Source organism: Panthera uncia, chromosome A2, assembly GCF_023721935.1.
Source record: "Panthera uncia isolate 11264 chromosome A2, Puncia_PCG_1.0, whole genome shotgun sequence".
NCBI lineage: Eukaryota > Metazoa > Chordata > Mammalia > Carnivora > Felidae > Panthera > Panthera uncia.
Window position 1 is genome coordinate 115,810,583 of NC_064816.1, and position 256,533 is coordinate 116,067,115.

Consider the following 256,533-nt stretch of genomic DNA (forward strand, 5'->3'; position numbering starts at 1 on the left):
CTGACTCCCTGAGTTCACCATTTGTCGCATCGACCAATTCCTTCTTGCTCATACTGTCAAGTTCACATCTACCTCCACAGAGATCATCTTTTCTTTCAGGTAGTATCTATCACCAGACTACTGGGGCTCAGGCTCCTGTTACCTTGGGCTCTTGGGGTCAAACCGAGTCAAGTGACAAGAAGTAAAGAAGGTGAAGCGGGGCACCTGGGTGGCTCGGTTGGTTAAGCTTCCGACTAGTCTCAGGTCATGATCTTGCGGTGAGTTCGAGCCCCGCGTCCAGCCCCGCGTCCAGCCCCGAGTCCAGCCCCGTGTGGGGCTCTGTGCTGACAGCTCGGTGCCTGGAGTCTGCTTCGGATTCTGTGTCTCCCCCCCCTCTCTACCCCTCCCCTGCTCATGCTCTGCCTCTCAATAATAAACGTTAAAAAAAAAATTGTTTTTTAAAAGCTTTATAGGATTACTAATCACACAATGTCACCTATTGACTGAAAGCCATTCGAGTAGTCTCTAGTTCTCTGAAATTTCACTCGGCTTACCAAAGCTCTTGAGACGACAAGTACATGCATTTACAGGGCGGCCTGTCACATCCCATTAACTAAACGGTCCGGAGCTGGGTGAGAAGAACAGACGGGCAAAGTAGCACACTCTCCACTTGGGAGGAAAGACATTCCTGGGAAGTTTTTGAGGCCAACTCGGAAACAGCACCAACAAATCATCCATATTTTTTCCGCTGAATCATTTCTAGTTTTCACGTGGCAGCTCTCTTCTGGGCATTCATAAAACGCTTCTTGTCGGATGTTTCTAGTGACAGGATGCTCTTTCTATTCCAAATGGAAACAGCTTTGAATTCCCTCCTCAAAGAAGAGGCCTAGTCTGCTGGCAGGAAAGACCCAGGGGTCATGGGTGCCGGAATGTGTGGGAGTGGGGTTGCAGGAAGACGGGTGGGGTTCGGGGAGGAGTGGGGCGCCGCTCTCGGGGGGCGTGGCGAAGCCGGAGGGTCACCATTCGGCTAAGCCAGAAGGTGCAGTTGTCCTATGAACCCCACCCACCTTCCCAACAAGTCCCCCGCTTGACTTCGGTCTTAAAAAGCCATTTTATTAGTCCCTTTCTTCTGTGTGCTATGAAACAAAGTGCCCGCTAGGAGGCAGTATGGTGCAAGACATGAACTCCGCCCGTTAGGAGGTGAAATAATAAAGTAAAATCGTATTGTAAAGTGCGCTGAGTGTGCTTTCCAAGCTCTGTTCACCATAGCCATACACTCCCCGAAATATCAAAAATTAACTGGATGAGGGGCGTGTGGGTGTCTCAGTCGGTTAAGCCACGGACTCTTGATTTGGCTCTGGTCATGATCCCAGGGTCTTGGCATCCAACCCCTTCCTCCCTCAACCCTCCCCCCCCCCCCCCCCCCCCCCCCCCCCCACTCCCCCAACGTCTGGCTCTGCGCGGTAGTATGCAGCCTGCTTGGGATTCTCTCTTCTTTCTCTCTCTCTCTCTCTGCTGTGCTCTCTCTCCCTCTGTCTCTCTCTCTCTCTCTCAAAATAAATAAGCACTTAAAAATGAACTGAAGCCTGGAGCCCGCTTAGGATTCTGTGTCTCCTCCTCTCTGCTGTGCTGAGCAACTCCATACATAAAGTACTGTATGCAAATCATTTTTTTTTTTTTTTAGGTTCTGAGACTTGGAAGAAATTTTAGGGATACTGGGGGAACAATTCAGGTTGAGGAACCCTGGTCCAGAGCGACTGTGGCTTATAGATGATTTTCCACAAAACAAGGGTATAATCTAGTCCTGCGGCACTTAAGACCAGACACTCCTCTTGTCGCTAGGCGTCCCCTATGCACAGGGTGTCTTTGCTGCAAACAGACCCGTCAGGTTGATTGGACTATGTTAAGGCGGCTGCATCTCTCTTTCTTACGCCTGCCAGCACAGCATCCTGTCCAAACAGGAGACCCGTTTACCCCAAGGCATTGGCCCTAAGACGTCTGAACTCAGGACGCCCTTCATGTCCCCAGCAAAGGTGTCACCAGCTGCCCCCTCACCACACTCAGACCCATGGTTCCTCGACCGACAGATGTGGATTCCCTATCCCTGCCCTTGCTGGTGTCCAGGCAGTGGTCTGGGGCACCAGCTCCGCCCTAAGGCACTTGGGTCTTTGGGGGACCTCGTGTCCACCACTTACCAGCTGTATGACCTGGGCTGGGGGGTGGTAATGGCCCTACCTCCTGAGGCTGCTGGGAGGAGCAAAGGTGTTCATGTACCTAAAGCCTGGTAGGTACATAACAATATGAGGCATTTCCCCTTCTCCCACACCGTGTGATCCATGCTGTTTCTTCTCTAAAAGGACTCCACTCCGGTACATGTGCAACGTCTGTCATTGTCTCCTCATCTTATTATTAGCACTTGTAACTCCCTTGCCTAGAGACGCTGCAAGGTAGTGACTGCAAGATCTGGACCCAGACTGCCTGGGACTGAACACCTGCCTGCATCTTTCTAGATACCGGATACCAAAGAACGCGTTGAACCCCCCTGTGCCTCAGTTTTCCCATCTCTAAAATGGGCATGATAACGGTACTCATTTTTGTGTGTGTGTGTGTGTGTCAGTTATTCCTTTTTTTTTTAATTTTTTTTTTAACGTTTATTTATTTTTGAGACAGAGAGAGACAGAGCATGAATAGGGGAGGGGCAGAGAGAGAGGGAGACGCAGAATCCGAAACAGGCTCCAGGCTCAGCTGTCAGCACAGAGCCCGATGCGGGGCTCGAACTAACGGACTGTGAGATCATGACCTGAGCCGAAGTCGGACGCTTAACCGACTGAGCCACCCAGGTGCCCCACGGTACTCATTTTTAAAAGATTAAGTTAATTAATACTGCTAAAGCCCCTGGCACACAGTAAGTATGAAGTAAATGGAAGCAGCAGTGATGAGGTTAATACTGTTTTCCCCCAAATGCACTAGAATAACAAATGAGGGGATGGCTGAGGCTAAACATAGAGTCCAGGAACTCCGAGGTCATCTGTCCCCTGTGGGCAGGCTTGATGAGAGAGCTCCCTTTGCATCTATGAACATTCAGAGTTCAGGAACTGCACATTTCGTCCAATTCTCTGAGTTTCCCAAGAAGAAAACTTGCTCACAAGGCACTCGGTGCTACATGCCAGGACCCTGGGCTGGACCCAGGGCTTGCCGCCTATCCTCCATTCAGTGAGTTCAGTCGATAACGGCTGTATTGATCTGACATCGTTATGAGCCTTCTCCACACCTCGCAATCCGGCTTCCCCACATCCTGAAACAGCCTTATGTTTCTTATCAACGTGGCCCCCTGAGTACGTCTCATGCCTTAAGAGGCACTGGACTCAAAGTATCTAGAAAACATTAGCTGGGGTTTTTTCCCTTCTACCCATGGGTTTTACCTTAAATAGAATACCATCGACATCACCGAAAGAAAAATTAAAAGGAAGCAAAATCAAACAGTGAACACAAAACAAGGAGGACGTGACAGAATTTTTCTGGGAAAATCAGCGGTCATTCAAGGATTACTGCAATAACACCTCGGGGTTCCCAAACGCGTTTTGTGCGTTGGATTGGAACTGTTGGTTTATTTCTCGGTCTCTCCATTCTCTGAGATCTTCGGGGTGGGGGTGGGGGTGTTAATCATCATCTCTGTGCTCTTCGCACCAGGCACACCACACAGCTCATATTTATTCCTGCCTTGGAGAGTGATGTTGACCCAGTCCAATGAGGGCAGCGTGTCCCAGAGCATGGCAGGTGGACGCCTGGTGTCCACTGGGAGTTTTTGGGTGGAAAGAGAGATGATTTTAGACAGCGCACGGCAAGGTGTTAAGCAAAACCTGCACTCCTATAATGAGAAAGTTATTCCCGCTTCAGTTATCCTGCAATCTTTCTGATTCCTTCGGAAATCAGAGAGGGCTCTCCATGTGGTGCGAATATGCCTTCAACACCTGTATCTCTCCCCTGCACCCCCAACATCTCTTGCGCAAGAAAATCAATCTAAGAATCCGAGTGTTCAGCAGACAAAAATACCCACCTAGAATGTAACACGTTGTTCTCGTTACCTCTATTTATGACCATCTCTTACTCACTGCAAGCGATAACACCAGCTTTCCATTTCCGTCCCACTGGCGGGGCGTTGGGCTAAGCAAATACCTTACGTGCCTCACGCCCACTTCCACGCCCCTTTGCAGTTAGGCGGGGCCGCGGGGCAGCTCATCACCAGCAAAACACGAGCAGAAACAACTGACCTCCCTTCTGGGCTCAGAACTCCTAAGCCAGTGTGCAGGCCTCCTGCCTCTCTCTCTCTCTCTCTCCTGCCTCCGTGACCCTGGATGCCACAGTCGGGGAGGAAAGACGTTCCCTCCGCCCTCCTTGGTTCAATAGCTGAGTCTACAAAGTAAACTGACAGCAGGCAGATGAACGGAAGTAAAGGCATACACATGTGTTCATTTTAAATAGTACGTGCACAGGGCATCACAAGAAAAAACATGAATACCCCCGCCTCAATGAGAGTTCATGTGTCATCTTAACAGGGGAAGCGGGGGAAGGGCAACTCAGGGGAGAGTCAATGATTTTTAGGAAAGATGAATGGGCCTTTGGAAGAACAGATGGGAGACGTGATTGTTTGTGACCCAGTTTGCCTGGGTGTGGTGTTCGTATCCAGTCTCCTCTCCTGCGATTAGAATCGAGCTTTCCTGGCTCTCGGGAAGGAGGGTTAGGATAATTGAGTCCTTCTGGAACGTAGGCAAATAAAGAGAATTCAGAGTAAGCCTTGTCTCTCCCTGCATTTGCTGTTTTTCAAAGGCCTTCAACTCAAAATCAATATACCAAAGCGGCACATGGTGGGGTAGCATGTCCTGAATGTCTTCACCACGTCTTGAGGCGGTGGCATTACAAGATGGAGGGGGCCTGGATGTCAGGGCCATTGGCTAAGACTCCCCTTCAAGGAAAGCGGCCCTGCACAGTCGTCGGACTCACGTTGGATGTCACGCAAATGAAAAATAAACCTTTGCTGTGCGAAAGCCATTGAGATACCAGGGTTCGTTATTTCAGCAAAGCCCATCCTCTCCTGGCTCACACAAGGATTGAAAAAAGTTTTTAATCATAAAAGGAAGGCACTCAAAGAAAATGTCGACTAAATAATGGTCGAGGGTGTAACAAAAATTGGAAAAGGGGTACTCAAATGCCACGTTAGTGCTGTGCGGTCTTCAAGCTGATCTTCCAGAAGAGGAGAAAGCCAAGGCTTGGGGGCTCTCACTAGGTCCCCCTGAGAGACCAGGACCAGGCTGCGGTCAAGTGCAGCCTCGGGCTGCGAAACACAACTAAGGGAAAGAGTTTCAGGCATCACATCTGAGCCTCCCGAGTCCTTGGAAGCTGGCTGGATTCACCACCTTTAACAAGAGGAAGTAGCATAATTAGAATTAGGGGCTGAGAGATAAGACTTAACATTATCTGCTTTTTCAGGAATAGCGTTATGTGCTCTTCCTTTTCTTTTATGAAGCTTGGCTTCCCTAAGCTCTATGCGTAGTATGAATTGCAGGTGTGAGTCAGTACCATGTACTTCAAGGCCAAATTTTCCCTTTCCAGCCCTCGTGGTCTGACTTGAAGCCCAAATCATCTGTTCATTCTCATTATACCAGATATGGAAATGGATGCACGCATATTTTCATCTTGGGGAGGATTTACTGTATTGATCAAATATTATACTTCAAATACTATACTGTTTCGAAGTTGGAAACAAAGCCTATGGGGTTGATTGCTTCCAAATAAATTCCCTTCCCCAAAGAAGGGTCCGGGTGGGATTGATCTTAAGCCTCAGATAGGTCTGGGACCCAGTGACAACATAAAACACAAAACTAGTCCCACTCCAATATTAGTTTAGCTGTTTGTCTTTGAGCAAGTTGCTTTACCTCTCTGTCCTGTGTTTTCCACGCCGCAAATGGAAGTATTAATGGTTACCTCCACGAGGTAACTAACACTGTTGTGAAAGCAGATGCCGGACGCGGCAGTGCTGTGCAAATTGCATCAGTATCAGCTAATATATTGTGAGTTCTCACTACATGACAGACACTATACTGAGCCCTCGACACGCTTTAAGTAATTTAACCTTCAGAGGAGGCAAATGCAGCAACCATTATGTTATTCCCTTTCACAGACGAGAAGACCATGGCTTAGTTGGAAAGAGTGAGTAACTTCCCAGAAGTTACTACGTCACTCCATTACTGAGTGCTGGGATCCGAACTCAAAGTCAGCTGTGTGTGGACTCGGGACCCTCAGCCATCACACTTCCTCGACCCCAGAGAGGATACAGTGCTAGGGACCGCAAAGCGTAGATTGTCATTGGCCCCCTGATGTGATCCTTCGGACTGTCACCCAACCCCAGGTTTTTAATCTATGTCACAGAGGGTTAGTGTGAATAATCGGAATAGGGCGGGAGTGGACAGGCGACAGCAAGCACTGCCAGAGAGCACCAGGCTGCTTAGCAACGAGAGAAAACAAGCTGTGCTCTAGAAGGAAGGGAAATGAGCTTCAGGGGTGGGTGGGAGGAAGGAGGGAAAGAGGGGGAGGAATTGGGTCCTGCCAAATCTGGGAGGGTGTGAGCGGCGACGGGGCGTTGGCCCTTGGAAGCGGCCAGAGAATCTTCTGGGGAGGACCTGCCCATGGTCAAGTTCTTTCTGGTGAGGCAAGAAAGGCTCTGCCAGGCGGTTCACATCCTGGGGTCTCTTTAGCTCTCTCTCCCCAGCCCTGTGGATCCCGTATAGATGATATCGGGATTTTTGAAAGTTTAAACTTGAATATTAATTCACTTAACTAATCCGAATACCTTCTCTTTATTGTTGCCTGGTCACTATGCTTATGAAATGGAAGGGCCAAGAAAATGAAAGGGTGTTTAGACTGCCGGTAGGTGGTGAACAGAGAGGCCAGCTTTAAAGGGCCTGGACGGTGTAAGCACGGCCTGGGGATGGGCCCCAGAGAGAATGCAGCTCTCCAAAGCCAGCATTTACTGAGACCCTAAGAGGAGAAAATTCTAGATTCTTAAGAAAGTTCCAGTGAAGCTCCACTCATCCAGGAAAAGAAGTCTGGGCCGTTTCAGACTTCCATCTAAAATTCCTGAGAAGGTAAAATGGATACACACAGGCCTCTTCAGTGGGGTTTATTTCTGTTCTGTTATACACTTAGAGAGTACAGAGAAGCTCTACCCACCCCCTCCAAACACCTCCGTGAAAATTTTATTGCATTTTTAAGTAATTATTATTGTTAATTTGTTAGGGGTGGTTATGTTAAAAAAAAAAAAAGGGGGGGCATTTTGAAGAAGGATAAAACGATATGCCGTCTCTGGAATATGCTTCAAAATAATTCAACAAAGAATAATAAAGAAAAAGGAAATGTTGCAAGTCATTAATAATTGTTAAGCTGAGTGATGAATCTACGAGGTTTGTATTATTCCTACTAACGTACTGGTCCTGTTATTTTTATGTGTGTTTGAGATTTTTCATGAAAAAGAAAATGTGTTCACAGAACAGACTCCAAAAACCTTGCAAATGTGCCCAGGATGTTATTCCTTCGGTGTAACTAACTTCAAAACATCTGTAAATTCCAGCCAACTCTTCCTGCCCCAGATCTCTCTGTGCTTTAACACTTTGTGAAAATTAATCAATCGGATGACATTGCGATTCAAGGTGAGGAATTAGGACGCCGACGAGTTAAGGAAGCGTTTGTTTTTGGAAGACACCATACAGGCTGGGTGCCAGGAAGCTGACACTTGTAGACGTGCGGAAACTACACGGTGGGTTTGGGGGAAGTTGGTGAGAAGGGCTTCTCGGAGGCATTCTCTGATGGAAAGAACAAAGTGCCATGTATGGAAGACCAGTATATCTGGGCACTAGCCTGGTCCCTGCCACTAACTAGCTGTGCGTCTTTGGATAGCTCATTTACATATACATTCCTCAAACATCGAAAGCACCAGGATGGGGGAAAAGACACAAGTGGCACTATCTGGTGTTGCTTAGCATTTCTTGGGGGGAGGCTGCGGACTATAGAAGCCCCGTTCGGCGCGGCTCAGTATCGAGTGTGCACCGCGGGAAGGCATTACGGAGTTGTAGAGGCTCCAGGAGGATGCAGACAGAGAGAGAAGAGCCGGGCACAGGTAGAAAGGGGAGGGAGGGACCACACATGCAAATTTGGGGAGGTGTGCGTCATATATCTGTGCGCAGGGGTTTTTTAAGGATGTGGCATGGAGAGAAGTAGGCTTGACTGTTGGCACTTGACAGTTCATTCAACAAATAATGATCCAGCCCTTCGCACGTACTGGGCAACATGTAAGGGACCGGGAGGGACACAGCCGGGAACAAGGTAGAGAAAGTCCCCACCTTGGCAGAAATCACATGGGTGCAGGGGAAGGAAAAAACAATAAAGAGGACAGCTGAAGATGGAGTATGGGAACAAGAGGTGTAGAGAACTGGGGGTTGGGAGAAGCCAAGTGAGAGGCCTGTTGGGGAGGGGAAGGGAACCCCCTGTTCTGATTTCCACAGAGGGAAGAGCTCTGGGCGGTGCATGTTTGAGTGGGCCTCCTACTAACTGCGCCTGGTGCTTGATCGCGAGTCTTACCACTGGGTGACACAGGACAAGCCCATGCCCAGGGCTGCCAATGGTCACCTTGAGACATGAAGCGTCATTCCTCATGCTCGTGGCTAGAGTCTCTTTCCATGTGTCCCAGCAGCGTGGCTTCACTCCACCGGGGAGGACAGACCTCACATCACCAGCTGGAGAACCTTTTTATTTTATTTTATTTTATTTTATTTTATTTTATTTATTTTTCAACATTTATTCATTTTTGAGAGACAGAGCGTGAGTGGGGGAGGGGCAGAGAGAGAGGGACACACAGAATCTGAAGCAGGCTCCAGGCTCTGAGCTGTCAGCACAGAGCCCGATGCGGGGCTCGAGCCCACAAACCGTGAGATCATGACCCGAGCCGAAGTCGGATGCTCAACCGACTGAGCCACCCAGGCGCTGCCCCACCCCACCCCCGCTTCTTATTTTAAAAGAAGCACCTGATCCTAAAAGACACATCGCAAAAAAATTTCACAGTGGAAGAGAGAGCCATCGTGTCCTTTAATTAGCCAAAGAGCCACGTTCTGTTTCCTGGTGCAGGTTGGTTGTACAGCATTTGTAGCTGTTCTGCTCCATTAGCCTAATTTGTTTTCAGATATAAATTAAAGCTGCTGTCCCAAACCCACCGCGCTGCCTTTTCACAGAAACACCCCATTCTGTGTTTAATGAGTTAGCAGGCTTTGGAGATGCGGAGGATATTTCTTTGATTTAATAGTCGAGCTAAAAAGGAAGAACTGCCCACTGGAGCACAAAAATAATTAAGCAGTGTAATACAGAGTGGCACATGCAAAAGCCACAGGCCTGGGGCAGGTCAAGTGTTTAACTGCTTCTTGATGTGGCATTGCCATTGCACAGTCTGCATCAGAGAGCACTGGGCCACTGGGTACGTCCAACCAGGATCCCACTGCCCCGGGTTATATCTAGGAGTGCTAAAATATCAGGAATCACCCTGAGGTGCCAATAGCCACCTGGGCTGGTGCATGTGGGAGACTAAACCCCCTCCATTGATGTTATTGCCAAGGATGGCAGAAAGTCCCCTTCTCCTGACACGTCTTTCTACTTGTCTGTCTGGCTGCCACAATCACTACCATTTTCTGATGGTGGTGATCGTTGAGTTAGGACAATGCCTCTTGACTAGGGATCAGCTGGACTGGCTACATAATTTGTGGGACCCAGTGCAAAATGAAAATGTGGAGCCCCTGGTCCAAAAAGTAGGGGAAAAGTGCAGTTATGGAACTGAAGTATAAAGTTTTTTTTTTCCGTCTTCCCCAGTCTCTCCCTCAACGAGTCACGGTATTTTTTATTTGCTCTTTAATGCCTTGCCAAGTAAAGGAAACAAAACTTTTAATTATTAGTGTGAATTTTGCAATGCCAGTTCTAAAGGCAAATAGAAGCATATTTAACTCAGGGCACCTGGGTGGCTCAGTCAGTTAAGCCTCTGACTCCTGATTTCAGCTCAGGTCTTGATCTCACGGTTCGTGGGTTCAAGTCCCATATCGGCCTCCATGCTGACAGTGCAGAGCCTGCTTGGGATTCCCTGTCTCCCTCTCTCTCTGTCCCTCCCCTTGCATCTCTCTCTCTCTCTGTCTCTCAAAAATAAATAAATAAGCATTAGAAAAAAAAAAAAAGAACTCTAGAATATAAAATAACAAATAAATAAAATAAAAACGAAGTGTATTTAACTCATCTATGAAGTCACCGAAGTTACATAATTTGCATTTCATAGCCTGTGCATGCATATGTATTTTGTTCTTACCAGAACAGTGTAAATCCTGTGGGAAATAAACTCAGTTTGCTTCTTCTTCTTCTTTTTTTTTTTTATTGGTTTAAGAAAAAGCTCCAAATCAATACAGCTTTTATTGCATCTTTAAAATATCACAAATAAGTCTGAAAACTCATCTGGCATCTTGTTATTTCTGTAGCTGGACAACTTAGATCTTATCCATCGGTCTGCTGAACTGTTCCTTTTTCAGAAACATACAAACCATCCCCAAATTTTCCTTGTTTTTCACTGTTGTGGCTTGCTGAATTAAAGCAGCTGAGTTTGCTACAGTTTCAATGTCGTTTCCTTCGAGAATTAACTCATCTGTCTGGGCTTGAGATGCTGAACAAACAACACCTGGCCTCAGCGAGGCCTGTGGATGTATTTTTTTAATGTTTATTTTTGAGGGAGAAAAAGAGAGCACTGCAAGCGTGAGTGGGGGAGGGGCAGAGAGAGAGAGCCAGGACAGAGGATTCCAAGCAGGCTTTGTGCTGACAGCAGAGAGCCCCACGAGAGGCTCAGACTCACAAACCCTGAGATCATGACCTGAGCCAAAGTCTGATGCTTAACAAACTGAGGCACCCAGACGCCCCGAATTTTACCCAAGAAATTCTGGATTTCAACAAGAGAACCATTCTCCTGAGTAATGACATTAACAGGGAGACGAGCATACACAGACCTCATCTGGTAAAGGAAGCCCAGTGTAGAGTCCTTGACCATGGCCTGTAGGTGACCACAGATAGTGAGAACAGTAGACAGTTCTTTTCCATTTCCCACCATTTGTCAACTCAGAGCCTCTTCCTTTTCTTTCCGAGGAGACTGACTTCTACTGAGGAACCCTCCACAGGGTTCTTCGGGGGCCCTTCACAGTAATCATGGGTCCCTTCAGAGTGCTGTCGACATTTTCTGGAAGGTCAACAGTCTGATTGCTGAGAAGGGTCTTCATTTCTTGCAATAGATACAGCAAAGAGCTAAACTCAACTTGCTTCTTAATCACGCACCTCCTACCAACGCTGTGTGCCTTCAGCTCCCTGAGGAATAGGAAAAAAAAAAAGGGACTCTGGGCTGGCCTGTCTTTCCTTTCCTTCCATGTCCAAGACAAGTGATTCCTAACACAGTCAACAGTAATTTGTCAGTGTTAGTTTCTTTGTTTTGACAAATGGACCATGGTTGTGTAAGATCTTCACATTAGGTGGAAATAGATGGGAGGAAGTATATGGGCTCGCTCTTTATCACCTTTACAACTTCCAGGCATATCTAAAGTTATTCCAAAATAACAAGCTTATTAAAAAGAGAAGACATTTTTCGACACACCTTGCCAAGAATTACTAGGTTAAAAAGAGATTAAGGCATTTTAGCAGTGTTTACCTAACTTGCTAGGTAAGATTCACTTAGGGTGAATTCCTGTCCCCATTTCCAGGAGACTCTGGCTTATTCGATCTGCAGCAGGATTGGACCCAGGAGTGGAGATTTTTTTTTCTTTTTTGTTTTTTTAAATGTTTATTTATTTTTGAAGGAGAGAGAGAGAAAGTGTGAGTGGGGGAGGGGTAAAGGGAGAGAGAGACACAGAATCCAAAGCAGGCCCCAGGCTCTGAGTTGTCAGCACAGAGCCCGACTCGGGGCTCAAACCCATGAACCATGAGATCACGACCTGAGCCAAAGTCAGATGCTCAACTGACTGAGCCACCCAGGCACGCCTTTAAAAAAAAAAAAAAATAATAATGTTTATTTTTTGAAGGAGAGAGACAGAGAGTGAGTGGGGGAGGGGCAGAGAGCGAGAGAGTGGAGTTTTAACAAGCACTCACACTGAGGAGTCTTACCAGACAAATTTGGGAAATATTGCATTGGAGTGCAATGGAATAAGGATGGGTTTAAGAGTAAGGTAAATTCAAGACCACATTCCAGCTATGTGACCTTTTTCTTTTTTTTTTTTTTTTTTTTTAACCAGATTTTTCACTTAAAAGCCTTTCTACTTACCGGTTGTGTGGCCTTTGAGGCACCCACTCAAACTTCTTAGACAATTCATAGTGATGTGGTCATACTATAGAACTACTGTGACATTTAAATAAGGTGCCTGTAAAACTCCCACACAGAGCTTGGCATGCCTAGGTTTGTGTTATATTGGCCCAAACACCTTATATTCTGATTTTTTTTTTCTCCAAAGAACATAAGAGGTTAATAAACAGTGACCATAGTTCTTAACATAGTTACCAAGACCCATGACCTTTTTGCAGAATATTACTAACACCTAGGGAATAGGAAATATGATCTCCTGTTTAAGTCCCTTGATTTAGAGATTGTGTTTGCTCATTCATTTTCCAGTAGATAATGGAGAGATATTTGCCCTTCATTGTGCCAAACGAGAGGCGTCAGACTGGATGTTTCCACAGGCTTCTGCCCGAGGGAAGGTCCCTTGATTGCCCACACAGAGGCCCCAGGCGTAGCTGGCATGAGAGTAAAACCTGTGTGTCCCCCCCTTCCAACCCGGCCATCCCAGCGCAGGCCCCAGAACAGCTGGGACATTGGATCAAGTCCCTCCTTTGGCAGAGGACAGGAAGCAGTGTGGGGAAAATATGAACACTGCTTAGGGTTGTATTTCACGGGAAATAAAGGGACAGCAAAATCCTTTGGCTGCTTTTTTGTCTCTTGATGTCCTGAAACTTCCGTCTCTTTGTGATGGAAAGAATCACCCTTGATTTTGACAAGTCCTAAGATAGTGTGCCACAGATTGCTAGTTCTCTTGTCTCTGATCAAATAATATATTAAAATTTTATACTCTGTGGGTATATTGGAAAAAAAAAAAAATGCCAAGGCCCTGAGAGGAACATGTAACAGGCATTGGCCACGAGGCTAATTAGATTGAGAGATAATGAAGGGTTGAGGCTTAAGAGGCAGCATTAGGTACAAGGTCTTACAGACAGAACATGGTCAGGAAGGAGTTGGGGGGAGGCCATAGGGAGGGTCATCCTTTATCAAAGGACTGCATGACTATGGTCTGCTTCTCTCAACATCTCTGATTCGTGGCAAAACTTACGCCACCCCCTCGCTTTCCTGCTTTCTGTACACATGGCTGAAAATGAAGGCCCCAAACTCCAGGGCTCTAGCCTTTCCAAGTTCCCACACGTTCCAGGTCCTAGAGCAAGATTCTGTTGTGTCCAGCTTGGGTCCTGACTCAGCCGGCCTCATGGGGTCATGTAAAGTAAGCATGACCGACGTCCACGGGCCTTCCGTGGTGGTGGGGAGGGAGGAACAGTTCTCCAACCAAGGGGCTTGGTCTCAGAGCTGCCCCCAAAGGTACTTTCTACAGGTGGAAAATGACCTGCTGCTAATTCGGAGTACTTTTTTAGCACCTTGGTTATCTTCTTCTTATCTCGTCTGCTCATCATTTCAACAATTCTGCATTACACACTTGAAGGTTGGAATCTGGATGAGAAAGGAAACAAAGCGAGGGAAGGTAGCAATTTTAGCTTTAAAATCATCTGCAGAATAGAGTCTGCAGACACATCCAGACTGCCGCGAATGTTCTTTCTCCATCCGTGTGCTTGACCTTCACGTTGGAGAAGAGACACCCAAGTCCTGTTTGTGGCATGGAGGAGCGCAAAGGCACCTCTTCCCCCTCAAGAGTGGCCTTGTAGCACACAACTCACAGACGGAAGGCACAAACGGGAGAGGCTATAAACTGTGCGCAAAGGAAGAAAGGCAGGGTGGAAAGGTTAGAAATGAAAAAGGATCTGATAGCAGGAAAGCTGGTTCAAATTAATGAGACAATGCGAGCCTTGACATACTTGATGGATGTCAGTGGTTAAGTGCTAGCTGGACCTTCTGAGATTACAACCTCCATTCAAACCTCAGCCCTGGATGGCAACCTGAAACCCAAGGCCATGGGCGGCTGCGAGCATCTGTGGGCCCAGCATGGATTAGTGCCGCGGCCTTGGGGGACCCTGGCAGGCAGCTACTTCCTCCCCATGTACCAGTTACCCTGAAGCCAGGTGGGCTCTGGGGGGCGACAACAATACCAAGTAATTAAGATAGAATGTCCTTGGCTGTGTCTAAGGCACGTTCTTTTATGACAAGAACAAAGGGTTCGTTGATGAACTAATTTTTGGTGGGGAAAACTGCAGCATCTATTATTAAATGAATGCTTGCGATTTTTGTTTGTTTGTTTTTCAATAGCCCCATTATAATTTCAGTTCAGATACTCCAAAGCTCATGTTCCCTAATTTATTATCGCTTGCTGCGGTCCTCTGGGATACAGTAATTGAATTTTACTGGCGTCATTACCATATCCACAAACAAGCGAGTGTTCTGAGCTAAATCAGTCAAAGCCTGTTCGCGGGCCCACAGGAGATGTGCCCAGAGCGGAAGTCGATCTCAGCCTGGAACGGCGGGCGGGTGTCCCTGGCCCAGGGAGCTTGGCCACTGCTTCGTGCAAACCAGGCTTCATGCAGTCAGTTCCAAGGGAGCAGCAGAAGCACAGGGGTACTTGAAGAAGAGAAAACAAAAATGTGAGGCTCCAGAGAGATTGCCCCCCAAATAACCCGATTGTAATCCCACTGCAGTCAAAAATAGACAGGCTTCTGAGGGATGGGATCTACATACTTGGTTGAGAACCAGGAAATTCCACAAGGAGATGTTAAAATTCCATCTTTAAAAAAAAACAAACAAACAACAACAAAAAAAACCCCAGATGGACAGTCTACATCCTCTTCTTCTTACGTCCAAAACAGGAAAATAAAATCATAATTTTAGACGCATGTTAGGGCTACACGGATGCACAGAGATCCTCTGAATCCAGTCTCCCCATTTTACACCAGACGCTCAAAGGAGTAAAATGAATTCTTACCTCCATGTGATATTTAGTATCTTTAAAAAAATTCACATTCTCCAAAGATGTACCCTCAAATACTTAGGGAAGCAGCAAGGCAGAGTGAAAAGAATACAGAGGGCATACACATGGGGTCATGCAGGATTCCTGTGAGCCCCCGGGGAAAAGTCACTGAACTCTGAGCCTTGACTGCTGCATCTAGAAAATGGGAATAATATGGGGCGCCTGGGTGGCGCAGTCGGTTAAGCGTCCGACTTCAGCCAGGTCACGATCTCGCGGTCTGTGAGTTCGAGCCCCGCGTCAGGCTCTGGGTTGATGGCTCGGAGCCTGGAGCCTGTTTCCGATTCTGTGTCTCCCTCTCTCTCTCTGCCCCTCCCCCGTTCATGCTCTGTCTCTCTCTGTCCCAAAAATAAATAAAAAAAAGTTGAAAAAAAAAAAAAAAAAAAGAAAATGGGAATAATAATATGGGCTTCTGTGAGGACTGAGATAACATATACCAGTATCTAACAAAGCACTTGGCACCCAGTCTTAACTGAATTTCATCCTACCTTGGCATTTGTCAAGGAAATAGATAACGTGCTTTGACCTATTGCAGACAATTAGGCAGCTGAGTGGCTGAAATGGTGGGATGCTTCTGCAGGAGCCGCTCCTTCTCTGATAGTTCCCACCATATTTGAGAAAATAGAAAAGGAGAAAGGCCCCTCCGGTAAGCCCACCTGTATTTCTGAAGGCATTAGGCCAAGGACTTTGGGTAGTTTTTTCCGGGCAGCTAAATTTCCCATACCACCGGGAGTTTGCAAAAGCTTTGGGGACTTAGGTCCTCTTTGACCCATAGATCAGATTTCAACTCAGATACTGCCAGTGTCCTCAAAAAGATGACCGTCCCCACACACGATGAAGAAATCCTACCACCTTGCCCCCCAGGCTTCACTTTCCCATGCCTTGATTCTTTGCTAGAAAAAAATGAGCTGTTCTACCCTTTCTTCTCTTGGTTTCATGTCCTTTCCTGTTTCCTTGAATTAATAAGAAGATTCCCCCAACTGAATCAACTGGTTTCTGAATTCCATTATGGGCTGAACTGTGTTGTCTCCCCATTGTACAAATTCAGATGTCGAAGTCCTAAATCCCAGTACCTCAGAATGTGGCATTATTTGGAAATAAGGCCATTGCAGACGGAATTATTGTTACATGGGGTCATCACAGAGTAAAGTGGGTCCCTGCTCCAGGATAACTGGTGTCCTCATAAAAGGGGGAAATCTGGACACACACGGGTGCACAGGGAGAGCACCGCATAAACATGAAGGCAGAGTTGGGGCCGATGGGTCTATAAACCAAGGAATGTCAAAGGCGGCCAGAAAACCACAAGAAGCTAGGAGAGAGGCATGGAGCTGATTCTCCCTCACAGCCCTCAAAAGGAACCAAGCCTGCTGACACCTTGACCTTGGACTTCTAGCCGCCAGAACTGTGAGACCTACATTTCTGCTTGAGCCAATTCCTGCTACTCTGCCCCAGCAGCCTGAGCAAACTCAATGGCAACCACTTCTTTCCGGAAATAAAGCCTCTCTCATCTCCTTAACCTTGTCCCAGGACTGCTGTGGACAGAGCCGTTGGCCCCTCCCTCTTGCACCGCCCTCCCCCCAACAGCTTCCACGGGGGGGGCTCTGCTTCACTATCATCTAAGCAGGCTTGATGCTCTCTGTGAACTCAGGTCCCAAAATTTGCCTGGAAACTCCAGTCCAGAGAGCAGTTAGCACCATGCTGGGGTGGGGGGTTGGGCAGAAGACAGCAGGAGCATCATCCAAGGTCACATCCCTCACCTCTGGCCTCCCCTAATCTGACAGCAATCATAGCCTGAGAGATGATAAGACAGATTGTCTTTGTTTTTCAGCCTTATTCAGCTCCCTTATAAGGAAAAACTATGCCCCTTGGAGTCTTGCAGATCAGGGTGCTGTTACAAATCTGAGCTCGCAGATGAGAGACTGAGGTCATCTTCCCTTCTCAGTATAAATAGAAAGAAGTTAAAAGTGGAAAGAAAATGTAAGAAATGAAACATTCTTGCTCTCTCTCTTTCTCTGTCTCTCTCTCTCTCTCTCTCTCATACACACACACAGACACACACACACACACACACACACACACACACACACACCACCTATAAACACAAATTCTTTTCCACTGGATTGGGCCTCCTTTTATGGATGGATATTCACAAGAATAGATGTATTGGTTTCTGTCCCCTGGGGTAATGATGATAAATACGCCAAGGTCAGTGGCTTCATCAGCCATTGAGACTGCCTACTCTGGTAACGGCAGATAATCATTTACCTGGTGGGTCTGGTTGCCTATACTTCAATTCATGCCTCACAGTGTCGCTGAAATGTTTCTTATCTCTCTAAAACACTTGTCTTATTGTGTCTTTCTGGTACAGAAAGAAATTCATAAATTATTGCTGTGCCTGGGGTTTAAAAAAAAAAATCTTGGTCACGGTTCTGTGGGGGAAGAAGTTACTAAAGAATGGAGACTAGGTGGAAAATAAAGTTACCAGCGTGTATACAACAATATTCTGTTCCATGTCCTAGAAAGTAAAAACTCAAGTTTTGGTAGACCCAAAAGATCTGTGATGAAAAAGTCTTCCTATCGTAACACTCTTCCTAATAGTACTAATGCTTAATTAAAAAAAAAAAAAATCTATGGGGCGCCTGGGTGGCTCAGTCGGTTAAGTGTCCGACTTCGGCTCAGGTCATGATCTCAGAATTCGTGGGTTCGAGCCTGGCGTCGGGCTCTGTGCTGACAGCTTGGAGTCTGGATCCTGCTTTGGATTCTGTGTCTCCCTTTCTCTCTGCCCCTCCCCCCCCCCGCATCTGTCTCTCTCTCTCTCTCTCAAAATAAACAAACGTTAAAAAAAAGTTTAAAAAAAATCTACTAGCATTTATTGAGAACCTACTACGTGAAATGCCCTATGCTAGGTGATAGGACTACCCTCATAAATGATACATAATTCTAGATTTATTCTCAGCAACATGAAATCTATAAAGAGTACCTGAGGGGAAAAATACGTTTACTTTCCCAAACGTTCACTTTTTGAGAAGCGTATTCCTAGAACAGAGATAGAAAAAGTGGAGTCATGTCATACCTCCTTCTTACATCAGTTTCCCACTGTTGTTTTGTAAATGGATATTGGAGTGGAATTATATTAAATGAATTGCCCCAATACACAGGTTCATATCGCTTATGTGAACAGAGTCTAGCACGCGTGTGTGGGTGGGAAAAGGTTGAACAGCTGTCTTGCAGCATTCACCAATAAGCAGGTAGCCAGGGACTCAACCCATAAGCTAGCCGGGCCCTGTGGAAACACAAGGAGAAATACCAGCGGAGATTCTTGTCCTAAGGGAGTTTGTAAACCAGTGGAAAAGACTGACCCCGGAGCACACCACAGTGACCCAAGACAGAGTGAAGCGTTTGTGTCTGTGGGACGGACTGCCAGTGGCTCATCAAATATTTAAAGATGAATGGAGAGGCGCCTGGGTGGCGCAGTCGGTTAAGCGTCCGACTTCAGCCAGGTCACGATCTCGCGGTCCGTGAGTTCGAGCCCCGCGTCAGGCTCTGGGCTGATGGCTTGGAGCCTGGAGCCTGTCTCCGATTCTGTGTCTCCCTCTCTCTCTGCCCCTCCCCCGTTCATGCTCTGTCTCTCTCTGTCCCAAAAATAAATAAAAAACGTTGAAAAAAAAATTTTTTTTTAAAGATGAATGGATATTGCCCTTGATGTATGCCCCCAACACAAGTTGAAAAAAACAGGCCAAAAATAAAGGCCAAACTACTTCGAGATGATTTTTAAAGTGTGGTATCGGGGGAAAAAAGAGTAATATTCACAAGCACAAGCCCCTGATGTTTTACCAATCGTCATGTGTGTGCACACGAGGCCGCTGGGGTTCAGGATGATCAGCAAGGGCTCTGGAGCCGGCACCCACTCTAACACCTCCCCATTTGGGAATCTGGGTCAAAGTTCACAGTTTCTCTGTGCCTCAGTTTCCTTGGCTCTAATGGGGGGATAGTAACAGGACCTACCTTAGAGGGTTATTATGAGGACTGACGACTTTGTGTGAGGAGTGCTCCTAAAGTAGTGCCTGACACAAAATCCGTGCTTGTAAGAATCTGTTAAATTAACTAAATTAAACACCCTGTGTCCCCCAATACTCAATACTTGGGTCTTACATACTCATTTCATGTCATGCCACTTTAAGTCTTTACATAAATGAAATTATATATATATAAAAATATAGTCTCCAATACAGCATCTCCCTCCTCTAAGTTGTTCCATGTTGCCAGTTAATAATACCTTTGATGTAGGCAATATGAACATTAAGTATTTTTATCTTCTCGGTGGCCATGAGCTATTTTTTGTCTCCAAAATTGTGAGACCTGGTGATTATTATACAGTTTTGGGTTTGCACAGTCTTTCCCAGGAGCAAGGCATCGTTCTACAAAACACAAATCCCACTGTAGATAATTCCTTGTGCTCCTCTTCCACCTGTTTGGTTGCAGATTGAGCATTTGTTTCCAGTTCAACATGAACAATAGAAGGTCATCGCCTTTTACAAGAGAGGGTTCCTTCCTAAGCAAATGCAGTGTAGAGAAAGCTGTCTAATTGAGAATTCATGATACCATGATTGGTGATGTTCTCACGCTGACGCTAAGAGCCCCAATCACAGGGCTTTAAAAAGTATACGTTTCTGGGGAGCTTGGGTGGCTCCGTGGGTTAGGCGTCCGACTTTGGCTCAGGTCATGATCTCACGGTTGGTGAGTTTGAGCGCCTTGTCAGGCTCCGTGCTGACAGCTCAGAGCCTGGGGCCTGCTTTGGATTCTGTGTCTCCCTGTCTCTCTGCCCCTCCCCTGCTTGCACTCTGTTTCTCTCTCTTGAAAAATAAACATTAAAAAAAAAAAAGTACACAGTTCTGTAACCTGCTTCACTTGAACTCTTTCAGATGTCACCTAAATGTAATCTGATTCACAGAGCTGTTCATTACAAACGAAGTCTCTCATTAATTTTATTTGGATAGGGGTCCCTGTGTTTTACACCATGTTGAAGAGAAAAGAGTTAAGTAAAAAGCGAATGGGTGCTCATTTGCACATGCATTAGCATAAACTATTACACAAATTTAACTTGAGAACATCTGTCTATGTGTGCAAAAGCTCCAAAAACAAGTCTGTTGAATCAAGAGAACTTCTTACTTACTATGCATAATAAATGCTTCTGAAAAGAAATAATTTTAAACGTTAAGGTTAAACATACTGTTTGGCACATCAATGTATGACCTACAAACCTTACAAGACAAAGAGGCACACAAAAGAAACAACCTATTGTTTAAAGGTAAAGCAATCAATAAAATTAGATTCAGAGATGATGAAGATGTAACTATTAGAAAGGGACTTTAATTCAATGAATGCTAATATATTAAAAGATCTAGTGGAAAGCTACACATCATGCATGAACAGATATAAAATATCAACAGAGAGTTATACATGTTTTTAAAAAGAAATGGAAGAAATGCTAGGGGAAAAAAACCATATTAGAGACGAGAAATTCTTTAAAGGGATAATTAGCAGATGGAACCAGTTGGGAAAATGTCAGTAAATATAAAGATAGGTCAATATAAGTCATCTAAGCTGAATTACAAAGATTTTTAAAGTGTCAAAGAAAAATAGAGGGAGGCACAGAATCCAAAGCAGTCTCCAGGCTCTGAGCTGTCAGCACAGAGCCCAACGCCAGGCTCGAACTCACCAACCGGGAGATCATAACCTGAGCTGAAGTGGGACGTTTAACCGCCTGAGCCACCCAGGTGGCCCATGGGACAGTTGATATATTTTAAATATGGATTGTAGATTGGAAAATAGCATTATTTTGGTGCTAAAATTTTTCCTTGATAATTGCACTAGGTTTATTTAAGAGAATGTCCTTGTTCTTAGGAGGTATAAGTGAAATATTTAGGGGCAAAGAAACATGATGGCTGCAGTTTACTCTCAAATAGTTGAGAGAGACAAAAATAAAGCAAATGAGGCAAAATATTAACAATTAGTAAAGCTGGTTAAAGGGTACACAGAAATCTTTTGAAAGAGTCTGGCAACCTTTTTTAAGTTGAAAATTAGAAGTTATTTAAGAAATATTTTTTAGTTATCCCACTTTGGGTTTCTTTCTTTTTTTTTTCCATCATGACAAATGTACTCTTTAATCTCCATCCCCTATTTCAACCATCCCCCCTGCTCTCTTTCCTCCTTTTTCCCCCTTTGCTCATTGTTTCATTTCTTAAGTTCCACATGTGAATCAAATCATATGGTATTTGTCTTTCTCTGACTTACTTCACTTAGCATTATACCCTTTAGTTTCATCCATGTTGTTGCAAATGGCAAGATTTCATTCATCTTTATGGCTGAGGAACAGTCCGTTGAATGTATAAACCACAGCTTCTTTATCCATTCATCTGTGATGGACACTTGGGCTGCTTCCATGATTTAGCTTTTGTAGATAATGTTGCAATAAACATGGGTGTGCATGCCTCGCTTTGAATTAGTGTTTTCGTATTTTGGGGGTAAATACCCAGTAGTGTGATTACTGGATTGTAGGGGAGTTCTATTTTTAACTTTTTGAGGAAACTGCATACCGTTTTCCACACTGGCTGCACCACTTTGCATTTCTAAGAACAATGCAAGAGGGTTTCTTTTTCTCCACATCCTCACCAACACTACCTTCTCGTGTTTTGAATTTTAACCATCTGACAGTTGTAAAGTGACACCTCATTGTAGTTTTGATTTGCGTATCACTCTGATGATGAGTGATGTTGAGCATCTTTTCAAGTATCTGTTGACCTTACATAAAATTGTAAGTTTTGTTTATAGAACCAAATAAGAGAGAAGGTAATAATGAGCGACACAACACGATACAAGGAGGAATACCTGAGTAGAATTGAGCATAAGGCAAAAACAAAAAAGCTATGTTTGTGTGTGTATTCAGCAGTCAAAATAAAAATAGGAAGATAATATGACTCAATGAGGCATGTGAAGGCAGTAAGAGTACATAAATAAGAACTTCCAAGAAGCAAACCATATTCTCAGAGCAAGCCATGTTTTTCTTTAGCACACGGAAGAATGCCGTGGAGTCTAAGAGTACCAGAGAGTCTTCACAGTAAAAGAAGGGAAGAGAGGCTGACGTCTCCTGAAGTGAGCCCAGAGCAGATGGGGGTCAGGGGTTATACTCAGCCCAGGGAGACACTGACTTAGCCATTTCTTCTTTGTGGAGCCCTTCCTGAGAAAGCAGGAGTAGTAAGTGGGCAGAGGCTGTTATGCCCAGAATTCATGATCCCCAAAGACCACTAGGGAGCCGAGTCCGATGCAAAAGCAAAGAGCCTTTATTCGAGCTAGCTCGAGCTCAATCCCCTACCTGCACCGACGCAGAGGTGAGATACCAGGGAGAGAGAGCGAGTTTCAAAAGGACAAAGGTTTTATTGGGGCCTAGGGGCAGTTGGTGAGGTAATGGCTATGGCCTCAACTGATTGGCTGGGGAAGGGTCCGAGTCCTGTTGGGCAGGTGAGGGGGGTGTTACTCAAGGGGAGGAGGTGTGGTCAAGGTGAAGGACGTAGAACAAGATGGAGTCGGCCGGCGTAGGCCCGCCCTTTCAAGGTAAGACACCTACATAGGTTTATTTTTAATATATGGTATGTTCTCCCAAAGAAGAAATAGAAACTGTACCTATGTAGCATGGGAGCGAAAACCACTCTGAGTAGCCAGAAAATCTCAAACTAAAATTGTTAAAAACAAAACAAAACAAACTTCAGCACACCTTCACCTTTAACCAGGCAAAGCTACCTTAGCCAACAATACAAATGGAATGTTAGGTGTGGTCACCAACTGAAAGGACCAAACATTGCCCCAGGGATAAAGTGGGTAATTTATGGCACTGAGAAAAGGGGTGGGGTCCCAGGAGGCGGATCTGGGCAGATAAAGAGCACGGTTGATCTCTATTATTTGCAGATTGTATATTTGTGAAAGCTCCTACTCGCCAACGTCAATTTGTGAGCCCAGAATCAATACTCTGCAGTATGTTCGTGGCCATTTGGGGACACAGGCAGCGCCATGGAAAATTTGAGTTACCCAGGCATTCCCCCTGCTGAGGCTGAATGAGGCAATGTTTCACCTGCTTGTTTCAGCTCTCCCACTGTAAACAAGTGTGCTTTTCACAGTCTGTTTAGTGCCACATTTCTCACACTTTCTTAGTGTGTGTGTGTGTGATTTTGCTGTTTAAAAGGGCCCCCAAACATAGCGCTGAGATGCTGTCTAGAGTTCCTCAGTGAAGGACGGCAGTGATGTGTCTAAGAAAGCATGTGTGTTAGGTAAACTTCATTCAGGCATGAGTTACAGGGCTGTTGGCCGTGAATTCAATGTTCACGAATCAACCATATATATTAAATAAGGTGTCTTTATATGTTTAAAGTTTATTTATTTGAGTGAGAGAGCACCTGAGAGCAGGAGCAGGGTAGGGGCAGAGAAGACAGGGAGGTCGAATCCCAAGCAGGTTCCTCCGTGCTGTCAGCACAGAGCCTGATGCGGGGCTCGATCCCACAAATGGGGGGATCATGATCTGAGCAAAAACCAAGAGTCGGACGCTTAACCGACAGAGCCACTCAGGTGTTTTTAAACTGAAATGAGCCTCAAATAAGGTTCTGTATTGGGAAGTTGAGGAAAACGTGACCGGATGCTTACAGGAACCCAAATGTGAATTTCCCCCAGAGCAAGGGTTCGATATTTGTTCCTTTCAGGTTTGTTGTGACCTTATACAACACAACTTGTGTGAGTAAGAATTGATTGTTAGAAGGAAATACATCCTACTCACAGTGGTAGTTGGTTTTGAGGACCGAGTAGGGGAAGGAGCTAGCACTATGAAGCTTTGGTCAATTTGAAAAAAAAAGAATGTTACGGATTTAGAGTCACAAGACGCTGTTGTTGGAAATGCTGGCGCATGACAATTTATTTCCGTCTGGCACCTGATGCCATGTCACAGCCAGATTATAAAGCCACATTTCTGTGCCAGTAAGGAGTGACCACCTGTAGCTTAAAATCCTTCAAATGGATGTAATGAGATATTTAGCTATTCTGCCCCAAGACAAAGCAACCAGGTTAACAGGAAGCTGTATTTCCCCCCTAATGATTTCAACAATAATGTAAGTATAATCTCCAAATCCCTCAGTCTCCCATGTAAGATGAGTAGTATTTGCCACATGATAAGAATGAAGTGACCTGAAATCCCTAATGGGGGGGGGGGGGGGGGGGGGGGGAGGGGGGAAGCATTTGTTCATGCAAAGTATTCTTTTAAGTAAACTAAGTAAAAGGACACTGGGAGATGCTGTCATTCAGTTAATGAGAAGCAACGCCATTTACACATCCGTAGCTCCGGTCTAAAAGATGAATGAACTTATGCCAAGAGTTTAATAAATATACAAAAGTTTGCTCAAATACTAGTATATTCACCTTTTTTTTTAATAATGAGAAAGAAAAAAACAATGAAATAACGAAAAGTATTTCAAGAGCTGTCCTTCCATATTAAATTACAGAAGAGCCTCCACGAACCAGGACAAAGGGAAGGGTCGCGGAATTTCATCATCTACAGTTTCTGATCCGTTGGGGCTTAAGCAGAAATGCCTTGTCCAGCAGTGACATTTCTACAACGTATCGTACAACACTTGGTTGCCCGGGCATAAAATGCTGCTACTAATAATCCATGTAATATTTTTGAACATCTGCCTTAGAACTGGTGCTGTCCAATGCTTTTTTACTCACTTATTCCTCAAAGTGGCAACGTGAAGTCAGGACTCTGGACTCAGGACCCATTTTCACTGACGCAGAAATGGAGGCACAAAGAGATGACGTTAATAGAACAAATGCAGTCCCAGGTGACTGAAATGCTTTCAACGCTTTCTAAAATCATACTGAACTTCAAGGATGCTATAATTCTCTGGGACAGTGAAGGTACAACAGTGAGTTGAAATCTGTTTCCATCCTGGGTCATGGTGTCGACTTTAGTAAATTTCTGGCATTAGAATGCTTCATCGTCATTTGTTTCCAAGTTTCAGAAGAAGATTGGGAAGTGGCTAAGTACCAATACCAAGTAATACCAGTTATCTCTTTTAATGGTTTCTTACTATAGGATAGCTGCCCACATTGCTGTACTTCTGGTAAAAACCAGGCCTTTGCAAATTAGGGGAGAGGGCTTTGATCTCGTGCCACTTATTACCGGGCAGTGCATGGCACAATGATCTGTCTTATGAAAGTAATACGCTTACAGGTTGGGCTGAGGGTCCAACCACATTCCAGACGGCTTCAATGGCTCTTTAAATGAACACTCCTACCTCATGCGAAGTTTAGTCTTTTTTCTTTAGGAATCTTATCTTTTCATAAACTTTGTAATGAAAAAATGACCTCCAGTTCAAGATAGCTCCTTCTTATCATTGACCATGGGAGTCAAAGGGCTTGACTTTTAATTCCAATTCCTTTAAACAGCTGAGGCCTGCTGAGACCCAATCATCTTGCTGTCACTGGTATATTAACAGCGTTTTCATATCACAGCTCACCATCGCTTTTACAGTCATCTTATTGTTTCTCTGGGCACCAAGTCACCTATCTATTCCTGAAAAATAGAGTTTGTACGCTATCGTAGAAATGGCAATTAAAAACCACTGAACGAGGACAGATAGACTTCAAGCTCATGTTTCATTGTCATCGATCACAACTGCTGTAGAAAACCACAGCGGATCATTATGAAAGTGTATAAAATATTTGGAAACTCCGACCATAAAACATCTCCATTAGCAAGTGGGTTTATTGACATAACTGAACATAACAACATATAACATTTATTCATTTCCCACCGAAAGACTTTCCAGTCGAACTGTTTTCACATAGCTTTTACTGTTTTTCCGTGAAGTATTTTCAGTGATGTTCTGCTACGAAAGGGTGGGTGGTGGGAAGGTCCAGAGGTCTTTTCCAGACTTTCAGTGGGGCTCAATATTTCACTGCTGTGCAAAGGAACAGCTAAAAGATGCCATCACTGTACAAATGAACAAAAGTAGGGGCACCAGGGGTGCAAGATAGCCCGGAGGTTGCAAAACAGAGTGAACGACTCCTCTCCTGCATACTAATAGGCTCGGGATCGGTCACAAGCCTCGGCAGCAGAGTAAGAATGACAGCCTCTTTCCTGTGGTTGGTCAAGTTTGGGCCCCACAGATACGACTATCAGAGAAGCAGCTGTACTTTAAGTGGTCTGGACATTCACTCATCTGAACATGAACACAGATCAGTTCATTTAGATGCCTGGGTCCCTGCTCAGCTGCTGGGCCAAGGGCAGGTTTGGCTCAATGGACCAAACATAAAAGGAGAGGCCTGGGGAAGGACCCCCGGTCTAGGATAGATTCCCTGAGTCATCAGGACCATCAGGGGCGTAAGGCCCTAATTAGAAGATTCGCTGTTAGCCTTAGCACCATTGTAGTCGCCTCCACGGCACCCCACTGCCAATAAATCCATAACCATGGACAGTATAACCGTGCAGATCTTCTCTGGGACCGCTTTTTTAGACCACACACAAAACTGCTAATGTAAACCAAAGCACTACGGTTAGCGATAAACATGTACTTCATAAATATCAGGGGACCAAAGTGTCCCAAATAGTTGAAAACAATGAAGGAGCAAATAAAGGAGCCTAATCCTAAGTTTAAAGCAAAACAACATTTTAAAAGAAATACTGCAATTAGTAACTAAACGATAAGATTTAATAACGTGGTACAACACTGGGTAGTGGAGGGATTAACTTGCAAAATATATAATTATTTCACAGTGAGGTTTAAGTACTCCTAACAACCTTCTGGCTTTAGTAGAAACAGACAACCACTGATGTATACTTTTTCACATTTTTCCCGATAATTTCTTCCTCTCTATTTTATATAGAGTAAGACACTGCTGTGATTGAACGTCACGCTATCAATTGACCATCACCTTTTGCTTCCTTGCTATTAGGAAATTACCTTTATCACTTAACTGTGCAACCCCAGAGAAGCAGGGCACCCTCAACTGCGTGTCACTGAGAAAAACACGAGAAGTACCACATCGTATTCATTCCAGTCTGGACACATTGTCAGAGATGCGGTTAAGTGAACTAGAAGGCTGCCCTTCCCTGCGGGGTCATTGGTTACACACGCGTTAGTTAACATTCTTTTATCAAGTGCCGGCACTGAAATTTCCTTCTGCATATACAGGTTCAGAAAAACAAACTTAAAAAGCCACAGGAGCAACCCTGACAGAGAAGTCTTGCGAGCAGCCTTCTCCTGAGAAAGTAGGTCACCTTAGTTAACCCCAAGGTCAGCGAATGTTCTTGCGGTGTTAATGTTAAAGAGAAAATACTAGTTGAACCACTCAGCTCAACTAAAACAGTCCTTGAGTTTATTGTCAGTTTGTTACATGGCAGAGATCTTCACATTCCTGAAAGAAAAAAAAAAATAGCGTCTCTGATTATTTAAACATTAAATTATCCTGAATGTTCTATTAACCTACATGGAAGAGTTCCTTGGTGAGTGTGTTAAACTTTACCACCTGTTTACAACATCACCTTCTTGGCCGAGACCGCCAGACCAGTGCAGTCAAGTTGCCAAGCCTCCTTTGTAATACTAAATAAGTTCCTTTTTTCCTTAAATAGAACAAAACTCTCGTTTCACATTGAACAAACAAAGAGCATGCACCCAAATCTCTTTCTGGCCACACTGGGGGCAAAAGCACCCTTTTCTACCCCAAAGGGGGACAGGCTCTTGTATCGCAGTGCTACAAAGGCCATTGCCACAGCTGTGCCAAGGTCTCCCTGTAGAAGAAGGCTTCCCCCCCGTCTGAGCTCCATCATCCATTTGTCCCCTACTCTTGGCCTTGACCAAGTACCACCCATTCACTTCATGAGTGGGTACTGGGAACTGGGGGTGGCGAGGGGTTGCCGAATCGGCTTTCCCTTTGACTCGTAGGGCAAATGCACAAAAGGGGGAAAGGAGAAACTCTGATAAAATGAGATCTCCCCTTGAGGCGGGTTGAGGGGTTCCATGGAAAGTGGCTCCTCAAGTCCAAAGAGAAGGTTTCCACAACCTCGGAGGCTCTGGATCTAATCAGCAAATCGCTGCAGAAGATGATCTTCCCGTCTCAAGCTGCCACCTGTGCCGCCGCCGCCGCTGTCCATGAAGCGGTCGCAGGGGAACTCGATGAGGTCCGCCTCACTGAGAGCACACACGGTGGTGCGCGGACGGTGGGACTGGAATCCAGAGAAGTCGGCGGACACCCCGGTGCCCATAGAGCGCAGGGGACGTCGGGTGGAATACATGTGTCTAACATGCACAGGGGCCCCACCCTTCCGCCTAGCCCGCAACTTCCTCCGCAGCCAGCGTGACGCCCAGGCCGCCAAGGCCAGGAGCACCAGCAGTGCATTGACGGCCAGCAAGACCAAGGTCAGCAGCTGGTAATCTACGCTGCTCCGGCTCCCAGGCTCTGGCAGGGTGACCAGCCCAGCGCAATGGTCACGGGGGGCCACCGGGCAGACCCGACCCCCGAGGACTCCCTCGACGCACACCAGGTAGGGTGTGTCTCCGCGCAGCTCGCGCAATGTGGCCGAGTCGCTGCGCTCTGGCAGGTAGACAAAGCGGTGGAACTTAGGCTGCTGGCCAAAGCGGTCGAAGAGCAGACGAAAGCGCGCGCCGCCCAGCGGCGGGGGGCTGCGGTGCTGGCGCACGGCCCAGCGCACCGAGGCGCTGTCGGCGCCCACCGCCTCCACCGTCAGGTTGCACAGGATGAACTTGTTGAAGTCGCACGGGTCAGACACCAGCGGCGGCAGGCCGACCCCGCCGTCGGACTGGGCGGTGCTTTCCTGCTGCTGCGCTGCTAGACGCTGCTTTGCTGCGCGCTGCCAGGGGTCGCCAGCGGACGATGGCGCAGAGACGGGTGCGGCCGTCGGGGTGGGCTCCGCATGGGCAGCATCTGCAGAAGTCGGAGGTCCCCGTTCGGGCTTCTGAAGCAGGTCCAGAGGGTGTGGCGCCGGGTCCGCGGCAGCAGCGGCGGAGGGGCCCGGCTGCTGGAGGCCCGGGCCCCGTCGGCTCAGCCTCAGAGCGCTGCGGTTGCCCAAAAGCTCCCTGGCGGCCCCATCCCAGACCACCCCAGGCAGAAATCGCCCGCGCTGCTGCGGCTGCGGCTGCGGCGGCAGCTCCTCCGCGAGGCCACCTGCAGGGGGCGCCACCTCCTCCCCCGCGGCTGTGGGCAAGGGCCTCCGCAGCCCTTCCGCGGTCGGGGAAACGGAGGACGAGGGACTCGCACAAGACCCGTTCTGCAGCTGCTGGTCATCCAGGTAATCCAGGTACTTGCCCCGCAAGGCCGGGGGGTGGCGACACTGCACGAAGACCGTGAGAAGACGGCCTTGTGAGTGCCAGTCGCCCATCCAGCGCTTCAGGCCCCGCAGACGGCAGTCGCAGGTCCAGCCATTGCCGTCTAGATCCAGCCGGTAGAGGGCCGGGCTGGCAGCGAAGATGTCCCCGGAGAGAGCGCTGAGCGCGTTGTCGCGCAGGCTGAGCTCGCGCAGCCGGCCCAGGTGGCCAAAGATAGTGGGGTGCAGAGCTGACAGCGCGTTCCCGCTAAGGTCCAGCGCCTCCAGGCTGTGCAGAGGCTCCAGCAGCTCCACGGGCAGTTGGCTCAGCCGATTCCCCTCCAGGCGCAGCTCGCGTAGGGCCTCCAACCCCCAAAAGGCCTCCGGCGCGAGGTGCGAGAGCTGGTTGCCCCTGAGCGAGAGTAGGCCGAGACGAGGCAGGTGCTGGAAGACGCGCGGCCCGAGGTGCTGGAGGCTGTTGGCCGAGAGGATGAGGGTGGAGAGGGAGCGCAGCGGTGCGAAGGTGGCTGCATGGCGCAGGGAGGGCTGCAGCTCGTTGGCAGAGAGGTTGAGGAAGCGCAGTTTGCCCAACTGGGCAAAAGCGTTCTTGCCCAGAAAGCGGATCCGGTTGGACTCCAGATGTAGGTAAAGCAAGTTGCCCAAGGGGGCGAAGACCGCGTCCGGCAGCGCCCCCAGGGCGTTCCCATCCAGCCTCAGCTTGACCAGACTCTCCAGGCCCTCGAAGGAGCCGCGGCTTAGGCGGCCGATCTCGTTCCCGTTGGCGTAGAGGATGCGCAGCTTGCGCAGCGGGGCCAGAGTGCCCGGGACGAGCGCCTGCAGGAGGTTGTTCCCCAGGTAGAGCTCCTCCAGCCGCGAGAGCTTCTCGAAGGTCTTGGGGTGCAGAGCGCGGATCTGGTTGTACTGCAGGTCCAGCCGTCTGAGCTGCCCCAGGCGGTGGAAGTCGAAGGCCGTGATGTTGGTTATGAAGTTGCCGCCGAGGCTGTAGGTGAGCACGTCCTGGGGGCTCGGCAGCGAGCTGGTCTTGGGCACTGCGCGGAGCCCCCTATTGGTGCACAGGAGGTGCTGGGGGTGCTGGCAGTCGCACCGCTCTGGGCACACGGGCTGGGCCCGCGGCGGGAGCGCGAGGCAGCCGTACACCACGAGTAGGAAGCGCACGGCGCGGGCAGCCTCCATCGCCGCCCGTCCTGCGTGCTGCGGCCGGATCGTCCTCTTGGCCCGCCGGCTCTATGTCTCCTCTGCATTCCCCTTGGCCTGGCCAGAGTCGCTAAATGGCCTCTTTCGGACTCCGCAGCGCGGTCCAGCCCCTCCTCCGCCCTTTGTCCGGTGGCTGGCCCGGGTCTCTGCAGGCGGGTTCCCCCAGCCAAGTCAGGCGGCGCGGGGCGCTCCGGGAGCTCCGGGTGCTACTTGTTGCATTTCTGCACAAAACTGTTTCTCCGGGTGTGCGTCGGGGGGCGGAGGGAGGGAGGGAGTCAGACCTGAGCTTTTTGTTTGCAGCTGAGTCCGGAGAGCTGGATTCCCTGGCACGGATTCTCCCCGCCGAGCGGATTCCCCAGCTGCAGGCGGGAGCCCTTCCAAGAGCTCCTCGGGGCGCGGCTTGGCTGCTGTGCCCCGGCGGCTCGGCCCCCGCAGCTCGCGCCTCCTGGCTCTCGGTCCCGGACCAGGAGCGCGGCCTCGGTGGAACAGCCGGGGGAGGAGCCGGGGGTGCGCAGGCTGCGTCCGGAAGGGACCCAAGTCGGCGAGTGGCGGGCAAACCGGGCGGAAATTCGTTCTTCCCACACTCTGCCCCCCGGGGATGCAGGCGGAGAAAGAGGAGACGGCGGAGGGAGGACAGACCCCGACAGGGGGAGGAGGAAACGCTAAGTGGCTCCGCGTCTGGTCAGCCCAAGCCGGGGACGCCGAGTGAGAAAAGTAGGGATTAAAACCAGCTGTACGGGTCGGCCCTGGACGCAGGGCTGGGGGCGGGGGTGGATTACCGGGCCAACAAACGGAATTTGCAGACAGAGACCTTTTTATTTTAGATGAGTACACCAGGCATTTCGGAGCATTGGGAGCACGGATGCTCTTACTCGTTTTTAAGTCCCTTGCTCTTCCAGGTGCCACCCTGCGGGAAGTTCAGGCAGCACGGACTGCGCAAACATTCTGTAAGACGTTTAGGGCAGCACCCCGTTGGCTACAAAGAACTGTCGGTGGGCTAGAAGAGGCCAGGTCAGCCCCTTCTGAATGTTGGGTGTTTGGATTTTTGACGTGGCTGTCCAGGTAGCCCAGGAGAGGCATTGCCTCCTTTAGGGATCTGAACCGAGTATTCGCTTGGCCCTGCTGTAGGTAAGAGCCTGGAGAGTCTCAGAACTGGTTCTACCGCTGTGGAAGTGTTTCTGTCAGATTTTGGTGATTTAGTCCCATTAATCCTCCTCCAGTCGTACAGGCCTTGGGGTAGGCTCTGCACGTGTGCATATATATATGTATAAAACCTTCATTGACCCTCTGGTAACTGCTGCCTGCGGGGGTGGGGCCCAACCCCTTGATGCCTGGGACTTCTAGTGATCTTCAAAATCTTTAGACCCCAGAAGTTCTCAGGCCTGGCTTAGTGGCGGGATGGGGGTGGGGGGAGGGTGGGGAATCTTAGCACTTATCAATATAGAATGGAGCATTTGTCACTAGCTCCTTTGAGGGCAGCCCCTGCTGAGAATGAGGGTGGGCAAGGAATAGCTGTTTTAGTATTTGTTCATGCAAACTGCCTTGCTAAAAATAAAGGCCTCTTCTCTCCCCCTCCCTGCCCCAAATGTTCAGAAAATGTGATTTTAAGGACCTACTGCGTGAAAAATTAAAGGAGACATATCCTCACCTCAAGAGGCTGACTAGTAGGGAGGGCATAGAAAGGTTGAGTAATAATAGAAGGCAGTAGTAAGAGAAAGCCGTTGAGGTGCAAGGTGATTTCTAGTAATGCCGGTGTTTGGCAGTGACTGAGTGCCTCATTTAGCCTCGTGTAGGCAATTGATAGAGACAAGTTCTGAATTTAAGGAAAGAGATCACTGGCTGCATGGTCAGCGAAGACTTCTGGGGAAGCAGGGTCCCGGGAGATGGGTGGAAGAGAGCTAGCGGGTGGTCAGTATGAAATGCCCCTTCGGGGCACAATGAACAGACCAAGTTTGTGCTGTGCTTTGAGTTTTCAAATAAAGGATGAATGTGGGAAACCAAGTTTCTGTCTTAACAAGATAAACCATAGATTGGTTTTTAGTTCTCGTTGTAAGAAGCTTCTGAAACATTTTTAGGTCTTGACTCTAGGCCTCTTTAGGAAGGTATGGCGGCCCTAGCGGGTGAAACCCAGGCTGGCACAGTGTAGCATATGCCTTCCTGTGTTGGGCCCCAGAAGCTGTTAGGAGGACTATCAGAAGTCCTTGCTGGCAACCGAGGTTATCCCGTTGTTTCAGAGGATAGCATGGTAAGAAGCTACTGGCTTTCAAAGGGAACCACTGGATCTAGCTGGGATGGAGCCATGACAGCATTTGCTTTGAGTCTATGGTGTGAGGACTGCACACACAGCCATCAGAGCAGAGAAGAGGTTGGAAGCTGACAGAGGTGTAACACAGAAGAGGGAGATGCAGAGATCAGACCCCATCCCTTTGCATAAGCTTCCTCTCCTCCTGCATCTGCAGAAAACTTGCAGAATGAGGGCAGGCAGCGTCCCATCAGAGGACCTCTATAGTTGGACTAATCAGTCACTCCACTTGAAGTGTCTTTCCTTTATAGGTGCCTCTAAGGAAGATTTACAAAGTCATCAGATCGCTGCAGATGTTCAGTATTTTTCAGTGTCTTTGGTGTTATTGCCCGGCGTTTAACATTCCTTCCGGTAGTGCTGGACTGCAGGTAGAAATAATATCGTACATGGTTTATGTCAAAAGACAATTGCTTTTCCATAACGTTCCATTTTCTTGAAGTAATCCATCTGCCACCTATAGTTAACCTTGCTTAAAATAGATATAGTGTGCCATACTTCAAATAAGTATACACAGCTTTTGATAGGTGTTGCTTGTGCCCTCAGTCAGTTTCAGTAAGACTTTGAAATCTACAGATGAAGTGGTAACACATATGGGGGCTCAGCCTTTCTGAAAAAGCGTGGTTACTGTCTTTTTAACAAATGTTTCCCTTTCTAGAGGCATGTAACTTGAGGTCAACTTTAAAAATGAATGACATTTAAATCCGTCAGAGTACATTTATGCCATGTTCCTATGCCCCCCCCCCCCCCCCCCCCTCCCCTTGGTCTCCATTTCTGTAATGCTACACGGTTCAGGTGTTTGATTTATTTTTAGACCATCTCTCTCTTCCAGGAGTTAAAACAGTGTTTTGCTTGAATTCGGCAGTACCTAGAGCCCCTGGTAGTGAAGAGCTATCATAGCAACTCCAAAACTGCATTTGCTTTGAATGCTGGTTGATCAGGCAGGAAGAATTTAGTGAGACTCTACCAAGTGCCAAATCCCAGGGTGCGACAGCTCAGTGGGGAGGCTGATGGGCAAGGAGTGGGTGTAGCACCGAGTGAGAAGCATTGTGGGAGTTGGGGGGGGGGTAGCTGTAGGAGTCCTGAGAGGGCACCTGGCCTGGACTGAGAGCTTGAGGAAGGTTTCCAGAGGAGGAAAGTGCTGGGAGCCTGCAGATCCATGCGAGAGAGTCCCTTAGGAACCTGCAGATCTTCTGTCTTTGTTGATGAGATTTTTTTGACATCTGTTTTTTTTTTTTTTTAACAGTATCACACAACTTCACTCATACAAGGACTTCCAAATAAATATTCCCTTACTCCTTTTTAAGCACTTCTGCAGGTAAGGACTTCTAGGTAAGAAACTGACTTCATCGTATTTGTACTGCAACATCAAGAGGCATCTCTGCTAAATAAAGCAGGTGCTCTATAGAGAAAATGTTATCTGTCTGGTTCCTGCCTTCTAGAACCTTGAAATCTGACAGTGGGTTTGTGTGGAATGCCTGGTGTGCAGTTGATAGAACATCCAGACCAAGGTGTTCACTTACATGAAATATACATAGGTATAGATACAATGTATAGATACTCTTGGTAGTCCTGTAGGGTAGGGACCCCCTGGGCCCCTTGCCCCCCCCCACCCCCCCACCCTCCCCTTGGATCTGCACTTTAGAGGGCTTTGTTCCAGTCCCCCTCTGGTTGTGTCCCTCTCCAGAAGAGCAGGATTCCAGGCTTCCAAAGGTATGTGCCCACCCACAACCCATATCCCCACTCCTGCTCAGGGTTCCTGGGACCCTGGAATTTCCTACTCAACTGCCTAAGGCTGTGAAGATCTTTTATCCATCTGTCCTCTCGGGGGCTGATGATGCCACAAGTGGGTATATGCCTCGGGCCAAGTGAAGGCCAAAAGGCAGCTGTGCAAAAAGAATCTGGAGGTGTGAGCTGGGATTTCCCGTGGCATGCCTGGGAGGCCACTGAGACACTGGGTAATGCAGGAGCCAGAGCTGAGAGGAGGAGCCGGGGACCAGGGATCTCCTCTCACACTCTAACCCTGGGCTTCTCGAATATTAGAGACAGGCCCGTCCATATGTAGCTTTTGGGGAGGGAAAAAGTACATATACTTGGATTTACAAAGAAAAAGGAGAAAAATAACAGGAGTTTGAAGGAAAGCGTTTTCTAAAATGTAAATTCTACTTTATTGCGACATAACCTATACCCAGTTTTCTATAGAAAGCAATACTTTTTAGCAAAAGCAAGGACATTGTTGTCTCCGTTGAAATGCCTATCTCTTAACTATGTAATGCCTTTGTTTATGGATGGATCCAGGCTTGATCATGTTCCGGGAGATTCAAGTATTGATTATGCTTAAATGTAGAATTTGTATAATTGCAGAAGGGATTGCTGTGGATAATCCACAGAAGGAACAGAAGGGAATGCTGTTCATGAGAGAAGCAAGAGCTTTGTCATTTCGCTTTTGGAGAGCTTGCCCTTTAAATCTCAAGCGCACCGCTGGGTGTTTGCAGGGGTCAGAAGCATAAGCAAGTCTGGGCTGGCTCCATGACATGTGTGTATGGTGTAAGCGTTCTTGGGCGTTCTTGCCCAGGCCTGGGATCTTCTTGGGCTTGCCAGGGATGTGCAGTGCTTTCTTCCCAAGCAATCCGTGGTTCCCTTGACCTTCAGCTGTAGAGGCAAGAAGGATTCCAGGCCGTGTCTTCAGTAGCCCCTGGACCTGGTGCCAGTTGACCCAGGCTGTTCTGGGGTGGGAAGGGTTAGGGGGAGGAGAGCTGTGGCCAAGCTCCCTGCTGCGGGGAGAGATAGACCGGCCAAGTTCTGCTGGAGCAGTCTCCCAGAGCTTGCTCAAGGCAGCCTGCAGAGAAGACAGCTGTTGCCTCACCCCAGCTCAGCCAGCCCGAGACAGGCAGCAGGGCCCCTGACATGGATGAAGTAGGAAACCAAGAATCCCCAGTGATTCTTTTTTTTAAGTTTATTTATTTATTGAGAGAGAGAGAGAGAGAAAGTGAGCGTGCGCTCAGAGAAAGTGAGGGGTAGAGAGGGAGGGAGGAAGAGAGAGAATCCCAAGCTGACTCCGTGCTATCAGCCCTACTGAGGGCTCCATCCCATGAGAGATCATGTGAGGTCAGGACCTGAGCCAAAACCAAGAGTCCCACACTTAACCTGCAGGGCCATCCAGGCACCCCTTGCAGTGGTTTTTTGCATTTTATCAAACAGCCCCCCAACTCTTTCTCTGAGTGAGCCTCATCTTAGCTCCAGTCTGAGAGGCAAGTTTCTTTGCCTTGGGGATTAGGAATGTGAAGAAGAGGACCAATGGGTTACAGTCTATCTGCTGGGTTCTCCACGGCCCCCAACCTTAAGCAAATAGGAAGGCAGATTCCTGACTAGGTATCGGCTTTACTAAATCAGCATCTCTGGGGGCAGAGCCCCCAGGTGATTTTTGTGCACACTTAAGTTTGAGAAAACCAATGGACGGTATTTCCAAGATACCTGCTTATGAATGGCTGGTTGTATTATAATAACATCAGTAACGATGACCGGCACTCATATAGTGCCGGCCGAGTGCCACGCGGTGGTGTAACATAGCTTATTCACAGCTACCTTGCGAGGTAGGAACTATTGTTAACCCATTCTACAGAGGAGGAAACTGAGGGGCTTAGTAAAAATACAGGATCCTAGGCCCACCCGCAGAGGCTGATTCAGAACCTCCAGAATAGGGCCTAGGGATCTTTAGTTAGCACATTCCCACGTATTTTCTTAGGCATTGTCACTGAAGGAGAATTCTTACGGGCTTTTTCAGACATTTCCGTGTCTCCTCTGCTAGGAACCCAGGGGTAGAAAGATGAGGGAGACCTCTTTCTCTCCCTTCTGAGAGCTCAGCACGGCTGGAGAGTTAAATTGTATATAGGTGATAATCCGGGAAGGTGGTGCCTTCATAGAAGAGTACGATGAGCACTGTTTGCTAGAATGGCAATTACCTTTTGCAAGGAAAATAATAAAGAACCGAAGCCTTTGTAGAAAATACCAGCCCACGTAAAACTGTATGTGTGTAAAGCCATTTGCAAGTGGCTGCTTCCAGCACACTAGATTTTATGTTCAAGGAAAATCCTTATCCATCAGTTCAAAGATGCCAGAGTGTTTGAAACTGACATGCATAAACAGATTGCTTTGCTACGAGAACTACAGTCAACTGTAGGCACTTCTGGCAAGTTAAGAAAGGAAAGGCGGTTGTTGGCTGAGTGTAATAACTTAAGAAATAAGGCAAATCCACATACTGTTTATGGCTGCAGGATAGAGTTTGTTTTTGTGTAACTGAAATTTTAGAGCGCTAATCCAATGATGTCCTCCCTTGGATAGGATGGAGTCAGTAGCCTAAGGAAATGCTTTAGGTATAAAAGTGTCTCTTAATTCCTAAATACCAAAATATTTGTCATCTCGAGGAACCAGACTTATAATTGTATTTTATGGTACAACTTTCCAATATTCTCTTATTTCGGTTTCTTCACACTACAGTAATAACATTTATTTAGCAATTTGTGTCCCCACCCAGCTGGGAAGACAGCAGTCTTATTTTGCTTCATTTTTGTGGTACTCAGCAGCTGTTGTTGACTTATCAGAGAGTTTTCACAAAAAATCTAGAAGAAAAAAAATTTTAGTATTAATAGCTGTTGTCTCTACGTGGTAAGAAAACGAATAATTGTTTACATTCTGGGGTTTTTTTTTTTGGCATTTCCTGAATGATGTACGATCATCACGTGTTGCTTTGAAATTGGTTAAAAAATACTTTGAAAACAAAATTGTAAAAAACAAACCTAATATCTGGTTTTGACCTCAACGTAAGTATATCCCAGTTTGGAGGAGAGCATGCTAAGAACTAGAGAAGTTAGCTAACTTCTGGAATGATCTAGCACTATAATAATAGAGTGCAGACCACAGTCTAAGCCGTTGGCTTCTGACCTCAGGTTTTTATAGTTGGACCTTGCTAGGCTCCCTGTTGATACATGCCTGTAAGTACAATGAATGAAGCCAGTTCAGGGTGATATTCAAACACTTAGCAGCTGGTACAGTAAGAGCACCAGCCAGACAGGTTTGGCACAGCCCCAGTCAGGACAGAAGGATGCCATGAGCAACCAGCCCAGCATGCCAGTGCCCACCAGCTGAAAGGAGACTTGCCTGTACTTGATTAAAGTTTTTGAATGGTGCTTTAAACATCCATCCCTCTCTCTCTTTTTTTCACTTAATAACTACATTATTAAAAACGATCTACTTAAGGCTTAGGCACAATATAATCAGTAACCATGAGAAACAACACACAAAGCCTTCCTGGGTCCAAGTTCTTCCAAATTGCAAACTTGCCTGGAGCCCGTTTCTTTGGGCTCCAGTCTTCACAGAACATTGGCGAGAGGGTGAAGTCATCGATTTTCACAAAACCTGAGTTTTGTTTTCAACGTATAATTCAGAAATTCTCTCCCCTTCTCTTCAGTAAGTTGATGGACGCATTTGAAGGGAATTCAGTTCAGAAAAAAAGTACTATTTTTCTCACAACTTGATCTGAATTGTTATAAATGACGGCTTACAAATATTTGTGGGGGGGGCACTTCTTTTGAAGAGTATCAACTTCAAGGATTAGTAACCCATCCTGTCAGTTATCAGTGATTTCTTTTCAAAGCCTGGATGCACACATGTCCAGCCCCCGCCCCCCATCTGTCCCTGAGCTGCAGGTGTCTCCTTATTCTAGTGTCACGTATTGGGTCAAAATAAGGGAGGCAACTTCATAGCCATGCCGCTGAAAACTGTGGCTCTCTCCTGGCAAGAAACAGTCTGTCAATCTCAGCAATGGAAATAATCTTGGACAGTCAAATAATTGACTATATACAGTGTAAATACCCTCAAAGTGTTTGCAGATTTCATCAAAAGACCAGATGTTTTTTACTCAAGACCCGGAACATGGCAGTAAAGGAAATTAGAGGAAGGGAGTACCCATCCCCTTTTTGGAGTCTCTGTAATTTTCTATAAAGATTTGCACTTTGATTATGCTTAGTAGCACCATATGCTGGAGGGAGATGCAAGAACAAAGGTTCCAGCCACAGTACTGGAGCCTTGCTGTAGGCAGGATCACATATTTCTGTTGATAGAAAGCTAATGGATACATAGGACACTCCTCCAACTCCCGTGCCTCCCTATTTGATTTCTGAAATTATAATTGATACACTGCTAATGTGAACGTTCTGAGCATCCTTTTCATTGTCTGCTATAATACATTGTGGGTTGAAAAAGTGGTGGTTACCACTGAAAGATACGTAGAACTACAGAATTTTCAAAAGCTTACTGTACATTGTCAAGTTTTATAGTGTGTACGTATGACCTTAAAATTTTGGGGAGTGAGGGGTTGCTGAACGCCGCTTTTCTTTGGCTGGTAAGAGGACAGATTTTTTTTCGCACTCTACTTTATGATCACAGTGTTCTACAATGAGCCTTTGTTTTTGCGGTTAAAAATCTTCCTAAAAATGCACATGATACCATATTCAGTCTTGCTTTTCCCATTGTCTTGACCTGTCCTTCCTCCTTCCTTGTGACAAACGTTTTTGCTTCTAAACCTCTTTAAAAAAATCAATCTTGGTAATGGAAATAATCTTGGATAGTCAAATAATTTACTGTATACAGTGTAAAAACCCCTAAAGCGTTTGCAGATGTCATAAAAAAGCCAAGCATTTGTCATAAACTACCCATGTGATGTGTACGGGGTGAGCAGAAGACGGAGTCCACTGGCTGGGTCTCTGACCTTGAGCCACGTCAGTCTTTCTGATCAGTGGTTCATTTTCTCATCTATATGAAGGGACAGATCATACTTGCGCAATGTACGCGTTTGGGGAAATGTATGGGAAAGTGCTTAGTAACTACCAGAGTTAGGAAAACAAGATTCTTGCTAACATTTCAACCTCATGCAAGTCTTCTCTGTGAGAATCTGTGGCCCTCCAGGGCAGGACCATGTCTTTTGCATGGCTTTTCAGTGTTGCAACGCTCAATGGGGCCTTTTCTGAAATGTTTTTTTTTAATGTTTATTTATTTTTGAGAGAGAGAGCATGAGTAGGGGAGGAACAGAGACAGAGGGAGACACAGAATCTGAAGCAGGCTCCAGGCTTTGACCCATCAGTACAGAGCCCGACGCAGGGCTTGAACTCACCAACCGTGAGATCATGACCTGAGCAGAAGTCAGACACTTCACTGACTGAGCCACCCAGGTGCCCCAAATGGGGCCTTTTCTTAAGTTGCGAGTCTCTAATAAATGTTCAGTTGAGCCAAAAAGTAAAGAGGAGGAGGGCACATTCCAGGTAACCGTTCTTCTGTCTTTCCTGGTAAGTTCTGTTTCTGTCTTCTCATTGTTTCCTTGCTCTACCCTGGGCTGCCTGGGCTCAGAGCACTCCGTCTTCAGCCTCAGGTTCTTCCCGAATAGCTGTATGGACAGGCCTAGATTCCGGGCCATCAGTTAGCTCACACGGTGAATCACTTGACCACTGTGGGTGTCATGCTTTATGAAGTGTGGTTATAACACATCAGCGTTTGCCCGGAAGGTTGTATCATCAGTAGTAGCCTTTGTGAAGTTAAAGGATTCTGAGGGGGGAAAAAAAAGGAGTTCTGCGGTCAGCATGGACCATAAACCACGTCTCCGTCTTGGAGAGTCACGGTGCAAGATAGCATGTTCAAGGCTTTGGGAAATCCTAGAGAAAACAAGGAAATGGGGGTTGGCAGGTAGGACTATTAACCTACAGTGAAGCACACTGGATTAAAATGATCACTAAAATCTCCTCCAGCTTGAAACATTAAGGAACCCATGGACCATTATTCAATATTACTAGAATGTGTTAAAGGTAAAGTTCTTTCAATGTGATGTTCTATGTTGAGCTTGACTGATCTCGACAACTCATGGTATCCGATAGGTTTAATATGACTCCACGGTAGGCAGGATAACATATACCGAAGTTGTCTGCCGTCTCTCACAGTCCTGGAAAACTTGTTTGCTTTGCCCCCATGTTGTCGAACTAGGAAATTATTAGACATTTGTTTCCATCAAGATACGAGTGGTAGAAACCCACATTTGTAAGTACCATTTGGCGTATTGACAGTTCTGGGCTTAAAAAGCTGTTGATGCTTCAAAAATATTGGTTAGCCACTGTGCTAACGCTGATGGGATGTTTCCTGGAAACCTAGCCGTTTGGTGAGAATTCCAATAGTGAAATCCTCAGGCTAATTCCTCTAGTATCCTTGGGTGTCAGAAACTCATTGGTGATCAGTACATGACTCTTGTGATTCCCCTAAGTAATGGGATATAAGTACCAGCTTAACTAAAATTCCAGAATGGTTTTCCATCTGAAACAGGTGGCTACAAACACCTGCCAGAATCATAACCATTACCGACTGGCATTTACAGAGTGTTTATTGTGTGCCAGGCACAGTTCTAAGCCCTGCACAAGTTCAATAATGTAATCCTGCAACAACCCCAGGAGGAAAGTGGAAGCAGAGAGAGTTTAAACAACTGGCACAGGTCACACAGCTAGTTAGTGACAGAGCTAGGACTTGAACTCATGTTTTATGGAAATTGTTGTTCGTACTTTACACATGTATCTTTGACCGTGGTGTCCTCATCATCCCTAGAGTCATTTTTTGGATACGTAACATTTTCCAGAATATAGCTAATGGTGTCATTTCTCCTACATTTATTAGCCACTACTCCTTAGTGAAGAAGAGCTCTCTCTAATTACATTAGATCTATTTGGTTGCCCTGAAAAACATTTCAAACCGGGGAAGCAGGAGAAGTGCTTCTTCCTTGGCCAATTCTCAAAGGGAAAAATTGGTTAATAACAGCCTCAGTGATGACCACTGATTTCTGCTTGTCTCTTTTCGAGTAGCATTATGAACTCCTAGATTTTCATGAGATCAGTGTGTTTCCACAGTTTTTCTGTATGATTATGGTACTAATTTGATACATGTTCAGGTTTGCTTTTTAGTTCTAGGATTTTTTTGGTTGTGAATTTTTTTAGAGTTTAATAAAATACAGCAAACTTATTTCAGTTGAATACCTTAGTTGTAATTTTTTAATGGTAATGCATTTATATAATTCAAAATCAAAACTCTATGGAAAAATATTCACAATGAAGTCCTATTTCGGGGCGCCTGGGTGGCTTAGTCAGTTAAGGGTTCAACTTCGGCTCAGGTCATGACCTCAAGGTTCATAGGTTCGAGTCCCATGTTGGGCTCTGTGCTGAGCGCTCAGAGCCTGGAGCCTGTTTTGGATTCTGTATCTCCCTCTGTCTCTCTACCCCTCCCCTGCTTGTGCTCTGTCTCTCAAAGATAAATAAATAAACATTTTTAAAAAGTCTATTTCTACCCCTGCTCCCTCTACTTTGTTTTTCTGTCCTTCTACACATGACCATATTTTATTAGTTCCTTATTTATATGTCCATTCTACTACAGTTTTTTTTTGCATATATGTGTGTGTGTGTGTGTGTGTGTGTGTGTGTGTGTGTTGATATATAGCTTTAGTTTAATCCTTCCCTTCTTTGTACACATACCCTTGCTTTTTAAAAGTATTTTCCACTTAATGATATATATTCCGGAGATCTCTTTATATCAGTACATACAATCCTTCCTCATTCTTTCTTTACAACTTCTTAGAACTCCATTGTGTTGGTATACTGTGGTTTATTTCAACTAGTTCCCTGTTACTGGATATTTGCATTCTTTCTAACCTTTTATTATTGCAAACAGTGCTGCAGGGAATAAACTTGTGCCTTTATCTCTTACAGTTGAGCAGATAAAAATGTTGGCAGATTCCTAGAAGTGGGATTGCTTGTTCAAAGGGTTATTACATCTCTTTCTTCGTATTTCTAGATTATCCTCCAAGTACTCAATGCTTTTTTTTTTAATCTTTTTTCTTTTTTAAAAAAAAATTTACTTATTTATTTTTGAGAGAGAGAGAAAGAGAGTGCATGCACGCAGGGGAAGGGTGGGGCGTGGGGGGGGTGGGTAATCCCAAGCAGGCTCCACACTGTCAGCAGAGCTGGACATGGGGCTCAAACTCATGAACCAAGAGATCATTACCTGAACCCCAATCAGGAGTAGGACGCTTAAAGGACTGAGCCACCCGGGCGCCCCAAGGGCTCCATTCTCTTAACTACTTTGCTAAATTGCTTCTCAAAAGTCTTGGTCATGTCACACAGGTGAGCAGATTTTAGAAAATGCTGACAACACTAAGGTGAGTAAATGGACCAACCAGAGCTCATGCACGTTGCTGGTGGGCGCATAAAATTATACATTCGTTTTTGGGAACCGTTTGGCAATTCATTTATAAAGTGAAATGTACATTTATCCCATAGCCTGGAAAGATCACCTCTAGGTATTTACCCTAGAGAAATGGAAATACGTTTTTTAAAAAAAAAAAACGTTAGGAAGAACATTCACAGTAGCTTGATTTCTAATAGCCCTACACTGGAAACAACTGAAAGGTCCAGCAACAGTTAGGAAGATGGGCACATTGTTATGTATCTATGCCATGGAATATCATTCAGCCATAAAAGGAGATTACACATATGGACGCATGTAATAATGTGGATAAATCTCAAAATGATTCTGTTGAGTAAAGGAAGCCAGACACAAAAATGTATATACCGTGGGTTCCATTTATATGAAATTATAAACCAGACCATGCTAATTTACGGTGATGGAAATCGGAATGGTGTTTGCCTCTGTGAATGGTGGGAATTGACTGGACAGGATTCCAATGAACTTTCTAGGGTGATGGCAGTGTTCTATATTTTGATTGAGGTAGTGAGTACACCCAGTGTATACAATGATCAAAGTCCTAACAATGCTTAATGTCTGTGCAGCCCTTTTATTGTATAATGTAAATTATACCTTCAGTCTTAAAAATTTTTTCCTCAGCAGGACTCTTGAAGAAGTGACGGCCTTCTTCCCTCATCATCTCCACCCTGGGTACCCTCTTGTTCTGCATTTCTTAATACTCTACCTCTCTGGCCCACACTTACACTTGAGTACCAATGACTTTTATGGGCTCATGTCTTAGCTCCCCAGTAGGTGAAAGCATCCTACAGCAAAGTTATGATCGTGTTACTTCACTATTCTTTACAACAAGGGTTGTCAACCTAGGCTGCATAATGTTGGACTCTCCCTGTGCCTTGGCTTGGGCCGCCATAACAAAATGCCATAGACGAGGTGGCTGAAACAACAGAGATTTATTTTCTTACAGTTCTAGGAGCTGGAAGTCTGGGATCAGGGTGCCAGCCTATCTGGGTTCCTCTTGTTGGCTTGCAAATGGCCATCTTCTCACTGTGTCTCACAGCTCTCTGGTATCTGTTCTTACAAGGATACTAGTCCCATCATGAGGGCTCTGCCCTCATGACATCATTTAAATCTAATTACCTCCCAAAAGCCTTGTCTCCAGATACCATCACATAAGGGATGAGGGTTTTAACATATGAATTTGGGGGAACACATTCAGTCCTTACCACTTGGGAAACATTAAAAAATCATCTCCAGAAGTTCTCATACAGTTGATGTGAATTGGAACCTGGACATGTATATTTCTCTAAGGTTCCTCTATAATGTGCACCCAGGATTGGTGACCGTTGCTTTGTACCTTCCTGTTCAAGGTGAGGTCTAGGAAATAACAGCGTCAGCATCACCTGGGACCTTCTTAAAAATGCAAGATCTCTGGTCCCATCCCAGGCCTGTGAATCCGACTCTGCATGGTAACAGTATCCCCTGCTGATCCGTATGCACTGTAAAGTCTGAAAAACACTAGTCTGCAGCCCCTTGCATCGACTTGCATACAGGTATGAGAATGGTCCATCAATCATTTCCTGTTTGAATTCAGGATGAACATTTTGTCAGCGAACTGAGTTTCACCTTTTTTCATCTCGGAAGCCTGTCAAGTTGTGGATCTTGCCTACAAATAATTGCACCGCAGTGTAAAGATTTCATATATAGCCTATATATCATTGTCTATTAGCAAACAAAAAAGCAGCAAATAGACCCAACATTAAAAACAAAATCTTAATGTTTTTGAAAATATACGACCATCCCAGCGATTCCATCACAATGAATGATGACCTCCTTAGCTTCAGGTGAGCTTTAAACTGATAATGAAATTGGATATGTACTTGTGTTCCAGCCGCAGAAGAGAAGTGGCACTTAACACAGAGCATGAATCCTGTGTAACTAATAAATAATTCAGTAAACCAGGGAAAGAAAAAACACACAAGCTTAAATAAATAGCAGAGAATCCCTGATGCTTAAGGTTGAGAAACGAGGATTATTATATATGATGCTATTAGGTAGCACAGAGTGCTAGTTTTCAAAAGAGTTGATTACGATAAGTATGCTTACTACTAAAAACATAGGAAGGAATGTAGTCTTACTCGATATTTCAGAAGGCAGTTCAAGGTCTTGTCATCCATCAAAAGCTTCGATGTGGTCTTCAATATGAATGTGGCTCATGAAAGTACTAAACAAGAGATTCCATGCTGACAGACACTAAAAATGATGAATTTCTACTTTCCCTGTTCAGAAGTACCTAATGGGCACAGTTCTTTATTTTTAAGGACTTTTCATTTGAGTACCTTTATGTTTAAAATACCCTCTTAATTCAGTATGGGTGCGTTCTCAGACTCCAGTCTCAGGAATGATTTCTGCTTCTGGAAATTGGTCCTCTCCTCATTTTATTTTCCATCCCTACTTGGTAACTTCTTCTCTTTAAAAAATTTGTTTTTTTAGTATTTATTTTTGAGAGAGAGAGAGAGCTCGAGTAGGGGAGGGGCAGAGAGAGAGGGAGACACAGAATCCGAAGCAGGCTCCAGGCTTCGAGCTGTCAGCACAGAGCCCGCGGCGGGGCTGACTGAGCCACCCAGGTGTCCCGCTACTTCATAACTTTTTAATTGTTAATGATATGATGAAATAGTTTGCTAAATTATATCAAGATGGCCATTTGGTTTAGTTCATAGCCCCCTTATGTTCTGCGCAGTAAACTGAGAATAAAAAGAACAGATGCTAATCTGTAGTAAGCACCCATACAGACATACGTACCTACAAACTTACAAAGAAGGGAACTTCAATGATGTTTTGTATTTCAATTCCATTTCCCACATGCTTAGGGCTGCCATTCATCTAATTACCAACCTGATTCAACCCAACATGTTTTTATTGGATGCCTATTGTATGTCCCACAGAAATACACTCTGAAACTAAAAATCTTTTAAGTTGCACGTACATAATGAAAGTTTATGTTCCAGTGTTGCAAATTATTGAATAAAGACCTTGCTGGTTCAGTAAAAATCAGTTTAGAAGAGGTTTTCCCCCCCTCTACTTTCTAGAACAGTCTAGAAGAGAATGGCATTTCTCCCTTAAATGTTTTAGAAGAAAGGTCCTTTATGTTCATAAAATAATGCACAGCCAGAATTGTTAAATTTGCTTTTTTTCTTTCTAGCAAAAGATATTTTTCTCTTTGTAGTAATCTTGTTAAAATTAAAAAAAAATTTTTTTAGCATTTATTCATTTTTGAGAGTCAGAGAGAGACAGAACATGAGCTGGGGAGGGGAGAGAGAGGGGGAGACACAGAATCCGAAGCAGGCTCCAGGCTCTGAGCTGTCAGCATGGAGCCCGAGGCGGGGCTCAGACTCACAGACTGCGAGATCATGACCTGAGCCGAAGTGGACGCTTAACCGACTGAGCCACCCAGGTGCCCCTTTCTTTGTAGTAATCTTTAGTGAAAAATAATAAATACACTTCTTAAAAATAATTGAAACCTTAGAGAAGGATATCCAATGGAAAGGAAATCCTCATCTCTCAGAAATGTTCTATGTACATACACATATGTTTTATGTATAACTCTTATCTTTCTGTTAATAATCACCTTATTCCCTGCTTTTTTTCACAGAAGCGAATCAAGTACTTTCTTGTACCTTGATATTTCTCACTTCGGTAACTCCAGGACGGAACATAGAGGTCTGCTTTAGTTTTAATGCTGCATAGTATTTCAGGTATGGATTTACCATGTGCTATCAATATAAATGTAAGGTTTTCCAGGCTTTGGTATTATATACAGTGTTCTAATAAATAAGGTTGATCCGTCTTTGCACCCAGATGCTAGCTTATCTGCAGAATCGAATCTTGGAAATAAAGTTGTTGGGTCCAAGGATACCTGCATCCATAATTTTGATATATAATGCCAAGTTTCCCTTTGAAAGCCTTGAACCAGTATACAGCTTCCCTGCAGTGTTTGAGAGTGCCCGTTTGCCTGCCCATACATTATTTTGACACTTCTTCCTTTCCCTATTACATCGCCAGTGTCTCCTCTCTACCGGACCGCTCCAGCCTGAATCTGACGTACTGTCGTTTCTTGCATCTTAAAAGAAAGAAAAAAAAAGCTACTCATTGATTCCGCTGGTCCTCTCCCTCACTACCCCATTTGTCTGTTCCCTTTTGTAGCCAAACTCCCAGAAAAATGATGTCTACGGTCTCTAACACTTCTGCTCATCTTCTAGAAAGTTCTCCAGTGAGGACTTTCGGCCCCGCCGCTCTGCCAAAACTGCTCTTGGCAAGTCACCAGGTATCCAGTGGTGAGTTCTTGGTCGTCTTCTTGCTTTGCAGCCGCTCTTGTCAGCAGCTGAGCTGATCAATCCGTTCTTCTTGGACCACTGTCTTCTCTTGGCTTCGGTGATCCCATACTCTCTCTTCCGACCATATACGCTGTTCCTTCATGCTCTCTTTTGCTGGTTTCTTTCCATCTCCATGATGCCTTGATGTTAGGATGCCCCAGGTCCCAGTCTTTAGATGTCACCACTGTCTCTGCCCCCTCCTTTGGTGATCTAATCGAATCGTAAGATATTAGATACTGTGTCTGTCTTAAAGGCCCCAAGTTGTCCCTGGCCTGGATCTCTCTGGAAAACATAAGACTCATGTATCAGACATCTCTCCTTAAATATCAGAGATCTTTCACGTTAAACATGTCTAGAATTTGGTCTTTTCCTAAAACCTGTACCCCCCACACTCTATCTCACTTTAGGCCATAGTCATTCCATCCTTCCTGTTACTCAGACAAGAACCTTGACCTCACCCTTGTTCACACTTCACATCCAATCCATTAGGGAACTTGCTGGCCCGACCCTCAGAATATACCCAGATTCTCACCGTCTCATCACTTCCACCACCAGTACCCTGGTCCAGGAAGCTGTCATCTCTCACCTGGATTATTTCAATAACTTCCTGCTTCCACTCATGCGCCCCACAGCCTGTTCTCCACAGAACACAGCAGCCAGATTCATCCTGTTAACACCTACCCGATCACTTCACCCTCTGCTCACAAGCCTGCAGTGGCTCACTCAGAGTTTAAAGGCCAAACGGGAATCTCCTCCCACCCGAGAATATTCCTCTCTGACCTGTCCTATTTTTCTTCTCCCCTCTGATAGTTCACTCCAGCCCCACCGGCCTTTTTGCTCTTCTGGTGCCAGTGCGAGCCTAGGCTAATGCGTCTAAGGAAGAGAACAGAATACAGAAACAGACTTCTCCATATATGTGAATGCCTTACTTAAAACGCTCATTTTATCATCTGCCAAAATGAGAGGAAATGATATACTTTCCAAAGAATGGTTTGGGGACATTCAGGAATGAAACTCAGGCGTACCTAAAGTCTGAGCCTCCTGCAGGATACTCCTGTGAGATTGTCTTTCATTTCACTCAGTCTCCTGTGTGGGCACATTAGCGGAGTCCCTCGAGCAGTCAGGTGAGGGGGAGAGCCAGGAGGGTATAGAAGCCCATGAGTGTGCTTTCTAGGCCGTGGCGGAATCCTCATTGCTCGTGATGGTGCCATTCACAGCCGCCTGACTCTGAGGTCCCTTGGGAATCTGGGAAGCCTTGGCTGTGTTTGGGAGCATGCTCTTTTATCTTCTGCCTTCTCTATGGAGATGCAACCACCTCTGTGTGTTTCCACATCATTTGCCGTTGTAGCGGGTACATTGAACACACGGGTCATAGAGGGTCCAATTACGAAGCAACCTTACTTGTCTTTCCCAGGGTCTTTTATAAGCCACCCCGTGGAGGTTTCTTTATTACCACCTGGATGGAAACTTAGGGAGACACCTGAGTTCTCTGGTCACTGTCAAAGTAGTAGACGCATGGATCTCCAGTCACTTCAAGTCACAAAATATACTCTTATTTTAGTAATTAAATTTCATGTAACGATCAAAATCTTGCTTTGCAGATAAGCCCCCTTCTTGTCCCTTAAGCATGTGAGAAGCCTTCAGTAGGGATGGGGTTGTGATCAGTTTCTTCTCTCTTAGCCCATTCACTGCTTCTACCCTATGACCCCTCCCCCACCACCACCCCCACGTTAGCCACGGTTTCTGGTCCTTCCAGGATGGGACTTGGGGAGACAGAGTGGTAACCACGGGGAAAGATCTTTCTCAATTGGTATTATTATTGTCAAGCTTCTCCAGACCTGGCAGAGGCTTTGAGCTCTGTTTCTTGCCCAGGGGTTCTTAAGAGACCACTTCTCCCACTAATGGGAGAAGACGTCTTCATTACAATAAACTGCTTGATTTCAGTGGATGACAGGCTTCTGCAGGGCCCGAGCCAAGTGGCAGCCCGTAACAGCTAGAAGCGAGGTGGGTGCTGTTATTGTGATGGGCATAGTGCCTGAGGCAGCAAGCAGAGTATTTGAGCACCCAGGGATCTTTAGCGTTGGCTCCTTATTCTCAGTGGCCCTGGGACCGAAATAGATGAGCAGTCGGCTAAGAATGGCCTGATGTATGTAATTAGGAAATCTCCAGGTCTAATGAACAGAAACGTAAGTTGTTCGATGGAGAGTCATTGTTTATCACCCAAGTCCCAGACCTGAGTCAGTTCAGAGATATAGAAATCTGGAGATCACTGATTCTCAAACTCTGGCCAAGGAGCAGCGGCATCATCACTTGGGAATTTGTGATACGTGCAAGGTTTTCAGGCCCTACCCAGTCCTACTGACACACGCACTCTGACGGTGGGTCCCACAGTCTGCATTCCGGCAAGCCCTTCTGCTCGTTCTGATGCATGATCGGGTTTGAGAATTCTAACCATAGACGAAGAAAGGGCTGGATAGCATTTTGTAAGCTTCTAGCATAAATCTTTCTTTAAAGTCTTTCCAAAAGACCTGCAGTCATTCACTGGGTGACTGTGCACTGACGATGGGAGAATAGCCAGCCAGACCTTGAGGGGATTTCTGGACATTGGTTCTGAGTCAGCGCTAACCTCCAGAGGCCCAAAATGCCTCTGGAGCACTGGGGGTGGGTGTCACTTATGGTTATCTAGGGATAAATGAAATTTTGGCCTGTGGCTACCTCGCAGGATTCCAGTGGGTCCGTTGATCCGCATATGGTTATTTTCCCACTCCTGAATACAGTTGTAATAGGTATCCAGCAACTCGAAACACCCCATTTTGATTCCCTAACCTGAGCAGTGAGCCTTAGGATAGGAGGCATGGCCTTGCAGAAGCTTCCTGGAATCTGCCGTTCCTAAATTGGAGTAAACTGAAAAATACCGTATCCCTGGGGGGCACTTCAGAGACCACTGTTTCCATGTAACCCCTGAACAAACAGGGTTCGTTCTGTCATACCCTGATTTAATTCATCTGTGTGGCATGTGCAACAGTGAGAAGGTTATTGGGGAGGGCCTGTGGGTTCCTGTAAGATTATTCGGGGCCTGGACCCAATGTAGTCTCTTTACTGGATGACACAGCAGCGTGCCTGGCAGTTTGTATGCAGCCATTGATCTGGCAGATGGTTTTCTTCCTCATTACCAAATTAGCAAAGATTACCAGCAGGAGCTTGCTTTCAAACTAGCAGGATCAGCAAAACACCCTCACTGTCCTACCTCAGGCCTATGTCGACTCATCTGCTCTCTGATAAGAGCTGATCTGCAGGCACCTCGATCACCCTGATGGTCCCCAGAAGAGCATGCTGATATATTATGTTATTGACATGGTGATTAGGACATAGCACATACCCTAGATAACCTTAATAAGACACATGTATGCCAGACGCTGGGAAATAAACCCCCAGAAAAATCCGAGGCTTACTTCCTAGTGGCGTTTCCAGTAGTCTGGAAAATTTGGCATTTACTCTCCAAAGTGAAAGGTGAATTGCTGTATTTTGTACCACCTACCACTGAGAAAGAGCTACAATGTTTTGTACCTCTCTTGATTTTTGTAAAAAATTTTTTAACGTTTATTTATTTTTGAGACAGAGCATGAATGGGGGAGGAGCAGAGAGAGAGGGAGACACAGAATCTGAAGCAGGCTCCAGGCTCCGAGCGCTCAGCACAGAGTCTGATGTGGGGCTCGAGCTCACGAGCCGTGAGATCGTGACCTGAGCCGAGGTCGGATGCCCAACCGACTGAGCCACCCAGGCTCCCCTGTACCTCTTTTGATTTTTGAGATAGCATGTACCTTTTGAGTGTATTGTTCGTGGCAACGTTTTGTGTAACACGCAAGGCGGCCAGTTTTGCGTTGGGGCCAGAGCAAAAGAAGGCTCACTAGTGGAGTTTCTCAGCCCTCTTGACGTTTTGGGGACAGATCATTCTTTCATGTGGGAGGCTATCCTGAGGATTATAGAATGTTCAGCAGCATCCCTGGTCTCTACCCACGAGATTCCAGCAGGACCACTACCCAGTTATGACAACCGAAAATGTCTACAGATTGCCTAATATGCTTGGGGGAGCAAAATCGCTCCCATTTGAAAACCCCTGGTCTACCGCATGTCTAGTTAAGGTTGAGGTGACTTTAGCACTCGCTGACAGCTTGACTTCAGCCTTGCAAGAGACCCTGAGCCAGATCTTCCCAGCTAAGCTGTTCCCAGGTTCCTGACTCCCAGAAATCATGTGAGATAACAAGTGCATGTCGCTAAGTTTTAGGGTAATTTCTCACGTAGCAATAGATAACTAATACACTGAGCCCCCAGGCTGTAAGATTGGGCATATGCACAGCCACAATCCATCATCCATTGTCAATAGTGTATTACCAGATTGGGGTTGAACTGTGTCCTTCTGGAACTGACTGTTGACACAGGAAGAAAACATTTGGGCCAGGTTCACAGATGGTCCCTTGTAATTTGAAGGCACCAGGTGGATTTGGGCTGTCGAAGCATTATAGCTCACATCAGGAACGTGGTAAGGGAAGTTCTCTCAAGGCCAACACATCCACTGTTTACTTTGTCTGGATGGAGAGCTGGCCAGAGGTAGGGATTTACATAATTCATGGGTGACTAATGGTTTGATTGGCATATTGGTGATAGGGGGGTCTGAGAAAGAGGTTTGCTGATGGGCACTGAACTATGTGAATGCTTACTATGGGCTATTCGCTGATGAGACTTAGTAATCAATTGGACAAGACGGTCCATTCTGTGGATGTCGTTCAGCCCTTTTCTTAGCCACTTGAGGCTTATTCAGTAGACTCATGTGGACCATAGCTATTGGGGCAGGGATGGAAGCTAGATGTGGGCTCAATAATATGGGCTTATCCTTCCGAAGGTGGATCTGGCTACTGTCACTGCTGACTGCCTTATCTGCTGACAGCAGAGACCAGTATTGAACCCTGATGTGGCATTCTTCCCCAGGGGGACCACTGAGCCACCTGGTAGCCAGTTTATGACATTGAACTCGTTCCATTATGGAAGGCATGATTTTATTCTTACCGGAATAGGCACTGTTTCTAAATATGCTGTGTATCCCCTGCCTGCAATGCTGTTATCACTCCCACCGTCTGTTAATTTTCATAATGCTTTATCTAATGACATGATGTCCTACACAACATTGCTTATGACCAAAGAACTGATTTTACAGCAAAGAAAGCATAGAATTGGGCTCATGCCCTTAGGACTCACTGGTTTACAAATATGCTCCATGACCCAAGGCAGTTATTATTATAAAGTAGAGGAGTGGATCATTGAAGTTTCAAAAATGGCACCGTTGGGAGACAACTCTCTGCAGTTTGGGTGACTTTCTTGCAGAATGTGGATCAGCAGCAAAAAAGTAGTGCCGTGTCTCTTATGGTCAGGATACACGGATCTGGGAATCAAGGGGAGAAAATGGGAGTGTTTCCCCTCACTCTCACATGCAGCACATCACTCAGAATATTTGCCTTCCTTCTTTGCAGCATGGATCAGCTGGTTTATAGGTCTTTCTTCTAAGAAGAGAATGCTTCCTCTAGGGACATACAGTTGTTCCAGTGAACAGGAAGTAGATAGTGCCATCTGCCCGTTTCAAGTTGCCTACACCACTGAATTGACAGGCAAAGAAAAGGGTTACTATTCTGGCTGGGGTGATTGGTCAGAATTCCCAAGAGGAATTGGGTTGCTGTGACACAGTGGTGGTAGGAAAGACTATGTCTGGAGCCCAGGAAATTCTCTTGGGTGCTTCTTAGCCCATCGATGTGCTAAGAGTTACTGGAGTAATATTGCAAACTGCCAGACTACTGAAAACTCAGGCTGTTCTGGGGCGCCTGAGTGGCTCAGTTGGTTGAGCGTCCAACTTCAGCTCAGGTCATGATCTCACAGCTTGTGAGTTCGAGTCCCACGTCAAGCTCTGTGCTGAGAGCTCAGAGCCTGGAGCCTGCTTCGGATTCTGTGTCTTCCTCTTTTTCTATCCCCTTCCTCCCTCTCTCTCTCTCTCTCTCTGTCTCTCAAAAATAAGCATTAAATAAATTTTTTTGAAAAAACCTCAGGCCTTTCAAAAATGAAGGTTGAGGTCATCCTGCGAAGTAAAGAACCCCAAACAACTGAGGTTTGGGTTCGAGGCGAAGGGAACATGGGATGGACATTGGAAGAAGCCCATCATCAATTATTATTCAACTCTTATCACCGTCAACCAACCAGTTTTGTTACCAGTTACCAGAACAAGAACTGAAGCAACTATGCGTCTTTTCTTCTTTGCTTGTGGTGTGTAACATTGAGTATTGGTGGTGGCTAACTTTACAGTTTGGCCTTCAGGTTGCAGAATATCCAGGGTGCAATGGTGATGAGAAGAGAAACTGCCATCACTGAGAGCTGATTACAGTGGCTGAGGCTGCCCCTTCGCATGGTCCCACTCTTGTGTTCCCCTCTTTTGGGGGGAGAGCATGAGCCTGCGTTCCTCTGCGTGAGGAATAGGGTTACGTTCTTTTGGGTGGAAGCACAATATAGTTGTTGAACGGGTGCCGGGGAATGTGTGGATCTGAGTAGCAAAAGGGTGCACGGGCCAGAGTGTGTCTTTTGGCAGTTGGGTCCAAGTTCATCCTTCGAAGTACCCGCCGTCCCCTTTTCCAGACACACTCATCTGGCCGATTTCATGTTAGGTTCTTACAATGGGAGGCACTGGTGGTAGATTCCAGTGCGGGAGGAAGAAATGAGCCATTCTCCCTGCTATAGGCAGCAGCAGGGACATAACTGGGCTTGACTGCTTGCGCAACAGACCCCCAGCAGCCTGGGGGGGTAGTTGCAGCAACGTCAGCAGTGAGTGTCCACTCACAAGATCCAGCTAAGGGACAGTGGCAGCTTCTGTCTTTATGCAAGAGCCCCCTCTTTCTTTGCTCCCTAGCCTTTCCAGCAGTTTTTTTTAAACCAGTTTCCTACATTGCATCCTTCTCTGCTTGAAATATAGAATATAGAATATAGAATGGTTCCTACCTTCCTGTTTGCACACTGAGTGACACAGGAATTTTTCCGTATCAGCACAGAGCTTCCTCATTCTCCAGTTCAAAACAAACAGGCAAAAAACCGGAATGCATCATATTTTCATAAGAAGGCTCAGATAATGAATATTTGTGTTGCCCTCCATCTTCTCTTTTAATCAGTAAGAGCATTAAGGACATATCCATTTTAGGAAAATATTGTCACGCCACATATTCGGCCATGTTCGTGTCTTTTTCTGTTTGGAATTACACCTGCCGATGCTCTTGTGCAGACTTGTAAATGGCTGAAATGGGATTAAGCTAGACTCTGGAATCCAGCAGCTGGATAATAAGTATTCTAAAATACTGTCCCTGTGTGTCTTAGCCTTATCTTTTCCAAGTGAATGGGAAGCACCTTGAGGCTTGGTATTATGTTGCCTTTTGAATATGCAAACCTGGTGTGTGTTGGGGGACAGCTTCGCAGCACCCCTCCCCTTTATGATGAATGCCACCTGAACGCGTCATCTGACTGGCGGCCAGGAAAGAGCCCCACGTTCCTTCCTGTGAACGGGCTCAGGCTTTCTCTTGAGGAAGGAACTGATGACACAGCCAACTCTGCCCCATAGGTTAGTGGTTCAAATCGAGGTCCTGGTCATTTTACTATTGGTCTCATTCCAGATCCTTTCATGGTGGCAGTGCTGCTTCAAAGCCATTTTTCCTTCATCATGAAACATTGTAAATGATTTGTGGGCGGTGATCTCCTTCAGCCTGTGCCGCTGGGCCCCTTGGTTCAGCCTGGGGCTGGAGGGTTGCCCAGACCAGCACAATGGCCTCAGCCCCAAGAGGCTGCCTCGGGCCACATCTCAGCCACCTGACTCTCAGTTCCGCTGGCCTAAAGAATGGAGGCCTTTGCTGCTCTTTGCTCACACCACCCCACAGCTCTGTTTCCCGATTTTATCTTCTTTAGTTAATCAACCAGCACTTTTGCTGCCTTCTCTTTTGGGGGAGTTCTGACAATTCTCCTTCCAGCTCTAAGACGCGTTCGAATTTTCTAAAACGGGAAAGGTTGGGTCCTGTTTACACTTGCCACGCCAACCCCCATTCAGGCTTTTCTAGGAGGATTTTTCTTCAGCTGCTCCACACTTTCGCAGCAACTCAGAGTGTGACCAGAATCCTCAAACCTTCGAGCATCTTGGCCCATAGGGACACAGGACTGCAGTCCTAAAATGAATATCCAGTCCTGTTCCACGAGGCTTCCACTGCTCTAATCTTCAGCATAATCCCCTTAAAGCACGACGCCCTGCAGGCTGCTCCGGGATGAAGATTCTCATTAAGGGCAAAACCCAAAGCTGCTTTTGGTGGTCATGCTGTTCTACCGTCAACCTCATTGTCAGCCAAATTAACGAAATACATTTCTTTTTTTTTTTTTTTTTTTTTAACGTTTATTTATTTTTCAGACAGAGAGAGACACAGCATGAACGGGGGAGGGGCAGAGAGAGAGGGAAACACAGAATTGGAAGCAGGCTCCAGGCTCCGAGCCATCAGCCCAGAGCCCGACGCGGGGCTCAAACCCGCGGACCGCGAGATCGTGACCTGAGCCGAAGTCGGACGCTTAACCGACTGAGCCACCCAGGCGCCCCAACGAAATACATTTCTAATAAGCCGGCTAATACTGGTAAGGAGTCAATAACCAAATCCATTTGAACTCTCAGAAGCTTAAACGCTGTTAAATCCCATTTCCTGTTTGTGGGGCCGAGTCCTAGAAGATGTGCCTGGGTTACATTTCCGAACAGGTGAAAGAAAGCACGAGGCCGCGTGGAAAGGAACGTTTTTTACTTTTTCTATTTCAGTAATAGTCACGACACACAACGAAATGCCTATTGCATGTACTGTTCCGTTACGAATAGACATGACCGTTGTTTCAGTCACTCCTGATACAGTTGACAGAATCGTTTGTGTTGAACAAAGCAGCAGTTATCTGAGATGAGTGGGACGGTGATTTGCTCGTTCACCAGCTCGTAACCCACATTCACGGGTTACGTCCACAACTGGATCGTACACGGATTTCACGGTAATTGATTGTAAAACTATCAAAACAGGAAGAACATGGAAATTCCACCCCCAACTCCTCGACAGCACATAGGAGATCTCTTAATGCACATGCTTTTTTTTCTTTTCCCTGGGATTCCACACCCGGGTTGGGAAGTGGAAGGCGATCTTAGAAGCTGCACATCTGACATCGTCACAAATTAGTTTTACCTCTTGTTGGTGCATACTCCCTACGCTCAGATTCAAAGGAAACCCAGGAAACTCGTAAGTCTCCCCCTGAATTTCAAAGGATTCAGCCCTACCTCTTTCGTCCCAGCCGGTTTCCCTGTTGGCAGTACGGCCGGCTTTCTCTTTAGCTGTCAACACATTCGGAATAGACTTTTCTCTGTGGGAAAAGATTCGATATAGCAGCCTGGGTTTTAGGATATAATTTCATTAGAAGTAAGACAGACTTCTAAAAACTCACTTCAGAACCACGCTGTGATTTGGCCATCTGGGATTTGGCCAACAGTTGTGGGAGTTCTATTAAATCAGCTGTGTGTGTGTGTTTTTTTTCTAACTGTGAAAAGCAGAGTTTGGAATTTTATATTTTCTTCAATCCTCGACCACTAGCTGAAATAGCTAGGGATGATTAAGAATAATGCAATATGGAGTATTTTCACAATTATACATTCACTTTTGCTGTGTTTACCCAAACGTGAGGAGAACTGACAAAATTTCATCTTGGCGCATCGAATGTAAAGTACAGCCCTTGTACCAGAGTCCGGAATCATCTTCTGCATAAGGTAGGGGAACAATCCGTTACTGCTGGTGGGACTTAACTTGTAACTGACAAAGGAGTAGTGCTTGGCATGAAATAGGATTTTTATTTGGAATGGAAGAAAGGGTTGACTTTCTAAATACCTAGTGGTGGTTTGCAAATTTAAAGTAAGCTAGGTAAACATGTTTTAAGAGTCTCATTGCTTCCTAAGAGTGAAACAAGGTCAGAATTTTCCTTCTTAACTCCAAGATTAGATAAACACTTCTGTTTCACACAAAACACCACAACATTTAAAAGGTGGGCGGACTTCCATTTCCCATTAGAAAATACCTCAGTTATTCAACAATAAATATTAATGAACACTTACAAAGTGCCGGGTACTCTACCAGGAGCTGTAAATACCGGGTTGAACATAATAGAGCAAAATCCCTGTCTTTACAGAGTTCACGTAGCTCCTCGTATGGGCCTCTGGAATGAACTGAAACATTAACAAAGTGTTGATATGAACAAACTAATGTTCTTCACCAAATGGGTGAAGTGGCAAATGTGATAAAAACTATGAATAAAAAAATACTGCACAAAGGACTTCTGTGACATTATTTTCCTTTAATGCAGCACTAGGATCCTTGAGTTTCTTCAGTATTGCATTGATTGTAATCAACAGGACTTTTCGATTCATTTGTCCTATGGAAAGGGTTGTTTTCTGGAAACCATCTTGCTAAAGAAACACACACACACACACACACACACACACACATCTTTCCTGGGGAGATTCAGAACATGAAGCTGTAAAAGATTCTGGCAGGATGAGTGCTGAAGGGAAAGGATGTCGGCAATTGGAAAATGACTTAGTTGCCAGAGGCTACGTATGATGACATTAGGAGGCACAAGATGGAATTAGACTGAGGACATGTGCAGGTCTGGTTAAACTCAAAGCATCCAACAACCCACCGTGAACTGATTACGGGACAGCCATAGAGGCAGCCAAATGCGACTTTTCCTATCTCTGGATGGGAGTCTGATTTTGAAATCCAGAGTCTGGGGAAAATGATGAGAAATCATGACTCCCCTCCTTGGCGCTTTGCTCTGTTCCGTCCACCCCACTCCTGAGTTTTGGTGTGAGCCCCGTCACAATGTGCCTTGCCGTTTGGAAGAGTGCCAACCTAGAACATCCCCATGGCTACAGGGAAAGAGAAAGGAGGTAGAGATCTAGGAGGGGGAGAAAGAGGAAGAAAGGAAATGCTTCTCTGCTTTGCAAGTGGTATGAACTTTCGGGTTGTGCTGGCTAACGTACAGCTGCTTCTGTCCTTAGACACATCCCCCCCTCCCCCGGTCTGGGCACCTGGGCCCCCTCCTCCATCTGGCACTAATTATCTCAGCCAAAACAGGGTTGTTTGTTGTTGTTGGTGGGTTGTGTTTCTTCCTAAAATTTCCCGTTAATTTTGTCCTGCCTTAGGTTTGTTTTCCTTTCAGCAATGCAAGACGAATAAATTCATTGGTTGCTCAGGGGCAAAAGCAGCTTTAACAACCAGCCAAAAACATCATTCGGCTATAACAACGGTGGTTCACTGGTAAAATCTGCATTATTCAGACAACACCCACTGGGCCTTCCCCCTTGGCCATGAACACACCTGTCTCCTTCTCTGGGCTCTAAGAGCACACCTCAGCACGGGCCCCATGGCTCTTCCAGAAAGAGCCCTCCCAAAGCATATGCAAGAATAGGAGGCCACGTCGGAAAGTGCTTAGGCTTGCTGCCTGATTTCTAGTAAGTCCTCTCTGATTTTGTTTGTTTTTACCCAGACACATGTTTATTTTCATGACCGAAGAGCTTATAATCCTGGACATTGAACATAAATAGATGTTATGTTTTCCAATTTATGGTTGTGCTCGTCGGTGGTTTTGCTACTTTGATTTGGGCTAACATGTCATTGTGCTACAAAATGGTCTGGCTCCTTTAAGAAGCCACACGTTGTAGACACAGAATCAAGCTGAGTCATTCACCAGGGGAGAGAATTAGGAACAGCTGGGGGCAGCTACTGGAGGTAAAAGCAGAGACAGAAAGGGAACAGACTGCCTCTCTAGGAAATGTTCCAATGCCTCGAGCCCAAATGTGGAGGGGAAAGTTTCGCAGGCATCGTCTGGCTAATGATGACAAATCCTATGCACCGCGAGGCAAGGACGTCCCCTGTGTTAGGGAGGAGACAGGCATCCCTCAGCCGGCGGCCAGCCGGGGCCATGCGGGCCAGCATGCTGTCGCTCCATCTCAGTCTACGAGGTTTGTGGTCTGAGCATTCCCTTCCTCGTAAAAGTCAGTGGCCACCGAGCACCTCCGTTGGCCCTTGGAGGAGTGAGCTGCCTTATAACCACGTTGCCCAAGGGACTGGGTCCGGTTAGAGATGCACACTGAATCTCGGTGAATTAAAGGATATTAAAACTTACAAGCTGATTAAGTGAAGAAAATAGGACATAGTATTGTCTCAAATGTGAAAAAAAGAATAAATAATAAAAGACTAGAAGGACGAGTATTAATGTTTAAAATTTATATTTGGTTATGTCTTGGCCGTGGGCGTATGGGTCATTTTGGGGGTTCTATGTATTTGTTCATATTTTTATGTTATCTTTTACTTCTCAGTGTGGCACACAGAGCCATACTTGGTCCGTCCTTTAGTCAATAAATACTTCCCGCGTTTGGCGCCCTATGGGGTAAGCAAAGCTAGGCAGGTCCCAAGTCTTTAGCTTGATCTGCCATCTCCCATGGGTCTGATGTCACCAGCCCTTCTTCCAGGATCGGATCGCTGAGCTTTGATTCCCCTCTCAGGACCAGAACCCCTTGCTTTTCCTGCAGCGTCGGTAATGTGTCTTCTCAAATGCAAGCAAGACTCCTGCCTGCCCTTCCTTCAGACCCCACTCAGATGTCAGCACATCAGGAAGGCTGTTTCTAACCACCCGATACAATCGTGCCCTCATCTGCTTTGATTTTCTTTATGACACTTGTCAATATATATCTTCAGAGATATGTCTATAGTTGAACACTGATCTCCCACCAAAATGTACTGTCTTTGAGGAGGGGTCTTCAGTCTTGTTCTTTGCTAGATCTCTACCATCTAGACCAGTGCCTGGCACATAGTGGGCCCTCGATAATTGTTCTCTTCCTCAATGGAAAAGTTATGATAGGCGTTTTCTGTATATCAAGAATGAGTATCAATGCACAAGTTCAGGCATTCAGAAATATGGTGTCTTTGTTTTTTACAATATTCTTAAAATTCGGACCCCAACACCATTGCACCAGTAGGCACTTTCATTTCAGTTAATAACTGAATTCTTCCCTCCCTACCCATTCTCAGGGGGTGGAGGGTGTCAAGATTCTAAGAGTCTAGTGCACTGACAAGGGCTTTGAGGAAGGGACACTGCTAATCAACCCAACCACATTTTGTCCCCATGGTCCCTTCATGCCTGATGGCCATCTGCCGTTTCTGGGTAAGGCTGAAAACGTCAGTGCCTATAGCCTCAGCTCCCTAGATGCTTCCACCCAAAGGCTCTTCCTCTCTGGGGGCTTGCCCCAACATGGCCTCTGCCAGGAACCCACAGAACTTGCTCCTCCCCATAACTGGGGGGATTTCTTTTTCATCTGTTGTTTCCCCACTGTGTTTCTAAACCACTAAGCTTTTCTCAAACTCTGCCCTCCCCTTGGGCCTCTGGCTTTTAGAGAAAGAACAAAAGCCAGAATCCTTCTGCTTCTCATCCTGCCACTTACCTCCCTGAGGCAAAGGATGTGGAGTCTGCTACCTGCTCAAGTGGGGAACCGAAAGGGAGAACTTCAGACAACTCGGACACAAGACAAATGCAGGTTGCAGGAGTGGGACAGATAATGCAGAGAAGAACATGATTCCATTGAGACCGGGGTGGAAAGAGTGAAACCCAGGAAAAAGGAAGACTTAAGGCCTCTTGCCCTTGTGAGTGAGCCTGGAAGGCTGGGCAGTATTTCATTTCATGCAGTGTGGGGGACAGAGAGAGAAGCATAAGCAAAAGGGAAACAGGTTGTGTATAGCCAACGGCAAATAATCTCATCCGACCAGATGTGTTTGAGCAGTGGGAAAAGAAGTGCCCCAAAAGGTAGGTTGGAGTCATGGTGTGACAGGCCCTCAAAGTCAGGGTGTTTTGACATTAACTTGAAAGTTACTTGGCAGCCACTGGGTCATAGAGCGAGAAGATGAGAAGGGTGTGTTAGGAAATGAAACGGCAACACTACCGAGGATGGATTGATGGTCGGGGCTGGTGATTGGGAAGGCCAAAGCAGGGAGAGCATTCCTGTCATCTAGGAGGCAGAAGGAGAAGAGAGATGCAAAAGATATGGAGGGCATAGCACAGGCAGGGTTGACCACTGGTTCAATGTCAAAGGCACCGGAAGGATGGTGATGGCAGCAATGGAGGTGTTCTCTGCAGATGAGGAAAAACCAAGAGCAGCTGCTGGCTCGTGAGGGAAAGGTAACGGGCTGCTCATGTGGAATCTGAGTTTCCACCGGGAAAGTTGGCGCTGGGGGCGGGGCGCTCAGAAGAGCCGTCTTTCCCGTGATGGGAAGGGGATGTGGGTAAGGATGCTGCAGGCCTTTGCTGGGGTTGGGGACTAAAACCAAGGGATCGGTGTCGGCATTGCTTTGATTGTCTCAGTATAGACGGAGGCAAGGCTGTTTGCTGAGAGTGAGGGGAGCAGTCCCTGGGTCACACTGGAGCTTGCATGTGGACACCGTTTGAAACAGCTGCACCGGGGAACATAAAATGAGTCCGTTCCCAAGAAACAAAAGGGCAGACCCACGCAGCGTCAAGTTTTCTCTCCATAAATACAGAATCCTGGTGGTTTTATGAAATCTGTCCAATCAGACACGAGAAGAAATGGCCTTTAAATCATATATCTAGCTTGAGGCATATTTTAATTATATCATTCTCCGTGTTTTCTGCTCTCTTCCTTATACGTTGTAGACCATCCATTAGAGATTGCTTTTTTAGGAATCTATCAAGATGCCAGAATCCCCCAGCATAATAAACCTGGAAAAGTAGCACCTACTCACGGCCAGCATTCCCGACTCCCGTGCTCTTGCCCGGTGTTGAACTTCTTTTCCCAGAGAAGCTCATCTTCGCCTGCTCTCAGGCAGATGGCAGGGGTGGGATGGGGTGGGGAGAGCTCATCACAAAGACCTGTGGTACTTCGGGCTTCAAGGTCACTATTGCATCTCCAACTGGAGCAGGTGAGAAAGGGGAAGCTGAAAATCCATTTCACGCTGGGGTGGGCACTGCGTGCTGCCCTCTGGTGGTTCAGGAAGCCATCTCTCTGTTTACCCCCTTTTCTCTTTTCCACGCCTCCCTTGTCTCTCTAGATCTGATCTTTGTTTTTATGTGGTGGTACCTCTATTGGGGATTTAGGGACTTGTATGAAGTGAGATGTAGGAAAGAACAACGCAGACCTCTCTGCATTCTTAGCCTTACTGATATGGTCTTCACTAAAAGACGATCCCGTGAGAACTATGGGACTAGTATTAAAACACCCGATTTCAACTTTCATACCTGGGCATATCCTAATAACATAGGATTATTGAATCCTTTTTCTCATCCTTGTAGTATTTCCAAGTTGGATATGTGGCTATCCACTCTTTTTACTCTGCTCCAGCCCAAGGGGGATAAAAAAATCCACTGAAGAGCTGGAAATCACAGAACATTTGCAATCACATGCTCCCTGGGCTGGAGCTTTTTTTTTTTTTTTTTTTCTTCTCTCTGACTACCCGGGAAGGGAAGAAATGATCTAGAACCAGTGCTATGTGGAGCTTGGTTTACTTATGAGGCCAAAAGAGAATTGCATTTCTCATTATGTAAGAAACTGGAACTTAAGGACCCATTCTTAGGTTCTAGCCCAACAAATGTGATGATTTTTTCAGGGGCAGACAGGACATATTTGAGGGAGCTGTGCCTTAGTAGAGTTCCCTTTTCCTCCGTCCCTCACAGCCCAGGAAAGTACATGCTGGTGAAATTTCACCCTGAACAAACTACCTCATTTGACCAAACGAGATCTTTGTCCACTACTCCCTCCAGCTTGTCCAAGATCTGCCTCAATTTTCTAGTGCAACATCACTCCAAGCCTTTTTTTTTTTTTTAAATAGAATCGGCATATTTGTTCACTTTTGTTTATTTTTTCTCCAAAGCCTTTGGCATTTCCCTCCAGTGAGTCACACTATGGGACCATTTCAAAATCATCTCCGTACAGGATATGTCTCTTCTCAGGGGAGATGGGAAATGGGTAAATGACAGCCTGTCCCAAGATGTTACTGTATAGTGTGCAGGGATTTTCTTTTCTTTTTATTTATTTTGAAGTTTATTTATTTTGAGAGAGAGAGCTCAAGGAGTGGAAGGGCAGGGAGAGCGAGAGAGAGAATCCCAAGCAGGCTTCTCACTGTCAGTGTAGGACCCGTAACGGGGCTCGAACTTGCAAATCACGAGATCATGACCTAAGCCAAAATCAAGAGTCAGATGCTTAAGTGACCGAGCCACCCAGGTGCCTTATTTATTTACTGATTGATTGATTTTAGCAGGCTCCATGGAGTTGGAGCCTAACATGGGGCTTGAACTCACAACCCTAAGATTAAGGCCTGAGCTGAGATCAAGAGTCAGCCACTTAACTGACTGAGAGACCCAGGCACCCCTGTGTGTGGGGATTTTAATAAAATAGTCCTCTCGCTTGCCACCAAAGCCACGTGACAAGTGGGCTTGTAAGGAACAGTCTTCTAGGTCTTTCCCTGATTCCATAGAGACAAGATGGGAAAACTACAGCATGGTTGTTAGGGGTTTATTCCTATCAGTTGATTATGGGAATCGGCCCGTTTACTTCCTCCATTACAAGAGTTTAGATGAGAATTCGGATTTTGCAACAAAATACAGGATACAGGTAAGAGGAGAGAAGGCAGAAGCAGGGAATGCTTGGACTCTTACCATCCCGGGGGCACCTAGACTTCTTCTTCAGGCCTTCGTCGGTGCTACTTACCCTTTGCCTCTGGAAAGCCTCCAGCCTTCCTCCCCACTCCTCAGTTTGGAAAACTCCTTCTTCCCAGAAGTCATTAGTCACTCTCTATTCTTTGCTCTCAAAGGGCTTTGTACTTTCCTCTAGTAGAGTACTTGGCACTCTGGGATTATGGTCATTTATGCAGTGGTCGCCCGTCTTCCCTTCACATGGCCCCCTGTCCCCCAGTTCGAGGGGCAGAGGAGTGGGCCAAATTTGTCTCCGTATCTTCACCACCCAGAAAAGGTCCTGTTGTATAGAAGGTTTAATATGATACATCCTAATATAAGGTGGCAAGCATGTATGGGCCAGGGATTCAGGGGGAATTTCTGTTCGTAATGCTGGCGTGGGTAATCTGGGTTTTCCTAATCTCTTCAGACAACGCCCCTCTTCTTCTGTCCTCAGTTCTCTTAGCCTCTTATTTCCCTTTTCTCCTTCGATTCATGTAAGAAAATATAAAGTATCAGCAAAAGTTAATAGACGTACATGTAAATGTTGATTATAAATATGCATTGGGATAGCAGGAAAATTACCACCCTGTATTCCCACTACACGTCAAAATGTGGAGGCTGGCTTCAATCTTGCTACTGAGCTTTGACTTCTGCATGTGGTGGACATTTTTTGGCTCTTGGCTTCCCAGCATCCAGTCCCCCTATCTTCCAGTAACAACACCCTGGGTTGTTTTTTTGGGGGGGTGGCGTGTAATTGTCTACCCCCATTGGGTGTGGCCTTGGTGGTACTGAGTTCAAGGTGGCCCGCTCTCCTTTGGCCTGGGAAGAGTTACCAGTAGTCCTCACTGCGTAGTGTGAGGTTGGGGAGAGGATGCTTTTACTTAATTTTTGCAATGAGCAATTTGAAAACTAAAGACTTAAGAAAAGTAATTCTGTTTGCCCCCAAGATCTGGCCAGATGCAATGAATTCTCCTGTTAAATCCATTTGAACAGCAACCACAGCCCTGGTCTCTCCTACTCAAATGCACAGGGCCCAGGGGAATACGCAGAGAGCACAGCATCACACTCCTCAAGTTGCCAAAAATCCCTTTAAAATGATTGAACAGATGTCTTTTCTTGGGGTCGAACGGATATCCATCACAAACGGCCTGCTTTCCATTCCAGGCTGGTCGTCTTAGGGGCAACAAAATCAATCACTCTCAGGTTTGTTTCCTGGATGTTTCTTAAACCTTTGGAATTATACTAGCAATAACCATTACAGGATGCAGGAAAACTAAACGCATCTGTGCAGGTTGCTGTATTTCATCCCAGGGTACAAACTTCCTGTGTGATGGTGGTGTGGAGGCAAGCCTCCCTCCACTGGGCATCCTTGCAGCAGGGGCTCAGCATGGAGTAGCTTCTGAGCTTAGAACCAGAAGATTAAATGGCATGAAGACCGACATAGCCATGGCTCATATAGCATCAGCAGTAAGAGGAGGCGGGGGGGGGGGGGTCTTGTCAGAATGCACGAGAAGAAAGGAAGAGGACATTGGACTTTCCAAAATAAATCGGGGCTCAAGTCAAGTAGTCTGTCACGGGATCTGTGCTTGGTTTCTGGCCTTATCTGCCACGTTTCTGGTGGCAAGAGGAAAGATGATTTAAGCACTGCACATAAATAAATAATTATTTGTAATTTATTATTTATTAAAGCTCTTAGTACTTTTCAAAGAATTGTGATTCAAGTGTCCATGAATTCCTCGTGGGTGGAGCAGATACCGTATCTAAACGTTTCCAAGAATCTGGCTTACGCAACTTTCAAAATAAAGCGCATTTTTAATGAAGGCGCACACCGCTTGACCCCACATGGGTCACTGACACTTACCTGTCCCTATCATCAGGTGCGAAAGCACTTGGGGATCAGGAGGCAGCGTGTCTCCTCCGTGGAGAGATGATGGGGTCGGAGGAGAGACACCCGGGTTTGAACCTGGGCTGGCCCTGCCACGGGTTGTAGCAAGGCGGCAAGTCTCTTTGTATCAATGAGGGGCCATGACCTCATCTGTCGAATGGGAAAACCATCTCCCTGGTGATATCTTGTGAACATCTGGTGCATTTTAAGGGCTTAGACAGGATAGCTGTTATTATTACCTCTGATTTCACAGAATTAGGTATGTCCAGCTAGAGCAAACCCCTCTTGTGCCATGTGGGAACAACTCCTCGGTGGTCAAGGCTGAGCCTTGCAGACCAGCCCGTGCAGCAGAAATGACTTTCCACCTCCTGACAATGGCAGTCCGAGGTCATATCAACTCACTCCCACCCCGCCCCTCAGCACAGGGCAGCAATAGCTTTCAGCAAGCCTTCCTGGCCCCAACCCCACTGCTTTCTGCACCGTGGGGGCGGGGAGGGCAGTGCTGAATCGGTTCCTAATTCCAGGCTCTGTAGAATTCCAACTCCCTCTGATCTCAGCCAACACATGGCCAGTCTCCCTCTTTTGCTTCCTCTAACCCCTCCTTCTGATGAATTTCTGGCACCCTCATCATCCCACTGTCAGGTTGTCCGGGAAACACCCCTGGGATTTTGCTGAGCAGGTTTAGTCCATCGGGGCCTATCCCAGGGCTCTGCCTCCATAGCAAAATGAACCAGAGGGCAGTTCTTTCTGAGATTCTGGGGCCAGTTATACACACACACATACTATATATTTTATATGTATATAAATTCTATAATGTGTATATAGTATATATCGTGTATATATATATATATATATATATACATACATCATAAGCAGAAAACTGTATAAAAATCCTAAGACTTCCTCCCCCCCACCACCAACACCCCGTCCTTCCTTCATTACTGCTACTAGTCTCTTATTTATCTTCCCAGAGACACCAATCCTTTACAAAACTTGTTTCTTTCCCTCCCTTCCTCTTTCTCTTATTTGTTTATTTAATTTCCCTTCCTTTCTTATAAATGAAAGCATAGTGTACTGTTACATGCTTTGCTTTTTTAATTTAACAAAATAGGTATGGGGCGCCGGGGTGGCTCAGCACGTTAAGCATCCGACTCTTGATTTTGGCTCAGGTCCTGATCTCACGGTTAGATTCCTGGGTTTGAGCTCTGCCTTGGGGTCTGAGCTGATAGCGGAGCCGGCCTGGGATTCTCTCTTTTGCGCGCGTGCGCGCTCTCTCTCAAAATAAATACATAAACTTCCAAAAAAATCGGTACATAGTTTAACATACTTTGTTACATGTGGACTCTTTCTGTCCTCTCAAACAGTGCTCTTCCAAAGATACATAAGGATGTGTCACTCCATCATTTAAAAGTTGCTGAAGGTTGGGGCGCCTGGGTGGCTCAGTCGGTTAAGCGTCCAACTTCGGCTCAGGTCACGATCTCGCAGTATGTGAGTTCGAGCCCCGAGACGGGCTCTGTGCTGACTGCTCAGAGCCTGGAGCCTGTTTCAGATTCTGTGTCTCCCTCTCTCTCTGACCCTCCCCTGTTCGTGCTCTGTCTCTCTCTGTCTCAAAAATAAATAAATGTTAAAAAAAAAAAAATTTAAAAAAAAGTTGCTGGGGGCGCCTGGGTGGCGCAGTCGGTTAAGCGTCCGACTTCAGCCAGGTCACGATCTCGTGGTCCGTGAGTTCGAGCCCCGCGTCGGGCTCTGGGCTGATGGCTCGGAGCCTGGAGCCTGTTTCCGATTCTGTGTCTCCCTCTCTCTCTGCCCCTCCCCCGTTCATGCTCTGTCTCTCTCTGTCCCAAAAATAAATAAAAAACGTTAAAAAAAATAAAAAAAAAAAAATTAAAAAAAAAAAAAGTTGCTGAAGGCATAGCAAAAAAATAATTATTCATTCATTTATAGTCATGCCATGACTGTAATGACATTTACCTTATAAAATAGTAATCAACATAGAAACGTTAAAATGATAAAGATGAAATTTTACATCCTTCATTTTTAAAAACCGTATTTGATTTTTAGTAGCACAGGTATTTTTACTTTCTAAAATATCACTGCTAATATATTTTTAAATAGATCAATGTGTTGAATATGCTTTGTCATATTTGAAAAATCTAGGGTCACCCTTTTGTGATACAGCAATTCAAAGTCTGGTTATATGTTCAGTTTACTTTGACACTTGGTTTCAAAGTCCATCAGAGCTGAAGGAGACACTTTACAAATGGAGACACATAGATCCAGATGCAAGAAATACCTCATTAGATAAACTTTATTAGCTCCCCAAACTCATTTTTCAATCCTACCTATCCTTTATTCAAAGATGTTTGTTGAAATTTTCTTTGATATAAGGGTTTTTTTTCCCTTGTAATGTGCCACACAAAGTAAATGGAAACATTTCCAAACATCTGTTTTCAAAACGTTCTTGCCATAGTTTGACTTTCTTTTGAAAAGAAATGACTTTCTCGGGGCGCCTGGGTGGCTCAGTCGGTTGAGCGTCTGACTTCGGCTCCAGTCATGATCTCACAGTTCGTGGGTCAAAGCCCAACAACGGGCTCTGTGCTGACAGCTCAGAGCCTGGAGCCTGCTTCAGATTCTGTGTCTCCCTCTCTCTCTGCCCCTCCCCTGCTCATGCATGACCTCTCTCTCTCTTGCTGTCTCTGTCTCAAAAATAAATATTTAAAAAAAATAAAAAAAAAAAGAAATGATTTTCTCAGTAATTGTTGATATGTCACTTCTACCATGAAAAGACAGATTGTATGTTTACTCTTTATTGATTTGTGTGTGTGTTGACCTTAAAAAAATATCTGCTAGACGACATACTAACAATAGCCACTTGCCATGACAGAAAATGACAGCTAGTCTATGACACTTGCCTGTTTGTCAAAGAAAGAATGCACAACTCGTTCCCGGGTCCTACAGCTCTTTAAATACACTGCCATGAGATGACCAGTAGGGTATGAGAGGCGTACCAGGCCATTCCCCATCGAATGGCAAAGCCCTATAAAGATCCCACTCTTTGAAGGCTTTGTTTTTATGAAATGAATCCCAAGGATAGTATCATATCTGCATGGAACTTGTAATTGGCAATACGCTGGACCCAGCACCACGAGAAGGTCCCTCACCTCTCCTCCCTATAGCGCCCTCTCTGTGTGGAAGTTGCTCGAAGTAATGGCAACCATGTGGGACATCAGACCGTCTCATGTTTGGACCAAGAGGGGGCATCTTAATGGATTGTCTTGAATGTCCCACGGAGAGTGTGTACCCCACCGAAAGGTTCTCTTACACAAAGGACTCTCTCCAAGTGAATTCAAAACCTTGTTTTCCTTTAGTCTCCGAACTACTCTTCTCTCCCTTCTTTTGAAGTAAAATACCTGCCAGATTTAGTCTCTATAATACTGTACCCTCAGGGGAGTTGGCTCGGGTTGCTCTGGGAAGACCTGGCAGGTCGTCCCCCAGTACTCCCCACTATCCTATGCCTGGGGCAGGGAGACACTAAAAACGACTGCACCTACAACTTCTATTTATTGAGCTATTATTTTGTGTTGGTCCCTCTGCTGTTCTAGAAATGCTGTCGATTCTCTTTGTTCACTCTAGTTATCTTCTATAACATCTCCCCAGATACTGAATTAGTGAATTCTAAATCATTGATCCAGGGGGACATACAGGATGTGGCTCCTACTAGTCTCTGGTCACATTTCTGTCAACCAATTAATCCACAACCTTGTTTTACGTGTGTTTCTGTTGAAAGAAACCTCATAAAATAGATATTCTTGCTTGATTAATATTGAACTCATGGCCAACAGCACTATAACTCATGATTGAATAAAGAATACCTAACAGACATACTTTCTCCACAAGGCACACCACAGCCTTCTTGTACCGAGGGAACACTACATGGTATTTCAGTACTGTGTGTAGGAACCCTTTTGAATAGCAAAAGCACCAACAAAAAGCAAAAAAGTGCAAAAAAAAAAAAAAAAACAACAAGGAAAACAAAAAACACATGGCACTAAACAGACTACAAAAAGAACACCTGTTTGGCCGTAACTGAGAACATGCACGTTGGGCAACTCAAATTGTTCATCGCTTGGTACGTGTTCGTGAATGACCACAAAAGTGAGCAACTATTGGTTTTGGGGTTACAGATACATTTTAGTGAACAGGCCATACGAACGTGGCATCTATGAATAATGAAGATTCACTATATCATCTCATGGTACCCTTGTGAAATGGACACTAGTACAATGACGTGTGAACTGAAAGGAACCTCAGCAATCTCTTCGGGCTGCCTCCTTTGGGACTTGGCAAAGTGAGGACAGTGAGGTGACATACCCAGAAATGTCCACTGCAGGTGTGACACGCATGGCACTTTCCCAGCCACAGTTGGTACCCTCTCCACTGCATATTTTTGGGACCAAATGCAACAATGTAAATGGCAGGTGGGGCCACATGCAAAACTCTAGTTTATTCTCTGCAATAATTAAAATCTGTTTTTGATCAGAATGTTTGATTTGACGACTCCTCCTACATGGGCACAAGGAAATATATATATATATATATTTTTAATTTTTTTAATGTTTATTTCTGACAGAGAGACAGAGCATGAGTGGGGGAGGGGCAGAGAGAGACACACACACACACACACACACACAGAATCCAAAGCAGGCTCCAGGCTCTGAGCTGTCAGCACAGAGCCCGACGCGGGGCTCAAACTCACAGACCTCGAGATCATGACCTGAGCTGAAGCCGGACGCTCAACTGAGCCACCCAGGCGCCCCGGAAATATATCTATTAAAAAAAAAAAAAAGGAAGATCACGAACCTGAATGAAATCAGGCACAGAATGAGAAGTTGAAAAGACCCAAAATATTTGCAGCAAGAATAGGTTTTGACTTTTTAAATTCAGTTCTCCAGTGAGCCAATTCATAAATGGGTAATATGAGAGGGAAATGATGTTGAAAAAGCCAAACATGCTGTAGAAAATTAGAGATGAGAGCACATGATGCATAAATAAGAAAGATGTGCCAAGATGGGATATTTTAGCTGGAAAAGTACTAATGTGTGCATATTTATAAATGTATATATTTTGATGCCAGAGTATCTCAAATTTTTTTGAGATTCCAACAATTACACAAAATTAGTTCGTTCTCTATTTGGCTACAAGAAGCACAGAATTTAAAATCCAAATTGAAAACGGCTCATAACTAATGCCTGCAGCCTGCAGGCTGTTTGGTAAATGGGTACACTTGAACCAACAAACTAAAAACCCCCAAAAAGCAAAAAAAAAAAAAAACAAAGAAAAGAAAAGACACAGATTCAGTGTGTCCTTTGAATATGATCCTCTACGTATTGCCAGTTGGTGCATTGTTACTTTTATATGCAAAATTTCTATTTCAAAGAATTCCAAGCTACCTTTCTTGCTAAGACTGTCCACATTCCAAAGTCTTGTCCACCACCATCATGATGGCACCCATTCCTTCGGAGTGATAATGAGATGCTCTTACCCAATACTACTTCTGAAATACTTCCAGGTACATACTATGACAAACTCTATTGTTACTTACAGAACAAAATGTTGTGACAACTTTACTCCCCTACTGCACTTTGCACGTACTCTTAGAAGGAATTTAAAATTCCTATTCAAGACCTCTGCCTTCCATTTATCTGTTTCCATCTGAAACAGTGTCTCCGAATCCATTCTTCCCATCCTTTCAGTTACAAGATACCATTCCTAATCACGGGTAGCATTTTCTTTAAAAAAATTTTTTTTGTTTATTTATTTTTGAGAGAGAGACAGACAGACAGAGACACAGCGTGAGCAGGGGGAGGGCAGAGAGAGACAGAGAGATACAGAATCTGAAGCAGACTCCAGGTTCTGAGCTGTCAGCACAGAGCCCGACATGGGGCTCGAACTCACGAACCGCGAGATCATGACCTGAGCGGAGGTCGGACGCTTAACCGACCGAGCCACCCAGGCACCCCCGCATAGCATTTTCTTACAGTTAATTTTATAATGAGCCATCTCTCACCCAAAACAGAACCTTACTTGTTTCAAGGATAACTTTTATTGATGAGAAACATTTTAAAGCTATAAAAAGCTATAAAAAGGTACTTTTCTTATTTATACGACATTTTCGGGTTTGGAAGTTTTCTTCTCAAAGATTAAGTCCCCTGACCTTTTTTTGTTTTTAGGACAGCAGCTTATCCATCAATAAGGATCCCATCCTCTCTCGAAAACAAATCGATTGATCATGTCAAAAGATCTCAGCGGCTGGTCGTAGGGTAAAATGTGCCCTCCACCTCGAACAATTACCTTGGAGAAGAAAAGTAAAAGGTAAAAAAAAGTTAGAGAAATGGGTGTTCTACATGAAGGGCAGTTCAGATTAAAGTATTTTTAAAGCTTACATGAAATACGGAACATATTCTATCAATCCAGGCCTTTGGGGCATGCATTAATACAGGGGATATTTGGATTCTCCAAAAAATTAAAACGACAATAAATGGAAGTCTTTGACACCTGAAATGTTAAAAGGCCATCTTTTTGAGTAGCACAGAGTACTTCTTTTCCCCCCACCTTTTATTGTGAAAACTATTCAAACATACAGCACATCTGAAAGAATTTCATAGACTTACCACTTAGGTTCTCTCGTTAACGCCCACGGAACTCATTGCCTCACTGTCCATCTATTAATCCATCTTATCTTTTTTGACACGTTTCAAAGTAAAATGTGGGCATCAGTACACTTCCCCCAGATTTTATGTAAAATTAACACACCCTGAAATGCACTTGTGTTTAATACGGACTCACTGAGTTTGGATGGCACGGTTACCTGTGTCACCTAACAAGATGTAGAACGCATTCTTTTTTTTTTTTTAATGTTTTTATTTATTTTTGAGACAGAGAGAGACAGAGCGTGAGCAGGGGAGGAGCAGAGAGACAGGGAGACACAGAATGTGAAGGAGGCTCCAGGCTCCGAGCTGTCAGCCCAGAGCCCGCCGCGGGGCTCGAACTCACGGACCGCGAGATTGTGACCTGAGCTGAAGTCGGACGCCCAACCGACGGAGCCACCCAGGCGCCCCGATGTACAACACATTCTTAAACACCTATAGTTAAGGTGAATTCAGACCCTAGTGCTAGGTGCCATACTAATTTAAGAAAGGGGTGGGGGTACTGGTCTTTGTACTCAGAAAGACTGTAGGCTCAGCAGCAAGTGCCCCAAGTAGAGGACCAGGAGAGGCCTTCATGATTCAGTACCAAAAGGGAAAGAACTGACAGTGGGTGTTGGTGGGCCTCCTGCATGGGGGAGTCATTGTAGCCTGAGATATTCTATGGCACATGTGGCAACCGGACAGCGGTCAGTAGTGGATGGAGTGAGGGATCACATTCAGCGCGTTCTAGCTGCTAAGTCACAATCGGCAAGTAAGGACCACTTTGACGAGGCCCTTCGTAGCGTGTTTTACCTGTCTCAATAAGAAGGGAACGGAGGCAGAAAAAGAGTACAAATATATTTACATAGTGCATTTATTATATTACAAATCCACCCCCAGCCCCCAGCATCTTACAACCTTGCCAGGCGGCCAGTGGGGTCAACATCAGTAGATGAGTTTTGCTTTGCAGCTCACAGCTAGCCGAGGTGTGCAGAGAGATGGTAGGGATCACCATTGACACCAGCCTCGGTGACGGAGTGATACAGAGCTCTTCGGAGGCTTGCCCAAGTCACACAATCGTAACTGAGAGAATAAGCTAGAACCTGGCTTCTGATGCAGACACCAGCGTTTTTATTCAAGTCGCAGTATTTGTACAATCATTCTTCACATTTGAGCCAAGCTTTACAGCTTAGTCACAGAACATTTCACCCATCTCTCAACAGCCCTCTGAGGCAGGTAAGGGAAGCAGACCGCCATTACAGACGTGAGCTAGGACTTAACCCTCACATGCGTTTGGAAACACCTGCCTCATGCAACACTCCATCAATGGCCGTTTGTCCCTTGCTGCGACGACAGTGGAGCCCATCTACCATTTGTGTTCAAGCTTGCATCTGGAAACCCAACATGTCTTGCTTCGTCACAGACTGAAAGTAAACATACGTGTGACATGAGTCCCTGTAGGTGACTCTGGAGGAAAACTTTTGCTTCCCCCACAATCCCAGGCTAGAATTCTCTCCTGTAGATTCCCATCCAAATCTCCAGCCTTGGCAGAAATCTGATGAGTGATTTTGTGCAACTTCAGCTCAGCTGAGGACACTTAAGAAAGTCATGCTTGTGACAAAACCCAGCTGCTGCTTCGACTGGAAATGAATTTGGCAGCAATGGTCCGGAACGGTGGTATGCTGAATCCAAGAGCGAAAAGGTCAGTCTGCCTCCAGGACCAGAGCTGCAGCTAATGGGGGGGAGCCTTTATGGCGTGGCTTGGAGTCAGTGTGCAGGAGCAAGCCTTGAGGCACAGCAAGCTGTGTGACACTGGACAAGTAATTTACCTGCTCTGAGCCTCAGTTTCCTTAACTGTACAAGAGAGAAGAAAGTATTACTTCTTGGGATAGTTGGGAATTACGTGAGAAATTAATGGAGTAATGTTCATGGAACACTTAGCACGGTGTCTGGACTGGAATGGAACTCAATAAATATTAGCCATTGTCATTATTTTTCCAATGGTCCTCCCCATTCAAAAGCCAGGATCAAAATGCTTGTATCAAACTACCCTAAAGCCTTGTTTGTATTCCTACATTAGCAGCAAGAAATCTGGGTTTGAGGGGGTTGCTGAAAACAGTGGCTCTCAAACGTGACTGTGCCCCAAGATGCTTGAGCTTCATAAGACAGATTGCTGAGCCCCAACCCCTAGACTTTCCAGCTCTGAAGGTCCAGGGCAGGGCCTGACGCTTCTAACAATTCCAAGGTAATGTTGATGCCGTTGGTCCAAAGACTACTCTTTGAGAACCACTGTTTAGAAAACCTTTTTTCCATTCTGTGACAAACCGGGCAATTCTCTATTTATATCAATAGAGAACGCAAACAGAAATTAACACCTAGTCATGATCTCACCTTAGTGTATTTCTTCCTCATCATCTGCCCTCTTGGTATTTACACACACACACACACACACACACACACACACACACGTGCATGCGCGCACACACACACACACACACTTCCATGACCATGATAATCAAGTGGTGAAGAAGAGACTGGGTTGGGTGTTAACAATTCTTATTCTCAGTAACCTGCATGACCCCCCAGCCTGGGAGCAAATCACATCATAAACGGTGCCATGAAGATTGGAAGGAAAAACTCATTTAGGAACAAGGTCGTTTTCGCATGTCACAAAATTTTCAAAGTATATTCCCTAGCAGATTAATATAGAGCATTTTACTGATGTTAACTTCAAAAATAAATTTACGAGTGCCAGAAAAAAATCAAAAGATAAATTTGTGAGTGCCGAAAAAAATCACTCTGTTGTTTATAGCCAAGCTGCTCACCACTCACAAATCAAGGGCACAAACCACGCCACGGTTTTTAGAGGTGTGTAACAAAATGCGACAGGGCCATGATTCCATATTTAAATGTGACAAGATTAATCCCAAGGCTCCCTGGGTAGAATTGGTCTCAGCAACAGAAACTGTGTATGTTGGGTGTTTCCACACGAGAGCTGAAACCTCTAAACTCATGTATTCCAGATGTTCCAGGGGGTCACAAATGTGTCATGAATCTTAAAAGGGTTATGCAAACACTTTCAAGCTTCATTCCACTTTAATTTTTAGAGAAGGATATAATTCTCCCTGGAACCAGAAACACGGACCTGGCCGTAAAGGTTTCCCGGTTGTGCTTTTATAGGCGACAAGGTATCGTGGGAAATTCACACTGGGCGTGTTGATGTGGGTGTATCAGGGGAGACTTCGTGGGAGCCTTGGAGGAGCAGATATCTGGACAGACGATGCTGGCTGGGGTGGGGGAGGGACCACACCCAGAGGAAACTGCTCTTGCAAACACAGAGGAGTGCGAAAGTGCACAGACACCCCACATCCCACGAGCGGTTCCGCATATGAACTGTCAGCACAGAGCCCGACGCAGGGCTCGGGCTCACAAACCACAAGATCATGACCTGAGCTGAGGTCTGACACCCGACCCACTAAGCCACCCAGGCGCCCCACCCTTCTAACCATTTTTAAATGGACAGTAGCATTTAGTGCATTCACAATGTTGTGCAACCGTCACCACTATCTTGTTGCAGAATGTTTTCATCCCCCCAAAGGGAACCTGATTATCCATTAGCTATTTCTTCCCATTCTCCTGTCCCTGCCAGCCCCTGGCAATCACTAGGCTGCCTTCTGTCTCTATGGAGTTGCCTCTTCTGGACATGTCTTAAAGGGTTTTAAACAGGGTAGTGAGTGATATGCTCAGATTTGCATTATGGAAAGATGACTTCTTGTGTATTGAGGGGGCTGATTTAGAAGGAAATGATACTGAAGCAGGGAGGCAAATTTGGAGACCAGCTGTCCAGGTGAGAGAGGATGTGGGCACACGGGAGAAATGGGGAGGAGGGGAAGGAGAAGAGGAATGTCGGGCTGGAACCAACAAAATCAGTGACTAATCAGACATAAAGGTAAAGTGAAAGCATCCCCCAGCACATACACACATCGCCCCATTTCAGGCTTCTGTCCCAGCTTTGCAAAGGGAGATGCTATTAACCAAGAAAGAAGAAAAAGAGGTGAGTTTGGGAAGCAAGCAATGTGGGATAGATTTATAAATCTCTTTTTTTCACTACAGGACGATGCAAACCTGGAAGAGAATCTTGCTTGTTATGGTTTCTGATTTATACTAGAGTTGTTTTATTATTTTTACCTTATTTCATATTTACAAAATCTTAACCTTGCAGACTGTAACCATGAGCAGAAACGGAATAAATAGGCCCTGAAAGAAAAAAATATACTAAAAACAAAAGGTACTTGGGAATGAGAATAAAAAAACAAGCCACAGCTTGTTATCAAAACCAACAACGATAACCCTTCCCCTAAAAAAAAGAAAAAAAAAAAAAAACAGAGGTCAAAGTTAAGAGCTGCTCCCAAAACACCCCGGGAAAACTTGAGATTTACATCTCAAGTACATGTACATGTCTAGTGTAGCAATGGATTATTGAACGCAACGGGGAAAGGTGCTTTAGCTGACCGAAATGTAGCCATCACAATGGAACACATCCTTGTACCCAATACATAGCTTTGATGCTATTGACAGTTCCCTAAGGGCCTCCTAGATATACCATCTCACTTAATCAGTTACAACAATATCATAATTTAGGATTTCCACTTAAAAAAATTTTTTTTAATGTTTATTTATTCTTGAGGTGGGAGGAAGGAGCAGAGAGAGAAGGAGACACAGAATCCAAAGCAGGCTCCAGGCTCCAAGCTGTCAGCACAGAGCCCGACGCGGGGTTCAAACCCACAAGCCGTGAGATCATGACCTGAGCCGAAGTCAGATGCTTAACCGACTGAGCCACCCAGGCTCCCCAAGATGTCCACTCTTGACCATGATGCAATAGCATGTGTCAAACCAACCCCACCCCACAAGAACACCAAAAGCCGAATTAAAAAGAAAAGAACGCTGGAGCGCCTGGGTGGCTTAGTCGGTTAAGTGTCCGACTTCGGCTCAGGTCATGATCTCACAGTTCGTGGATTCAAGCCCCGCGTCGGGCTCTGTGCTGACAGCTCAGAGCCTGGAGCCTGTCTTCGGATTCTGTGTCTCCCTCTCTGTCTCTGTCCCTCCCGTTGTTTCTCTCTCTCTTAAAAATAAATAAAACATTAAAAAAAAAAAAAAAGCAAAAACGCTGTTTGAAAAGTATCAGAAAGCAACGAGGGCTTGAGAGGCCAAGACCATGGAGAAAAGAGAATCGCAGAGACGTGAACCTAACATTTTGTGCTGCTTTTCTCTCTGAGAAACTCACCAATGCCTAAGCTTCTCTTGCCAAGAAGCCAAAAAAAAAAAAAAAAAAAAAAAAAAGTGACAGATAAAAGGATGAAAAGCGAAGCAAGGCTTAGGGTGTCTGGGAGACCAAAAACTAGAAAGAAAGAAAACCCCAAAGAAACAAAAGATGCGATTTGAAATTGCAGGCTTGTCATGGAGGTGAACATCATAGGCTTTCTGTTAGACGCATCAAAGACAAGGTTAGCCCTCCAAAACCTGAACTCTAGCACCCACTCACCATGTGAGCCCCTGACTGAAGCCAGATGATCCGCCCCTATACTAACTGGCTTTCAGAAAAAAATTAAAGGCTTTTTTGAAGAAAGATAACATCATTTTTCATACATTTTGTCCAGCATTCAAGAAAACATAGTAGGCATGGCAAAAGATAAGATCAAAGGTCCAGAGACCAAGGGAAAAAGCAGACGACAGAAAGACCACAGGGATCCAGATACTGGAGTTATCAGGTATAGATTTTAAAACAACCATGACCAAATTATTTAAGTAGTTATGCAAAACACAGAGGAAAGAAAAAAAAAAAGACATGAGATGACAAAATATTTAACTATGTTTAACTGGAGTCCTGGAATAAGAAGAGAAGGAAGGAACAGTATAAAAGAAATAGTAAAGTTTAGAGACCGTGAGTAAAAAAACTCTCCAAAATTGGCAAAAGTCAACAAGCCACAGCTTTGAGGAGCTCTATGAAACTACATGGGAAAAATCCAAAGAAAACTGACCACATCTGGGCACACAACGGTAAACTGTTAACACCAAAGACAGAGAGAAAATCTTAAAAGTTGCCAGAAAAAGAAATGGCACTTTCAATAACTTCAAAGAAACAAGAAAGCTGACTAGTTAAAGGAAACAATGGGAGCTAGAAGACTGTGAAATCCTATCTTTCAAGTTAGAAAAGAAAACAGCTACAACCTAGAATGTCCATGTAAATGACCGCATACAGATATTTTCAAGGAAAGAAAAAACTGGAAAAAGGTCTTGCCGGCAGGTGTGTGAAGAAAGGTTTGAAGATTGTTCTTCAGACAGAAGGGTAATGGTCCCTAATGGAAACATGCAAACACGGAGGAGAATGAAAAGCAACTGAGAATCTACATGTGTACCTAAAAATAAATGAATGACAATAATAATAATGTCTCGTGGAGTACAAACCACATAGAAGTTAAGAAAAAACAAAACAAAAAAAAACAACAGTTGCACAAAAGGTGGCACAGAGTTAAGTTATTTTCAGGTATTTGCATATCTGGCAAATGATAAATGCACTGATTCAAAGCCAACTTTCTGTTTGTTTTTTTAAATTAATTAATTAATTAATTTATTTATTATTTTAATGTTTTATTTATTTTTGAGAGAGAGAGAGACAGAGCGTGAACAGGGAAGGGTCAGAGAGAGAGGGAGACACAGACTTTGAAGCAGGCTCCAGGCTCTGAGCTGTCAGCACAGAGTCGGATGCAGGGCTCAACTCACAAACCGCGAGATCATGATCTGAGCCGAAGTCGGACACTTAACTGACTAAGCCCCTTTTTATTATTTTTTTTTTAAATTTAAATCCAAGTTAGTTAACATCCAGTGTAATAATTGTCTCAGGAATAGAATTTAGTAAACACCCAGTGCTCATCTCCAAAGTGCCCTCATTAATACCCATCACCTATCTAGCCCATCACACTACCCAACCTTACTCCAGCAGCCCTCAGTTTGTTCTCTGTATTTAAGAGTCTCTTATGGTTTGCCTCCATCTCTGTTTTTATCTTATTTTTCCTTCCCTTCCCCTATGTTCATCTGTTTTGTTTTTTAAAGACCACAGGTGAGTGAAATCATATGATATCAAAGTCAACTTTCTTAAATCCGCACGTGTGTTGTAATCTCTAAGGATATGGTCAAAGGATGGATAATATCCCTACATTTATTGTAGCATTATCTACAATAGCCAAGTTATGGAAATAGCTCCAGTGTCCATCGACAGACGAATGGATAAAGAAGATGTGGTATATATATGCAGTGGAATATTACTCAGCCATAAAGAAAGAATGAAATTTTGCCATTTGCAATGACATGGATGGAGCTAGAGACTATAATGTTAAAGTAAAATAAGTTAGAGAAAGACAAATACCAGATGATTTCACTCATATATGGAATTTAGGAAACAGAACATATGAACAAAGAAAAAAGAGAGAGAGAGAGAGAGAAACCAAGAAAGAGACTCTTAACTATAGAAAACAAACTGATGGTAACAGAGGGGACATGGGTGGGGGGATGGGTGAAGTAGGTGAAAGGGATTAAAAGTACACTTATCATGATGAGCTCTGAGTTATGGATAGAATTGTTGAATCATTATATTGTACACCTGAAGCTAATATACTATTATACGTTAACTATCCTAGAATTAAGATTTAAAAATTAATACAAAATAAAATTAAAGGAGAGATGATAAAACAATGTATTATTAACAAGGAAATAGTGTTTTTAAAAAAAGACATTTTGTCTCCAAAGGAAAAGACAAGATAGAAGGATAAGAATAAGTGGCAGAGACCTTTCTGTGTAACGTGAAAAACAGACTCCTGACAATCAGGGAGCCTTTAAATGAGAAGAAATCTGGTGATCAAGTCATACCCCCCATCTTTTTAGAGAGGCACAAAATGAATGCCTCAGAGATGAAGGCCCTTCAATCACATCTCTTAGCCTAATCTCACCAAATCAAATCAGTTAGATGTTTCAATGTGCTATGGATGTCTCTGATTAAAAAAAAAAAATCAGCTCCAAGAATTTCTATGTTAATTTCAGCAATGTTGGTATGAATGACTAAGGTTAGAACCTTCTCCCCCTTGATCATTTTTGTCAGTGGAAAACTAAAGCACAGGACAGTGTAGTAGGAAGCAATTCGGCATAGTTGTCAAAAGCATGAACTCAGGATTCAGCAGATCTGGATTTGAGTCCAGCCCCTTGACTTTGGCACAGGGACTTAACTGCTTCAATTTTCTCATCTGTAAAAATGAAGGTAAAAATTAGGGTGACCAGTTGTCCCAGTCTGCCCTGACCTGAGGGATTCCTGGGAATATGGGATCTTCAAAGTGCTAAAGTTGAAAAAGGGTCAGGCAAACTAGGATAGTCTGTTACTCTAAGAATATCTAACTTTTTGTACGGGTTCAAAGAGATGCATATTAAACAATGCACAGCACTCAGTTGGTAAATACATATTAAGCTTGTACCGTGTGCCGTACAGATATGTATCAACACTCAAGCAATGGTCATCAGACTATTATCTCCTTTTTTATCGTCAGAGAAGTATGTTTTCCCTTTAAGAGTGGAGTAAGATCAGAAGTTACAACACTAATAAATATAAAATGTAGTACTATACTTGTTCAGAAGAAGAATTATATTGTTCAGGAGGGAGAAAAATTCTCTTCCAGGCTTTCTTTATTTCCATGCTATGAATCCTTCCTTCCCACGGGAAAGGTCCCAATTAAAGTAAGAAAGCAGATTGAATGTGAGCTCAAACTTCTGTCAATATGCTTGACTTAACTGTCTAGAGTGAATTTTATCCCTTAAACCTGCCAACATCATGATCCGTCCCATCCTTTCCCTCCACCCCCTATTACCACTTGCAATGCCAAACACCCTCTTCTCCCCACATAGAATGTCAAGCAAGCAAGACCTCACTTGTCTTAGCAGAATGGCAAAAAGCCATTCTGTCTGTTTTTATCCCCTTTGAAGAACTCACTTTACAACCTAGGATTTGATGCAGTTAAAAAAAGCAATCGAAACTTCACTTCCTCCATGTCCAGTTTTATATGTGAAATCCACAAGAGGGTAAAGAGCACAAAATCCAGTTCATTAATTACTCGTACTCAATATCTAGCTTTGAGTACAAACTACAAACTACAAACTGTTTGTAGTTTTCTTTGGGAGGAGAGAAGGGGGGAGCCAGGGAGCAGAGGGCAGACGTTACGGCAGCAAATACTCTTTGCTGGGGGTGTATCGAGTACGTAGAGCCCGACTCGCTGCCTTCTGGGGAACAGGGAGACAAGAGCCAGCCAGCCCGCTAAAGGTTGACCTCCTACAAACATCAGTGCAGGGAGGCTCTAGCATTGTGTGCTGGAGCTCTGGCACTGGCTCAGGACAGCCGATTGTGTCTACTGCTGCCCAACTCCACGTTCAGTGGTGTTATATTGGTAGCCTGAAATCAACCACAGTGGAATATTTACACCACGAAAATGCACAAACACTACAGATCAATGTCTCCCCGCTCTCCCAAGCCAGTTTACCTTCCGACCACTGGTTCTCTGACATCTTGGCTCTCCTGGGGAAAGATGAAACATTAGAGCATTCTTTCTGTGTCCCAAAATAAATAAAAGAAATATCCACTCAAGTCAATAAATTATAAGGTCTAAAACGTCTCTGAGATCTTGGCTTAGGAAATCAGATGGGCAGGGTTTCAAATATTTGCAGAAAGATGAGAAGGTCCTGCTGCCTGCTTCCAGTCCTGACTACCCCCACTGAGTTCTAGTATAATAGGAATAAGAGTTTCAAGACCACACCACAGCATTCATGGATGCCTCTGTTTGTAGGAGAGCCCTTGCGACACCCCAAAGCTGGTCCGTTTGGGACAACTACTGACTAGAAAGGGTATCTAGATTCCACTGTGTTCCTGACCCACAGCCTAAGGGGACCCCAGACCCAAAAATGTCCCCAGGAATTGAGGATATGGGACACGCCAATGATCACAACATTTTCGTGATGTTATTGGTTGAAATAAAACAAGGCACATGGTTTTCACTAGCAAAGCAAAGACTGTGCAAGGCACAGGTAGTGCCTTTGGTCCAGTTGATGATGTGGCGGTTTCTTAACACAACTTTATTTCATTCTTGCCCTTTTCTCGGCCCCACTCCACCCTCCACCTTGTTTATTTTTTGGCTCTGTTTAACATTTCCACAAGCAATTTTGTGGATCTGGTTACACTTCAAATTGAAACACAAAATGTTGCCATTTAAAAAGCAACCCCAGTTCCCTTTGTTCCTCAAATATCATTAAGTTTTAAAACCTATTCTCCATGTGTGGATAATACTTTAAACGTTAGTCTTCTTAGTATTTATTCACTTCTCATAATGAAATGGTTCTCTGTTAAATTTCAATAGATATTAAAAACCACTCAACAGCTAAGAGAAAATTATGCATCATTGCCTAGCTGTTATACCTCAGTAAATAGATTTGCTACCCAATTTATATTTTAAATAATACAATAAATTAGCTCCCTGAGTATTAACTAACTGCATATTTGGGTAGCTTAATTTAGAAGCATTCTTTTTATGCTAATCAGCCCTCTCTAATGAAATAGAACCACATGAACTAAGATGACTCTTGGCAAATAATCAGAGTAAAATTGGGAGTCGCTATTGTTTATTATTTCCTTTGTTTTCAGGAAGCAAGCTGTGCGGTTTTTTTGTTTTTCTTTTTTTTAGGGAAAAAAAAAAAACCCAAACACCAAAAACTCAATTTTTTTAAAGGACAGGACATTCTAGTCAGCCACTGAGATAATGAAACTTCTCCAACTCCTCCCATACGTTTATTTCCCAGAATATTTCTCCTTTCTTCTCCTGTGTAACACAGAAAGGAAATCGTCTTCAGCTGACATGAACAGGGCATCCTTTCGTTTGAAGGGAATTGCTTTGAACCATTCATGATTTTAGCACACCTAGTCTATTTCTTAGAAGACACTTCAGTACATGCAGTTGGTAAGCAACCACAGCACTCCTTGAGAATTGCATTTTTAACACACACACACACACACACACACACACACGAATGGGCATGAATATAAGGTAGGGGCCAATTTGATTTTCATTCACTGGACATTTACTGGGTGCTGGGAACGGTCCTAAGGGGTTTGCTACAGAGATAAATGATATCGTATTCTTGTCTTCAAGGAGCTCAGTGTCAAGGAGGGGAGGAAGGCAATTAAGGAGGTAAACTAAAGAGAAACCCCAGTGAGGTACATGCACTAGAAGATGTACATAGAGATGTAGAGCAGGAGGTATTCTGGGAGAAGGAGGGCTTCCTAGAGGTCAATTTATTTATTTATTTACTTATTTATTTATAATCTCTATGTTCGAATGGGGCTCAAATTCATGACAAGATCAAGAGTGGCATACTCTACTGACCGAGCCCCCTAGAGGTAGTTCTCATCCCTGAAAGGCACATGGGGGTTTTCTGGGCAGCCAGAGGAGCAGAAAGGACCTTTCCATGGGAATTGCTGACTAACAAAACAGCAAGGTGGCTCTGGGGAATTATAAGGTGTTTTGTTTTGTTCTTTAGGATTCTAATGGACAAGGAGGGAGGGTGAGAATTCAGGTGGGGGGAAGAAAGCCCAGGCCAGACTAACCTCTTTACTACCCTATGGAGAGACTTCAGGCTTTATTCTACAGGTAGCGGGGATTCCGTGAGGAGGTTTGAATAAGGGAAAACATGATCAGACTGGCTTTTGGAAAAAGCACCGAGAGACGAGTAGAGTGGAGAGGAGGACCACTCTAGCTGGAAGACCAGCTATTGTCAAAGGAAAAAAAAATTTAAACCACAACTTAAAACACAAGAGTGTTCTTGAATAGCATCTTCTAAAGCCTGTGCCTTTTCTTAAAACACCACAAAGCAAACACAGTTTCGTTTTTGAATATATAAAGTAAGGGAACCATCTTTTTAAAAATGTGCCCAAAAGGCTATATGGTTTTTTTTTTTATTGTGTTATATACAATCAGTGTCTTTCTCATTAAATAGTTCTTTGCGGTTTCTGTGTCAAGCACTAGGATATGAATCAAGTCAGGCTGCTGAGAGGGATCTATAAAGCAGATGTGGTGAATGCTAGTAATATTTACCAATTACTATTCTTCTTAATTTTCTGGCAAGACACATAGCAAAGCAACTGGCTAAGTCACTTCACCTCCTTCTTGTCTTAGTGGGAACGTAATGGAAGTGGGGGTATTTTTGATGTGCTGGGAAAAGATTCAGACTCTCCTCCCAATGGTCTAGGTCTTGCCTGCAAATCCATGGTGTACATTAAAATCTGTTTGCTTTTTTAAAATTTATTACACTTTTTTTAACGTTTACTTGAGAATGACTGGGACAGAGCAGGAGCGGGAGAGGGGCAGAGAGAGAAGGAGAGAAGAATCCAAAGCAGGCTCCAGGCTCTGAGCCATCAGTATGGAGCCTGACACAGGGCTTGAACTCACCAGCTGTGAGATCATGACCTGAGCCGAAGTCGGACGCTTAACCGACTGAGCCACCCAGGTGCCCACGTCTACTTTTTTCAGTTGCTTCTTATATTGAGTCACTGCTGGTGAGTTGAAGTGAAAAGGGGCTGAGGAACTTTCTAAAAAAAAAAATTTCTTATTTTTTTTTAAGCTGGATATTTTGGTAGCCAACCTTAGCCCTGGACATCCAGAGAGAAAAATGCATCTGCCTAACCAGAGCAGTGCCAAGACGTGGACACGATGTGTTCACTTCAGCCTTTCACCGTGTGTGGAGGCCTTTCCATTTGATGATAGGCAGAGAAGACGGGAAAGACAGCAAGAGAGAAAGAAGACAAACTGAATGGCAGACGTGAGAAAGGACATTAAGCCCCCCTTCACCCAAACAAGCCCACAGGAGAGAGGACTAAGAGGAAGTCCAAGAGTTGGTGAGAAAGTGAAATAATCATATCTCTTATACATTACTGGCAAGAGTATAATCCGTTTGGAAAACAGTTTGGCGTTATCTGAGGAAGCTGCAGATGCTCAAACCCTGTGAACTCATCAGTGCCACTTCTAGGCATTATTCTTAGAAAGAAGCTCTTGCACACAGGCACAAGGACATATGTTCAAGAACGTTCACAGCAGCAATGTTTGTAGTAGCAGAAAAGCTGGCAACAACCCATGTGTCCAGCAGCAGAGGAATGGATGAGCGGTATAATCATGCCGTGGAATACTATGCAGCAATGAAAAAGAAAACAAAGCACAACCGAACCTATTGACATGGATGAATCTCAGAAAGCACTGAACAGCATAAGCATGTTATTGAAAAATACATATAGAATAAGTCCTTTTATATCAAATTAAACATGAAAAGAAAAATATTGTTTATGGAGATGCATATCTGTAGTAAAAATTTTTTTATAAAAGGAAAAGGATGGGGTGGGGGTGGTGCCTGGGTGGCTCAGTCAGTTGAGCACCCGACTCTTGATTTCAGCTCAGGTCATGATCTCATAGTTCATGGGTTCGAACCCCGCGTCAGGCTCTGTGTTAGCATGAAGCCTGCTTGGAATGCTCGCTCCCTCTCTCTCTGCCCCTACCCTGCTTGTGCTCACTCTCTCTCTAAAATAAATAAATAAGCTTTAAAAATCTAATAAAAAAGGAAACGGATGATAAAATCAAAATCCAGGACGGTGGTTTACCTCCAGAGGCAATGAGGGAAGGGAGTGGGATTGGGGAAGGTAAGTTCTTGGTAATGCTGCATTTCTTAAACTGGCTGGTAAGTACAAAGGTGTTCATTCATCATTATTTGTTTTATCTCACACAAGTGTTATATATACTCTTTGGTTACTCTTCCATTTTTAATTTAAAAAAAAGTAAAGCAAAACCACCTACAGATGCTGCCAAAGTCACAAAACGGAATCTTTAAAAAATTTAACATGTTCTCTGTCATGCTCTTCTCATCTGTCCAACACAGACCTGATGAGATGGGCCATGTGTCTAAAACAGCAAGTGGGGAGGATATAGAGAAGCAATTAAACGGAAACCAAAGCAAAAATGGGAAGTGCCCCTCTGGCGAGCGGCTCTGAGAAGACCGGGCCGGTGCCAGAATCTAAACCTTGGGACTCTGGTTGCCGCAGAAGAAAATAAATATTAGGAACAAAAATAAACACCCACATACTCCAGGCAGGACAGCAGAAGAGCAGAAAGGAGGCCAGATAATTGGAGGTTTTGTTTTGCTAGACATGTTTTCCCTCTTTAAATCTAAATTCCTATAGTCCCCTGCTTCCCTGGTTCCATATGTTAGAGGCTCAGTACAAATGGCACAGAAGAAAGACAAAAACAAAAAGGCTGGATGCTTCATTTATTGTCAACAGGGATGTTTCAGATTATTGTTGAACTAGAAGGGACTCAATGCTTTAGAAACATCTCGTTATTCAGTGTATTTTTATTTATTATTATTAGACTGCCATGTGGCAAAATGTGGACTATGTCCCCAGCCCCTCTATTTCTTCTACCTCTCACCGAAATTGTTGAGTAAAGTTACAACAGGATACAGCTGCTGTAGTTCCAAGCCTTTCTGATAAATAACATTTAGTTGAGCCTTTAAAACATAGTATCTATTTAGGACCCTATTAGACTGGGAAGAGAGCTTCTTGCCCTGTGAAAACAGATTAACGCTAGGAGAGGCAGTAGGAATATTTATTCCATGCTTACTAGGTGCCAGGTAAGTGTCAAGTGATATATGAAATATATATGAAATATATTCAATATAGTTAAGTGAAATATATACATATATATATATATATATGTATATATTTCTACACACACACAAAGATACACGCATTATCTCATTGAATCCTAGCAACTAATCTTTTCATGAGAGAGAGAGGGATTAATGTTATCCCCACTTCATTGATGAAGAACCTCTTGGAGAGGTTAAGTAACTTGCCCAAGGTCACACAGATAGTAAGTGGTGGAACAGGGTCTAAAGCTGTATCCAATCTTTTAATCTCTGCACTATGTCACTTGAGTATAGCGATAGCAGTAGTTAGAATTGCCAAGGTCATGAACTCGAAATACACTTCAAGGCTACTTGAGAGCTAAACTCATAACTCATAACTCACTCTCCAAAGGTGGTCTATGGTTGGGGGTGGGGAGGATCTAGAAATTATTCAATAATTCAAATAGTCTAATGCATGGATTCTTGGTCATTTTGTGTCATGTGTCCATGTGGCCATGTGTCCGTGTGTCCTACTGTGGCCTATGGACACTTCTCTGAATAATGTTTTAAAATACATTTTATATGGGGGCGCCTGGGTGGCTCAGTCGGTCGAGCATCCGACTTCGGCCCAGGTCATGATCTCACAGCTCGTGAGTTCGAGCCCCCTGTTGGGCTCTGTGTTAACAAGCACAGAGCCTGGAGCCTGCTTCAAATTCTGTGTCTCCTCTCTCTGCTCCTCTCCTGCTCATGCTCTCTCTCTCTCTCCTTCAAAAATAAATAAAAACATTAAAAAATATTTAAAATACATTTTACATATATGTACATATATAATAGGTTACAAATGAACCCATTATATTGAAATTAACAAAGTAGTAAAAAATAAATTTGCGATATAGCATTATGTGTACTTCCATATGAATACATTCAACAAGAGCGACCAGTGGGTCTGGTAACTACCGTAATTAAAAAAAAATTTTTTTAACATTTATTCATTATTTGAGAGAGAGAGAAAGAGAGACAGCATGAGCAGGGGAGGGGCAGGGAGATAAAGAGAGGGAGATGCAGAATCTGAAGCAGGCTCAAGGTTCTGAGCTGTCAGCACAGAGCCCAACATGGGGCTCGAACTCATGAACCATGAGATCATGACCTGAGCCAAAGTCAGACACTAAACCGACTGAGCCACCCGGGCGCCCCCGATAACCACTGTTATTTTTAAAGTAGTGGTGATGTTGATAAATGTTGTTTCAAGGTATTTGAAACAGTATGTGTATTTGATATGAAAGTATTTCTGCTTTCTATTGGTGACAGAGTCAAAGGTGCTGCTAAGGCCTCTGTGGTTTGTTGTCTACATTCATAATGGGAGGAAATGCTAAATTTCGTAATTCATAATGGAAGGAAATGCTATTTAAGTTTGAAGTCAGTGAACATAAAATGCATTTTTTTCCCTTCTAAGTTCACTGACCCTTTGAATACTAACCACGGATGCTTGCCCTAGGTTAAGAACTCTTACTAAAGAACTGAACAATCACCTAATAAAAATGTTATGTTTACTCCTGATAAAGCTTCAGTTGAAATCACTGCATTTTTATTTTTGCTTTGACATGACGTTAATTGTATCTAATCATCATAGTATTTTACCAATGATTAATATCCAGAAATAAATTCAAGATGCCTGGTGGACACCCATCTTTGCTGAGAATCGATCTGGTTGACGTTTCCAGCAGTCGATCTGGTTGTATCATTTTTGACAAGTAGCAAAGACATGCTTTTTGACTTTGCACAGAAGACCATGGCATTTCAGTACAGCACAAAAGTCTGCTGGGAAAAGGAAGCTAATGTTTTGAGTAAATAACAGAGGCTTCCTACGAGTCCAAATTACTAATGGTCTATCAGTATTTTGAGAGAACAAAGACCACTTGTAAAATCTACAATGCACAGCAGGGACTGAGGTCTAAAATTTAGCCTAAGGTTTTGTCTCAGGATTTCAGAGAATCAGAGCCCCACAAGTAGACACTGTTGGCTATAGGACACTTTTCTAAAAAGTGAGGATTCAGATCAATGGCTGGTTTGTTAAGAGTGAAACTATGTTCTCAGGTTTCCGGTTGACCTGTGTAAGGAAGTAAAATCGGTCAGGATTTAGAGCAGCCTGTAGGCATCAGAATAGAACTTTATCCAAACATAAGCCACATGGGGTTCCTGCAAGAGGAGGACATTTGGGCATCAGTAGAAGGCCAAAAGACATCACAATTTAGGGTTCCCCCAAACAGGATGCATTAGAATTCTCTAACAAGCTTATATACTGATACTCAGCTCCTACCCCAAAGTCAGAATATTTGGAGATAGGGCCTGGGAATCTATATTTGCAAGCGTTGACAAAATGCAGTGGATTAACAATGGTCCCAAATTCTTTGCCATTCTTCCCATTAAGAGGAATCCAGGCCTCTTCTGTGATTTGCTTTGACCAAGAGAATGCAGTGGAAATAATTTTCTGGAACTTTTGAACCCTGGGCTTAAAAGGACCGACATCTTTGGCTTCTAAATTTGGGAAGCCACCTGCCATGTTGTGAAGCTAGGTCGGGACACTGCATGGTTAGGGGCCATATGGAAAGAGCACTGGAGAAGAAGAGGCCACCTTGGATGTCTCAGCTTTTGCCAGACTCACAGCTGAATGCAGCTGCCTGGATGGTCTCAGGCTATCTCAGGTGAGTCAGAAGAACCATCGAGCTGAGCCCATTCCACCCACATAATGAGAAATAATAAATTGCTTCTGTGTTAAGCCACTGACTTTTGGAGTGATCGATTATTCTGTTAATAAATAACTGAAAGAGGGAAATATTTGCTGACAATTCTTTATTATTTTTCCTGAAAAAATCTGTTCTTTGCTTGGAATCTTGCTAGGAGTTGAAGAGCAAGGCTGGATCCATCTTTCTAATGCAGATAGACTAATTACACTGAGCGCTTAGGGGAAGTCTGATATTATGCAAAGACCTATATCTCATGTGGCATCAGGCAAACCACCAGCCTCTGATGCCATCCCCACTCCCCCTGCCAACCCTGAGAGCTCACAACTACATTATCTGGGTGGCCTTTGTGGCACCATCAGATCCCCCTCCGAAGATGGACCAGCTCCCAGCCTCCAGCCGTCAGCACCTTCAGGTCTGCCTCAGCTGCAGACAGCAGCCTTTCCCAAGATGATGCCCTTCCGAGGGCAGCCCGCATTTGGTGACTGAGTGAGGTGGGGGGTTAAAGGCTTGGCCATTTTGGCCCAGTGTCGGATGTGGATGGAAGAAGACTCTCCCCAGAGCTCCCTGCCAGGTTGGCCAAGGTTTCTCAGGCATGCGTCACTGTCTGATTTCCTTTTCTGTCAATTCTGCTTCCTCCCCCCCCTTTTTTTTCCACAGGCGTTGATCCCTAATACGCATCTTCTACCCCAACCTTGGCCCAAATGCCTGATTCTGGAGAACTTAGCCCGTGACTACCATGGAGCTCTCTGATGATAGCAAGCCATCGCCATCGCCATCACCGTCATCGTGGTTTGACCGCTATGTTCTGGTCTTCTGCTCACCACCTGATTCCCATGCGTGGACAGAACTTTTCCCAGATCTAGTGATGGAGACAAAGAACCTATGAATCAGGACAGCGCTCTCTGTAGAAAGCGACAGAGCTGGGAGACAGAGGAAGACTCTGGGTAACAATTTCTGTAACAAAGCCAAAACAGGTCCCCAGGGAATTAGCTGCATTTGGTAATCGTCATCTCAAATCTGTTTAACAGTTACTTTCTTCCATTAAATACTGTTTTAACTTCATCGCCTCCCTTCTCAACTAGTCAAACACACACAAAAAATCACATTTGTTGCTCTTTGCTTACCCTGATGTCAGGGCCACCAAGGACTTGATGAAGACCTTTCTGGAACTGTTAGTTCCTTGGGGAATAGTTCTTAATGCTCCCTAGGGTGTTTAAAATTCCAAAAAAACCCACAAAACAAAACAAAACAAAAAACAAAACAACAACAACAGTTGTCAGGAGGAAGTCCAAGAGATGCAAATGGCCAGCTCTCTGTCACTCCCTCTGTGGATTATCTGTGGAAAGGTTCCAATCCCAGCCTGGCCTCCCTTTGGACTCAAAGGACTGTGGTTATTCTTGGCTGCGTTTGACAGTTGTGTGTAGTCAAAGAAATAAAACAAAGTGAATGTTAGTTTTAGAAAGGCACACCTGGGAAGCTGGGGTTCTTACTGCTTTCTGTCTGCACATCATGCTTTCCCTCTCCTCCTCCCTCTTGTAAGCACCCTGCTTTCCTTTAGGAAACGGACTTTTCCACGTGGACCGGATGCACTGCCAAGTATACTGGCCATCGCCCCCACCTCTGTCACCACCACCACATACGCACCCCGAGGCCAGACGTGTAGACTAGTCCGGCCAACAGGAGTATCCCATCCCTTCCCCCGACACTGCCCTCACTGCCGTACTTAGAGGCATGGTGGCGCAAGGGAAAGGTTGAGATTTGGGTCGTCAAATCTCAGATATTACTACTCTTTGACCCTGTCAAATATCAGACGCTGCCACGATTTGATATTGTCAGATCTCAAATACCACTACCACGATTAAGCAAGTTGCGCAGGTGAAACTTGTGTTTCCTCCTTTGTAAACCAGTAAGTACGATCACGTAATTTACAGGGAAGTGATTAGCATTCCGTAAAACGGTGGCTAAAAAGTGTGTGACAGGCCGCGGGCCCGAGCGCTGACAAATGCGGAAGAACTGGTGGCCGTCATTAGCCATTCCCTTGGGCCCTCCCGACACCCTTCTCGCTCAGAGTTTACAGCACCAGAAGGGGCCCCCAGCCAGTGAGTGGCCAGAAATTCACACGAGGTTTGTCCAGCTCCAGAGTCTACCTTCCTCTCCTGACACCAGACCACCTTCCATTGATCACGAGTCTCCAAAACAGTGAGGGGCGAGGGGGGCTCCTTGCCTTTGGTTTCTCTGTACATAACCTCTAGCAGAAGGTCTCATTCCTGTTGGAAACTCAGGGAGAGGCCCTTGGGGAGAGTATGGCAGCCCACCGGCCTGAGGGTCTCACAAGACACACTCAGGTCAGGGTCAAGGTGCAATTGTGGCTCAGGGCTTGTGCTTTAGGGGGCTGGTGGTGCTTATTGTGGCTGCCCAAGGAGAACACTAGAATGACACCACATGTAGGCTCTCCCTGTGGATACTTAGCTTTTAAGTCGGTGTGACCACAGAGCAAACACCACTTCTCAAACAGCAATCAGTCCTCACGACATTCCAAAGCTTATCCCCACAACCTCCATTTCAGGACCTCAGAATCAAGCACTGGGCTCAGGAAATAGGCGAAGAAGCTTCTTCCAATAGAGCTCCTTACAAGGCTCCTTATTTCCCAGGATCCCCTTCCCTGACCTCTCTCCACCCTGAATTCATCTGATTGCTGCCATTTTAAACTTCCCAAAGGACAGCTTTGCAAACGTGCTTAACCACCTTCCATGGTGACAAATGTTGTATGCTTCCATTTATTAGAGATACTTGGAGCCGTCCAGTTCACAGAGACAGAAAAGTAGAATGTGTAGGACAGCGGTTGGCCAGGGGCTGGGGTTGGGGAGTGGGGAGGTAATGGTCAATAGCTTCAGTTTCAGCTGAGGAGATGAAAAGAGCCATGGAGATGGACGGTGGTGATGGATGCACGATATCATGAAAGCTTTTAATACCACTGAATAACACACTTAAAAATGGGTAGGATTACGGGGGAATAGCTGGCTCAGTTGACTCTTGATCTCAGGGTCACGAGTGTAAGCCCCATGTTGGCTGTGGAGCCTACTTAAAAGGAAATAAAGAATTAAATGAAATTAAAAAATGGTTAAGATGATAAATTTTATGGTATTAGTATTTGACACTTTAAAAAACTGGAGGGGAACCTGGGTAGCTAAGTTGGTTAAGTGTCCAGCTCTAGGTTTCAGCTGAGGTCATGCTCTCATGGTTCATGAGTTCGAGCCCCATGTTGGGCTCCATGCTGATGGTGTGGAGCCTGCTTGGGATTCTCTCTCTCCCTCTCTCTGCCCCTCCCATATTCATTCTCTCTCTCTCTCTCTCGCTCAAAAAAAAAAAAAAAAAAAACTTTAAACAAATTGAAAAAAAATTTGAAAAAGAAAAGCCACCTTCAATGGCTCCCACTACTTCAACAATGGAGCACTCACCATTTTCCAACCATTGAGGGCACAGGACCTTTCCCAGTCTCTCTCCTGGTTTTCATTCTCCAGGCTCCAGACTGGAAACCAGTAAGCTGTGTGCTCTGCTGGTGGCCTGCTCTTCAGGCACCCACCTTGAGGCTCTGCCTGCCATGTTTTCTCTGCTCATTTTAGCTAATTTCAGCATCTGTTCTTTTATCAATATCAGAAGTTCCCAGATGAAGCCATAACTCTTCTTAACATTGGGTGAGCCTGACCTCACCTCCTACTAAGCTCTAGTACCTGTTAAAAACCCTGATGCTCTGTCCATAGGAAGTGGGCACATGCATGTGACTTCACAGCTAACATCAGATGTGAAAACATCAGATGTGAGATTTCCCAGGCCTTCTCGAATTATGGCAGACAGGTATGCAGGTGGCAGTTTTCACTGTGCTAGCATGCAGCTGCTAATGCATCATTCCAGAAATGTGTACCCTTGTGAAGTAGAAAACCACTGGGCTGGAAGCCAGGAGGCCTGGAATCTAATCCCAGCTCAGTCGTTAAATGGGTAGGAGACTTTGGACAGTCACTTAACCCCTGGGCTTCAGTTTTCCCACCTGGAAAATGAGATCTAAAATTTGCTTCGGCTGTAAAATGCTACCTAGCTGAGACAATCCATCCTGTAATTATTAAATAACCTGAATTGATATTGATAACGAAAATACGAAATAAAAATAACAATGACTCAAATTGCAGTCGGGAAAAATAGGCTTGTTTGAAATTCTGCAAAACTCATGTTAGCAGAAACTTATGCCCAGTAAGATTTGATAAGAATGAAAACGGACCGGTGACTCAACCCTCTCTTTCAATGTGTACATGGAAAATAATTAGTCTCAATAAAATATTTTCAGTGAAATAAAGATGGAAACATTTGAAATGGTTGCAGTGCTTTCTTCAGAAACTTTAGCCTCATGAAATTTATTTTTATTTTCTTTAATGTTTATTTATTTTTGAGAGAGAGAGAGAGAAAGCGAGCGAGCGGGAGAGGGGCAGAGAGAGAGGGAGACACAGAATCCAAAGCAGGCTCCAGGCTCTGAGCTGTTAGCACAGAGCCAGATGCGAGGCTTGAACTCAAGGACTGAGAGATCGTGATCTGAGCCAAAGTAGGACGCTTAACCAACAGAGCCACCCAGGCACCCCTTTGAAGTTTATTTTAGAAAGATATATTTTTTTAATTTTTTAACGTTTATTTATTTTTGAGACAGAGAGAGATAGAGCATGAACGGGGGAGGGTCAGAGAGAGAGAGACATAGAATCCAAAACAGGCTCCAGGCTCTGAGCTGTCAGCACAGAGCCCGACGCGGGGCTTGAACTCACAGACTGTGAGATCATGACCTGAGCCGAGCCACCCAGGCGCCCCATATTTTTAGAAAGCTATTCTTAAAGAAATTCACCAGTGTTATTCTGCTTAAAATTTTATATTTCTAAATGTGGAGTCAAAAGTTCCTTAGGGTGAAAATGACAATTCAATGGTATAAAGACAAAATAGTGTAATAACAAAATAGCCCGCATTTCAAAAGCAGTGACAGCATGCTCACAGATCATGAACAGTAACTGACTTTTGGAGAAGGGTGGAGAAAGACCCCAAAAGGAGCAACAGGTGGCCATGGGTTGTCACCAGCCAAGGAGAAAGAGGATTAGACCTTTGGTCTACACTGTAACACTATTAAGTACACACACACACACGCTGAAGGTCACTGTACTATTCTATATTGCTTGCTAACTGAGCCCTTCTGGGGATTAATGAAAAATAGGTATTTCAGATCTTTCTTAGATATCTTACAGATAACTCAGTCCAAACCTTGCATTTTACAGATGAACAAACTGAGAGAAGCCCACTGCCCCAGATGATGTAATATGGCTGTCTCCAATTCTCAGAATCGCATAGATACCAAAGGTGTGCTGCCTTCTAGGGAACGAGTAGGAGGCAACAACCAGCCCTCCTTCTTCACCTGATCTCCGCGGGCTGGCTGGAACTGCCTTTGGTTTTCCCAGGCATCGCCTGACGGGAACACGTGGGCAGAATGGCGCTCTCTCCACCCTGTTGCTCCCCAGGGACAGCTGTCATCCTCTTAAGCGGACATTTTAGGCAACGATCCGGAGACAAGTCTACTTTGGTTTCGATTTTTAAATTAAGAGCTGTGGAGTCTGGCAAAGAGTGAGGTTTCTTTCTTGGCAGACACATTTACACGCTGCTGTTGCTGAAAAGCAAGTCCGTGGCTCAGGCCCGTTTTTTTCATTATCAGACACTTGACATTTGGGCGGTATTCTCATCCGAAGGCTCACAGAGAATGCCTTTGTTAGCCCCGGAGCTCATTTCCCTCCTTAATTCCCCTCGTCTCCGCGCACCACCCCCAATCCTACACTGAAGCATAAGGGGGGGCGGGACTTCTGCCAACATTTTAAAATCACCTACATAAAATGCGGATCCCTGGCCGTGTGGTAAAACACTCCCTATCACAAACACATGTGGGCCTTGCTTCTTTTGTTACCACTTTTTGGCAGCTGGAGGAGGGCCATTTCATCGCTCAATGTGCTTCGCATTCACAAGAAGAGTCAGCGGGGCTTAGTGGGGTATTTGTCACAAGTTCCTGAGTGGCAGCCAATCCCTTTTCCCACCTCTGTGGTGCACACTGCCCCGTAGCCTCCCAAGCTAGATACTCTATGCACCGAGCCAAGCCCGTCACATGGGCACTGCCAAGTGCTGGCGTGGTCCACGAGGCTGGTTGAAGGACACAGAGACACAGGCGGGCGGAAGCAGCCATCAAGGATCTGGAGGACGTGTTGAGTGTGCCCGGTGGGATTGTCATCATAAAGCAGTGCAGCAGGCGAGGACAAGGGACACGTCCATCGCTCCCTAGAAGTCCCACTTTCATGTTTGCCCTTAATAGCTTAAATCTTAATATTTAAACTTTCCCTGGGGCGCCTGGGTGGCTCAGTCGGTTAAGCGGCCGACTTCGGCTCAGGTCATGATCTCGCGGTCCGTGAGTTCGAGCCCCGCGTCAGGCTCTGTGCTGACAGCTCAGAGCCGGGAGCCTGTTTCGGATTCTGTGTCTCCCTCTCTCTGACCCTCCCCTGTTCATGCTCTGTCTCTCCCTGTCTCAAAAGTAAATAAAACGTTAACAAAATAAAAAATAAAATAAACTTTCCCCCAAGGGTTGATTTTCTATCAAACACTTTCCCTGATCTTGACTTACTATTTACAATTTACCTTTTGTTATGTAGATTCTTATATGTGATTTGGGATAATAATAATAAGCATTTACTATGAAAAGGTTCTGCTCTATGCTAATCACTTGTTGAATTCCCTTAATAATTCTATAAGGATAACATAGAATGTTCTTTTTTAAATTTTTTTAAGTTTATTTATTTATTTTGGGAGAGACAGAGAGAGAGCACAGGCAGGGGAGGGGCAGATAGAGAGGGGGGACAGAGGATCCGAAGCAGGCTCTGTGCAGATAGCAGACAGCCTGATGTGGGGCTTGAACTCATGGACCATGAGATCACGACCTGAGCCAAAGTCAGATGCTTTAACCGACTGAGCCACCCAGGCACCCCACAGACTGTTGTTCTTAGACAACAGAAATTTATTTCTTATAGTTCTGGAGCTGAGACAAAGTGCTGGCTATTTTGGTTTCTGGTGTAAGCTCTATTTCTGGCTTGTAGAGGGCTGCCTTCTTGCTGTGTCTTTATGTGGCAGAGAGAGGGAGAGCAAGTGAGCTCTCTGGTGTTTTTGTTTTGTTTTTTCTTTTTTTTTTAATGTTTATTTATTGTGAGAGAGAGACAGACCAAGTGTGAGTGAGGGAGGGGCAGAAAGACAGGGAGACACAGAATCCAAAGCAGGCTCCAGGCTCTGAGCCATCAGCACAGAGCCCGACCTCACAAGCCGTGAGAACATGACCTGAGCCAAAGTCGGATGTTCAATGGACTGAGCCACCCAGGCGCCCCTGGTGTCTTTTCTTATAAGGACACTAACCCCATAGAACCAGGGCCTTGCCCTTACAACCTAATTTAACTTTAACGACTTCCTTATAGGTCTTATCTTCAAATATCATCACATTGTAGGTTATGTCTTCAACATATGAATCAGGAGGCACACAATAGTCCACAGCAGGTAACTATTATTATTATCCTTATTTTTTAGAACATTGTGCTCAAATATTGCCGGAGGTAACTTCAGAACCTAATGAGTTTCAGTAAGTACCTCTTTTATATTGCACCTAAAGAAAGCTTAACAAATACCTTTCAAGCACATGAAAAAATTACATAAAGGAGTATTTTATTTCCTGAGAACCTCCCTTCTACTGAGCTAACATTCCCCACCCGACTGGCAATTAAATATCAGAGGCAATATGACAGACATTGGCAAACGCGCTATGGGAACAAAATGAATAAAGTTTGAATCCCCTGCCTGTCATTGGATGATACAGGGTTGCTTACCTTCTCAGGGTCTGTTTCCTCATATGTAAAATGGAAATGACACTGTATGATTTGCAAGGATGTTCTGGTAATATCCACGAAGCGCCAATCACAATGTCCAGCACACGTGCTCAAGAAGCAAAGCTACTTTATCATTACTGAACATAAATGATGAACCCACCCTTATAACTCCTGTCTTTGATTGGTATATCTTCTGTTCCTTCCTATCTTTTGTTATTTTGTACACACAAAAAGTTACAGTGTGTTTTTCGACTGATCAGAACTACTGAAACACATATTTGTTAGAAAATAACAATAATAATAACAACAACAACAATCTTTTTTTTAAACTTTTTTTAACGTTTTTTTTTTTTTAATTTATTTTTGAGACAGAGAGAGACAGAGCATGAACGGGGGAGGGGCAGAGAGAGACGGAGACACAGAATCGGAAGCAGGCTCCAGGCTCTGAGCCATCAGCCCAGAGCCCGATGCGGGGCTCGAACTCACGGACCGCGAGATCGTGACCTGAGCTGAAGTTGGACGCCCAACCGACTGAGCCACCCAGGCACCCCAATAACAAACAATCTTAAAAGGCCAACAAGAAGAGGATTGTTTGGAAAATTAATTACATCCATTCAATGGAATATTACTTAAAGATAAGTTAAGAATTTATGCCATAACTCTGAAAATGTGATATATTTGATATAAAATCTGATATATTAAAAGAGGAGAGCACCAAGTGCCACTTCCTGTCTTGGCAAAGAAATTTGTTGCTCTCAAGCCTCCTGCTAAAAAACCAAAAACCAACGATAAACACTAGAAAAGCTGGACAAAATACAGAACACGCCCATTTAAAAGTCATGGTGATCTACCAAGGCAGCCAGGATGTGAGGAGTATGTGAGTTTCCCATTGTTGCTGTGACAAATTACCACATATTCAGTGCCTTTGTAACAACACACATTTCTCGTAATCCTGAAGGTTAGAAGTCCAAAATGGTCTTGATGGACTAAAATCAAGATGTTGGCAGAGTTCTGTTCCTTCTGGAGGCTCTAGAGGATAGAGCCTCTATCATTGTCTTTTTTTTTTTTTTTTTTTTAGCTTCTATAGGCTGCTTGAACTCCTTGGCTCACGGTTGCTTTTGCTATTTTCAAGGTCAGCAGTGTATCATCCTCAAATCTCTGGCTCTGACTCATCAGCCTCTCACTTGTACTTAAAAAAAATTTTTTTTAATGTTTATTTACTTTTCAGAGAGAGAGAGAGAGAGAGAGAGAGAGAATGAGAGACAGAGTGTGAGCAGGCAAGGGGCAGAGAGAGGGAGACACAGAATCTGAAGCAGGCTCCAGGCCCTGAGCTGTCAGCATAAAGCTTAACACGGGGCTCGAACTCATGAACTGCGAGATCATGACCTGAGCTGAGGTCGAATGCTTAACTGACTAAGCCACCCAGGCACCCCTCACTTATTTTTTTGTAAGTAAATTATATCCCCAACATGGGGCTCAAACTCATGACCCTAAGATTAAGAGTCGCATGCTCTACCAACTAAGGCAGCCAGGTGCCTCCTCCCTCATTCTCTTACAAGGATCTTTGTAATTGCATTGGGTCCATCTGGATAATCCAGAATAATTTTCCCATCTCTGGGTCAGAGGATTAGCAACCTTATTTCCACATGTAGCCTTAATTCCTTCTTCCATATGATATAACATATTGATAGGTTCCAGAGATTAGAAGGGCTACTTTGGGGAACCATTATTCTGACTACCCTAAGGGGCCAGGCTTACAAAGTAGAGAGGAGGGCAAAAAGCTAATTGGATATCCTGTGGTCCTTTCACCATAAAAGCAATGGTTGATTCAGGGCCAAGAGGCTACAAACCCTTTATTAAAGGAAGAGATAAGAGGCTGGAAACCTGCGTGGAACTTTGGGGAGACAAAAATTGGTGTTCATAGGCTGCCAAAGAGCAGAGGCCCTGGTTAACACTACAAATGTCAATTTAGGACCATGCAAATAGACCAGCTAACATACAGATTTAAATATAATCAATTCCAGACTTGATCAAAGTGCTTGACCCCTATTCTAACTGCCTGACAGAAACAAAGTAAAATCTCTTTGATGGAAAGTATCATCAGCCACAAACTCAGACTATCTCTATAATTCTACCTGCATAATGCCTGACATTCACTTGAAAACTTGTAGGCATACCAGAGAAAAGGATCTGGTTACCATGAAAAAATAGAATCAGGCTAATTGGTGATACAAATCTAAAATTTATCAGCAATGGGCATCAAAATAAGTGGATTAATGTGTTCCCGAAAAATAGATAACAAGGTGAGGAATAGATAATAATGTGAAAGTTGAGATCTATAAAAAGGAATAAAACTAAAATTCCAGAACTATAAAAAAACCAATTGCCATGATTAAAAAATAAATGGGCTAAATAATATATTCGGAATAGCAGCAGAGAAGAACAGAAAACTAGAAGACAGAATTGAAAATATCAAAACTGAAGAATGGAAAGAAGAAAGAACAGAAATAAAGCTATATGAAATGAAAAGGTCTAAGGTTCGCATAATTAGGTCTTCATGGGAGAGGAAAGAGAGAATAGAGAACAAGCAGGATTTGAAGAGATAATGACAAATATGACAAAAGATATCAAGTTATAGTTTCAAAAAGCTTAAGAAACCCGTATAACACACACACACACACACACACACACACACACACACCACACTTAAAATTACAGCTACATACACATAGTCAAATATTTTGAAAACCAAAAACTGAGAAAATCCTAAAAGTAGTCAGGTGGAAAAAGAAACCACCTCCAAAGGAGCAGTAATAAAATGGACAGTTTCTGATCAGAAGTGATACAAGTCAGAGGACAACAGAGTAATATCTTTTATGTGCTGAAAGACAATAACTGCCTAGCTAAAATTCAATTCCATGAAAAATGTACTTCTCAATTAAAGGTGACACAAAGACATTTTCAGACAACCAACAATAGAAATGGCTGCCAACACAACTTTACTAAAGTAAATAATAAAGAGATTTTTTTTTTAAGCAAGGAAAAATAATTCCAGTCTGAAGCATGGAAATGCAAGAAACGCTAAGGGGCAATTGAATGGGTAAATTTATGGGTAAGTCACAGTGACACTGGTTGTGTAACATGATGCAAATAACGGTTTGTGGTGTTTGAATTACATGTAGAATATTTTTTGCTTTTTAATTTTTTTAATGTTTTATTTATTTTTGAGAGAGAGAGAGACAGAGTATGAGTGGCAGAGGGCCAGAGAGAGGGAGACAGAATCCAAAGCAAGCTCCAGGCTCTGAGCTGTCAGCACAGAGCCCAATGCAGGGTTCCAACTCACAAACCGCAAGGTCATGACCTGAGCCGGTCAGACGCTTAACCAACTAAGCCACCCAGGCGCCCCCCCCCCTTTTTGTACTGTTTTTAATGATAACACAAAAAGGAGGCGAGTTGGCAAGGAAGATCTAAGGTTCTTGCGTTTATCTGGAAAGTGGTAAAATTCTAATTTATATTAGGATTGAATAAGTCTAGAATTTACATTGTACCCTTGAGTATAATCATTAAACAAGATTGCAGAATGTATACCCTGACAAGCTTATAGAATAGGGAAAAAAATGAAAATGATATAAAACATTTGAGTAATATTAAAGGACACAATGAGGAAGAGACCATTGAAATACAAATAAGACAAATAGGAAATAAACAGTAAAGTAGATTTAAACACAAATATATCAGTAATTACACTAAATGTAAATGGACTATCCCATTTAAAAAATATTGTCAGGCTCCATTAAAGAAAAACAAAACCCAATTATACACTACTTAAAAGAGATACATCTTAAATATAAGCATTCAGAAAGATTAAAATCAAAGAATTGAAAAAGATATCCCATGCAAATATTAATCAAAAGGAAGTTGGCATTGTTACCCTACTATCACCAAATTAGATTTTAGGGCAAAAAGCATCACTAGACATAAAATGGGACATTTCATAAGAATAAAAGATTTAATTTGCCAAGAAAGTATAACAGTTCTGAAGTTATATGTACTTAATAACAAAATAAATAAAGCAAAAATGGATGTAAAAGGAGAATAGAAAAATCATATGTTAAATATATATTACTTATAAATAATAATCATATTATATCATATAATATTACATATTATAATAATATAAAAATATATATTAGAATACTGTACCACAATGAAAATAAAGTGGCAACTGCTACATGCAAAAGAATAAGTAAATGTCATTAATATAAAGTCAAGCAAAAATGCCACACAGAAAGGGCATATAGAGAATATGTCCATTTGTCAAAATTCAAAATCTAGCAAAAGTAACCTCGGATATTAGAACTCAGGACAGTGGATACTCTGGGAAGAAGGGGGAATAGTGACCACAGTGGGGACATTGCTCTATTCTATTTCTTCATCTAGGTGATGGTTACATTTACCTATACATTTGCTCTGTGAAAATTCATTTACCTATACATTTGTGACTTGTGAATGTTTTCTATATTATGCTGTAACTCAATAAATAATTTCATTATAAGAAAGAAACGTGGCAGAATCAATCTTATATAACATTATTAAAATCCGTAAAATTTATGTAAAATTGTGTACATGGGCATCAATTAAAATGCAATTTCAGATGTTGAAACGTTGACTTTTTCTTTTCTCTTTTAAAAAAAAGTATTTGAATTGCTATAGAACCTGTTGTTTAAAGACAGACAAATAAATACCAAAAATGAAGTCCAGATTACTTTCTGCAAATGGAGAGCCTCCACTTGTCCCGGAATTCCAATCTTTTGGAATCAGTCTTCAGAGTTAACCTGCTGTTGTGGTTCCCAAGTCAATACCCAGTCCAAGACTGCCTGTGCTCCAGTTTACAGAAGCACACAGGACAGACACAGCTCTCACCGTCTTATCTCCAAATCCCTCTGCAGGTCAACAGACCCTCCACTCTTCATCCTTCCCCCCCCCCCCCTCCCCCCCCCCACCCCCCCGTTTTCAAACCTCACATGCATTCCGCCGGAACTGTTTCTACTCTGACTCATTTCGTTTGCTACGGCACTGGTTTTTAATTCTTTGGTGTAATTTATCTTGATTTAGAAACTATAATGTTATAAATTTTCCAACATAGTTTCCCTTTACGTGAGCCCAGAAATATGTCTCTCTGCTGTTTCCTTTGTCCCAGGTAGTCAACGTTACAAGATATTTAAATTTCTTACGTTATTCAATGGCTAGAATGACTGGGGCAGGGGAAGGAAGAGTACCTTTATACATTAGACTACCGGTAATTTCTACTTGATCTACAACCCTAAAATCTAGATGTTGACTAAACATCATTCCTTCCAACACAAATGTATATCATAACCCAGTGACCCTTATGAAATTCTTTGTAAACTTATTTACTATCCCAAAGTACCCAGTATGCCTCTGAGATTAATTTCTTTTTTTTTAATGTTTGTTTATTATTTTTGAGAGAGAGAGAGAGACAGAGCACGAGCAGGAGAGAGGCAGAGAGAGGGAGACACAGAATCCAAAGCAAGTTCCAGGCAACAAGCTGTCAGCACAGAGCTGGATGTGGGGCTCAAACTCACCAACCGTGAGATTATGACCTGAGCCGAAGTTGGATGCTTAACCAACTGAGCCACCCAGGCACTCCTCTGAGATTAATTTTTATTTGGAGCATGGATTTGCCTAGTGGTAAGCTCGGGTACTTGGAAAGCTGTAATTCCAAATATTCAAACCTATAGGATTGAGGTCCCATTGTTGCCTCAAATAAAAAATTGAGGAAAGGGGCACCTGGGTGGCTCAGTCGTTAAGCATCTGTCTCTTGGTTTTGGCTGAGGTCATGATCTCGCAGTTTGTAAGATACAGTCCCGAGTTGGGCTCTGTGCTGACAGCGTGGAACTGCCTTAGGAGTCTCTCTCTCTTCCCCTCCCCCACTCACACATGCACACACACTCTCTCTCTCTCTCTCTCAAAATAAATACATAAACTTTAGAAGAAAATTGTGAAGGGGTGCCTGGGTGGCTTAGTCCATTAAGCATCCGACTCTCGGTTTTGGCTCAGGTCATGATCTCACAGTTTTGTGAGTGAGTTCGAGCCCCACGTAGGGTGCCGCGCTCACAGTGTAGAGCCTGTTTGGGATTCTCCATCTCCCTCTGTATCTGCCCCTTCCCTACTCACGCTGTCTCTATCTCTCTCTCTCAAAAAAAAAAAAAAATCAAGTCTGGAAGATTTAAATTTCTTCTCTTGACTAAACAAAAGCTAACAGGGGACATTCTTAATTTCTCCAAAAACTTTCTGGAGGTAAATAGTGTAATCATCACATAGTCACCAAAGGAGCCCTGCTGATCCTTGAGAAGCTGAGACCTGCAAACTAGAGGCACAGTAGATGGGCTTCACCAGGAGCAACATCTGACCTCTAAAGTGGAGGTCACGCTAGGGGCATCAGATAGACAGATTTTTGTCCTGGGGCTCCATGTGTAAGACACAAATGTGAGCACAGAATTGCCAGAGGAGATTACGCTGAATCTAACTCAGGTTGTTTGTTCAAGCTCTCCTTTGTTCCCAAATAGACTAAATCTCTCATTAATGATTTGCCTTTCGGCGCTGAGTATGGTCTTTTTGATCGTCACCTTGTCTCTTGAATAATGTCTACACTTTCCTCTTGTTTTGCATGAGGCACTATGTACTTGAATGAACTCATACCACCCTGCTCTCTGGAAAGTAGGGCTGCAGAAGGCACACTTTGGCTACTGCGTGACTCTGTGTAGGATCAGCCATGCCTTATTGGTACTCAGGCTTTAGTTCTAATCCGCCCATCCCATTCCTCACAGCTTACAGGTCCCAAAGTGTTTCCATACCTGACAGAAGTCATCCACTTGCCGCACATAACCGGCCACTTCGTTATCGGATTTAAAGATCTTCCAGACTTTTCTTTCTGCCTGCTTGTATTTCCGGGATCCTTTCCACTTCATGGCCATCAAAGAGCGCTCTGTCAGGGAGGCTGCCACAATGATGTCCAGTTGGCCATTGTAGATCAGTACCTGAAATGAAACGGATCCGGGGGCAAATGCGGGATTCAGCAGGGGAAGGCAGCAAATCTATCTACGTATAGATAGTGTGTGCACGAGAAGAAAGGTAATGTGAGAGAGGCCAGTCCAGCAGGGGAGCGGGGTCATTTTCTTCCAGTTGGCCACACACCCCAACAACCTGAAATAAACTCAAGCCTGGTCTCAGCCACTGCAATTCTTCCAAAAGTTTGAACCTTCCTAGGAATCTGCACAAAGGCTTCTCTCAGTAGCTGGGCATTCTCTCGGGGGCTGAGAATCCATATTGTTCTCCCCTCTGACATTGACTTTACAGGGGTGACTATGATTTTTTGAGGCGGACAGATAGACGCAGGTGTCTCAGATCTGTTACACGTTGGAGGCAAATGTTTGCCATGCAACTTCTAAGACCTCCTTTTCTTCAACATGATAGCCACTTGTCGACAATGAGGAATGTCTTTTTTTCCTAGAATACATTTGTGTGTGTGTGTGTGTGTGTGATAAGTTGGTAGGTATTATAGGAGAACCAACCCTGAATCAAGATCTTGTCTTTTCTCCAAAACTAATATTCATTTGGCTTGAAAAAGAATTCATACACTATCCAATGCCGAGGAAGCATAAAAATGGCACCGCACTTGAGGAAAGCAATGATCCATTTTTAACAAAAAGATTTTAACATGTTGAGGCTCGCTGTCCCCGTAACCCCAGATTGTGAAAGGAATTCTATGAAAATAAGCCCAAAGAAATATCTATATATATATATATATATATAGCACCCTGTTTATCACGTCTTATAATGAAAAACTTGAACACAGCCCAAAAGTTCCATAATTAGTGACTGGTTACATAAACTACGGTACAGATTTTCTATCGGATAGTGCAAAACCATTTAAAATGTTTCACTGAACCGTGTGGCAATGTGATAAGCAATACTTGTCACACACGGTTAAGTATGAAAGCTGAAAGTCAAATATATTTCACAATTATAAGCGTATAAAATAGGTATACATATTTCCATATATGGCATGCACCTTTAAAGAAAAGGAATACGGTTGGTTAATTTAGGTGGCACAAAGCTGAGTAATTTTCTCCTTTGTTTTCCACTCTTCTTACGTTGTTTTTATGCAACTAACATGACCTTAATGCTCCTAAGGCATTGTCACTCAACTCCCAACAAAGAGGTTTTCCTCAACTCCACACTACCCTTTGACCTACTTGGAAGTTCTGGTTTTGCTCAAGTGAAGACCTTTGGTCGAATCCTCAAATTGGATAGAAAATGTTTCACTGCATATGTTTCCATCTCTGCCCTCCTGGTGCAGGCTTCTTAAAAGGCTTGCACATAATTAAACAGCCCAGGACTTTTACACACTCCAAATCCTCAAGCAGCAGTGGGCCAGGATTCAGTCTAAGATGAAAGGGCCCTGGGCCTCTCATGTTACTCCGTCACCACCACCACCTCCACTCTCCTGAGCAGAAACCCAAAGGGAAAACTCCTGATCGATTTAAAGCCTCTTTAAAAAACTCAACTCAACTATAGCCATAAAAATGTGCGTTGTTTATACAAAGACATTGCCTCAAAGACCTTGGGTACTTACGGTGCATGCAAAACTCCTACAGCTGTCTTGCCAACAGTATGGAAGCAATTACACATGATCTGTACCAAGGAACAAGGCTTAAATACTCCACCATCCTAGGAAGGCCTGATTAACAAAGATAATTATCTATAAAGTAGTTCCTCTTCCAGAATTCAATGAAAAGATGCTGATTAACTAGCAAATACACAAGTGCATCTGGCTGGTTTCCACTCCGTGGCTACTAAATGAAACCTGCCTCTTTCTGAGGGTCTCTTGTAGCTATCTCACTATCATCAGTGTATTTTGAAATTGATTTGAATGTGTTCTCTTGCGGGGATGCAAATCCACAGGTCACGGCAAAAAAACAGGCTTATTTATACAGCATTAGAGCACAGGTTTGTTGGACTGAATTGAAATGAAGTCCATGCCTGAGCCGTACCCTTTGCTATTCAAGACTCAACACAAACGAGAGCACTAACTCTCTGGAACGAGGCAGTGAAGGGCTGAACTGCCTAATTTTGTGCATGCGATGGGGAGAAGGCCCACTTCGGGGGGAGGGTGGGCAATGGAAATCTTCTTTTTAAAGCAAGGAAAACATTTTTAACTTCTAAAGGGCACACAAGTCAAATGCAAAAAAAAAAAAAATTAAAGATTAATGATCAAGCAAAGTGATTTCAAAGCTGGCATTTAAGGCTGCCAGCATTAAATATAAGAATTCTGGAGATTTTATTTTTATCTAAATGTCACATTTACTCTCATCAGCCCTGACAGGAATATTTCAGTTGCCTTTAGGGCTGGATGAGTGGGGAGATATCCCAGGATCCAGTAAGCCAAGAGGCTGGGGGAGGGGTGAGCGTGGAGCATAGGGGGGGGGGGGTGGTCCTGAAGCCCAAGGGCACACGTTGGCACACATTTGTTCCACTCCTTCCTCTAGGGTGACCAACAGCCCCGGGTTTGCCCTGGCCTGAGGCGTTTTCCAGGACGCTGGGCTTTCAAGCTAACCCTGGGACAGTCTGGGGCAAGCTTCTCCCCAAGGCTTGATGGTATTTTAAGCAACGAGATCTAAAGACAGAGAGGAGGAGACAGAAATGAAGGCGGCTTTCAGCTACCCTTGTCTTCTCAGTAGTGACTGTAACAAAACCAGGCACAGGAGGAGCACTGGCTGCAGCTGGCCTCCAGTGACACGTGAGGCAGCACCCCTAAACACTTTCCTTCCTGTTTCCTCGCTTTCCTTCCTGGACAGCTGCGAAGCCTCCTTTCAACGGCAAAGGCACTCCCTTTGGAAAATTTTCTTTTCTTTTACTCGAGGTCTGACCAGTTAGCGCGGTGAAATGGATGGTTTTGCAAAGACGTGAAAAAATACTTCTTATTAAAACATCAGCGAAGACTATGATTCTTTGTACTCTATGATTGTGACATTGTTTTTCTTAAAAGATGCTTCATCGGGGCTTCCGGGTGGCTCAGTCGGTCGAGCGTCCGACTTCGGCTCCGGTCATGATCTCACGGTTCGTGAGTTCGAGCCCCGAGTTGGGCTCTGTGCAGACAGCTCGGAGCCTGGAACCTGCTTCGGATTCTGGGTCTCCCTCTCTCTCTGCCCTTCCCCTGCTCGCACTCTGTCTCTCTCTCTCTCAAAAATAAATAACCATTAAAAAAAATTTAAAAGATGCTTCAAGCTTGGGAAAAGAATAAATCAAAATACCAACAGTTAAGGTAGCTGCAGTGTGGGTAATTTGTTTTAACTTGACTGTTTTCTAGGTGGGTTTTTTGTTGTTGTTGCTGTTGTTTTGGTTTGGTCTGTTTTTGAAAATGTGATTAGGGTGTTTTTATAATTAAAAAATAGTAAAACAAACAATAACACTAAGTTTGGGGAACCATGGGTGGCAAAAATGGGTCTTTATTAAGGAATAATTTGTATTAACCCAAATAGTACCAGATCTCAATTTTTTATGACAACTAGGCAAACAGCATAACTAGTTTGTTTGTAGATGATCTTAAAAATCCATTCCAGGGGCGCCTGGGTGGCTCAGTCGGTTAAGCGGCCGACTTCGGCTGAGGTCATGATCTCACGATCTGTGAGTTCGAGCCCTGCGTCGGGCTCTGTGCTGACAGCTCAGAGCCTGGAGCCCGTTTCAGATTCTGTGTCTCCCTCTCTCTCTGCCCCTCCCCCGTTCATGTTCTGTCTCTCTCTGTCTCAAAAATAAATAAACGTTAAAAAAAATTAAAAAAAAAATCCATTCCAGAATTCAAGCATTTATAAGAAATGGTAGAAGGTGGTTTCGATTTTAAGCATCTTGTTTGTTTGTTTGTTTGTTTGGTAGAGGCAAAGGCAGAGATGAGAAAACCATTTTTATTATGTTCTTTACCTCCCAAAGTGCTTTCACATACATATGACTTTATTCTCACGCTGTTTCTTGAGGTCAGGACGAGAGGAATTACAATGTCTGCCTCCACCTTACTGTTAAGGAAATTGTGACACAGCGAGGGGTCAGAACATGTCTGAGGTCCCAGACTTCCAAACTTCTACCCAGAACTCCTTAAGAAAGGAGCCAAATTCCTTCAAACCAACAGGCATTTACTGACTCCCCGTAGCTAAATGTTTTGTGCTACCGAAAGCCTCTGGCAAGGGAGAGTTGGTTGAGTGTGAGACACAGTTCACGTCTCTAGTTCAGAAATCACGTTGGTCTGTTGGTCCAAGTCTGGTGACATCTCTCAGTCATTTCTCACTTTGGCTCCATGGACAATGATGTGTGCAAGGACGTTATCCAGCTGGCAACAGATGTCTCACTTCTGTTGAAGGGAGTACCACTGATGAAGCAGCTGTGGCAGAGCTTGGGCTCCTTGAGAACGAGACTCTCCTGGCTCCATAGCCCTTGCTCAGTGCTGGGCATCCCAGAAAAAGTATTGACCCTGGGAAGAGTCAATTGCATTCTCTAAAGGTTTTCTATAATGCTGTACATCGATCATCTGTTGCTTTGGCCTGCCTAGGTCCACTCTCTCTTCCCCTGGTTCCTGGACTCCCACACCCCCCAATGGATCCAGCCTTGGTGGAGGCTGTCAATCACAATATCCTGCCTCCTCTGCGCAAGGGATGAGCATGTGACCCAAGCTAAGGCACTCAAATGCTCTTTTCATAAAATGTGAATTGTGGGCAGAGTAACATAGGCTTCTGATGAGTCTGCCCACTAGCTTTCCGTCCTAGATCCCCAGAATTTTCCTTAGTCTCAATCCAGTGCTTCAATCAGTTTTTTTTTTCTGGGAATTCTGTGACCTATCATGTCATCTGACTAATTTCTTTTATGCTTCAAGCAAGCACAGTTGTTTCTGTTGCTGAAAGCATGAAATCCAAACACATACACCAATGGACCAGTGCCCCCCATGCCCCAGTATACAATAACTGGGAACCCCTGGACGTGTGGCTTAACCTCCATGGGTTTCATTCCCTTTTCTGGATATGAATATGGTTAAGACCTACATCTCATGGTAGTGAGAGTAAATGAGATAATGTGCACAGAGCTGCTAGCACAGTGCCTGACACAAATTAGTTCAATGAGTGTGAGGTCCTCCTCCTTTTCAGGGGGGTTGATACTCGGATAAGGACTTAAAAGACTCAATAAAGCACTTCTTCTAAAATAAGCCTTCAGAATATGCGTATGGTCCTTCTGAGTCAAACACTTAGTTGCCAATCTCACCCTTCCAGAAAAGGCCTACAGTAGGAGGAAGTCCAGCTGGGATAAACCTGAACTCCATCTATTCAAACGCCTGAAATAACATGCCTTTCACTATTAATTTTACACACATTGGCCACGATACCTCAGCAGTCTTTTTTTGGTAGTCGGAGCCATGAGTTTATAAATTACTCTTTTAAAAGGAGTTTCAGTTTTGAAGCATAGGGTTCAAGACGGCAAGGAATTTGCCCATAATTCATGGCTAGAAAAGTATGGTAAAGAGCATAGCTTTTAAACGGACAGTTTGGAATCAGAGTAGAACTTTCTCATTCCTCTTATGTTGGGGAAGCTGTGCTAAGCATTTTGCATCCATGATTTCACAGCACCCCCAGAAGGCCGATGTTATTTATCCCATTTTAGGGACAAGGAGACAGAGGTACAGGGAGAGGAGGCAAACTGGGGACAGAGCCTCAAGTTCAGATCTGCTTGAGTCCCAAATGTGTGCTTCTTAGCCCTCTTCTGTACTGCCTCACTGTCTAAATCACTGCCCCCAAAGGAGCACGTTGAATAGGTAGTTTATCCTATATTTGTAATTCCACAGGCAGGAAGCAAACCTAAAGATAAGCAAGGAATGAAGGATGCATGTTTATAGTTAAGAGCACAGGCTCCGTGGCCAGGTTTGAAATCCTAACTCTGCCTCTTACTAGCAAGATCGTCTTAAGTGACTCAATCCATCTAGAGTTCCATCTCCTCATCTATAAAATGGGTGGAAGAGAAACATACATGACAGAGGGTCACTGGGAGAATTACATAACGTAATGCAAGTAAAGCTCCCTGCATTCTGGGCACACAGTAAATATTCAATTAAGCTAATTATTATTATCACCACATTTGAATAGCTCCACATAGCTAGTCAAAGAGCTCCACAGTTTCCAAGTGAGACATTATCTGTGGATTACAATCAGGGTTTAGGATGTAAGAGTTAAAATTCTAATACAACCGCCCTAGGTCATCAGTTTAACAAAACAAACAGCAGGGGCGTATAAAAAGTAGTAGGATGCATGCAGACAGAAGGCTCGAGCTCCAGCCCCAGCGCAGCCTCCCAAGGCCTGGGCAAAAGAAGCAACCTTGGGTATGTCATTGACCCACTCCGAGCCTTAATTTTCTCCTCTGTGAAGGGGAATATTTATGTTCTAGGATCGCTGGGAGGGTCAGATGGGATGTGAGATGCAAAAAGTATCCTGTAGCCTGAAGAGCAGCGCTTTAGCAATGTTGTTGTCACTCCCGTTCAAAAATTAACCTGAAAAGTTAAGTTTCTATAGCGGAGCGCATAACTTTTAAGTGGGCTGCCTGAAGTCGGCATTCAGCTTGCAGATAAACACTCGCGTAGTCTACACAGTGTTGCAATTAGATGCCGGCGTCTAATTACTGGGAGATCTGGCCAGGCCGTGCCTGTATTTCCACTCACCCACAACGAGCTAACACTGTATCCACCCCTTCCTCAGTGTCCCCCCACGCCCACCCCCCCGCAAGGGTGCAAGAGTACCTGTCATCTATTCAACGCTTATGCCACTGTTTTTCTTAGAAGAGAAAAATATTTTTCTGTATCTGTGTCTTTGTCATCGGTAAAAAAGAAAGATCAGTAGGTCTCGATCCAACTCTCTTCATTTATTTCCTTCCCTTCCAGGATTCACGGGCAGCTGAGTTTCACTTCCATTGAAAATGGAAGGGAAGTGACCTTTTGTCTGAGTTGGAGGAAAGAATGCACGCTCACTTATACATGAGTGTGTTTTGTTTGTTGGCTTGTTGAATCTGCTCACGTGAAATCTCCACTTATTCGATAGGAAATATTTGTGGGGAGCCTGAGGACGAGACACCCAGGGAACAGGTAACAAAAGATGTGACACCCTCTCCTCCTAATGCTCCATATTTTTTAGCTTTCTAAAAACCAGCGAATAATTAGAAGAGGAGAGGCAAGTTTACTCTTTCATGTCTAAGTTTTCCTTAAAAGAGGGGTCAACAGAGGCGCCTGGGTGGCTCAGTTGGTTGAGCGTCCCACTTCGGCTCAGGTCATGATCTCACGGTTCGTGAGTTCGAGCCCCACGTCGGGCTCTGTGCTGACGGCTCTGTGCTGACGGCTCGGAGCCGGGAGCCTGCTTTGGATTCTGTGTCTCCCTCTCTCTCTGCCCCTTTCCTGCTCCTGCTCTGTCTCTCTCTGTGTCTCAAAAATGAATAAACGTTAAAAAAAAAATAAAAAAAAAAGAGGGGTCAACAAAAAAGTCAGTTGCACTTAAAAATCTTTTAAAGTCTAGTCATTTCAACACTTCAAACCATAAACCTTTCAAGGTTCTGGATGTATATAAATCAGGTTTTTTTTTAAATTCTTTATTTATTATTTTTGAGACAGAGAGAGCAAGACAGGGTGTAAGCAGGGGAGGAACAGAGAGAGGGAGACACAGAATCCAAAGCGGGATCCAGACTCTGAGCTCCCGACGCGGGGCTTGAACTGTGAACCACGAGATCATGACCTGAGCCGAAGTCAGATGCTTAACTGACAGAGCCACCCAGGCACCCCTAAATCAGTTTCTTTTTCATGGATTTAAGTCTCTCAGCAAGAAAACCCCTCCTTTGTAAAGATCTGACGAACAGAATCAGATAATTAACCTTATTTTACACAGTCTATACTCCTGAAGGGTAAATATTTTCCAGGCAGATAAAAAGCAACCAACTGTTAGCCGAAGATAGCTGCAGACCAGTTTACCTGCAGAGTCCAGTAAAAAGACCCCATGCCTTCTGAAATCAGATTTTGACTTCAAGTTGGGAGGTCCCATGTGATACTCACAGGTGGAAAAAGACATCTGTGCTTTTTCATGGTGGCTATACAACTGAACACTTGAAAGAAGAGATTTGGGGAAGAAATGTATATGAATGTGATTTTGATATATTTTCATTGTCACCGGTAGAAAAGCGCAAGACTGAAAATAAATCACGTGAGGGCCACTTACTGATCTAAACGATAGCTTCTTTTTTAAAAACCCAAACCGAAACACACATGTCACCCACAGAGAACACAAAGGTTTTCTCTCTGTTTCCCCCACTTTGTTCCTCCACTTATTAGGACAATTTCTGAAATGCTGCCGAAGGGGCAGAAGTATGACAGGAAAGCAAACTGTGCTTTGCGAGAAGGCTGGATTTTTATTGTTGCATTTTTAGACGAAAGATTTATGCTTATATTTTGGCCCATTTACAATCCATCATAATACTTTGCAGACAAAGTTATGCTCTTTTCCCAATGATCTAGTGACCTTAATCTCTAACATTTTGTGGTTTCCTGTTTGGGGAAATGATTGAACAGCAGCCTAAGCTATTCCAGGCTGCACAGCATTCCCAGTTGGCCGCTATCTGTCTTAGTTTTGAATGTTCTCCTGTTCACTAATAAAAAAAAAAATTTTTTTAAGAGAAGCTTTCCCTACAGATGCTAAATCAATGAAACTTCTACAAAGCAGCCCTCCACACTTCCTCTCCTGGCCGCCTTACTTATCATTTTTCTATTACAAACTCCAATGTAGCTGGGAGTTCTTTTCTGCCTGAAGCAATTAACATGACCCACCAGTGCCTTTCTCCTGAACAGAAGAGAATTAACTTCACTAATATCCACTTCGACCCAGGGTAATTCCCGAGGGTTTCCCAAAAACTCAACTGCAAAGGAAAAACTAAATTTCAGCTGCAGAGTGTAACGTTCAAGAAATGTTCCCGACTGGAGGCAGAGTTGTTATCCTTTCGTGGACAATGCCTCAACCCTACCTACCCACCGCTTGTGCTTTTGGCCCTACTTCTCCTGGGGATTCTGTGGGGATATAGGACTGCCATGCTCAGGAAGCCTGCATCCCCAGGGCCTGCCTAGAGAGGACTGGTGGAAAATTGTGCAACGATTGAATGAAACAGTAGTCACTTCTGCAACCAAGCTGTTCTTCAAAAGGGATGTAATTTGCTTCCAGGTTTAAGGAAAAGGGAAGACAAAGACAGAGGGGGAAATGAACTTAGAATAAACACCCCCATGTGCCCGCCATTCCCCTACCAGCTGGTTTTGCCAAGACGAGTAAAGAAAAACGAAAGGGGAGAAACAAGTTTGAGTGAGTGTCCGGTGATTATACAAATAATGTCTTTTGGCCAAAGAAAATGATTTCTGCTTTCTTGCAACTTAACTAAATAATTCAGTTGCTTTGCGAGGGGAACAAGAAAGCAAAGCCAACTTGAAAAGGATCCAGCAAGCCATCACCGCGACCCTGAGCTCTCTGAAAGAAAATTTAACTACCTAGAATAGCACACTTAAAATTACTTCTAATAATGACCCAGAATAATGCATTTCCTCCAGTTTGAATAGAAAAGTCATGGGGGCCCACTTGAGGGGATTCTTTACTCGGCTTCTTCTTCAGGGTCTGCTCTCGGAGTCTTTTCCTGATTTCCTAACCTCTTAAGAGTCGTCTCTGACCCTCATTACAATAACTGGATTAACAAACTGAAATTGCTCCCGGAGCAGGACTGTCCATTCCCCCAGACAAGCCTCTCGAGAGAGGAATTGTCCTCCTGGTCATCAGAATGTCAGCTTCAAGATCACACCAAGGGTCATCTCCAAAGACTGTCTCATGCTTGCCAATGTTATTATTCTACTGAAAGGTAGGCCAAGGGGCCAAATCTTTCCTCTTTCCCCATTATTAAACGGACTTCATTAATGAGTACACATTTGCACTCAACCCAAGCAACAAGAAACAGCCCCATGGAACAAATAAAAAATGCTATAATTTATAATAATTAAGTCCACAGATATTGACCTACACTAATCAATACAGTGGCAACCAGCTACATGTGGCTGAAACATGGCTAGTCTAAATTGAGATGTGCTATAAGTCTAAGATACACACTGGAACTGTGATGGCTTGGTACAAAGAAAAGAATGTAAAATATCTCAATAATTTCTTTTTTAATGTTTATTTATTTATTTCGGGAGAGATCATGTGCGAGCAAGCACATATGCAAGCTGGGGAGGGGCAGAGAAAGGGGAAGAGAGAAAATCCCAAGCAGGCTCCCTCTGTCAGCACAGAGCTTAATGCAGGGCTCGAGCTCACAAACTATGAGATCGTGACCCGAGTTGAAATCAAGAGTCGGAGGCTTAACCGACTGAGCCACTCAGGCGCCTCTCTCAATAATTTCTTAATATTGATTGCGTGTTGATAACATTTTGGGTATATTGGGTTAAAGAAATGTTATTAAAATTAATTTCACCTATGTCTTTATGTATTTTTAATGTTTCTTCTCGAAAAATTTAAGATTACATATGTGGCTTGCGTTATATTTCTATTGGACAGACGCCATTATACCTTGGGTTTGGCATACCCTGCGAAGAAAATCTGTCCCTTTGTCAACAGTTGCCAAATGACAGGCACAACTTCCAAGGACAGCCACTCTTAGAGGAGCAATCAGCAGTTCATTGAGCAGGACTAAGGAAACTGGAAAAGAGTTCATGGGCGAGAGTAGAAGTCGTTCCTACAGCCTCAGTTTTTACAGGAAGACAGGAGCTACAGGACACGTTCGAGTCCCCTTCCAGCTCCCGGCTCTTCCACATCGCGGTCACTCAAGTTCAAAAGCAAATAGCACTGCCACAAAATTGAGTGGGTCCACCAAGGTCTTCGAGAGGACAAAACAGGGAAGCGGAGCCCCTGCCACCGTGCAATGTCACCGTTGCCTGCTCTCTCTTCTGCCTGGGCAGGGCAGAGAAATGACCTCCTGCTGAAGCTATCCCAAAGACTAACAGAAAGCAGGGTGGTCTTGTCACAGGAGAAGTACCAAATGACCTTAACGGGCATCAGTTCAGAAGTGCTCAGACACTCCCAAAGGGAATATGGACAGTGGCAAGGCAGGCCCTCCACTACCCCGTGAGTAGAACACTCAGCAAAGTGCGGTCCACTTCGGATTCCGGCTGGCCTTTGACACGCGTCAACCCGTCCACATTCTCTTCTCCCAGCACAAACTTCCCTTCCAGCCTGAGAAAGTTCCAGTTCCCTGCAAATGAGGATTACTTTGCCTTCATATCAGAAGAGGACAAGAGTAAGTAGGCACTCATCCAAAGAGCCAGAAAAGCCACTCCTATAAGTCTAATTCCCAGAGGCTGCGAATATGGTTTCCTCAGGCCGCAGGAAGGGCGCGAACACTGCCTCCCCTTTTGAACCAATAGACAAGGTCCACTGCCACTGAATTAAGTCACATTCTGATGGCAGAAGAGGAAACTCACGTGGAAAAAGCACTAAACCCGGAGTCAGATCCTGGAGGCAAATGGGCTCAAGTGATGATGGCGAAGGTTAGAAAAACCAAAACACTGGCTCTGTATTCTGGCTCCGTCACAGCTGCTAGGTGACTCTCTAACATACAGACCACATAAGTGCCCAGTGCCAATCCACCTACTAAACATTAGCAGAGCTTATTTTTTTTTTATTTCCTTTTTTTAAAATTAAAAAAAAAAAACAAACTAAAGCTTTCCTATTTTCCTCCCATACCGGTTTCCGATGGTCCGGTGTTTTACAGCATTTCTGTCATTGTTTTTGCATGTTTTCCTATTATACTATGGCATGAGTGAGGACTACAGATGGGGAAGCTACTGCCGTGTGGTGACATTTATTGCACAAGAGATACTCCTCACTGTATCCAGAAAGGACTACTCTCCTCACTCTTTCCCTGTTTATCTTTTCAAAGTAAAGTCAACTGATATAATTGCCTTTATGTCACAGCAGTTGGATTTCCTGGCAACTGGATTTAAATATGCATTTCTTTGCTTATTGATTTTTAGATCCCTGGAGCCTACCTAGCAAATGGTATCGTCATTTATTATCTTTCTCCTCATACCACCCTCCCCCTGCCGTATTTGGGTAACTCCAGATTAAATTCTACTTTTCCTATCGCCATAAATCACAAATGTACCTTGTAATGTTTTGAGCATGAGGTACCTTCACACAACAAAATAAAGCCCTTGCAACATGATTACGGTGCTTACCAGGCAAAGCAATGGAAAACAAACCAATTTACGTGGCATGTATTTTCACACAACTTAAAGAAGTAAGAAAATAAAAATATGTGTTGGTTGTCATTTAAACATTTCATCCCAACATAAATTTAATTTTTTAATGTTCATTTATTTTTGAGAGAGAGAGAAACAGAGTGTGAGCAGGGGAGGGACAGAGAAAGAAGGAGACACAGAATCTGAAGCAGGCTCCAGGCTGTGAGCCGGGGCTTAAACCCACGAACCATGAGATCATGACCTGAGCCGAGGTCGGACGCTTAACTGACTAAGCCACCAAGGCGCCCCTGGTCCCAACATAAATTTAAACGACAAACAAGAAAAGGCATCAAAAGCATGACAAGTTTGGGTGAAATCAAAGTCTGTTTCATAATTTATGAGTATTCTCTTTCCCTTTTATTCATTGAAATGCTTAAAAATTAAAGGAGCCCAGAAGAAGTTCGGCTCATAAAAACATTAGTACTACTCCTGCACTTGGATTATAACTGAAACAGGAAAAATGAATACATAATGAACTCTGCAGTATAAATTGATTTTCAAATGTATGCTATTTTTATTTGTCTGTAAAGTGGTGGTTGCTTGTCTCTAGGCTACGATTACATAAAACAAATGTCCCAGGATTAGCTTCCCTCTCTTTAGTTGTATTTCACTGGGAGCTACTCCCTCCTTCCGGAAGCTTTTCATAGAACGGGTGCTGGTATCCCTTCATTGTCTTCAAAGGGTTTGGAAGAAAAGTGATCACAGCAGCTTACAGTCAACAAAGGCTGACTTTTCCCATCATGCTTTGTGGAAGCTTAGAGTCCAACTAAGAAGTTGAAGAATCAGACCCATTTAAGTGTTAAAGTTTTCTTGGATGCTAGACATTTATCAAATCTAGTTTCCTGGCCACTGTTGCCATAGCCATTTTGCCATCAGAAGATGTCATTAAGGAAAATGTCACAAGCAATTAGAATGACCACTAAAATGAGTTAGATTTGCTAGAAATATCTCCCTTTCAAATTTCTAACTCACATTCACTAATCAGGACCTGCCCATTTCTAAACGAAGATCTTTTGATAGCCTAGGATAAGTTAATAGAACTCTAATGACCTGGGTGTTAAGCTTTTTCATCTGGTGGTAAAGCTGAGAAACATTAAGGTCCTGAATTCTGAAGATGCAATTAGTTGAAATTTAATGAGCTGCAGAATGATAAATGACAGGGAAATGTAACTTTATATTTACAATTTCCTGACAAGATGAACTTTCAAACACAGCAAACTGAGCCCTACCCCAGGGCAATTTAACCTTTAAAAATACAAGCATGTGGAGGTAAGAAGTGGCATTTGGAGATGTACCTCTTGAAACTGCAGTGGTCTTCCAATTTAGCAACAGAAGCAACTTCAAATCCAAGGTCACTGCTTTGATTTGGATCCAAATGACCCTTAGAGCTGGAACTCCCGTTCATTGAAATAATGGTTTCACACAGGAAATCCACCCCTGCCCCCACTGCCACACACACACGCCCCCTTGCATTCTCTCTCTTGTGCACATTTAGTCTTTGAAAATATAGCTTATATATTTTGTGGAAGGCAAGAACTATAACCAGACAGAGAAAGGGAGGTTAAAAACATATTCAGATTTTTCTTTAAAAAAAAATATTTTTGGGGGGCTCCTGGGTGGCTCAGTCGGTTAAGCGTCCAACTTCGGCTCAGGTCGTGATCTCGCTGTTCGTGAGTTCAAGCCCCGCATCGGGCTCTGTGCTGACAGCTCGGAGCCTGGGGCCTGTTTCAGATTCTGTGTCTCCCTCTCTCTCTCTGACCCTCCCCCGTTCATGCTCTGTCTCTCTCTGTCTCAAAAATAAATAAACGTTAAAAAAAATTATTAAAAAAATAAAAAAATATTTTTTAATGTTTTTATTTATTTTTGAGACAGAGAGAGACAGAGCATGAACAGGGGAGGGTCAGAGAGAGAGAGGGAGACACAGAATCTGAAGCAGGCCCCAGTCTCCGAGCTGTCAGCACAGAGCCCGACGCGGGACTCGAACTCAAGGACTGTGAGATCACGACCTGAAGTCGGACGCTTAACAGACTGAGCCACTCAGGCGCCCCAAACATATTCAGATTTTTAAAGAATCATCACAAGAACAGTGTAATTTCTTTATCAGAAAGGCCTAGGGACCAGGGCACAGGGTTCTACAAAGAGCAAGGTATTCAGAGCCAATAGCTCTTATGGAGTACGGGCTGCATTTCCTAGATTCTAGAGATACCCTCCACACCCTACCACATTTTATTCGTTTAAAAATCAAGATACATCTTATAATCAATGTATGAAAGTATATGTGTGTGTGTGTGTGTGTGTGTGTGATTCTGCTTAAAGAGGAAGGAACATAATACACATAATATAATCAATGGCAATCAGACTGGTGAATTATCTGCAGTTACTAAAATCAAACAGGAGCTCATTGTAAAGACCTATTATGATATAAATGAACAAACCACCTGTCTTGTTTCTGTGATTTTGTCCTTTTTCCTGCCTTTCCTTCCAAGTTTATTGCACCCTATGTGGTAGTTGCTATACTAGGCAACTAAATCAGAACATTTGGTGGAGTGGGCCATGATTAGGGTTTTTGTTTTGTTTTGTTTGAGGCTCCCCAGGTGTTTCTTTTTTTAAAATATTTATTTATTTTTGAGAGAGAGACAGAGTGTGAGCAGGGGAGGAGCGGAGAGAGAAGCAGACACAGAATCCCAAGCAGGCTCCAGGCCCTGAGCTGTCAGCACAGAGCCCGACGCGGGGCTCGAACTCATGAACCGTGAGATCATGACTTGAGCCGAAGTCGGACGCTCAACCGACTGAGCCACCCAGGCACCCCAAGCCTCCCCAGGTGCTTCTAAAGCAAAAGGAGCGATGTACCCCATAACCAACAAGGAAGTGCAGTTTCACAATGGTAAGAGAAGGGCAAATTAAAGGAAGTAAAATGTATGAAGCAACATCTACTCTCTGCCAAGCCTTTTGACCTTACTGCCTTTTTCCCATGACAATTCTTTCATCATCAAAGTTTACTGAGTGCCCGGTATATGTCAGACACAGTGCTAGGTCTTGTATAGAGTGGTGAACAATAAGGTAAGATGACTGCCCTTATTATGCTTATTGTCGATGAGATAAATAGAATTTTACAGCTTTGGAAGTGAAAGGGAAAATTTAAATTCTGACACTGAACACACCTGGATACCACTATCAGGGAGCTGGACTAGAATATGATTTGTAAGGTAAATTTGTTGCCCACCAATAGGCCTATAGGGCCAGGTGGGAAAAGATTATTTTGATGACCTGCTATTTCAGATTATGTCACCAATGTCTACCCGTGAGGAAAAGTGATGGAAGTCTCTGCGAGTAGATGGGTGTCTGTCTTTGCCTCCACGATAATGTCTTGCAAATCTCTGTCATATGCTGAAGGAGTTTAAAGGCATGGCCATACTAAGCAGTCCACATGCTCAAAACATGGTCAATTAAACCTCTGCAAAGCACTAATCACAGTCTGGCTCCTTCAAAATTTTATTATGAATACCATATATATATATATATATATATATATATATATATATAAAAGAATATATTATACTGTATCTGAGGTGAGGAAGCGTAATAATAAACAGACATCCACAAATGCACCAGCCATCCTAAGAACTGGTATGTTACCAATACCACTGAATATACCCAGAGCACTTCTCTGTGCCAACCCTCTGTCTACCCCCCAGAGAGAACCACTGTCCTGAAGTTGAGGTTTAGAATTTCCTTACTTTTGAAAAAAGTTTTGCTACATATATACGTATCTCCAAATAACATATTATTTATTTTGGCTTGTGTTCGTGGTTCGTTCTGTATGTATTCTTCCATAGCTACGAGTCCTTATGTTGTTGCATTCATCTGTGGTTTATTAATTTCCTTTAATGACAAAAAATAGCCAAAACTATAAAACCCAAAAGAAAACATAGGAATAAATCTTTGTTACCTCGAGTTAGGCACTGGTTTCTTAGATATACTAGCAAAAGCATTAAGTGACAAAAGAAAACAGAGACAAATTGGACTTCATCAGAATTGAAAACTTTGGGGCTTCAATGGACACCACCAAGAAAATGAAAATACAGTCCACAGAATGGGAGACAATATTTCCAAATCCTATACTGGATGAAGGACTAATTAATATTCAGAATACTTCAAGAACTCCCACAACTCAACAATAAAAAGGCAAATAACTGAATTAATAAATGGGTAAAGGACTTGAAGAGACATTTCTCCCAAGAATTTACAAAAATGAACAATGAAAAGCACATGGAAAGATGTTCAACATCATTAGTCATTAGAGACACGGCAGTCAAAACCACAAAGGGATAGTTCATACTCAAAATGTCAAAGTGTTGACAAAGATGTGGAGAAATTCAAACTCTCATCCATTGCTGGGGAAATTGCAAAATGGCGCAGCCACTTTGGAAAGTTTGGCAGTTCTTCAAAATGTTAGATGTAGAGTTACCATATGACCCAGAAATTCCATTCCTATGGATATGGCCAAGAGAATTGAGAGAGAATTGAAAACACATGTCCACACAAAAACTTGCACATGAATGCTCATAGCAGCATTAGTCATAATAATCAAAAAGTGGGAACAACTGATGAATGGATGAATTAAATGGGGCATATCCATGCAACGGAATATTATTTGGCAATAAAAATGAATGAAATACTGACACAAGCTACGTGGATGAACCTGAAAGTATTATGCTAAGTGAATGAGGCCAGTCACAAAAGGCCACATGTTACGGGCTTCCATTTATAGAACAATGTCTAAAATAGGCGAATCCATAGAAAGGGTAGAGTAATAGTTGCTGGGAGCTGAAGAGAGGGACAATGTGGGCGTTACTGCTAAAAGATAAGGGATTTTTTTGGGACATGACGAAAATGTTCTGAAATTAAATAGTGGTAATATCCTAAAAACCACAGATCTGAACATTTTAAATGGGTAAATTCTGCAGTATGTGAAGTGTATCCTCAATAAAGCTGTTATATAGTACAAAGAATTTCTGCGTACCCTTTATGTAGCCTTCAAATTATTAACATCTAACATAATCACCATGAACTCATTAAGGCCAGAAAATTAATATTGATATAAACCATTTCCTATTCTACAGATTTTATTAAAATTTTCCATTTGTCACCTAATAAGCTTTTTAGGGTCCTAGATCCAATAAAAGGTCATGCATTGTATGTATTTAGGTTTCAAGTCTCCTTAGTCCCTCAGGTTGGGTTTTGTTTGTCTTCTTTTCTTCTTTCTCTCTTCCTTCCTTCCTTCCTTCCTTCCTTCCTTCCTTCCTTCCTTCCCTCTCCTCCTTCTTCTTTCTCAACCTTCTTCCTCTTCTTTCTCTTCATCCTCTTCCTCTTCTTCTTCGTCTTTGGTTTTTCGTGACCTTTTGACCAGTACTAGCAATTATTTTGTGAAATGTCCCCCAATTTTAGTTTGCCTGGTGTTTCCTCATGATCAAATCCCTCTTAGACATTTTTTGAAAGAATATCACATTAATGTTATTGTGTCTTCTTAGTACAATACATCAGAGGCATATAATATTGATTTGTCTCATTAATGGTAATGTTAACTGAGATCATTTGGTTCCTACATGCCAGGTTTCTCTACTGTAAAGTTACTAATTTTTTCCTTTCATCATAAATATTTTGAAGGGGAATACTTTGAGACGACATTGATACCCTGTTTCTCATCATAGTTTCACTCACTGAATTTAGCATCCATTAGTGATTCTTGCCTGAAACAACTATTTCTGTACTATTTGCCAAATAATGATTCCATTATTCCTTATACATTTAGTAATGGGAATATCCCTCCATCCATTTTTTAATTCATTTGTTCATACCATAATGGACTCTGATTCTAAAGCAATGTGTGTTCTGTTTTATGAAACAGAATAATCCTTATTGTAGGCTTTTGGTAGATTTTTTATCAAGTCAAGGAAGTCTCATACTGTGCTAGGCTGAATAATCGCCCCTTCTCAAAGATACTCAATCCTAATCCCTGGTACCTGTAAATGTTACTTTATGTAGCAAATAAAAAAGGAAGAAAGGAACGAAGTAACAAAGGAGGAAGACAAACTTTGCAGATGTGACTAAATTAAGCATTTCGGGAGATTATCCTGGATTATCCAGAATGTCCCTAAATGCAGTCCCTAAAATGCCTCCTTATAGGAGGGAGGCAGAAGGATATTTGACCATAGACCAGAAGAAGTCAATGTGACCACAGAGACGGAGATTAGAATGATGTGGCCACAAGCCAAGGAAGGCTAAGAGCCACCAGAAACTGGAAGTGACAAGGAATGTATTATCCCACAGAGCCTCTAAAGGGAATGGGTCCTTGCTGACATTTTGATTTCTATTCTCCAGAACTATGAGAAAATAAATTTCTGTAGTTTATGTCATCAAGTCTGTGGTAATGGTATTATAGTAGCCATAAGAAACTAATACAGATATTGTTACCAGTTTGCCAAAAATCTTATCGTAAGCGCATTTTAATTCTATCAAATCCACTTTTCGCATCTATTTAGATCAAACAAAAATGTTTTTCCTTTTTAAAATTTTAGTGTGGTGGGGCACCCGGGTGGCTCAGTCCGTTAAGTGTCCAACTTCAGCTCAGGTCATGATTTTGCAGTTTGTGAGTCTGAGCTGCATCTCAGGCTCTGTGCTGCCAGCTCAGAGCCTGAACCGCGATCCGGATTCTGTGTCTGCCTCTCTCTCTGCCCCTCTCCTGCTTGCACTCTGTCTCTGTCTCTCTCAAAAATAAACACTTAGGGGCGCCTGGGTGGCGCAGTCGGTTAAGCGTCCGACTTCAGCCAGGTCACGATCTCGCGGTCCGTGAGTTTGAGCCCCGCGTCAGGCTCTGGGCTGATGGCTCAGAGCCTGGAGCCTGTTTCCGATTCTGTGTCTCCCTCTCTCTCTGCCCCTCCCCCGTTCATGCTCTGTCTCTCTCTGTCCCAAAAATAAATTAAAAAAAAAAAAAAAAACGTTGAAAAAAAAAATAAACATTTAAAAAAGTTAAAATTTTAGTGTGGTGAATTTTACGATAGAATTTCTTTTTTAAAAATTTTTAATGTTTACTCAGTTTTGAGAGACACAGAGAGACAGAGTGTGAGTGGGGGTGGGGGCGGGTAGCAGAGATAGAGGCAGACACAGAATCCAAAGCAGGCTCCAGGCTCTGAGCTGTCAGCACAGAGCCCGATGTGGGGCTCGAACCCAAGGACCTTGCGATCATAACCCGAACTGAAGTGGGGTTAACCGCTTAACCGACTGAGCCACCCAAGTGTCCCTATGATAGAATTTCTAATACAAAAGTGTCCTTGTATACACGGGATCAACTAAACTTGACCTTTTTTATTGATTGGTAGATCAGGTTGTTTTAATATCCTGTTTAGGACTTTTACATACATGCCCGTAAGTGAGATTGTTCTAGAGTTTTCCATCTTCTTCCTTAAATGTTTTTGGTAACAACATGATAGTGCCCTAGAACAATTTGAGTAGTATTTTCTTTTTTTCTGTTCTCTGTAAAAAAGTCTGTATAAAATTGGATTAATCTAGTTCATGAAAGGCAGAATTTACATATACAACCCTGTTGGTATGGTGTTTTTTTGTGGTGCAATTTTCACCTATTGACTCAATTTATTCAATGGTTAAGGACCATTACGGTTTTCTATTACTCCTTGAATCAGTGTTTGTAAATTCTATTTTCCAAGAATTCTGCCCATTTTATCTGCTTAAAATTTGTTGCCGTAAGTTTTTTTTCTAGTGATACTGCATTGCCTTTTAAATCACTATACATGTAGTTTTCATCCTTTTTTGAACGTTACATTTTTGATACCTAAGTTACACAGATTTACATTTTCATTTGTATTTTTTGACATTTTAATGTATACTGTTATTTTTGATTTTTAAACTAATGGTATATGGTCAGAGAATATGGGCTGTATGATGCAAATTCTTTAAAATATTTGAGACTTGCTGATTATTACGTTTAGAGATTTATATACATTCATTAAATCAATGTCACTAATCATTTTGTTCAACTCTTCTCTGTCTTACTGTGTTCCATTTTGGTTAATTTCTTCTAACCCGTGAATCTTATTGGCAGCAATGTCTAATCTGTTCTTTATCGCAAGCACTGGGCTTTAAACACAACAACTGTATTTTTCATTTTTAACAGCTCTTACTGGTTCTCCTTCAAATTGGCCTAGCCCTACTTGATGGTTCCTTGTTCATTGCTTATTTTCAACTCCATTTCTATGCGTGTAAATATTTCATACCTAGTTATTCTCTATTCTGTGCCTCATATTTCCTACACCGGAGGTGACTTGGATGGCTCCACGTTTTATAATTGCTTCCGCTTATCCTCAGCAATGGGTAGCCTGTTTCCCAGCATACTGGGTGATTTTTGATTATGAGATTACATTTGTGTCAAACTTAGCTAACAAAAATCTGAAAGGCCAAAATACAGGTATATTGGCTTCTATTGGTTGCCAGAGTGCACTACCACAGGGGACCAATTAGCCCCTCCATATGTCACCGGCTTCGTGCCAGGCTCTCAGGGTAGCAACTTCACCTTACTGGGGCCCATGGCTCTGTCACCAATTGCAGAGCTGAGGACACTGATTCTCAGGGTCACCCTGTATTATATTACTCCTGCTCCACAGGATTCAGTTCTCTATATTTTGTTTTTCTTTTCTGTTTTTTTTTTTCCGTTTTGTTTTGTTTTGTTTTGTTTTTCCCTTTGAGGTCTCCTTCAGTTAAAAGCATCGCAATCACGTTTGTTGTAATTTGCTCTGAATTTAGTTGTAGTTCAACGAAGGGGTCTTTCAGTGTCTACTTTATCATTGTGCTGGAAGCAGAAAATGAGTCTACCTTTTATCAACTCTACTGGTAACTAGCTTTTTCACTAGGCAGACAATCAAGTCTTTTCGCTTTTTAACTCATAAGCTTTCCTTCTTAGAGCAGTTTCGGCATACAGCAAAATAGAGCAGACAAATCCATTACATCCCCTGTCCCCACGTACGCACAAACTCCCCCACCATCGACTTCCCCCACCACAGTGGTACATTCGTTACAACACATGAACCTACACTAATACATCATTATCACTCAAAGCCCCTAGTTTACATTAGGGTTCACTTGTGGTATTGTGTATTTTATGGATTTTGACGAATGTATAATGACATGTCTCCATCACTGTAAGATCATACAGAATAGTTTCACTGTCCTAAAGATCTTCTACACCCTGCCTATTCACCTCACCCTCCTCCCTAACCCCTGGCAAGAAGTGAACCCGTTACTGTCTCCATACTTTTGTCCTTTTCAGAATCTCATATAGTTGGAACATACCGTATGTAGCTTTCTCATACTGACTTCTTTCATTTAAGTCTCCTCTATGTCTTTTCATGGCTTGATAGCTCATTCTTTTTAGCGCTGAGTAATACTGTCCATTGTCTACACTACAGGTCACCTGCTCACCTACTAAAGGGCATCTTGTTGCTTCTAAGTTTTGGCAATCATGAATAACGCTGCTGCAAACATCTGCATGAAGGGTTTTGTGTGGACATGAGTTTTCAACTCACTTGGGTAAATACCCAAGAGTATGATTAGTGCATCATACGGTAAGAGCTGTTTAGTTTTACAACAAACACACAAATGGACTGCCAAGGTTCTGTACAAATTTGCATTCCCACCAGCAATGAATAAGAGTTCCTATTACTCCATATCCTCCCTAGCATTTGGTGTTGTCAGTGTTTTGGATTTGGGTCATTCTAACAGGTATGTAGTGGTATCTTATGGTTTAAATTTGCAATTCCCTAATGGCATATATCATGTTGAACATCTCTGCATATGCGTCCATCCCACCTGCATATCTTCTTGAGTGAGGTGAAGGTCTTAAGACTGGGCCTGGTGGCTCAGTTGGTTAAGCGCTGGACTTTGGTTCAGGTCACTATCTCATGGTTCATGGATTTGAGCCCTGTGTCGGGCTCTGTGCTGACAGCTCAGAGCCTGAGGCCTGCTTCAGATTCTGTGTCTCCCTCTCTGCCTCTCCCCCACTCAAACCCTCTCTCTGACTCTCAAAAATGCATAAACATTAAAAAAAATTTTTAATTAAAAAACAAAAAGCCTTGGGTCCGTTAAAGTCTTTGACTATTTTTCTTTTTAATGGGGTTGTTCATTTTCTTATTGTGAAAACTTACAGTGCAGGCTTTCCTACCCTGGCATTCGTTCCTATGGAAGTTTCTGCTTGGATTAAGTTGTGGTATCGGCCTCTTTCTAATTTGTGGAGAAGTGGTTTGCCCTCTGACCTCACTTTTCTCACAGATCTAAGAAGAGTTGTTGACTTTTTCAGTTTGTTTAACTTTTTACTTGTTCTTGGGATCGAGTGGTAACTTCTAAGCTCCTTACATGCTGGACTAGAAACCAAAAGTCTGTTAAGTCTTTCTTATTTTTGTGTTTTCCAGGGTTTCCTATATAACTTTTATATATAGCACATGCTTAAGGACTTTTGCTAAAATTTGTTGAACATCATTGATAATAGCTTATATTTTCAAGTACTTTCTAACCATCAGTCACTGTTCTAAGTGTTTTCACATACGTAATCTATTTACGTTCTCACAAGAACTCACCTACAAGTGCTATGATTATTCTCCTTTTATGGATGAGAAAGCTGAAGAACAGAGAGTTTAAGTATCTTCCTCCAAGGGGACACAGCCAGTGAATGGGGAACCAGAATTCAAACTCAAAATATTTGAGAACCCATGTTCATAACCACCATTCTCTACAACACAGCCGACTCCTAAAATTCCTGATAATATTGTGACTTCGATTGAATCATGAAGAATTCCAATAGTCCAAGAGATTATTTCTCTTCCTAGTTATTTTGAAAACTGCTAATATATTTCAATTTACTGCCCAAAGATCTGAAGTTAATGAAAGAGAATGACTTTGAATACACATTCCCTGTAAGGCATTGCCAGAAAATGATTATATGTTTATGCAGTCCACACAGAAACTGATGTGGCCAGGAGTTCTATTAGTTCCCAGAAACTGTCGAAGGTCTCCTCAGCCCATCAGAGATACTTCGTGTTGCCTAAAGTGAATCTGGTACTGGAACAAGACCTCCAAGCTCCTATGAATAGAAACATGTGCACTGTTTTCTATGACAAATTAGCACTGAGACTTGCATAAATATAACTTTGAGGGTACTAATGTTTTAAGCCAATGTAGGTTGTTCTGATTCTATTGCATATACATTGAGGTTCACCACCATTAACAGACAAGCCAAAGACCATCGTTGCCCTGGAGGCAACCTCAGCGGTAGCAAAATACATAGTCTGCTTTAGAAGCGCCATTTTGAGTCTGCATTCGGACTGACTGCACATTTTGTTCTCTTTCTTTATGGAAACATGGTTTATCTGTACCACTAATCTATTCTCTTTTTTATCTAACAAGTGATTCAGAGCTTCAAGTCTCAAAAATATTCTGATTTCATTAAAATTTATATCGGTTGGCTTAAGACACATGGGAAACAAGGACAGAGAAGTCTACATATCAAAATATTGGGTCGTTTTTAGTCAATGTAGTCTTTATCAGTTAAGATAAATGGATACTCCATGGATACTCCACGGCAATTAGCCAGTATCAGGAGAGTTTATATTCTCAGGGGAGATGCACGGTCCACCCTATCTATCCTCACGTGGCTGAGAAAAGAACCCTATTCTAGTTAAATGTATACAGTGAGAAAATGTATCTCCCAAGGGCACAAAAAAATGTACAAACTTCCTTATTTGCTCTCCCCTCAAAAAAACCCACTTTGCATTCTTTGATGTTATATTATAGTCTATTGCTTATGCCTTGAAAACACAAGCGTTCAGCTCTTTATGGCCTAATAAATTTGTAGATAAAATCTAATGATTTATGGAAAAGTTCATAAGATATATTTTTGATGTATCACTAATTTATGGAACTTATTTTTCATTCATTCGTTCATTCATTCTTTAGATCTGCTCCAGTGCTGGAAATGACAGCCTGTAATGGCAGTACAGTGTTCTAAGTGTGCCCATAGTTGTAGAGACAACATGGTCTGAGAGCTGGCAGAAGAGGACGGCCAGCTAAGTGCTTTAAACAGGTGTGCAGAGAAGTCTCCAACTGGCAAGCATGAAGGACCCCCCAAAAGAACCAAACGCAAGGATGGTTGAAATTCTGACCTCATCCAGCCAGACCCTTTCTTTCCTAGAAAGCATTTCATGAAGTTCTGCAAATTTGTAATGGATTTGTAGACTGCATGGCATTGGCCTTAGATTATTTTCAGTAAAGGCTGCATGTATGTCTAGGGACTCAAATCATCAAAAAAAAAAAAAATGGGGCCTTCTAGGTCTGGCATATTTCAAAACACAATCTAGTAAGGGTACGTGTGGTGATGGACTCCCTTACATGGTAATGACAGCTGTAGCCTGAATAATCCTCAGGGAAAGTATTCCTAATAGAGACATCGTAGACCTGTGTATTCCTCATGCAGAAAATGGTAGTAAAGGGTTTGGGTCAAATTAAAGCAATATATTTGGAGAATTTTTTGACCAGTGGAACTAAAGTATCCTGAGGTGAGGTTGCCTTTTTTCTAATTTATACAATTTGTGCTGGAGACCAGCTGCCCTGTTTTTGGTTCATCTCAAACATTACTCTTGCCTCTGCCAGGAAATAGAGAGGAAGTGGATCACCTCGGGTGGTGATCTCGATCATGAGCACACTTACCCTGCAGAGCTGGCCCATATACCACGCCTGGGACAGATGATAAGAGCCCAAGAAGATCAGAGAAGAAAGTGAGAATAAAGGAGCAGCAAAGAAATTCACAGGATGACTCTTCCCTCCATCACTTGCTCTTGGTGCCCATCCCTCACGGTGAGAATTCTAGGATCCGTGACCCCTTTGCCTGAATTTTCAGGGCTTCACGCTTTCACTTTCCTTTGGTACATCCAGCACCAAATCAGGCAGAACATCTCAGACAACGAAGTACTTGAATCTATACTCCTCAAGACAGAGACTTTCTCATTCATTGTTTCAACCTGACAGCCTAGCACGCTCTTGGACTTAACGTAGATACTGAAAAAATGGTGGCTAAGCAATGGGAATGAATACAATTATTAGGTAAAATGCATCTTTTGGAATAACCAGTTGACTGCATTTATTCCTGACTTCATGGGGATTAATATTATAAAGCAGGCAATAAGGCAAAATCGGCTTCCACAGGCCAATCAACATCTTGGCTCTGCTGTACTTCTTTTCTCAAGAAATGATGAGAGGTGGCATGTGCCAAAGAGAATTCCATTTTAAGGAACTATCAGGGGACAGTGATTTAATTAGAAAGAAAAAAAACCGTAATTCAACGAAATCAAACAGTAGGGGAGCTGTTATTTACATTTGTAAAATATCTTAAAGATAAAAACATGGCGGACGTCAAATTACAAACAAAAGAAAGTCACCTCTGCTCTAGATAATCTAAAAAGTTCTTGAAATCAACAGTAAAAGAAGTAACCCTCTTACCTTATAATTATCCATGATTTCAGCTAACCATAGCTTAACGGACTTTACTGTATCTTCTCGCATGTACTTTTCAACTTGGGATCCATCACTAAAAGTCCGGTTTCCCACGTGGATGGCTTGTCTCACTTGTGGGAGGGACAAAAATTTCCCATAGTAATTTTGGTCCTCGGGTTCCTGGCGGAAGGAGACATCAGAAAAATATCAGAGAACATGACTTGGTGACAGGAACAACGTGCTGGGAAAGCTTCAAATTTCTCAGAACATAAACCATCATGGACAAGATGAGACATGGCTGTTAACTCTGGTCTCCATCCTGACATTTTTAACTTGGGGGTTGTGAGGTAATTTAAATGTTACTGACAGTAAAACTGGATGATCTGATACCTTCAGAGCCTAATAGCCAATTTTCCTTTCTCAGTAAGGAAACTTCTGCAGTCTATGACTCCAATCAACAGCCCCGCTTGAGGCCAAGACCGGAAAAACGGAAGAGGTGAGATTATCAAAAGCAATTTGCTTCTTGTCGAAGGCTCTTCAGGAGGAGGGTCAAATAGACCACAGGAGCCGGGGCGGTGGCATGGCGGACTAAAAGCTGGGCTTCCTTTTGCATGTTCTTCTGTTTATTAAAACCATACATAGAAAATAATCAGCTAACCATAATTGAAGGGGGGAAATATACCAAGTGTAAAAAAAGATGATACCTTATGAAGGACATCAGACAAAAGAAAAGTTGTCCATGATCCTTATTTAAAAAAAAATATTGCATAAAAGTCTGTGGTATTGAAAAGTCTGTGATATTCATCATACTAAAAGAAGAAGGAGTAAGTGCTATTTTAAAAAATGACAAAAATCATAAAAAAACTTAGAGTTTGAGATCAATAATTTTGTGCATCATCAATTTTTGCTGATTTGTTGAATACATTACTTTGTAAGGGAAAAAGAAATGTAATTACAAATTCTGTTTCTCTCTTGCCTACCATATGTTTTCCTCTTGGTAGACTCTAGATCCAAAACCACAGGGTTAGCAAATTCTATTGAAATTAGCTTTGTATTTTATTTATGAAATAGTTAATAAATAAGGCAATTTTAAAAACAAGATACATTGTCATATACACTAGACAAAGACTGTACAAATCCAAATCCCCACTTTGGCTCCCTTGGTTATATTTGATTAATTCTTCACAAAAGACATCAACTTTGGCCTGCTTTTATGAAAGAAAACTACTTGAATACTTTAAGAAATATTCCAGAGAGCTTTAAGTGAGGGCCATACTAAGCACACAAACCTTCTTAAGTTAAAAGTAAGACAAAGCAAATATTTTCATAAAGGCTTTGGCAGTTTTGATTATCCAAGCTGCCTTAAGTACAGAACAAATAATGTGGACACTTTCAAGAAATTCACTACAGTCTTGGCGTTCTGGAACCTAATACCCAGAACTGCAATCCTGGCCTATCCTTGACAAAAGAACTTTTGTATCACAAGTTCTACTGGGGGGAAACTGTGTTAATCAGAGATTGTTCTGCGTTATCTGAAATATCATACATTCTTGATGGTCAGATTATAACATATACAACATCAGTGGGGGAAAAAATCCTACAGATTAGTAGACCAAATAATGCACTACAGTTAGGACATATTTATCTAGTATAAAGTCAGCTATAGTATTTCTCTCTCTCTCTTTTTTTTTAATATATGAAATTTATTGTCAGATTGGTTTCCATACAACACCCAGTGCTCATCCCAAAAGATGCCCTCTTCAACACCCATCACCTACCCCCCTCCCACCCCCCATCCCAGCTATAGTATTTCTCAAGTTGAAGGACGTTTGGTGTTACCAAAAGGTTTAAGCAAACACTAGTATAGTTTGTAAACTGTTGCACTCATTACCTTGCATTGTAACAGGTTATAGTAACTAGGACATCCTGTGACATTCTGGAAGTAAGAAGGATTGTTTGTTAAGTCACCATCTAGTAGTTTATCCAGTACCTAGGTCGGGAGAGAGGGAAGAAAGAAACAAGGAAAACATCAGGGTAGGTAAAAACGTACAGACATTTGTCATTGCGTTGACACTCCTCCATTGTTTTGTTCAACAACCTTTTATTGCACATCTTCTCTGTGCTAGACACTGTCTCAGGCATTGGGGACACGGCCCTGTGAACACGACAGAGCAAAAGTCCTCCCTACTGTAGCTTATATTCTAGAGGAGGACAATAAGCAAGCACTCATAGGCAAAACATGCAGTAAGGTAAGCGTGAGAAGTCCTAAGGAGAAAAGTAAAGAGAAGAGTAGGGAATGTCATGGGGGTGTGTGGGCCTATGTGTGTGTGTGTGTGTGTGTGTGTGTGTGAGCACGGATGCCGCAGGGAGGAGGAAACAGAGGTCTCACTGAGAAAGTGGCATTTGAGTAAACACCTGTTGGAAGGAAGGAAGTAGACCATGGAGACATCTAGGGAAATAACATTCCAGGCAGGGGAAACAGTGAGCCCAAAGCCCCGACTGTGGGAGTGAGCTTGTCGGGAAGGACAGCCGTAACACGGATGGCTGACCACTCACCCACAGTTTGAGGAGAGAGGGCAGAGGGTATGGACAAATGCGCAGGTGCTTGGAGTTGGTGGAAGTTCCCTTTGGACTCCTGACCTTAAAAAGTGGTCATCAGCAGAGGTGAGAGCGGTGGTTGTGTGCTCTTCTCCAGTCACGTGCAGCTGCACAGAGGCAGGCGTGGGGTGCTAGAGTGGCACTTGTAGCCAGGATGGCGGTCCAGCCAAAGGAGGTGGACTGACCTTGAATTTCAGTCGGGTAATTAGAGAAGCTAAGATTTAGAGGGGTTAAGGATCCTGAAACTGTAGTAGGATCAATGGACCGGAAGACAGTGGGGTTGCAGGACAGTTATTTGAGTTTGTATATTCAGAAAAGTGAGCTGGCACAATGGGAATCTGAGATCGTGGAGTGATTTGCAGACTTGTTTTTGGGAGGGGGACTGAACAGCTAAGGTAAAGAGGAGAACAAGATCACTAAAAGAGAGGAAGCTAAAGAACTAAGGGGCCAGGTATTAAAAGGGTCATTCATGCAGATAGTGTGATCACTAGAAACAATGGCAAGCATGATACCCTTGAGAGAGAAGGACAGTGAGGCAGGAGCTATAATACTCAGAGGATGAGAAGGAGAAAGCCAGAGGGTTGTAGGTAACTACAACAATAAGTGGTGGGTGGTGGGGCGCCTGGGTGGCTCACTCAGTTGAGTGTCCAACTTCAGCTCAGGTCATGATCTCGTGGTCTGTGAGTCTGAGCCCCGCGTCGGGCTCTGCGCTGACAGCTCAGAGCCTGGAGCCTGCTGCGGATTCTGTGTCTCCCCCGCCCCTCTCTGCTCCTCCCCCCACCTCTCAAAAATAAACATTAAAAAAAAAAGTGGTGGGTGGTATCATGTGAGGATATGAGAGTCAACACTCAGAGCTTCCAGAAGGATATGATCTAGAAGTAGCACTGAGGATCAAGGACACCCCCTCTAACCTCCTAACCAAGTGCCTTACAGAGTAGGTAAGAAAGAACCCAGCCCCTGCGTGGGGGGTGGGGGTGGGGGGTGGGGGGTGGGGAGAGCGGCAGCAGCAGGGCTGAAGCAGACTGTGGGGTAGGGCAAGAAGATGAAAGGGATTGTCATAAAAGAGATTGAGAACACTGGGACGTTTTGGGATGAGGAAACTGAGTCTGTAAGGAGCTCTTGTAAAAGGATGAACTCGGCACATTTTCAAAATCGACGATCAGGTGCGATTTTAGGTTTTCTTACAAGGAAAGAATATAGGTTACCAATATCCTAGTTCTACAGGGGAGGAAACAGGCACACAGACGTTAAGCCACTTGCCAAGGACGCCTTACTAATAACGTCAGACTTGAGATTCAAGCCCAGGCCACGCCTCTTCAGCCCATGTGTTCTACCACACACACCCTAGCTCCCCAAGGGTCACACTGAGGTCTCTCCTAGTCTTCAATTCTTTCTGGCCATGCTCTTGGGTTTAATACAAAATTTTATTATTGCATTAGATTCGTTTTCTTTATCAAAGTTAATTAATCCAAGTTACTAGGGCCACAGGCCTAGGGACCATGTATGAAAAGGATCATCGCTGTAGAAAGGAGAGGAGGCAGTAAGTATGCTCCAGCAATGCCACGGTCACTCAGGACCACTGGCTCTGGCTGTGCAGATTGTGCACGTCATGGGGATGCCTGGTGAAGGGGTGAGAAGGGCTGGAGAACCAGCCAAAGTTCTGCTTGCCAAGCTGGATAACTAGGTTTGGGCTGCATTTGGAGAAACAGCCATTGTGTGAGCCATGTCATGGCTCATGTATGAGATAGCTCATACAATGGTGGTGTCCACTTGCCAAGTCCTGAATCCATAGGACTATGTCAGCCCAGAGGGAGACGCCCTTTTCTAAATTGTCCATGCAGAGGGAACACTGTAGGCCAGCGGTAGTCCTGAATGGATGCAGCATTCGGGGTATTTATCTTTAGAAATTATCAACACCAACAGAAGATGAATTCAATCCTTAAGCATGGATCTGATTTCAGAGTAAAAAATCATTTGTTATCAAACAAATAAAGAAGGTAGGTGGTCCAGACCTGTGAAATCCAGTTTCTGGTTGAAACTTGCTTCACAAAAAGAACTCTGTGATCCAGAACATTGTCATGATAAGGGAGACAATACAGGACCAGAGATGGGCCACTGTGCACCTTGCAGAATGTCTAAATGTCCCAGGATTTTTATTTTTATCTTTTTATTTAAAAAAAATTTTTTAATGTTTACTCATCGTTGAGAGAGAAAGAGCATGAGCAGGGGAGGGGCAGTGAGAGAGGGAGACACACAGAATCTGAAGCAGGCTCTAGGCTCCACACTGTCAGCACAGCCCGGCATGGGGCTCAAACTCACAGACCACGAGATCATGAGACCTGAGCCGAAGTCAGTGCTTAACCGATTGAGCCACCCAGGTGCCCCTGTCCCAGGATTTTTATAGACTGCCTGAAACCACAGGAGAAATACTGGGGTGGGAATGGTGTCGGGGTGGGGTGGATTCTAGCTCTAGGCCTTCCAGAATCTATTAAGTGGCTTCTGGCAATTGAAGGCAGGCCCTCTGGGCCTTAGCCTCCTCCCCAAGGAAGTGTGGACGTGTGTGTGTGTGTGTGTGTGTGTGTGTGTGTAAGGGCAGAGGATGATCTATAAAGTTCCCTCCAGCTCTGAGTTACCGCTCTTTGATTAACTAAATCATTTTAAGCGACCAGAGCATCAAACAGGCTCTATTATTTAGGCCTGTGATTTTGACATTTGTATTCTCTCGGGTCTCAGGATTTCTTGGGAGACTTCTATCGCATATACTGAAACACATTTGACGAGTACTTGCTTACTTTCCCAAGTACCATTTTATCTATTTCCCTTGAAAAAAACAAAGGTTTTTATGTTAATTCATCACTCCAAATATTGGACCGATGGTCACAGAGACATTGCATACCTTCAAAGATTTCAGGTTTTGTTGTTTTTGTTTTCGTTTTGTTTTGTACTGTACTTTGGTGTCTTTCTGCATTTTTTTTCCTGATGAATCTAGTTTGGCAGAAACTCTAACCTTATAGGGCGTCTCCTCATTACCTCCGAATGCAAAGAATAACCTGAACTTGTCAACTGTTTCACTAAACCTGTGGGTGCTCAGGCTACCGCATCATGCATCATGGACATCTTTTCTGCTTTCCTTATCCCTCAGGGCCAATCAGATGTTTTTCCTCTTAACATCGATAATTCTTGGATGCTTCCTCACAAACACATCAAATATCTCACTTGCTTATTGGTCTCACATGATGTAAAATTTGATATTAATTTTAAATTCTAACGGTTCAATCCTTTCACCCTTTCCGCTTACTACAACAGACAGCCTAACACTAGACTGAAAATAGTCATCGCAAGTTGAAAGGCAGGCCTCCCTGTCCCCATAAGATCCCTCTTCCTTGGCATTGACAATTGCACAGGATTCTGAATCCACACTCTGTAGCCACACCAGGCGCCCTTACTTATAAAATGGAGCATTTTATATTTGTTACCCCCTTCTAAGTTTGTATGTCTCTCGTTTTGATCTGAACCAGCTGACTTTCAGTGCCTAGAAGACTGCTAATACCAGGCCTCAGCATTAATGATACAGGATGTGCTCCCAATAACAAAAAGACCGAAGTCCTCAAAATGCAATCCTTGCCTCGTTTACTCGTGTAGAAAACATGATGGCTCTATGGCAAAAGCAGCAAAACAAAAGGAAAGAAAACAAAACAAAACAAAAACCCTTCAGGAAGACTGTGGATACACGGTCTTTGTGTGCACTGGCAAAACCAAATCAAACCCAAACAAAACCCCGAATGTCTTACTATCTAGTATACAGTCTCAGATTTGAAATAACTCTCCCCCCAACAAAAAGGGTGAGGAATATACCCATATTATTTGATCCTCAAATTCAGCTTTGGGGAAGTAATGTGACAATATTTACAAACACCAGAGGCCCTCTGTAAAAGGTGCTGGTTTCTATACTTCATAACCTTTGTTCCTGACGCACAGGAACGTGTGACATTTGTTACACACTGGGGCCACTTCTCCAGCTGAAACACTGTGTGTGGATAGAGCATAGGTTGAAGCACATGCACCCACTTTCTGGGTAGCCTTTCTTCTGATTTCCTTGTGATAGGGTATGCCTTTAGGGCTACACAGCATTTAAAGAAATCAAAACAGTTAATGAAAGACACAGTTAGATAAACACTCCAAGGTGATCGAAGGTTTAAAATACAGCCCAAGTAAATTCAAAGAGGCCGGGACAGTTCTTTTCTCCATTTCCAACCCACACATCTGCCTCCTGAGCTCAGACAGCATCCCAGATAGACCTTCCCTAACAACAACAAAATGCCTGAGTGCCACGGGGATTCTAGGACCCTCCTCAGATGGTTCTCATTGCTCCAGGGCAACGCAGGCCCCAGAACTCACTTCAAAGGCTTGAAACCACTTCTCCTCCCTGATGTATTTCACGCAGTCATCACACTGCTTCTGGAAGTACTTTCTCTGCTTCTCATCCAATAAGCCAATTTGGTACAGGAATGTTGCATAGCCCCCTATGATCTGAGGAGAGAAGAGAAACACAAATGCCACACGGAGAGAAAGAGAGAAGTTAGGGACCCACTTGCTTGATGAAATAACCCTTTGTAATTCATCGAGTGGGTACTGAAATTAGCCAAGCAAGACAATTACACACACACACACACACACACACACACACACACAGATCTCACAGAACACACAAACACGTACACAACACGTACAAACATACACAATACACATACCACACACAATGCCCACACATACCACGAGCATACACACACAACCCACATGTGCACAAAATTCACACAAACGTATCACCCACACGTGCGTGCCCCACATTCGCACTCACACCCAATCTAGGCTGACATAGGGAGTTGACAGCTTAAAACATTTTGTACAAATTGGAAGATTTCAATCATTAGAAAATCAACTGGGCAACACTATTTCCTTCTACCAAGTTAGGTCTCTAAGGTAAGAGGAGCCTCCATTTGACTAAAGGGGATTTAATCTTTTCAGGGACAGAACAGAAAAGAAAAAGGAGACACCTACTGATTCGGGATCAGAATACGCATCCCCAATAGCAACTCCTTTCAGGTTGATTTTCGTTGTCATCACGGGGTTCAATGTATGGATATAGTGTGCAAGGGCTGGCACGTACTTCCCTGCGTAAGACTGAGAAGGGCGGGTGTTAAAATGAACCATCACAAATTGGTGCTATAAAAATTATGTGTTTATGGGGCGCCTGGGTGGTTCAGTCAGTTAAGCGTCCGACTTCAGCTTGGGTCACGATCTCGCGGTCCGTGAGTTCCAGCCCCGCGTCGGGCTCTGGGCTAATGGCTCAGAGCCTGGAGCCTGCTTCCGATTCTGTGTCTCCCTCTCTCTCTGCCCCTCCCCAGCTCACACCCTGTCTGTCTCTCAAAAATAAACAAACATTAAAAAAAGGTATAAAATTATGTGTTTAAGCTAATTAAAGTAAGACAGCAGTATTTCCACATGAGACATACCATATATTTTCTTTACCTTACGCTGTAAATTCCACAATAGCACAGAGCTCTGTCACTTCTTTTGGCATCCCAAATAGCACCCGTGACATGCAAGTCATGGTGAGGTGCACAAAAAATGACAAGTGGATGTGTAATAGGCAAACAGTCTAATTTCCTTCCAAAATAACATGGGCCAGCGAATACAATTCCGCCACCCACAGAACCTTTCTTACCAGAAAGCTCCATTGAAAACTTCATTTACAAAGAAAAAGAAACCCCCAAGGCCAAAATTAAGATTTCAAAATACTTACGATGATGCAGCTTGAAAGCAACATGTATTAAAGCAAGAGAAAAAGGAAAGTAGTATTTATTGGCTACTGAAATTGTCACTTGACAACTATCTCTGTTTCCAACCTTTCCAAGTACAAAGTTCTTTTCCAATTTTAAAATATTTTGTGGATGCAAACATTATAATTCTGTTTTTAGATTATGCTGACAAAAGCTACTATTCAGGGAGATTTAAAAAATTGTTTTGTATTTTTTACATTAAAAAGCTTCCTTTTGGACCATCTCCACCTTCATGTCTAATATCAAATTTCATATGTTCAAAATGAAGCTCTAATTCCCAAGCCTTCCAACAGCCTCTCTATTATTAACTCTGTTCTAACTGCTTAGACCAAAAATCTTGGTGCCATTCTTCCCCCCCCCCCCCCCCCCCGCCGCCACACACACTCTCTCTCTCTCCCCACAAAAGTTCATCAGCGAGCCTTGTCAATTGCACCTATTCTGTCAAAATAGGTCCAGGAGCTGATGGCTCGGAGCCTGGAGCCTGTTTCCGATTCTGTGTCTCCCTCTCTCTCTGCCCCTCCCCCGTTCATGCTCTGTCTCTCTCTGTCCCAAAAATAAATAAAAAACGTTGAAAAAAAAAAATTAAAAAAAAAATAGGTCCAGGATCCGGTGTTTTCGCATACCCATATTTCATCACCTTGCTCCAGGTTTGCTCCTCTTTTGCCTGGATTATTGCAGTGGCCTAGCCACCACCCCCTGCCCCTGCTGTTGTCCTTCCCCTCATCCAGTCTATTTTCAAGATGGTGGTCTACTAAAACATAAATCTGAACCCTCTGATGACTTCTTATCTCCTTCAGAGTAAAAGCAAAAGTGCTTTTTTGGAGGCATAAGGATTGGCATGATCTAGTCACTTCATTAACACTATCCCCTGCTACCTTTTTGCTCATTCCTCTCCAGCCCGTCTTGGACCATAATCATGACTGTGATCCATACTGGCCCCTTCCACCAGGGCCTTTGCATTAGTTGTTCCCGCCACCTGGAATACTCTTCCCTCAGTGTCCTTATGGTTAACTCCCCTACTTCCTTCAGTGAAGCCTTCTAGGGATGCTTTTCCTCTAAAATTTGGACACCCCCTTTTTTTGACATTTTATATTTCTTTTCTCTATGTTTTCATTGAATCCTATTCACTTTCCTATACACTTCAACTAATTCATCTTGTGCATCGTTATTCTCCCACCCACACTAGAACCAAAGATCCACGAACACAGGGCTCCACGTCTGTTTTGTGGGTTAGTATGTCCCCTGTTCCTGATGCTGTTTATCTGTTAGTGCTCAGTAAACAGTCATCGAATGAATGGTCTTGAATTAACTTACTTGCATTTGAAAAACGCGAATGCATATGTGTTCAAAATAGACTAAAGGCATCATGTGGGTACTTATGAGTCTGCAGACCCTTTGTAATATTTCCAAGGCTCTGCAGGGGTCTGCAGTTCAAAGGCTGGGAGCCCCCGAGAGCTCTATTAATTCTACACCGTAATCGCATGCTGGAGATGCCATTACTCCCATTTCAATACGAGGGCATTGAGGCTCAGAGATGTTAAGTGGCAGAATCAGAATCAAACCTGCCCTGACCTACTCCCAAACTGACACTCCTTCCAAGGTATGATACAATTACATAATCTGCATAATTTATACAGGATCTCCTCACTGATGCAGACCTCTGTGGAGTAGTAATTATTTAGGCAAAGTATTGACTCAAAACAACGTATCCATTCATAACCATGAGCACATTTTAGAGTCCTTGTGGTAATAAGAAGATGTGTTTACATGCCTGAAATGCGGTTTGCTGCCCAAAAGTGCTATATTCTCTTGCGAGGAACAATAAGTGAACATTTATCGAATATAATTTCTGTAAGGTGATCGAAAGAGGCCAAATTTCCTTGAGTAATCGTTTCAGTGGTAAACCTGTATTGTACAGCCTTCATTCAGTAATGGTTTATTAGGCAACTCTTCTGTCAAAGGCATCACAGTAGATATTTGAGAAGGCACAAAAATGAATACAACACAAAACTCGTAAAGCTAATGCTTTCTTTTTGAAAAAATATTACAGAAAACTTGACTCAAATGTGATAGGGCAAGGGCGCCTGGGTGGCTCAGTTGGTTAAGCATCCGACTTCGACTTGGGTCGTGCCCTCCCGGTTTGTGAGTTCGAGCCCTGCGTTGGGCTCTGTGCTGACAGCTCAGAGCCTGGAGCCTGCTTCGGATTCTGTGTCTCCTCCTCTCTGCCCCTCCCATGCTCATGCTCTGTCTCTCTCTGTCTCTGTCTGTCTCTCAATAATAAATAAATGTTAAAAAAATTTTTTTTAATGTGATAGGGCAAAGTCTACCATTTCATGGATTATTATTCTCACAAGGTGTACCTTGCCCAGCACATAGTAGGACCATGAAGACACATTTGAGAAATGAATGACTAACCTGTCATTACTGCTAAACATTTTTTTCTCTATTGGAGGTCATCCCTTAAGTTGTCTTGTTATAAGACCTAGCGATAGAACATCTCTTTCGCTCTTTCTGAGATGGAAGGGTGTGTACTTTAAATTGCTCTATTGAAGGTGATGACAAATTTAGGCGAAAACAGCCACATTTTTATGGCACCTTTCCTCCCCCTCCACCGCCCCCCCCCCCCGTGACCATCATGTGTATCTGGGATATATCCAGGCAGGAAATTAAGAAGGAACATTCACTCAATTTCTGAGCATCTACTATGATCTACTATGAATAGGCTACCTCCCCCACTTTAATTTGAGCCACCTGACAGTTAACATTATCTTCCTATGTTTTAAAACGATGAAAGCAAGGGTCTATGCATTTCAATCATGTGCCTGGCTGGGATTTCATCTAGGCTTGGCTGCCTCCACATCTCCCATCTCTCATATCAAATCACATTTCAGTCAAGGGTCCTGGAATAGACTATGAGTCTATGGTCTCCCAAGCTGGGGCTCAGCCCTGGGTTCATCCCCTACAAGCTTGCTAAGTTGGCCATTCAAAGAAAACACGGGTAGTTCTACAACCATGTCCAAAACAGATTCCTCACTGTTCAGTCCACATCTGCTCTCCTAACGATGATGTTTATCTCATTTTTGCTTTCTAATGACTATCACACACTTCCGTGCCCTGTGTCAGTGTGACAAATCCTTCACTGCTGTTTTCATTAATCATTCCATTGGTTGAGTGGCTCAGGCTGTCACACAGTAGACAATTATGGGATTATTTTATGGAAAACAGACACTGAAACATTATAATGAAATTTCAATTATTTTCACTCTCCTTGTGGAGACATTTATTTATTTATTTATTTATTTATTTTTTTGCAAGATCGGGTTAGTTTATTCTTCCCAAATCATTTATTTCTCAATTTAACGATCTCTGACCACCACAGCACTTTCAAAGACAACCAGACAATAAATCAAATGTTTTATTTACCCAGCTTTCTCTTTTCTGGATGTATTTTAAATAGAATAGAGACGTATATTTTGGGGAGAGACTTTAGGTTTGTTCACCTATTAGAAATGAACTCTATGGCCCTTAGGACTTCCAGTCGCAATCCTGTAATTTTATGAACTCTTGTTTCTTTTGTTCTGAGTCCTGCCTATAACAACGATGGGAACAACAACCAGCACAACTATCAGCCCTGTGGTTTCTCCGATCTCTTGCTGGTGTTCATCAATGTGGGCAGCAGCTGGCCGGCGAAGCTCCTAAAGCCTGTGAATTAGCACTAACCTTCTACCAGCAGATCAGACCCTGGCCTCATAAAAGCTCGAAACAGCATCAAAGCGATTATAAAAGAAGAAAAGAGGAAAAGCGTGGCCACTAACTATCTGAACATATATTGTTTCAGAATTCAGCAGTGACCCTCGAATGAGGACCTCAGCCAGACAAAGGTATTTTTCTAACACAATCACTCAAATTAGGTTAGCCATCGACACGTCAGGATTTTAGTCCGCCCTTATTATTCCTTCCTAATATTTAAAAAAGCTTCAAGCTGCAGTTTCCAGCACCGTTGTTGTGTGGCTCACGTTTTCCCATGGTGACCATATTTTGAGCTCGGCTCTGACAAGGAGGACCAGAGATATTAAGGTGTGTTTGTATATGCTTGTATTCCTGGGGCTTAAAAAAGCAATAAGCCTCCAGTTTTCCTCTTACATCGGAAGGATCTCGGAATTCAGCTCTCAGTCTTGTATTTCCCCCCACGAGAGGAAAAGGTCTCAACATCACAGCTGAACAGTGGTTTTCAATCTCAGTCTGCAATCTTTCTGAGTTCTTAAAGGATGTTTGGAACAGCCTAATGGAAATCACGTTGGGAGCATATTGTACTTGTAAAAATAGTCTAGAGAGAATGTAATGCTTGGTTAATTATCCAGATGTGTAAAAGCACAATGAACTAGGGACTTAAAGAAACTTGTAATTGCGTATTCCGTCGCAGCCCTCCCTTCTTACATGTTCCCGCAACATTCACAGCGGGCTTCCTGTACCCCTGCCACCCAGTTACTTTTAAAGGAGGAAAAAAGATTTCATATCTAAAATCAGCTCCCCTAGAAGAAAAAAAATCGTGTCAGAGAATAATACTATAATGGAAACAACGTCCTCTTGCAGAAATTTCACATATGTTAGCAGTTACTATTGTTTGAGCTGCTCTGCGTTTCTCGTCTGCATTTCTTACTAAAGTTTAGGTAAAAAAAAAAAAATAGGTGCAGCTATACTCATTCTCTGCCTTGCTTCTAGGTATACGTTTTATGGTAAAACATGTGGAACCTTCACCCAGGATAATGAGCAATGGCCTTGGAAATGAGACACACCGAAGCCTGGACACAAAGCGTCACTGTCCACGGGTCCTAGTTCCTAAGCCCTGCCTGGAAGTGGAAAAGGCGGAGTTGTCAGCCTCAGGACTGGTATGTTGAGCACCCCCTGCTCTGCTCTGTCCCCGCTCCCCCAGCCACTCCACCTGGAATGAACATCTCTTTGAAGAACTCACCTATGGGCTGGTCATAACTCCTTCGTGTCCCCAGAAGGACACAGGGCGGGCTACCCTTCTGGAAGGAGTCATAGCAGTGCTGTATCCTCTAGCATATCACCAACCACAGACTGTTGGTGGAACCACCCCCACTTATGGAGGCGATCAAAGAGAATAAGGGGATATGCCTTAAAGAGAGCTTTATACACACATTGAAAAACCTCAAAAACGGGGGAAGAGCCCAAGTGTAATGGCGTAACAAATGATAAAGCAGCCCAGAAGACAGGACTGAGTGAGAGGGACCTTGACTTCATCTGGCCTCGGGGTAGACTCTTATTTCACTGGGGACCATTATTTTCTCTGAGAGAAGACGTGTGTCCTTAAAATGGCCAGTTGAGAAAATTAATGAATGGGGAAAGCTGGAACTTCGGTATTGTGGTAATCTGTACAACTTCTTAGACATTTCTAGACCATGTGTCATCTAATTTCCAGACCACACTGCTGCATTTAAAAAAAAAAAAAAAGAGGGGCGCCTGGGTGGCTCGGTCGGTTAAGCCTCTGACTTCGGCTCAGGTCATGATCTCACAGTCTGTGAGTTCGAGCCCCGCGTCGGGCTCTGTGCTGACTGCTCAGAGCCTGGAGCCTGTTTCAGATTCTGTGTCTCCCTCTCTCTCTGCCCCTCCCCTGTTCATGCTCTCTCTCTGTCTCAAAAATAAATAAACGTTAAAAAAAAAATTTAAAAAAGAAAAGGGCAAAAAGAATAAAAGAAGTCTCCCAACAAGACTATGACTTTATCTAAACATCTATTGTTCTGCAAAATGAGCTTAAAAGAAATGTAGAATCTCTAGGAATAGACACATAAGAAAAACATCTTGATCTGTATCTCTTGGTCACATACTTATGCAAAGGTACACGCTATGCTGCCTTCCAAATGATATATTCTTATTTTGTATTCAAAGGATGCTTCTCTAAAAAAAAAAAAAAAAAAAAAAAAAGAATCCAGCACAGCCAGTATGGAAAACAGTATGGAGGTGCCTCAAAGAATAAAAAACAGAACTACCATATGATTCAGCAATTCTAGTTCTGGAAAATATATCCAAAGAAAACCAAAACACTAATTTGAAAAGATAGCTGTGCCCTCCCATGTTCACTGCAGCATTATCTACAACAGCCAAGACATGGAAACAACCGAAGTGTCCATCGATGGGTGAATGGAGAAAGCAGTTGTGTTACATACATACAATGGAATATTATCCAGCCATGAAAACTGAGGAAGCCAACCATTTATGACAACATGGATGGAACTTGAAAGCATTATGCTAAGTGAAATAAGTCAGACAAGGAAGACAGTGTATGATCTCACTTACATGTAGAATCTAAAACACACACACACACACACACACACACACACACACACAGAAAACAAAGAAAAAGAGATTAGACTTGTGGTCACCAGAAGCAGAGGATTTGGGGGAGGGGGAGTTGGGGGAAGGAGGCCAAAAGGTACAAACTTCCAGTTCTAAGTCACAAATTCATTTTCAATTCTAAAAGAAATATTGGCAGGTCACATGACCATAACTGAAAATAGACATTTGTCATGAGCTCAAGAGTTAAAGCGGCTTGGATGTCATCTAATAAAATTCAGCAAGTTCCAAGCTTTAATAAATAATTGCATTCCACGGACTTCAAGCCTTTATATCACTTGAAACTTTCATTTACTCCATAAAACTTTATGATCAAAGCTAAGTCTTTACGATTAAAACTCAGCCTTCGCCAGAAAGACAGAAACGTGCAAAAGGACAGGGAACTTCTTTTATGTTTGTATAAGGTTGATAACCCTTAGACATTCTGCACGAAATAGGGAAGGGATGTTGACTCCCCTCTACGCACAGTGCACCTGCTTTCTGGAAGAGGCAGGTCTTAGCGATGGAGGTTTTGAGGCTCCAGACAGCATCTACACAAGCAGGGTTCCAATCTTTAGCCAGTTTCTTGTCTACAGTCTTTGGGCTCCGGAATCCAGCTGCTTACTCCCAATCCTCGCTGAGTGACCTTGGTAAGACCTACCTCGCCTCTCCAAGCCTCAGTCATCTCAACTGTATGATGGGGACGATAAGAATAGTGCCAGCTTCAGAGGGTTGCTGTGGCATACATAAAACAGTGCTTAGCCCCATGCCTACCCTACAATCCACTCTCAGTCTTCTCAAATAAGAGCTACAAATAAAACTAGTGAACTATAGACTCTTGAAGGCCTCCTTCTGGCGGCCAGATTCAAGCCTGGGCTAAAAGGATACTGGTGTGGGCCTGCAGAATAGTTCTCTCCCGCTCCTTGCTTGTATATCAGTGCTGGAAAATCCCCGATTACAACTATGCCTTCTATTCAGATACAAGCATGTTGAGAGTAAGTTTAATTTATCAGATCCTTTCTAATGGACAGTGCGCTGATGGCAAGTCAGAAAGGGGGAGAGGAACAAAATAGTCATGATGGAGAAACAGGACCTGAGCACAATATAGCCAAGGAAAGAAAGGGAGGCTGGGGGTGGGAGGTAGGGTACCGGATGGACCTGGAAAATAAAGGAGTAGAAAGGAGGGTTCTCAGGGCCTGGGACACAGAGCAGGGAGACAGGGGCGATGGAAGGGAGATGAAAAGAAACTGGTGAGAAATATCATCAATATTTTTATTTTGTCCAGCAACAACCTTGCACAAGGCTGCTCTGCAACATTCAACAAACACTTTGCTTAGTAGTGTAGGAAACACATTACACAAACATGGCTCCCACCTACTGGGAGCCTGCAACCCGAACCCGGTGGACCATGATGATTCCAGTAAATGTTGTCAGACTCCATGATCCCAGCAGGACTTCACTCATGCAGATGAAGATAAAGTATCCTATTAAGCTCACTAATTTTTAAATAGCTTCAAAGCTTTGCCTTTATTTGGCCCTCACATTAACTATGGTTGCAAAATTGCCTCTGAGGCAACTTGGCCCCTTCCTTCCGATCAGGGAGAGATGCTCAGTTGTAACCACATATTCTGCCATTTTGGACACGCTCCCCATTCGTTGCCACAACCACCCATAGGCACGGAATCTTTCCGGGGAGAGGACGCAAAGCCACACGCTCAGAGAACAATGGGCAGTCCCCCTTCCTCCCGCCGCCACCTTCCTGCCTTCCAGTGAGGGCTGTTTTGCTTTAACTTCTAGCTGGGCCCACGTACACTTGAGAGGATTCTCAAGTGAGTCTGTACCTCAAGAACAAGAGCAATCTCACTAATAGTTACTGGCTCAGAAAGGATAACCCTTATAAAGAAAGTTAATTATGTGAATTAAATGCAGCTTGTTTCTCTTTTTGAAGTACATTTTTTTCATGCCTTGAGGAGGGTGATTTACAGACACATTTGTCTCTCTTTAGAGAAAATTAATTCCAGTTGGTGTTCTGTGCCGAAATGGAGAGAAGGAGGGAAGGAGACAAGGCGGTTCTTCCTTCTGGATCGTACCGCCTGCAGATCCCACAGTATGCCTGGTTGTGGGCTCGCCATGGTCCACACGGCAGTGGCAGGGGGCCTGGGTCGGTCCCGGCACGTTTCGCTACTATCCCAAACTTTCGAATATCATCTTCTAAGCCCCACCACCGTTGTTTAGACAAAGCAAACTATTTCTTTTGAAGATGATTTCAAAATAACAGGAGAGACAATGCCACTTCCCAGAAAGACGTGAGCAGAACTTTTAAAATATCTCAGGCCCTGTCTACATACATTAGGTCATACACTTTGGAGCCACAATGTATTAATCCAGCTTTTCACCATGAACGGTAATAACAGTCATCGTGTGTTCGGTACTCGCCACAGCCATCACGTCATTAAATATTTGAGGAGGATTATCTAATTAGATGCTCAAAACAATCCTATGCAGTAGGTATTGTTATTACTTCCAGACTCTCTTGCACCAAATTCAGGGTGCTGAACAGCTGCTCCAGACCTTTTGAGATCAGGCTATACCCCTCACTCATAGTATGCAAATGGAAAGGATATTTAGGTCCAGTACATTTGCGCTGAAGAGGAGAAAACCTTTTCTTTTTTTTTAAGTTTATCTATTTTAAGAGAGAGAGAAAGAGAGAGTAGGGGAGGGGAAGAGAGAGAAAGGGAGAGAGAGAATCCCAAGCAGGCTCTGTGCCCCGACACGGGGCTCGGACCCACGAGCCATAAGATCATGACCTGACTCAAAAACCAAGAGTCAGACGCTTAACCAACTGAGCCACCCAGGAGCCCCAGAGAAGCATTTCTGAGTTTACTCATTTATTTTTCAATCACGATCCTGCTACTTTAGTGGCATTGTTTGTTCAGCCTCCTGAACAGTGTGAGGAAATTAAAAGTTCTGAACAGATAGGATTTCCCTTTTTTGAAAAATCTATCACAATGGTTTTTTTTTGGGGGGGGGGATGGAGAGAAGGAGGGTGGGTATTACATTAAAATTGCAATTGTATACAGATGCTATAAGAGTACATCTAGGTAACTACGGTTGAACATCTAGTAAAGCAAAATATCCCTGAAAGTGATCTAATTGAAAAGCCAAGCCCTCCGACTGTAAGATGAAAAGCAGAGGCCAGGAGAGGTTAAAGAACTCGCTTGGAATCACCCAGAGAGGCAAAGCCAGCAATGAATCTCAGGTCCCCTGATTATTAACCCAGAACTACTTTTCCATTCTGCCTCCTAACCTTAAAACAGAAGACCAGATGGAACAAACTAGACTGGAAAAACACAGCATTCTAATAAAACAAACCACCAAGGTGTTATTATTTAGTGCTCTTCCTTCTAGAAAGAGATGTGGCCCTGGATTTAACATATCCCGTGTAGCCCCTATGAAAATGTTGCTGTCTGGTGACTGCATCTCATCCCAGCTCCTGCCTGCCCTCGTTCACATCTTCCTTCATCACTCGAAAGGCACAGGTTTCCTTAAAAGTATTCATCCTGGCAGCCAAGAGTGTAAAAAAGAAAACTGTCCTTTCCTACACACATTCAGTTACATGCATGAAACCATCGGGCAGACGTGAAATGGACAAATTTCTCACCCAGAATTGGGCAGCTTTGCTGAAAGTCCAACTTCATGGTTAATAGCATCACCACATTATTTGCAAGGCAGGAATTACACAGTAAGCAGATCGCTCTTCTGGCGGAGGTGGAGACTGGGAATTTTTCAGGGTGGCTTCCAAAATGACAGAGGCATCACTTCCTGCCCCTTTGCCCCACTTGCCTCTGAAATGGGTTAAAAGTCAAGGACCAGCAGGGAATTACTGGTAGAGATCCTAAATAATCCTGACCAGATAGCTGGCTTAAAAAAGATGTTAGTGGAGTAAGCCAAACAGAATATCCTTTCCAAATAGAGAAGAACGCAGGCAGAAGATGAGGAAGTTCCTGGTTCCATTAACTTGCCATTTCCTTGGAAAAACTGAGACTCTTTTCACCTTGTCTCCCTTACGGTGGACCTCTGTGGTTTGAGCTTATCCAGCATCCTTCCAGCCCTTCCTCTAGTATCGTCACTGGGGTCTTCCCTGGTGCACCACCCATCTCCCACTCTCAGGCCTTGTGATTCAGAGGCGGAGGGCCTCACTGTGATCCCACCCTTCCCAGGGCACTGGGTGGGCCTCAGGCACCATTATGGCCAACGTGTATGTCCATCCCCTTGACCCCAGTTAGTAGTTCTAGAACAGGCATGGGATCCAAATGGGTCACATGAGATTCAGGAATATAGTGGAATTATTGGGGAAGAAAAGTTGAGCTGATAGGTTATGCTTAGAACATGAGGATGGGGTAGAGGTTCAAGGCTACCAGTGAAAAAAACATAGCTTAGAATGAAACTAGCGCAGTACAAAGTCAAGTGAATAGATCAAGAGAGAAATTCCTGATGACAACGTTTTGAGCACCCAGACACAGCCATGATCCCGTTTTACTTAAGCCATTTTGAATAGGGTTTCTGTCACTTATAAGCAAAAGATCCTTGACTAACCCACCCCTACGCATCTTTCAAAATCCGGTTTAATTGTCACCTCTTCTGTCCGGCCTTTCCTGAGGATCCCATACTGAGAGAAGTAAGCTATTGGCACTCTCCTCGTGCTGTCTTTCCAGCCACTTCTCTAATCGTCCTTTTCATTCAGTATTTTACCTATTGCCAGGCTTTCAGACTAAGGGTAGGCTCAATGTCTTATTAATGCCTGAATTTCCAATACGTGTCCAATGCCTCAGCCACCGTAGTCACTCGACATATGAGTGCTGAATTGAATCGAATGTGATTCTAACTACTCTTTCAGTGAACACTGCACCCCTCAACGATTTCCCATCACCCTTGGGATAAAGTCCAAAACCTTCCATGGGCCTACGTGATCCGTCTGCCTCTCCCTTCTCAGCTCCTTCTACAGTGGCCCCGTGCTTTTCCTTGAGCACACCAAGCCTGTCCCCACCTCAGAGTCTTGGCATTTGCTATCCCTCCTTCCTGGAAAGTTCTTCTCTAAGATAACCGCAGCTATCACTCTACTAGTCTCATCTACTAGTCCGCATCTACTGGTCTCGGCACTCTGCCCAGTTGTGTCCTTACCGGAGAGCCTTTCTAGTATTCAGGATAGCACCTGCACCACTCTGCAACCCCCACCTGCTTCATCTTTCTTCATGACACTCATCACCGCCTGACGCATAGCGCATATGTATTTCTTCACTTATCACTGTCTTCGCCTCTACAATGTATGAAGGCAGGAAATTGTTCTGTTTTGTTTAGAGTGGTGTTCTTAGCACCTTGGGATTCCTGGGCTCCCAAAGTATTGGCTGCTCTACGTGTTTAAAATAACCTTAAATTTAACTGGATGGAAAAAAAAAAAGCAAACCCTAAAACTGAAGCCAACCTAGGCAAGTGAACTTAACTGTATGTTAAATTGTAGCATATAGTGGCTCAGTCGGTTGAGCATCCAACTTCGGCTCAGGTCATGATCTCATGGTTCGTGGGTTCGAGATCTGCGTCAGGCTCAATGCTGACGGCTCAGAGCCTGGAGCCTGCTTCGGATTCTGTGTCTCCCTCTCTCTCTGCCCCTTCCCCGCTTGTGCTCTGTCTCTCTCTGTCTCTCAAAAATGAATAAACGTAAAAAAAATTTTTTTTTAATTGTAACGTAGAGGGGCCTGGGTAGCTTAGTCGGTTGAGCGTCCGACTTCGGCTCAGGCTATGATATCCCATTTAGTGAATTCGAGCCCTGCATCAGGCTCTGTGCTGACATCTCGGAGCTTGGAACCTGCTTCACATCCTGTCTCCGTCTCTCTGCCCCTCCCCTGCTTGCACTCTGTCTCTCTCAAATATAAAATAAAACATAAAAAAAATTAAAAAACTTGTAACATAATCAGCCTAGGGAAAAAATAGAGTTAAAGAAGAAAAGGGGAAGATCTTCTCTGTAGAAGACTACTAGATGACATCTATAGGAAGATAGACCCCCCCCAAAAAAAAATCACCATTTACAACCCCCCAGTGGAATGACGGATTCAGGCAGGAATCATCAATGAATGCGAAAACTACGGGGTGACAGATCTGGAGGGAACAGATTTCCACATGGTCTCATGCTACTTATTAATTTCAAGAGACAAAGGTGCCTTTCCAACGGTGAGATCTGGGAGAGACCACCTGGGCCAAGTGACCAAGTGTAGCATCGCCAATAATGAGACAAACTGATATTACGAGCCTCCTGACGGGATAAGATAGGAGGCTCACTCATCACCCGTGTCATGTTCTTGCCGAGATGTTTTCACTGAATCTACGCGTTGAGGAAAGAATCAGCCAAATTCAGAAATGGGACATGCCACAGGGCACCTGGCCTACACTCTTCAAAATCATCATTATGAGACAACCACAACAATATGTCAGGGGACTGAGACCATCGTGATATACAAAACTTTACTGAGCCCTCCTATATTTATTTAAAAAAAAAAGGGTTCTAGAGAACATTTGGGGGATAATTAGAGAATTCTGAATACGGGCTGAATTAATGTTAATATATATTTGTGTACGTGTATGTACATACTGAATGCATGAGTCACTGTACTTCAGTCCCGAGGATATTGGAAGCACACAAGAACACAGGACTTCAACTTACCTCCCCCGTGGCATAAAAGTCATTGTTTTTATATTCAGGGAACAACAGGAAAAAGTGAGTTAGTGCACTGCAAAAAGAAGAAGAACAACAATAAAAAAAAAATCACATGGAATCAAAAAAGCTTAATGCTATGCTACCAAAACTAACCTTTTGACGGTAAGTTTCACATTTGAAGGAAGAGGCCATTAGGCTGTGAGCTCCTGTAGGCATTATTTTCAAAATGTCACGTATGTAACATTCCACACTGTGGATGGTTAGAAAATAATTGTGGGCTTACTTTAGGATACTAAGAGGTTGAGACAAGGGGACATCAACACTCTGGGCAGGTTTCCAAATCTCTGGGTTACCAACCTAGATCTTCTAGCTGTTGAGGGTACCCTTGAGCAAAGTGATACAGGCTTTCACCTATTATTACAGCAATTTCTTAAAAAAAATTTTAATGTTTATTTATTTTTGAGACAGAGAGAGAGAGAGAGAGAGAGACCGAGCATGAGCAGGGGAGGGGCTGAGAGAAAGGGAGACACAGAATCCGAAGCGGACTCCCGGCTCTGAGCTGTCAGCAGGGTTTGAACTCACAAGCTGTGAGATTGTGACCTGAGCTGAAGTCGGTCATTTAACCGACTGAGCCACCCAGGTCCCCCTACAGCAATTCTTAGAGGTAGTTCTGCAAGCCTTATGACCCCATTAACCTGGGTTTCTGGTGAAGTAATGAGAATGTTACTTGCTTACCAACATCTTCCTGTGAGGAACCCTGAACATTTCTATTGGGGGGGGGGTCCCACAATTTCAGTATTTTAATAACCAAAGAACAAAAAGGCTGTAAAATGACCATAATTTAAAAGAAAACCACCAAATGGCCAGATATAGAACTAACAGTACAGTGGCATCTAGGCTCCAAAAAAATCACACTTACTAAAGAATGCCAATAGCCACTTCAATGAGTTCTACTGAAATAGATTTAAACAGACTCCAGAAATTGTTTCATCATAAGCAAGAAAAGGGTAGATTATTGAATGATTCTCTACTTGACCAAATCTTTCAAAAAGGAAACAAAACTTGTGGAATTCAGAAGCTCTATCAGTGTTTTGACCCAGATTGCATTGTCTGAGAAGTCAGGCAGAGCTTTGTTCCAGCTTCCTGCTGAGGGACTAAAAGCCACGAACCATCCAGTGAAGATGAAAGGCAAGGAAGGAGGCCCTGCAAAACCAGGAGGAGGAGAAAGTTCAAGGGTTACAGAGAGGCAAAACTGGGTCATTATGATCACTGCTCACTGCCGGGTCTGGCTGCACTTAATTTGCAAAGGCTCCATAGAAATCCATCATGAAAGACCACTGTAGAGTTTTGGTGTATTTGTGTATTTATTATTTACAGTAAGTAAAGCCTTTGTAGCAACTAAATCTGGGAAGCTGCACTATATAGCTTCCATGTTTGTTCTGGCAATGAGATGGCTTTAGCGTAGAGATAAAAATAGGAGTTTATTTTCTACCCTTCCCTCGCCAACCTTCAGGCTAAAAACTATTTCTCTTCTCTCTTCCTGCTAGTTGGAATGGCAACAGACAGTTTAACATAGTAAATCTCAATTAAGCCTCGTGCTTTGGCTTAAAGTTTATTTCCTTGGAGAATCTGTTAAAGTTGTTAGGGTTGCCAGATTTAGCAAATAAAAATACAAGACGTCCAATTAAACTTGAATTTCAGATAAACAACAAATAATGTGTTAGCATAACTATGACCCAAATATTACATACATAGATTTATAAAAATTATTCATTATTTATCTGAAATTAAAATTTAACTAGGCATTCTGTATCTCATCTGGCAATCTTAATTCAAGGAGCTAACCTTCCAGGTTACTTCTAGCTTGAAAATGCCAGGATTCTCTAGCTGAAGTTTCCAAGTTCTCTACTTGAGGAACTTACAGTTTTAATACCACAAGAGGATCAGAATAAAAATTTGGCTAATCCAAGCCTTTGGTAGGTCTTTTTTTTTTTTTTTAAAGCTTATTTATTTTTGAGAGACAGACAGATCATGAGCAGGAGAGGGGCAGAGAGAGAAGACACAAAATCTGAAGCAGGCTCCAGGCTCTGAGCTGTCAGCACAGAGCCCAACGCAGGGCTCAAACCCACGAACCGTGGGATCACGACCTGGGCTGAAGTCAGACGCTTAACCGACTGAGCCACCCAGGCGCCCTGGTAGATCTTTCTTAAATGGGAGTGAAGGAAGAAAAAAGTCAATTTAGTAAGTTAGATTTACATATGCCATTTGCTTGTTTAACTGTGTCTTAGTCAACTCTATGTAATTCTTATTCCACGGTGAGGGTTTGCTCAAAAATACAATCTAGAATCACGCCTACATAAAATTTCAAATTTAGAAGCAGAATTGCTAAAATATATAATACATGCTAGACACACATTTGCACGCATGCGTGTGTGTATGTGCGTAGTCACACGAGCTCGCTGTCCACGCACAGTCACAAGAGCTCGCTGTCGCAGGAAGCTTGCCTCTGCCAGACGATGCCATTTGGCAACATTGCTAGCATTGTGCCAGGGGCTTTCGCTAATAGCTAGAATTTTAGTCAAAGGCCATCTGGTGGTAGAAAGTTACACTGAAGGACAAGAAGAAGAAATCTACCTCGTAGGGGAAAATGACTAGAAAGAAATTATTCCTCAGATACATTTTGTAAAAAGGGAAGCTGGTAGGTTCGGGGCACAGCAGGTAGATGGAAATGATAATGCACTAGAGAATTTGGAGAGGTCTAATGGAGTCAGAGGCATAATGAACACAAGATGTTAAAAAGAAGTTAAAACAATCTAAGCAAAAGTTCCATGCCAACAAAGGCCAGACAAGGGGGAGCTTTTGTCAGTAACAGTTTGACTGAAATAAGCACAGTGCCAAGAAGCTTGGCAGTTTTGTTCAGCAGTGGCATACGGGCAGCCATCCTTCGCCTTCATTCCACCCCCACTATGGCCGGGCCATGATCTGCTCTGTCCAGTGTTCTCATTTAATATGTGAAACCAGTTTCATAGTCACATGGTTATGAAACACGTTTTAGCAATTGATATTATTTCCCATACAAAGCGGCAGGTGGAATAGAATGGTAGTACCGTTTCCATCTGGCTGCTAAGAAACTAACTTCAGGCACGCTCAAGATGGGTAAGCACCAGACCAAGGACTAGGGGAGCTTGTTGACTACTCTATTACCAGCATCGGGGACAATGTCTGGCACATAGCAGGCAATCGATAAACAGTGGTAGAAGGGGAATGGTACCAGACCATACACTCCAGATCAAAGTTAGTAAATTTGTTATTCTTTAGCATATTTAGTTATTTATTTTACCTAAATCAGAGGGGCATTGTGGCTCAATAGCATGTTCCAAATAAAAAAAAAATCAAATATTTAAATGCCTGGTTAGTAAAAAGCCTTTGCTTCCAAACAAACACACACAAGGGCAGCCTAAGTGTGAATGTCAAATGCCTCTTTAGGAGTCTACTCCTTATAGGCACGGACTATTAATAGTCAAAAGGAATGGGTTTTTCAGTGGAAAAAAAAAAGATGGTTTTCAAAAGGAGAAAAAGAAGGTCTACTCTTTAAACCTACGTTTATGGGTTTCAAAGCGACCTTCTTATTCCAAACACCCATCTGGAGAGCTGGAGAGAAGAATGTAGTCACAAAGGGAAACAAATAGTGTAAACTATAAAGGAAACAGCTGAAATCAGTTTTCTGCACTACCCTTGATTAGCTATTTTCCAGTTCTAAGAGCCTGAAGCAAAAAGAACTAAAACAGCTATAAACAATGGATGCTTTGAAATAGGTTCTCTTTACATGTCATCTAAGAGGAGATGTACCACATGTCAGCAGTATACATCCACACGGAGGGTCAACTGGAAGCTGTAACCATCTTTGGGGGAGGGGAAGAAGAGACAGAAAAAGAATGGCGGGTTGCATGCTCTGGCTTAGAGGGGATTGATGCATTTCTTCACCACAGAACCTCTGCCCTCTGGGTGTCTGCTAGTTAAACAACTGAGCTTGTTTGGATTTAAACCAAAAGAGGGTCAGAGAGGGCAGGGAGGAATAAGGGGAGAAGTAGGTGTTCTATCTGAAAAATGAGAGCACACAGTCACTGCTCATGGCACTTGAGTCAACTTGTAAGGACAGCCATCATGATTATGTGTCTATAGGGAAAGAGGAGGTGTCTGAGCTAGGGGCAGAGGAGGGGGAATCCTGTGGAAATCTGGCTAATCTGCTCCCAGGACCCAATGTACCTGGAAGCAGAAGTGTGGGGTCCTAGCCATGCCCCTGGACACAGAATGGAAGCGACAAAATAATGGGACAAATGACAAATGAAAGTGTAGAAAACAGGGGTGCCTGAGGGGCTCTGTGAGGTAAGCGTCCGACTTCGGCTCAGGTCATGATTTCATGGTTCGTGAGTTCGAGCCCCATATGGGGCTCTGGGCTGACAGCTTGGAGCCTGGAGCCTGCTTCAGATTCTGTGACTCCCTCTCTCTCTGCCCCTCCCCCGCTTGCACTCTGTCTCTGTCTCAAAAATAAATAAAATGTTTAAAAAAATTTTTTTTAATAAAAAATTTAAAAAAAAGAAAGAAAGTGTAGAAAACAACAGCCATATTTGTTTTCTGGGTCCGCAGAGAAGACAGAAAGAAATGTCTCAGGAAGAAAGGCCAGAAGTTACTCTTTCCTCCGTTCCCTAGCCATCTGCCTTGGGGAGAAAGAATAAAATGAAAAACTTTTGTCAGAGATCAGAAAACTCTGATATGTTATTAGATTTACTTTCACTTTAGCAATTGGTTGGGTTTGCTCACCAAGTAATCAGCAGAATGAGTGTCGGGTACAATTAGGAAATAGGGGAGTTGGTTATCTCATTCTGACCACTAGGGTTCTGTGAGTAAATGATTATAGGGCATAAGGTGGTACCCTAGTGATCTGAAAGAATTCCGGATTTGACCTCTAGTAACAATTTACAGACTGGAAAAATGTGACCAAATAAGAATGGTCACTTACTTAAAAAAAAAAAAAAAGTACTAAAAATAGCCATAGCAAATATGAGTACGAAAAAAGAAGAAATTCTATGTGCAGTGTTTGACCAGGCTTACAACTTTACATCTTCTTTCCATTTTTTTCTTTTTTTTAAGTAAAAGAATAGTTGTGGAAGATGAAGGAAAAAGTCAGAGACTAGCTAACAAGCTAAGCTTTCAGCCTGGGGGTCATGAAGGAGAAGCAAGAGGGGAAAATTGCATCTGAAGGCCACAGAAAGAGGAGTCCTGAGAAAAAAGAGAAACGAGCAAGAAGATGTTGTTTCTGGGCAAATGCAAAGTTCAAATACAATGTTAGAAAGCACACAACATCCTCTCAGGCACCTAGCTGAAAGGCTTGAAAATAATCTTTGGTCGGGTAATTCTGCTCCGTTTCTGTTGTCTCTTAAAGGATATTTTTACAAAATTATAATCGTGCCTTAGGATTTCAGCCCTCCTTGTTATTTTCTTGCTGACCATTTTTTGTTGTTGTTTTTTGTGTGTGTTTTTTTTTTGATTTATTTAAATTCAAGTATAGTGCAGTATTGGTCTCAGGAGTAGAATTTGGCAATTCATCGCTTACAGATGACAACCAGTGCTCATCCCAACAAGTCTGCCGGCCATTTTCACAGTTATCAGTGATAAAGTAACAAAGCAAAAAGCAGACTGTGTGTACGCACATGTGCGCACACGCATACACGTGTGTGTGTGTGTGTGCGTGCGTGTGTGAGCTCCTCACGTAGACGTATTCTTAATATGTCTTTAAGAATTAGCCCATGAGGATCCATCAGTACTACTGACACCATTGGGTGAATTTCCGTATCGAAATAGAAAAACGTTTGGGTTGAAGAAGGTCAAGAGACAGCCAAGACCTTTTACCTGTATAAATTCCGTGCCACATCATCCTCATTGACTGCGTATCCCTGGGGGTCATCAGTAAAACTGAACCCTGTGCCCACCTGAGGATGAAATAAATAAGCAGGTATAAACACTGAGAAACACATGCCTCGGAGCCCTCAGGGAGATACCACACGGGAAGGAAATCGACCTTATTCCAAAGGCCAAGCCTCTGAGCTGGGATTTCTGCCACACCACCCCATGTGCCTTTACCCATCCCCATGGTGGGGGCAATGCTGCATTTCACCTTTTGCCTCTCCCCTCCACCAACCCCAAATAAAACAACAGCACAAAGCTCTGCCCTGGGGTCAGTGGCTGAGCTGTCCTGATTCCACAATGTGGACCCTGCCAGATATTGATTTAAAGGGGAGCCATTCACCTTTCCTGCCTGCCCCCCCACCGCTGCACTATCAAAGGACCCAAAGTTGTCCCCTCTCTGAAACCTGGAGGGCACATTGCTCTGTCCTGCTAAGAAGGAACTCTCTAGGCTGGAGATGAAAGATAGTTTGTGTGTGTGTGTGTGTTTTCATTTTTTTTATTTGTGAGAAATATGGCCACTAAGCCCCCTTCACCTTCAGTAGAGAAGTTTTAAAATAAAGGTTAGTTTGAAACTAACACTTCCTTACACCTGGAAGCGCATAGACAACCAAGCTGTAAATCCAGAAGAAGCTGCCACTTATTTTGTGTCAAAAATCTGCATAAAGGACGCACCTCAACTAGGTGTAAACATTTTTGTTTTTGCTTTCCCTAAACACACAAGGGAACAGGACATTTCATTCGACTTCTTTAGAAATACACAATTGTAGACGAGGAAAGAGGATGGCTGACAAAACTTGGTGGGAAAAGAGGGAACAAGTATGTTGGACTTTTTTTTTTCTCCCTATTTATCTGTTTTCTCGGAACCATCTGGGGCATGAGAGAAATCAGAGAAATCAATTAGGGGGCAACGACACTCCTGATCTGCAGAAGCTAACTCTAAAGTTACTCTCCTATTTTTCTGTTTATTGGACTCAATTTCAGAAGAACTTCCAAAGGAGAACCCCACGTTTTGCTCCCAGATGGGGCTCACTGTGATAAATGAAGGAGACTAGCTTTGACTTTTGAAATCTACAACTCTGCTAGAAATGTTAGGAATTCCAATACTATACAATAACCCATGATATGGCGAAGCCGGATCATCAGTCGAAAGAAACCAATCCCTTATCCTGGATGATATAATTCAGTGAACAGGACATAAGATTAAAAATGAAAGAAAAAAAATCTTTTAAGAAAAAAGAAAAAATTAAGAAAAAACTCTTTCATAAGATTAAAAATGAGAGGAGAGAAAGTAGCAAGTAAAATTCCTCCAAACTCAGATTTAATGATATATGCTGGAAAAACGACATCTCAGATGGTGTTTAAGAGATTAAATTCTGTTTTATAAAGAAAACCCTACACCTGTTTCTTTTCCCTACCTTTTTTAAAAAAATGTTTTTTAAACGTTTATTTTTATTTTTGAGAGAGACAGAGACAGAGTGTGAGTGGGGGAGGGGCAGAGAGCAAGGGAGACACAGAATCCGAAACAGGCTCCAGGCTCCGAGCTGTCAGCACAGAGCCTGACGTGGGGCTCGAACTCGGGAACAGCGAGATCATGACCTAGGCTGAAGGGGGTCACTTAATCAACTGAGCCACCCGGGCACCCCTCTTTTCCCTTATTTTTTAAATGTACCTTATATAAAGGAAAAAGACAAGAGAGGCCCACTTGGCATTTCACAGGACCATCGGATACTCACTGGATTATCAATGTAAAGCATGGAAAATGTGGTGGTCCAAGGAAACTCTCTGGGACTCACTAGTAAAACAGAGAAGAGGTTTGAGAGTGGGTCGTTAACCAACCAGCCCACCTACGGCCTAGCTCTGGTCAGCAGCCCAGCAGCCCCACCCGTCCCCATCGTGTCAATGAACTCCTGGGGTCCCTTTGACACTGCTTCAGCCTCGTGCCGTAGGGAACAGACACCAGCACCTTTTTTCTTCTCCCCTCTTCTCCTCTACTTTTCCCAGACCTAGAGAAACCCCCAGAGGGTTTCTCCATCTAGGATAAAGTTTGGAAACAAAACCCCTTGCAACTGTTTCGCTTAGAAAAAAACCCATAAACCTATCTGTCTGATCCAATCAACCATTCTTAAAGTCTGGTCCTTCTAAAGCCTCTTCGTCCTTTCTAATGCCAAAGAGAACAACTCTTTTATACCTGAGTGACAAAGTCGTTCGCTCTCCAAATTCTGTCCCAGGGAAAGTAAACAATCTTCCCCAACCCCCAAAATGAGATGGAGGTGACCCAGGGTTACAACCAGATGTGGTTCCTCCGCCCCTTCCTTCACCCGTCTCCACCCACAGCATCTTGCTTCCAGGATATCTGACCATTTATCCTACTGAGCCATACGGTGTTCTGTTGATGTGAATAATTAGGGATACAATTCCACCCATTAGGCTCATGCAAAAGAGCTTGCCCAAATAGTAATAATACCAACTGCTTTCATAAGCCCAGATTGCTTAAGTCAGCAGCAGATTGCAAGAAAATAGCTTAGAACCTTTCACTCAGATTTCAAGGGAGAAAGCAGCCCAGCCAGGACTCTCAGCCTGGTGGCTCCTCCTTCTTGGACAGACATTGTCAGAAAGCTATGTTTTTATAATCTGAAACTATCAAGCTATTCCTAGTGGTTCTGTGTATACTTTAATTTTTTTTTATGGAGCAGATGTAAGTTTCAGGTGAAAACCTCTCCATGGGAAAACAGAGTCCAAGTAATACTTACCAGTCATGTTACTTGTGACAATATAAGGTCCGTGCTCCACAAAAAGTCCAAACATGGATGAACCTCCTGGCCCGCCCTGCAGCCAGAGAACTACTGGAGCAGCCATGGGCTGTACCTAAGGGGGACAAAGAAGCCGATGACCACACGGAGCACTAAGCAAAAGAATACACCCAAGCAAACATATCCAAACCCTGTGTTTTTCACTGCCTTGACTAAATCTCACAAAGCCTGCCCAGACCCCAGTGTCTGCTCTCCATTACAAGCACACTGCTGGTTATCTCTTGTTTTAAATTAGTATTTGCCTCATCATGCTGGTTCTTGCTCAGTTCAGTCTTTTCCTGCCAATAGCCAGAAAACCCACTGAAGATAGAAGCTTTGCCTCTGTAGGCCCCTAGAGATCCAGACATTGCCTAGGGCGTGGCTATATTTTTTAAATCTGTTAAAACTTGCATTTGACCAACACGTTCCCAAAGAGGCACAACAAAGAACCTGTCCTCCTCGGTGACAGGTCACCTGCTTCACTGGAGCCCAAACTGCCTTTCTGATTTCATTCATTGAGAGGGTGCCCACAAGGACAACAGCATCTTTATTAACATGAGGGAACTGTGGGGCGCCTGGGTGGCTCAGTCGGTTAAGCATCCGACTTCGGCTCAGGTCATGGTCTCACACTTCGTGAGTTCAAGCCCCACGTCGGGCTCTGTGCTAACAGCTCAGAGCCTGGAACCTGCTTCAGATTCTGTGTCTCCCTCTCTGTCTGCCCCTCCCCTGCTTGCATTCTGTCTGTCTGTCTTTCTCAAAAATAAATAAACGTTTAAAAAAAAAAAACAAACACGAGGGAACTGAGAAGAAGTGCATAGGCCCAGAATCAGTTAGTAACAAAACCCCAAACAAGGTACAAATTGATTTAGGAGACAGGGAAGAGGTAAATAAGAAAAGGTCATTGGCAGGGTGGGGATGATGAAAAATGAGTTTCTGGCAGTAGAGAAAAAGAAAAAGACTTACTCTCTTTTGCTTCTATTTTCATGTGACACAGAGACAATAAAGAATAAACCCAATGATTAAAGAGTGTGAAGAGGCAATAAAGGCAATGTTAAGAGAGTGGGTGAAGGCAGAAAAGAATGGTGTTTCCTTTAAACACAGGTGATCAAGGAAAGACTGAGTGAGATCCTGAGTTGAAGGAGATCTGAATTCTAGATGGATCCAGCCATGAGAGGAGCCAGGGAACAATGCCACAGACAGAGGGAAATGGCGGAGGAAAATCGTCAACACAGAAAAGAGCTGGATGTGAGAGTGGGGAACGAGAGGTCACCAGGTCCTACGTGAATCCTCCAGAGCGATCTGAAAGGAGCTCAAAGTGGCTTCAGGGAGGCTCACAGTTGGATGTGACAGTGAGTGTTGGCTGGAAGTCATGGCTCATTTGATGTTCAGTCAGCCAGGCTTAGCAAGCAAGATCTCATTGCTTTAGCTCAGAACGAAATCTACAACCTCTTACTTAGCCCAGTCACGTAGAGAGCAGTCAGTGTTTCATTTGCACGTTTGAGCGGACTGGTTCCATCTACCCGGATGATGTGAGAAGGCTGTGGGCAGAGGCAAGACTAACGCAAGGGGAGGAGATCTGGGCACCACAGCCAAGAACCTAGAAGCAGAGCTGACCACAGGGTTCTAACCATAAAGACAGATGTGAGACAGGGATTTCTCCTCTCCGGTCACCAGGAGTCTGACAAAGTCAGCCTTGCAGAAAGGGAGGTGGTGGTAAGAACAGCCGTAAGCTGGACAAGAGCCTCTCCAGGAGGGTCTACCCTGAGGTCCCTTCTCCCGCATCAAGGAATTAAATGAGGTAAAATTTGTAAAGCTTTTGGAACAATGCCTAACGTGTGATAAAGGTATAATAAGTACAAACAATCACTGTGGTTAAAGAAACAGGGAGAAAAGGTAGGAGCCCAGAGTCAGACTGGGAACTTGGGTCAGCAGGACTGTAGGGCTGTATACAGGGCTAAAAATCAGCCCAGTATAATGCAAGTCCGTGAGCTCTTACCCCTAACTGGATTCAGATCTGGGCTTACCTATCTACTAGCTGTGTGACCTTAAGCAAGATGTCCAAGCTCTCTGAACCTCAGTTTCCCCATCTGTAAAATGGGGATCAGTAATAGTACCTATGTCATGTGGTTGATGTGAGGGCTAAAATTAATCTTCGAAAAGCTCAGTGAGTGGGATATATAATACGTGTTCTGCACACGTTAGCGATTGATGTGATAAAGAAACACTAGGAATTACAGACGGTTTTAAGATAAACTCTCTATAAATGAGAGGACCGGAAAAGCGGCTTGTTTGGTGTTCTTCCTTGCACCTTTGGCCAATACCTTCCCTGGTCAGTTTTTCACTAGTTAGTCCCCTTGCAAATGTCCATAAAGAATTCAAAAGAATTAGGGATTTCTCTTATAAGTTGAACTAGGAAATATTAAAATCAAAGACGGCTTTCTAAGGCTGCTGTGGGGAAGTAGGGCATTGGCATCAGAACTGGTATACCAACTGGAATTGGAAGCCCGGCAGATTCTGGTTCTACTTGGCCACAAAACAGCTGTGTGATCCTGACCCTCAGAATCTTCCAGCCCTCGGCTTCCCAGTCCATCAAATGGCAATAATGCCCACCTCACAGGCGTGAGAAAATGTATCATGAGATGATATTGCAAACTCTGCTGGGCCAGATAAACAGAACCATCTGTACCCTAACCTGCCTGGCCCTGACTGTGGGTGCTTGGTCTGAATAAGTGATTTTTAGCTCCCAGCCCACGCTCTAATGTGCTGTTAAACACGACTTACCGGGACCACCTTCCACTTGTACTCACTCAGCAAGGGAGCGTATTAGAAATGGAGAAGCAATGGATCTCAGTGGATGCAGGTCCAGCCTCCCTGGGAATGTGAGATACTGTGCGCCCACCCATTCCAGTGGACACCCAGCCCCGACTTCTTTCCGAATGTGCACAAGAGCTTCCAGAAGCCACGGTATGCCACATGTGAGCCAGTGGTTCTCAACCTTGGCCACCCATTAAAATACCTGCTTGAAACGTTAGTGCCTAGGCCCAAATCCCAGTGATACCAAATCAACTGGTCTGGGGTGAGGCAGCCATCAGACTTTTTCAAAGCTCTCGGGTGGTTCTGATGTGGAGGCAGGGCTGAGAAGCTGCAAGGGTAAAGGAAGTCTGTCCTCTCGGGTGCCCAGGCCCTCTGGTCTTTGCCCTCCCCTCCCCTCCCTTTTCATGTCCCTTCCTGTGACCTGGCACAATGATGGGACCTCTGGGCTCTCAGAAAAATAGCCTGACCCTGAGAGGCCACACTACAAAGTCAAGTCAAACACATCGGTGCCAAACATCTTTATTATGCAACTTTGAAGTACAGGACACTGCATTCTTGGAATGCTTCAATAATAAGAGATCAGCATACACACCTCCAACCTCAGCCGACCTTGCTCCTCGAATGTACTTTCCTGAAGGAGGTAAATGAGCTCGATACCCCTTGAGGAAGCCCGTTTTTAAAGAAAACTCCATATTACTCGGCAATCAAAAAGAATGAAATCTTGCCATTTGCAACTACATGGGTGGAACTAGAGGGTATTACCCCAAGTGAAATTAGGCAGAGAAAGACATATATCATATGACTTCACTCATATGAGGACTTGAAGAGACAAAACAGATGAACATAAGGAAAGGGAAGCAAAATAATAAAAAACTGGGAGGAGGACAAAAACATAAGAGACTCTTAAATATGGGGCACAGACAGAGGGTTACTGGAGGGGTTGGGGGGCGCGGTATGGGCTAAATGGGTCAGAGGCATTAAGGAATCTACTCCTGAAGTCACTGTTGCACTATATGCTAACTAACTTGGATGTAAATTAAAAAAATAAATTAAATACAAATTTAAAAAAAAGAAAAAAGAAAACTCCATGCACACATCTTTCTACCACACTCCAACCAACCTATGAGCTAATACTAGCCTCATCTGTAATGAAATGCAAAAGTCAGATGCTGGAAAATCAAGGTTTACATATTCAGTGCTAAAGCCCCAAAAGTTAGTTATATCACAGCACACAGACTTTTGTAATCTGATATGACATCCTAATGACATGGCCTGCCACAATAATTACATCAAGAATAATGGCATAAAGCTGTAATGTGATCATTCCTAGGGTGACATATTTAGCTCTCAGTTGTGAGAATGCAGCCCTCTCCCCCTCTGCACCCCTGACTTAGGAAAGAATAAAAGTAAACAAAGACATCCTGAACAAAAACCCACATTGAAAAACTTATAAGAAGCAAGTGCTTTAATTCACTTAAGACTTAACAAAGTTCAGGGCTTTTAAAGTACTTATTATTTTGAAGCGATAATTCAAGAGCATATGGAACATGAGAAATAGTACATTTATTTTTGTGAAAAGTTCTAGAAATTTTCCTTAAAATTTTTTATGTTACAAAGAAAGCACTTACTCTTAATTAATTTTTATTCAAGAGGGTATTAAAAAAATCTCCCTTATCCCACCAGTTGTAGTCCCCAGAGATGATCGTGGAGATGGTTAGTTTTCTAGGTTTTTCTCTATGCACCCCCCATACACACACATATAAATATATTTTGTAGATGTTATATATGCTATGTGTGTAAATACTTTTTTCCAAAAATAGAATCAGGCTATATAAAATATTCTATATTTACTGTATTCACTTAACATGTTGTGAAAATCTTTTAGTAATAGTGCATATCATCTTTTGGCTAAACCACATGGCATTCTGGATTTACCACAATGTATTAACCCATTTAACATACAACACTGACAGGCATTGTTCTAAGGTTTGGACAGTAGGATACTTAATGTTTAAGAGCATGTATTTTGGCACAAGACTAGCAAGGTCTGAATTCCAACTATCTTATTTTATAGCTGTGTGCTCTTGGGCAAGTTACTTACCTTCTCTGTGTCTTAGTGTCCTCTGCTTAAAAATAATAATAATAATGCCTATCTTATATGGTTGCGATATAGATTCAAAGAATTAATATACGCACAGCACTTAGAACAGTGTCTGGCTATTAATAGCCAAACATCTATTTAAATGTTAGCTCTGATTATTTTTCTGGGGAGGTAAGAAGACAGGAAATAAATAGTAATTAAATAAACGGGTGATATGAGAGAGTAATAGAAAGCCATTAGATTGACTACTTAAAGAAGGCGTCTGGTGAGGGGCTAACATTCGAGCTAAGACCTTAAAAGTAAGTAATCCTCTACTAATAAGCATTTATATGTTTAATTATAAAGAAACTAAGATCTCTATTAATGTTGTACAGGTCCAAGTAGTGTAGCAAGAACTGATGATCACGAAGAAGGGACAAAGAAATTATAAATATGAGAAGGGACACAGGAATAGTAAATGTTTGAGCGAGAAGCCTCTCCACTGGAGAAGAGTGTGGGCACACAGGTCCCACAAACCTGCACCTTTTGTTGGTGAGCAAGAAACCAGGGCTTTGCCTCAGAAGCCCTTTAAATTCTTCTGGTGACCCCTGGTGGCCAATTCATGAACTTGGACACTCCTTTCTCAGGGTTTGTTCCCAAATGAAAAGCCCAGAAGGAAGCAGGTTATTTATTTAGTTGTTTAGAACCTCTACACACAGAAGTTTCACCATGTCTCACATTAGCGCATCCCAATACTTATTCATAACGATGGTGAACACATCTACCCGACGTCTTAATAGATCATCATTCCAATAAGTGACACTCATTCATTCGGTTTGACATTCTGTACATAAAAGGATACTTGGAAACACCCAGTTTCTCCCTTTCTCCTTGCTTCTAAGCCAGCACAGAGGAACACAGGTAGACACTAATGAAACCAAGCCCTCCTGCCCTTTGCTCCCCATGTGGACGTGCCCTCTGTAGAAGGCATCCTCTTGTGCTCTGAGCCCTCCTTGTCACCCCGCTCCCCATCAAACCATACCCACCTTCTTTTCTGTCCTCTGAAGCCCTCTTCTGTATTCCACGGTAAAGATAACCTTCTACTCAGGCTTCACACATATCGCTGAAGCAGGAAGTTCATATATCTGGGGGTGGGAGTGGCACTAAAGTCTTGCCAATCTTGGTACTCGGAAGTCACTTGATTGCATTTTATACAGAAGACCAGGAAATCTGCCACCAGGAAATCTTAGGTATCTAAGCAAGTATTAGGGCAACATTGTCCGCCAATGCCCAGGGCTGGGTACATACTCTAGCTACCCTCTTCCTCCCACCCACCCCACAAAGGGCACCATACTTTGTAAGAGAAAACAGCAACCAAACCACTAACAGGCCCAAATCAATGGTACCGCTTAAGATGAGATGTGCAATTAGTAAATTAATTAAAGCTCCCTTCACACTTCTATATGCAGAGGCTGATCATTTGCTTGGTTTAAGTAATGTGTTCTATCTTAATTGAAGTCATTAGTACCCCAAGTAAATGTCTTGAAATTCCCCCAAGTATGCTTGAATGGACTCCCATTTTGCCACACAGATCCCAGTTCCGCTGATACTTCAGCTGCTGGATTAATGGTTTAATCAAGGCAGCGATTTTTATTTAACGCAATTGGTTTTGTGACTAGAATCGCTAACTAGCTAACTAGTAACATTTTAATTCTACACACACACTCCCAATACGTATAAACAACTTGCTTAAGACATTTTGTGCTTTGGGGAAGAATTTTTACTTACAGTGGTTGCTGTTGACCTCTCGCTAAATCTTCCTTTACTACGATTTTGCCATTGCCCCATCATCGGGAAAACTAACTTCCTCAAACGTGTTTTGGTTTTTCTGTTTGCTTGTTTGTTTGTTGGTTTTCTGTTTTGAGGCCTCTTGACATAACTACCAAGCTCCCACTGACTCTCATGGAGCTTTGAGTCATCTCATTAATTTGAGCCACTTACACACCACTAGAATCTTCTTTACCTTTCTCCTTCTTAACCTTTGTACTTGGCTCTCATTCCTTCATGAGGCAGTTATGGCTTCTCTGTTGGTGCCTCATGCCATAAAGTTGGAATTTAGAATGAATGACGGTAGGCGGTGTGGTGCTGGAGAGAGGCCTGTCTTTCCCATTCTTGTTGCAAACAAAGAAATGGTTGAACAAGTTAGTCGCCTTCTTCTCCATGTTAAATCAGGCACACAACGGTTTCTGCATTTTGAATGTGTCTATGGACGGAATGATCTGTAATTTATCACTTTTAGCTGCTTTCTCCTTGTTTTGTCTCACCTACCTTCTCTTCCTCCAGATCTCCGGTGCCGTTATTACAATAATAGCAAAGAAGATAAACAATGCAAATCTGAGGACAAATATCTACAACCTCCAAATCTTGGTCATATGACTAATGGATTTGCGGCTGTCTGTGGTAGACATATTTTCCAGAGATCTGTTCTATCCACAACCCCTTCTCTAGGAACTGACTCTCCATTTACCAAAAGAAAGGGCCCATTAGTCATGCTTACATCACACGAAACGGCACCCTCAGCTTTAGCTGACTGGACCGAGAAAGAACACCTGACCCAGAGTGGGCCAATCACATCTGCCCCTAGCAGAAGTGCTAGTGGATCTTTGGTGACTGCATGGTTCAAGAACAGGTAAAGGCAGAAACTGTAGGGCAGCCATCTTCTGCCAGATACCTGGAGAAACAAAGCATGTTGATCTGCCAAGAGAGAGGAATGAGGCACAGATAAGTGATCCTGTGGCCTTGGTCAGAATAAGGCTGAAACAGAAAGACTGGCTGTCCCGGCTCCTGATGCCTTTCCAGTTGACCATACTTTCTGCCCTTGGTGTCTCGGGGCAGGAGAGAAGGATTTAGAATGGGGTGGATATATTAGTTAGGGTCCAATCAGAAGACAGAAACCATGTAGCAATTTTAATTTTTAAATTTTCCCATTTTAAAGTTATTGTTACTTTTCATATGGAAATATTGACCTTTAATTCTGTTACAGGTTCCAGTGTTTGCTCTGGTCCCCATCCACCATGGGTATCGCACCCACCCACCGGTGGGCAGAAGTGGGGATGTAATGCCAGGGGGGGTCTGCTCCCCCAAGAGGCACATCCTCAGTGTTGGCCAAATATCAGCCTGCGGGACAGGCTTCCTGTGTCCACCAAGGAACAAGGAAATTTTAAAGAGATATTCATTATAATGGGGGATAACCATAAATATGTGAGGAGAACTCCAAAGAGTACTCTGGGCTGAGGGAAAGTGCCCAGGGATGGACAAACTCATATGGCAGGGATGGGGCTCTTCCCAAGGCTTACACCCTAAGGTGTAAGTCCCAAGACTATGGTCTAGACCTCCTTGGAGAAGGTATGGTTATACCCACTGGGTGGCTGAGAAGTTCACTGGGTTGCCTGGCTCAAAACTGGCCAGGAATCCAGGGGCATGTAGGAAAGGCCTCCAGGGAAAAGCGGTCTGTGGCTGGTGGGAGCAGGTACAGAGCAAGTCAAAATGTTGGGAGTCCACTTGTGTGAAAGTGGCACACAACCTGGAGTGCATGGGGTCCCCGTTGGGAAGGCGATGGGAAACCAGCCTCGGGTACAGGTGGTCAAGGCTGCTGAGAGTTGGCTTAGGGAACCTGCTCGCTGGCATGGCCTAGGATGTTATGGTGTCCGTGTTGAAGGAGCTGCAGCCAAGTGGTCACTGGGACAGAGCCAGGATTATAAGGTTGTTGAGGGTCTTTGCGGTCTGGGGGCCCAGCTAGAGCAGAGGACTACTGGATGTTCCCACATACGCCCTGCTGACAGACTGGACAGCAGGGCCAGGAGAAAGTGAAATGCAGGACAAGGGAACAGGAAGAGAAGCCAACTTCCTCCTGCAATGTCTCTCCAGCACCCTCTACTGACAAAGCCTAATATCATGTCCACTGCCCAGGAAAAATGTTGATAGCTCTATTACTGTGGAGCAAGTAAAAGGACAGAACTGGAACGAGTTCTAGTTGTCATAAGATATCATAGTCACAGCCCAAAGAGTATAGGACGCAAGGCTATATTAGTCATCTAATGCTGTATGACATGCATCCAAAACCTGGTGGCCTAAGATAACAATAATCATTTATTATCTCTCGTGCTTTCTGTGGACCAGGAATTTGGGGATGTCTGACTGGACAGTTCTGGCTCAAGATCTCTCATGAAGTGACAGTCAAGATATCAGCCAGGGCTACAGTCATCTGACTTGGGCTGGATGAAGATCATCTAATGTTGGTGCTGACTGGTGGGTGAAACACTCACTTCCTCTCCAAACAGGTTTATCCATATGGTTGTTTTAGTGTCCTCCCAATGGCATCTGGCTTCCCTCAGGGTGAGTGATCCAAGAGACCAAGGTGGAAGCAGCACTGCCCTTGATAGGAGCCTTGTAAGTCACACACCATCACTTCTGCTATAGTGTATTGGTCACAAAGGCCAGCCTTAATTCAATATGGCAGGTGACTACACAGGAGCATGGACATCAAGAAACTAAAGATCGCTCTTGGGAGGCTGGCTAGCTCACTCTATTCCAACCTTGCTGACTCCTCAATATGATACTGAACTTTCTCAGTCACCAGATACTCAGATTCTAGGAATCCCAGCAACTCCCCGTGGCCAGGGGAGCAAGATGGGGTCTATCTAGTAAAGGGGCTTAGGCCTAAGTCTAAATGCCTCGGGTTTGGGCTCCATCACATCTGATGCAAATAATTCAACAAATTACCTACATTCCTATATCTGTAAGACAAAGTCAAATACTGCGTATCTTTCTCCAGTGGGAAGAATTCTAATTTTAACAATAATAATCTTCTGCCTTTTTATCTTCTTAAATGTGGAAAACCCCAGTTTCGCTTTGTAATGTATTAACCCCCCCACCCCCCAACAATTAATTTGCATTCTTCGCTGGCATTCAGGGACTTCCAATTTGGAATGGCCCATTTCCTGTCTTCTTTAACATCCCGCATTGTGACTGGCTTAAGAACTAAGCTTCATTATACTTTTTATATACAGTATTTGTGTTAATAATAGGAAAACTAATGACACTGATGATAATACTGATAATACTGATGATAATTATGAAATAATAAGAATAGCAACACTACTTCCTATGTATCAGGCACCAATCTAAGGTTTTCCCACATTCTCTCATTTGTCTCAAAATCATCATCAAGTAGGTACTGTGATCCTCACATCTGGCATAAGTAGTGGAGCCAAGATTTTACGCAAGCTTGACTAACTCAAGAGCTATAATGTTAATGACTGGAGTCTAGCACCTTCCATGGCTAGTTGATTCTCAGGACCAACACACAGCGATCAAGAGCAAAGATTTCTCTATCAGAGACCTAGTTTTAAATTCAAGTTCTGCCAATCTCTAGTTGGTCAACTTGGGGCTAATTATTTACCCTGTAAGTCTCTTCATCTATTAAACAAGGATAACAATTCCTTCCCCATGTGGTGCTCGTAAGGATTAAATAAGAATATGCACAGTGTTTTGTACCTAGTTAATGTTCAGTTAACAAAAGCCATTACAATTGTTACATTTTTATTGGCTTCATTATACTTTTTATCCCACAGAAAATGCCTATTATTTCTCTTGCAGATTGCCTCCCGGCTACACACCAAAAAATTTCCAGCTCTGGAATCCATTATGCACTGATGTGTATACAATAACAGGGGAGTCTCACAGAAAAAACAGGAAAACAAAACTAATTTGAGAAACAGCATCCCCCCCCCAAAAAAAAAATACTCAGAGGATATTACAAGTGCGGCATCCTTCCTGAGTCTCTTATTTTCTCCACCTTCAATTTTTGTAAAGGGTCATTTCTCTCCTGATTAGTATCGGCTGCCTCCCCGTGACAGGCAATGAATGGATATTTCTGCCAAATGAGAGGAACTCTCCCCCATCTCGGTGACCACCGCTTCTCCTTCTCACATGCTTTATCTTCTACACCCAAGAAGGAGATATGGCCTGTTCCATAATTTACAGCCTGACTGGCTTGGCAAGAATGGTTGCTTGGGGGCCTCAGATGCCAGCTCTGCATGTGGCCTCCCTGGGTAAGGAGGTCTCAGAAAAATCGATCCTGGCTGCCACATGGTGACAATTGTCGGCCTTTCATCCCTGCCTGTTTCCCCCCCGAAGCTGAGCCTATCACTTCCAATAGAACACGCTGTGCTCCAATATCTTTTTCCCGTGTGGCGGCCTCGAGTTTATGTCTTTTGGGTTCATCTAAGAATGTGTTGAGGGCTACAGTCCTGGGCCCAAAAGAGCATAATCTGGCCAGCGGATGCATCGCTAGGTCTTCACTGAATTAAGGGGGGCCCCTAACAGCCTCGTCACTGTTTAATGCAGCGGGGGTTCAGATCTCGGTCTGGCAACCAGGAGAGGATGCAGAGTCTAGGCCCATTTCCCTGACTGGCTTTCCAGTCCTGGAGCACCGCCTCTATTCTAGATAATTCTGTACACCTGCTCAGAGGCCACCTCAGAAAGAAATGACTGAGTCTTTGTTTTGTTTTCAGTGGACCACTTCTCTCCCCCCGCCCCCAACCCCATTAATTCCTGTTTTCACAAATCTGGATTATTACTATTGGAGACTCAACATGCAGTTACATGTTGGGGAACTTACTGCTATCAGAAAAAGCCACGCAAGCAGAACAGAAAGTAGGAAATGGGGTTTCTCGGAGCTAAAGGAGGCAGAGAGCGCGGAGGGGGAGGTGGAGCCCCCCCCCCCCCCCCCGGCAGGCCTCAGAGGAACACTGAGCGGGATTAGGAAAGGTGACCCCATAGGCTACACTCGCCTCTTCAGGCCCCCATCCCAGCCCTCCCCCAAGTGGGTACGTGGGGCAACACTACACCTCCGTCCACACCATTTTAGCTGTGCAAGGTGTTTCTTTCTGGTAAAAGGACAATGGCTCTCAAAGGTATCTACATCCATATCCCTAGATCCTGTAAATAGGTTAAGCCACATGGTAACAGGGAATTAAGGTAGCTGATGGGATTAGGTTGCCAGTCAACTGGCTTTAAAATGGGGAAATCATCCTGGGTTATCCCGTGGGCCCAATGCAATCACAAGGGTCCTTAAATGTAAAAGAGGGCAGCAGAAGACAAGAGTCAGAGACGGTCATGTGACCATGGAGTAGGCCAGAGTGATGCAACGTGAGAAGGATTCAGCCCACTGACGCAGGCTATAAAGATGGAAGAAGGAGCCGTGAGGCAAGGAATGTGAGCAGCCTCCAGAAAATGCAAAAGGCAGGGAAAGAGATCCCCCCCGAGAGCCTCCAGAAGGATCACAGCCCCGCTGACACCTTAATTTTAGCCAGTGAGACCTATGTCAGACTTCTGACCTACAGACCTGTGAGCTAATAAATCTGTGTTGTTTAAACCACTAAGTTTGTGGTAATTTGCACAAGAGCAATTGAGAACTAATACAAAGGGGTTCATGATAAATGCCTCCATTCAAGGATACTGAAAGGTGTGATATCAAAAATGCACATGTATCGTATGGTTTCTGGAAGGCATAAAGTTGAAGAGATTTCCAAGAACACATGAAAAATGTCCACCTGTTAGAATTAGGTCTTATTGGTAGGCTTAATGTACACCAATTCTCTTTATGACAGTTGTATTGAGTATTTGGATGTTTTCCTCATTGCTTCTCTATTGCATTCTCTACTCTGTTCTGTGCCCTGGTAGACAGACCTCTAGAACTGGACTCCCCCACCCCTCACCTCTGGTTTCCAGTTGGATTCCACCAACGGAAGGTGGCAGCAGGAGTCTGGGGGACACTTGGGTGCCAGCATGGCACCTATATAACCCTGAGGGCAAGTCTCTCCTTCAATTTTGTGCAGTAAGCACCCCATCTGCGCACTCAACAATAACATCAAGGAAGAACTAAGAAATTCTCCAGGGTTCGGGAAAGTCTTCCTGGAGTAGGTGACAGTCTGAACACTACTATGAGCCCAACCAAAAAGCATCTGGAATTCTTCACCAATTCTAATATGTTTCCTCCCATTCACATAGTTGGCTATGCGGCCAACTATGTCAGAAGCCGTGGTTGGGAAGGCAGAAATGAGAAGTCAAGAAAACCCAACCCAGCAGTACCAACAAAGGCAATTTGATTTGAAAACTATCCGAGATTAAACAGTTTTCTAGATGCAACACGGCGATATGCAAATCACATGCAAATATAAATACAACCCTCCGCAGGGATAGCTTTTTCTTTGTTTTCTCTGGCTTCTAAACCAAATCCAATTTGGAAAATGAAAATAGAAAATTATCCTGGGGTGGGATACAATTTATTTATGCAGCTCAGCACCTCTACCAATTCTGCCCAACAGTACCCGTAAGGCAAAAGTGGTTTGTTCATGCTGAAGAGCTGTGTGACATGCATACGTGTGTGTGCGTGCACCTGGTTGCGCTAAGTCAAGACTGGTAAAATACAAGAATGTATCCAGCTGTGTGTATGGACCTAAGAAAGTAAGTGATTCGCTTTCTGGAAGCCATCCTAGATTAGCACTGCTTTCCCACTGCTCCCCCAAAGCCCCCTTTTCAGTTTAGCTCTCTTCCATGTTTCCCATGGAGTAGCACTCAGTTAATGGATACCAGAGGCATGAAGGAGGGAGTGCAAAAATAAGAGCTGGCACTGCAAAGCCCACGGGGACAGAGGACAGAGCAGCCACAGAAGTCCACAATCGACTACCTTTCAACATGTATCACACCTGTATATTTCGGGAACCTCCCCATACCTTTCAACATGTATCACACCTGTATATTTCGGGAACCTCCCCATCCCTTATCATTCTTCGGTTCCCCACCGCCCAGCCTTGCCCAAGGTATTTTTAGAACAAAACAACGACAGAATGATTTAAGAAGACGGTGGCAGGAAGAAGGTGGTAATATTAATATTCTGAATAAGGCTGCAAGGAATTTAAGAGCTGGACCTTGCCTGTAAACATTTGTTTCCTGCACATAAACAGGAACACCACACGGAGTCACTGGTGCTTATTTTTAGAAAAAAAATCTAAAAGATGCAAACAAAAAAAAAAAAGTTGGTTGTTTTTGTTGTTGTTGTTGTTGTTGTTTTTTAAAGTATGGTTTCCTAGGCTAACATTTCTGCGCTGGGGAGCATTCTCAGCTCCTGAGGGTTAGTGTCCTGATAGAGCGCTCTCGCAGGCCTACCTGAGCTGGAAAGAACCAGAAGAAAATGTTGCTGTTGTAGGTCTTATTCACAGTGATGTAGCCAGCGTAACTCTTCACATTCGATCCAGGGAAAGGAGGAACCAAACTCTGTTTTTTTGCTAGTGGAAAAAAAGAATGTACCCGAGGATTAGAGAAATAATATCGAGTTAGCTATCTCTGCCTCATCTCTGGTCTTCTCCCTCTCATGGGCCAGGTCTGGGATGGAGCGAACAGAAAAGCTACCAGGAGACTGGCATAAAGGTACGGACTATAGCAAATTCCAGCTTGCCCTGGCCAGTTCCACATGTTCCACATTTACAATGTAGCCAAGGGGCATTTTTAACCTTTTTTTCTTTGGTCCCCAAATATATTTATGAGCTATAATAAGATTTCTTTTTAAGAAAAAAGAAAGAAAATCACTTATCCTCAGCTCCACTCTAAAAAGGAAACCAAAGTGGGGGCACCTGGGTGGCTCAGTCGATTAAGCGCCCGACTTTGACTCAGGTCATGATCTCACAGTTCAGGGGTTCGAGCCCAGCTCAGAGCCTGGAGCCTGCTTCGGATTCTGTGTCTACCTCTCTCTCTTTCTCTCTCTCTCTGCCCCTCCCCTGCTCACGCTCTGTCACTGTCTCTCTCCAAAATAAACATTAAAAAATAATAATAATAATAAAATAGAAATAAATAAATAAAAAGGCCAGGGCAGAAGTCACCAAGTCCCAAAAGGTGAGGTGGGTACAAGGAAAACAACATAGCTAAGCAGCTCTCAGCCTCCGGAAAGCCTATATTCTCCACACTCTCCTTATCATGAAAGCAAGGGGCCTGCCACTTCCATTAAGGGAAATACGCTGACGCATGTGGGGAGTGGGGATGGCTGGGAGGGTAGGGAGAGGCAGGCAGTGAGACGAGGGGTGACCTCATGGCCTCATAGCTACTCACAGGAAACCAAATAAGACAACAGGATAGTTGTAGAGGGCAGAGGTCTGGCTTTTTTATGGCACCAAAGGGACAGGGACAGGGAGGGGGAAAGAGGGACTGCTCAGATAGCGTGAGGACACCCAGGAGTAAATAATACTAAGAGGGGCTAACACTTTAAAGGCTACAGTACCGAGGGCTTTCCATTATGCAGTAGGTGTAATTATTATCCCCACTTTACAGATGAGCTGAAGCTCAGAGAGGGTGAGTAACTTGCCCAAGGTCACACAGCTAGTAAAGGAGAGCTGGGATTCAAACCTAGCAGTCAGACTGCAGAGTTTGCTCCTTCTCTGACCCTACACTGCTTCTCAACCAGAGAGTTAGTCCCAAAGTAGGGGTGGCACGGGGGGGGGGGGGGGAGAGCAAGCAGTGATTAGGAAAACAGTGGAGGAGAAATGGGACATGGATGGCAGGGGGTAGGGGGAACTGAAGGGGAGTTTAGGTGAAGAAAGATTCCTTAATGCTGACAAAGCAAGTGTCCCCAGTAAAAACTAATGATTGAAGAAAAGCTATTTATGTCTGACACATATTAAGTAGGAGACTGGTTAGAGAGAGGAGCAGGTCAGGAAGCTTAGTCCTTCACACACACCACCCACTAAAGATGCCTTCAGCAGGGTGCTGGAGCCCATAGGCTCTCAAGCTGTTAGCATCTCTTCCCACCTTAGCATTAGCAACATCACCACTAGCAGGCAACAAGCCACAGTAAGAACGTCTACATGCACAGATCAGTGTGCAAATCAGGACCCCGTCCCCACAGAGCTGCTCGTGACACTTACCAGCACACCATGGCATCAGGGCTGCAAGTTCCTCTTTTAAAATGAACCTGCCTCCTGGCAGGGAAACTCTCATCTAGACAGCACTGTTCCCTTTCCTTCGTACTTTGCTGAGCCTTACGCTGCTACTGACCGTCTCTGTGGTCCCTGGGCAGTCACTTGACCTGTCTGTGCTTCAGTTTCTCATCTACGGAAGGTGGATGACTTCACGTGTCAATGAGAATAAGGGTCCATGCATGTACAACCTTTAGAAAAGAAGCTGGCTCGTAGGGAGCACAGCTATTGTTACCTGTGAAATGCACCTGCTGATTAGGAACAAGTGGCATCTGGGAGCAGAGGAGATGGTGGGATAAAGGCAGGGTCTCAAGAGCAGTTTCTGAAGGGTCCTGCTAGGTTAGTACAATAGGAAGAACATGGGTAGACCCAGGTTTGTGATTCTGACCAGGCCCCCTGGCAAGTTGCCTTATCTCTCTGAGCCTCTCTTTCCTCTTGTGCAAGATGTGGATACCGATTCCCCCACCCTGGACTTTCTGTGGGGATCAAACTCAGCACACAGAGCTGCATCTAAAATAAGGGCTCGGGCAAAGGAAGCGAAGATCATCACTAGCTTGTGGGCCACCCCACGTGCTGTCTAGAAAACTCTGCCTTTTTCTGGCGGCGTCTGGTTCCCCCAGGGAAGATTGCTTAACTCAATCCAGCTTCTCTGGCTCTTCCCATGCTCTTTTCAAAAAGACCTATCCCTTGCTGCCAGAAAAAGAAAAAAGAAAGGGAGAGGAGCATCTCAAGCAAAGGAAAAGGGGGATGTTTAGGGAAAGTGGTGATTGCCAGCCTACACCCTTTCCTCCAGCAGCCTTGCCTCCACCCCACCCCACTTTGCTTCCGCTCTCAATTAGCCCAAAGAAGGCTGACCCTCCAGGGCTGGGCAGCCTTTCAAAACTTTTTTTTTTCTGTTTAAAAAATTGAGATATATTGGACAAGGAACATTATATGAGTTTCAGATGTACAACCTAACAATTTGATGTTTGCATATATTGCAAAATGGTCACCACAACATCTAGTAAACACCCATCACCGTACGTAGTTACAATTTTTTCTTCTGGTGATGAGAACTTTCAAGATCTATTCTCTTAGCAACTTTCAAACATGCAATATGATATTACTAACTGTAGTCACTATGCTATATATCATATCCCCAGACTTCTTTTGTAACTGGAATGTTGTACCGAAAACACTTCTGACATATTTTCCCCCAAACTATCAATCTTCTCAGAATCAGAGAACCCCCAAAAAGGTGGATAGAGACCTGAAGGTAGAAGGGTTAGGAATAAATGAGACGTGACTCACAGTGAGGTATGTGAGCAGCAGGGATTCGAGAAAGAAGACAGAGAAAAATGAGAAAGGTCGAAGAAGAATGAGAAAAGAAAATATGTAATAGAAAGGAGCTAGAGGGAATGGAATATGGGAGAGAGATGATTGAATCAATCTATCTCTCTGAGGCCAGCACAGCACAAGGTCTGCTGGCCTGCTCTGACAATGACTCTGATGTTCCCCCAGCCCTCCTTTTCTGAAGCTTCCAAAGTTGTTTCTCTGCTACCTTGTACCTCCTCAGGTACATTTCCTGCCTCGCCTTGAAGATCAGGGGCTACTGGAAAGCAGGGAAATTGTCTTGTCTTCGTACCCACAGGTACACCTGATTTACTCACTGGCAATGTACTAGGATTAGCATATTTCTACAAAATCCTCCTAAAGAAGGCAGGCCTTTTTAAAGTCTTAAGAATTTAGAAGGACTTTTTCTGGCTCACTAAAAAGTGTTTCACCCTATTTCAATTCTTAAATTTCCTTTAACGAAGTCACGGTAAAATAATTAAAAGCTCTTTCAACTAAAATGATATTTTGCATTTTCAAATGTTCGGTTCCTCCTTCCAGAGTCTACCAATGGAATGTGGAAAATAAACTCCCAAGATGTAGGGGTTTCTTACTTCCTGGAACCATGACTCACAATTCAAATGTTCAAAACAGTTTAAAAAAAAAGGAAAAGGTTTTCTTTGAAGTGATTTCACTTCCTCCTTATTATTCACTGCAGTTACCAATGTTTATGATATTAACACTTTGAAAAAGATTGGATTGTGACCAAAGAAGGACTTGAAGCAGCTAATCAGGGTGCACTTCACATTTACAAAGTCTTCAGTCATCAACAGTACTGCACAAGACACGGCCAGACCGTAAGTGATAATAAAGTGACACCTAATAACAAAATGGTCTTTAAAGTTCGTGAAAAGGCAGTGTTTGTAAATATTTAAAAATTTGCCTCCTTTATTCATTTTGTTTCGAGGGTTTATTCTAGCTGCAGAGAAAGTAAACGTGCAATTACAATTACACAAAACTAAGCCAGCTAATTGGGAGATTAAAAAATAAAAACGCCCTTGTCTTTGTGTGAATTACTGTTTATCTCAAGAATGTTCCATTGCGATACTAAGACTCATGCGCCTAAGGTTTTGACAGACTCAATAAACAAAAGGGATTTAGGGGAATGAGCTGACCATCTGTCCAGAGCTTCCTGAACTTTCAGTAAAGCGGATGAATAAAATTATCCTTAATTATGTTATCAGGGCTGTTTGTGAATACCCAGATGTACCAGAATTTGGATCAGCCACTCAAAATTCCATTCAAAGATTTTGACTGCGTAACAGAACTTTAGAAAGTGACATTACATCAGTTTTACTATTTTAGAAGTTGTCCTCCATCAGATGGTGATCTATCAGACTTGGCACAGAAGGGCAGAAGATGAAAACTACCTCCCTCGGAAACCTTCCTTGCTACTGCTGATGACCGCAACAATGAAATGTTTGTAAACAAGGAATACAGGAGTGGTAGGGATGTGGACAGTCTGTCAGATGGATTTCTCTGTGTTTTCACTTGGTTCCTCCAAGATGTATGAAACAGACACACCACCACGAGTCGCTTGCGCTAAATGCCTTTGTTGAAACTGTTTTCCTCACTCAGTATACACAGATCCTTTCCTAGTTTGGATCTAGTCACACAGCACAGTGGTTCATACCTTGGGTTCCGGAGCCAGCAAAGATAGGTTTTAATGCCACCTCTGCCACTTACTATCATTAAATGGCTCTGAGCAAGACACTTAATTTCTCTGGGCCTCAGTTTCCTCATCTATAAAATGGGAACAATAATTATGCATTCTTCATTACCATTGCTCTGAGAGTTAAATAAGCTAATGTGTGTGTAAAACCCATGTCTGGCATACATTCAGGCTTAACATTTAAATTCTGCAAGTATTTATTATATATGCCTATTACATATAGAAACTGTGCTATGTATTGGGAATATAGTTATTAAATATTAGGATGTGTTATTTTTCTTACTACACTATTGCTATTTTCTGGACTCTACCAACCGATAGGATAGCTTCCTTCTCAAAATTTCCAACATGCCTACCTCAAATGTGACACTTTAGTATTTTAGTATTCACTGCCTTATTCCTTAATTGGTTTCATGTGTGTGCATCTGGTCACTCCAGAAGAGCACCAGATTCTAAAACAAAGGGAAACAAATTAGAGCAGGCAGATCCCAGAGCAGAAGTCATAAAATCTGGGTCTTAAAACACATCTCTGGTCCTATTACCTGCATATCCTTGGGCAAGTCATGTAACGTTTTGGGAGTCTCAAATTCCTTCTGTGTGGATTGGTAGGGTTGGTTATGAGTATTCAACGCCATTTCAGCTCTAACTAAGTGATTTGGCTTGATTTGTTGTTGATGAACATAATCTAAGCCATCAGTACCCACTTACTAAAGGAGCCCAAATGAATGCATGCGATCCGTTTTTGTAGATTTGGATGATATTTTGCCTCTTCGTATATGTCTAGTGATATGAGCCTGTACCATCGGAATACCATCTTCTCATGACTTTTCTACATCAAGAAAAAAATGAGTCTTTTTTAAAAAAGGAATGACTACCTTCTCTGACTACATTGTCGCTGGCTACATCATCAAATGTACACAGGGGCACCTGCGTGGCTCGGTCAGCTAAGCGTGTTGACTCTTGGTTTCGGTTCAGGTCACGATCTCACGATTCGTGATTTCGAGCCCCACATCAGGCTCTGCACTGATGATGTGTAGCCTGCTCAGGATTCTCTCTCTCCCTCACTTTCTCTGGCCCTTCCTGGCGCGCTCTCTCTCTCTCTCTTTCTCTCTCTCAAAATAAATTAATAAATTCTAAGAAAATGTACACTAATATACACTGACGACATTATCCAAGTTTTCCACCTCTTCTCAGGAAAGAGACGGTAAAACATGGAGTCGACGTGTATGTCAGAAAAAAGACACGTGACCAGGACTCCAGTGCACCCCCAAGATACAAGAACGTTTTGGTTTTAAACCAAACAAAACCCAAAACAATAATACCCTGTTAGCTATGAGAATATTTTGAATGAAGAAGCGTTGCTTTATTTTTAAACTTCTTTGTGGAGTACATAGATTTATTTTTGATCTTGAAAATGATTATTTCCCTCAAATTTCCAACATCACTTCCACATGCCCCTGCTGTCTACCAACCTAGCAGCCTCACAGCCACTAACTCGGTTGTCCCACCTGTGATTCGAGAGCAGTCAGTCCTCCAAAGCAAACACCAACGTCTCCATCTATGGGCCAGCTTCCCCATCTTTCACCTAAAGAGAGTGCTCCTGAAATAGTCCCCCATCCCAATCAACTGTCCCCTCTTCCCAATCATTTCTATCAGCAAATACATTGTCTCCTGCTCTCTCTCTCTTTTTTAAATATGAAATTTATTGTTAAATTGGTTTCCATACCACACCCAGCGCTCATCCCAACAGGTGCCCTCCTCAATGCCATCACCCACTTTCCCCTCCCTCCCACCCCCATCAACCGTCAGTTTATTCTCAGTTTTTAAGAGTCTCTTATGGTTTAAAGACCCTTCCTGGTCCCACAGCTCCCTCCAGCCACTACCCCATTTCTCTGATTCCTTTTACAAACAACACCTGAAAACAGATGCCTATATACTATTTTATAGTTCAGGAACCCACTGATGTCCTGAAAGATTAAGTAGTGTTATCTACCCAGTGATTTACCTAAACAGAAGGAAGCATTAAGAACAGAGGCAGGTCATAAATTCTAGTCTCCGATGATGCCCAATAACACCTTTTTCCTATTAATAATAATTATTGGAAACCCCACAATTTCCAAATAAAAAGTGATTTGCAAACACTAATATTTAGAGAGCAACGTACAGGTTATAGAGCTTTCATGTGCGTTTTCTCATCTGATTCTTATAACATCCCTGTGACTTAAGTGGTTGTGTCTCCACGTTGTTGATGAGGACACCGAGGTCTAGAATGTTTGAGTAACTTGCTGTGCAGAGGGGCCCAACAGTATGCCTGTGGTCATAGACTCCGGAGGGAGGCTGTCTGGGTGTGAATCCTGCACCTACCAGCTGGTGTCCATGTGACTCTCCAAGTAACTTTAAAAAAATTTTTTTAAGTTTATTTATCTATTTTTTAATTTTTTAAATGTTTTTATTTATTTTTGAGAGAGAGAGAGAGAGAGAGAGAGAGAGAGAGAGAGAGAGTGGGGGAGGAGTGGAGAGAGAGAGGGAGACACAGAAGCCAAAGCAGGGTCCAGGCTCTGAACTGTCAGCACAGAGCCCAGCACAGGGCTTGAACTCATGAACTGTGAGATCATGACCTGAGCTGAAGTCAGATGCCTAACTGACTGAGTTACCCAGGTGCCCCTATTTATCTATTTTGAGAGAGAGAGAGAGAGACAGAGAGAGACAGCAAACAAGGGAGGGCTAGACAGAGGCAGAGAGAGAGAATACCAAGCAGGCTCTGTGCTGTCAGTGCAGAGCCTGATGTGGGGCTCGAACTCACAAACAGTGAGATCATGGCCTGAGCCTCAGTTAAGAGTCAGACGCTTAACTGAAGAAGCCACCCAGGTGCCCCCAACTCTGGCAAGTAACTTAATCTCGTTCTGCTTTAGTGTTCTTAGATGTGAAATGGGTACACCTGCCTGGGTTGTTAAGATGCTGACGTGAGTTTACATAGAATCCTCGGAACCAGTATGTGTAGTAAGTTTTAAGGTTAGTATTTATTATTGCCCAGCTGGGGACAGGCGCTATGCTAGTTTTATAAATAGAAATGTAGGTACTCGACCACCAGATAATCTGTCCCTGACAAACTCTCATTTTAGCTCAAAACTCTGATAATACATGACATCAAATCATTAATATTTGAAATAAAACAGCTGGGTTAAAAAATACCAGAATGTATTTTGAATCCTGTAAAATAACTGCAAAAAAACCCAAAATGAAACAAAACCCCAAACTGTTGAAAATACCCCAGTGGTTTTCTGATTTTACTAAACTTACCTTCTTCAAGTTTCCCAGCTTCAATATAGGGAGTAAGAAATAATGGCTCTCCTACGTTTCCCTTATGTGGTACGGAAACCCGAACATTTTTGTATAAGGAGTGAAAGATCCCGCCACCAGGGCTGAACATGAACACGACCACCAAAACAATCGTCTTCCACATGGCACCAACCAGTCTCTCTAGGCCTAGGATGAAAACAAATGAATCCAAAGAGTAAATATTTACCCAGTCCTTTTACATACATGACATTCATTTATTTCATTAAAAAAAAAAAATGTATATTGTAAAATAAATAAATAAATATTCTGTGTAAAGGTCCTTTGCTAAGCACCTTGGATACCACCTGAACCAAACAGACCTAATCCCTGCTTACCCTGAAGTCCACAGTCTAAGGGAGAGGAAGGGGCTATTCAAGGATTCACAGTCTAACTAGAGAAACAATTTATATTTCTAAAACTGTGGTCTGAAAAGTAAACTCCATGCAGGATCAGATAAAACTTCAAGACAACAAGGACTCTGTAACTTATCACCAAATGTGTCGTAGAGATGCTTACCTACCACGGGAAGGCACAGGACTGAGAACATATCTCTGGCCAAGAGAACCTAGGGAGGCCTTAACAAGATTAGGTGTGAAGGAAGGGTGGGTGGAACCCAGATGGGCAGGAGAAATGGAGAAAGCATCACTTATGGGGGGGACAGCTTGAGCAAAAGTGAGACTTCAGTTGTCCATGGGCACTTGGGCAGAGAAATTTAAAATAAACCAAGTGGATTTCTGCTTACCTCTTCTGTCTCTTACAAATCACAAACTTTGCATTCAAGAACAAAAAAGAAAGAAGAAAGGGAAGGTCCTACAACTATCTTCAGGTCCCTGCCCTTATTGCTAGCTGATAAACTCAAGAGCTATGCCTCAACCTTTGTGAACAGTTTTTCAAAGGTCTTCAAATCTGATGCTTGCTTAGACTACTCACCTCGACTGATAATAGTAGTGACTTAAAGTTGGCGATTTCCCTAAATTTGTAAATAAATATGTAATTTGTATTTACAATGGGCTTCCCCATGTATTTTTAGCTGATTTGAATATCCTAATAACTCAACCAGGAAATCAAAGATTAATGGCACTAATGTTAGATAAGGAAATGTTGATTCCTTGGATAAGGAATGCCACAGCCAAGAACATGGTAAACCCAGTCAAGGCCAAAACCCAGCACAAGGTGAGTCAGGGGCAGATGCAGGGTCAGATCTCATCTTTTTCTAAAATTGTGACGTTTTGTTCATCGTGGATTTTCTTGCATTAATTTTTATTTTTTCCCAAATGTTGCATTAAAATACTATCTATCATGATTATTGGGTTTTTTGGCACTCTCTTACATTTTATACCCGAGTCAAGTGCCTCACTTACTTCACCTTAATCCTTAACGCTAAGAATTAGGATCTTCCATCAGTGCTATTACATTACTCGGCACCTACTACCATTTAAGCAAGATCCGAATTCTTAGCTCTAAAGTCTAAATAAAGTACATGAAACTAATAAATACTTTACTCACTTAGGTTTCTGGATGTAAAAATAAATATACAATTATGCAAATATAATGCCTGCTTCGGACTGTTCAGTGCCTTAAAATACCATGCCATTAAAACATCTTAAAAACATGAAATGTATAAAAATCTGTTACCACAGGCTTGTCGCAACCCAAGTTAGCATAAAATGAAAATACTGTTTGTGGCAAATTTTAAAAGCTTTTCAGACACATTTCCCCAATAAGATAAACATTTATAATTATAATGTGATCAAATATATAATTCTAGTCAAGTCTTTCATGGTTAACTTAATAGAATTCCCCATGCTTCATGTAAACAAGCCCAACCAAATACAATATGCAGCTAAAAACTGGCCTTGCCTATTATGGACTATCATAAGGAACAAAATGAATTTAAAAACTGAAGTTAGTCCCAAGAAGCCCAAGGTACTGACCACTATGGCACTAAATTAATTATGTGAACTTGTTTTAATACTGTAGCTACTTTCAAGGAATACTTGAAATCAACAATCTTACTCTCCAACTGGTTCGGGGGAAAAAAAAAAGAAGATCTGTGGAATTAAAAAAATACTGGAAAAAGCTCTTCCAGTAAGAGGTTTTTTTCCTGGCGGCAGAAATAAGGAACTAATCACACCATCTAATTTCTCAATCTTCCTGCTGCAAACTTCCAGCTCCCTTTAATGGAAGTCATTAATATTTAAATAACCAGGGTAGTTACAACACCTCCCTTGAAAGCAGATGTTGACTCAGAGATGTTAAAAAAGGAAAGAGGTAAAACTCGTCTTGTTTTAATTGACATAAATCTAATACATAAAAGTAAGAGTTCGGTCAATTTAGCAGATCTCATTAACATTTAATCAAATAACTATTAGAGTCATGGTTTCTCATGGAGGTGAATTAAAGCAACAACATACTTCATTGCATAATTCTCATTTAACTGCCAGAATTCCTGAACTCTGCTTGGCTGTCATGTCTCCTAATGAAAATGAAGGCTATTATCACGAATAAGGAAGTGTTGTTTTCTTCTTAAATCCTTCTCAAATGTTTTTGTTTATACTAAATTAGCCTGAATCTTTTAATGTATTGAATATTTACTGAGTACTTTCTAAACAAAACATCCTCTACTAGAAGCAATTGCCTAAAGAACTGGGGGGGGGGGGGGGGGGGAGTATTCACCATACAATTTATCATATCTATTTGGAATAATATGAAAACATTGGTGCTATTTCCAGTTGAAATATATCATATTGAAGGATTCAGACAAACTGTTCCTCTTAATGTTTGGAAACATAAAATCTAAGTAAATACAAAGCAATATTGGCAGAATCAAGTAAGCTAAAGGTCAAAGGTATATGATTTGCTAAAATTGTCTCACTAATCCTTAAATATTACAGCTGGAAGCCATATGTTCAGCATACAATTTTTTAAATATAAACACAGATATTTATCACTGTGTTCCTTAGAATAATAAAAACTATCAACAATTTATATTGTTTACAATAATTTGTAATAAATAATTAATAATTAATTAATTAAATAATTTACAATATAATTTACAATAAGTCAGTTATTATACAACAAAAAGATGGAATTATACACAGCAATTAAAATGACAAGAATGGGAAAATGTACTAAAATATCAGGTAAGGAAAAGCAGGCTATTTATTGGATATAGGGTAGTTTCTCCTTAATTAATACTTCTTTAAAACTTCTAAATTTTCTACAATAATTAATCTTATCATCAGAAAAAAATAGTTTTCGGCTTCGCTTTTTTGTTAAGAAAAAGTGAAACAGCTGGTAGATGTGGCAAAAAACAAAATGCTTGTTCCTCATTCCTTGGTACTACCTGGTTATGACCTCTTGCGTTTCCTAGGAATAAGTGTTCTGTTTGCTCTTCTGGAATGTACTCTTCTTTCTCTAACATTCTATGGAGGTATGTCTTGATCTCCTAGAACCACAGAACCTCAAGACTCAAAGTAAACTTTCTCTTTGGTAAATTAGAAGACTCTGCATAAATGTGAGGGGCTGTTATAATAATAATTACAATTATTATATAGTATTTAATGCCCCCCGGGATAGAATCCATAACAAATGTGCATGCGATTGGTATCAGCAAATATTTGTTGAAGTGATGTGTCTAAATAATGAGTCATGGTATTTTAGACAGATGTGAGATATTAGATATTCATGTGGACCAATTCTTTCATCTTGGAGACTAGAAAACTGGAGCCAGAGAAGTACGTAAGTGACCTCCTTAAGATTACACCACTGGTGAGTAGTAGGGCCAAGACTTAAAGCTAGGATTTATTTGTGGCTCTACATCCAACCTGTTTTCCACACTTCCAAATTTGGTTACAATTATATTCAGATATTCTGTTCTTGTCTCAATCGACAATTCATAGCCTGTAACAGTCGTAAAAAAAATAACAAACGAACAAACAGAAACATAAATAAGTGAATCTTCCTAGAGAAATTTGATTTTTAGAAAAACTGACACTAATCCAGCTTCTGCCAACTCATTCACTGACCATTTGGCAAGACAGTGACTTCTCTGGGCCCCAGTTGCTATGTTAAAACCAATGGTTACCTTTCTAGGAACTTTGAGAGCTAGTTGTTCAACAAAGGCATTGTTAAAGATTAAACTATGAAAACTTACCATTAAATAGGTTTTATTGAAAGATATAATAAATACTCAAAACTCATCACTGCATAACTATTGACTACATTTCACCATGACTCGGGGTTATGGTTTCTGTATTTGGTGGATGGATTACATAACGGTTGGTTACAGTGCATTTCTTTCCAGCTCTGTGTTCAGGAACATCTTGTTGGTATCGTGAAATCAGCCATAGTGGGAGTATTTACACCACAGAAATCAGCAAACAGCACAAATCAGGGCTTTACCCCCACTCCCCCAGAAATCCAGTCGTTAAGCATTTACCCACACGTGTTGGTCTCATGTTCCTAATTTGAAAAATGAGCTGGAAACTACTTTCCATCAACTCACGCTCCAATTCCAATCGAAGTGATTGGCAGAAGGGGCGCCTGGGTGGTTCAGTCAGGTGAGCATACGACTTTGGCTCAGGTGGTAATCTCGAGGTTGATGAGTTCAAGCCCCACATTGGGCTTGCTGTGGTCAGCCTGTCAGCGCAGAGCCTGCTTTGAATCCTCTGTCCCCCTCTCTCTGCCCCTCCCCTGCTTATGTTCACCCAAAAATAAATAAACGAAAAAAAAAATGATCAGCAGAAGAGACAAAAGGGAAAAATCCTGCCAAGTTTTCCTCTGTGTTTGGAAGCAACCACTAACACGGTCAGATATGCAAGGCTTCTAGAAAAGAAATCTGAAAAAAAACATTGGAAACTGTGTGTTCTACCAATGGAAAAAGAGTCAAAAACAAAAACTCCAGAATGAGGACAAAGAAAGCAAATGTGTCAGGCAGCCCTCTACTCTCTTCTCTCCTTCCCACGTCCCTCTTTTGATATGTAGATTATTCTAATCAAAGGATGGAAATAAATGGTATAGCTCCAATAGACCAGCTGTTTAGATTCCCCTTACCTATTTAACTGGCTCCCAACATAATAAAAACATTCCCTAAAACAAACTAATAAAACAGGCCACCTAGTGACAGACATTTCCATGAAATCTGTAGTAAAAAAAAGGGTATACAAGAAAGTGGTTCCTCTAGTTTAAAAAGATTTTTTTTAATGTTTATTATATGTGTGGGAGAGAGAGAGAGAGACAGAGCATGAGCTGGGCAGGGGCAGAGAGAGAGCAGGCTCCAGGTTCTGAGCTATCAGCATGGAGCCCGACACGGGGGCTCAGACTCACAAACCGCGAGTGAGATCATGACCTGAGCCAAAGTTGGAGACTTAACCAACTGAGCCACTCAGACCCCCCTCTACTTTAAAAAGATTTAAGCACATCTCAAGATTATTCAAGCATATCCAAAGCACCTGAATCCTGTAACAAAGAGTTATTGTGCAACCCTCAACTTAAATACCAAACCAAATCCCAAATCTAGCTCTTTTGCTAAAGGATTTCCATGCAAACAAATGGTTTATGTGTATAAACAAACAAACCTTTATCTAAATAAACAAACCTTTTTATAAATAAACCTTTATTTTTAGCAATCCACTCCTCACTTTCCTCAAGACATCATTTTAATTTCTAAAATTGATATTTGAAGCTCTCTTTTCCCAGAAAAGACATAGCACACGACACGCAAGGTGAGAGGTGATAGGCAACTTTCTGTTGAGGGGGCACTGAGAACATGCCTATCTTCTTTTCACAGCACCCCACCCCCACCCCCACCCCCACCCCCAGGGCATCAGACAGGAGTGTCTCCTCTTGCTAATGACTTAGTCATTCCCATCTCTGCCATCATACATTTGGACTCACAAGAAAGGAAGATAAATTTGAGTTATGTGGCAGGTGGAGGATGAAAAGAACCAGGAAGAGGAGAAAATCATATCTGACACAATAGAAAGGAGCTTTACCGTGAAGTCTCACTCCAGCCAGAAGGAAAATTTGAGTGGGGGTGGCAAGTAAGAAAGCAGACATGTCCCAAAATGTTAATAACAGTTTTGAAATAGAAAGACATCCTCATGATCAAAGGCCTCATCATAACAATACCAATCATAGCTACCAATCGTTGGACATTCTCTATGTACAAGCAGATGTGCTAATTGCTTTATATTTTTATTTCTCACCTTTGGGGGCCAGGTACTATTATCGTCCCATTTTAGAGATGAGAAACTGATCCTTAGAGAATTTAAGTTATTGGCCCAAGTTCACACCACTAAGTGGTAAATCAAGGAGTTAAGGCCAATCCCCATTAGTTGGTAAAGACTATTCTACAGTTACAACACCAGCATCTCGTAAGATGTGCTATGTGGGCCAGAGTCCCTCCTCCCTTTTCAGGTAAATTTGGAAATATGACATATTATATCCCTGCAGAATAAAATTATTATGTTGCTAAGAATTTCTGGTGTAAATAAATCTGTTAAATCTTAGCCCAGTATTTCCCAAACCAACCAATTTTTGATCAGGAAATCCTTTTTATTTGGGGGCAATATCTTAAAAAAATTATGTAACACACTCTGTGGTCTTTATTCAACAAAACATGATAGAGGAACATCTATATCTTAGGCCCTTCCTGCTCCAAATGACCTCAGAAAAGTGTTTGGGCTAACACTTCAGTTATGGTTAGGAAACATCTCTGGGTGGAACCAGCCTTGAGGAAACAGTGCAAAGGCCCTGAGGTGCAAATAAGTCTGTTTGTTGTTTGTTGATGGGAGTACAGTGAATGAAGGAGAAAGTGGCAAGCACGTGATGAGTTCAGAGGGCGGTCAGGGCCAAAATATGTAGAGTTTTAGCCGTATTCATATTCATTAACATTAGGGAGTAATATGGTCTAATCAGAATTGCGAAACGTGAAATGATCACTCTGGCTGCCACCTAGCAACTGGACGATAGGAGAAAAAGGATGGAACCAGGATACCAATTAGGAGGCTCATGTAATACCCCAGGAGAGATGGGAGAGGCTGGGGCCAGAGAGTAGCGGTGGCGGTGGTGAAAAATGTGAGCTGCATTTTGTAAGGAAATCCATCGCCATTTATGAATAGACTAGATAAAGTGGCCGAGGGAAAGAAAAGAAGCAAGGATGACTCCTAAGCTCTTCTGCCCAGAGCAATTTCATGGATTGTTACAGGTTGAATTTTGTTCCCCCAAAAGATATGTTGAAGTGCTAACCCCCAGCACCTCAGAATGTGACCTTATTTGAAAAAAGCGTCTTTGGGGCGCCTGGGTGGCTCAGTCGGTTGGGCGGCCGACTTTGGCTCAGGTCACAATCTCGCGGTCCGTGAGTTCGAGCCCCGCGTCGGGCTCTGTGCTGACGGCTCAGAGCCTGGAGCCTGCTTCAGATTCTGTGTCTCCCTCTCTCTCTGCCCTTCCCCTGTTCATGCTCTGTCTCTCTCTGTCTCAAAAATAAATAAATGTTAAAAAAAAAGAAAAAGAAAAAAGCATCTTTGCAGATGTAATCAGTTAAATTAGAATGAGGTCATACCGGATTAGGGGTAGATTTTAATGCAGTGTAACTGATGTTTAGCAGAGAAACCCAGAGAGGAGAGTGCCATGCAAATAAATAAATAAATAAATAAGCCAGAGAAGACAGCTATGTGACAGTGGGGTGGGGGCAGAGACTGGAGTGATGCATCCACAAGCCAAGAATCACCAAGGCTTTTGCCGGCAAACACCAAAAGCAAGAGTCAGGGAAGGGTCACCCCTTCCCCTCCCCTTCTACAAGTTTCAGAGAGAACATGGCCCCAGACTGATTTTGGACGTCTGTATGAAACAATAAATTCTGATGGTGTAAGCCCCACAATTTGTGGTATTTTTTTTATAGAAGCCCTAAGAAACTAGTACGTGGATAGTGAGACCAATATCCCACTGGAGGCTGGGAACACTGTGGAAGGAGTCGTGATGGAGAGGGGTAAAATGTGAGTCATCAACAATAAAATGGGAAAGAGAAGCTACATTGATTTCTTATTAAGATATGTGTGACATTATTATAAGCCAGGGTTTCCCATAGGATCCTAGTTCAGTAAAATATCAATAGATTTTAAAAGGACAAAAAGTTTGGGAAGGTTTGGGTTAAACAAGCTTAAATAGGCTTCCTGGTTCCAGAACATCTCAGAGCCTTTCACTTATTAATGGGCAGCATGTGTTTGACTGTGACACTATTCTTAGAAAGGCCCTGAATCCAGAGGTTTACATAAGACATACCCAGATGGGACACTAAGTACTAGGTTGAATAATTTTTCAAGCCCCCACTTAGCTATTATCAAACAGGAAAGCTGGAATTTGAAGCCAGATCTAAGTGATCTCAAAGTCCATGTATTTTCCATATGTCACTGTGTAAACCACACAATATAAGAAAACCTGCTTCAGTGTAGCTTTTGACGAAAGCAGAATTCTGGGTAAACTGGATTATCTCGGCATTTATAAAACTTATAGGTGTTAAAATTGCAAGTGATTTAAGGGCATGTTTATCTGCGAAGAAAAAATGGAAGAAGAAATGCTTCCCTCAGTTTTGAAAGTAATTTTGTAGTGGTGGCTGAAGCCCTCAGTCCTTTAGGACTCATGGCTAAAGCACTGTCTTCCAATGATAAATTCTTTATTTTTCTGATGTAAATTAGACCTATTCCTCTTAGAATCAGTCTCCTTTTTGCTACCTACTGTGACTAAATTTCTCAACTAAAAACTTAAGATACACAGCGTGGCAAATACAAGGTAAGACACGTTGGATGAGAATATTTTATGTGACGATGGTCCTGGGACATTCTGCAATGTCGTCACCTTCACCAGCACTCCCTGAGGTGGCAAGAAACTCCTCCCTGATTCCAAAAGAGAGACGATTATTATAGAGAATAACCGCCATGTAATACTCCCTTAGTTGAGTCTAGTATTTTTCTCATCTCTTTTCCACACGTCGTTTCATTCGGTCTTCAAAGGAGTCAGTGGCTCTTCAACAGAGACCCACGTTGATAAAGCCATCAGTCAGTAGCAGAGCTGAGGCAGACTCCCAAGTTCACGGGGCCATCCACTCATTCAACAAAGACATACAGTTGACCCTTGAACACCATGAAGGTCATGAGTGTGACCCTTGCACAGCTTAAAACCCGCGCATAATATTGACTCCCTCCATACTCTAATGACTGATAGCCTACTGTCAACTGGAAGCCTCACTAATAACACCAACAGTCAAGTGACACGTATTTTGCATGTTGTATGTATCGTAAATTGTGTTATTATAATAAGGAAAGCTAGAGAGAAGAAAATACTAAGGAAAGCATAAGGAAGAGAAAACGCATTTATGTTACTTTACTTATCAAAAAAAATCTGCATCCAAGTGGACCAGTGCAGCTCAAACTGCATATCTTTAGCTCCTACTGTGTGTTAGACTCTAATGGAGGCACAGAGAACCAGGGACAAAGCATCTGCCTTCACAAAGCTTACTTTACGGTGAGAAAGAGCACAAAGGGAGCTATTAAGTCCATCAACTGATGAATGGATAAAGAAGATGTGGTATATACCTATACAACGGAATACTACTCGGCGATCAAAAAGAATGAAATCTTGCCATTTGCAGCATCGCGGATGGAACTAGAATGTGTTAGGCTGAGCAAAATAAGTCAGTCATAGAAAGACAAACATATGATTTCACTCATATGCGCAATTTGAGAAGCACAACAGATGAACGTAAGGGAAGGGAAGGAAAAATAAGATAAAAGCAGGGCGGGAGACAAACCATAAGAGACTCTTAAATACAGAGAACGAACTGAGGGTTGCTGGAGGGGAGGTGGGAGGGGATGGGCAAATGGGTGATGGGCATTCAGGAGGGCACTTGTCGGGACGAGCACTAGGTATTCTACGTAAGTGATGAATCACTGGGTTCTGCTTCGGAAACCAATACCACGCTGTATGTTAACTAACTTGAATTTAAATAAATATTTTTAAAAAAAGAAAAGAAAATGAAAGCAGGGTAAAAGGTTCGGGAGTGATGGGTGGAGGAGTGGTATTATTTTATATCGGATGGTCAGGGAGGGCCCCTGTGAGGAGGTGACCTGTGAGCAGATCTGAAGGACATGAGTGACTTCTGGGTGAAGATCCGGGGAGAAGAGAGTTCCTGGCTGGAGATCAGTGATTACAAGGGCCCTATAACAGGAGGCCAGGAGGCCAGAAACTAGCATGGCTGGAATCTGGCGAGTGAAGGGGAAAGGACAAAGCGGGGCCAGGTATCCGATCATTCGGGGTGCTGAAGCCAATATGTGTTTCAGAGGCTCAGTTCTCCCCAGCCCTGAGGCTTCCACCAGTGGTGAGGCCGGCCTCATGCCCGCCTCTTGTTCGTTCCCAGGACGGCGGGGCGAGAGGTGGAAAGGTTTATCTGATGGATAAATATGGGTAGTAAACCGGGCATGCTGGGCTCAACTCCCGATGTCCTCACAGGGAACTGTGTTCTTCTCTCTGCACCTGGTCTGGACTTGTAAATTGTTGGGCAAATATGCTCAACCCTGGGCTTCAGCAGTAGGAGGTTTATTTGCCCAGAACTAAGAGTTCCAACCCAACCCAGTTTCGGTAATAAAAATGCTATTTCACTCTCCACCTGCCTTGCTCTTTTGTCTTCTCCATTTCTCCAGAACTCAGGTGAGGGAAAGGAGTTTGCCATTCTGAGCGCTCCCTCAGAGACCCCAGGAGAATGGAAGTTGGACTTTCTTCTAAGTGTAACAGGCTGGAATTTTTTTCCCACTACACCCCACTGCGAACTTTCCATCATATATATAATTGGAGCAAGGCATCCTTAACAGTATGAGCTTCACACACATATTCAGAATCTGAAGTCACATACACTCTGGCTTGCCCACACCAGCCCTGGAAAGGTATGGGAATTGATCAACTGAAATGATTTTTAAAACTCAAACCAGCCCAAATACCTTCATACAGGTAACCAAAGGGCAACAAAGTCATGGACTATAGCAAGAACAAATAAATACAGAACTAAACCTCCTCATTAAGTATTTTAAAATCAAATGTGCACAGTATCCAAAGTGGACACCCTAGAAAAAGCCCACAGATTTGTTCATCTGGTCCTTGAGCCATGGAAACACCCTCTATAATTACCCCTATAGTTTCTGAAGGAAAAACAAAAAAAACCACAACAACCAAAAAACAAAGACAAAAAAACAACAACGTATTTTCACCCTCTTACTTGCTGCTTTCTCACTTTTTTCCACACCATCTGACCCCAGGCATTAATGATGTCCATATGCCCAATTCAAAGGTCTTTGTCTCAGTTGCTTTCTCTGACACATTTGTCATTACCACCTTGGTAAATTTGCCATGGCCTTGCCTTTTGTGATGTGTGTTTCAGGGATCTTCTAGAATATTTTCCTTCATGTTTCCTTCTTCCTCTGCCTTGCCCCTAAACGTTAGGTTTCCCAGGAGTTTATCCTTGGTCCATGGCTTATCTTCCTCCACACGTTCTCTCCAGGGTGGGCCCATCACTCCAAGTAGACCTTCCATTGACCCCACTCAAATAACCACTCTTCTCCAAAGCTGCAGACTCACCCACCCAGCTGTCTGCTGAACATTTTCAACCGATGCCCCATGGGCATATTAAACTCAACTTGTCAAAATGGAACCTAACCCTTCTGGGAAGGCACAGTGAATTGAGCACATGTGTTTATTTCTGCTCCCTCATTAAACCACTCTAAAGTGAAAGTGAAGACATTTTTTTTAAAGGCATACATCCCATGGCTGAAGAAAACAGCAAATATGGCTGATCAAAATTTTGTTGTTGCTGTTAGATGGAAAGTGAACAGATAGTCTGCAGAGAGAGAAAGCAGAATATCAATGAGAAACAAGCTAATTCATGTCACAAAACCACAGAAAGGCAAAGGGTAGGTGCCTTCTGTAGAAGGCAAAGGGGGGGGGGGTTGGTGTGGCGCTGAAAACGGAGGGATTAGATGAAAATCTGTCACAGTGGGTAGAGCCTCAGATCCCTTGCAGAGGAAGAGACTCATGCTGCAGAATTTATTTATTTGTTCTTTGAGATTTATTCTTTGAGCGATTAAACCATAGAAACTCTAGATTTGAGAATATGAAATACAGTCAAAGCTGGGGAAGAGGTATCCAATTGAAAAATAAGAGAAAATCTACACACTGATATGCCTCTGGTCCTTCAAACACTCATCTTTAAGAAAGCTGGCAGCCAGCACTATATGCCTCTATCCCTCACTCTATTTAGGAGACTAAAGGATTCTTCTCTGGAATACCTGAATCCACTGAAAGATAGATATATATATACACACACACACACATACTAACATGTCCTCCAATAAAATCTCCTGGACCTCATCAATCAATACCAAGGAGCCAGTGGACGGCTGACAAATCCCTTCAACACAACAGAGCTTCCAACCAACAACTTGGTTTCTCCCACTTAATATGAAACTAGAATCAAAGAAGCACTGGAAATAGGAAGAAAGCCTTTGCTTTGAAAGAAAAAGCAAAAGAAATTACTTGAAGGAAAACAAACTACAAGAAACAAAAACACAGAGAGTAGAATGAATAATGCTTCAATATATACATAGATAGATGTATATATATATACATCTATCTATCTATACACATATACATCTTTAAGAAGATAAGAGAAGATCTTCCATTCATTAAATAACAGAATACTGCCTTAAAAAGAAATGAAGGACAAGAACATGTTCCTGAAAACCAAAAAGGTGGTAGCAATTTTAAGATTTTGATGAAAGAGTGGGACAATAAAGACACATAAGTCTCCTAGAAAATACCACTAAAAGAGAAAAGGGGGTTAAAAATAGGAGGAAAAAAAAGATAATTAAGAGATTGGTTCTGGAAGACCAAAAGCCGACTAATGGGAGTTCCAGAAAAAGAAGTAAGACACAATACAGGGGAGGAAATTATGGAAGAGATAACACAAAAATATTTAGCAGAGATATAGACATGCCTCCCAGATATAAAGGGACCCACCAAGTTCCTGGATCAAAGAATGAGAAGACACAGAACACACTCCAGAAATAAAGAGGCTGTCATTAAGCTTCCAGAGAGAGAGAAAGAGATATCACAACAGAGAACCAGGAACCAAGATGGCACTGAGCTTTTCAATGGCAGCTAAAAGATGCTGGGGAAACGTGCCTCCAAAATACGAAGAGGAAAATGATCTTCACATTAGGACTGCACACTCAGCCAAACTATCATACAAACATAAGGATAAATTAAGAAAATCTTCAGGTGGATATAAGGTTTCCAAAAATTGATTCTTAACATACCACTACTCAGGAAGCTACTGGTAGATGGGTTCCACCGAAAGAAGGAAGAAAACCAAGAAAGAGAAAGATGTAAGGTCTCACTCGTAGGGGAGCTAATGCAGAAGAGAAAACCCAGGAGGACAGCTATGCCTGAAGAGCCACCAGTCCACCAGTGCAGTTTGGAACAGTAAGACCAGTGTTTTGGTTGGTTTTTTCACCTACATACATGAACTATGTGGACAGAAATCATTAAGAACTCAAAAACTACACTTAGTATCTTCTCTAAACATGTCCCTACTTCCCTATTTTTCTGTCTTGGTTAGAAGTACTTTCAAAGTGCTAATGTCTTACATTTTAACCATATACATCAGTTAAGCTGAAAGTCTGATCAAAAGGGGGGGATTGTTAAAAAGAAAACTACAGGCCCACAAGGGCTTCACTTAGGCCAAGTCCCCAAACCAAGGCTTAACACATAGTCTCACTTCAGTTCCAACCTCCCCCAGAAATGCAGTCTTAACCAGTCAGTCAGGTATTTTCTGATGAGTACCTGTGAGTCTGCCACATGGGAGGGGCCCTCTCTGTCCCCCTTGGGAAGATGAGGTCATCTGCATGATAAGACCCCTTGCTGTCCCCCCCTACAAGAAAGGTGAAAGATCCTTTTCTTTTGCTAATAACTTTCTTTTTACAGCTTCTCAGAAATCCCCTCCACTTTCTAGATGGAATGCTAACCAATTCACAACTTAATAAAGCCAATTACATCTTTAAAAAAAATTGTTTAGGTTTATTTATTTATTTGGGGGGGCAGAGGGGCAGAGAGAGAGAGGGAGAGAGAGAATCCCAAGCAGGTTCTGCACTGTCAGGACAGAGCCCAATGTGGGGCTCAAACTCATGAACTGTGAGATCATGACCTGAACCAAAATCAAGACTTGGTTGCTCAACTGACTGAGCCACCCAGGTGCCCCAGAGCCAATTCTATCTTTAAAAAAAAAAAAAAAAAAAAAAAGGAAAGAAAAGAAAAAAATACTCTCAAAGCACTGAAGCTAGAAACCCCAGCTTCTTTCTGGATTTATCTGTCTCCTCGCTGCCTTCTCACAGCCAATCAATCGCCAACCGAATCCCTTAGCTGTTTTTCAAATTTGCCCTCTCCTCATCAGTGCTACTCCCATGTCTTAATCTAGGTCCTTAACATGACTTGCCTGGACCATTGTAAATCTCCACGCTGATTCCTGACCCTGACCTTAACTCCGAGTCTGGTGAATTTCCCCACACTCTTCATTTGCGTTTGTCTTTCTTATTTTGTTGGGTCAAGGGTTTTACACCTTTTCAAACTATATTGCATGGCAATAGATAATGAACACATAGGCAAGAAGATCTCAGCATAAAGTAGGAAGTGGGTAAACAGCAGGATGGAGGAGAAGTCAATAGAGAGCAATTGCAGACAGCCTTGAAGATGTGTTCAGAGCCTCCGTCTTCTAGTGACCAGGTACGGAGGGCTCTACATTTTGAAAAGAATATTATGGCCACAGTGAGAGGATGGATTTAAATGAAAAGACAGAAGGCACAGATACAAGTGAATACACTTTACTGTAATCCAGAGTTAAGATGATGGAGCCTAAACAGGTAAGGGCAGTGGTAATAGTGTGGACAGGGCCGACTTAAAAATAATTAGAAGGTAAAATTAGCAGGACCTTGGGAGAGATGAAATATTACATGTTGAAATAGAACAGAATCTAGGATGATTCCCAGATCTGACTTAAATGGCTGGGCAGATGGTGGTGTCATTAACTAAGATCTCTCACTACTTGATTCTGCCATGAATTTAACTAGCATTAGTGCATTAATGTGCGTGTGTGTGTGTGTGTGTGTGTGTGTGTGTGTGTAGGGATGAGTGGAAAATCAGACCCCTGAGAAATTGAAAATCAGCTCTGCTGGTAATCACATTACGATGCTCCCAACACAACAGTGACAATGTTTCTACATGCCCAAGGCCATACTGCAGCTGTAAAATGACTGTCAATCCTTTCTTCTGGGTAGTTACTGCTCTCTTAGCCATGTGTTCCCAGCCTCGCTTTATTCCTCCACCTCCTGAACCAAGACCTCTGAGACAGTCATTTGCTGAACTGCCTTGAATGCCTCCCACCCCTGCTTCCCTGATCCCTCCCTTGCCTCACTTGGCCCAAGGTCAAACCTTTCAGAAGCCTCTCCCTCTATCCCAACCTCTTCGTGATACGTTCTCCTTTGCTGCAGGTAAGCAAATAAAACTAATTTTGTGTCCTTATAAATGAAGTTAGAGAAACCATAAAATCGAGAGGGAAGAGACCATAAAGGTAGAACCTAAGCGGGCAGCTGAGGGCTCTGTATATTATTCTGTGACAAGAAAGCAAGCATCTGCCACAATTCCTGAATATACAATGTTTGATTATGAAATTTTTCAGAAAAGCTGAAACAATTTTACAACTTTAGGTAGGTGTACCTTAACCTAAATTCTGTTGTCATTCAACTGGTATTGATTTAGTGCCTTCTATTTGCCTGGAGCTATGCTTACCCGTAAAGACATAAAAGCCAGAGTAACGTTAGGGAACAAGGAAGGGTTTGATTTGACCGGAGCAGAGTTTGTGAAGGGGTCAGGTGACTTTGGTCTGCGCGGTTACGTTGGGAGTCACATGGAGGACACTGAATTTCATGGCAGGAAGTTTATACTTCATCCTGGCTGCAGTCAGGAGCCATTGAAGGCATTTAAGGAGGGGAGTGTCTTGTGCCTTAGAAAGCTCATTCTAGGGGCACCTGGGTGGCTCAGTTGGTTGAGCATCCAATTCTAGATCTACGCTCAGGTCTTGACCTCAGGGTTGTGAGTTTGAGTTCCGAGTTGAGCCCCACATTGAGCTCCGCACTGGGTGTGGAGTCTACTTTAAAAAAAAAAAAAAAAAAAAGCTCATTCTAGCATCAGTGTTAGGCTGGAGTGGAGAGGACCTAAAGTCTGAGAGCTAAGTTAAAGGTCTTCACACATGTCCTGGGACAAGTAAAGTCGTTAAACTGTGAACAGAATGGATTGCGGAGAGAGAAAAAGGAGAATCAAACCATATAATTACACAAAGATACGTCTAGGCATCTTTTTGAAAGATAAGTAATAGGATATTGAATCCCCAAAGGGAAAGGTCCAGGATACCTACATACATCTTTTGGCCTGGAAATAACCCCAATAATTTGAAAGCAGCCACTGATTAGAATCCGACTATGGAGAAAAAGTTAAGAGATAAGACCCAAGGATATTGGAAATATGCTAAGAATTTGCTTTTTCAGGCCAATAGATCTAAGGACCTAAAAAGTTATCCCCTCCCCTCCTTATCTTACTCCCCAGGTTCTGGTTTAAAGCAATGAAAGAAAAGCATGTGGTTTCACATACAATGCTATACCTGCAGTATCTCCAAGGGAGAGGAATCTCAGTAATCTGGGTTCAGTTCAGTTACGCTTAGCATTTGGGCCTTATGACAAAGCACTTGATCACTGTCCTGATGAATTCAATCCATTATGGCTTAAATCTCCGAACTTGCAAATATATAGCATAAAAGTTTAAACTCCATTCCTGGTTCTGGCCAAGAAGGTACAGTTTTCAGCATTCTGTCCAGCTTACCCTCTCCCAAGTCTATATAGATATTAATGAGTCATTTTTCCAAAAGTACCTTCCTAATTATGAGAAACCTCCCTACATCAGTTCTTTTAAATGTTGTTAGTTCTGTCCATGAAAACCCCACATTATTAAACCCCTGGGAATGCTAAACTGAAATAATCACGTTTGCTCTTTAAAATGAACTTACATTTGAGGCACCTAGGCGGCTCAGTCAGGTAAGCGTCTGACTCTTGTTTTCAGCTCAGGTCCTGATCTCACGGTTGGTGAGTGTGAGCACTGTGTTGGGCTGTACGCTGACAGAGTGAAGCCTGTCTGGGATTCTCTCTCTCCCTCTCTCTCTCTCTCTGTCCTTCCCTTGCTCGTGCACACACGCACACACTCTCAAAATAAATCATTAAACTTTTAAAAAATGAACTATACTTATTAAGAATGGGCCATTACCTTGGGAATTTCGGTGCTAATAAAGGAGTATCCGATGTTATCTGAGACAGTAACTAAGCTCTCCTCTTACTATCTTGATTCGGTGCATACCAGGGTGGTATTCAACACTCAGTCTTCCCTCTGACAAATCATATGCCTCTCTGAAACAAAAACAAAGTCATTAGCAAATTCTGTCATGCTGTTTGCTTCTTGTTTTTCTTTTCTCAAGGGGAGTGAACTGGTAAGCCCTGCGGACTTTCCAGATAACTCTTCTAAGTCATTTGAAGTACCTGTCAGTCAAAACCCACTTATTTCTCGGACTATAAAGTCAGCTCAGGAGAACCCCCCACTATAAACTGGTTTATAAGATGGACTCATATATATTGTGAGACCAATTTTGCCCCTCCAAAAAAAAAAAAAAACAAAAAAACAGCTTCTTGCTAAGAACACTTTCATTACAATACAAAGGGTTTCCACTGGACTTAGATTAACCTGGAGTACAAATCTAGAAAGCTCCATCAGCCAAAGGGTCTTGACAACTGTACAGACTTTCACATGCCAACAAAGCCAGCGTGATCCACTTTACCAAAAGTGTAAAAGTTCCTATTTGGAACAACTTTCTTTCTTAAAAGTTATTTTTCAAGTTAGCAAAATACATTCTAGTTAGATGGGGTTTTTTTTTTTTTCTTCTTTACATCTCTTTTTACTCATCTCACACCCAAAATAGTAAAAAGTTAGTTGTACATTTAAGTGGAGGAGAAAAAAATAAGTGTCTTTAAAATGGGGAGACTGAGGCTTAATAAACTTAAAACCTTTGCTCAAGGTCACCAACTAACAAAACGCATTGGTGGGATTAAATCCAAAATTTACCAAAGCCTATTTTTTCCCATGAAGCGAAGCTGTCCTCAAATGTACTGGATGCTTCCCACTGGCTTCTAGGAACTTCCCTGCAAGTACTGAATGCACTTGGCCAGGAGCTCGTCCAGCTGTCCTATGCCCCTGGTTTTCTCCTAACCCTATAGTCCATGTCTTTCCCCTGCTTTCCTTCCCTCTATCAGGCTAAACCTCCTTTTGTGGGATGCTCAGATCAAAGGCATTTCCCTCTTCCAAAGCACCCACGAAATCAAAACATCCCAAAGAGACGTCTTGAGGGAGGCAAGGATGTTCCCCCACTTTGCGCCAAGAGTGTCCCACACCTTCGCGCGTCCCTGGGAGGCTCCTCAACTGGGAGGTTTCCTGGCCTGGAAGAGGCCTGCGTGCAAAGGCCTCGGTGGTGCCAGGGGCCTTCTGGAATGTTCCCTGGGGGCCGGGCGCACCCAGAGCCAAGTGCAAGGCATCTCCAGTTCCCCAACCTGGAAACTCCGGAAACTCCAAGCCGGCCAAGATGATGCTACCTCCCTTCTTGAGCACAGGGCTCCTGAGATACCTGCCCTGCGCTCCCTGAGTCCCTGGGACACTGCAAGGACCCGCTGCACCGCGCCACACTCACCGGAGCCAGCAGGTCCCCCGCAGCGGTGCGGAGGCGGCGAGAAATGAGGCACCCCGCCCCTCGCCCCTGCAGTCACAACTACCTTGCGGGACGCCAGCTGCTGGGCTCTCCTCTCGGCGGCCCACGTGATCTAGAACTTTGGCGCCAAAGGTAGGTCCCCACCCCCTCCTACCTCCCCCGGCCTCCGCGACCTGGCGGCACCCGGGGAGCTCTCCATCCTGGAAGAAGCAAGCACCCCCAGAGTGGAATCCGGAAAGGTAACAGAGAAAGGTCGGCTGCGGTGCAACTCTGGTGTGTTTCTTCCTTTGTGTGTTTTGATTTTCCCGCCTACTGTTTTAAAGCTGCTATCAGAATTCAAACACTGTATTTAGAAATTATTCCCCACCCTGGTGCTTGCAAACCCGGTGCTTGCAAGCCTCGTGCTTGCATCTGGAAACCAAGTGGTGTTTTACTGCCACTGTTTAAAAAGTCCACTTGCATTCATCCGTGGTCCGCATTCCAGTCACACTGATTCTAGGAGCTCTCAGAACACCAACATGGAGTCAGGTGGTTTTCTGCGGTGTGGGGTTGGAATCTTACGGCAACCTGATGAGTTCTGTACTAAGATTATCCCCATTTTGCAAGCAGGAAGTGGAGACTTAAGAGAAGTCAGGTATCCTGTTCAGGGTCACATCTCCTGTAAGTGACATCAGTAGGTATTTTTAACCCACGCCACCCCAGGTACTGGACACTGAGCCAGACACTGGGGGAAGAGAGAGAGAGAGAGAGACTAAATCGGTAAGGAGATTACAAGAGCAAGGTAAGACAAAATACAGGAATGTCATCGTCCCCACATCAGAGTATCCCCAAATGCCCTGTGGTTCAGAGATGGTTATTTAGAGCACCCCAGCAGGCCACCTGGCTTTGAATTCTGGCTCTGCTACTTAGCTACTAGTTCTGATCCATTGATTGATTGGTTGATTGATTGATTATCAAGTTACCTAACATACAGTATATACAGTATAGTCTTGGCTTTGGGAGTAGAGTCCCGTGATTTATCACTTCCATACAACACCCAGTGCTCATCCCAACAAGTGCCCTCCTCGACGCCCATCACCCATTTTTCCCACCCCCTCAACACCTCCGCCATCAACCTTCAGTCTGTTCTCTGAATTTAAGAGTCTCTCATGGTTTACCTCCCTCCCTGGAACTTATTTTTCCTTCCCTTATCCCATGGTCTTCTGTTAAGTTTCTCAAATTCCACATATGAGTGAAACATATGACATCTTTCTCTGACTGACTTATTTCACTTGCACCAAACAAAGCCACCACACTCCTTTGTGAGGTGATGTGGCCCTTCTTCCCATCAGGAGGTGGAGTCTGTTTTCCATCATCCCATTTAATCGGGGCTGGCTTTGTGCCTAGTTTTGGCCATTAGAAGGTGGGCATATGCTGTTTGCTTCTCAGAAATCGAAGCACCTTGCAGCTTCTGCTCTGAGGCTGCTGCCTTGGGACCACCAGGCCAAGAAGCCAGTGTGGCTCCTGGAGAGTGAGAGGTCACGTAGAGGAGAACTGAAGGATTCCAGAGGTTTGGGGAGGTATGGATTTGGGGTAGGAGACACACAGTGGACTTAATCCCATGGACGCCTCACTCTATGTGGAGAAGTACAGCCAGTCGAGGGCCAGAAGGGGGCCTTCTAAACTGTGGGCCTTAGGATATAAGGACAGCTACTGGCCAAGGAATACCTTTGCCCAAAATGGAACCACTTAAATGAAAACCAAGCTGAATTTTACGGTAAATAGAAAAATGAATCACACTCAAGCATAGTTATTAAAGATCAGGGTGTCGCCAAAGTGTTACTGGAGTTTTAACGACTTCAGAGGTATAAATTGCTACAACTTACAAAAACATCATTTCAAAGTTTAAATGTATTTTACACTTATTTAGTTTTGTGAATTTTGAGTAACACGGGTTTTTTTTTTTTTCGGTTTTAATTTTTGTTTCAGTTCCCCCGAGTGAAAAATGGCATACGTTAATTCAAAGGGGGAAAAAATGACATCTATTAAAATGATTAAAAGCCAAATAATAGAGTCAAAAGAAGTAAACTTCCAAATGACAGTTTTGTAAGTTTGTGGCATTTATACTTCTGAAGCTATTAAAGTTTAAAACTGCACTAACATATTTGAAGCACCCCGTATCTGTGGTGTGTAAGGTTTTGTACTAGGTACCGAAGCTTAGATTAAACAAAAAGGGGGGAGGGGAATAAAGAAGTGGTCTTCTTTAAGAAACTCGAAGTTTAGTTGGAGGGAGGAACCAGTTAAATTGATTCCATAATACAGTATGATAAGGGCTGTAATTGGGGCCTCTAAAGAGCATTGTAGGTGCAGAGAACAGGGACCAAGTGACTCTGCCTAAGGGGTCAGGGATATCATTCCTGAGGAGGTGCAGTGAAGCTGGGCATGAACAATGAATGGACATTGTGGGGAGAGGGTACCACGTGTGAATCGATGCTGTGTTCTGGGAATGATTGACTGTTCAGGGTCAAATACTGTATGTATTCGGGATGGGTCAGCAGTTGGCTAAAACAGACAGAAGGAAATCAGAGTGGGAAAAGCTTGAATGTCGATCTACAAAGACTGATGTCATTCATATTTGAGGCAACTTTCTTAATGAAATCAACGTAACGAAATAGGTTAGAATAGAATAGAATGGGTTTATTAGTTTCCTCGGGCTGCTATAGCAAAGTACTAAATAACTGCATGGTTATAAAGAATGGAAATTTATCGTCTCATGGTTCTGAGGACTGGAAGTCTGAGCAAAGGTGTCTGCAGGGCCATGACCCCTCTAAAACCTGTAGGGGAAGGATTTTTCTTCTCTCTTCCAGCTTTTAATAGCACCGGGATTTATGGCAGAATAATTCCTGCCAGAGGCATCTCTTCATCCGTCTTCAGGGATGTCCTCCTATGTCTCTTTACATTATCTTTCTCTTATGTGTGTCTTTCTCTGTGTCCCAACTTCCCCCTTATATAAGGACACCATCATATTGGATTAGGACCCACCCTAATGACCTTATTTTAATTTCATTACCTCTGTGAAGACCCTATCTCCAAATAAGGCTACATTCTGAGGTATGGGAAGGAGGGGGGGTGAGGACCTCAATGTATCTTTTTTGGAGGACACAATTCAATCCAGGAAAATAGGAAAGAAAATAGAGTAAGTCATGCTTTGTGAAACTTTCTTTTTCGGGTGCATGTGTGTGTGTGTGTGTGTGTGTGTGTGTGTTAGGTCATTGTATTAGTTTCCTTTTGGTAGCACAACAAATTACCACAGAATTAGTGGCTGAAAACAACACATTTATTCCCTTATGGTTCTGAAGTCAGAAATCTAAAATCAAGGTGGCAGCGGGACTGCATTCCTTCTGGAGGCTTCGGGGAAGAATCTGATTCCCTTCCCTATCTTTTTCGTCTTCTAGAAGCTGCCCACATTCTTTGTCTCCTGGCCGCTTACTTACATCACTCCAGCCTCTTGCTTCTGTCCTAGTATCTCCTACTCATTCTGATTTTCCTGGTTCTCTCTTATAAAGATGGTTGTAACCACATTTGCCCCACCAGATAATCCAGGATAATCTTCTCATCTCAAAACCCTTAACTTAGTCACATTTGCAAAGTCCATCTTGCCATGCAAGTAATATATTCATAGGTTCTGGGGTTTGGGGCATGGACATGTTTGGGGAGTATTCAGCCTACAATAGTCATAATGCAAGCTTTATTTATTATATGAGATATCATCAAAATAGCTTGAAAGCCACTGCACTGGAAGTCTAAATTTTGATTAAGATATATTGCTTATTTTCTTATTATGAGCATAATACATGATCATTATAGAAATATGAGGATATACAAAAAGGTCATATAAAATTTTGTTGTGACTCCTTAGAGATAACCAAATGATGTTATTTTTGTCTAATCTTTTATCTATGCAAGCATGTTTAAAACAAAATTGGAATCGTATTATATGGTGTTATTTATCGTGCTTTTAGCAGTTAGCGTTACATCCCAATTATTTTCACATGCCGTTAATTCAAAAACATAATATCAGTGGCTGTATAATGTTCAATCATACAAATCTACCATAATTTATTCAACTGTTTCCAACATTTGGTCATTTGAGTTGTTTCCAATTTTTCCTTATTATTAATTCACTAAGAAATAGTCTCATATAAATAATTATGTGCATCTAATCATTTCCTTAGGAAAGAAATCTGGAAAGCACAATTACTGAGTCAGAGGGTCTTTGGAAGGTTATCCAAGTATAAAGAAGAGAACTCTGTTGGCAAAGTAAAGTACATTGCAGGACGGGGGTGTGGATGGAGGTGACAGCCACGGGACCAGACGAGTTGGGAGAGAATAGTACAATTGATCCCTGTAAAAGATGATGAGCCCTGGGGCCAAACTGTGTGTGGTAGTCCCTGTATGAGTTTCCTAGAACCGCCATAACAAATTATCACAAACTGGGTGGCTTAAAACAATACACATTTATTCTCTCACAGTGCGGGAGAAGTCTGAAATTAAGCTTCTGGCCCGACTGCTCTCCCTCCAGACGTGGGGGAAAATTTGCTGTGGGGGAAAATCTCCTGCCTCTTCTAGCTCCCAGAAATCCTTGATGCTCCTTACCTGGAACCTGCATCTCTCCAATATCTGCCTCCATCATTATGTGGCTTTTTCTCTGTGTTTCTGCATGTCCTCTCCTTTTCTTATAAGGACACCAGTCATTGGATTTAGGGATTTACCTCATCTGCAAAGACCCTCTTTCGAAATAAGGTCATGGTCTGAGGTTCTGGGTGGGCATACATTTTGAAGAGAACACCATTCAACCCACTAGAATCCCTATGGAAAGGAGGGTACAACGGTGAGAGGTATTTAGATGAACTGAGGATATGAGCACAGCTAAACCTGGGATGGGCAAAATGGATGAGTCTGTATATTTTCATTAAATAGTACCTACCCTGTCTTTCTTGATATCCATTCTTCAGCGGAGTGTCGCGTCTGGTGAATCTATGCACAGATTCTGTTCGGAAGCCGCCCTGCAACAGAGGAGATCATCTGTGCAGGCTGTGCAGGTACAGTTATCAGCAGCATGGCAGAGATGATTTTAGTGCATGTCTTTCCTTAGAGACAAGTGTATTCCTTCTCTTCACTGCTCACTAGCATATCTTGGCATAATTGGCCCAATGCTTCTTATCTTTTTTTTTTGTTAATGTTTATTTATTTTTGACAGAGAGACAGACAGACAGAGCATGAGTGGGGGAGGAGCAGAGAGAGAGGGAGACACAGAATCTGAAGCAGGCTCCAGGCTCCGAGCTGCCAGCACAGAGCCCGATGCAGGGCTCGAACCCACGGACCGCGAGATCATGACCTGAGCCGAAGTCAGATACTCAACCAACTGAGCCACCCAGGCACCCCTTCTTATCCTTTGAGGAGTGTTTCTGTGCATTTCTCCCCAAATGACCATAATTGTAATCAGCTTAACAATTGAAGAATCAAAATATGTAACTTGCAGAGGAGAATCAAACTGCTGAAAATAATATTTTTAGCCCTTGTATTGAGTACTCAAAAGTGGGCAAAAGAATGGCTTTACAAAGAAATTGGTTAAACCGTCTTCTCTGATTGTCTTTTCTGAAAGCAGAGATTTAAAATTGTCAGGTTGATTGGGGCACCTGGGTGGCTCAGTCGGTTAAGCGTCCGACTTCGGCTCAGGTCATGATCTCACGGTTCGTGGGTTCAAGCCTCGCATCAGGCTCTGTGCTGACAGCTCAGAGCCTGGAGCCTTCTTTGGATTCTGTGTCTCCCTGTCTCTCTATCTCTCCACCGCTCACGCTCTGTCTCTCTGTCTCTCTCAAAAATAAATGAACATTAAAAATAATAATAAGTAAAATTGTCAGGTTGGGGCATCTGACTGGCTCAGTTGGTAGAGCATGTGACTCTCGATCTTGGGGTTGTGAGTTCAAGCCCCACATTGGATGCAGATATTATTTAAAAAGTAAAATCTTAAAAAAATAAAATAAATGTCTTCGTTTTGAACTTAAAATCATTAAAAAAAAAAATAATAATAAAATTGGCAGGTTGATCAGACCAGGTGATTTCAGGGTTCCCCCGAGCCCTTGTGTTCTCCCCAACCACATATTCTGAGGAGACTCCGGTTTCTTAGGCCCTGATGGCACATGAGTTGGACCCAGGTTCAAATTTAGAACCTGCCATCTGGTGACCTCACGCAAGTGACTTCGTCTCAGTTCTCTCATCCCTACGTGGCAAAAATAATATTAGCTACCTCAGTGTTTTTGAGAGGGTGGAGTGAGATAGCGTATGTAAGTACTTGTCATATAGAATGGGCTCGATAAATGGTACCTATAGCAATAATAATTATGGTGACGCAGGCTTATAACTCATTCTTTTCAACTGTCTCACCCAAGGTAATGAATCGTATTCTCTCCCCCACTGGTTTTCATTGTATCAGGACACCACAGAAAGGCGTGCCCCTCCCTGACCTCTGGCCAGAGCATTGCGGTGTTCCTTATATTCCAATTAAGAAGACCCAGAGAAGAGCCCATTTACACATCTCTGGCAGGTAAATACAATTCCATTGCCTAGCTTCGGAGCTTTGATTTCACATTAATAGCTGCTGCCTCCAAGATAAATGTGGACCTGTAATGAAAACAAGGGGAATTGATTAATCTTTTAGACAACCATGCCCCTCTTGGAAATGTCTGTGTCTCTCCCCGCACTTGTCAAGGCTTCTGCCGTTGTTCCTTTTAAGTGTTGTTACATATCTTCGACGGACACCTCACGGCTTTGGAAACACAGCTCAGAGGCACACCAGGAAGAAGAATGTCACGGCCCGCGCGGTGTATTAACTTGTCCAATAAACCATAAACCACGCTGCTTAAGAAAAGAAGTCAGACGTGTCACATTCACAGACTCGCAAAAATGTCATTGTGCTATTAAAAAGGAGGGCTAGGGGGTGCAGCTGAAATGACCTCACAGCTGTGCTGCACCTTGGCCGTAGCCTTGAGAAGTAGCCCCAGATGGCGGTGATCCCCCTGTAAGACATAGATGCGTGTCCTGAGAAATTTACAGAAGCGCATCAGTCTCCTTGCACTTGGTAAGGAAGGGCCACCTCCAAAGACTGGCCGCAGGCTACAGACTCAGGGAAGTTGTGGCTAATTACTTGGTAATTATTTATAACAAGTGCTTCTGCTCCCAGCATGATTATCCTTCCCTGGGTTGCTTGCCTCCTTGTGCCTAGTTTATGTAGGGAAACAATGTCCAAATTAATCTAAGTCTTTTGTAGATGAATCTGTTCTCTGATGATGCACCACCCTTCCGCAGCAGGTGTTAAGCCTTGCTAACAAAAGACGTGTTTTCGGTTTCCCTTTGGGTATGCTGAAAACCAGGCAAACAAGACTTTGGTGGATTAAGGATGAATTATGGGATTAATATAGACTTGGCCACCAAGGACAGTAGAGCTAGCCCTGTGGAAAACCATGAGAAATAATCACCGTGAGCTTTTGCAGGGTTTCATGGTTTGCCTAGCACTTTTCACATACGTCATGTCTTTAATTTGTACAACAGTCCTGAAATGCTTATGTTGATATTATGATGAAGCTGCCCATGTGCTCAGTACAATGTCTGATTAAGGGCACCGTGAGGCTTTAGGACTAAACTGGTAGGGATTTGAATTCCAGCTCAACCACTCATTAGCTGTGTGACCTTTGCCATATTAATTAACCTCTCTAAGCCTTAGCCTTCTCATATATGGAAAGAGGACAGTCCTACAGGGCTGATCTGAGGATTTAATGAAATTGCGTATAGAGCTGTTAGCACAATGCCTGGCCCATAGCGAGTAGGCCATTCATTTGTTGAAGGCAAAAATTTTGCAGAGGATAACCAGAGATCAAAGGGAGTAGGGGAGATAGCATGTGGCATCGCTTCTTTTTTCTTTTATTCAGATTTCATTTTATTTTCCTCTAATGCAGACAGTGGTTAGCCCAGGTGCTCTACTTACTAATAAAATATTGTGCCTGTGATTGATTGCATGATTCAAAGCAGTTGACCTAGAAAAGTGACTTTTCTGGTTCTATAGCCTCTTGAGGGCTGTCAAGAACTTCAAGAACTAAGTAGTATCACCAAATAAAGGAATACAGGTAAAACAGGTGAAGGATAGTCCTCGGTAGAAAGACTTCGGCAATTACCTTAAACCATTTGTTGTGTTTTATGTGTGGCAGTTGAGGCTAAACTGCTGAGAACCTCCTGCTTGGCTGGCTTCTGTGGATTTAAAGGACTCTCCCTTGACTTTGAGATGGCTACCCCATAGGAACACACAGCAGCTGGGGAGAGAGAACACACGGGAGGACCAGTTCTCTCTTCCTTCTCTATTCTCTGTCCCTGGCTACAGCCTTTCTCTTAACCTTGGTTTTCTCATCCGAAGATGGAGGCTGTAACAATTGTCTTACCCCATCCACCCTAACCACCTTCCTCGCCCCAGAGTCTGGTGAATCCTAGGTGAGATGAGGGGTATGAGTGCAGGGGCTGACAGCACTATGCGTGTCCTGTGCAGCACAGTGGTCCCCAGTGCCATGTAAATTGCCTGTGTTTAATGTATTCCCGTCCACCCTACCCAGAGATCTATCAGTAATACGTTTTTTCTTAGAAGAACTCAACACTGAATTCTTAAATTCTGGGCTTCTTTGCACCATGATGGTTGGAAGAATTACAACCTCACCTTTCTGTGCACCTGTTTCTGTGCACCTGTTGTTAATTTCTCCCAGGAAATTTTTGACAAAAATGAGCGAGCAAAATAAAATACAGTCCATCCTCTTACTTGTGGATTCTGTATTTGCAAATTTGTTTCCATGGTTTGGATAACAGGGTCCCTCAGAATTCCTCACCCAAATGACCACAAGCCTGCTGCCAGAGCCTGCATGGATGCATTCTGCCCCTGGGGGGTGGCCAAGAGGCATACTTACAGAGTTGGATGTGCAGGCTGGACTGTGCAGGTGGAGGACAGGCTAAAATGCTATCGAGCTTTATACAACCGTGTTCCAGACCATAACTTTAAGCAGTCTCAGAATTCTAAATTCAAATCCGGTTTCCCAGGTTGTTATAATGACATATTTTTTGAGCTAAGAAGGTAGAGCGTGTTTCTTTTCTTGGTTTGTTACCTTCATTTATAATGTTTAAATATTTAGACACATGGCATGTGGGCCTCCATTTATACTCTTATGCCAGGCCCCCCAAGAAAGAGGCAGGCTTGGAAAGAAATACACTTCTGTGGATTTTTTTAAATTTTTTTTTAACATTTATTTATTTGTGAGACAGAGAGAGACAGAGCATGAACGGGGGAGGGTCAAAGAGAGAGGGAGACACAGAATCTGAAACAGGCTCCAGGCTCTGAGCTGTCAGCACAGAGCCCGACGCGGGGCTCAAACTCACGGACCGCGAGATCATGACCTGAGACGAAGTCGGCTGCTTAACTGACTGACCCACCCAGGCGCCCCACACTTCTGTGGATTTAAGCTGATAATATTTGGGGCCTCTTTGTTACCACATCGTAACCTAGCTTATTCTGACTGTTGTTATACATTGGAAGGAGGGGGTGGGTTTTTCAGGTACAGAAGCTCTAAAGCCATATATTCTGGCATAGGAACGTCAACATGGGTACCAGGAGGGGCTCAACCCAACAAGGAGTCCTGGGAGCCTCTGTGAACATTCCTGTGATCTGTGATGTGGGCTACGTGAGGGGTGTCTACGTAATCTGCCTGGGGCAGGATGCCAACAGGCAAATGAGGGGCACTAGTCAGCTGCACTGAGTAAGTGAAGGAACAATAAGGACAGGGAATCTTGAGAATCGGGCCTCTTCCCATTTGTATATAAGGAATAAGCCCCTAAGGTGTTTGTCAGATCTAAATGAGAAAGGGATACCCTACCCTCCGAACTGATCGATCTTGGACTTCTTCCCAGACTCACCAAATGTGAGCTCAAATTGGATTCACTTTCAAAAAACTAAAAAGATATGGCATTTCTTATACTCCAGTATCACAGAACAGCACACACTTGACCAATATCTAAAGTGCTATTGTTATTACCTAAACTTGGTTTACACCATTTCAGAGAAAACAAATGCATTTTAATAGCCTAAGAGAAGCAGCAACTATCGAAAAAGTATATCTCTTTCCAAAGCGAGAAGGAAAGACACGGTAGGGCACCTTGTCAAGGTCTGCACTCTGGATGATGAGCCCTGAACTAATGGGTCCAGAGGAGGCCACATGCTCCCACAGAGTGGACCAAGCATTCACCCTTTGGTTATTGGTTAGAAAAGTTATTTTTACATTCAACCTGTTTTTCTTCCCTTAAATCTCAAGAGGCCCAAGGGTTGTAGAACAACAAAGCAGGCTGAGATGGAGGAAAGTTTAGGTAATGTGTACAAGATTATTCCTAGACCTCAGAGGGAAGCAATTTGAAAATCATCTTGTGTACTTTGAGTTTCTTTTTCCTTTTTTTTTTTTTTTTTTTACTTTGAGATCTTTTCTATCTTTCCCTGTGCCCCTGGTCTAGTCTGTATTTTCCTCTAGCAAAGTAATCACATCTCAGTATTAGGTTCCATGTTCTAGAAACGTCAGAACAAATCTCAATGATTAAATGCCATGAATTAAGCTTGTTACTTCTCTAAAATTGATATGAAAGATACATTTTAATTAGAAAATTATAAATCTAAGCTGCTATACCACCAAGCCACCTCTAAAATCTGTATGAAGTTCTAATTCTGAAAAAAAAAAAGTTAAATCCTATTTAAAGACAATGATTGTATTCAATAAGTGGGGCTCAGCTTATTTCATTTGGGTTGAAATTTTGCCCTGAGGCATGTGATGGTAAGCTATCTCTTGTAAAGGTCATCTATGAGAAAACCTTTGAATTTTTTCTCTTTGGATGTCTATAAGCTCTAATTAAATATGCATTTATTGGTGTGATTTTGACCAGGGAGCTCTTCATTAGTATGGAAGTGACTGCTCTCTGACATAGCTTACACAGAACGTTACACTAAGTTTTCAGATCTTTCTGTGCTGCAGAGCTAAAGACAAAATCCAAGAAGTCATAATTCTTTATCAAAACTGACAGTTGTTTCATGCATCTGGAGATTTGTCTAGAGAACACTGCTCTGCGTTTTCAGCATTCAAATCCTATGGCTGTCCCTAGCCCCATACATTTAATTTTAACGCAAGAAAGGATGTCTAGCAAACATCAAAACAAAAGCCACCCTTCAAGCTTAATTTTCTTTTTCACACATTTGGCCACCATACCCCCCCCTTGATGTCAGCAGGAAGTAATCTCACCTATGGAAAAGAAGCCAGCACCCCTAACTGTGCTGACAAATTGTAGGGAAGTGAAAGGCTTGATGATTGCTGAATTTTATCCCTTTATATTTCCAAAAGAAGAATAATGTAGAGTTTTCTTTCCTCCCACTTACCATTCTAATCGCCCATGTCCGCAGTTCACACCGTGGCTCCCCACACTTCTGCATGGGAAGATAAAAAAAAGAATGAGATGTGACCCCTCCCCCACCCTGCCACACCCATTGGAACCTGTCGCTAGCGCATCCTTAATCAATCCCCAAAATCACTGTGGGACTGTACAGTCCTCCCTCATTCCATGCCCAGCTCCTGCTGGTATAGGAACTACACAGCTTGTGGTAAACTGCTATCCATTATTCCTCTATATTTAGAGCTCCTCCAGAGAATTTCGCATTATCTCAGCCACGAAGCTGAAAGCTGCTTAAAGTTAGTTTTTCACAGTTGTTTATTCAGTCTGCTTCAGGCACCCTTCATTTACCTTGCATTAAAAAAAAATCAGATCGATGTCCAACTACAGAAATGCAAACTATTGAAATATCACCTCGTAGAAAATTGACTATGATTTGCATTCCGCTAATGTTGGAGTAGGTCAAAATGTTATTTCCCTCTCTCTTCTCACTAATGTTTCATTGAAGGTAAATTCTACTCCCTTCCACCAGTGAAAAGCCACTCAATGACCTGAATAAGATCTGGTGATAGGAAACATATTTTCAGTAATGCTGAAGTCATTTTTCTGCCAGAACAAATTAGTCAGTAGCTATGGAGTATGTCACAGAGGTTTTCAAGAGGCACTTAGGAGGATGCTAAAAAAAATATTCTTCTATGTAGATTATTAGAAATGTCACAGTGCTAATGTAAAAACGCTGTGGTAATCTTTCTGTTTCACTCTTCCCTACAAAAATCCTGCTTCTTGCTTGTAATTCTGCTCCTAAAAAAGAAAATGTCGTGTGAAAATTATTGCAAAGAGAACCAGAAAGGAAATTTTATAATTTAACCTGGAAAAGGCAAGATGGAGGGGTAATCAGATAACAGACGCAAAGACACAATTGAGCTATTTCTCTGAGTTCCCATCTCTACTGAGAACTGAATAAGAAAAGGGGACTTGGGCTGGATTTATGGGAGGCTTTCCATAGAAGAAAGTGTGTCAAAAATAGAATGAGTTCCTGAATAAATGGATGAATAAATAAATGTATGCATGAATGAATGGATGGGTAAATGAATGAATGAATTGAATGAATGGAGGGTTATCGTCAAGGACCATCTTCCCTCAGTGCGCTTTGGCATTTGAAGGAAAGCAGTTTATAGCACACACATAATACCTTGGGACCTCAGTTTCTATCATCATATAATAGAACAAACAACTGCTACTTTTCTGAGCCATTGAGAAGTTTGCATAAGATAATGTGAACAAAGCATCTAAAGGTACGTCTGGTTCATAATCATAGAAAACTAGAGTAAGATGTAAGGCTATGATGGATGTGTGTGGGGTAGGGCGTAGCTAAATCCTGAAGACTCAGGCAGAGAGGCTGACTTTGTTTTATAGGGTAGCCTGGTCTTTACGTGATAGCATTACTATCAAAAGTTGCCAAAGAGGAAAAAGGGCCTCCTGAGCATCCTCTCTCCATGATCCATTTTCTCATGTTGACTCTATGCTATACGGACGATGTATGCATTTCTCCCAACTCTGTTGCTATTTGATATGAGACATGACCATAGAGTTAACAGTTTAATGTCAAAGTGTTCTCTGGAATTCTCCCGGTTCCTTTTGGCTTCTATTCAAACTCAAAAGAGATCATTAGTAGTAGTATTTGTGACTTTACCATTTTAAATGTTACAGATGCTTACCTCTTAGAGGGAGACTTTGACATTCCAACAGATTTAAACTCGAAGTGTAAACATTCCTTTGGGGACTTTCATTTTGTTCCGGTGGTAAAAACTTCTGAGGAATGTGACTTACACCTGATTTTCCAAATGAGTTCTCCTCCAGCAATTGAAATATCCTATGTGCTTATTATCCCACTGGTTATTACACTTTACCCTAGGGAATGTGCTATAAGTGAAAATTAAAATCTAGCTGCCCATATGAAAGCTCATGAAGTCATTGGGTGGCTCTTCAGTATTTGTGAGCTTGGTTCTCCTGCTGGGCTGCAGGGCACAGGGAGCCCTCCCGGAGCTGGTTGAGAAGGGCCTCCTGCAGCCTCCTGTAAACAGATCTCTTTATCCAGGAATCACAGAATTGAGACCTGCAACAGATATTGGGCATCATTCTCTTCAGTTCCCTCAATCCACAGAAGAGGAAACAGATCACACAAGAGAATCAATGGTTTTTCTAAGATCCCCAACTGGTTAAAGAAAGAGTCAGAATTAACACCCAATCCCTGCAGTATTCTGAAATCACAGAACCCACCTGGTCTTGAAAGAAGGAATTGTTCTAGACAGATATGCTTTGGATGGTGGAATTGGGAAACTGTCCATGTTGATGGTGGCTTCAGATGGAATAAAATTTGCTTTTTTTAAAGTAGAGCATTTTACTTTGTAACATATAATGTTCTATCATTGACCCGGGTCCATGGTGTTGTGATGTACATTTCATGTGTATTTCATATGTTTAAAGAAGTACCATTGACCACGACCTTAAGACTAACAGTTTGGAAAGCATGGTGTTTCAAAATTATTAGTGCAACTCTTTCAAAAATGCAATTGGGACTGTAATAAAGGTCTCCAAAGAAGCAGAAAGTGGAATCTGTGCATGGCTTAGTGGAACTATTTATTTATTTAATTTATTTGTTAGAAACATTTTTTTTAATGTGTATTGGAGAGAGAGAGCACGAGCCAGGGAGAGGCAGAGAGAGAGGGAGACACAGGATTCGAGCTGTCCGCACAGAGCCTGATGCAGGGCTCGAACCCATGATCCGTGAGATCATGACCTGAGCTGACATCGGATGCCCAATGGACTGAGCCACCCAGGCACCCCTTGATGGAACTACTTAGAGTCAAAGGATCTTCGAGCTGGAAGAGATCACACATACCAGCCAGCCCAGCCCTTCATTTTACAGAAAATAAAACTAAGGCCCACTGAGTTTACCAAAGTCATACGAACCAATAAGTGGCATAACTGTGACGTATGACATTCTAACAAGACTGTTTTCCTTTCCTATTTGACTGAAAAGTCTCACTTAGAGCAGGGTATAATCATGATGACTTCATAAATGTTTTCTAAATTTGTACAGAATTTATAACTTAAATCTTAAGTATAGTGCATTGATCCAGCTTACGAGTTAAGGACAGATCATCCTCATGGCATTGTCCCGATTACAGTTCTCACAAATGGACATTAACTAGAAAAGACCTATTAATGTGATAATAACCAGCAACAATAAAATTAAGGAGATTCATTCTTTTTTTTTTTTTTAATTTTTTTTTTTTAACGTTTATTTATTTTGAGACAGAGAGAGACAGAGCATGAACGGGGGAGGGGCAGAGAGAGAGGGAGACACAGAACCGGAAGCAGGCTCCAGGCTCTGAGCCATCAGCCCAGAGCCCAATGCGGGGCTCGAACTCACGGAACGTGAGATCGTGACCTGAGCTGAAGTCGGACGCTCAACCGACTAAGCCACCCAGGCGCCCCAAGGAGATTCATTCTTAATGACTGAAATACAAGTGCTACATTTTGGTTTCAAGTGTGAAATGACAGTGAAATATCAAAACTCATACCAATGGGAACATTGCAAATAGGCCTACAGAGGTCCCCAAATTTGTTTCAAAGAGAAGCAATGGCTCACTTCCCTGAAATATAGAGATATCTCAAGGAAGGTTTGGGAGACCCATCTTTCTAGAAGGCTACAGGCAGGGAAGGTACCAATAATAAAGTCTCTATGTAGAGTGGGAAAATGGGCTGTCTATTGTTAGGAAGACTCTTCCTAAAAATGTTCCCAAGTCTCTCCTTCACCTCCTTCAAGATTTTGCTTAAGATGTCCCTGACCACCATATTTAACCTATCCCACAGCACCCAAGTGGGGACTACTGATTCCTTTTGGCCTACTCTATTTATTTCCCCTAGCACTTACCATTTGCTCATTCGTATGTAATTCACTCATTATTGTGCTAAAAACATAAGCTCCTGAGAGCAGGAAATTTTTGTTGTTTTTGCTCACCAATGTAATGGAAGTGCCTAGAATGGTGCCTGACTTATAATAGGTTCTCAGTAAATATTCATGGAAGGAGTTAATGAATTGTCCCCAAATGGTATGCTTTGGACTGCCAAAAGTACATCACTTTTTCTTCTTCTGATCGGTGGTCACCTTCTTCTTACTGGACACAGCTGGTGACGGCGGGCATGAGGGATACATTGTGGAGCGTTGCATAAAGCTCCCCTAATTTCCTGATATTCTCCCAGTCAATTCTACCGTACTTCTCTGTGGCAGACAAGATTACTACTTGCTTGTTCATCAGTCGTGCTTCCTGTTTGCTATCTCCATTTAGTTTGAGCAACAATGTGCCCAGGAGATGAATCACACTTGGCCTTAGTCATGGCAACCACTTTCCTTTCTGTCAGCGATTGTTCGACAAGTGGGTACATAGCCCAGTCTTGGTCAGTGAGATGTAATGGGAATTCCAGTGGAGGACTTGGGAAAGATTTTTCTCTTAAAGACTAATTGTCGATAAAATGTTCATTAGGAGAAGGTCAATAAGAAATTGTGATACACATCCAGTAATGTGATCTTCCATGGTATACACTGGAAAAAAGAATACCTTTTTATAGGCAACATGACTCAGGTGAAGTGACAACTTGAACCTTTCTGTTAAAAGACAGACTGAACATCAGTATTTTTAAAAAACACACCTTGCAGATGTATTCGAGTGGCTGTTTGCACTTTGTAGAGTTGTGTGACCCTAGACCTGGGTGGAACAGGAGGAGACATTCGAGGTTCTCCAGGTGGGTAAAATCAGGGGGAGTGACTGAGATTTCTGAAGAGTCTTTGGAATGTCCTGCTGTCAAGGAAAATCTCAGGGCTGCTTGAGATGGAGGTGTGAGTGGTGTTTTGGTTGTGCCATGAATATTTAAGCAAATTAACCATTAGAGCTGGAAGAATTTCCAGGGGGGCATCTGGCCCTGTTCATGGTATATGAAATATCCCATTGTTGTTTTAATTCGCCTTTTCCTGCTTACTTAATAAGACCAACCACCTTTGGATAGTTTGTTCACCACTTTTTATTCTTTTCATAAATTGCCCATTGTAGCTTTTATCCATTTTTCAATTGGTTTCTTTGTCTTTCTTATATTAATTTATAGAAGTTCTTAAAACATTTGGATTCTCACCTTTTGTCAGTTTCATTCGAAATGTCTTTCCCTAATTTATGGTTTTTCTTTGAATCCTATGGCTCTTAAAAAACCTTTGCATTTTAGAGAATTTCAAGGATATGTAAAAATAGAGAGACTAATATAATGAACCCCCGTGCAGCCATTACCCAGTTTTCACAATTATCGACTCATAGCCAGTCTTGTTTCATCTGTGATCCCCACTCATTCCCCTTACCTGTGGATTATTTTGAAGAAACTGCGACATCATGTAATGTCATCTACATGTCTCTAAAGATAAGAACTCTTTGCTACTTGAAGACACAGCTCTGTGTTCTGATCTACTTGATAAAAATCAAAGTCCTGGTGATTGTTAGAGGAGAATGAACTCAAATTGTGAAGAGAATGAACTCAAATTGTGGCTTGATTTTCATAGATAATTCTATTGGCTATAAGAAGAAATTTATCTCATAGGGAATAAAATGTGGGCTTTTTCCTGTTCAGCTCACTTCCTGTTCAGCTCATTTTTTGTTTTCTTTCTTTAATACCTAGTCTAGGTGGTCTATGCATTGTATGCTCAGCACTGTTGTATTTTAAAGGTACTTAAGTCAAAATACATGGTTGTGCTATGGTAAAGGCACTGCACTCATGTTACAATTATAGAAGAATCTGGAAAGAGCATTCCGTCATTCAGTCCCTGAAAATGTATCATCTTATCAAATTACCTCTTGTAAATTATTCATGTACAGGGTACTTTGTCACTCAGAGTTTCACAATTTCATTTGCATACCTCTCGAAAATGGTGTTTGTAATTGTTATTTTAAGCAACACTTCATTAGTGATTTCTGTTTTTATAAAAATGTCTAAATACAATGATTTTCTGTATATTGAAAACATACACACAACTGTTTTATTGTTATACTATCTTTCACTTAAAAAGGAGGAAGAGAATATTAAGTAGCTGACAGTGTATTGAAAAGTAACTAAGACTAGCACATGACCACTGGCTTTTTCTGCCTTTTCTCCTTTGGTTTTGTGTCCTTTAAGGGGCTGTGCTTATTTGCAGCTCTGTTTCTTTTCCTCAGGGCCTGCTTGACACATTTGATCCCGAAAAGCTCCTCCCTTCCCTCTGATGCTGCTTGCACGCTTGCTGTGTTTATAGCTCGCCTTGTCCTTATTTCATAGTTGTCTGGCAGGGATAAGAATTGTGTCCTTTGGATCCTTGTATTTGACCTTGATTAATCTGGCACTTCCAGACTTCCAGCTGAAGCCCGTTCTCTGTAGTTGTACCGCAAGGAAGCTTATGGAGTAGGGGGGCTTCTCTGAGCTCTTGGACCGTGGTCATTTGGTGCTTTTTCGGCCACTTTATGTTTGGCAATTGATTGCTGCTGATCTAATGAAACTCTTCTCTTATTCCAATGTCTTGACACATGTCTTTCCAATCTTCATTACCAGAGCAACTCTAGGGAACAGGGAATCTTCAAACAAGATTTTAAGATGCCTTCTGTATTAGTCAGGGTTCTTCAGAGAAAGAAAAACCAATAGGATCTATATAGAGATTTGTTAGGAAGAATCAGCCTATGCAGTTATGGAGGCTGAGAAGTTCCATGATCTGCTGCCTGCAGGTTGGAGATCTAAGAAAGCTGGTGGTGTAATTCAGCCTGAGTCCAAAGGCCTGAAAACCAGGGAAAGTGATGGTGCACATCCCAGTCCAAGGGCAGAAGGAGGTGAGATTCTCCGGTTCAGCAGTGAGATGCGTAAAAAGGGGCAAGTTTCTTCTGCCTCCCCCTTTTGTTCTGTTCAGGCCCTCAGTGGTTTGGATGATGCCCAATCACACTGAGGAGGGCAGTCTTCTTTACTGGATTCTCCAGGTCAAATGCTAATCTCATCAGAAACACCCTGAGAGAGACACCCAGGAACAACGTTTAATCTGAACACCCCAGAGCTCACTCAAATTGACACACAAAATTAAGCATCACACCTCCCTTCAGATGTCTATCCCTTATAAAACATTTGTTCTATTTGATCCCAGAGACTTGCCCTTCCTTTAATTAATTTTGGATGTTATAAATATTAGTCCCCCTCCACCATGCATTGTTCATATTTTCTCCAATTATTCATCTGATGGCTCATTGAAGGAACGTCTGCCTAGCTCCGCTTTATAATGGCTTTGTATATTTAGTGAATATTTTGAAGAAAGACCATCATTCATGACAAATGTGTATCTTTTAGTACTTTTGTTTCCCAGCTCCATAGAATGCGTCTGACTGACTTTCTGTAATATCTACCCTCAGGCAAAAACAACTTGCACTGCTCTGTGACTCAGCTGGTCCATTTCTCTAATGGATACAAACCCACATTTCTCTTTTCCAAAATGACTGTTTATGAGGTTTGTCGATCAAGATAAAAGGTGCTGATGGGGCGCCTGGGTGGCTCAGTGGGTTGAGCATCCGACTTCGGCTCAGGTCATGATCTTGCGGTCCGTGAGTTCGAGCCCCGCATCGGGCTCTGTGCTGACAGCTCAGAGCCTGGAGCCTGTTCCAGATTCTGTCTCCCTCTCTCTCTGACCCTCCCCCGTTCATACTCTGTCTCTCTCTGTCTCAAAAATAAATAAACGTTAAAAAAAATTAAAAAAAAAAAAGATAAATGGTGCTGAACACAATGAACTGTCGATTTGGTTCCCAATTTTAACTCGTGATTGCAGAGTCCTGCTACTACTTATATATGCGTTGCTTCTTCACATGAAATAACGGACTGACACTACCTTGCAAGCTTCCCACTACATTCTTTCTGCCACACTCCTGGCAACTAAAAAGCCCTTAGGAGCACCCAGGGGATTTCACAGATCTGTAAGAAGAACAACCTGTTAATTGAGCTTGGTTATTCTGTGGGGAGATCATCCAACATAATACATGCATAATGGAATAACATACAGCATTAGCCAGCTCAGAGCCCTCAGGCTGAGCTTGCCTGAAGAAAGAGCACCATGTCATGAATAAGCAAAGAGGGTGGAGAATCCCAGAGGGAATGGAATTTGCCCAGAATCCTCCTCAGTTCAGCCCTGAGGTTTTTATCAAGGGTCTTCTGTGTATGGAGTGTAAGGTCAGAGACTTGTAATATTTCTTTCACTTGTGGGCAAGGAAGACAAGCTCTAAAACCTTCTGGGATGCTATTTAATCAAATTCCACAAACTAAGTATTTGCCGAGAGACAAACAATTCGGAGCATAGAACTTGTTACAGCCAAATCCAGCCGTGAGACATAATTAAGAAAATGATCAGTGTGTCTCCAAATAATACATTTTCTTTTCAAATAATACATTTTTATTTGTCCATATAAACTACATGCCGAAAAGGAGGAGGCCAATAGCAAGTTCAAATGTCAATATTGCTATTTTAAAGATGGTTATCCTTTGGGGTGCCTGGGTGGCTCAGTCGGTTAAGCATCCGACTTCGGCGCAGGTCATGATCTCACAGTTCGTGGGTTCGAGCCCCACATCGGGCTCTGTGCTGACAGCTCAGGGACTGAAGCCTGCTTCTGATTCTGTGTCTCCCTCTCTCTCTGCCCCTCCCCCACTCATTCTCTGGCTCTCTCTCCTTCAAAAATAAACATCAAAAAAAAAAAAAAAAAAGATGGCCATCCTTTGATTTGGAAAATAAAAATATGGTTCTTTCTCTCACATGGCCATGGTGTCCTGTGTCCGTAGTATGACAGATTGTGTGACAGGAAAACAAATATGTTCTGAAAAACAGTGCAGAAAAGCAAACTTGTATCAGTTGTTTTCCAGTAGGAGTTATAAGGTTGTTGGGGTTTTTTTTTAAGGTACAGATACAGGGGCGCCCGGGTGGCTCAGTCGGTTGAGCGGCCGACTTCTGCTCAGGTCATGATCTCACTGCTCGTGGGTTCGAGCCCCACGTCGGACTCTGTGCTGACGGCTCGGAGCCTGGAGCCTGCTTCGGATTCTATGTCTCCCTCTCTCTCTGTCCCTCCCCTGCTCATGCTCATGCTCTGTCTGTCTGTCTTTCTCTCTCAAATATAAAATTTAAAAAAAATTAAAAAAAACACATTATCAGGTACAGATACATGATCAAGGCCCTGTCTTATGAATAAAGGGAATGATAATTATCTGAAATGTAAGATGTACCTGTAAAAGGATGCCCAGTGCAAAATATTTTCTCTATATTTATATCACAGTACCTGAAATTCATTATGCACTCTTAGGAGCTAAAGTGTCTCTCCAGTTTCAATTCCTAATAGGTTTTTTTTTTAATGTTTATCTATTTTAAGAGACAGAGAAAGAGTGCATACATGCACAAGTGGGAGAGGGGCAGAGAGAGAGGGAGGAGAGAGAGAATCCCAGGGCTCAGTCTCATTAACCATGAGCTGAAACCAAGAGTCAGACACTTAACCAACTGAGACACCCAGGCCCCCCTCAATTCCTGATAGTTTTAATGAGAAAGGTAACTCATGAGCGCATTAATCAACATTGTCATCCTATGTAGGGTTTTCCATGGATACATGTCTCCTTTCCGAATCCTCAGAGTTTGAGATTGGAGACAGGAGGATTCATCTAGAATGTGAGGTTTTCCTCTGGAGGGACCAAAAGATAAATAAAACTGATATTTGAGGCCTATTATTTTCCAGGCATTGTGCCTAAGGCCATCATGATCAGCTCAACAAGTATCCTTTGCAACCCAGGGAAACTGATATTTTATCAGCCAAGCCTCTTGTAGCGGCTGGGCACAAAACCAAACTTAAACAAAAGGTTGTCTTTGTTTATATCTTTTAAGTTAGGTAACTAAAAATTCTAGAGGTTCTTTGTTTCAGTTATAGCTGGTTCTGGATGCTTGAACTATGCCTTTAGAATCTCTTTCCTTTCTTTTTTTTTTTTCTTCTGAGGTATCCTTATTTTCAAGCAAGTTCTTTCCACACAGAGGATCTCCAGGTTTACACGTCCCCCATTTTGGTTTGTCATCTCAAGTGAAGAAACATACTCTTTCTCCTAACATCCCTGTCCACCCCAGATGGAACTTTTAAGGGACTTGGATGGGCCCTGCTTAATTAGCCCTGTGCTCACCTCTGTGGTATGGCTTCCTAGACCAGCACAAGAACCCATGAAGGCACAAGAATGCCGAAGCAGAGTCAATACTGAATGAAGCATGCAGTAGGCAATGAGAGACATGAAAACGGAGAGAAGCGTTAGTTTTCTAGTGTCACTGTAACAAATTGCCATAGATCTAATGGCTTTAAGCAACACAAATATACCATTACATACTTCAGTTGATGAGTCTGATATGGTCTCACCAGCTTAAAATCAAGGTGTCTACAGGGATGCATTCTTTCTCAAGGATCACGGGAGGAATCTGTTTCCTTGCCCATGCCGGCGTTAGCAACATTCAGTCCCGTGTGGTTACAGGACGAAAGTCCTCATTTCCTTGCTGGCTGTTGGTCATGGTCTCTCTCAGCTTCTAGAGGCCTCTGCATTTGCTTCCTCGTGGCTTCTTTCATCTTCAAAATTAGCAACAGCGGGTCAAGTCCCTACCTTGTTTTGAGTCTCTCCTGCCTCTTCTTCCATTGGCTTTCTCTCAGCACCGCTAGGAAAGGTTCTTTCTTTTTCAGTATTCACTTGATTGGATTGGACACATTCACATAATCACGGATAATCTTCCCATCTCAAGACTTACAACTTTAATCACACTCACAAAGTCCCTTTTGCTATGTAAACTAACATATTCACAGGTGTTGGAGGTTAGGAAGAGAGGACATCTTTTTGGGAGACCATTATTTGGCCTGCCAGACAGGGGGGTAGGCAAATGCCAAAAACAGACTCTCAAATCCATCATTTTTAAGGAAGGAGGTAGTTATAAACTGAAGTTTCCAAGCATACCCTCACATATAGTTCCCTCAAATGGAACTCAGGTGGCTTAGCGGGAAGCCCCCAATGCCTATATCTTTGACTGTAAAGAATAATCAGTTCTATCTGAAAAGGTGGTCCCCTTCACCCCAGTAGTTGGTGTGCATAGGGGAAGAATCATGGAATGGTGAAGAAGGAAGGAGACAGCCATCTAGTCAGGCAGATCAGCCAAACCTGATGTAGGGTCTTCTGGAGCAGGTAAACATGTGTGGATAACAGTGCCTCCTGAATGGAACTCAAAAGTACCTAGGTTTTCTTATTTGGGGAATTCCTGTAATAATTCAGTCCTTTCGTGAAACACGTTAATGTAAATCATTAAATCTTAGCATCACCTTCTCTCCAGGATCCAGGCTCACTGCTGGCTTAGCAGCATAAGTGCTGTAGGCACTTGGCTGATTTCTGTTAGTTGATGTGTCACATCTAATTGATCAACGTTCTGGCTCAGGAATCCTCTGACCTCTAAATTCAGGCTCACCTTTGGTTACGATAAGATCAGTGTCTAAAGTTCACATTCGTATACTATAACAACGATCTGTTTATCAGTCTATCCATCTAGCTGTCATCATGTAACCATCCATTCATCCTTTGTCAAAAAAGTTTGTTAAAAATAACTAAGCTTTTGGACTCAGCAAAACTCTCAAAATCAATTTTATTTCTCTTGCAGTTGGAAAATGAATTTTAAATTATTCATGTTAACACCCTCCAGATAAATTGAACTTTTAGAGTATTTAAGAGTATTTAAGAAAAGCTTAGTAAAGTCAATCTTTTACATTAATGGATTTCATTTTTTAAATATTAATTTCACATTAACCATTGCTTTTTTTTTTTTTTACTTCTGCAGCCGTCTCATCAACAATTTCAAGAATCATTAATGTTAATAAGTAAAAAAGTAAATAATTAAAATTTTAACATTATAAAACATTTTTTTTTCCAACATTTGTTGCTGGCTATAGGACTCACCGGCTGTCTGGAAGACGTTTTCTGTTATGGCCTAAAAAATGCTGGATAAGATAGTTTGTTTTTTTTTTTTTTAAAGAAAAAAACATCTTTTTAAATGCATGCCTGAGCTTACAGGAAAATAAGAGAAATTCTCTCAGGCCAGCAAAATAAGAGAGCAGGAACCCGGAGAGGCAGTGAGCCCTGTCGCTGGCATTGGCCTGTAGGCGTCTGCCAGGGGCTTTCGGCTTTGAGCTCTGGCCTTATCTTGAGCTGTAACTTACCCCAAAACCCAGAGTGTTTGTGAAGTGCAAGGTGGTGCTGCTAATGATAATACCGGGAATCCCGCTCTTGCTTGGGATACAGAAAGCTGCAGGAGAAGGTCACTGCCATCTTGATAAGAAAATGCTGAACAATGTACAAAATCCCAACTCTCCTGAACTCATCAGAGAGCTGAGGCCACATAGGGCAAGCAGGAAGCTGAATTTCAAAGGGTAAAAATCCCCTCCACCCCAAGTAGAGTCAGGATGCGTGAATTGTTTTGCCTTTGACAGTGTCTGGGAGGAAGAGGTGGCTGCCATAGACTTGGGGCTGGGTGGGGGGTGGGGGGAGATATTTAAAAGAAAAAAAAGAATTTCTAAAGGCTGAGTATATGCCAGTTTATCAGTTTACAGTAACTGGAGGCCTCACATACCCAGACACAAGGGGGGTTTTACCCGCCCTCAAGCTCCTCTCCATGGTCTCCACTGGGTGCTCTTGAGAAAGACTGGCGTTAAGTCAAAAGGCTGGAGAGAGCCCCTTTTGGTGGCGCAGGATATGGAAGGAGGTTGTCGCTGCTGTGCCTGCTTAGAAGCAGGATTCTAAAGCTGTTGGGGAAGAAGCAGCAAACTCTTTGGTCTTCAGTGCCCTGAGGAAGGGTGGAAGCAAAGCCATGTGCGTTTAGAGGGGGGACAGCACATCTTTGTCCTCATATCAGTATTCAGGCAACGATTTACTGTTTCCGAGGAAAGCAAAAGTAGAAACAAAAGCCATCTGCCCCTTGGGAGAAGCAGGGAAACTCTTTTGGGTCTGAACGCTGCACCAATAGCAAGCAGAGGTCTGCGAGTACAGAGGAGGAAGCAGGAACCTCTCTGGACAAGGGAACCCATCCGTGCCATCCAGCTGGTCAGCCTCTCAGGGCACAGAGCAGGGTAGAGTAAGGTGAAGAGTGGATTTAGAAGAGGCAGGAGGAAAATTTCCAGCACAACGAGTAAAGAATGTGGGGGGAGGGGGGGGTATCAAAAGTATGTTAAAGGAACAAGAGGCTATCAGAAACAACCCAATAGGCTTGAAAAATAATGAAATTATAAAAATGAAAAATTAAAAAATCCAAGTTATATATTCAATGCAGTTGATAAACAGCAGATTAGATAAATTGATACTTTAGTTGATGGATAACCAGCACAAGAGAAAATTAATGAAGGGGAAGATAAATTATCCACAAGAGAGCACAGGGAAACAAATAAATGAGAAATATGAGAGGAAGGTTAAGAAGCATTGAATGGGGAGGTTTGACATATGTCTAAATCACTGATGTTTTTGAATAGGTAATATTCAAAGAGTTAACAGCTAGTTTCCAGAAATGAAAAAAGATATAGCTCCTCGGATTCATGAGGCCAATGATCTTGAACAGGATATGTCACAGCTAGGCACACTGTAGGAAAACTTCAAAACCTCCAAACAGACCTCTTAAAAGCAGTAAAAAAGAGAATATAGCCAAAAAAAGAGCTAATAATTAGATTGATGGTGGACTTCTTTTTGTCGAGAAAACATGTCAGAACACAGTGAAATAATATGTTCAAAGTGCTGAAGGAAATTAACTGTCAGCTTGTATTCTATACCAAGCTAAATTTTTATTCAAAAGAAAAGACAAAATGAAGACATTTATAGGCAAAAATTGAGAGGGATTACTACTAAGAAATCCTCGTGAAGACACTTTAAAAGCATATGCTTTAGGAAGAAGAAAAATAATACAGAAGGAAGGTCCAAAGTACAAGAAAGAATTGTGAGCAAAGAAAATCACAAACTTCTACTTAAATCTCTCTATATAGTTACAAACAGAGACGGAAGCAAACCATAAGGGTCTTTTAAATACAGAGAACAAGCTGAGGGTGGAAGGGAGTGGGGATGGGGCAGAGGGGGTGGGGAAAATGGGTGATGGGCATGGAGGGGGGCACTTGCTGGGATGAGCACTGGGTGTTGTACGTAAGCAATGAATCACGGGAATCTACCCCCAAAACCAAGAGCACACCATATACGCTGTGTGTTAGCTAACTTGATGATAAATTATATATATAACTTCTCTCTATTCTGTGGGACCTTGGGCAAGTCCTTCAACTTCCATAGATCCCTTAGAGTTCGAATTTGCAGTACAGAGACTCTAAAAGTGACTGCTACAGTGTAATTGGGGAAAATAGAACTCTTGGTGCAGCTCTTGGGACTCGGTTCTCATTAGCATTTTGGCAAAGGATGTGAATAGGCAATCTGCAAAAGAAGAAATATAAATAGACGCAAGTAAAAATTTAAACTTCACTGTGAATCAAACAGATATAAACGAAAACAGCGATGAGCATTTTTTCCTCACCAATCTGAGTTTAAAAATATCTCGAATTCTTAATTCTGGTACATGTGGGGCAAGTCTTGGAATGAGTAAAAATTGAGACGATTTTTCCAGAAGGCCATTTGGCAAATTGTATCAAGGCCTTTAAACATTTTCATAGCCGTTGACCGTGTTCAGCCGTTGACTTAGCCCAGCAGACACCTCTCGAATGTATTTTGAATTTGTACCATTTATGTAGAACATACTGCGTCTGGGGCTTTCTAGAGTTGTACAGCTGGTGGCCCTACCATTGCCATGTTCAACTTAGAGCAATGAAGCCTAAGAAAATAAACAGAAAGGCACCCATAGATTGATGTGCAAGGATTTTTATCCCGGCATAAATCAAAAAAGCAGAATCGGTGGAACAATTTAAATTTCAATCAATAGAAGAATAATGAATTAAATTATTGTAGATTCGTACAGTGGAATTTTAGATAGCCATGAAAAACCACATTAGGAATATGTAATGACATGGAAAACTTTTAATACGACTTCATTCCAAAATGAAGGTAGCTCTCTTGTCTCCAATTATAAAAATAAAATACCATCATTAAAAAAATTACACAATATAGAAAAATTAAACTGCTCATAGTAATTTCAATACACAAAGATAGGCACTTTTTTAAAAATATAATTTATTGTCAAATTGGTTAACAATTAACATTCTGCACTTTTGATGCAGATCCTAACAAGTTTTTTTTCCACGTGTATGTTCATATTCCTACATAACATAAAATGCAAAAAGCAGACTACAAAAGTGTTAATCCCCACAGGGAGACAAACACAACTACAGCATTAATGTATTTATGCATGCTGGTGGGAATATGGACGGTTTTTATTTTACTCACCTCTCTTTTACTTCCAACATGCCTACAGTTAGCGTGAGGACTTACCTTCTAAGAAAAAAACATTTTAAGTAACATACAGGCAGTAAATGATTTGATATTGAGCTAACTTAGGACTATTTCTTTCAGTGCTTTGACTATAAAATATAGACATATTCCTTTTGCGAAATGAGAAATAACACTCATTAATCATGTTGCCGTCTTCCTCTTAATGAAGACATGCAAATGCATATGCAAACAAGCTGAACTTCTATTATGAGGCTGTGACAGGAAGCTCTGCAAAAGAGAAGGTAATGATACAGTTTGAAAAGTGGGAGGGCAGAGGAAGGTGAGTGGTGGCAAAAGATTTCCACTCTGAATGCCTTAAAAGTGCTGCATGAACCCGATAGTGGTCTAACAATAATAAAAGAAGACGGCAACCAGCATTAAGAAACGAAAGCTAGTCATTATGGTCTGACACACAGAGTGTACCAGGATGGGGACATGAAGACTCGAACCCAAATGAAAATGTAGAAAGTTGTAATACTGCTCAGACTTTTCCCTAAGACTTGCCAGATCATCATACTCAACTACTTGTCAAGTTCAGTCAATATTACCCGTGTATAACTCTAGGATATTTTTATCTAATATCACACATTTGGATCAAAACTGAGAAAGGCATTTCAACATTGAAACATTTTGTCTACACAATTCCATGGGCTCACATGTCTAGACATACAAATTGAGCAAACTCAGCATCCCCCAAGATCATTAACGTTCAGTAGGAAAGGCCTTGATGTCACAAGAGGGTATGAAGCATTAACGTTCTCAATATAACTGTCCCAGAGAGAATTGGAAGTACGCTTATAGAAAATTAAATTCCTTGGACGGGGAGAAGACAATATCAGACAGCATCCTATTCTGTTAATTCGGCTTCTGCCCTTTTGTGTGGAAAATCAGGACAGCCTGCTGCCTTTAGATGGCTTGGGAAACCAGAACAAAGATAAACACTCGATTGATTCTACAAAAGTTTTAAAAATTCTATTACAGGAAAGATTCTTGGGTTTGGGAAGGGATGATTCTACAAATGTTTTTAAAATTCTATTACAGGAAAGATTCTTGGGTTTGGGAGGGAGATGCAAAAATGGCAAAACACCATTGTTGCCCTCCAGAATCTTCTCATGCCATGAGAAAGCCAGGTGGAAAGACAATTGCAAAACAACAGAATTTTTAAACGGGCTGAATTGGTGGAGTAAACACAGGAAGACATTAAAAGACAGTTGCTTAGTAAGGGACTGTGATCTCTTACGATTATCATAGACCTTGCTACTCAAAGCAGGGTTCACGGAGTAGTAACACCCGGGAGCTTGGGAAAGACACAGACACTTAGCTCCCACCCCCAGACCTCCTGAATCAGAATCTCTGAGGGTGGGATCCAGTCTTAACAGGTCTCCAGGTAATGTTTATAAGGTTCTGAAGTTTAAGAAGCAACATTTATCTGAAGTACAGACATTTGTGATGTAAGAGGGCATATGAGCTTTCCTGTTGCTTGTTTAACAATGCATAATTTAAAAATCAATGATTATATATGCCCATTATAGAAAAATTAGAAAGTGTGGAGGGATACCAAAGGTGCCAAAAATCACCTTTATGAATTATTAGTCGGGTTTCTCCAGAGAAACAGAACCGATAGGATATACGTGTGTATATATAGGTGTGTGTATATATATATGGACGCTCATGCCAATATATACTGGCTCATGACAGTTCTTTTATATATGGAGGCACATGGTTATAGGGGCTGATAAGCCCCAGATCTGCATCGTGCATCAGCAAGCTAGAGACCTAGGAGAGCTGATGATCTATTTACCATCCAGAGGCCAATAGACTGGAGACCCGTGACGAGCCAGTGCTTCAGTTCAAGTTCAAAATCAACAAAAGAACTGGTGGTGTAGCCTGAAAGCTGTCAGAAAGAGTTCTCTCTTACTCAAAGGAGGGGGGTCTGCCTTTTAGTTCTAGTCAGTCAACTGATTGGATGGAGCCCACCCACATTAGGGAGGGCGATCTGCTTTCCTCAGTCTACCGATGTAAATGTTACCCTCGCCCAAAAACACCCTCACAGAAACACCAGCCTACTCTTTGATCAGATACCTGGGCACTCCATGGCCCAATCAAGTTAACACATAAGATGAATCATCATGCCTGAATTAACCAATATAACCATTTTGGTTTATTTAACGTGCCACCTTTTCAGTTTCAACCCTGAGGACTGGGAGGGTATCCAGAGGAGAATAAAATCTTCGGATACAGGGAACCAGCTAAGATACTTTTTGTCTCTCTGCATCTGGCATCAATGGAAGTAGGAGGCAAATGCATTCACCTATGATACCACCTCTTCCTGTCCAAGGTGAAGGTTTCACTTTCATATATTCATAACACATAAGAAGTGGAGGGGTTTTTTTTTTCCCCAAAGCAATTTTTTTTAGCTGTGGCGTGAAGTATTTCTCTGGCATAAATATCACCCTTCAACCCCATCTGAGCTGAAAATCCCATTTCTAATCTTCTTTCTGATTGAGAAATGATAGAGTGGATTTGCTGGCAAACATCTGCCTCACTGACAGCTGGCCGCTCTAGAGGGAGTGGGCCTAAAGTAAGTGCCTAGTGTTTATGCTTATTCATCGAGAAATGTATTTTTAAAATCATAACGCGGACAAAATTGAAAGACGATTCGCCCCATGTTGATTAAGAAATTTTTGTGCTAATGTTAGATTTTATTCTATTTTCTCACATCAAGAGGGCTATGGTTACATGATTTATGAAAGATCTTGACAAGAATTTGATTCTCTTTTCCTTGCCACCAGAGACAGTCCCAGCAAAATCATGGAGCGACATTAACCCTTGCTGGTCCCCATGGGCCCTTTTGACATTATAATCCTATCTTTCCTATTGGTGATTCCAAACTTTAGCAGCACATTGAAACCACCTGGAACTTTCAAAAATACTAATGTTTGCGGGGGCGCCTGGGTGGCTCAGTCGGTTAAACCCCCGACCCTTGGTTTCAGTTCAGGTCATGATCTCACGGTTCATGGGTTCGAGTCCCACGTCAGGCTCTGTGCTGACAGTGGGGAGCCTGCTTGGGATTCTCTCTCTCCCTCTCTCTCTCTCTCTCTCTCTCTCTCTCTCAAAATAAATAAACTTAAAAATAAACAAATAAAATAAAACACTGATGTTTGTTTCGTACCCACAAGGATGCTGATTGGCTTGTTCTGTGGTGCATTCTAGGCACTGGGATTTCTAAAAGCCTTCTGGGTGGTTCTGCTGTGCACCCAGAGTTGTGAGCCATGCCCTAGGCGATTTGTTACTCAAAGCGTAGTGACGTATCACCCACATCACCAGGGAGCTTGTTAGAAATGCAGGATTTGGGGCCTGTCCCACACCTGCTGAATCTGAATCTGGTTTTTTAATTTATTTCTGTATTTATTTATATATTTATGTATGTATGTACTTATATTTTAGGGAGAGAGAGCACAAGTAGGGAGAGGGGCAGTGGGAGAGAGAGAGAGAGAGAGAGAGAGGGAGAGAGAGAGAATCTTAAGCAGTCTCCACACTTAGCATGGAGCCCGAGGTGGCGCTCAGTCCCACGACCCTGGGATCGTGACCTGAGCCAAAACCAAGAGTTGGATGCTTGACTGACTGAGCCACCCAGGGGCCCCATGAATCTGTATTTTATAAGACCCCCAGGTAGCCTGTAAAAATATTCAAGGTTGCATACCACTGTTCTTTGTGTTGGTTTTTCCCTTGGTTTTAAAATCAGCTTTTGGGAATCAGGAAACTTATTCAGGTGAAAATAATTATTTAGTTGAATGTCTTAGGTCCCCGCAAAATTGATCGATTAGAACATGTGTCCATAGCACTGTTTAAATCAAAGAAGTGAAAGTTCTAATTTTGGAACTTCCAGCATCTGGAAGCTGGATAGGAGGGAGTTTTTTGTTTGTTTGTTTGTTTGTTTGTTTTAAAGTTTATTTATTTTTGAGAGAGGGGGAGGGAATCCCAAGCAAGCTCTGCACTGTCAGTGCGGAGCCTGATGTGGGGCTCGAATGAGCTGAATTCAAGAGTCAGACGCTTAGAAATCAAGGGTTGGAGGCTTAACTGACTGAGCCACCCAGGCGCCCCTGGGATGGAGTTTTTGATCAGGGAACATTCTTGGTTTCCTTGGGCAAACACGCTCTTATTCTCCCTAACACTATGCCTGTCACTGCCCAGGGTCAGAACACAAGTCCTGCAAAGCCTCCAGAGTCTGGCTTGCCCAAAGATTTGTTTTAGGCAAGGAAAATGACAATGTCCTTCCGGGTTCAAATAGAAAACCATGAATGTTTAAAGCAAAGAAGATGTATCTTAAAAGACTTCATTTCTCTCCTAAGTGAAGGCTCAAACAGGAAAGTATTTACTGAAAAAGCAAAAAGAAACTTCAAACTCAAACTACTGGGTAATTTTGTTTTGGCATGTTCTGAAAAGTATCAGCCAAAGCTGGGTTCAAATTAATGCCTGTATCCTTGATAGATTATTTACCCTCTCTCATTTTGGTTTTCTTCACTAAAGGGGGAATGATAATACCTACCACCAGGGTTATGGCACATTTTGATTAAGAGGTAACACGAGTTTTTTGGCCTCAGTTTCCCCAAAGGAAAATGGAGACCGTGATTCCCACTTCAGGCTGGTTGTGAATAGATGATAAGGGCATACAGAGTGCTGAGCATGGTCCTGGCACATGGTAAGTGGTTATTATGTGGCAGGTGATTTTTCTGTATCGCTCGCGGTAGGGAACGTACGGAGAGGGGTAAGGTAATGGCAGTATTAGCAAATCATCAAATGTTGGTTTCCTTCCCTTTATCACACAGGGGCCAGATGTGGCAGACAGATGAAGTAACCTGCCTGTCTCTCACTGTACCATACTTTCATATTCCATCAGGATTCTTATCCAAAGGTGCTGGTGGGGAAATGCCCTCACGGGAGACATTACCGTTTTGTGTGGGGTGTGTGTATGTGTGTGGTACGTGTGCATATATGTGTAGGTATGGGGGGGTGAGAGGGAGTGAGAGAGAGAGAGAGGACCTGAATGTACTTTCTTACAGGCCACGCTCTACTCCCTGGGGGTTCTGAAACATTCTACCCTAGCAACATCCACCCATTCCTCAGGAACTGCTATAGTTAAAAAGTACGTGTTGCACATTAATATTGTTTACTACGCTCATACACTGTCCTTTACCTAAAGATGAGGCATTACTGGGGCGCCTGGGTGGCTCAGTCGGTTGAGCATCTGACTCAGGCTCCGGTCATGATCTCACGGTTCGTGAGTTTGAGGCCCACATCGGGCTCACTGCTGTCAGCGCAGAGCCTGCTTGGGATCCTCTGTCCCCCTCATTCTCTGCCCCCCCCCCCCCCCTTTTTTTTCACTTGCTCCCTCTCTCTCCCTCTCTCTCCCCCACAAAAAAAAAAAAAAAAAAAAAAAAGAGGCTCTATCATCTCCATTTTAACAGAGAAGTAGACAAAGAAAGAGGAAGAACCAAGTTCCCTGTCCAACCTCACCAGCGGTGTGTGGCAGAATCAGGATTTGAGCTGGATTTATCTCCAAAGCCCAGGCCTCTCTGTCTTCACATACACTCACACAAGTGATGTAACACAGGTAGAGGTGGAAGTTACTTTTGCATCAGATCATTATTCTCCCAGCCTGCTCTGGAATAGCAGGTGTAAGCACAGCATGTTGTGCTCAGAACTCCTAACTGGGCTTCTATACAGCAGACGCTCTATTACACCTATTATTTCATTTGGCCCGCACAAATTCTCTGGGGTATTATTACCCTATTTCAGAGATCGGGAAACTAAGATTCAGTAGCGGGCTCAAGCTCACAGAGCTAATAAGTGAGGAACTAGGATGGAATGGGGTCTGTCTGACTCCGTAGATACGCACGGTACTTTTCCAGAATGACTTCTTCACGTCTCATTTTACAAACCAATGTGGAATATTTGCAAAAGGCTAAAATGTGTTTCCTAACGCCAGAAGACTGACCCAGATATAGTGTCTTTTAGCTTTCCTCCAATGCCCACTCACTCTCCCTCCTTAAGAAAATTAAAGAGATTTTTCTGCTTTGTTATCAAATCTATAACTGCCACAGGGAAAGAAATGAAAACACTGATTCACAACTTTTTCTGGCGGCGGGGGGGGGTGGGGGTGGGGGTGAGGGTGAAGGCACAGAACATTCAGAATATCTGCTTGGTTCTCTGAGCCGACAAGCTAACCCCGTGGATGAAAATATGCCAGTTATCTAGTCGACTTTGAAGCTTGGGTTTGGAGGTTTTATTTTATTTGTTTTAATCTGCTGAAAAGAAAGCGGATGCCAGCATGGATAATACCCATACTTCCCAATTAGAGATCATTTCTATAGCTTGAAACGTTGTCCCAGTAGAAATAGAAACGCCCAGGAAGAGGTGGAGGGGATCCTACTATAGGATAGCCCAGGGCAAGGATGCAGTTTTCTTCCCAGGGCCTAGTATACTTCCTGACACATGCTGAGTGCTCAAGAAACATCACTGAACGAATCAATGAATGCATAAATGCATGGACAGTTAGCAGGGAATAAATGCATTGGATACTTTTATGAAAGCAAGTGTTGACAGTAAAAGAGCATAAAGGCACAGACACTCCCAGACGACGTGAGAAACAAGTTCACTGCACACTTTCGCCCAGAGGAGACTTGGGGCACTCTTCACTTTAGTTTATCCTAGATTTCTCTTATGACATTGAAGGCAGAAAAGATTTTTGCAGTCGCAAATGTCAGAGAACAAAGCCAGAGGATCCAACATGCAGAAGAAAACGTATTCCGTGAGTTTCTGCGCTCCGTCTTGAGTTTCTAAACTGATTTTTCCCTTCAGAAAGAAAAGCTCCTGTTTCTCTCTCTGTCTCCATCTTTCAAGTCCAAGAGGTTGTAGCTGATAGCACGACGCAGTGTGTGTGTGTGTGTGTGTGTGCACGCGCGCGCGCGTGTGCACCACACATCTGATCCCCTCAAGTTAAGTGGCCAAATAGGAAACTCAGGGCCATACTCCAGGAGCCCTCTCCACTTCAGTGAAGAGCCAGAACACCTGTGCTTGTGGCTTGTGTGTCGCCACTAGGGGTCCCCAAGCAGCAAGCGATGTGAACTGGGAATTGGGTAGCTGAGGCGGCCTTCCTTTGTCTGCACCCCAGGTGTGGACTCCTTTTGTTCAGAGGCCGGGCTGCTACCTGCAGCGTCTGAGCTGTCTGCAGGGTAACCCCGCCCCGGGCAGCCTGCACACCTCTTCTGAGAATAGGGAAGGTTTCTCAGCTTTTGCCTTTAGTTACGCCCGATGTTACCCCCGAAGAGCCAGTGTTTCCCTTTAACAGGACTAGGAATCTTTGTGGTAGAAACACAGCTTAAACTACAAAGGGAAATATTTCTCACTACAACAAAGAGTATATCGATGTTGGGAAACTGATAGCGAAAAGACCAATTTCCAGGGTACAGTAGAGTATTCGCCATAAAATATTTAAAGCTAGTTGACAAATAGCCCCACTATTCTTCCTGGAATGCCGGCCACTGGATTAATCTTGAAAGTGAGGAGTATTTCATTCTGTGCTTAGCACAGAGGAAGGGAATGACCTTCACAAAGAAACACCCCAGAGTGCCTGAATCATGGGAGCCCATCTCCAACCACAACGGCCACATTCACCCTGTGGTGTTTTCTTGTCTGCTTTTAAACTTCAAAGGAGAGCAGAGCAAAAATAAACAAATTACAACAACATAAGAGCTACTCTGTAAACAATAAATTATACCAGTTGAAACAGCCGGTGACTGGGGGTGGGGATTATAAATATTTGCTCCATTGGGGCACCTGGGTGGCTCAGTCAGTTAAGCGTCCGACTTTGGCTCAGGTGACGATCTCGCGGTTTGTGGGTTCCAGCCCCGTGTCTGGCTCTGTGCTGACAGCTCGGAGCCTGGAGCCTGCTTCGGATTCTGTGTCTCCTTCTCTCTCTGCCCCTCCCCCACTTGTGCTCTGTCTCTATCAAAAATAAATAAATGCACTAAAAGAAAAAATTTTAAACAAATATTTGCTCCATCAAAATTTTACTCTTATATTCTCACCATTTCAGTTTTTCTTGTTCACAGCAAAACAGTGTCATTGCATGCCCGTCGACTTCTTTTTGTGCTCCAGATGTGTTGCCTGTCATCTTGTTGCCTGGTGGTCAGAGCTACTGATGTGAAAAGTCATTGCTGAACACGAGAACCTTTCCTGGATTTCTTACTTCCTTAGTTTACTCCCTTATTCCACAAATATCTCCTGAGCACCTACTGTGTGTAAAGAAAGCCTCATAGGGAATACAAAGGCTGGCCAGATAGGGATCCTGCCCCCACCCCCCAGGCTGTTAATGGAGTAGGGAGATAAAATATGTTCCAAAATTACTATCAAAACAAACCAGAGCGTCTGGCAAGTGAGAGGTACAGGGGGAAGACTAGAGGAATTCAATAGAAGAAAAGCTGGATTCTGGCTTAGGGATCAGGGAAGATTCTCCAAGATGGTGATTTCTACTACACCTTCAACAGTACATAAGATGCTCAGCAGGGAGAGCGCCGGAAAATGTTAGTGCTGCCAGACCTGGGTGGTACTGGGCACAGTGAGAAGGGGTTACATATATGAAGGGAAGAACAGGACATACGTTTGGAGAGGGAAGATGGGAAGGCTTTCAATGCTAAATTAGCTTTCATGCTAACAAAACGGTCATTGTTAATCCTCGATAGACCAAATTATAAACAAAATTTCTTTCGTTCCATGAGTCTTTTAATAGCTGAAGAAGGTAGACATATCTTTAAAAAATCCTGCTTTTCAAACAGACCTAAGATTTTTGCAGCACCAATATTCCTTTTTCCACTGACAAATTGGCATTAGCTAGAATGAATGCCCACGAATGAATGAATGAATGAATGAATAAAATGTGTGAACTAATATCCTTATTGTTTCATTTGGAGAAACGCATTGGAAGGTCCACAATAGGTTCCTGAGCCTACTTCATGAGGCAGGGTTAGCATCTTATTTCAGCCACCTGCTCCTAACTTACTGATATTGTAAACATTTTTTTTTTTTTTTTTTTTTCAAGGAACAGCCAGCCTTTAGGCCCTCTGAATCTAAGAAAAGTGATAGTGAGCAATCCTGCCTGCTGAGTTTTTCTCCATTTGTTGTGGCTTTAACAATCTAAATTATTGATCAACTTTCAGATTTTCATTCTGAACCTGGAGCTTTCCATTTGTTCTTCAGAATAATAGGCCTTGGAGTCACGGTCTGTCTCAGACCAACAAGCTAGGTTTCCCCAGTCATCCTGTTTTTATTCGGTAAACACGTTTGTGGGCCTTGCATCCTTCTTCTGGCCTCTGAACCCCGTGGAAAAAAGTTAGTCTGTGTTTTATTCTGCTTGTGTACAGCACAGGGTGGCCTTGGCTTGGTGCCTTCCCAGCAAGTGCCCTTTTTCCCCTTTCATCTGTCAATTTGAGATAATAGAAGTAATCTATTTCACAGGGCCATGCTTTACTTTCCCTAACTAAGGACTGCAAAGTTCTGTGAAGGTAAATGTTATCATCCAACTACAGAAATAGAACTTAACATCCTTTTGTGAGACTTCAGAGATGAATGATGACACCTGTTGTGTATTGCTCAATTTGGGACAAGCAAGACACAAACCCTGGGCTAACTATTAGACATTTCCCTGACAGAGCACGTCACGGCTGATCAGTTATCTCCAGACGCAATGGAGAAAGCAGAAGTTGTCCAGATCATAGATCTGACCTTTCAAATGCACAATTTAAAGTCACTTACAGGGCGCAAACTGTATGCCGGGTACACTGTGGCTTCACACCTATCATGTCATTGAATCCTCCGAACACCCTATATTATCAGGATTCGGGCTGCCGGTGTAGGAACTGAGACTCAGTGAGTGCAGGTAATTTACTCCAGGTCACGTAACTAATAAATGGTGGAGCCATAGTATGAAATCATGTGCTGTCTTCCTTCTTCAAACTGACAGACTGTCAACCCTACTAGGTGACACGGCCAGGTCAGTCCACCCGCCATCTAAAGATCTGGAGGGATCCACCGATTACTAGTTAAACAACTAGAGGTGCCTTTGATCAGAAGAACTTTGGGAAAACAGGAAGTCGGTTCTGATGGAGAGGTTAAGGTTGTGATGGACCATATACCCTGAAGGACTCTCGGTTAGGCTGCTTGGGTCTCCTTAGAACAGGCAGGGATGTTCTAAATTCCATGTAGATGAGGGTCAGGAAGACTCCATGTGGCTGAGGAGGGCTCAGAAAACTGCATTAAAAAAAAAAAAAAAGCCTTATTGGGAAGACATACTGGGATGGCATCCTGAAGGGAATGGAAAAAAAAAAAAAAGTTTAAATCAACTAGAAAATGTGACATGAGTGCATATTATGATTATTCAACATTTATCATTCACGGTACATGGGGTGCACGGTTGATGTGGACCCCCTAGGACTGTCTGCTGTTCCTGTGTCACTCCTGATAATTTTTAAATTGACTATGTCCTTTTAACCATGTTTTTAAAAATTGAACTACCCCAATGCGAACACTTTCCACTTTCTTTGCTACATAATGAGAGTACTTTTCATTCCTTTAGTGTTTGCTTTTTCCTTTGATCTAACAATTTCTGCTCAAATTTCACAGTTTTCTGTTGCTTCAGGATTGAAAGAACCGATTACCCTGCTGGGAGCGTGAAACAGACTTAAAAAAAAATCTGTATATTTCCCCCTGGTGAAATTAATTTAGGCTTAAATACAGGGGGAAGGTACACACCTTGGGCTCACATCTCTTTCTCTCCCACACCTAAGCAATTCCTTATCCTGAAAGGGCACAGGCAGACCTGCTTCCAAGTCTTTTGTGAGGATCCTTCACCAGACAAAGTCAGAGAACCTCTCTCTCTTGACACCCGGCTTTGTGTGGGCCTGATGACATATTTGGAACCTATCTCTTTGAAGGGCAACCTCAAAAGCCCAACGGACCCGTTAGTCACTGTCCGTGGCTGGGGTACTTAAGTGCACCTGGCTTGGGCTTCCTAGGTGTTTTGAGGGTGTTCTAGGAAACACACCTCCTTGCAGGGCAGGGACCATCATCAGCTCCGGAGTAACAAAGGACAATTTGGAGCGGGGTGGAAGGAGCGCTCCACAGCCGCTCTGGCATCCCAGGCCCCTTTTTACCTAGCATCCGTGTCCTTAGTGACCTCGCCCTCGCCCTCCGTATCCCCCGCCCCGGCTGGCTTCGCCGCTCCCTAGCCTGGCCACGGACAGCGAGCCCCACCACCTTCTCCCCACTCCCGGTTGCCTCCAAACCGTGGAGCCAGCGCGGCGCATCGCAGCCGCGCTAGCTCCGCGCCCCCCGGTGGCCTCCCCAGCACCTTGGGGTCCCGCGCCCCGGTCCAACGCCCCCGCCCTGCAGTCCTCAGCCTCCTCCTCCAGCCCCAGTCGCAAGAGCTGTCAAGCCCGCGGCAGCTGAACCAGCCACGGAGCTCCCGCGTCTCCTCTCCTTCCTTTGTGTGCGCGCGAGCGGAGTTGGGGCGGAGGGAGAAGGGGGAGGTCGCTCTGTCTGTCTGGCTCCTGCCGCCTTTGCCCGGGCTGCTCGAAGGGCCGCCGGGGAGGCGGGATCCCAGGGGAGGGCGCAGGAGCTGGCAGGGCGCCCCCCGGCCGCCGGGGCGCGGTGGTCCCAGCAGCGCGCGAGCGTGCGCGGACCGCGGCTGGGGCTCCGCTGGAGGCGCGATTAGTCCGCTCGGGCCGCCCCTCGGATCTCCCTCCGCTCCTATCTACCCACCGACACCCAGAGAAGAGCGTGCAAAGGCGCCGAGAGGGACGGAAACCACAAATAAATAGCGGCGGCAGCAGCGCGTCATCTGGTGGAGCAGGAAGTGCAGGCAGAGTCCGGAGGCTGGTGCTTTCTGCGCGTCCCCAGGACTTTGCCATGGGCTGGGGGCCGCGAAGGCTGCGAGCGGCCGGGCGAGGGCAGCGGCGGCGGCGTCCGCACCGGGGCTGAGCCAGCAGCGACGCGCGGGGCGCGCGGAGATGGCAGCGTCCAGCAACTCCAGCCTGTCCGGCTCCTCGGTGTCCTCGGGTGAGTTTCAGCCCGTCGGACGCGGCTGCCGCGCTGGGTCTCTCGCCCCCCGCCCTGGGAGGGGTAGAGCCTACCTGTGGCCGTCCTGCCCCCTCTCTCGGAGTGAGGGCAGGCGTCCGGTGTGGCACTTGTTTGGTTTGCCGGCACCGCGGGCGTCCACAGCACCTCTGCGCCTGACATCTGACAGCGCAGAGGTGGGAGAGCGGTGGCGCCCTTAGTGTGCGAAAGGGAGCCTTCTGGGGACTTGGGGAGCAGCAGGCGAGAAGCGAGACGAGCAGGGCAGGCTCGCACTTTCTGGCGCAGCTGGAATCTGGGCTAGCGGGGCGCGGGAGGTTTGGGTGACGCTGGGCGCCCCGGCTCGCCAGCGGCGCGGCGCCCGCCAGGCTGGTTGCCCAAACCCCAGGCTGAGAGAGAAAACCCTCGCTCCTCGCAGACTTGATTTTCTTTGTTTGTTTCAGAAATTAGCTCCGTGGAGACACAAGCTTGGGGCATGGTTTGAGATAGAAGTAATGAAGGGATTCTGTCTTTCTGGTCCTGATTGAAGCGAGTTAGAGGAAGGGAGGTCGAGCCCAACCTCTGCCAATTTGCCGGTTTACAAGTGTGTGTGCGTGCGTGTGTGTCTGATTTTCCTATGTGGCCTCTTGAACATTTTCTTATGATACTCTCTGTAATTTCACTTTCCAGGCATACATTTTGTTTTCAGGTGTGGCTGAGTAAAGGGAGGGCTCCTTTCAGCTTTTTTTATGGTTGATCAGCAGGTCTAATTGAAGAGAAAAAAAAAAACTGCTAATGAATCTGAAAGAATAAGAATCAACAGAAACAGATCCTCTGGTTTCTGTGTATGACAGATTTCTAATCAGAATGATGCATTAGGTAGCATTCTTCTACCTCTCTGGTCATTGAAAACTTTAATGACAAACCCCAAAGGCATAGCTGATAAGACCTTCAGTGTAGCGTGCAGTATTGAGGGGTCCAGAAGGTCTGGAAATGCTAAGGAAAATATTCAGTATGTTAATATCGTATTAATTCCTATTGTGTGTCTTTTGTTACATTACTTAAAAATTAAACTCAGAGGAAGCAACACCTCGGTGGGGCCATTGAACAGCAAGCCGGTCATAAATTAACCATATCTATGGGTGTGTAACTAATTTAACCATAAACGCAAGGTGAGTTTGACTACGGTGCGATTGTGATGTGGCACAAGGTGATCCCTTGAAAGCCATCTGTTATCTTTTTTGGCAGGTTTAGTTCCAGGGAAATGGCACTTCCTTTCTTCATCACTGCCAACTAATGAAAAGCACAGTGTTGTTAGGCATATGATATAGTTCAAGTTTCTGGTAGTAGCAGCCAATGGGGCAGAACAGTCATATCTTATTAAGAGCAGCAACAAGTTGACCGCCTGTGGTTTTAATTCTGAGAACTCAGCAAATGCTACGGCGTATTTTTAGTACCCCCAAACCACTGCTGCTGCTTTTCAATTCATTTTGGTTGACTAACATTGAATTTAAAATACAGTGATGTTGGCTTACGATTAGCAAGCATATGGTTATTCCTCTCAGAAACCCATCCACTAGGAAAGGAACGGGTGGGGGAGAGAGGAGGCAAGGGGAAAGAAGAAGAAGAGACAAGGAGGCAGTATTATCGCACGATTTACTGATGGCATAAGTTACAGATGTGTGGCACCTGGAAATTCAGCTGTTGGTGTAGCTGAAGAAACCTGATGAAGAAACTGAACTCAGCCTTAAGAAGGACACGTGGGTTTGAAGTCACACAGGAGCAGCTCTAGGTGGTGGTAATCGCCTTGCAGATTGGATGGAGATGCCTCTGATGGTTCTCCTTCCTGCTTTGGTCATCACTTTTTAAAATCCCAATGGGAACTGGGAAATTCGGTGGACACCGAAATTCAAAAAGTGAGCATGGATATATTCTTTGATGTGGATCAACCAGGCCCATGAGCTTCGATGGCTTAGTACACCAGTTAGACACTTTGTCTTGAAAAATACCAGAAGCCCGAGTTCTCTTTTTAAGCACACTTAATCATCATGTGGCTCGTGAATAATTCAGATGGTGCAAGCAATTCACACCTGTGAGAAGTGTTGGGAGTTAAAGAATAGAGCCTGTTTGTGGTGGCAGCTGTGTTCTCCCAGGCGAAGGCCAGAGTCTGAGAAAATAGGGCACTCTATCCCTGTATTAATTTTCGCAGAGGGCCTACTAGGTGCCAGGAAGTACATTATAAGCCTCAGCCGCAAGGAGACTAAGTGAGGAAGGCCATTTTAGGATTCCCTCTAGTGCTGAAGTTCTGGGATTATTGTTCTTGAGTTCTGGCTACACCACTGCCCAGCTGGGTAATTTGAGGTGAGTTACTCAACCTCTCCAAGCCTCAATTTCCTCGTCTGTAAGTAAGGCTAATGCTAATAACGGGACCTACATATAGGAATGCTGTGTGGATTAAATGAGATAATGTGTGTATGGCATTGAGCACAGAGTGTGGTACTTAGTAAGTGTTTGGGGTGAATACATTTTGCTCCTTTGAGGCATGAAATAGAAGGCACTTCATGGCTCAGACTTTAGGGGCAGAAGTAAGTCCAACACACGTAAAACTTGCCTCTTACATTGCATGTTAAATTTGATCTTGTGGTTCGAGGCCCATTAAATAAGCATTTATTAAGTGTATCTTAGGTTTCGGGCACCGTCCCAAGTGTTTGGAATAGAAAAATGAATCAAGGTCCTTTCCCTCACCGTCCAGAGGCAGAGATGGACAATACATAGTGATCTGTATTCCAGTTGGATAAAATGAATTATGTGGAGGAGAGTACAAGGAAGAGAGTGATTCCTTCAGTCTGCAGGAGTCAGTGGGGGTGACCTCTGAGTTGAGGCTCAAAGGGTGTGTGGGATTTTTCCAGAGGGCACGGAGGGGGAAAGGCATTTCAGGAAGAGGGAAGAGCTTAGACAAAGTCCTGGAGATGGGGAAGTCCATGGCCTAATTTTTAGCTTCCTTTCTTAGGGCTAGTGATCCATTTTCGAGGTGGTGTCTCTTCTCCCGACAGTTCAGCTTAAGACCCATAAGCAGCATCCTGCATGGAGGTGCTATGGCACTTACTCTTGCTGCTGATGTGGGGGGTTTTCTTTCTGTTCAAGTAGCAGTGGGTTTGATGGAACAGCTCTGGAAGCCTTAGGACGCGTTTGGGCAACTGAGCAGTAAAAAAGGAACTGTCGATTTTGTAGTGAATAGCATATGGAGAGGTGAACTCGAATAATAGGGGTTAAACCTCTCTTGGAGGAATAGATGTGGAAGATTTAGGCTTGGTTGTGTTTGCACAGGGAGTAAAGAGCTAATAACTTACTCAGTAGTAAGTTCAAAGTTATCTGATTTTCCTGAGAATACGTTCTCACTTGCTGGTGTTGAACCCCAACACCCGAGTGTGCCATTTATCCTCCGTTATCAGCTGAGACACAACAAATGAAATAATCAGGTTAAAATTAATTTTTAAACACATTTTCCAAGAACTGTTCAGAAATTTTCTTCTGGAATATTCAATTATGTGTAGAAGAAATTGCTTTGCCTTTGTTTTAATGATAACTGCTAGTAATTAAATTTCACAATCACCTAGATTGCCAGGATGGTTTGATTACCTTTATTATTTTAAATGGAAAAAAAAGCCACTATCCCTATGCTTTTACTCTAGCCTGTGGTACTTGATTATATTCTGAAATAAACAATGGTTAATTTGCAAAACAGTTTTCTTAATAATCACGGGTTATATTTGCTTTTATAATTGAAATAAGAACTTTTTGCATTTTTAGTGATTTGATTGCCAAATGGTAATTTCACAGAGTTAAAAAAAAAAACTGACATAAAGTAATAAATAAAGAAGCTCTGAGATGTTTTCCAGTAACTGAACAAGGTAAAAATTAAATATTAAAGGGACCCCTGGGATATGAAGTTGTTAAGATTTTGAGAACATAAAGACACTGTATTATAGAAATGAAATCAACCCAGACTTCTGAAATTAAAATGCAGATGGGAAAAGGTAAAAGGCAGTATTTATGTGCAGCATCATTGAAACCTTAATTGGGAAAAGAGCATTCCTGAATGGATTGAAGGATTTATTCCTCCAGATTTTGTACAATAGTAATGTGGGCCAAATAAATAATGTTATTTTCTGCTGTCACACTGGCTTGATCCTAGAAATGATAAATAGGAATTTTCATTACTCATTATTGGAGGGTCCGAACCAGTGACATATACAAATCTTTCATATCCCCAGATGCAGAAGGTAAAGCTGAACTATAATAATGCTGCTAAGACATATCCGTGTGATTACAAACTCCATGGATCCACTGCTACAAAACAGGGTATCTTTGTTGAAACAAGCCCTCTTTTGGATCCCTGAATGATTCAGAAATATCCTATTTTGTGCAAAAGAAATGTCCTTACCATTGCTTTAGTGAGATCTGCTGGTAATTTAATTTCACCATTACCTAGCGGGTCAGGAAGATTTGCTGATTTTTGTTATTTTAAATCCCCCCCCCAAAAAAAAATTGCAAATAAAAAATCACAAAGCTAAAACTAATGTCCTGAAAGAAATCATTCGCTTCCATGGGGAGTATTGTTCTTTGCTATTTTTCTGGCGACCTTCCCACACCTCATTTTAACTTGTCAGATTTTTTCACTGTCCCTTTGTGGTGATCCGGACAAACCCAGTGATAGAGAATCTGAAAGGAAAGACTTTCTTAAGCGTGACCGCATGTTTGCTGGGTTTGACAAGGGCCCACACCAGATCCCCCCTATTCCCACAAACCCGACGAAGTGTTTTGAAAGACCCTGCCATTCGCTCAACTTTTGGGAGATGCAAACCCCAGGTATTTTCTGAGGCCAGCCCGTGAGGGATTTAAGTGGACAGTGTGTTCTCTGAGCTGCGCCCCGGGGCTTGGCCCGGGTGTCAGTCCCGCTGAGGGCCGTCTGCTGCTCTGCGGGGTCTCCTGCTTTTGCACAATGGTCAAAATAACCGGACGTTAGGTTTGGACAATCTGTACATGAGTAGTGTCACATGGGTGAGTTATGGAAAAGAGTTTTTTGCCAGAAGATCAAGATTCTTGCCAAGATCGTTAGAATTGGGGAAAGAGGAAGGGACCCAGGGATAGACGTATGATTAATAACACCCATCTATCACCCACCAATCATGTATGTTTTATGAATGTTGTCACATTTCATGGCTCCTGAAGTACGTCATTTAATTTTCACAATGAATGGCTTCCTTCCTTCCTTCCTTCCTTGCTTCCTTGCTCTCTTCTTTTTCCTTTTCTTACCTGGTGTTGTGTTGGTCAGTTTTCTATTCAGAATTTTTTTTTTCATAAATCCTGCCCTTGGTCAGCTCTACTGTTAATGGTTTCCAAATCCTCCCAGTACCTTCCTGCTGCTTCTTCCATTTGCTCCGTGAGGTTGGAAGCTGGTATTCTGTTTCTCACGTGGATTCTGGTCGGGCAGTCAAGACGGACGTCTGTCTGTCTGGTGCAGGCCGATTGGTGTAAGAGTACACATTCCTGTGTCTCAAAATTACTAGCAAAAGCAGAGGTGTATTTAAAGTCTTCATGGCTAGAGGAAAATCCAGTTAGGAATGTGCCGGTCCCATAGGCAGTCTGCTCTGACACAGGACCCATGTGTCTGTTTGCTGGGATCTGAGCTTGAAGACCTGGCCTGTGTTCATTGCCAAGTCGTGATAAAACTTTTCAGCTCTGTACCCACGGAGGGTCATTCACCAGCTGCTTGGGTGAACAGCCTGCTTTCCCCCTCATTTGTTATTAATCGAACACCTTTGTGGGGGCCGAACTTTGAATATGGTCTTTACAGTATGGTCTAATTACAGCCTTGCCTTGCTTCAATAGTTTGGCCTGTCAAAGTCACCCAACCTCAGCTCGATAAAGTGTTATTTTAAATCATCCAATGTCTGCGTTCCCGTGGACATTCTCTAATAAAGGTGTTCTGTGAATAGCCTTATTTAAAATGTAATCCCTTCAGGTCAGAGGTTACATTGATGAGATTTCTGGAGTTGAGACATTGTCTACACATTGTACAATCACTCCTTGCCTTGGTGGGCCTGCTGGAGAGAACAGTTTTTCAGGAGGAGAGGCTAGATGCTGCTTGCCTGGCGGAATCCCCTAGATCTGGATAAACAGTCTGCTTCCTTGAGCTGGCAAGAATTTTCACATTCTGAAATGCATCTTCATTAGATGTTGCAGGAAGAGCCTTAAACTCAGAAGATCTGGACACTGAAACTTTTTTTATAAAAAGTTTATGTGTTTTGAGAGAGAGAGAGAATGCAAGTGAGCCATCAGCAGAGGGTCAGGGACAGAGAGGGAGAGAGAGAATCCCAAGCAGGCTCCACACTGTCAGCCCAGAGCCCGATGTGGGGCTGGAACTCATGAGCCATGAGATCATGGTCTGAGCCGAAATCAAGAGTCAGACGCTTAACTGAGCCACCGAGGTGCCCCTGGACACTGAGACCTTTAACCAAGCCATTTAAACCCTTGGCCAGGATACCTAAACCCTTAACTAAGGCTCTTAAACCCTTGGTCAGAGGCTTTAAGCCCTTAACCAACACCCTTAAACCATTAACCAGGACCCTTGAGCCCTTAACCTAAGTTCCTAAACCCTTAATGTAGTCACTTAAGCCAGGTAGTTAACCAAGCCCTACAACTAGCTAGCTATGTGACCTTTGGTGAAATTAGCTTCTCTGAGCCTTAAATTCCTCTCTCTGCAAATTACAGCTGTGGCAGCCTGTTTCAAGGAATAGATGTGAGCATTAATAGGGTGAGGGAAGCATTGTCTCCCACAGATGGGGCTATCATACTTGCTCAGTAGATGTCAACGCCCCTCCTTCCTTTTCTCCCACCCTTAATATCTTGGGGCTTTAGTTCTCTGATCTTTAAACCGGAAAGCATGCTATCTGATGAATTTATCCCACAGGATTGTCATTCCTGAAGTACTGTTTGGGGGAAATGCTTAGTAAATTATAAAAGCAAACAATTCTGAATGGTTGCCCTGTGTCACTCTGTTTACATGCAATCCTCAGAGTATTCTCTGAGGTAGACAGAGTATCCCCTTTTTGCAAACAAAGAGGTTACGGTCAGACAGGGCACAGGGCTGGGGTTCAAGGTTGCCATGATAGAGCCAAGTGTACTTAATTTCAAAGATCCTGTTTTTTTTCCTCTTGAAATGTACGCTGTTGGTTTTTGTCTCTGTGTGTTTAAAAGTGTCTGATATTAAGGTTTAAGGCTGAAATGCATGCTCATTGTTAACAGAGAACATACAGTAACACAGTTGTGCTTCATTCTGTTGTCCTCGGTATCCAGACCCACATCTAGCCTGACCAAAGCTTATTCTCACTGGTGTTAGGGACTGGGAGGTGTTACCAAGGTACCTAGGGGATTGGACTTAAGGATATCTGTACTTAAGAATGGTCTCCCAGAGTGAAGGGGATATAGGTGTTCAGTGCGCTATTCTTGCCACCTTTCTAAGGTTTGAAAATTTTCCAAATGAAAGAAAAAAGAGCGGGGGTAGGGGAAGAATAGTACTACTGAGTAATTAAGTACTAAGTACTAAGAATAGTACTGCTTTGCATCCAGTTGATTTCTTCACTGGAGCTTTAAAAACATTCCATTTTGTGTGAGCTTTTCAAGTCTTGTGGTCACCTCATGAACCTCCCAGATTCTGCATCTTCAGGGGGAAGGATTCGTATTTCTTTTAAGCGAAAAAGTAAGGGAACTGAAATTACAGAAGGCGTTCAGGTAGACGGTGTGGAACATTTCCTACCTGAGAATGTTTTCTTTTTTTTTTTTTTTGGTTTCATTTTGGTTTTTTTTCCCCCCTCCGGAGCTGGTTTAACCTCACGTTGCATTGTTGGTTTCAAGTGAGGAGGGAGCCTGCAGGTTGTTGAGCAGATTCCAGAATTACTGAAGAGAATCGGGGTCTGAGGAGCTCCGGGAACTGTCCAGGGCTGCTCAGCAGGTTGATAGTGGAGCTAGAACTGGAACTGACCTCTAGGACCCACATTCCCAGAACATTCATTCTCCATCCCCACTTGCTGACTGATCCTAAGGCGTAGCATTATCCTAAGAGATTTTCTTACAACTGTTTTTTTTTTTTTTTTTTTAGGGGGGGCCGGGGGTTGGCTTCATTGAGGCTGTTCTGTTTAATTATTTGATATTTTCAAAACAGAAGTTATAAAGTGCTTTGTATTTTATTTTATTTTTTATTTATTAAAAAAAAATTTTTAACATTTATTTATTTTTGAGACAGAGAGAGACAGAGCATGAATGGGGGAGGGTCAGAGAGAGGGAGACACAGAATCCGAAACAGGCTCCAGGCGGTCAGCACAGAGCCTGACGTGGGGCTCGAACTCACGGACTGCAAGATCGTGACCTGAGCCGAAGTCGGGCTGCTTAACCGACTGAGGCACCCAGGTGCCCCAAGTGCTTTGTATTTTATTTTATTTTATTAAAAAAAAAATTTTTTTTAACGTTTATTTATTTTTGGGACAGAGAGAGACAGAGCATGGACTGGGGAGGGGCAGAGAGAGAGGGAGACACAGAATCCGAAGCAGGCTCCAGGCTCTGAGCCGTCAGCCCAGAGCCTGACACGGGGCTCGAACTCATGGACCGTGAGATTGTGACCTGAGCTGAAGTCAGACGCTTAACTGACTGAGCCCCCCCAGGCGCCCCAGTGCTTTGTATTTTAAATGAGGCTTAAGTCTCAAGGCAATTGTGCCTTGAGCACAACTTAAGCACAGACTTAAGCGACCTAGCGTCTGCCCTGACTATATATAGCTGTGCTGTCCAATATGGTAATCACTAGCCACATGTAGCTGTTTCAATTTAAATTGATGTAAATTCAGTTCCTCAGTTGCATGAGCCACATTTCAGGTGCTCAGTAGCACATGTGGTTAGTGGCTACCATATTAGACCACGCAGAAATACAACGTTCCCATCGTTCTGTGGAAGATTCTATTGGGCAGCCCTGGAAAGAAGGTGGTTCTAAGACAGGGATATTACTGATGTAAAATTAACAAGCTAAGGATAGGAAATGGTCTCCCATTCCTGTATTTGCTCTGTGTGCTACTTAGGTTATATTTCACTAACTTTGCAAATTAGCTTTTCTTTTAAAGTAATGTTTTCATAACTTTGAGGGGGAACAATGGAATGACAGCCAGAGGATGATGTTGGGGAGAGTAGTTAAAATATTTATAAACTCTTCTAGTCTTGCAAGCTTTTTAAAAAATGGTCTGCAGTTTCCCTAATGACAACTCCGTTTCTTAAAAAAAAAAAAAAAAAAAATCCTACAGTGAGTTATAATTTCACCCTCAACGAGGAAAAAAAAAACGCCTATGATCAGAAGTAGATTGGATCTTATAATTGTAAATCTTCCAAAACATCATAAGGAAAATAGGAAAATTGTGAATGTGTGGACTGAGATTGCTAGGGGCATATCCAAGCCATGCTATTTAAAGGAGATTTTCTACCAAGTTGGCCATCAGCAAACCATTTGCCTAGAAGTATTTTACTTCTGCAGAAGGCCCACATATGGGGCAAAGCAAATGGACTGGTTTTTAGAAAATAAAGTTAGCTTTTGGAATTTTCGGCACATTTAATTGGAAGAAAACGTGTGCCAAGAAGATGCAAGAACATGGCAGTTGCTAAGAAAAGGAAGCTGCCCTCCTCCTTGAACTTCTGTTGCCGTCTTCAAGTGCATCAAGGAAATGGAAAGGTAGATGGTGTGTTTAAAGGGTCAAACAACCGTCAAGAAATAGTTCAAGGCCATTGGATTCAAACATGATAGCCAGAGGACTATGGCATGTATGGCTTGGTCCTTATTGACATAACTCAGATCATAAATTTAGGGCGGTGTGAATCAAAGAATCACTTGATCACTGCCTGCAATTCTTTTCTCATCAGAGTCCTGGTACCTGGATTTCATCTTATCCTCTGCACCCTTGGGACTGGCTGAACACTGTGTTCTTCAAGGAAACAAAACCTGGCATTCTTTATTCATTTCACATATTTGCATACTAACAATATAAAGTAATTTTTCTTAAGTAATTTTGCTTCTAAGAAATACACTCAGGCGATCAGTGTTTGAGACAACAAGGAACCAGGCAGAAGGGAGTAGGGCTTTACTGGTAAATCTTCTGTAGCAAATACTCGAACGTGCGGCTGCCACACTGACCTGTCACAGTCTCGAGGCTGAGCCGTGCACTGCCTTATACGGTAGCCCCACGGGCTGTTTAGATCTCGAAATGTGGCTGGCGTGACCAGAGATGCGCTGCAAGGGCACAATACCCACCAGAGTTTGAAGACTTAGTAGAAACCAAACAGGACAAGAAGTGTCTCACGAACAACCTTGCTGTATGGCGTATACATTGAAATGATAACATTTTGTGGATATGAAGTTTAAAAAAAAAAAGGTATTTTGAAGATCGCTTTCACCTGTTCATTTAAACATGTTTGATGTGGCTCTAGACTATTTAAAACTGGATGCACAGCTCATGTCATATTTGGATCGCCACTGGCCTGGATGGCTCCAGTGAGAATCCACTACACAAAACCTGCTGATTCACTACTCCATGGCTCCCATAGTTGGAGCCCTGTGCACTCTCTAAGCCAGAAAGGTACCCTCCCTTCCCTGAGGCCCTGGTCAGCCCCCATTCTCAGGTCCCTGTTCTGTTTTAGTGCCAGGCCTTGAGATATGTCCTTCCTTGTCTGGGTCTGTACAGAGATTTTGAAATGAAATAATACAGAGAGGAACAGAGTGGAACACCATCAGATTCTTACTGATACAGATTTTGTGCCTTGTTCTATGCTGGACTATAGCTCTAGACTTCGCATATTTACTTGTTAGAGTTCTGTGCATCCCTCTTCCCGAAGAAAGCTTGCAGTGCTAGGAAGTTGGGAAGAGAAGCCGAGAGAACAAGGGACACATTTTTCTCCCAACGTATGTAGAAAATTCTCCTGTGATCATGTTCTCCAGGGGCTCCTTGCCATGAATATGTATATGTGTATAAAACACGTCAGTGTGTGATATATGTCTGTAGGCATGTATATATGTCTGTGCGTGTGTGTTTGTGGGTATATGTATATACGGAAAGGAGAAGTGGATTAGGTTTCAAAAAGTTATTTCCACGCAAATATATATTATATAAGTTAATATCAAGGGAAAGGCAAAGTCAAGCCTAGCGTTACTTTTAGTAATGAAAATATTCACTTGGGATTATGCTAATGATGTGTAGATATTAATACACATAATTCGGCTGCCTAATGTTGATTTAAGTTGCTCATTCAAATTCACTTTATTACAGAAAAATTAGCCATTTGTTTTATAGTGTTTGTCCCTGCAGACAGTGAAACCGTTAAGCCATGTTTAGTGGGTAAATAACACTATTTTGCTGACTTTCATATGCAGAGAGAGCATTATCCTGTCTCCCACAGGAAGTGTCCTGTGAGTTATTACTTTCTGGCTGGGGACCTGGTTAGTTCAAGCCAGGTGTCCTCTCTCTTATCGCCCTGGTGATCAAGGTCCAAGGTTGAGGTACTGTCAGTGATCAGGGCACAGAAGTTTTTTCTTTTATGTGACGTTAATATGCCTAAGGCTTGAACTTTATCCACACGAGTGCCCTGTGCTTGTTTTAAGCAGCCAAACTAACCCACATGCCTTTTTCTTTTTTTCCAAACATGAATCTTCCTCAGCGAAAAAAAAGCAATTGACAGGGACTTTGTAAACTTTCTTGCCATAATATCAGATTAAGATTAGGAACATAACCACAGCAAATCCTAGGCAATCACAATCGGAAGACATGATTTGGAATTAGACAATGCAGTTTGTTGTAAGAATATAATAATTGCCGTAGTACTTATTTGGTTCCGCGTTCTAACCCCAGTGATAGCTCTAAGGATCTTCTGTAAAGATGCTCAGCCGCTTTTCAAGGAAAAGATGCCCTGCAGACATCTTACTTTTCACAAATAGCTGAGTGTAAATCTGTCACTCTGGAATTCATATAGACATGTTTCTGAGAGCATATGTAGTTTCAGCTTGTGGTCCCTCCTTATAGTAACGAGTTCCACCCATTTTCCACCCCGATAGAGTGGACTGCTATTTCTTTTTATTGCTTTAAATGTAACTCTCTGAAACTTATTTCTAACATCCAACCTCAGGTTTTATAAATAAGTGTGGGTTCATTTGAACCCTGGACTTCAAGAATGGTGTTGTGTATGGGAGCGCCTGGGTGGCTCAGGCAGTTAAATATCCGACTTTGGCTCAGGTCATGATCTCGCGGTTCGTGGGTTTGAGCCCTGCTTTGGGCTCTGTGCTGACAGCTCAGAGCCTGGAGCCTGCTTCAGATTCTGTGTCTCCCTCGCTCTCTGCCCCTCCCCCACTCACACTCTGTCTGTCTCTCTCAAAAACTAAATAAACATTAAAAAAAAAAAAGGGGGGGGGGCGCCTGGGTGGCGCAGTCGGTTAAGCGTCCGACTTCAGCCAGGTCACGATCTCGCGGTCCTTGAGTTCGAGCCCCGCGTCAGGCTCTGGGCTGATGGCTCGGAGCCTGGAGCCTGTTTCCGATTCTGTGTCTCCCTCTCTCTCTGCCCCTCCCCCGTTCATGCTCTGTCTCTCTCTGTCCCAAAAATAAATAAAAAAACGTTGAAAAAAAAAATTAAAAAAAAAAAAGGATGGTGTTGTGTGACAAGCGTTGGAAAGCTGGGGAGCTGGCCCAAACACCAGCACCAACTGGCTGTGTTAAATTTGGACCCCTCTGAATTTTCTCATCCATAAAATGGGCTAATAATACTTGTGAAAATCAAATGGGATAGTGTCTGTGAAAGAAATGTGAACATTGAAAACTTGGGAACAACACATAAAAACCTCTGGTCTCATGAAGTTCCATTCTTGTAGAGATGCTCTGTTGGTTCCTTTTCTGGGTGATCGATGATCACTCAGAGTTCATAATTGTCTACTGTAACTTGAAAAATCTCCTCTAAATATATCACCTTGCTCTTCACCAGCCTTTCAAAGCCTTGAAGTGTAAGCCTATCAGTTTAGAATCTCTCTATTCGGCGCAGGATTCCACTAGGCATCCCACTTTCCCATAAACATTTTAAATTAGCCCAGACAAATCTCTCACTCAAAGAGACACCACTGTTTATACTTTCTGATTGAGAGGAGTGTCTCTTTTTGAAATTAAATTTGGTGTAATATTCAATCTATGCAAATACATCCCTGCAACAGACATGTAAGTTATAAAGCACAGCAAGAGAACTCTCGTAAGAGAGTCAGTCACTCAGTCTGGGAACATCACCTACTCTGGCATCTTCCTGGGAACTCTTCTCTTTTCTCCCTTCCCTCCCCCTGCCTCCCCCCCCCCCCATCTTCTTTCACTCCCTTCCTCCAAAAGTAACCACTATGAATTTCCTGTTTACTGTTACCTTGGTTTCCCTTCTTTCTTCAAATAATTTTGTCACATCACCAAAAACCCATGCTTCCCAGACAGATGTTTCTGTCTGTTCTGGTCACTGCCAATCTTCAGTACCTGGAACAGTGTCTTGCATGCAGGAGGCACTCAATAATTGTTGAGTAGATGAATATGTCTATATCCCAAGCACTCCATCATAGGAATGCTGCAGTAGCCCCTCCTTTATCTTTTGTATGTAAATCAGCTCCGTGAGGACCCCATCACTGGTTCACATTAGCCACATGCCTTTAATGACTTTTAGAAAGTTAGGGTTTCTTGTAAAAACTTGTAATGTGGAATATTTGCACTTAGGTGCAATAGAAGACTCCCAGCAAAATCACATGGACTTTTCTGAACCGAGACCGCTCCTCAAACCTGATGTGTAGTTCACAACTACTTTTCGGGAGTAAATAGTGAACCACTCAAAGAATATAAGCAGCAAAGCTAGAGCTCAATGGGGAGAGCTACAGAAAAGATTTTAGAAAGTGATATAGTGCACGTGCCACAGCAGTAGCAGACCTTGAAAACAGTATGTGAAAGAAGCCAGTTACAAGAGCCCACATATTGTATGATTCCACCTGTATGAAATGTCCATAACAGGCAAATCATAGAGACAGAAAGTAGATAAATAATTTCCTAAGGCAGGGTGGCCTGGGGGGAAATTGGAGTGATTGCTAATGGGCCTGGGGTTTCTTTGGGGGATGATGAAATTGTCTGTGGTAAGGGCTGCACATGTTTGTTAATAGACTCAAAGTCACCAAACAGTATACTTTTAAACAGGTGAATTGCAGGGTATGTGAATTATACTCAATAAAACTGTTACTTAGAAGAAGCAAAAAAAAAAAAAAAAAAAAAA

At 43.4% G+C, this 256,533-nt stretch overlaps 3 protein-coding genes and 1 pseudogene across 5 annotated transcripts in view; 1 reads left to right on the top strand and 3 right to left on the bottom strand.

Moving 5' to 3' along the window:
* Positions 1-10,551: 10,551 nt before the first annotated feature.
* On the bottom strand, positions 10,552-11,321 carry LOC125930445 (60S ribosomal protein L9-like; annotated as a pseudogene).
* A 14,725-nt stretch (positions 11,322-26,046) lies between these two features.
* Positions 26,047-31,542, bottom strand: TRIL (TLR4 interactor with leucine rich repeats). The gene is made up of 2 exons (XM_049642931.1): positions 28,362-31,542; positions 26,047-27,716 (listed from the first exon to the last, which is right to left on the bottom strand). Exon 1 carries the CDS (start codon positions 30,814-30,816, stop codon positions 28,378-28,380), a length of 2,439 nt encoding a protein of 812 aa, XP_049498888.1. The 5' UTR covers positions 30,817-31,542; the 3' UTR covers positions 26,047-27,716; positions 28,362-28,377.
* Positions 31,543-72,271: 40,729 nt separating this feature from the next.
* Positions 72,272-200,013, bottom strand: CPVL (carboxypeptidase vitellogenic like). 3 transcript variants are annotated; one of them, XM_049642936.1, is made up of 13 exons: positions 199,947-200,013; positions 184,089-184,274; positions 175,947-176,065; positions 161,783-161,897; positions 160,766-160,824; positions 158,976-159,055; positions 153,072-153,138; positions 139,221-139,343; positions 138,561-138,692; positions 133,456-133,554; positions 131,571-131,744; positions 105,481-105,663; positions 72,272-72,844 (listed from the first exon to the last, which is right to left on the bottom strand). In XM_049642936.1, exons 2-13 carry the CDS (start codon positions 184,249-184,251, stop codon positions 72,740-72,742), a joined length of 1,419 nt encoding a protein of 472 aa, XP_049498893.1. In that variant the 5' UTR covers positions 184,252-184,274; positions 199,947-200,013; the 3' UTR covers positions 72,272-72,739. The 3 variants fall into 3 exon arrangements, with proteins under 3 accessions (XP_049498893.1, XP_049498892.1, XP_049498894.1); XM_049642935.1 differs by lacking the exon at positions 199,947-200,013 and adding an exon at positions 186,542-186,718; XM_049642937.1 differs by lacking the exons at positions 138,561-138,692; positions 139,221-139,343; positions 199,947-200,013 and adding an exon at positions 186,542-186,719.
* Positions 200,014-242,099: 42,086 nt separating this feature from the next.
* CHN2 (chimerin 2) overlaps positions 242,100-256,533 on the top strand; it is a 302,150-nt gene continuing 287,716 nt past the window's right edge. Inside the window, exon 1 of the mRNA XM_049642938.1 lies at positions 242,100-242,181. Coding sequence (XP_049498895.1) covers positions 242,133-242,181 — 49 coding nt within the window. The 5' untranslated portion in view covers positions 242,100-242,132. The remainder of the gene's footprint in view (positions 242,182-256,533) is intronic.

Excerpts from the sequence above, each read along its gene's own strand:
- TRIL (XM_049642931.1), bottom strand. The coding sequence starts at position 30,816 with ATGGAGGCTGCCCGCGCCGTGCGCTTCCTACTCGTGGTGTACGGCTGC.
- CPVL (XM_049642936.1), bottom strand. The coding sequence starts at position 184,251 with ATGTGGAAGACGATTGTTTTGGTGGTCGTGTTCATGTTCAGCCCTGGT. Across the intron at positions 138,693-139,220 it reads CGTATTCTGATCCCGAATCA|ATCATAGGGGGCTATGCAAC; the intron begins GTAGGTGTCTCC and ends TTCTCTCCTCAG. Across the intron at positions 105,664-131,570 it reads AAATCATGGATAATTATAAG|GTACTGATCTACAATGGCCA; the intron begins GTAAGAGGGTTA and ends GTTTCATTTCAG.